At 44.9% G+C, this 287,421-nt stretch overlaps 4 protein-coding genes and 3 long non-coding RNA genes across 26 annotated transcripts in view; 4 read left to right on the forward strand and 3 right to left on the reverse strand.

Moving 5' to 3' along the window:
- Positions 1-11,397: 11,397 nt before the first annotated feature.
- On the forward strand, positions 11,398-19,747 carry Rasd2 (RASD family member 2). 3 transcript variants are annotated; one of them, XM_013072338.3, is made up of 3 exons: positions 11,398-11,455; positions 15,075-15,354; positions 17,813-19,747. In XM_013072338.3, exons 2-3 carry the CDS (start codon positions 15,084-15,086, stop codon positions 18,340-18,342), a joined length of 801 nt encoding a protein of 266 aa, XP_012927792.1. In that variant the 5' UTR covers positions 11,398-11,455; positions 15,075-15,083; the 3' UTR covers positions 18,343-19,747. The 3 variants fall into 3 exon arrangements, with proteins under 3 accessions (XP_012927792.1, XP_004844815.1, XP_004844816.1); XM_004844758.3 differs by lacking the exon at positions 11,398-11,455 and adding an exon at positions 11,685-11,839; XM_004844759.3 differs by lacking the exon at positions 11,398-11,455 and adding an exon at positions 12,022-12,341.
- Positions 19,748-39,272: 19,525 nt separating this feature from the next.
- On the reverse strand, positions 39,273-45,900 carry Mb (myoglobin). Of its 3 annotated transcripts, none has more exons than NM_001310236.1 (3): positions 45,694-45,838; positions 41,841-42,063; positions 39,273-39,698 (listed from the first exon to the last, which is right to left on the reverse strand). In NM_001310236.1, the coding sequence occupies exons 1-3, from the start codon at positions 45,786-45,788 to the stop codon at positions 39,552-39,554; spliced, it is 465 nt and encodes a 154-aa protein (NP_001297165.1). In that variant the 5' UTR covers positions 45,789-45,838; the 3' UTR covers positions 39,273-39,551. The 3 variants fall into 3 exon arrangements, with proteins under 3 accessions (NP_001297165.1, XP_087048644.1, XP_087048643.1); XM_087192518.1 differs by lacking the exon at positions 39,273-39,698 and adding an exon at positions 40,105-40,299 and having other exon boundaries at positions 45,694-45,900; XM_087192517.1 differs by lacking the exon at positions 39,273-39,698 and adding an exon at positions 40,866-41,075 and having other exon boundaries at positions 45,694-45,900.
- Positions 45,901-51,187: 5,287 nt separating this feature from the next.
- LOC101707082 (uncharacterized) lies at positions 51,188-66,366 on the forward strand. 11 transcript variants are annotated; one of them, XR_015443620.1, is made up of 8 exons: positions 51,189-51,407; positions 51,852-51,997; positions 52,320-52,873; positions 54,510-54,557; positions 54,988-55,172; positions 56,253-56,398; positions 57,671-60,851; positions 61,559-66,366. It is a non-coding gene; the product is annotated as an uncharacterized LOC101707082 (long non-coding RNA). The 11 variants fall into 11 exon arrangements; XR_015443613.1 differs by having other exon boundaries at positions 51,191-51,407; positions 54,988-56,398; positions 61,559-61,698; positions 65,783-66,366; XR_015443618.1 differs by having other exon boundaries at positions 51,195-51,407; positions 54,988-56,398; positions 57,671-57,764; positions 60,481-60,851.
- A 623-nt stretch (positions 66,367-66,989) lies between these two features.
- Positions 66,990-75,014, reverse strand: LOC147823630 (uncharacterized). The gene is made up of 3 exons (XR_015443623.1): positions 74,430-75,014; positions 68,593-72,683; positions 66,990-67,849 (listed from the first exon to the last, which is right to left on the reverse strand). It is a non-coding gene; the product is annotated as an uncharacterized LOC147823630 (long non-coding RNA).
- Positions 75,015-131,421: 56,407 nt separating this feature from the next.
- LOC110349146 (uncharacterized) lies at positions 131,422-161,017 on the reverse strand. Of its 3 annotated transcripts, none has more exons than XR_015443624.1 (3): positions 160,699-161,017; positions 143,879-160,622; positions 131,422-139,270 (listed from the first exon to the last, which is right to left on the reverse strand). It is a non-coding gene; the product is annotated as an uncharacterized LOC110349146 (long non-coding RNA). The 3 variants fall into 3 exon arrangements; XR_015443625.1 differs by lacking the exon at positions 131,422-139,270 and adding an exon at positions 139,277-142,610; XR_015443626.1 differs by lacking the exon at positions 131,422-139,270 and having other exon boundaries at positions 155,245-156,001; positions 159,450-160,622; positions 160,699-161,015.
- A 95-nt stretch (positions 161,018-161,112) lies between these two features.
- On the forward strand, positions 161,113-242,070 carry Stk38l (serine/threonine kinase 38 like). Of its 4 annotated transcripts, XM_087192788.1 has the most exons (15): positions 161,148-161,214; positions 195,535-195,612; positions 206,241-206,385; positions 210,331-210,382; positions 220,543-220,665; positions 220,996-221,079; positions 233,045-233,168; positions 234,915-235,069; positions 235,540-235,642; positions 235,830-235,891; positions 237,270-237,387; positions 237,801-237,924; positions 238,901-238,996; positions 241,490-241,581; positions 241,685-242,070. In XM_087192788.1, the coding sequence occupies exons 3-15, from the start codon at positions 206,252-206,254 to the stop codon at positions 241,810-241,812; spliced, it is 1,395 nt and encodes a 464-aa protein (XP_087048914.1). In that variant the 5' UTR covers positions 161,148-161,214; positions 195,535-195,612; positions 206,241-206,251; the 3' UTR covers positions 241,813-242,070. The 4 variants fall into 4 exon arrangements, with proteins under 4 accessions (XP_004844812.1, XP_087048914.1, XP_021113983.1 ...); XM_004844755.3 differs by lacking the exon at positions 195,535-195,612 and having other exon boundaries at positions 161,113-161,214; XM_021258324.2 differs by lacking the exons at positions 161,148-161,214; positions 195,535-195,612 and adding an exon at positions 161,389-161,726.
- Positions 242,071-245,253: 3,183 nt separating this feature from the next.
- The window catches only part of LOC110349144 (adenylate kinase 9-like), a 47,232-nt gene continuing 5,064 nt past the window's right edge, over positions 245,254-287,421 (forward strand). Inside the window, exons 1-4 of the mRNA XM_087192789.1 lie at positions 245,254-251,377; positions 260,215-260,368; positions 276,936-277,107; positions 285,861-285,982. Coding sequence (XP_087048915.1) covers positions 285,883-285,982 — 100 coding nt within the window. The 5' untranslated portion in view covers positions 245,254-251,377; positions 260,215-260,368; positions 276,936-277,107; positions 285,861-285,882. The remainder of the gene's footprint in view (positions 251,378-260,214; positions 260,369-276,935; positions 277,108-285,860; positions 285,983-287,421) is intronic.

Genomic DNA, 287,421 nt, shown 5'->3' on the forward strand with positions numbered 1-287,421 from the left:
GGCTGCACCCCGGGGCTGCGTGGGTCGAAGCTCTGCACGGGGCTGGAGCTTCTCCCTCTTCACATTTTGCAGATGAATGGAAGCAGGCTCAGGTTCGCCAGAGCCTGAAGGCCAGGGCTGAGCACAGCGGGTGGCGGCCTCTGTGTCACCAGGGTGACTGTGGATGGCTCTTTCCTGGGACAGGCACGGAGACAAGCTTGTCGGCTCAGCTCCCCATCCCCTGTTCCCTCTCCTCCCTCTGCTTGAGGCCCCAGGGGCAGGGCGGCCTGGGGTCTGCATGGGTGGGGCCCTCACCAGCCTGCGGGGCCAAGTGATCCTAGCCCCTGCCTGGGCTTCTCCGGGCTGGGACGGCACTGAGCAGGAGGAGCCGGTGCAGGCGGCAAGCCCTGCCCTCCCCCGCCCAGTGTGGCATTGCCATGGCAACTGTCATTCTGCGGGCAGTTTCTGTGTGCAAGTGGCAGCTGCCCTGGCCCTGCTGCGCGAGGCTCCCGTGCAGAGGGACGAGTGCGGGTGGGGAGCAGGCAGGGGTGCCCAGACAGTCCTTGTCCCAGCCAGCAGGGCACAGGGGACAAGCATGGACCTGAGGTCCTGGTGCAGCTCACTTTCCCCTCCTCGGTCTCTCCAGGTGACAGCACTCTCAGGGTGGGCAGCCTGGGCCCAGCACTCCTCTGTCTTGACCTGCACGGTGTCTCTGTGGTGGGCAGCACCCAGCTGAGGGGTCCTGTCCTCCTCCCACCCTGATGGCAGGTGAGGAGCCCCTTTCCCAGATGGGTGACTGAGGCCTGTGGGGCAGGCCATGTGGGGATGGAGGTGCTATGGCTACGCCACGTCACCCTAGTCCCATGGCCCCAGAGTGCACCACACTCAGCCCCACACGCCCAGGGTGTGGCAGAAAAGGCCCCCGGCCTTCAACACTGGAGCAGAACTGGGGCCTGTAGCACCTGCCACCCTTGGTTCCCATGCAGGACCCCTTTGAGGTGACCACACAGCCTCCTGGGTAGAAGAGGGAGAAGGAATCTGACCTCTCAGGCTTGTTTTCTCTCATGCTTTTCAGACCTGGGGAGGACACCGGGTCCCCCAAGGTCCCTGAGCCAGGGCGGGGAGAGGAGCAGACCATTCTGCCTTCCCCAGGGCAGGGACGCCCTGAGGGCCAGGCCACACCCTGCACTGGAAAAGCCCTGCCCCCAGACCCAAAGGAGGCTGTACCTTGTGGCCCAAGGGTGCCGGAAACTGGGCACCAGCTCCTCCAGGATTGGCCGTGTGGCCTCGTGTGTCGCATGCCCTCCCTGGGCTTGATGCCTCATACACCTCAGGGACGTTCTTGTCCACCTCAGGGACGATCGTCACTAACTTGCCCACCTCCTGGGGTGGCCGTGGAGACTAAAAGCCCCTGAGCGGACTTCTTGGCTCAGTGTTGGGGGCACAGAGGTGGAGAGCACACCACAGAGGAGACCGGGGGAGTAGGGGCTGGTGTCTCCCCCAGGAGGAGCCAGGTGACCCAGCCATGCCCACTCATGCCTGGCTCAGTGCCTCCTGTCATGGTGACCACCAGCAGGTGCCCTGGGAGTGAGCAGGCAGCCTGGAGAAGAGGGTCCAGGGCTTCCAAGCAGCAGGATGAAGGGGCCCAGTGTGGTGAATGAGGGGCCTGCGGAGGAGCCAGCATACGCAGTGGCGAGAGGGATGGGGAGCCAGGGAGGAGCCAGGGAGGAGCGAGTCTTGGCTCTGCCCAGCCATTCAGCCCAGGGCTGGCATCTCAGTCCCTATGTGTCGGTCTCCTAGTGTGGAGCCAGGACAAACACATTGCCTGTCTCTGAGTCACTGGGGACTGCGGCAGGTGGGCACATGTCCCTGCCTGGCAGGCAGGAAGCGCCGAGTAGCACTGCACAGTGCTCCTAGAGATAGACCCCCAGCCCACAGATGCCTGGCTTCACCCATCCTTGCAGCTACCCCGGGAGAGGCACCGTGCCATATCCTGACCCAGAGAGGAAACTGAGGCTTGCCCAGATTCAGTGAAGTGCCCAGGGCCGCTTGTCCTAGACGAGGCAGTCCCAGAACTCAGCTGGCCCTCACTACTCCTGTCATTGCCTGAGGGACTCACGTGCCACCACTTCCCAGGCCGGGTGCAGAGGCCCAGAGCCAGCAAGAGCCAGGCTCAACAGCAGGGAGCATGCAGAGCTGGGCCGAGGCCTGTGGCCTCCTTCTGGTCAGGCACACCTGCCCATGTGACGTCCTGGCTGGCACGCAGAGGCCTGGGAGGGTTCGCAGGTACAGGCGAGGCCAGCAGCCTGCACGGTTAGGTGACGGATGGCCAGAGTCCCGGAGAAGGAAAAATCAGAAGCCCCTGGGAGACGTGTGCTTGAGGCTGCTCGAGACTCTTGTTCCTGCTGCCCTGTGCCTCCTCTGTCCATCCTTCCGTCTCTCAGACGAACCATGCCCCTCCCCTGGGAGTAACTCAGCCCGGCTGTGTCCTTACCTGGTCCTCGCAGATTTCGTTACTTTTGGCCCAACACTACTCAGAGACGTGATAGCCAGAGTCAGCTGCCGAGTTTCACCAAGTCCATCTGATACACAACGCCCCGAGGGTAATTTTACCAGGGAATCCCTGGATCCACGAGGCACCGGGCCACGTGGGCAGCCCAGGCCACTGCAGTCAGTGCTGCCTGCCCAGGCTGCAAGGGCTCCCCTCCCCCGGAAATGAGTCAGGGCTGCACCCATGGCGGCTTAGCCATCAACCCTGAGGACAAGAAGCGTCACAGGAGACAGGGGCGAGGAGGGCCTGGGGTCCTGGCTTCCGTTCTCTCGTTTTTTCTCTTTCCTTTGGGCTTGGCATTTTCCCCTCTAGGCCTGGGGTGCAGGAGAGGTGAAGGCCCTGTGGACAGGGGCACAGCCTCCCTGGGCTCTGGGCTGGGGACCCTGGCAGGAAACGCAGTTAGGGTGGGGTGCATGGGTCTTGTGTGGACCTGGCAGAGCCAGACCAGCTCTGGAAACATGAGGCGGCCAGGTGGAAGGCTCGGCCTGCTCGCCATCTGTCGAGAAGGGCGCACAGGTGCCACCTGCTTCCCGACAGATAGCATCTGTGTGGCCGAGCCGCCTCGGAGGAGACGGCTGGCTGGCTCAGTCATGACTTATTCAGCGCCCCGAGGCCTGCACCGTGCCGGTCTTGGCCCCTGTCCAGGGCACGGGAGCAGCACAGTGCCCTTCGCCCTCACCCCTAGGACATCTCACACCCCCGCGCCCAAACTGTGCTGCCCTCTCCCGGGGATCGGGGACCAGGGATCAATGCCCCTGCCCCAGAGGCCCCTGCCCCTGCCCCTGCCCTGAGGTGGTGACAGCGGAAGGAGTCATCTCAGGAGGCTCGGAGGCGCTCCCAGCACCCATCTCCGAACCTCGGTGTCATCAGCGCTTCTGCTGCTGGAGCTGAGCGTGTCCTGCCGCCCGGGCCCTGGCTGTCCGCGATGCTGACTGAACGGTGACTTTGCCTCTGCCTGCCAAGGTTATAGGAAGCGGGGAAACTCAGCTGCCACCCACGTGAAGCCCTCGCTCTCTGGCCCTCTCAGCTCAGCTGGGCGTTTCCCCAGGGAAGGCCTTTTTGTTTTGATGCTGTGAGCAGGTCCTACCCTAAGCTAAGCACTGTGCAGGCAGAATCTCAATGAGTGGTGCCGACAAACCTGACAGGCAGGGCCCTGGGGCATGGGGTCCCAGGTCCCAGGCCGCTGGGGAAGCAGCAGAGAGGCAGAGGGCAGGCCGCCTGCTCTGTGCCAGCACTGCTGCACCACGAGCAGCTTGGTGAGAAATCGCGGACACTGGGCCGCGTGGCTGGGCAGGCTCGGCCGCATCCCTTAGCCCTGCGGGTCTGCGACTCAGCACTGATGCTCACAGACAGAAGCAGAGCAGGCTGCCTCGGTCACCTTCTGTGACAGTGACCCGCAGCTCTGTGTTGCCAGAGTGAGACATCTTAAAGGGGAAGAGCTGGGTATAGTGGGCACGCCTGTAAGCCCAACACTTAGGAGGCTGAGGCAGGACAATGGCTGAGGGCTACATAGAGGGGGTCCCAGCCCAGCCGGGACTGCACAGAGAAACCCTGCCTCAAAGTGAAGGGTACGGGGTTGGTCTGGAGCCTCGGAGCTCTTGGTCCAGGACTGGGCAGCACCTTGGCTTTGGGCCTGGCTAAGCTACCACATGTCAGGAGCCAGGAAGCGGAGCTCTGGGCGAGGTCTCCCGAGACCCTGTGACCCCCAGAGGCGCCATCAGCCCCGTCCACCACCTTGGGGACCAAGCCTTGGACGCACGGGGATGGGCCACTCAGTGTCCAAACAGTAGTACACACTGTCCCAAGCCGGGCAGCTGAGAGTAATGGGTTCCACATTTCCCACAGGGCTGTGGGCAAAGCAAGGCCCTGCTAATATGCTTGGGGCCGGACATGCCCACAGGTGCTTTCAGTGGTGGCTGGATGGTGAAAGAGAGTGAGTCAGCCCCCCTCCCCCATGCCCCCCCCGTGCCCTCTCCTGTGATCCCTGTGCCCCTCCCCTCCCCTCCCCCTCCCCTCCCCATGATCCCCCTGCCCCTCCCCTCCCCTCCCCCAGTGCCCTCCCCTCCCCCAGTGCCTTCCCCCGTGATCCCCATGCCCCTCCCCTCCCCCATGATCCCCCTGCCCCTCCCCTCCCCTCCCCCGTGATCCCCATGCCCCTCCCCCTCCCCTCCCCCCTCCCCTCCCCCCTGCCCTCCCCCTCAATTGGTCCCTCCTTGCACAGTTGTCACCCATGAGCAGCCTGGTCTTCCCTCTGTGGTGCTGTTGCCTGCTGTGCTTCCAGCCTCTTAGGCCAGGCCTGGGGTGGACACTGTCACCACTGCTGCATCCCAGGGTCAAAGGGAGTCACCCCATCCTCCAGGCTCCAGCGTGGACAGGACAAACGCTATCTCTTTTTTTTCCTGATATTTCGAGATAGGGTTTTGCTCTGTAGTTCAGGCTGGCTTTGAACTCACTACATATGTAGCCAGGCTGGTCTCAAACTCATGGGGATCCTCCTGCCTCGGCCTCCTGAGTGCTGGGATCACAGGCGTGAACCACCATGCTTGGCTCGAACCATCTCTCCTGATGGGAGAGCCTTGGGTGGCCGAGTTTGCAAATCTGCACAGGAAGGTGGCAGGCTCACGGAACCCAGGAACGTGAGCCATTACTTCCATACACTGGATTTGCACACGGTCCTGTGGATGTGGGGCATCGTGCACATGTGCAGGCTTGTGCGGCTGTGCCAGGGCGCTGCCTCTGCTTCCCTCTACCAGCTGCTTCCCTCTCTAATGGTCCCTCAGCTGGAAACCACTAAACGGGAGGAAATAACGGGCCACAGTCATCAGTGTCTGGCAAGATGGACCTCACTCCTGGGCGATCGGAGGTCCCTGCACCCCGTGCCCCTTGGTACCAAGGTAACAGGCTCGTCACATCCCGGGCATGGCCATGGGGTGGGGAAGCCTGCAAGGACACGGACGCCCCTGCCCCCTGTGGCTGCTGCACCTGGGGCTCCACCTGCAGCCCTGGGTTCAGGGAAGGCCACCTGCTTAGGTAATGCCCGCTGTGTGCCAGGTATGCCCAGCTTCTTCGCTCTTCTACAGCCTCATCCTCTGACACATTCCCTTGCCCTGCTGCTAACAAGTGGGTGTGTTGCGGTCCCCAAACAGGCACCTCTTCTCTCTCAGTCTTGGCACATCCTGGGTCCTCTGCTAGAGCATGGTTCCTGCCCCTCACCCTGGTTCTGACACCTCCAGCCTTGGGTCGCTGCCTTCTGTGCTGGATGCTGCCCGCCATGCACTGAAGGGCCCCAGCCTGGTGCTCTGCAACCACCTGTTGAATGACTGAATGAGGGATGAACATCTCCTGGCAACAGATGAGACCACTGAAGCTGAGCCCGCCCAGGCCAAGATGGGGTGAGAGGCAGAGCCAGGATTTGAACCCAGGCCTGTTTGGTGGCCAGGCTTGTGCTCTTTCAATCATAGCTGGCTCTCGAGGGCATAGGACTGCATAGCAGCAACAGGGAGCCAGGGAAGGTGCTGGAGCATGTGAGGGCCAAGATTTTGCTCTGCCCATTGCTTGCGGGCAGTGATGCCAGAGCTGGAGGTGCCCCACTGTGCCCTGCCCCTCTGTGTTGGGCTGAGCCTCTGTGAGTCTGGTTTCCCAGCTGCTTTCTTTTATATGGTTCTGGGATGGAACCAGCTCTACCACTGAGCTGCTCCCAGGAACGGAAGGTCTACAGGTGCCTGCTCTGTGAACAGTAGGCTGACAGGTTTTGAGGGCTACTGCTGCTGAAAGGGTCTCAGGGAAGACTCAGCCAGAAACATATGATGTTAGCCCCAGAAAGCTGCATGGGAGGCAGCTGCCACAGAGTGACTTGAGTCTGACAGACAAGCGAAGAATCCCAGCTCCAACAATGACAGCTTGGACGTGGCACAGCCACTCCACCTCTCTAACCTCAGCCTCCTCATCTGGAGAATGAGGAAGATAAATCACTCCTCTCAGGGTTGTTGAGAAAGCCAGGGGTTGCTGCATGCAGCATGTTTTGCACAGGGCCTATCTCCCTACCTTGGGCCTGGCATAAGAAAAGCAGATGTTTTCCTGTCCCTCCGTTGCTGCCAAAGCAAGTTTGCCCTGCATGCTTCCCAGAACTGTTGGGAGGACCAGGTGTGGAGGAGGAGGAAGCAGACACTTACACAGTCCTGTGCAAACAATGACACTTAAGGAAGTTGCGTTGCCCTTGTGTCTTCATCTGGGCCACAGCAGGCCAAGGCCATGGGCATGAGAAATACGCTGGAAGGAGCAGAAGTTCCCTGGGCTGGGAAGATGATGGCGAGGATGATGAGAGACGGTGACGATGGTGGTGAGCGGATGGCTAGGACGGACAGATGAGGTCTGTTACAGCACGTTCAGGCTGGACTGCAGATGACAACAGTGTCACAAAAAGATCAGAGGGCTGCTTGTTAAGAGACCCAGGTATTTTTCAGTCGAAGCTCTGCCTGTTACTAGTCAATGACTTTGGGAAGGTGTCTGACTGTGAGCTTTGGTTTTGTCATCTGTGTCACACGAACTGGCCCTGCCCTGCTCCTGGTAAGGTCCTCTTTCGAGACCCTGCCAGGAGTGGCTGGCCTGGCTGTGGGGTCTGGGTGAGGTCTAGGGCAGCCCCTGCCACCTGCTTGTCCAGTGTTCCAGTGTGGCTGGGCCCGCTCAGCCTCAGTTTCCTCACCTGCAAACGAGGCCAATGATGCCCCACCCCAAATTGCAGTCTCCAGGGCCAGCCAGTGCCTGCAGGGACAGTGGCTCTGTGAATGGTTCTCACTGTGATCTAAAGGCTCTGGTCCACTCAGTCTGTGCCTTTTGTGGCTGCTCCACCATCCTGTTCCTACCTAGTGTAATGCTCACACACTCCTGGTCATCATTGCTCCTTGCCCAACTCTCTGTGTGCATTTCCGGGACTAGATGAGGGCGCAATGGGCTGCCCTGTATGGTTGTGCAGGTCGCTTAGCACTCAAGGGCACTCAGCTGGGAAATACAGCTTGTGCTATTTTTGCCAAAGCTGTGAGCTCTGAGGTGGGGGCTGCCTCTGCCTGAAGCAGACACCGTTCTCTAATGTGCACAGCAACTGCCTCTGTGCTAGAAGGCACCTGAGGCACCTGAGGTGGATTCACCCAGCTCAGGAGTAAGGCTGAGATGGGGCCTCAGAAAACATCTGACCTGACACTTGGTAGACAGGGGAGGCTACTGAACACAAGTGCTGCGGCTGAGTTTTGCTGTGTACTCACCCAGTGCTAAGTACCACCTCTACCCTCAAGAAGCAAGGGCTCCATGACAGTCAGGCCAGTATCCTGCATCCCAAATCTACACAGACACTGACTCTGGACTTGAGAAGCGTAGACAGCAAATCCAGGGGGTGAGGCATGCGGCATTGTCCTTTGTATCTGGATCTTAAGTGTTAGATCTGAGTCACTAGAGTTCAGACGGCAAGAAGAGGCATCCAGGAAGGGGAGGGATGCTGGGAGCCACTGGCAGCCCAGGGACGAGGGTCCTGGGCACATGAGCCAAGGCCGGGAGGTGGCGAGAGCCATGCAGGCTCAGGCTCAGCTGAGTCAGGCTTTCTCCTGCAGTGTGAGGTATTGGGATACGAGGGTGAATGCTGCAGCCCATGCCAGGGTCACCAGTGCTCTTCTGTCTGTGTGGGATCAGGACCCAGGTTCCTAGCCGAGACGAGGAGGCTCACAGGGTGGAGTGAGGGCCAGGAGGGGCCTTGCACAAGTGGCAGGAGGTGGATGTGGACAGAGAATGGGAGGATGCAGGGTTCCACTTGTTCCTACTGACCTTTGGCCAGGGCATCCTCTGTCCTTGCTACTCAGGAGTATCTGTGTGGCCCGGTGACCCCTCAGGTCCCTGTACTACTGGAGTCTGAGCTGGGCCCCAGCCAGCCACTGGGGACCCAAGGCCCCACCGACTCCCCAGGCTGACTCTGCCTGCACCTGGTCAGGGACAGTCTTGCTAGAGCCAGTGCCTTTCACAAAAGGAGCACTGTGCTGGGGCCAGGCGTGGCCACTCGGCTGGCCTCTGGCTGGCAGTTGCTGAACCTGGTTGAGCCACAACTTCCTATCTGCAGAAGAGGAAGGTTGGGCCTTGGGACCTCTGAGCTGTTTACCTCTTGTCTCCTAGCTGACAAGTGGTTCTTAGACTCAGTGAGGGGCTGGAGATCCAGATGCGGTGTGAGGTGGGTCGAGCTTTGCATCTGTAGCCATCCAGGGACCACATCTGGGACCAGTGTAGAGCAGGCCAGGTTGCACACCATGTGGCTCCAGGCTCAGCCCAGAGCAGTGGACTTTGCATCTGGGGGGTGGTACTTCTTTCTAAAGCTGCCCAGGAGGCCAGGAGACAGGAGGCGAGTTCAGTGCACTGCCAGGGGTGGGAGCCACTGTTCAGGAAAGTGGCCATGGAGCTGCCAGGACACTACACAAAGGCCGCATCTCCTTTTGGAGAAACTTACCTTGGCTCCAGCTCCCCCCTCTCTCCTCTGCTGCTCTGGGATCTGCATTTCCTTCTGTAAGTGGCTGCTGGGAAGACTGACGGAATCTGCCCATCACCGTCCTGCCCCTGTTCCCAAGGACAGTGACTGTGTTTCCTGCCCACAGCAATTCAGCATTTATTAGAAACGGACAGCATGCAAAGTGCTGCCCTTCACAAAGGGAAAGTGAACAGGAATTGGGCTCTACCCCGCTCCCAGAGCTCAATGCTGACGGGGATGGCGAGGCAGGTTTGAGAGGCTCCACAACGATGGTCCATTTGCAAGGCGCTTTGCAGTTAATTTTACTCCTATCAATAACTTCACAAAGTAGCTACTACTGTGACGCTCACTTTACAGGCAAAGAAACTGAGGCGAAAGGGGCCAGGCTTTGGTGCCCCGGGAGCTCAGAGGACAAGACTCACACCATTAGAAAGGCTGGGAGAAAGCTTTGTGAGGAGAAATGTGATCACCATGCTTTGAAGGATGTGCCAGGGTTGGACGGGTAGATAAAGAAAAAGATGTCCTGGAGGGAGGGATGCAAACCTACAGGAGGACAGCTGCAACTTCATCAGGGACTTAGAAGCGGTTTCACTTGGGCAGAACATGGGCTGGCTGGAAGGAATTAGATTTTGTATCTTGAGCAATAGGGAGCCCTTGAAAAATCCTTGAGCAGGGATGACATCTGTACAAAAACGTTTAAGGGTTATGAGTTATGAGAAAGGGGGCAAGAGGGAACCCACCCAGAAAGGAAGGACGCAGGCAGCTACTGCACATGGGCCACGTGGAGACAGAAGGTTCAGGAAGGGGCAGAGGGGTGGTCTTGCTTACTGACCAAGCCATCCCACACCCGGTGCTTACAGGAGAGGCACAGAGGCAGGGGCCCTCCCCCGTCCTTGCGATGAGTGTGGCCAATGGGCTGGGACCCTCTGCGGTGGAGCAGGAGGACAAGGCTTCCAGCCTGCCTTGTTTCCGGTGCCATGTCTGGGGCAGCTCAAGTCGAACCGCGCAAGGCAAGCACAGCCCTATGTGGGAAGTCAGCTCCCAGACAGAGTTCAGGCTTCGGGCAGTGACTAGGGCACAGCCCTGAGCCCCTCTCACTCCTCCATCACGCAGGACAAGGCCTGGGCTTTCACACTGGACACTCCACCTTGGCCACCCCATCACCCCTGGAGAGGCCTGGGGTGTCAGAGGGCAGGCAGGGGAGGCTGCTTTCTGCACACAAAATCAAGGCCACCTGGGGCCGGGGATTTAGCTCAGTGGTTCCGCCGCCTGCCTTGCAAGCGCAAGGACCCGAGTTCGATCCCCGGTACCAAAAAAAAAAAAAAATCAAGGCCACCTGAGTGGGTTCGCCATCCCGGAGTCCCACTCTCAGGCCCCTCACAGCCGAGACCTGGAGCCTTTCCTGGCGGGGCCTGATCAAACCCTGGGGTGTGTACAGGCAGGGCCTGAGGGCCAGTCTCACCCCAGGGCGCCCACGGGCGTCTGGACGGCTCGAGGCCCTGACCTAGGGGCTCACCGGTGCTAAGGGGCTGTCAGGCTTCACCTCTCCCAGCCGGCCCACTCCCCCTGAGGGCCCAGATCCAGCCTGGGCGGCCTCGGTTTCCAGCCAGAACGCAATAACCTTGCTCTGTTTCCCTTGCCTGTGTTCCTTTTGCCTTCTATTTATGGCAAGTGATGCTGGCTTCCCATTTAAGGCAGTGATATTCACAGGGCTCTGAAAGCCTGTCGGACAGTAAGTCTCAGGTTTAAAGGAAATACTAGGCGGTCAATTGATAGAGCCCCCAAGAACTCCATGTCTGACCTGGTTCAAGCCCACACTGAACAGGAGGGAAGGCTCAGGCTGCAGCTCACAAACACACACTGCGTACACACGCACTCTCGTGCACACAAGGGAGGCCCTGGCCGGCTCCCTGAACACCACTCCGCAGCGTCGAGCGGGCCTCCGCACTGGCACGCAGGCCCACGAGACTCCAAGGCGCCGCCCGCGCGCCCGGCCACCGGGTCCTCGTGCCAGACCTCGGGAAGGCGGAGAGCTCGGGCAGGCAGGCGGGAGGAGGGCTGAGGACCCAGAGGCCCTGCGGCCGGACCGGGGGTGCGGATGAGCGCGTGGCTGAGGCGGCCTCCGCGGCTCGGGACGCCTTCCAGTCCCGGTGCGCGCGCCCGCACACGGCGGGTCCCCCGCGTCCCGGCACCGCCACGCGCCCGGGGACGCGGGGAGCGGACTGCGGATCCCGGGCGGGCGTGGGTGGGGTAGGGCGCGGGGCGGGGAGAGGGGCGGGGCCGGGCCGCAGGACGGGGGAGGGAGGGGGAGAAACTCGCCGCCTATTGGCCCGGAGCGGCGGGGGCGGGGAGCGGGCGGGGCCACGCCGGGCGGTCGGGCTCAGACCCCGGCGCCGGGCGGGACGGGCTCCGGGCGGCAGAGGCAGGTGGGCGCTGCTGGTGCGGGGAGGGCCGCGCGTCCCCGCCGCGCTCGGACAAAGTTCTGCTTCCCTGGCGGAGAGCGGGGCGGCGACAGGCCCAGCGCGGACAGTCGGCGTCGCCGGAGCAGACGGGCGCGAGCCCTCGCGGGCATCCGGGCCGGGCAGCCCGCGCCCCTGGCTCAGCACGAGGCCCCCGGGGCGGGGGCGGGGGCGGGGCCGGGCCGGGCCTGCGAGGGCCAGCCGGACCCTGCCCCGCGCCCAGGCCCCGCTGCGCGCGCCCTTGGGTGCCCCGCGCCCCGCGCCGAGGGCAGACCCCGCGCCGGGACCCCGGAGCCGCCGCGCACTCCTGGGCGCTCGGCCGGAGCTGCGGGGGGCGCGCGCCGTGCGCAGGTAGGGGCGCCGTGGCCTGAGGCTGGGCGGGAGGGAGGCCGGGGTCGCGCGGGCGGTCGCGCTCCTGCCGAGCCCCCGTCGCCGCAGGCTGCTGCCCAGAGCGCGTCCCTCTCCCGGGGCGGGGCTTCCCCGTTTGTCTCTGTAGGTGCGCAGCCAGCACTCCCGGTTTGGGCACCCGGGTCCGGCCCGCTTCATGGGGCTCGGGAGAAGGGACCGCGCCCTCCCGGCTCCCTGGATGGAGGGCAGGGGTCCGGGGTCCGGGTCGGGAGTCTGCTGTCCGTGGTCCGCTGCAGAGTGAGCGACCCCTTCCCAGGATGGCTCCGTGCTCAGCGCGGGGCTCTGCCTTGTCCCTCCCCAGGAGGTGACAGGAATGTCATCCAGGGCGGGGAGGTGGGAGCCCAGGATCCAAGCCTCCCGTGGCCTCTGAGACAGAGCTGCCTTCGCAGGACCTCATCCTGCACCTCAGGCAGCCCCATGACGGCTGAGAGGAAGGCTATCAAAGGTGTTGTTACTTGTATGTAACGTGATGTGTTAGCATGTGTGTATGTGTATGTGGGTGCGTGCGTGTGTGCGTGTGCTGGGTCAGCAGGAGCCCCTTGACTTCCCTTGGTTTGCTTCCGCCATCCCACAGCTGAGGGAAGCCGAAGCCCTGCGGGGTCTCAGGGCCCTGGCCGAAGGGGCAGAGTGGGCCCTCGGACACCCAGCACCCTGAGCCTGGAGCCAGGCTTTGTGCAGTCTCCAGCCCTGCTGCCTGACCTGTGCAGCTCCCAGGCAGCCCTGAGGACATGAGGGAGAAGAGGGGAAATGAGGGAGAGAAGGGGGAATCGGAGCTGCTGGCAAGAGAGCCCCGGGCAGGGTGCCCACCCTGCTGTCCAGAGGGGCAAAGGATGCGGATGTGATCCGCTTGGGCCATCACCCTGCCCAGTGCCAGCTGAGCCCTCTGAGTCACGTGCCAGGGGCTGGGTTTCCAGAGGCAGGAGCTGGGCTTTGGAGCCAGGTAGCCTGGTTCAGATCCTAGCTCAGCCAGTCACCTGCTGGTGCCTCGCCGTCTCTGAGCCTCGGAGTCCCCGTCAGTTGAGGCGTCCCTGTGGGCCCTCCCTGTGGGCTGTGGTGAAACCCAGGAGATGGGTCCCTGTGACGGTGGCTCCTGTTCCTGGGACAGCCTCACCCCATCTTCTGTCTTCTGGCTGCCCTTGGAAGGATCCAGGGTGGGTCAGCGGCCTGCACTTACATCAGGCACCTTGTTTGTTCTCCCTGCTCCAGCCTTCTGGGCTTTGCCTGAGGTTCTGTCACCTTAGGCCTTGCAGTTCCAGGCGGAGCCTGGGCACTTGGAGAGACAGAGCCCAGGTATCCTCAGGCAAATGTGGGCCAGGGGCTGGGGACACAGTGCTATCACCTGGTGTCCAGGTGTGGTGCAGCCCCGAGGCCACTGAGGATCAGGAGGATTTCCCCTGGTGTCTCCTCTGACTCTGGCTCTTATTTCTCCTTCCCTGCCGCCTCTCTAACCCCTCAAGTCCATCAGGTGCTGGTGTAGCTTGCTTGCTTGATCCAGTGACTCTGGCCGGAGGCTGAGGACAATGCTGCAGACAGGCACCCCGGGGGCTGTGGCTCCCTCCTCCCTGGTCTGGAGAGAGTGAGGCCAGCGATCAGGCTCCCTGTAGAGAGACAGGGTTGAGGGTGGGGCTCTTCACATCTTCTCTGAAGGCACCTAGCCGGCCGCATGGGAGGCAGGGAGGTGACCGTTCCTAGCCTTGTGAACCTCCCCCTGCCCACCTCAGTTGTGCCCAGGGCTCCTCCGCAGGCTCCCTGGGGGCCCTTCTCAGCATGGCCCGGCCAGCCTGATGGGCTGGGCTTGAGTGGAGAAGGTCCTGGAGCAGGGCTTTGCCGTTCTGTTCCCTCGTGGGTTATTTATTGAGCACCTGCTGTGTGCCTGGCGCTGCAGCCCCTGTGATGTGTGGATAGATGGTGCTTGGTGTCTCTGTTGGGGACGTAGAGGTCGCTGGCTTGGGGTTTCCCTCAGGCTCTCCCACTGACGGGTGGGCAAGTTCCGTAGCATTTTGATCTTCAAGGTCCTCATTTGGGAAACGGGAAGTGATCTGTGCCTGGGGAAGGCTGTTTCCCCAGCACGGGGCAGACTGCCTGGGCCCACCCTGCTCACTGGTCCTGGCCAGGTGAGCGGGCGATGTCACCTGTGTCACCTGGCTCCTGCTGAGGGCGGGGTGGGGTGACGTGTGGACAGCACCCAGCACGCCCAGCATGTGTTAGCTACAGAACAGGCAGCAGCTGCCATGACTGTTCTGTTCCTAGCACTGTCCTTGGCACACAGTGGCCTGGTCAGTGGTCATCCTGCTGCCCTGGCTCCAGGCTGGTGGTCAGGTGTGTGCTGAGCTGCCCATTGTCCATGTCCCTCTCAGTCCGTTCATTGGAGCCCTGTTGCTAACCAGGACTTGGCCATGATGGGAGTGTCCACCACAGGCCAGGGCTCTTACAAAAGCTGGTTTGGAGCGTGGCTTCCTGCGTGGGCTCTCAGGTGAGGTGAACAGAGGTGCCGCGTGCCAGGAGACCTGCGCCTAGCAGCCCCCACTTGAGTGGCCATGCTCACCTCTAAGGGTGTAGAGCTTGATCTGTTTCAGTCTTGTCTGGGAGGCCAGGAGGCACCCCCTGGAATCTGGGTTCTCCTGGAGTTGAAAGGGAGGCTGAGTTGCCTGCGGCTGTCCTCTGTCTGCGTCCTCTGGGCCAGGCCTCTTGGGGGCAGAGCCAGAGCCCTCCCAGGCCAGGGTGTGTGCTCCGTGGTGGCCGCAAGAGCAGCCCAGACATCTGGTTTAGAAATGCCTGCCGGATCCTTCCCTGTGTCATGTCCCAGAGCCACCAGCTTGCTGGGAAGCCAGGTGGAGAGGATGGAGGGCAGGAAGGAGGGCATTCTGGTGATGCAGCAGCCTCTCTTAGCACCTGGAGCCAATTCTGTCCTGGCCAGGAGAGACTTTGTGGGGGTGCTGGTGCCCGCCTGCGAGCCAGACTCACCAGAGCCCATTGAAGAGGGCAGACGAGCAGGGCAGATGAGTGAGCTGGTGCGGGAGGTGTGGGCAGATGCGTGGCTGGGGCCCCACACCCCCATTTCACAGGTGGAAACAGACCCGGCTGCTCGCAAGGAGGCCCAGGCCTGCGGCGGGAGGGGCGGGGCCAGCGTGGGTGGAGGTGCTCTGATGTTTGCTCCCTCCTTTGGCTTGTGCTGCAGCCGCGTGCCATGATGAAGACACTGTCCAGTGGGAACTGTGCGCTGAGTGTTCCCGCCAAGAACTCCTACCGCATGGTGGTGCTGGGTGCCTCTCGTGTGGGCAAGAGTGCCATCGTCTCCCGCTTCCTCAATGGCCGCTTCGAGGACCAGTACACGCCCACCATCGAGGACTTCCACCGGAAGGTGTACAACATCCACGGGGACATGTACCAGCTGGACATCCTAGACACCTCGGGCAACCACCCGTTCCCCGCCATGCGCCGGCTGTCCATCCTCACAGGTGGCTGGCCTGGGGCTGGGCTTGAGGCTGGGGCTGGGCTTGCCGCTTGCTGACTTGAGGGTGGCACCCCAGTTTCAGTCCTCTTGACTGGTTGCTGCCTTGAGACCAGGACCTGACCCTCAGGCACAGAGGGGTCGATGGCTGCTTCACCTACGGGCAGGAGACCCAGCAGAGCTCAGGGCCTCCAGGGCTTGGCTGCCCCTAGAGAGAACTGGGGAGGACCCCGGGGCGCAGAGGGAAGGGGCTTTGTGCTGGCAGTACTGGCAGTAGCTGAGGACCTGATCTTATTCTTAGAGCCCAGTGTGTGTTTATGCAGTTCTGACAGTTGCTCCTAACTCAGGAGAAAGGTATTTACCTCCACTGGACGAGTGGGGAAACTGAGGCAGCAGTCAAGAACTTGCTCCAGGCAGAAGCACAGTATGGAGGTGGCAGCCAGCTCCCTTGCTTTCCACTGTTTCCCACAGTTTCCCACCCTGACGGGAGACCAGGAGGGCACACCAGGGGCTCCCAGACATAGCCCTGCACCAGCCGCACTCCGGGGCCTTTGTTGCTCTGCCTGTTTCCTTGTCTGGAGCAGTAGCACTGCGTGGGTCCTGTCCTGGGCCTTGTGGGAGCTCAGGTAGTGCATGGGAGGCACTGGTGAGCAGTGTGCCCTGACCCTAAGCTGCACTGGTGTTCCTAGGGTGCCTGCTGCAGCTGGGGCCGCCTCCCTAGCTGGTCCCTCCCATGCCTGGCAGGCTGCGGCAGCACGCAGGTGACTCTCACCATTGTTGATGTGTCCCCAGACCAGACACCTCTGGCCAAGAGACTCACACTTGCCCACACTGCCCTCATGTTGGCCAGGACCTGGGGTCCTGGGGCCTGGGTTGTTCTCGGGCATCTGTGTACAGAGGGAGTGTTTGGCTGGAGGAATTCTGGTGGGTCTGGGTTCCTGTCCTGGCTCTGCTGCTGAGCGGCTTAGATGTGGGAAGGGAGGCAGGTATGTGGGAGTCCTGGCCTTTCCCACTCTTCCATACATGGTTGTTTCATGGGGTCAGCTCTCCCAACCTGGGGGGCCTGGTGCCAGGGACACAAAGGGTGCTCAGGGTAGAGGGAGAGGAGGTATGGCCCGGGACCACATGCATGCTTTCAGTCACACAAATAATACCAGGTGAGTTCTACAGAAGAGGCCAGAGCCCCTTGCATCCCTGTCTCCCCTTACAGGCTCTGCCTCCCCAAGGTGGCCGCTCCAGGGCCTGTCATGGGCTCTTCTGGCGTCTCGAGCACATTGACATTCAGATTTGTGTCCTGGTGGTAGTGGGAGCCTTTGTCTGTCTGTGTTCTGTGCATGTAGCATTCTGAGCACATCTGTCTGCTGTTGCTTTTTTCGATCAGCAGCCCGGCCTTGCTTTCTGCTCTGGTGCTAGGCGCGGGGCATTCTGAAGCCATTCATGCTGCAGCCAGCCCTCTCAGCTGCTGGCACGGGTCTGGTGTATGGCATCCAGTCCCACGTTTGGGGGCTGAGGTCAGCGTGAGCAGCCTGTGGTGCAGCTTCTGTCTGTGCCACCTTGTAGCCAGCTTCCCCGAGTACTGCTGTGTGATCCCATGGCGGGGTGTGCCCCGACTGCTGCCCGGAGCTCGCACACCGTGCGTGCGAGGGGGAGCTGGTGGATTTCCATTGGATTCTCCTGCAGACTCAGCCTGTGACCGGCGCTGCTGTGCCTGTTTTCTGGACTATGAGATGGGGACCCTGGATCTACTGACAGCTTTGTTAAGAGCTTAAGCAAAATCGAGGAAAGGGCATCGGATGAGGTCCGATGCTGCTGCAGTTGTGATGATCTAGAAGTTGGGATGAGGCTGCCTCTCCTGACCCCACACTGTCCCCTGTTCTGACTCAGCCGGGTGTGGGTGGTACAAAGAGTGACCACCTCATCCCATGGGTGTCCAGGAAGCAGGCACACTGTGCCAGCCGAGGGCAGGACAGGGTTGCAGTGCCAGTGGAGCCCCATTTGAGCTGTGTGGGTTGGGCTTGCTGCTTGTGCTTTCTGGGTCTCCCTGCTCCGGGGAGCAGGGCGGGAGTGTGAGGCCTGTCCTCGTCATGACACACAGAGCAACAGGGAGGCAATGTGCCCAGTGAGCATGCCCTGCCGCTGTGTATCCTGGCTGTTCGTTGGGCTGCCGATGGCTGGGGATGCCTGGAGCAGGCGGCAGCTCCTGTGCATACGGAAATGAAATGCGACTCTAGCAGGGTCTGTGTGAGTCCGCAGTTGCCCCCTTCTGCCCCACGAGGAAGCACGGTGCAGGCGGGCGTGTTTGAGCCAGGCCTTCTGTCAATGTGGCTGAGGCATTAGCCTCCGAGCCTCAGCTTCCTGCCCAGATGCAGGGAGGCTGACACCAGCTCCCTGAGAGCCCATGGGGTCGGAGTTCCCATCCCAGCCTGGGCAGCGGTGCTCGGAACTCAAGCCCACTCTCCCCGCAGGCGACGTCTTCATCCTGGTGTTCAGCCTGGATAGCCGTGAGTCCTTTGATGAGGCCAAGCGGCTGCAGAAGCAGATCCTGGAGGTCAAGTCCTGTCTGAAGAACAGGACCAAGGAGGCGGCGGAACTGCCGATGGTGATCTGTGGCAACAAGAGTGACCGCGGGGAGCTCTGCCGCCAGGTGCCCAGCACCGAGGCCGAGCTGCTAGTGTCTGGCGACGAGCACTGTGCCTACTTTGAGGTGTCGGCCAAGAAGAACACCAACGTGGATGAGATGTTCTACGTGCTCTTCAGCATGGCCAAGCTGCCGCACGAGATGAGCCCTGCGCTGCACCGCAAGATCTCCGTGCAGTACGGCGACGCCTTCCATGCCCGGCCCTTGTGCGCACGGCGTGGCAAGGACGTGGATGCCTACGGCATGGTCTCACCCTTCGCCCGGCGGCCCAGCGTCAACAGCGACCTCAAGTACATCAAGGCCAAGGTCCTGAGAGAGGGCCAGGCCCGAGAGAGGGACAAGTGCACCGTGCAGTGAGCAGGGCACGTGGGGGTGCGGGGGCTTAGGCAAGGGCTCAGGGAGGCGGCTGAGGGTCCCGCTGCCCACATCCCTCGCCAGGAGTCCGGTCTGGACCCTTGGCACAGGCGTGAGGTCCCTTGAGGCACTGAGCTCTGCGCATTCTCCTCCTGCCCTCCCGTCCCCCAGTCCTCTCTCCCCTGCTGCCCCTGCCTGTCTTCCCCGGGGAGGGCACGTCTCTGGACACAGGCAGTGGGGAGAGCAGGGACCAGGTTGGTGGTGCGTTCTGTCAGCAGCAAAGCCTTTGGAGCAGGTCACCGGGCAGAGGTTGCCAGCACTCTTGCGGGTCGGGGTGGCGTGGTGGGTGCATCTGGGGACCCTGCCCCGCCCTGCAGAGCTGGCCCTGGCCTTCGGTTCATCCATCCAGTGGGCTGAGGGAGCCTGTGGTCTGCCTGCTCCTTGGCCCTGCCAGTCCTGTAGCTCCTCAGCCTTCCCCAGGTTCCTCTACCCAACAGCGGCACCAGGTGTTTGCTGCTGTGCCTTGTCCCGAGGGCAGTGGCCCAACCTGGCCAGGTCCCCGTGGTGCAGACCCAGCGTCTCAGCCAGGGACTGCTCCCTTCCACCCAGGCAGCAAAGTGCCTCCTCCCCCAGCTGTCTGCTATGGATCAGGCTCTGCTCTGAGCCCACATGGTCCCTGCAGCTGGTGCAGGGCAGAGCTCCACCAGAGCCAGGCTGGCCTTCTGGTGCCCATCCTCATGCACTTACTGAGCACCTACTGGGTGCTGTGTGCACCGTGTGCTGGGGTGAGGGCACACCCTCTCCACCATGACTGCACACATCTGTTGGGAGGAAGAGCAGCAGTGGCTGGGCTGTGGCCAGGGCAGGTGGCACCATGTGCCCAGCCTGGAGGCGCTGTGCCTGTAGCCCATGTCAGACCAAAGGCCCATGTCATCAGTCTTGTCAGAGAACCTTCAAGATGCTGAGCTTTAGGGTCTTGAGAAGCCGCAGTGTCATCTTGAGAATTTCTGAGGCCCAGAGAGCTGCCCACCAGCCTGGCTTCCCTGGGGGCTGTGAGGGCACAGCAGGGTGGCTGTGGCCCGGGGACACTCACAGGGGCGCCCCTTTCCTGGCTCCCTGCGCCCCGGCCCCTGCCCAAGTGGTTGTAAGGCTCTTGTGACCCCATGTACACACAAGGACACAGCGACCACCTGGCCCAGCTGGCTCCCCATGCTCAGGCCCTGCCTGCCGCTCAACACCCCAGCTCCCAAGATCCCGCTTCAGTCCCCACCTGGTCCACTCCCTGTGTGGTCCCTTGGAGCAGGCCAGGAACTGTGTCCAGACAGGTGGTGGCCCGGCCCTCCCTGCCCTTCACCCAGCACCCTGACTTCTGTATACATCCATTAAAGTGGGTTTGTTAATGCACCAAGAGTCTGGCACTGGCTGTTCCACGAGGTAGGGCTGCTTCTCCGTGCCCCTTGGGGTCCTCTCCCTGGCAAGCGTGCTACTGAGTCATCTCCACCTGTAGGCCCTGTTCTCCGCGGTTGGGGTTTACAGCACCCAGCCTGGCCCTTCAGGGCCTCTAGGGTGTGGGAGCAGATGCCCTCCTCCATGTCTCCGGGTCTGGGTTGAGACATTGGCGGTGTCTGGAGTCATTTTGGTTAACAAAACCAGTTGGGAAGCCGGGTCCCAGCTCCTCGGGAGGCTGAGGCAAGAAGAAACCAGTTGGGAAGCCGGGTCCCAGCTCCTCGGGAGGCTGAGGCAAGAAGACTGGATGTTCAAAGCCAGCGCAGTCACCTTAGCAAGACATTGTGTGAACAGAGCCCGCCAGGCCGGCAGGAAGGGCGGGCAAGGTGCAGCTGGTGCCAGTGAGTGGGGAAGGGTGCTGTTTGCAGTCCCAGTGCACAGGACACCTCTGACAGTGTTTTCTGACTGTGTCTGTCTGGCTGCAGCTTCGCCCGGACACCACTGCTGTGCATCCAGTGAATGGGAGGCAGAGGAGGCCCCGCCCTGAGCTCACTGGCATCCCACAAGCCCAGGGCTCCTCCCGAGCAGAGGGTGTGTCCCTGGGAAATTGCTCCCCAATGCACCCCACTCCCTGGGCAGGTGCGAGGCTCGGATGGACGGGTTGGGGACCTGGACAGTGGGGTCTAGCCCGGGGGGCAGGCGCTAGAGAGCCAGGTCCCGGCCTGCCTGGGGCCCTCCTTGCCCACTGGTGGGGTCACAAGGTGGGGGAGGTGGGACAGTACCTGCCTCTGCCCACTGGGTCCTTGGCCCACCCTGGCCAGTGAAGGTTGGTGTGGGACACAAAGCCCTGTGCCTTTGGTAAACATACGGTGTGTGCTCTGGTGTCCCTCCCTGGCCACCCTCGCTCCAAGTGGACAGTGGCAGACAAGGTGGGCAGGACAGCCTGGTCGTGAGGTCTCTGCAGGGGATTAATATTCTTGGACACAGCACCCTCCCCATTGTCTGGCTCCACTCCAGGCTCCCCTTGACCCTCAGCCCGGCACGGGTAACAGCACACTGTGTCCGGGACGCAGCCTTCCCAGCCCGGGACCGAGAACGGAGGGAGCCGGGAGCCAGTGGAGGCAGTGGCCTCTAGCTGGGCGTCCTGCGAGTGTGCTCTGCGTGCCGCTTGGTCTCGGCTCCCTGAGCCTGTCACAAGAGAGGGGAGTTTCTATCCACGTCCCACCTGGGGGGTGGACGGGAGCCACCTGTGGCTGAGCCACCAAGCTGCTTGACGGCAGTGGAAGAGGCAACCTTTGCCAAGGACTGGGGCACCGAGCCTTGGGCTGGGGCCCTTTCCCACATCCCCTCGGGGATCCTCGTGGCAGAGCTATGTGCATGGAACAGGAACCCTTTGTAGACAGGAGGCTCCAAAGCTGAGAGGTTGAGTCTCTGGCTGGAGGTTGCCTAGCAGAGAGATGAGCTGGGCTGGGGTCTGGCCTGGTCTCAAAGTGTGTTTGGTCCCCAGGGTTTTTAGAGGCACAGGTTGAGGCGGTCACAGTGGGCTCACGGGGCTGCTGGTCACAGCCTTGGCCTCTCCACCTTCAGGCTCCTCTGTCTCTGGAGCCCCTCACCACGGCTGCTTACCTCCACGTGGGGCCCTAGTGTGCAGCTGCCCATAAGAGCCCTTTCTCTGTGGACACAGAGCATCAAAGTCATCTGGCCCACCATACCCTCCTGCTTCTCTGCCTGTGTGCCTGGCTGCAGGGCACGGTGCAGTCTGACCTCTAGCCTTGAGGCAGATGCAAGCACCCAGCAGTGCTTGGGCATTCATCTTCCCCCATCCTACATGAAACTTGGCTGCCCAGAGTGGTCTCAGCTGCCTTAGCAAGTGACGCCACGGGCATAGAGCAGCAGGAGGAGCCTGAACTGAAGGCCTTTGGCCTACGCCATGACCGAGTTTTCAGTCCTTATCTGAGCGGGAGTCCTTCCTCCCCTGGCTGTGGTCAGCTGCATAGAGCTGGAGGAGGGTGGTCACTGGCTTCCCACTGGCCTTCGGCCCTCTGCCACTTCTGGATTCTTCCCTCTATTCTGGGGTGGGGTGGAGGTGCAGGGGAAGAGACCAGTGGGGCATGAAGGTGGCACCGTGGGGAAACGGTGCTCACTCAGGACAGGGCAGGGCTCAGGGATGGGGGCAAAGGCTCAGGAGCCTGAGCTGTGAGCCCTATTAGCCTGGCTGCCTCCTCAGGGACCTTTCCTTCTGCAGCCCTGGGATACTGCTGTTCTCTGGATTCTCTGCCTGGGAATGCTGTCTTGGCCAGGACAAGTGCAGCCTATGGCGATGTCCTCTCGGGCTCCCCTCTTGTGCTGTCCCTGTCACTTCCAGGCTTGAGCCTCTCAAGGCCTGGCCTGGGCCCTTAAGGGGTGGATTTGCGGGGTGTTGGGTCAGGCCGGCCCAGGATGCTGTGTGGTGCACATGATGCTGGCCTGCAGGGCTTTGGGAGTGCAGGCGTCTCATGGCCCCTCAGGATTGGGCCGGGATGGTCAGAGGCTCTGTTGCCTTGGTGTCTTTCTCCTGATGGATGCTGTTGGTGGAGGCTCGAGGAGAAGGAAGACGCCAAGGGGAGGAAAGGACTCTGCAGCCAGGGGGCGGCTGATTTGCCCCAAGGAGGCAGGGAGCTTCGGGAGCCTCTGACCTGCCTTCCAGGGCTGTTGGCTTCCTGCAGTGTGGCCTGCTGAGGACAGTCTCCAGAGAGCACATTCTCAGCTTCCAGTGTTTTCATAAGAAATTACACCGGAAGCAGAAAGCTGGGATCTGTGCTATCCACAGTGAGGCAAGCAGAGCCTGCTGTGCTCGGGAAGGGGAGTGGAGCTCTGGGACAGCTGGAGGGAGGGGGGCCCATGGGACATCTAGTATTTACTCCACAAACAGAGCTCTCTCTGTGCCTAGGGCCCAGGGAAGCAGGTCCTGGCTCTGGGCAGGAGGTGAGAAATCAATGGTGACCTGGGAGGAAGCTTCGCAGACGCGGTGACAATCTGAGCTGCCTGAGAAGGCTCTACAGAGTTTTACCAGGAAGTGCTTCCTGGAGGTGGGGAATGACATTATTCTGCTTAATAGAAATGTAATTATGCTTAATATAAATGCTCAGCTTAGTCCCAGGCGTATCATCAGCTCTCAATGTAGATGAGCCATTATGAGATTATTAATAATTTTCTCATGCCTATAGCGGACTCCCCCAACTCTCCTCGAGTGTTTGGATGCGGATCATTGCTGGAGGCCCTGGCTGTCACCAGAAAGCAGGCGGGGATCTATAGGAGCCCTGTGGGGCAGTGCTGTCTCCCAGAAAGGAGTCGCACACGGCTAGGATGGCCAGCTGGGTCCTGGCCCATACAGTGTGTATCTGGGGTGTCGGGGCCCGTCACCTGGGGACCGGCCTGGAGCTCCTCTGTCCACTTTCCTTTGGCATGGCTCACGGTGGGGTCCCTGAAGCTGCAGATGAACTTGTGCCGAAATGGACTCTCCACTCTCTCTCATCCACTCCCTGATTCTTTTTCTAACTAACGCCAACACATTCTCAGCTATCTTCATCTTTCTTTCCACTGCTCACACTCACAGATGGAGTTCTTTTGAGGGCATTTTCCAGAAAGAACTGTGTGTCTGTGGGTGGTCAGTGAGCTCAGCCCCATACTGACATTTTTGCCCCAGCAAAACTAAATTATTTCAAGGGCTGGGGATTTAGCTCAGTGGCACTGCGCCTGCCTCGCAAGTGCAAGGTCCTGAGTTTGATCCCCGGTACCGAAAAAACCCCCCAAAAACCCTAAATTATTTCAGCCAAGGACCTTGGGTGGAGATGGCTCTAAACTACATGTTTAATCCTCAATTGTTAGGAATTTCCTTGGCCTCCCAATACCCCTCTCCTCTCAAATGCCGCCTTTGGGTAACCTGAGGTTCCATACACACCTACACACACGCACACATGAATGCACGGGCACCTAGCAAGTGTGGATGTGAGCACACACGTGCGTGCACATACACACATGAGTGTGCTTCTTAATGTCCCTGTGTGCATATACCATGCACATACAACACAGGCATGGTGTGCACAGAGGCCACACGTCTGCCTCACAGATGCACACTCACAGACGCCAAGACACACACGTGCAGGTTCACAGATGGACACCCAAACACTTGTACACATGCACACAGCAGGCACACACTCTGCCAAGAACAAGGGAGGAGGAGGAAGGAGCCACATCATCTCCCCCTCGTTCAGCGGCTTCTTTCCCTTGGCACAAATCTTTGTTTTGGTTCTTTTGTTATTTTTATAGACCATAAAGACCTGGCCTGGAACCAAGTCCCCAGCATTCGCAGACAGGAGATGCAATTTCTAGCAGTGAGTCTGCAGGAACAAAATTGCGTGCACGGGAGCCAGAGCCTTGAGGGCTCCCTTCAATCTGTGGCACCAACTTCCCTCCTGGGGAGACAGCCTGCACCCCTCCCGTGGGGCTCTGCCGGTTCACTCCCGAGGGAGGGCTGTCCAGCTTGAACACTTAGGGTCCAGCTGTCCCCGTGTCACAGGGGAGGAGTTGGGACTGGAAATCAGAGAGCTTTCCCGAGGGCCAGTGCTGTCATCTCGGCTTGTCGATTCCTCCCAGGGCCTCAACCTAGGGCTCTCAGGGGCCCCTGGGGGCTTCCTTGAGGTCACAGAGCTGGAGTCGCTGTGCCTGCCTTCACTGGAAAGTCCTGTGCTTCCAGCCACTTCCAGGAGGGGAGGGGCTGAGCTTTGGGCCCTGCCCTGTGCCCCCAAACTCAGGGAAGAGCGTGGTGTCACCGCTGTCTGATCAGTGTCTCCCCTTCTCTGCCTCTGGATGCCCAGAGCCACTCCCGTCTACGTTCCTGGAAGCTCCTCACGACCAGGGCCTGGGATGATTTGCCTCTTTCTGGGAGCCTCAGTTTCCCCATCTGTACAAAGAGGAGGGTAAAGGGGTTCCCAGCATGGGGTGCATGTTGGAACCCGGGCAGAGCTTTTGCAGCTGCCTGGCCTGGGCACCTCTCTCAGGGCTACTGTTAGGACAGAGGCGAGGCCCAGGCAGGACATTTCTCACACCACCTGGGTGACCACAGTGGGATGCTAGGTGAAGCACCACGGGGCTCATGGGCACCACAGCTCAGCCTGAAGCCCAAGGCCAGCATGAGGGCCACACTTCCTAGGTGTGGGTGAGGAGCGCCCCAGAGCGGCTGCATCGTGGCCCCTGCAGAGAGACTTGGGAAGCTGCTCGGTTGAAGACCTCAGCTCAGGGCTGATCTCTTGTGACTGGCACCTGGTGCACGTTTTAATTAGAGACTCAACCCCACACGTCAGTCATGGGAGGCCTCCTCCACAGTGCTGCTCCCACGGGGTTGGGCATCTTCTTCATCCGGGGTGCACCTGCCTCGTGGCCTGGGGCCCTGGGAGCTGGAGCCCCCGGAAGTCATGGGAAGATGGCCTGAAAGCCAGTGGTCTGCAGCCCAAATCCCTAGGTTTCCAATGCAAACCACCTCTCCGCATGGCTGACCAAAGGCCGTCACTGGGGCAGCTCTGGCACAGGGTCCCCGCCCTGCATGCCTGGGGGAGGCTGTCCTTTCGGAGAGGGTCTCTATCCCCTGCCACCCATGGGCAGGGAGCAGTCAGGATGGGGACAGGTGTGGTCCCTCCCTCCCCATGATCCCTGGCAGGGTTGGGTGAGGGGCCAGGCACCTCATGGTTGGGTAGCTGTGTGCAGGTCATGTGAGGGCCTTGCCTCAGTTTCCCTGCCTGTGACATGCGGATCTTGATATCATCCTCCTGTAGGACTCTCCCATGGGGAAGACCTTGCTGTGCTGTCTGGCATGCAGAGGCTGTTTCCTCCACTGTTGGCAGCCAGCAGCCCAGATGGCGAGCAGTCTCCATTGTTGGGGCAGGGGGTGCCCTGTGGTTTCAAGACCCAGCCAGGGCGGGCTTTCATCACCCCAATGTCCAGGGCACCCAGCCTGCAACAGCCTGCTGGTTCTAGGACTTGGGCAACAGCAAGCTGCCTGGTTCACTTGAGCAGATTCCTGCATCCCCATGGAGCTCCCCAAGTCGGCGTGGACTCAGGGAACAGCCAGTGGGTGGCACTGGTCCTGCTTTTGCTGCTTCATCTGACCCTTGAGTGCTGATGCCCTGTGCTGTGAGTCTAGCAGGGCTGAGGCCAGGGGGCTTTGTGGGAGGGAGACACTGTGGATTCCTTGCTGACATGAGGGTGGTCACGAAAGTGTGGTCGAGGAAGGCTAGACATAACCAGGTAGCAGGCGGCAGGGAACGCTGTCCAGGTGGAAGAGCCCGCGCTGCAGCTGGAAGCCAAAGAGCAGCTGTGCCAGGCAGGAGAGACTGCCCTAGCTGTGCCCTCATCCAGGGAGCGCAGCAGTGAAAGGATCAGATTTGCAATTTAAAAAGATCCTCCTGGTTCCGTGGGGAACAGCCTGTCAGCCTCTCGCAGTGCTGTCAGCCAAACCTCTCAGAGGAACAGCGAGCTGCGTCGCTGAGTCAGGGGCTCTGAGCCGGGCTCCTCCTTCTGGAGTCTGCCCCTCCCTGCTGTGTCGGCCTGGCTGGCTCATGGGCCCACTTTGTACCCTGGGTCTCATTCTGAGCCCCAGACTCCCAGGACACTGGACGACACGTCTCTCTGAGCCATCTCCATTCCCTGGGGACTGGGCTGATTTTTGAGACCCCCACCAAGGCCCCAGACGCGCAGTGTGTTTGAGGAGGCAGTAGTCTTAGTCATTCCTCGCTGTTGTCCTAAAACACAGCACCTTGAAACAATAGGCCTTAGCTTCCCTTCTCCGGCCTCAGTTTCTCCAGGTGTAAAGCAAGGAGCTGGAAGCAGACCCTGTTATCTGCCATACCAGGAAGCTTTGCTTCTGCACTCCACCAGCTGCCCTCCCCCCTCATACCCTGGGACAAATGCTCCAGGCTCCTCCTTTTCTTTCCCGGGGAACTTGGTCCAGCCAGAGCACAGCTGGCGGCTTCCCCTGGCCACTTCCTGAGGTCCAGATCTTCCTCTGTGATGTGCAGGAAGGACACCAGTCACCAGTTTCCTTTGTCAGTGCATCGTTTTTCCCAGGTTTTTAACAAGGCCCACAGACAAAGTGGGCTGTGGTGGGAGGCGAGGGCTGTGGAGCCTGTGTGCTTGCACCTGCTTCCCTCCAGGGCCTCCCTGGAGACCCTCATCATCTCCCCAGGACAGCTTAAAACCCACTGGCTCCTCCTTGTCTGAATCATGGTAGTGAGTTGTTCAGCAGAGGTTTAGCACCAGCTCTGCTCATGGGTGTCGGAACTGGCTGTGTGGCTTTGTTTCCTCATACATGGGCCTAAATGGCAGCACGGTCATTTAGTGGAGGTGCTAGAAGCATTGCAAGGATCCCTCGGCATGTAAGAGTGGCTCCTGGAGCCCAGGCCCTGGTGAGGGGCACCCAGTCCAACCTGGCCGTGGATGAGATCTGTGGCAGTTGGTTCCCTGCTGCTGCTGTGCAACCCGAGCCATAAAGGAATGGTTATTTCTCCAAGAAACTGGCTGGGGATGCTTGTTCTACAGCACATGCTGGTGAAGACTGACTGACACAGACCTCTTCTAGCTCTGAGGTAGCTCACGTTTGGAATTTCTTCCGGCAATGTTGTGGCTGTTTTCTCACCTTGTGATGCTCCCCGAGGAATACCTCTGCTATTCTGATACAGGCTCTCAGCCTGTGCTTCCAGGCCAGATGTGACTTTAGGACAGGACTTCTTGGCTTAAACATGTGCGTTCTCTTGACCAGCATGCTACACGCCTGTCCACTGATGTGTGAATGTAGAGGGCCCCACAATAGTAAGGAACTTCTGCAAGTGTTCACGGTGTTCCTACTCCACCAGGGCTGGTCAGAGGACAGGGCCAAAGCCCCAGCCTCCTGGCAGTTGGAGGAATTACACTGGGGTAGGAGAAGCACCTGATGTGGGTGAGCCACAAGCGACACTTACCCCTCCTCCTCTCATTTTGGAAGCTGCTCACTGTTTTTCTTTGGAGAGGCCGGATAGTTTCTGAAATGGATGGACGCTTGGAGCACACACCAGAGGAGCCTTTCTGCAGCCACAGAGCCTTTCATCTGGCTTCCAGGCAGCTGAAAGCTTCCCCGGCCCATCCTTTTTAGCTGTCTTTACTGAGACCGATTTTCAAAACATCATTTTAGAGAAGATCCTCATGCGCTGCAGTGGGGTGTGGGGCTAAGTGCTCCTCTTGAGCCTTGGTCTGCTCACCTCCCAGGTAGCAATGTGAGCAGAGGGCTGGACTGGGCACTTCTTGCTCCTCCGCATTCTGAGCTCTCATTTCAACAATGGGACCCTGTCCATCTGCTGAGCACAGGCACCCGCTGCCCTGGGGGTCCCCACGAGGCTCTCCCAGGCTCAGGTCCAGCCTCTTGGCCACCTACACCCCACACAGGCCCAGCAGCACAGCCCCAGGCTCCACTCCTGCCCGGCCCTGGGGTGCATGTGGCCTCCCTGGCTCTCCCGGAAGAGGCTTCAGAGCCTCTTGCCTGCCAGCCCTGAGTCTCCATGGCTTCCCCTGCTGGAGTTTCTCCCCTTGTGGTCACCACAACCTCCCACAGCCCGAGCATCTGGATGCCTGGGAGCAGAAGGTTCCAGGTCTGCAGAGGGGAGCCGTCTGGGGGGACCCACATCTGAACGCACAGCTCACATGTTTCGCCCACACCCCAAATCGCTGTGCACAGCAGAGCTGTGGGTGCACTGGCCCCTTGGCCTTGACCAGCCTGTGAGGTCAGGGATGGACACTCCACTTGGGGCGCCGAGCTGGTGCTCAGAAAGTTTCAGCTTTGGCCATCATGGGTCCCGAATTTGCAGATGGGGACACAGCCTGCTGGGAGCCTCTGTCCTGGCCAGAATCTTGCTTCCTAATTTTGCATTCAGTGCTGTCTCCCTGCAGCTGGTACCGGCACACAGTGGGTGCTCAGCGGGCTTTGTGATCAAGCTGACAGAGTGGGTGTGGGGAGGAGGGTCCACAGCTCCCCCATCAGCCCCTGCTCCCCACATCGGCCCCACCCTAAGGTCCCCATATACTGGTAGAGTCTTGGGGAGCCCTGTAAGGCAGGGGATGCCTGCTCTGCTTGAGAGGCCTCTCAAGGCTGTCCTGTCGCCTGGAACCTGGGTTTCTTCTAGTGCTGACCCTGATCCCAGCCCACCCAGGAGTCAGTCACGGCCCCCTTCCTGCAGCAGCCCAGAGTGCCCTGCCACCCCTGGGGGACAGGTGGGCGGGGCTGGGGTTGTGTGTGCCTGCTTTCCCCATGACCGCAGCTCAGCTCCGGATGGCACTAGGGGCCTGCAGAGCGACGCTGTCACCCCGTTCAATGTCTCTGTGCCGTGAGCTTCGGGGCACAGTGCCTTCCTGGAGCTGCCAGTCAGCCAGGCCCCCCCACCCTCCACCGCCCGCGCTGTCACTCAGCACCTGGGGAGCTGGGCGGGGTCCCTGGGACTGAGGCGTGTGGTGCACGTGTCCCCAGACACCTTCCCTGGGGGCAGCAGGTGATGAGAGGGTCCCGGGCTGGGATCCGCAGAGCTCCAGGGTCAGATGCGGCAGGGACCGCCATGGTCCCCAGGTGGGGTGAGGTAGCTTGGCAGGGGGCAGGCCAGGCCCTACAGGGCAGGAGCTCGCATCCTTCACACACCTGCCCAGCACCAGAGCTCAGAGCCCCAGGCACATCCTCTACCCCTGCACCTGCATTTCCTCTCCTGCATCAACAGAGCCATTCACAGCATCATGCATGATGGCGTGATCCTGAGCTCCAAGCCTGCTGAGCCCACCCAGTAACTGACACAGGCTGCCTGTGACTGTCTGAGGAAACTGAGGCCCAGAGTGCCAGGTCGCCTGCCCAAGGACTCACAGAGAGGAAGCCATGGAGCAGGACTCAGCCCTGGCTTCGAGGCTCAGAGCTCCCTGCTCCACCATGCAGTCAATTGTGTGGCAGGTGGGATGTGACACATTCTCAGTGCCTGTGCCACTCAGACTGGCCATGGCTTGGCACCCCTGGTCAGGGCGGCTCGGCATCCTTGGTGGGACGACACCTGTGTGCAGAAGGCTGCGGGTGAGGCCAGCTTCCCTGCTCAGCTGGGGATGCAGCCCAGCTTCCTGCTAGGCTGAGATGGTGCAGGTACTGCTGGTGTGGCAGACGGGAGCCAGGACGGCTGCTCCAGGCCCCTCCCCAGCCGTCCGTGCCGCTGGTCCCTGAGGCCATCCGGTGCGGCCCCTGCACGGCTCCTCTCAGGGGCCGTGGCTCTCCACAAGGGGCGGGCAGGAGAAGAAATGACGTGCCAGGGACTCCTGCTGGCAAAGCCACTCCCAGCTTGGCGCAGTGACGCACGCCTGAATCCCAGCCCTCCGGAAGGCTGAGGCAGGAGGAATGCAAGTTTGAGCCCTGCCCAGGTAACTTAGGACTTAGTGAGGCCCCATCTCAAAATGAAAAATAAGAATGTGCTAGGGATGGAGCTCAGTGCGAACACCCTGGGTTCAGTTCGCAGTACAGGAACCCTCAAGCCCCCAGGCAAGAAGACCAAGGACTGTAAGCCTGCCTTCCTACACAGTCACCCCGGAGAGCTGTCCCCAGGACCCAGCAGCATGGTGATGGCCGTGGACATGGCCTCACCCTAGCAAATGGGCAGAGAGGTAACTTCAGGGGCCGATGACAGATGGGTGAGCGGGCCTGAGATGGAGAGGTGAAGGCATGGATGATGGCCTGGCTGGTATGTAGGTGGGTGGGTAGATGGGTGGGTGGGTGGACAGATGAGAGGATGGACCAATAGCGATCAACAGAAAGACTGGGAGCCGTTCAGCTCAGCAGACAGATGGGTGGTGAGGTGAAGGCCTGGACAATGGGCAGATAGAGAAGGGGTGGGTGGAGGAGAGAGACTCCCTCCCCCGGGACTGACGCTGAAGGGCTGGCAAAGCAGCCGCAGAACTCCTTGGATGTCCACGAGGTCAGAAGAGGTCAGGAGCTGCCTGCTCCACTTGGGGATCCTGTGGAGGCATCTTGAGTGGTCACTTATTGGGCCAAGTGTCCATGCTCGGGGAAGAACATGGGACGAGGTCACCTGTTCCCAACCCAGCATCGGGGCAGGAGCTGCTGAGCAGGGAGATGAGACCCGCAGAGAGGAGAGGGGACCCCTGCTGGAGAGGTCTTAGCTGAGCCCAGCTGGGACACAGCCTGGGGACGCCCTGGATCTGGCTCGGAAGAACAAGATGTCCTGTCCTGAGGGCCCCAGGAGAGAGGGGACCTGCTGGAGGGATGAGCCAGCACTGGGCACCGCCACCAGTGCCTGCTGGCCTGACACGCCCTGCCTCTGCGTCTCCTCTCCGGAGGGTGGACCAGCTCCCTGCGGTCCTTCCCGTGCTGACACTGGGCAGCCTCTTGGGTTGGGGGGGGACAGTGACTGGGGTGCCCATCTCACTCCTTAGATGGCCAACGTGCCTGTGGGTGATGAAATCACCCTGCTGTGCCCACATCACCCCAGTGGAGGCCAAAGTCCAGCTGTGACCACCCCACCCCTCCAGTTTCCCCCCTGACCGGACCTGGGGTGAGGCTGCCTCACACGAGGGACAGGGCAGCAGGACCCAGGCAGCGCTGCTTCGCCTTCCACCCCTCTCCACAGTGGCTGCCTCTGGGGAGCTTCAAGCAGCTGTGGGGTCAGGGCTGGAGGCGGGGCAAGGACAGGAAGCTGGGTGTTTTCCCAGGCTGAAGGCCGCTGAGGAGCTGCTCCCCGGGCCCTCATGGCGGGCTTCGTCCTGCTGTGGTTTCCCAGACCCTACTGGCCCCGATGCAGGGTGCGCAGGGGAGGCTGCTCCGAGCAGAGGGAGAGGGCACAGGCACGAGCCTCCCCACCAGCTGGGATCACCGGGCCCCAGGTTCTGTCTCCTAGACTGAGGACAGGTTCCCACCAGATGCCCCCAGGCTGCCTGGGCTTCATGGCCAGGACAGCAAATACAGCAGGTTCCCATCTCTGTCCTCGGCACAGAGGCTGCGTGGCTCGGGCTGGAAGTGCAGGGTCCCAAGGGGAGTGAAGGAGGGCTCCTGGGAAGGGGCTGCTGGGGGCTTTCAGACACCGTCTCACCTCCCTGAGTGTTGACGGCTTTGCAGGACTCTGACCAGACCCCCGAGAAGAGCAGCTGTGAGAGCAGGGTGGCATGCTGGCTCAGGTCCAGGTTTCAGCCCGAAGCACAGTTGCTGACTCCATGGTGGGGACAGCCAGGAGACAGCAAGGTGGACACAGCGCTCACCTCCGACAGGGACACTTCCCAGGCCATCGCAGACCCCCAGTGGTGAACCCAGCAATGGCTTTATCCACCTTGGGGTCAGTGCCCCGAGACCCCATGCCCTGTCCATGCCACACTCTGAACCCTGCTGCACAGGGGTCCAGCCTCAGGACAAGGTGTGTTCAAAGACAACGGCCAGTGTTAGTAAAAAAGGACTACAGGAGGAGACGCATCGCCATTGAGCTCCCTCCGCAGCCCTCCGCCCTGCAGTGCCTCAAGCATGCTCATCCCAGGCTCTTCTCTCTTTCTGAAGCAGCTTACGGTTTATGTTTATGGCATTTTTTTTTTTGGAGACAGGGTCTTGCTATGTAGTTCAGTTCAGGCTGGCCTTGAACTTGTGGCGACCCTCCTGACTCAGCCTCTTGAGTGCTAGGATTACAGGTGTGCACCACCATGCCTGGCTGTTTACTGCAATTTCTGTCAAATAAAGACATGATGCTGTGTCCTCGTCCACCTCATTCCCTGGATCTAGAACCGTTCAATTTCAGGGTCTTTCCCAAAGTCAAAAAGACAATGAAAGGTCAGAGTTTTGAGTCGATTCAGGACACAGAGCCAGGACAGCGCAACTGAAGGACTCCAGAAGTCCTCAGGAAAGAGGACTCCAGAGCTGCTGCAGAAAGTGGCACGGATGATGGCATGAGTGAGTTTAAAGTGTGGGAGGAGGATTTTTAGGGGAGTGATGTCAGTGTCTTTTACTGTAACACATTGAAAAAAATTTAAACATTCACGGTTTTGAGGTCACTGCTCTGACTTGAGCCTTGGGAACACTTCACATCCAAACCTGGATGGTCAGTGGATGGGTTTCCTCTGCTGCTGTGGCAAATACCCACCCGCATGGCAGCTCACAGCAGTTCACGCTCCCCGCCCCAAGCCACTCTCACGGCCCTGACAGCAGGCTGGCCCCTCCCCAGAGAAGACGCTGTTCACTGTCCAGCGCCTCCACAATCCCGTCTCTTTCTCCCTCTTCAGAGGCCCTTGGGATTCAACAGGGCCCACTCAGGTAATCTGATGACAGCGCCCTTGCCTCCAGATCTTTGACTTAGCCCCATCTGTGGCATCGTTCCCTTTGGCATGTGGAGTAACCTGCAGGTCTCTGAGCAGGGCCACCAAGCAGCTCCCTGTCTGTCAACACGTCAACTGTGGCCTCGGTGTCTGCTGCTGTGATGTAGCTCTGTGACCTCAGGCGAGGACCCAGCTTCTCTGGGCCTCGGCTCCCTCGTTCGTGGATGGGGGCAACATGAGGGCCAGGGGCTACGCCTGCTGCTGTGTGGGAGTGCGTGGACGGGGTAATCGGGCCAGCTCGCCTTCATGCCGGCACCAAGCTGCGGCCTGGCCCTCACAGAACTCACAGCAGAGCCAAGAGGACAGACTCGCAACAAACGACTGCCTGGACAACTAGATTTCCAGAGGAGCCCAGGTCACACAGCTGGGAAGAGGATCCGAAGCAGGGTTCACGCCCAAGCCTGCCTGATTCCCAAGCCCTTATTTTCTACCACGCTTTCAGCCTCTCAAGGCTGGTTGGGGCTGAGCAGAGGACCAGAGACAGGAAGTGACTCGCCAGAGGTCACAGGGCAGGAGAGCAGCCAAGTGCAGACCAGGTTTCCTGCAGCAGAGGAGTCCTGGGGTCATGAGGGACAGACTGCTCACGAAGCACATGCTGTGTGGGAGGGGTGTGGACTGGGGTGTGGCCCTTCCTGGAGGTTGCAGAGGTCTCAGGACGGCTCCACGCCCACCCAGGCCTCCCCCAGCATTCATTGCCTCAGAGAGACCCAGGGCGCTCACTGAGGGGCCCGGTTGGAACCTCTGAGTTCAGATTTGCCTTAGCCTAGCCCACCCCAGCCATGCCTCCGGCCGCTTTGACTGGTTCTGCAGGGCTCAGCCTGCAGGAGGAGGGTCCTGAGGTCCCAGCAGGGAGTAGAATGACTGCTGGTGCCATCTAGTGGCCGTGAGGAGCCACGCCACTGCCCCGCCGGAGCCTGGGCCCCAGAGACGCCGGGCAGTGAAGCAGGAAGCCCTGTCCTCGCAGTCTGGGGCAAAACCGAGCTGAAAGTGGCAGTGACCCCCACGTTTGTAGTGAGGAAACCGTGGCCCAGGAGGGAACCAGCACACCCAGTAAGACCCAGGTGGCTGGAGAGTCCCGTAGGGCGGTGGAGGGAGCCAGTCCAGGCCCTCAGGGCCCTGAGAGCTCTGCAGCGGCTTTGTGGAGGCCCGTGCCTCAGGACTGGGTCTGCTGGGAACAGCTGGGGTCGAGGAGGGGTAGGCCTGGTCAGAGCCAGATGACGGCCAAGTATGAGGGCGGGAGGCTGCAGGGCACAGACGGTCTCAGCTGAAGCGACGGAGTCTCCTAGGCCCCATGTCCCTTCCCAGACCCTCTTCCTCAGGGCACAGCCTCCTCTGCAGGCCCCCGCCCGCCCCACACTGGCTTCCTGTCCTTCCCTGGCACTGTGCTGGGTTCAGCAGGTGCGAGGTCCTTGGGAGGTCGCTAACTGGTGCTGCAGTCGGCATCAGGACTCATGAGATGCAGCCAGGCCCACCAGCTTCGAGTGCTGCTGTCGGACAATGGCGATGCTGTGCCTGTCCAGCATCGATGATGTCTGGGCCCGTGCCAGACTCCCCACAGCGTCCCCTTGTCCCTTCAGCCCTCAGGAGCTGCCGTTGTCCCTAGGGGACCGGAGACTCGGGCAGGCAGGTCGCCGTTGTGCTGCACCCCTCCCTCTGCTCGAGGCCCTTCCTCCCCTGCCCAGGCAGTTGCTGCAGCCCTGGCCTCCCAGCCTCCTCCTGGGAGAGGCTGTCTGTCCGCATCACCCGCCACACCTCCAGGTTCTCTCGCAGGACGTGATCCAGAGCGCAGTCTGTGCCCCCAGTGCACACACGTGTGCACACAGTCACACTCACCGTGAGAGGAAGGACCACGAGTCTGCTTAGGACTGGGTCAGTCTGTGTCATCACATGATGCGGCACCCACGGCTGGATGCTCTGCGGAGAACAGGCCGATTCTGGCCCACGGCTCTGGGGATCAAGGCCGAGGACCCCATCTGTGGTGGCCTTCCTGCTGGTGAGTCCTGAGGTGACACAGATGTCACACAGGAGGAGGCAGGAGCCTGTGTGGGCCTGGCCACAGACCTACCACAAACCTACACTGGGGGCTTCACCTAGTGATGACACCCTACCCCAACCACCTCCCAGAGCCCTTGCCCAGTGACCTCCAGCCCTAACCCCAGCCCTGACACTAACTCTGAGCACCTCTCGAGCCCCGCACAAGGAACCACAGCCCTGACCCTAACCTGGTGAGGACACCTGGCCCCGCCGCATCCCAGAGCCCCCGCCTGGGATGTCTAAGCCCAGCCCCTAGCCCTCATCACCTGTCCCTGACCCTAACCTTCTTTGCAACCTCATGGTCTCCTACGTGCCGTGTGGTCCAAGTCAGGGACCCAGGACAGTGCCCAGCAGGGAGGCAGGACCCTGGTGCCCAGCTGAGGCAGATGAGGAGCAGGCCTGGGCTGGCTGTGGGTCAGGCAGTGCTTCTGGCTTCCTTCCTCCCCGACTCCTGCGGCAGCCGAGGCCGTGGAGAAGCAGATTGGTCCCGCTGCTTTCAGCACCCCAGGTCCTTCCTGCTGTCCTGGAGGAGGCTGCCTGGTAGCCCTTTCTCCCTGATGGTGGGCGCCGGCCAGCCCCACTGTCCAAACCAGGGCAGAGGGTGAGAAGTGTGGGTGAAGCTGCTGTGTTCAGGGAAAGGTAGGGGCAGCAGGGTTCCCCGTGGGGCAGGGAGGAGGGTTCTGGGCCTGCCTTCCTGAGACCGCCCCCGGCCCTCCTCCACGAGCCCCTCTCCCTGCCTCTCCCCGTCTCTCCCTGTCTCCCTGCCTCTCCCTGCCTCTCCCTGTCTCCCTGCCTCTCCCTGTCTCTCTGCCTCTCCCTGTCTCCCTGTCTCTCCCTGTCTCTTCCAATCTTTCCCTGTCTCTTTCCTCTCTGTCTTCCCTTCTCTCTCTCCATCTCTCCACCTTTCTTGCTTTCTCTTTTCCTTCCCTGCCTCAGGGTGTCATTGAAAGAATCTTGCAGCCCCAGCAGAGAGGCTGTGTGCCTCAGGCCTGCGGCCCTTGCACCTGCTGGGACGTGGGGACAGTCCCTGGCACACCTGTAGGGAGACACGGTGACTGACTCTGGCCACCTGGGCCTGCTGAGCTCCGGCCAGTCCTGCCCAGATGCCTAGAGGGATTTGGTCTCGGGCTTGAGCTGTCACTGTTCTGCCTTGGGCTGCGAAGGGGAGGAGGGCTGGGGATAAGAACGGGGCGGAGGGCGCCACCCTGGCAGGACGTCTCCCCTTCCACTCACTGGTGACCTCAAGCTGCTCTGGCTGTCGGCCCCAGCTCTGCTTCTTCGCAGCTGGGTGGTCTTGGACGATGTCTAACTTCTGTGCCACAGGGGAAGGATTGTGCCAACCAGGGCTCCCAGGAAGTGGAGCTGTGGGGATGCGTGTGGAGGGTTTGTTGAAGGGTCAGCTTTCATGGTTGCAGGGACAGCAAGACAAGGCCTCCAGAGACTGGGGAGCTGATGCCTCTGCCTGGGGCTCAAAGGCTGTCGGGAGGCCTCATTCCTCCTCAGGGCAGCGGAGTCCCTTCTCTCAAGCACCTCGCCTGATGGGACGAGACCCTCCCGTGCTGCCCACCATCCGCCGCACTCTTGGCTAAATGCAGTCACATCCAACAAAGGCCTCTGTGCCACCTCTGGGCTGCTCTGGCCACACGGTTGGGCACCATAGCCTGGCCAGGAGGATGCCTAAGACTAACACCGAGGAGGCGATGGTGGTGCCGCCATGGTTACCTGGTGGGGCTGCACGAACGTCAGGGCCGTGAGCGAATGCAGGATCGTCCAAGAGTCTGGGCCCTTCCGTTTCCCCGCACCGCCATCAAACCTTCCCTCAGCACCAGAGCTGGCAGCGACACTGCAAGGCCACCGAGGTCAGCAGGAAGTCCTCCAGGTGTGAGCCCGTCTGGCTTCTCGTGGGGCCCTGTCTGAATCCCAGGAGGCCTGGTGCCAAGCACTATGCCCTGCAGGACCCGGGGTCCCTCGCAGCATCCCTGACGGTGGAATCTGGGCTCGGAGCAGCGGGTCCGTACTCCTGGGCTCACACGGGTACCTCTGCCCCTTGGCTACGAGGTGACTGGTGGATGTGGAGACTCCAGGGTGTCCAGGTCTGCATGTGCCATGGTCAGGAGGCAGAGCGCCCAAGAACAGAGCCTGAGAGCATTTCCAGCTCGCCCTGTGCCCACCGTGGCAGCACAGGCCTGTGCTGCCGTCTGCTGCTCTGCCAGGCCGGTTTGCACAGGAGTCTGCATCTGTGGCTACCCTGCAGCCAGGCAGTCACTGATCAACAGCAGAGGTTGTGTGATGGTATTTTGTGTTTTAAAGATACATTTTTCACTTGTCTGGAAGCCCAAAATGAATGGTGTGTGATGTGTGGTTTGTTTGTGGTGTGTGCGTGCGTCTTTGTGTGTGGTATGTGTGGTTGTGTGCACCTGGATATGTTGTGTGGTTGTGTGTCATTTGTGTGCAGTGTACGTGGTGTGCATGTGTGTGATGAAACCTCAAGGCCTAGCCTGCTCACCAGCAGGGGCCGAAGTGAGTGTACTCAGAGCAGTTTGTCCCGGTGGCCTGTCACTTCTGAGGCCCGGTCCCCTGGCTCCATGGGGCGGTGGCTGGTCAGGCCAGCCTGGTGCGTCAGTGTGGCTGACCGTTTTGTCACCGCTGCCCTTCAGGCTGACCGCGCACCCTCTGGTGGCTCACCCTGCCTCAGCACCATGGTCCTGGGCTGCCGCGGATCAGCCCAGTGACAGAGGCATTTGGGTGGCCCTGGGATCTGCGTGGCCTCCAGAGACAGCCATGTGGGCGGACTCTGCCAAGCTGACAGCAGGAGTCAGGCTGATGTGCACACTCGCTCGGTGTCCTTTCAGGGGACACCTCCCTGAGGACGCACACACACCTGTGCACACACATACACATGTACACATGTGCAGACACACAGGGCTCCACTTGCAGAGCCGAGCTCCTTCTGGGGCCTCCTGTGTCCATCAGGCTCCAAGTCCACACCTGGGCCTTGCGACAACACTCTCCCACTGTGGGCCACAACCTGAACGACCTCACAGTGCCGCCGGCCCGGGCCCGGGGTCTGAGCGCCTCTTGTCCCAGCAGCCTGTGAGCAGCCCTGGAGACGCGCACGAGGTATACCTGCACACGCTGCCGCCGCCTGGCACACGTACGCCCTCAGTATTGGCCACAGCCCTGGCTGGGACAGAAGGAAAACCTACATAAGCACGCTGAGGACTCAGGACAGAAGCTCAGCGGCACCACAGATGAAGACAGAGCAGAGGGAGGAGTGGGTTTCTTGCGTCCTGCCGTGCTGGCCGTGTGTTGGTGGATGAGTGTGGGACATAACTGGTTCTTCCCTGTCACCTTGCTCTGGGTAGGTTCAGGGTCAGGACATGGTTGCCCCGGACAAGGCTGCTGGGCAGGGCCAGTGGCACAGCCCCCCAGGCCCATGGCCTGAGTCACCAGTAGATGGCTGTGTGGCCCTTCAGGGCAGGCACAAGGCCCCACGGCCCCACACACCTGCCTCAGCCTCCCAGAGGTGGCCCCGAGTGGAGGTGGCATCCGAGCTGGGGACCCTCCAGGCCCTTCCTGCCCTGGCTACTGGCAGCCTTCACGGCCCACTGTGGCCCTGGGTCTGCACAGGCTCATGGCTATCTCTGCCCCTGGGGACATGGTGGCTTCCAGGCCATGGTTGGGGAAAAGACTCCACGCCTGTCTTTTCCCTGGGCCCAGAGGTCTGTGCTGGTCACCAAGACTGCCTGGTTAGAGTTCCTGCCAGAGCCCCAGCAGCTTTCCAGGCTGTGGCCTGAGTCCCAGCAGTGTCACTTACTGGCCTGACCTTCTCATGTTGCTAGCTTTGTGGTGACCACATGACCCTGTCCCCTGGTTCCCATGGCCCTGTGCACCCGGCCTGGGCCATCATGTCCCCCACAGCACCCCAAGCCCCACGACGCCCGAGGGTGGAGGCCCCGGCCCTCTCCCTGCCCATGAGGCCCCTGTGCCACCCAGTATCCGCTGCCTGTGTCTTCCGGCGAGGGGTGGGGGCACCTGTTCCAGCGCGGGGAGACACTGGGAAGCTGCAGAGTCCTTTATTGAAGCCACGAGCACGCCAAATCCGCCAGGGCGCATGCGTGCTCCTCAGGCGGGTGAGGGGCGGGAGGACGCTGGCTGGGCCTGGAAATGGCCAGGATTCGGGGCACAAGTGCGGCGGGAGGAGCTTGGTGGAGCAGCAGGGCAGTGCGGGGGCACAGGGCTGGGTGACAGGGCCTGGCCGCACCCCGCCACCTCCCCAAGCGAGCGGACACTTGCGGCACACACCATGCGGCGGCCAGGCCGCTGGGCTCGGGCGCGGCTTAGCCCTGGAAGCCCAGCTCCTTGTACTTGGCGCCAATGTCGTTCCGGAACAGCTCTAGCGCCTTGCGCATGGCGCCCTGTGCGTCGGCTCCGAAGTCTCCGGGGTGCTTGCTCTGCAGCACCTGGATAATGGCCTCCGAGATGAACTGCGGACCAGAGCGGGAGGGTCACTGAGGGGGACCAGCATGGCCAAGCCCTGCCTACGCTGCCTGCCTCGTCTGCCTCACCAAGGGGGAAACTGCTGCGGCTGGTGCTGAGGCTGCAGGTGGGCGTTTGCTGCTGTGTTTGGGCTGCAGCGGCGGGCGGCGGGGAGAGAGCGGGAGAGAGTGGGAGAGAGCGGGAGAGAGCGGAGCGCCCCACTTCACTAGTGCATCCACACTGTACGTCCAGACGGGACGTCTGGAGGATGGCTTCACGCTGTGTGCATTGAAGGGCTCTGCACGGAGAGTGCTGTGCAGACTGCTCAGGGCCCTGGAGTGGTGGTCGCAGCTAATCCCAAGCCCCTGGAGGCTGTGGCAGTACTATTGCAAATTGGAGCTCAGCCTTGGCAACGTAGTAAGACCCTTCTCAAAATGAAAAATAAAAAAGGGCTGGAGTATAGCTCAGTGTGAAGGCCCTGGGTTCAATGGCCAGTACCTCAAAAAGAAAAAAAGACTGCTTTGTGGCAGCACGACACTGTCCGTGTTCAGAAGCAGGGTGGGACGCAGGGAGGGAGAGGAAGGGCTTCCGGCCAGGTCTGCGCCTGGGCTGCAGGCCAGAAATGCTGTTTACTGGCCGTGGACAGGACTGGATCCAGCCGCCACCCACTGTGCACAAGTGGTGACATTTGACAGCGGTGACAAGCGAGTGCCAGCCTGAGGTCACACTGCAGGGGTGCCAGGGCTGGACCTGTGCTCGGAGACAGTGGGCAGTCCCAGCAGTGGTCTAGCGAGGATTACTACTAGTCTCCGGCTCCAGCAGCCAGGAAAGGCGGACAGGGCTGGGACAGCGGGGAGGAGGCAACACGGGCACCCACCCTGGGGCGCGGACCCCCAGGTGCCAGCACTGTGAATGTCGCAAATGCAGCGGAACAGAGTGGGGGCTGGGCAGGGCCCTGCTGTCCCCGAGTGGTGCCACCACCCACAGGGAGTGAGGACCTGCTGGTGCCCCACCCGCTGGCCTGGGTCTGCCTGCAGCAGAGCCCCAACTCGGCCACCCTCCCCAGCCTCAGGCCCAGTCCAGACACAGACAGGTAGCCATGGGGATTCGGGGTCGAGTGACACCTCTGGCTGCTCACCTCCTTTCTTGCCAGGCGCCAGGCCGCCCCAAGGCGCAGAGCCCACCCTGTGTCACGTCAGAACCCAGCCCACCTGAGGAGCTGAGGTCCACCTGGCCCTTGGCAGGGAAGAGGTAAAGGACCATCCAGGCGGAGGCATCACGATGGGCCTGGGACAGAGGCACTGGGTGCAGAGCAGCTGGGGACTGCAGCGGGTGGGGAGGCTGGGTTTTCGGGGGTGGTGAGTGGGACGGGGAGGACCCCAGGCCTGTGGGTTAAGGGAACGGGATCTGACGCTGCTGTCTTACCAGCTGCTCCAGCCGTGGGAGCCTCATTTCCACTCAGTAAAATGGGACAGGGACCACACGCACCAGCCCTGTCTCTGTTCCCTCTCCTCCTCCACCTGAAACACTAGCGTCCTTGGAGTGGGAACAACCGCCTTTTCCTGCTTCTGTGCACACATGGCCTCATAGACTTCGGCCAATGAGATGCATACAAAATCGTTAGATGGAGCCCCTCAAAGGGATCCTCAGAAGGGAGATTTCCCCCCTGTCTCCCACTTTCTGTTTGGAGCATTGCTGAGGTGGCTAGAGCTCCTGCAGCTACCTGGGGCCACGAGGCAGCTCTGAAGCTGGACATGGAGAGTTGGCATGCCTGGTGACTTGGCCCTGGGTCTGGACCGTACCACTGCTCTTCCGTGTGAGGGGAGATGGGGACACAGTCTCCACTTCAGGGTGGCTGCGGGCAATGCCTGGCACCACCCCACCTGTCCCTGGATGCCCGTGTGTGCCTCGTCTCCACCCCAGACCCGAGGTGGCCTGCACAGCCGTCCCACCCCGCCGGCTTCTCCACGAGTCTGACCTGGGCCGGGGACGTAGCCCAGGGGCGCCGCGCCTGCCTCGGTTTCCCCTGCACCTACGTGCAGACTGTGTCAGGGTGGTACCCGCCCCACCTCGGCTCCCCACGGGCTGCTGAGCCCCGGACAGCGCAGGCGGGGAAACTGAGGCCGGGAGGCGCGCTGTGCCCCTCCTACCTCCAGGTACTTGACCGGGATCTTGTGCTTGGTGGCGTGCGTCTGCGCCAGGGGCGCAAGCTCTGCTGCGTGCTGCCCCTTCTTCTTGAGGATGCCGCCCAGCGCCGTGAGCACCGTGCTGCCGTGCTTCTTCAGGTCCTCGCTGCCCCGCATCTCGTCCTCACTCTTCAGGCTCTTGAACTTGTCGAACTTCTCCAGAGTCTCGGGGTGGCCCTTGAAGAGCCTGAGTGCAGGGGGTCGGGGTCAGAGGGGCCGGGGGCGGGCCGAGGAGCCGGGGGCGGGGCCGGGGGCGGGCCGAGGAGCCGGGGGCGGGGCCGGGGGGCGGGGCCGGGGCGGGCCGAGGAGCCGAGGCCTGCTCCCTCCCCCGCTGCCCCACTGGCGGCTCTGCAACCTTGGCGGCCCGCTGTCCCTCTCCGCCTCCTAGTCCTCCAAGGGACAGATGCAGGGTTAGGGAGGCGTCCAGGGTGAGGGCAGCGGGCGGGCCCAGGACGCGTGTGCCGCAGACACCGCTGTCATCCCCGCGCTCAGCAGCGTCCCTGAGCCCTCTCCTCGCTGCTGCAGGAGTAGGACGGGAAGGGCCCTCGCGTGGCACCTGCGTCGCCTGTGCCGGGGGCTGTGGGGAGGGGACAGGGAGCTGACCAGCTGCACCTGTGCCCCTGCGTAGCCCTCGCGCCGTCCCCACTGTGCAGGGCAGCCAGGCGCAGGGCCAGGCTGGGATGGGGTCCTGTCCTGCAGGGCTCGCACAGCTTCCTGCCTGGGTCCCAAGCCCGCTGCAGGGATCCCCAGCCTGTCGGCGACTGGGCTCCACTCCCGCCAGGCACCTCGCGTGGCCAGAGGGCTGTGCCCAAGACCTGGGTGGCCACCTTCAGGCACGGTCACGAGGCTGCTTCTGGGGAGCCCTGGCCGGGTGGCCGTTAATGCCAGAAGAGCCCTCCGGGGCTCTGCCCAGACCCATGGCCCTCGGAGGCCCAGGAGAGGGGACTGGTGGGCACAATGGATGGCACCCTTGGTGCCTGGTTGCATGGGCATCCAAGGAGCCGGCCAGTGGGCCGTGAAGGGCCCCAGGGACAGGAGGGACATGGGGCAGGCAGAGCTGCCCTCCACACACAGCTGTCTTGCCCTGCAGAGACACTCTCGACCCCGCAAGGCTTTTACCGGGGTCCGACCCTGGCCCAAGCACCCAGGGCTCCCTGCCCAACATCCTGGTCACACACACCCTGTGTTAATAGCGGGCTTTGTAACGCAGCCCCACACGGGCACTCAGCCCATGTGCGATATGCACTGACATGTGCCCCACAAGGGCGGGAAGGCCCGGGCAGGGGGCCCAGAGACAGGCAGGAGCCCCAGGGCCCGGCCGGGTAGACCCAGCTTCTGTCTCATTGGTGACCTCTCAGGTCCGTTATGCACTCAGGTGACACAGACAGAAGTACTGGAGTGGCCACAGATGTGTTTGCTCCTGCAGGGGCTCGACGGGCGGGGCTCTGAGTCTCCCAGCCGCCTGTCCCCTGCCACGACCCCGGGACCCCAGCCAAGCCGCCTGTGTCAGTGCCAGCATCTCTGCCACCTCCCCTCCCTGGGTTCTGGCGCCTGACTATTATTATCTGGTGACAATGATCCCTGAGTCCCTGCGGACAGGTGCAGGCCCACAGGCGAGCCCAAGGTCAGGCTGGAGAAGGGCGGGAGGGGCTAGGACAGGCCAAGGCAGCGAGAGCTCAGCTGTTGGGCCACCACACAAACCCAGTGCTCAGTCTGGAAGACATCCACGGCCCTGCGCTCGAAGCCCCGACACAGCCCGGGAACCTGAGGCCGGTCCGCGGGGTGAGGTCTGCCTGCCTTGCCCTGGTGCAGTCCTGGGAGGGGTCAGTGGGTGGGGAGCCCCGGCCTGCCTGCGGTGCAGAGGCCCTGACCCTCTCCTCAGTTTGTCCCAGCTCTGCCTCTGCCTGCCTGGTGCACCAGACCGGTCTCAGGGACATCAGTGAGCAAGGCCACCCATCATGCCCCGCACCGAGGCCCAGCTGGACCCCACAGGGCCCTGAGGACTGGCTCTGCAGGAGCCAGAGACCCCAAGGAGGGTGGGCTGCGTGGCTTCGGGCTTGGCCCCCAACCTCTCTGTTCACGGCGTCAATGGTGGTTTTGAGAGGCTGTGGCGAGAACTTACACCCAGCTGAGGCCTGCGCACAGTGTGCTCCGTGCGTCTGTCGCCAGCTTCCCTTACCACGAACACCTGCGCCACGAGCCCACTGTGGCTGGCAGGGGCTCTCAGGATTTCCTCCCGGGAGCACGAGAGGCCAAGGCCCGCAGCAGTGGCTTCCAAACATCACGGTCCTGGGAGCCTTGGCTCCCACAGAAAATGCCAGTGTCCCGGGCGTGTCCTGCCTCAGCCTTGTTCCGAGCTCTGTGACCACGCCCTTGGGGTGAGGCCTTGTGTGAGTGAGCCCCTCTCAGTCCAGTCAGGGCTGGGGGGTGGCCTTGCCAGGCTCACCGGAGCAGAGGCTGCCCCACCCGGAGGCCAGCACCCTGCACCCCACGCCCCGTGCACTGCCGCGGGACACGGGCGCACTGCCGGCCGCCGGCGTGTGACAGGGCGGGGCTCTCTGGCCTTGTGTCCCTGCCTGGGAAGGCAGGAGATGCCCGTGACGCCTACTCGCCTGCCTGAGGCTCCCTCAGGACCCAGGGCACTGGCTGGGGCTGGCAGCGCCTGTGTCCCTCCTGTCCCCACCATCCTGCCGTCTCCAGGGTGAGGAGGACGGGAGGCTCAGGGTCCTCTTACTCCACCCAGAGGCCCAGGCCTGGGCAGAGGATGAGAAGCCCAGGGCTGCTCAGTAACCAGGGCTTGGGGCTGATGTCAACCCGGGGTTTGGGCTCGCTCAGTGAGATGAGGCCTGGCGCAGCCCTGCAGCCAGAGACAGGCAGAGGACAGGGGCAGCCAAGGAGCTGGGGGTCAGCGGAACACACAGGCGGCCTGCCTGGGTCCCCACCGTCCCCCGTGGCTGGGCCTCAGGGAGGTGATGAGTTCTCTGTGTGGGGCAGCTCGCCCTGGCTCCTAAAGGGGCTGCAAGTCCACCCCCTCCTGGGGCCACTCGGACCTGCTCCCTCCCCAAGGTAGACAGGACCCAGCCAGGGTGGTAGGAAGGGCTAGGGGAGGGCTGGTCACCACTGACCCCACCGTCACCGGGGTGAAGGGGATGGGGATACAGGGGTGGGGGTGTCTTGCACCAGCTGCAGGCACATCACCAAGACTGCAGGCAGGGGGGCAGGAGGGGCGGGAGGCCTCATCCAGAGCGCTCAGTTCAGGGCCCAGCGGGCCCTGGTTCTCTCTGATTAAGGGTGCATGCAGGTGGTGGCACTGCGACCGTCCCCAGCTTCACAGGAGCCTGGGTGTTCATCTGTACCTCACTCCTGTGATGCAGGTGCAGGGGAGGACACGGGCTCAGCGAGGTGACCTTCTCCCCAGAGGGCTTGCACCACTGGCGGCAGAGCCACCTCCAGAGCTCCATCAGTCCCACCTTGAAGGCCACACCTCAGCCTTGACGTTTTATGGACCTTGGTGGGTTTACGGCTCTGGGGACATCCTTCCCCTCTGGTCCCTTTTGTCCTTGTCCAGTAAGTAAGGTGGCTGGACAATGCCTGCACAGTGCTGACTGCTGTTCCAGGACCCCTGGTGGGTTCTGGGCACCCTCCTCGGGCCCCTGAGCTCCCTCCAGTGCTGGTTGCCCGGATGGACCCTTCCCCGTTCCTGGACAGAGAGGCGAGAGGGAACAAGTGGAGGCAGCAGTCTCCCCACCGCAGCCAGCTTCCGCCTGGGAGCCCAACCCAGGGGTCTGAGGGCGGGTGAGGGGCGCAGCTCCTTTACCTGATGAGGACCTCCTGCCCGTGGCCGCTGAGGTCTCCCTCCACCTTACCCCAGACATTCAGCACCAGCTGCCACTCCCCATCACTGAGCCCCATGGTGTCCGAGAGCAGAGGAGAGAGTGCAGGCTGTGGTGTCAGGAACAACTGGGGTGGAGGCCGCCTGCACCAGGTTTTATACCTGCTGGGCCCTGACGTGGTCACCTGATGCCTTGCCCCTCCTGTTTGTCTTCCTCGGGGTCTAATCTGTGCCCTCACATGGGAGCTATTTTGGGGCAGGCACCATTGTGGGGAAGCAGGACAGCTCAGGCCACGGGGGTGGGGGAGTGGGACGTGGGCAGAAAGGGCACCACCCAGGCCCCTGCCAGCGCCTGAAACCCAACGCTCCCTGCGCGCCACCCGGGAGGGCCTGGTCTGACTCTCCTGGGCACGGACTCTCCTGCTAGCCCCAGGACAGGTGGCCAGATGCCTGCTACACTCCCTGGGTCCCTATGCCCCACCAGACTGGGCCGGCGCTGGGCTAAGTGGGCATGTCCCCAGGCCCCAGAGAGCCCTGGTTCTGCGACCTTGCTCCCAGAGTCCCCCGGGAGAGTCATGCCTGGCTTGCTCCTCAGGCACAGCTTCTCCTGCCGTCCTTTTATTTATAAATGCTCCTGTTGTGTTACTTGCTGCTGCCTTGTGCCATGTTTCCTCGTTTCCGTTCCGGCTCCTCCGTGAACTGTGGCCAATGCTCCCAGCCTTTGCCTGTCCTGGGCCTCGGGCAGAGCTTTACCTGAGGTGACTCACTTAACCCCGGCAACCCTAGGAGATGGGTCTCGACACTGTCCCCTGTAACTGGGGAAGTGAGGAAGTATGCCATGCTCGCACAGCCGCTGACTGGGAAGCCAGGCCCCAAGTCCTGCTCTTGAAACCTTCATTTGGTTCCCAGGAGCCTGGGCTCTGTTTGGTTCATTTGTGTGTCTTTGGGGCTCACAGTGCCTTCTACCAACTTTGAGCTCAATAAGCACTTGTTGAGTAAATATGTATGGCTTGGCCAGGAAGGCAGGTGTAGGCTGATTGGACTTGTTTCTCTCCATGCAGCCACCCATCCACCCATCACTCATCCATACCACAAACACAGTATGTCAGACGCTACGTGACATGCTGAGGATAACAAAGTAAAACCAAGTCTTTGGGGAGATAAGTAGGAGGAATACACGTGCAGTGCAGTTTAGTTAGTGCTGGGGTGAAGACGCTCACAAACTCCTCCTTCCACCTGCTCAGGGCTTACAGCTCATCAATGACTTGCAGCCGGATCACGCCTGACCTTGCCAGCTCCCCTGTGAGCGTCACTGGGACCCAGTGCAGGGCCCAGAGCGGGGCCTTTGGCGCCCAGGAGGAAGAGCAGGAGGGCACTGGCATCCCCACCGCTGTTTTACATCTGTGTCTTAATCGCCTCACACTCTGGGTCAGCTCCCCGCTCGGCTCTGGATACAGGTTGTTAGTCATTCGAAGACTGTCTGCTGGAAACTGATAAGCGTGGTGTCTTGGTCCCAGATGTGCCCATCCCACCTCGTCTCCCTTCAAGGCTGAGGCAGGGCTCCAAGGAACATTCAGGTGCCAGTGTCTAAGGTGTCCTGTTCCAAATGCCTGGAGCGGCGCCCTGGAGTCTGCAGTCGTCCTCCACCCGCAGCCCCTCCGACCCCAGGACAGCAGGGCCTCGAAGACCACCCCCACCAGGTCACCTGACCTACCCAGGGCAGTCACCTCCAGGGAACCAATGCCCTCGACCCATCAGGACCCATCCTGAGGTGGCAGCAACCGGACCCCGGCTTGACCAGGATCCCCTACGCTGCCAGCTGTGCAAACCCCACCCTTCCCCGGCCAGCCCCTTTTCAGCACAACCCCAAAGCTCCTGCACCCCGAAGCCAGGCCCGGAGCTGCTCCATCGGTCCCCGACCCAGCTCAGCCTCTGAGGCAAGTGCTCTTCCCGCCCGTCCCACTGCTGGTTCCTTGCTCGGCGACAGGGCCCTCAGAGCTAGGGCCTCTGCCCCACAGCCCAGTGGCAGGAAGCGCAGTGCCAGCCTCTTGGGGGTGGAACCGGGCTTGTCCTAAGGCTCTGCTCTGTAACACAAGCTGTCCTGCTGACAGCTGAGGTTCAGGAAGGCTGAGTAGATGTCTGGCTGCCCAGGACTGCATGGCCCCAGCCCCTGCTGAGGCGTCACTTCCAGGGGCCACAATCCCCTCAAAGCCATTTCCAAGGCCGGTGTGGGACCGATTGCCACAGCGTTAGGTGGTGGGGCTTGCAGCAGGCGCTTCGAGGGGCAGGGAGAGTCACATTTGCGGCCGGTCCTGGGTCCCCAGGCTTAGGTCTCCTTGTAGGGTGACCATGAGCAGCTCTTCCCCTGTGACTTGCAGGTGACCTCTGTGAGTACTACATGAGCAGATTCCCAGGAAGCCAAGAGGCCTGTGGGCTCAGGTCGCCCCTCCTGACATCCAGAAGCAGACCCAGCATGGCCAGTCACCACCTGTCCTTCAGTCCGCAGCAAGGGCCTAGTCCGGGCCAGGGGGAGGCGGGCCTGGCAGCCAGTCCTGCTGTTGGGGCCACAGCCATGGCCCAGGCTGGCTCGACCACCTGCCCTGAGTGCTGGGTCACAACCTTGACACCTGCTCCAGGACCTGTGTCGCAGGGCTCTGGTTTCTGTCTCCACACTGGCTAGTGCTGGGACACAGCATGTGTCTTCCCCAGGGGCAGTGGCTAAACTCTCCAGGGGCAGCCTGGGTGTTTAGAATCTCATCAGGCATTAACAGCAGTGCTGAGATGTTTGATGCAGAGCTCAGCAGGGGCCATGTTATGCCTTGTTTGAAGTTGGTGAGCCTTTTGGAGTTTCCAGTTAAGCTAATGGGAGGCATTGCTGTCCTAAGCCAGAGAGGTGCCTGTAGGTGCTGTGACCACCTGGAGCCGCTGTCTCTGTAATGGCTTCCTTACCGCTGGCCAGGGAGGCGGCAGACGGATGGGGAAGCCAGGCTCTCCCCAGCCCTGCTCACAGGCTCGCATCCTGCTAGTGTGTGGTTTGTGCGACCCCCTCCGACACACTGGACCCGCCCCATTTCCCAGGTACTTCGTGTCCCCAAACCTGAGGGTGCACAGTCAGCCTCACACCTTCAAATTCTGGACCCTCAGATCCAGGATGAAAATTCTGCAGAGCCAAAGCCAGCTGTCACCGGCAGTGTGGCTCTGGCTTCCCCAGTCACAGGAAGCTGGAGAAGGCGCCTTTTGCCACTGTGGGCCCTGGGGCCCTGAAGGAAGAGGCCTTCTGTGGAGCCCCATCCAGTCCCCAGGAGTCTTGTCCTCCTAACAGCACCCGTCAAAGAGCAGGCAGTAAGCGCTATGTCCTTCACTTCCCTGTGCTGTGTCCCAAGTTCAAAGCCCAAGGTGACCTATCCCAGGCTGCCGGTGAGCCCTTCTGCCATCTAGTGGTGGAAGGAAGAACTCCCTTTTCGCTGGCCCGGCGGGGCCTCTGCGGTTGGTTACCTCAGCCATCTCTGTCCTCAGGGTCTTGGAAGGTGGTGACCCTGGTCCTCACTCTCGGGCCTCGAGGAACAGTGCCGGGTAAGCCCTGTGCCTGAGGCTGGGGAGCCTCTGGTCAGTGGTGCCTGTCGCACTGGTGCTGGGCTTCCTGGGCCCTGGGAAGGATGCGGCTTTGTGGGGACCCTGGAAGTGGTGCCTGACTCTGCCAGACTCTCTGTCTGTGCCCCAGGGAAGCGACATGCAGCTCCCAGGACTTTGTTTCCTTCATCGGTAAAATAGGAATTTAAAAACCGGCACTAAACGTCTGCTCTCAAGGATCACTGTGAGGATGAAACGGCAGCTCCAGTATGGCCCAGCCAGGTGTGGACAGGAGGCTTCTGGACATGAAGATGTGAACACACTGTGTGGTCTGCAAGCCTGGTGTGCACACGGCTGCTGGCTGACACGCCTGTCCCAGCCACAGCCCCATGGCATGCTTGTCTCCAGGCATGAGTCCAAGCTGGCTCCATCTTTCAGCACTGGACCCTAGAGAGCATCCAGTCTTCTTCAAACCTCTGTTTCCCCATCTGCAAAATGGCAGTCTCAGGGCCTCCACCCTGCACCTCAAATTCTGAGGGCCTGATGCATTTCTGAGTTCCCAACTTTTGGATTTTTAGAAAAGTAATAGAGAGAGTGTGGGTGTTACTTCATATGTAACACTATGTTATGGATTAGCTCCAAAATGTACCCCAAAAGTCATATGGGTGGAAGGTGACTGCATCATGGATTCACTCACTGGTGACCTCAGGGCTGAGTGTGCTGTTAGGCGTGGGCCTGGCTGACGCTGGTCCCTGGGGTCTCTCTGCTTCCTGGGTGCAGCTGTCCTCTGCTGGGCCTTCCACCAAACCTTTCTGCTGTGGAGCTGGTAGACCATGGACAGAACCCACTGAGACTGTGAGCTAAGTAAACCTGTCCTCCCCTAGGCTGTGGGTGCTGGTATTGTATTCCAGCAATGGAACGTGACCGAGACACACCACTAGTCCTGCGTCAAACTTACCAACATTTCTCCAGCAAATCTATGAATGTCCAAATTAAGCAGATTACGTAAAACCACGAGTAAATTCATGCTAGCTGAGGTCAGGTTTTGCCACCAAATGAAGTAATTGTTTTAAGTTGCTGTGTTCAGAACATTGTGCGTGAAGAACTAGAGATGTGAGTAGCCGTCCAGTGCCACCTCCCTCATGGGAAGACAGGAGTCCTGTGCCTGTGGAGGGTGCTGCAGGGACATGGCTTTACAACACTGGCTGCCATGCACAGCTTTTCATGGTGGCTCTGAGCCAGGAGCCATTTTCCTTATGATTGGTGTATGTTTGTGGTACATAAAAGTTCCGTATATGTGCCCCTCTCTCTTCCCTGGGTCCCTGTCCCCTTCTCCACAAAGTCTGCCTCCCCGTTTCCTACCATCTCTTTTATTTTGCTCTTTAGATTATTTATATTTTGGGTTTCTCAGAGATGAGAAACTGATATTTAACCCCTGTCTGATTTCTTTCACTTAGCATGATGGTCTCAAGATGCACCCATTCTGTTAATGACTCACATCTGTCCTGCTTCTCAGCTGAGTTGTACTCCATCGTGTGTGCAGCATACACCACTTTTTTTTGGTACTGGGAATTGAACTCAGTTCCTTGCACTTGCACAGCAGGCAGCAGAACCACTGAGCTAAATCCCCGGCCCTACGCCACATTTTAATGCCCATAGTGAAGAGGGGAACAGAGGCCCAGGGCAGTTGAGTAGCTGCTCATTGTACATAGCTCTAAATGACCAGCTGGCCCTCAATGTCCTAGCCTGGCAGCATCCACCCATTATGTGCTTGTCACTAAGCTGGGAAGGAGAAGTGGCAACTCAGGCCTCTGACTCCTTTCTTTGTTTGCATGCGGTCACACTCTGGGCAGGTGCTCACCACTGAAATGGACTCCAGCCAGGCCTGGACTTTGACTCTGCCCTCTCAGCTCACCAGGCCTCTACTGGAGGGAGATGTGAAAGAGAAAGTTAAAAGCGAGCACGTCTTTCTGGAAGTCTGGCTGGGCCTGCACTCAATCTCCCAGCCCCGCTGTCCGCACTGCAGTGCTTGCTCTCCTCGGGCAGCGGCCTGACTGCCTGGCTGCTCCTGCTCTGTCCAGGCAGCCCAGCTGGTCAGAGATCCCTGCAGGGCCCCGGCCCTCAGAGAGGTGAGGACAGAGGCACAGGAGAGTGCAGAGAGACATGCAGGCGAGGGGGGTGCAGGGCCTGGAGGGACGCAGTGTCCAGGGCTGGCTCCAGAAGCCTGGCTCAGGAAGGGGGCTGTGGTCAGGGAAGCGGGTTCCAGCCCTAGACAGCTCCACTCTTTGAGCTTGGGGAGGGGCGCAGGCTCATCTGGCAGGAAGGATGTGGGTGGGGTTTGCTTTAGGGTCCAGTTAGAGACCCTCCCCCCAACTAGAGCATTTTAAAATCTTGTTAATAGTTACGTAAACTGTAACAGCGACTGAGTTAGACATTTTGCTGGGGTATTTCACAGACAAAGAAAGGGAGACGTTAGTGGTGGGTTGAATATCTTGGTATTGCAGAGCTGGGACTTGGTAAAGCGGGGTTCCCTGCTGTGCTGTGCTAACAGGCAGGTCTGTCCCCCACCGAAGGTCACCCAGTCCCCCTTCCCAGCGGCCAGGTTGCCTGGCCAGTGTGGATGTGGGGAGGAGCAGAGGTCTCCTGGATGCTGTGGCTGCACAGACATCTCCAGACTGCCAAGTTCTGCCTGCCTCCCGTGCAGCCAGCACCCGGCCAGGTAACTCAGAACACAGCAAGGTCTCTTCGGGAGAAAGATGTGGAGCAAAATGTCCCGGAAGCTGGAAAACAGGAGGTGTGGGCTCGTGGGCACCTCAAATGCTTAGTGCAAGGCCCTGGGTTTCATCCAAAAAATAGAACTCCGGAGACTCAAGATCTGCTGTTCATATTTCAGCTTCTTGGGATTCTCAGGAGTGTTCCCCTTGGTCCCTGGGCCTCACCCCTCATCCAGTCAGTGCTGCTTCCTCCTCCTGCTGAGCTCTGACCCTGGGAGCCCTGCTCAGGCCCTGCACTAGTTTGCTGCTGTTGCTCCTCCTGCCCAGGCTTGAATCATTCTTCAGCTTGAGCTGCGTCCCACGCTGCCGGCTCCAGTTCGATCCCTGCAGAGCAGCACTCATCCACCCACACTTGCTGCTGGCACCCGGTTGCCTGTCAAACTCACCCCGCTGCATGCTGGGTCCTCACACCCATGGCACACATCCCAGTTCCAGGGTCGCTGCAGTGACGGATTGAGTCCCAGAGCTTGAAATTGTCCTCAACTCTGCCCTTGCATCCCTGTCTGATGGTGAGGTCTCTGGGTTCCTGCAGCCTGGTCACTCTGGTCAGCGGGTCCAGCTCCGATGACTGCAGTGTTTCCTGACATGTCCCCTGCTGCCTTGTGTGTGGTTTGTGAAATCATGAGAAATAGACACATTGATCTCTGCCCTGGTCCCTGGCCTACAGCTGCTGAAGCCCTTGCAGACAGGGGCACTGGGAGGTTGTTTGTTCTAGTATCGGGTCTTTGACCCCAGTTCCAGAGCTCCTAGGATGTCTGTCATTTCCTGAGTGATAGGAGGGTCCAGCACACAGGTCCTCGTCCTCTGGAATTTCCTGGGAGGTGAGAGTATCCATTGTTCCTGTGAGGGACCTCTCTGGTGGGCTCCTGGGAAGCGGGAGGACCAAGCCAGCTCCACCTGCCCCTCATCGTCTGGGAAGAGGATTAATAATTGGTTATGCAGATGGGATGCAGCCTCCATAAAAATCCCTGAATTCCTGGGTTTGAGAGCTTCCGGACAGCTGAACACACAGAAGTCTCTGGAGGGGAACCCCGAGGATGGACCCTGTCCAGGGCCCTCTCCACTGTGTCCCTTGTTGTATCCTTTATGACAAATGACTGTACTATGTAGAGTGTGCTCCTGCATTCTGCTTTAACAGATTAACAATGTCGATGAGGGACAGTAGGAACCCCTAGTCTGTAGCCTGTCAGTCAGAAGTTCCAGAGGCCTGCACTCGCAGGTGGCATCGCAAGAGGGGACAATATGGCTGAGCCCTGTGACGCTGTCTCCAAGTGGACAGGGTCAGAATCGAGTTGAGCACACACTTGGTGCTGAAGGCTGGAGGGCTGGCTGTGAATGGGAGAAAACCTCACCCACGCTTGGATCTGGGAAGTGTGTTGTGTGGTCTTCACAGTAAGACTATTTTCTAGCTGGAGTTAGCTCAGCTGACCCCATCTGCCTGGGTGACTTTCACAAACTTATTGAGTGAAAGGTGCTAAATACATGACTAAATGTATGTGAAGTTCAAGAATAAGCAGACTGGCAGAGGTAGGTGCTATCATTGCCTCTAGGGCGGGTGTGCCGCAGACCAGCTGCAGTCGATGTAGGGTAGGAAGGGGAGATGTCCTGGGCCAGAGATGAGAAAAGAACCTTCACAAGCAATGTTCAGGTTCCCTCTGAGAAGTCTTTGGGTCTGATTTATTTTTATATCTTTAAGCAACAGCTAAGAGGCATTGGGCGGAACATGTTCACATTTTATGTTGCCTTAGCAATATCTGATGAGGTACAGGTTATTTTTGCTAAACAGTATATTTTTTCTAAGCTGATTCATTTCATTGAACATCATGAATACATTTCTTAAAAATTGCAATTGTTCCCTCATTGTCCCATACCTAAGCAGAACAAAAAGTAACTTAATCAAATTAAATGTCAAACTTGTGGTCACCAGCTAGCCCTTGAGAAACTGCACAATGGTTAATATAGTTTGCTATTAGCTCTATTTATCTTAACTAAATGTCATTTGGGTTCATAGTCCATGAGCAGGAGATATTTACAGCACTTTGAGAGATATTGAGTAACTTGCCTCCTTAATGCATTTACCTGTCTTAACGTTCTTTTTATTTCCCATTTCCCACTATTTCTTACATCTAAAGCCTGACCTTTCAATCTCTTCATAAGACCCCTTTAGTAAAAAGAATGTCAGCAATAAGAGAGGGAGTTATAGTAGTGGGCAACAGAGGGGGTTTTAGGAGAGGTTTCTTTAGGAGTGGATGTGGCAATAGAACTAAGAGAAACTGGAATTTGGGGCTTATGAGCCAGATCAGATTTCAATATATCATTGCCAATTTGCCTCATGGAGAGTTTGTTGTTAGTCATAAACACAATGGCTCCTGCGATCAGAGGAATAATTATAAACATTATGGCAAGAAAAAAATAAAACATGAGGGTACGATGTGTTCCACCCTTTCTTTCCCCCAGCTGGAACTTTGTCAAGCAGCAATGGAGGTCCGTTGGGCTTCGCCACAGGTGAGTACTGTTGAGGGAGGAGGTTAGCCTGGTCTGGGTGGTGGCTGCTGGGGGTACAGTAACCCTTACCTCAGCTGTGCTCTCTGCAGCTCCAGCTACCTGTGGTCACCTGTGCGCTGCCTGCTAGTCGCTTATGCAGTGTCATGTAGTTTGCTCCGCATGGGGCTTGGAGCTAGCCTCGGTCTCGGTGTCCTCAGGGTCCTTAAGGGAGGTCCACTCTATCTGCTTCTTCTTATTCTCTTCCAGCTCAGAATTATCCTTATGTCAAAGTGACATGTTTGGGGGTAGTGTATTCTGTTACCCTCTGAAACAGATGTCAGAATGTACTGAGCTGAGTACTTCATTGTGTGCACTTACTATACCTTGATATAAAATTGAAAACCCACGGTCTGTAAATGTTTAGTCATTGTGTGTTTCTTTATGATTTCAGTTCTGCATGACCTAAAATCCCTCCACACTTGGATTTCATGATGTTTTATGGAATGTGCAGTGACCTTGTTTTCCACGTTTCGAACCAGAAAATCTTTGGACTCATGGGAACATGGGTTTGGAGCCAGACAGACAGCCTGACAACAGGGCTGTGGAAGAACTCAAGGCCGGTGCTGGTCCAGGGAGGTAACCCCACTGCTTGGTCCTTGGCAGAAGGGCTGCAGGCATCCCTAGGGTTAGGAAGAGCCATGCTCCAGTCCCCATCTGCCCAGTATACGATGCAGGCCTGAGAAAAAAGACGCTAAGAGACAGAACTAGAAGGGAAAGTGGGGGCCAGGATGGCCAATGCCGGTACAGCTGACAAAGATGCTGGCCAGTCCCAGGCACTGAGTTTTACTGGCAATCAGTTGAGTTAAAGGCGAGCTACAAATAGTCTCTATGGAAATTAATGTAAAAAAGGCTCATAAAGGACAAGACAAACCATTCTCGAATTTAGGAACATAATAGACAAAATATATGGTTGCAATTAGAACATTGTCCTTCTAGTCAGAAGGGTTTAGTTGTGGGAACGGAATTTGGGTGTGAGTTACTCTGACCTCAGCACGTAGGCTTCAGCCAGACTCACTTCTATAAACAAGCCAGCTGTGGGGTTAACTCTTCACAGCCTGCTTTGGGAATAATCAATTTTATGGTCCTCTGCACTCCAGGAGTGTTAGTTGTGCACAGGCTTATCTTCTCACTGCTCTGATATGCACATGAAGATAGGTTTCAAGGCAAAAAGCTTTCCATGAGGCTTAGCTGAATATTTTGAAGAGCAAATCAAGACTCAGTCAGGTGTGTGATGATACATGGATAGGGCTACCAGCAGGGAAACTGACAGCCAGGAAGGCAGGAGCTCCCATCAACGAAGCTCTCTAGAATCCACAAGCTAATGAAGTCAAGGCCAATTGTCAGTTAGTCAGCAGGCATATCACCGCCAGCATCCAGGGCAGTGGGTGCAACCACAGGTGACTGCTAATGGGCAAATTAGGGAACTTCACGGGCAGCAGTTCACAGAACTAGATGGCAGGGAGACAGGGCTGCTGGATCAAGGAGGTCCTGGGCACAGGGGTCCACATGTGGGATTTCTGGTGCAACTGAGAAACCCAAGGAGCCGGCTTCCTCTAGCTGCCAACTGCAGCAGCACGGTGCGTTCATGAGCACACGGGCATTCTTGTTTGCAGTGGCATCACTGGTTGCTCTTGCCCTGTTTTCCTCACGCACCAGAGGAAGCACAGGGCCGAGGCTGGGCCAGATGGTGCCACTTGTACAGGCTGGAGTTCCTCGTAGGACCACCTGCTTACCTTCATGCTGCCCGACCCCACTGCAGCCCTGGGAACCCTCTGCTCCATGAACTGACTTGACTCCACTCGGTAACTGATCACTGGGCCCAAGTTCATTGATTTGTTAAACTAAAGGGTTTTTGTGGTGGTATATTTGATTTCTAACCTTTTCCTTTGAAGATTAGTGTGTATATGTGCAGGGGGAGATTAAGAGACAAGTGCATTTGCATATCTACACATACAGCCAGTGTTCTGTGTCCCAGATCCACATCTGTGACTGAACCTGCTGTCTCCCTGCACTGTGCAGTTAGGGCCATGATGGCTGCACCTGTACAGGACATGTCCATACTTTCCTTCCTGCCATTCCCCAAACAATGCAGCATATCAGCTATTTAGGTGGCGCTTACACTGCTGTAGGCATCACAAGTCATCTAGGGATGATTTATACTGGGGTTGTACAATATTTTATGGAAGGTACTAGAGCATCCTCAGATTTGGGCACCCATAGGGGGCCCAGGGGCCCATATCTGTGGATACTGAGGCAGGACCATGCTTCAGTGAGGAGCCCATGTTAGTGCACAGAGGAGAGGAGCAGCAGAAAGCACCGGGCATCGAGGGGCCCTGCACCCACAGTGACTTTCTGTGTCCCTTCACCAGGGTCCCCTTTCCTCTTTGAGTTTTGAATCCCTCCACTGGAGGGTAGAGAAGATGATTTCACCCTGCTCTGGGCTCCGCTCAGCTCTGATCTCCTGCTCTGGGCTGGGACACCTGTGTTGTCACCTGCCTCCTCTGCTCACCCTGCAGGAAATACACTCGAGAAGGACACTTGGCATGAGAATGTGCCTGAGGGAGGCAGTCTTGCTCTTCCTGACACTGCTTTCCTGGGAGGCCAAAGTCCACTGGATTGGCAAAGACCCCTAAACACTGTCCTGAGAAAGGCCAGGGCAACCCTGTGCCCTACACTTCTTCCATGAAGGACCAGTCCCAGCTGCAGAAGGGCCAGGGCAAGGTGGTCAAGAAGACTGTCCAGGGCATTCATCAGAGGTCACCTTGACCACTCAATGTGCAGCTCCTCAGGGCAGAGAGGGCACAGCTGTGGCAGCTAAAGCAGAGGGCACATTATACTCGGGCCCCTTCCGCCTCTGCTTCCCATACCCTGCCCATACCTGGCTTTGTTTCCTAGTCTCCCTCCATGCGCCCACCCTCCTCTTGAGCAGAATTCCAGCATTTTCCAGTGCTCTTGTTCCTTCAGTGAGACTGGCAGCATCACTCAGACAAATCTGCCTGCTCAGTCTCTTTGGCCAGGGTTGAGTTGCTCCCGCTGGCCACTCCATGTGCCTTATACATTTCCTCTCGTCACAGAACCAGGAGCTTCTGGAAAGCCTGAACTCAGGGATGCTGTGAGACTTCTCAGGGCACATTCTTTTCCTTAAATTCCTTTATTGGTACATTTTAGGTAAACAATACAGTTACATTCATCATTGGGATCTTGCACCTATACATGATGCATCTCGGTTCTTATTTTTCCCCTCTCCCCTGCCCTCCCTTCACCCCCTCCACCCTTCTCTATTTACAGAGACTTTGTTTCCATTTTTTCCTTTTCTCATATTTTTTCCTTTCCCTTTTTTCCTTTCCCCTACCCCTCCCACTTCCCCTACTCCTTTAGACCTTTTCTTCCTATTGCACATTATCAATTATTCATTTTAATCCTTATTTACACTTTCAGTTTCTCACACCAGAGAAACTATTTGGTATTTACACATGTGTGTCCTATTTATTTCACTTAATAGTATCACCTCAATGTGGATCCATTTAGCTATAAATGTCTCTAGTTTGTCATTCTTTATGGCTGAGTAGTACTCCATTTTATTTTTTAAAAACCCCACATCTTCTTTATCCAGTCTCTAGTTGATGGGCACATGGGCTATTTCGAAGCTTTAGCTATTACAAACTGCTGCTATAAACATGGGTATGCATATATTGCTGTGGTATGATTCTTTTAATTCTTTTGGGAAAATACCCAGCAGAGGAATAGCTGGGTCAAATGGGACCTCTAGCCCTAGTTCTTTGAGGTATCTCCATACTGATTTCCATAGTGGCTGCACCAGTCTGCACTCCCACCAACAATGGAGAAGGGTTCCTTTCTCTCCACACCCCGCCAGCATTTGTTATTGGTTGATTTCTTGATAGCAGCCATTCTTTGTGGGGTGAGGTGGAATCTCAGCATTGTTTTCATCTGCATCTCTCGAATGACCAGTGATGTTGAACATTTTTTCATATGTTTCTTTGCTGCTTTTACTTCTTTGAGAAATGTCTGTTTATTTCAGACATTATTTCTGTTTTATTTCATTTTTTGGATTGGGTCTTTATATCTGGGGGGTCTGATTTTTTTTTAGTTCTTTATGTATTCTAGATAGTAGTCCTTTGTTTGAGGTACAGCTGCTAAAATTTTTTCCCCACATTGTAGGTTGTCTCTTAGCTCTGTTGGTGGTTTCTTTTGCAGTGCAGAAGATTTTAATAAGATGAGATCCCAGTTGTCGATTCTTTGTGCTAGCTCCCATGCTACTGAGGTTTTGTTCATAAAGTCTTTTCCTATGCCAATGTCTTTGAGAGTTCTACCTAACTTATCTTCCAGCAAGTTTAGTGTTTCTGTTTTAATATTTAGATCTTTAATCCACTTCGATCTTAGTTTAGTGCATGGTGATAGGTATGGGTCTAGTATGTATGATAGGTATGTCACTCTTTTTGTTTTATATAATAGAAAATGAATGTCTATTTGGCAAAAAATTTTCCCAATGATTATTAAGCTTTTTTGTTCTTTTTTGTTGTTGTTGCTTTTTAGGCAGGGTCTCTCTTTGTAGTTCAGGCTGGCCTTGAACTCACTGTGCAGCCCAGGCTGTCTCAAACTTGTGGCAATCCTCCTGCCTCAGCCTCCCGAGTGCTGGGACTACAGGAGTGCACCACCACACCCAGCTTTAAGCTTTTTTTTATTCTTAAAATCAGCCTGGGGCCAGGGATTTAGCTCAGTGGTTCCCTGCCTGCCTTGCAAGCGGAAGGACCCGAGTTCGATTCCCGGCACCAAAAAAAAAAAAAAAAAAAAAAAAAAAGCAGCCTGAACCTGTGTTACCTAAGATAAAGAACAACTTTCTACCTCCATGTGATGAGATCAGGGATGAGGTTAAAGGTGCAGATGGCCTGGTGTCTCTGTAACTCATGTGACCCTGTGAAGGGGGTGGGAGGCTGTGTCTTGCACCAAGCAGTTCCCTTCCTGGATTTGTCGTTTGCTTCCTTGTTAAATTCTGCACAGTGTGAACGTGTTGCTTTCTCTATTTGACCCTTTAGCCTGGGAGGGTCCCAGCCTGTGGGTAACAGTGCTGAGGTGGGATGGGAGAAACGAAGACAGGTGGAGAACGGGCAAAGAGAGGTGAAACTTTAAAATTGTGTTGCTAGAAAAACTCAGCTTCAGGACACAAGTCACTCGGCACACTCAAAAATACTTCTTCTTTCCCCTAAGGGTTGTAGGGAAGGTTGAGGGACAGGCAGGGAAAGTTAAAGGGCTTCAGCGAGGTTTCTGGCAAATAAAGAGTTAAAGCCCTGCTAGAGACAGTAGCTAAGAAAAACAAACAGAGCTGATGAGGCTCCTGGCTCACTTAAGGGCAAGGCTCAATTCCTGCACCTCTGTATAAGTACATACATATTTTGTTATTTTCTCACCATATTAATACACTAAAATGCACAGGTATCCTTTTTACTAACTCAGCCTTAAATGTAATTGTGCTGCAAGTCTCACAAGATAAACACCCGGACAACACAAAGGGACCGCAGAAGTGCTTGTTCCAGAATGTATACATGGGCAACAGCGAGGGCCATGGCCGAGTCAGAGGTCTCAGAGCCCAGAACAGCCAGTGAAGTTACGACAGCTCTCAAGGGACACGGTCCGTTTCTTGCCATGTAATCAGAGGCTACGAACAAAGACCCCTTGAGTTCTGGCTCTGGGCTCCCTAACTTACTCCAACAAAGTAGCTATCTATCGCTTTATTTCTCTCCCTCTCTCCAATCAAGTAATTTTGTTTCCCCTTTTCCCTTCCTTTCCTAATAAAGTGATTTTGTCTCTCCTTCAGAACATATATCTCTAATTCTTTTTTGTGTGTATGTTGTTTTACAAACCCTAGGTAAAAATCTACCCTCAGGAGCTGTAACAGGGTGAGGGCCTAAGGCACCTGGGCTCAACTTTTCTCCCATGAATTATACTTCCTGCCACAGAAATCTGGAAGCTGCGATACACACAGACGTCAGCCTTCTAACTTAGCCTGGCCGGCACGGAAATGAAGTCCTAGGTCCCCCACCTTGAGGACACCCGACTCCATGGGAACTCCACCCCAGACCAAGATGCATCTCTGTCCCAAGGCTTGTCCTCCATTCTCTGAGAGGGGACTGTTTTAATTTTGCCTAATAAACCTCTTCACTCCTCTTGCTGATGAATCTTGAAAATACTTTTTCTGCGATGGAAGTCAGCGAACTTTCAACCTGTTGCATGGGTGTGGTGAGTCCCAATTCCCATCTTCAGTTTGGGGACTTGGACCCTGTCCAGTGACACCTGGTGCTAGCTGTTTACTGAGCTTGGGTTTTATTTTGTGGAATGGCTGGAGGATGCAGGCATGTGTCCCCTCCAATACTTACTGGCTGTCTTCCTAGTGGGTTTTGGTTCCTCAGCCATGAAAAAGTGTAGCCTGAATAAAATCCAGCACTGCTGTGGTCCAGGACCACAGGGCCATGCACAAGGACAGCAGCCTGGGGGAAATTCCATGCATCAGCCTGTAGCCTGTTGGTTGGACACACCTGTGTCAAAGTAAAAATGCCTTAAAAAAGGAAGCTTGTTGCTTATACACATTAACTATATTATGTATTTTATACGAAGCACAAGGCAATTCCTTGTCCCCTCCTGTGGCCCAGGCAGGCCAGGCCTATCCCACCACAAGCTGCTCCATTCTGACAAGACTGGACGACAGTTGCATGTAGATACCTGAGGTTCCCGACTGAAAATCCACTGATTCGTACAGGGAACACTCTTAAGTTATCTTGTTACTGAAAAATATCACAATAGTTGCAGCATCATCCAGATTGAAAGAGAAATACCTCTTGCACAGTTTCTCTCCTTCTCAACCCTAAAGATTCTGAGATTTGAGTCTTATAAAGGCTGCTAATTCATATAAGCGAGAAGAAAAGCACAAAGCTGCTTCTTGCTTGCAGAATGCTGCTGATCGAGGGGACCTGTCTCTGGGCCGACGAACCTGCCCTCACCAGCATGGCGCAGTCGCAGCTGAAGAGAAGAAGTGGCGCCACGGGCATCCACACACTCGCAGAGTGCACACCGTGGGCCAAGCCGAGAGGTGCCTCAGTGCTAACAGAATTCTGCACAGGGTTAGATGCGAGCCTTACCAACAGCTAGAAACCATACACTATGACACGGATTACCTTTTTAGCTATTTTATTTTATTATTATTATTTTTTTGAGATGGGGTCTTGCTACATAGCCCAGGCTGGCTTTGAACTCACGGAGATCCTCCTACCTCCCTAGTCTTGGGATTCTAAGTGTGCATTACACACCTGGCTCTTTTTAGTCTATTTTAACTCTTGATCAGTAAGCTTATAAAACTGTGTTTCAACCAGCTTTGAACCATCATATACCATAATTTTTTATCTGAATGAAATTATTAAGGCAGATATTCATAATATAATTAAACAGAAACACTATGAAGTTCTGGTTTTTTTTGGTTTTTTTCAGTACTGAGAATTGAACCCAGGGCCTTCACACTGAGCTACATCCCAGCCCTTTTTACTTTTTTTTTTTTTTGGTACTGGGAGTCTAACTCGGGACCTTGTGCTTGTGGGGCAGGCCGCAGAACCACTGAGCTAAATCCGGCCCCTTTTTTAATTTTTATTTTGAGACAGGCTCTTGCTAAGTCACCAAGTCGCCCAGGTTGGGTTCAAATTTGTGGTCCTTCTGCCTCAGCCTCCCAGAGTGCTGGGATCACACGTGTGCCCCACCCCACCCAGCTTAGTGTTCTTCTAGCCTTAATATTCTTTCCCCTCATCCTTCTCCTTAATTTGCTTGTCATCACAATGAAATGTGTTTGCTGAATTATCAATTCCTTCCTTTTCTGTTTATTCATCTTTTTTTTTTTCTGGTACCGGCGATCGAACTCAGGACCTTGTGCTTGCAAGGCAGGTGGTGGCACCACTGAGCTAACCCCCCAGCCCTGTGTATTCATTTTTTGATCTTTCTAATTGCTCGATTGCTCTATTCTAACCAGATCAGAACATACTCCTACTACCTCAGTTACTTCTTCATCAGTATCCCTACTCCCAGCTTCACTGCTGATCTTTGTGTTGGCATCATCAGTCATAGTTACTCCTCCCAACTCTGATCATCTCTATTGGAAAGGTGGACCTGAAACGTTTCCTGCACTATAGCTGGTTCTGCCTCCAAAGGCTGCCCCCCCATAATACCCTGAGCTACACTTGCCACAATCTGCCACAATTAGGTTTCGAGAGAACCAAAAAGAACAAAAGAGCTCTTGGAGGCTGAGGCAGGAGGACTGCAAATTTGTGTCTAGTCTCGGCAACTTAGTGACTTAGTGACTATCCCTAAGCAAACAATAAAACAACTTGGAATGTAGCTCAGTATGAAGGCACTGGGTTCAGTCCCCTCCTTACAGCCTGTTGCTTGGCCTGGGTGTAGCTGCAGCAGACAGCAGCGTCCAGCACACAGGCAACAGAAGCCCTAGCTGGTCAGCTGGAGGGTGTAGGAGTCAGCCCCAGGGACAAGAGAGTCCTGGGAGGCTGAGAAGGGCAGGAGCTTGGGCACCTGACCCTGTGGTGTTCATGACCCTTGCTTGCCCCAGGCTGCATGTATGGGGCTGTACTCTAAACAGCTCGCCCCAACCAACCTTGAAAAATGAGCTCTGAGAGACACCACAACAGCCCACGCTGGCCTCTGCATAGTGCACACAGGGGACGGCAAACAGCCCACAAAGGTTTTGAAAACTGAACTCACACTGGAAACACAGCTCCAGTGTAGTGGTTGGAGCTTGTGGCCTGAATCCAAAGGAGCTGATTGTCTGCTAAAACAAACAAAATTTAAATTGTACCTAGGATAAAACAGGGCCTAGAAATTCACATATTCAAAATAGATGAGTCTTGAGACATCATTCTCTGTAGACCAAGGATATTCAGAAATCTCACTTTCATTTTAATGAACCTCATGTCTAGGTCTAGTTAATAAACTAAGTAAACTTCCTGTAATAACTGAAGTGATGTTTATCATCATAGACGGTTGTTTACTACAGCAATGGGGACAATAATGTATGTTAATCCAGTGCGTCAGAGAACAAATCCTGATCTCCATCCTCAGGGCTCTGTGCTCCCGCTGCCACTTTTGGTACCAAAAGAGCAGGGCAGTGGGCTCGGCAGAGCGAAGCTATGAGAAAACTGTGCTATCTCAGCTTCTCTGGGACTGAGGCCTCTGGCCAGGGAGTGTGGGAGGCCAGGACAGTTACTGGCCACTACTCTGAAGGCCGGGTGAGCAAGTGTGGAGGAGCCCAGAGAAGGCTTGAGAAGCTGCTACGTGTGAGGGGAGACAGGACGGGAACGGGGAAGAGAAGTCGCCCCCCTACCCTGGAGGAAACCACTGCTTCTTCAGCAGCCACGAAGCCCGGTCCCCAGCGGTCACTGTGGCCAGAAACCAGAGAGACAGAGGAGGAGAGAAAAGATGGAGAGAAGGAGCAGGACCTCCCCTCCCTTGGTGCTCTGCGCCCAGTGTCCTGGCTGCTGCCTTGTTTTCCCTCTCAGCAGCTGGCTATAACCGTCTCGGGAAGGGCCGGAGTAACATCAGACATGCACAATGCCCCAGACACATGCCAGGCAGGGTGGGTATTTACTTACAAAGCTATCTTTGTGGTTTTTTGGTGGGCGTTGCTGGGGATTGAACCCAGAGCCTCGCACATAGTATGTAAGTGCCTAACCACTGAGCTACATCCTGGCCCGTTATTTTCTTTTTTGAGACAGGGCTTGTCTGGCTAAGTTGCCCAGCATGGGCTTGAACTTGTGATCCTCCTGCTTCAGCTTCTAGAAAATGGGATTAGGGACATGCACCACCATGCCTACCAGACTTGTAGTTAAGTGGTCCCCTGCTTAAGATTCAGATGCCTGTTCATCTCCTGGAGAGTGAACTGAGTGGTATCCCCTCTGCTGTCATCTGTCCCCGACATGGTGATGGCTATGCACAGCGGGCTGCCCAGCCTCACTGCACCAGGCCCTGCCCTCTGCCTTCTCTGCACCCTGCATCTGCCTCCCAGCCGAGGTGGGATCTGCTTCCTCAGCGATGTGAGCTTTCGTGCCGGTGTGACCCCTGAGAGACTGTCCGTCACCCAAGCCTCCTGGCTCCTCCTCCACTGCCCACACCCTCCCTGTGCTCCTGCTCTGTCCTTCGTCACCACAGGGCAGACCATGCACCATCGCCTGTCCCCCCACGCTGCTCCTCGGTACCTGTAACAGAACCTGCACAAGGCCAGAGGCAGACGCTTGTCGCATACAAGAAGCTCAAAGAGCAGTAACAAGGCCCAGCGAGTAACAGAATTATACTGGCGAGCGCTAGCAAGTCACAAAGGCATGGATAATTCCTCTTTTAAATATTTCCTCTGAAAACAGAAAAATGTAGCACTCAAATTCAAGATTTTAAGTATCATACACAAAAGCTATAAACAATCTCATCTATAAATATAAAATTATATAGAAAATATTAACAAATCAGACTATGAGTTTATTAAAAGAAGTGCATGAGGACTAAGTAGTGTTTGAACCAAGAAAATAAAAATGGTAGTTAGCCAAGAATGGCTGACGCATTAATAAAGCAGAATATGTCCTGTCGATAAATCGCCATAAAGCATTTAAAAAATTGGCATTCATTTATGATAATCCTCGGAATACGTAATGACAAAAGAGAGAAACGACTAACCCAGATCCCTGGAACTCCCTTGGTCCCTGCTGTTGGGATGGGTGGGTGAGAGGCTGAGAGGCCAGGTCTTAGTCACTCTGCTCCCGTGGTGGAGACAAAATACCCGACACCCAAAGTAAAAGGGGTAAAGGTTTATTTAGCTCACAGTTTGTAGAGGTTTCCATCCCTACTCAGACTTCCCTGACTAGCTCTTGTGCCACCTGCTCATTACCCACTCCAGGTGTTTTTCTAGCATTGTTTTCTACTCCTTATAAGAAAAAGCCCTTTTCTGCTCAATATTCAAGTTGCTTGTTCTGTGGGCCAGGGCATTTTCCTACTGAAATGCTGCCCTCTGTTGCAGTAATTCCTCTCCCTACTGCAATAGTCTTTTGAAATAAAGACTTTGTGTACTTAAGTCTGGATTTACTTTAACTGATCCCACTCACTGTGTAAGAAAAAACTCCTCTTGTTGTGCCCAGATCGCGAAGTCCCCAAAGACCACCAGGAAGCCGTTTCCGATGCAAGCACACGAGGGTCGTTTATTCAAGATCGAGCAGGGGCTCCCAACCATCACCGACGCAGCGGATCAGAATTGAGAGCCCCGAATTTCAAATTAGCGGGGGTTTTTACTAAAGTTACAGCAAGGTTAGGGGATTTTCCATTTAGCAATCACGTGATTGGTTGGCATTTAGCAAGCATGAAGTGTATACTTCTGATTGGCTAGGCCCATTGGGGGTTGAGGGGTGATTACGTATAGGTTTTAGGAGGGAAAAGAGGGACAAAGGTTAGTGGCTGACTGTCAAGTACTGGCAGTCAGTAGACACAGTGGCTAATGGCCACGACCATTATGTACTGATGGTCGGCACATTGACAGACTGTTTTACAAATAGGGGGCCCAGACCGTTTATTTCCTGGGCAAACAGATGGTTGAGCAATTAACTTAAGAACTTTGTTTTGTTACAGAGTGTGTCTTTTGTCCCAGAGCAGGCACATTTCAACCATTAATAATAGAGGCTAGGGGAATAGTGGCTTTTAGCAAACTGGAGTCGCTTTGATCTCACACTCTCTACTCACCGCAGAGCCTAGCTAAGGGTCGCTGACATGGAGGAGGCGGAGCCCTTGGTGCTGTGAGGGAAGAGAAACCGGTCCCTGCCACCGGTCTCCGAATCTGTGAAGAAATTAGAAACCAGTACTGGGAGATAATTCAGGTGTCAGGGAGGAAATAGGAAAGGAGATTAGAACATAATTCAGAGCCTAATGAAAGCAAGCTATTTATAGAAACTCGTGGTGTTCAGTTGAGGCGGGGGTTAGGAGAAAATGCCAGCTCTACCTTCTTGCTTATGTGAGAGAAAAGCCAAAAATAACGAGTGTCTAATACGATCTTGTTATTGTACTGATTAGTACTTTTCTGATTCTAGTGTCGCACGCCTTTCCTTGTGCTGTACTGGCTATTTATCATCTTCTTGTGTCTACTTTTTAATTGGGGTGTCTGTTAATGAGCTGTAAGAGTTCTTTATATATTCTGGTCATAGGTTATATACATTGTAAATATGGTCTGTTTAAGGACTACTTTTCATTTTAATGATGTCATTTAAAGTTCTAAATTTTGATGAAATCTCATTTATCAATTTTTTTCTTTTATACATCATGTTTTTTATATACTAGGAAATTCTTGCCTACCCTAAATTCATAAACATTTTCCCTTATAATTTCTTCTTAAAGTTTTATAGTTTTAGTCTTTCATATTTAGGTTCATAGATCCTTTCAAGTTATTTTTATGTATGGAAATAAAGGGTTGAGGCTAATTTTTTTATATGGATACCAGGTGTTCTAGTGCCATTTGCTGAAAACACTGTCTTTCCCTCTGCTCTTGAATTGAGTTTATGTTCTATAAAATGTTAATGTTCAATAATTTTTCAAAACTCAGTGGACCATATTGTCAGGTAAAAGTGCCGAAGACCAAGACCAGACCAGGCCACAACAAGCCTTTATTAGGGGAATAGATCTGCCGGGCTGTCTCTGAACAAAGGAGAGACAAAAGCAATATGGCTGGGGCAGGGAGAGTCTTTTATAGAGACTGGGGTGGGGCTTGTAGGGGCTGAGGTGGGGTTGAGTGAGGTAGTGATCAGGGAGTGGAGGAGCCGGTGACGTCACTAGGTGGTAGGGGGTGAGCGAGTATTAGGTTACTCTCTAGGTGGGACCAGGGGCATGCTGGGAGGAAGGGTTTGTTCTTTGGTGGGAGCAACCATCTTGGCATGACATCACCCAGGGGAGGGGCAAGGCACCATAGGAAGAGGGCAGCTACTATACATAATAGCTGCTGAGGTAGTGGAAGACCTATCATTCCAGGCTTTTGTTTTATGACAGTTGGGCGAAGGTCTCTTCTTCTGGAGCTGCTTCCTGCTGACCAGGGGCGAAGATTGGGGCTAGACCTGGATCTGATGAGGCCTATGGCAAGTGGGGACCTCTTCTATTTGTCGTACTGGCTGGTACCCTGCCATGATGAATTCCGTGACTGTCTGGTTGGTGAATGCCCTCATTCGTTCCTGCAAGAAATTTTGAAAACAGCGAACCAGACAGGGTCCGAAGAGTAAGATAAGGCAGATGGTGACCAATGGTCCTATCAGAGGAAGGAGCCAGGGCAGCCAACTACTTAGGGAAAAGAGATTTTCATTTACCCAATTGTTCATGCGTTGATCAATGTTTGAGGCCCTTTCAGTGAGCCTTTTTGCTGCATCTCGTACTAAACCCGATTGATTTGTATAAAAACAACATTCCTCTCCTAGGAAAAGACATATACCACCCTTCTCTGCTGTAAGGAGATCTAGTCCCCTCCTATTTTGGAGAGTGACAGCCGCTAAGGAATCTAGTTGGTTCTGTAAAGTTGTGATTGATCTAGCTATTTCTTTAAGGCTGTCACTTAGCTCTTTAGAGAGAGTTTGGAATTGAGTTAGTGAGGTAGCTAGGCCCCCTACTCCTGTCCCTAAAGCAGCAGTGATGCCTAGTCCTACAAGTAAGGGTATTAATTGGACAGCTCGTTTGTGTCTGACCTGTGTTTTTGTTGGCACTGATAAAGTTTGATTATTGGGTGCTATATCAATGTTCGGGCTGAGGTAAACTAGAGTGCAAGTCCCTGTCCAGTTAGTTGGCAGGCACAGGTGGGCCGAAGTTCCACAAAGGAAGAAGATCCCTTGACTGGGTAAACAGAATTGGTTGTGTATGTCGAAAAGATGTGTGAGTTTGTTATTCTCCATTTCCCATATTCCTAGTGTTCCTGCCAGCACAGCACTGGAAGATTGTCTCAGGGATGTCGTCCTGTGGGGAGCACCAAGCGACGTTTTCCAGAGCACACTCAAGGAAGGCCCGAAACTGCTGCTGTAAGAGGATGTGCATCCGTATTACCTAGGAAAGTCAATTGGATTTTGAGCCGATAAAGTTAGAGATGTCAATGAGAGAGAGAGGTTAACTTTCCTCTGGAATCTGTGTGAGAGTACGGAATAATCTGAGTTTAGTAGGTCCTGTGAAAATAGAGGAGTATCTGGCAGTGTTAGATTGTTGTTCAGGCTGTTTTATCTGGGAATCTGGAGGAGCCTTTTTTATCCTGGAAAGATGGAACCAGGGGACTCTTTCCTGGAGTTTTACCGCAGTAGGAGTTATTAATGAAACAGTGAAAGGTCCCTCCCAATGTGGCTGGAGGGGTCTTGGGGACAGGGTCTTGAGATATACCTGGTCACCTGGAGAAAGAGGAGGAGGATGTAGAATACCTGACGAGTCCGGAAAGGGGAGAGTTTGGTTAGCCAGAGTTTGAAGGAGACGACGGGCATAGTTAAGTGTTGGGATATAATCAGCAAGTGCTGGTGATGGGTCTGGTAAGTTAGAAAACAAGAGAGGTCGTCCATACATCAACTCAAAGGGGGTTAAATTTAATGGTTTTCGTGGTGTCGAGCGAAGCCTCATGAGAGCTAAAGGGAGGAGGGTAATCCAATTTTGTTTGAGCTCTATTGAGAGTTTAGTTAGCTGAATTTTAATTAACCCATTGGCTCGTTCTACCTTGCCTGATGATTGAGGTCGATATGGGATGTGTAGTTTCCACTGTATATTGAGTGTCTCTGTTACCTGTCGGGTGATCTGAGAGATGAAGGCAGGTCCATTGTCTGATTGAATGGAACGTGGAAGGCCAAATCGAGGAATGATTTCTGTTAGGAGCACATGAACTACAGCAGCTGCTCCTTCTGACCTGCAGGGAAAGGCCTCTATCCACCCCGTGAAAGTATCTACCAAGGTTAGGAGATATTTAACCTTTTTTACAGGTGGCATATGTGTGAAATCAATTTGCCAATCTTCTCCTGGTAGTTGTCCCCTGGACTGGTGAGTCTTTGTGCGTGTTTGAAAGCCACCTTGGGGACTGGTGGTTGAGCAAATGGGACAGGCCTGTGTTATTGTCTGTGTGTGTGACGCTAAGGATGGGTGGTATAGAAAAGGCCTGAGAAGGTGCAGGAGGGGTTGGGTTCCTATATGGAGTGAGTTATGTATGTCAGTGAGGAGAGGAATTATTTGATCATCAGGTATGACATGGTGTCCCCGATATAGAAGCCAATCATTTCTTAGTGTAGCACCCTTTTTCATGTATTTGGACTTTTCCTGAGGAGAGTAGTTAGGTTTTAAGGGTGGAATGATTAACAACTGATTTTGGCTTTGGGGAACACATTGTTGTGCCATATTGCGGGCAGTTTGATCTGCTCTGTTGTTTCCCTGAGCTATAGGAGAGGAAGATGATTGATGTCCTTTACAATGAATGACCCCCACTTGTGTTGGGAGGGTGGCCGCTTGGAGAAGGGCATGTATTAGACGTCCATTAATAATGGGTGTCCCTTTTGTGGTCATAAAGCCTCTTTCTCTCCAAGTGGAGTTATGAGAGTGTAGGATGTGGTATGCATATTTGGAGTCAGTATAAATATTGCCTCGCCTGTTGTGAGCTAGAGTAAGAGCTCGGATGAGTGCAATTAATTCTGCTTGTTGAGAGGTAGTGTTGTGTGGGAGTGTGTTAGCCTCAATGGTCTGTGTGAAAGAAACTATTGCATATCCTGCCCCCTTCTGGCCAGGCACATGGCTGGAAATTGAGCTGCCATCAATAAACCATGTGAATTCTGGGTCTGAGATAGCCTCTGAGGAGACATTAGGGAGAGAGGGAAGGAGGTTTTCAATTGTTTCTGTGCACGAGTGGGAGAGTGTCTGAACAGGCTCAGGAAGGAGAGTGGCTGGGTTAAGGGAGGGGCAGGACTGAAGAGAGAAAGATGGGTTTTCTATAAAAGTGGTATGGAAGAGCTGTAGCCTAGAGGGGGACAGGTGTGAGAGGCTATAATGAGTGAGTAAGTCCTGTAGGCGGTGGGGTGACTTCACTGTCGTTGGTTGGCCAAAGGTAAGTTTGGAACTTTCTTGGGCTAAGAGGGAAGCGGCCGCCAGAGCACGTAAACATGTAGGCCAGCCTCGGACTGTGTAATCAAGCTGTTTAGACAGGTAGGCAACTGGGGCAAAGTGTGATCCTATGTTTTGTCCCAGAACTCCCAAAGCCAATCCTGTTCGTTCAGTGACATACAGAATGAATGGCTTTTGAAGATCTGGGAGAGCCAGTGCTGGGGCAGAGAGGATAGCAGCCTGAAGCCTGAGAAATGGTCCCTTGATAGAAGTATTATTTATAGGTTCATTTGGGTCTCCCTTGGAAGCATCATACAGGGGTTTAGCAAGTAGACTGAAGTTTGCTATCCATAAGCGGAGAAAGCCTGCGAGCCCCAGGAAAGACAGGATCTCAGCCTTGGAGGAGGGGATGGGGAGGTCCCGAATAAGTTGTTTACGGTCCAAGGTGATCTCTCGTTGCTGATATGAGATCTTAACCCCAAGGTATTGTACTGTGAGTTGGGAGAGTTGGGCCTTGTCCCTAGAGACTCGGTACCCCTTTTTATATAAGAAATTAAGTAATGAGGCCGTGTGTTGTTGAGAGAGTGTGAAGGTGGGGCTGCACAAAAGTAAGTCATCTACATATTGGAGCAGCTTAGAGGGAGACAGGTTTAACTTTAAGAGGTCAGTAGCCAAGGCCTGTCCAAAGAGGTGTGGACTATCCCGGAAACCCTGTGGAAGAACTGTCCAAGTAAGTTGTTGAGAGTGTCCTGTATCAGGGTCAGTCCATGTGAAAGCAAAAAGATTTTGTGAGTTGGGGTGTAGGGGGATGGTGAAAAAGGCATCTTTGAGGTCTAGAACCGTGAAATAACGTGAAGAAGAGGGGATATGGGACAGTAATGTGTAGGGGTTGGGAACAACAGGGTGTAAAGGAAGTACAGCAGAATTGATGGCTCTTAAGTCTTGTACTAATCTGTAGGAACCATTTGTTTTTAAAACTGGAAGGATAGGAGTGTTGTAGGGGGAGTGAGTTGGTCTGAGAAGTCCCTTGTTGAGTAGACTGGTAATTACAGACTTTAATCCTTTTAAATGTTTTAATGCTAAAGGGTATTGGGGAACATTTGGAAATTGAGTGATATCTTTGAGAGAGATCTGAATGGGAGGGTGATGTTTAGCCACAGAAGGGGTAGAGGTGTCCCAGACTGAGGGGTCAATATAAAGCTCCCTAGGAGAAGGTGAAGTTAGATTGGGAGTTGAATCTGTCAGGGGGGCAGCCAGGAGCAGCAGAATACTGGTAGGGTCTAAATTGGCTGAGTGAAGGGTGAGTGAAGCCCTAAATTTAGTTAAAATATCTCTCCCCAAGATGGGGGTAGGGCAGCTAGGAATAACCAAGAAACTATGTGAAAATGTACTGCCCAGCAGAGAACAAGCTAGGGGTGGTGTACTTAGTGGGCTTGAGTGTATTCCCTGAACTCCCACAATAGTTACCGTGGAGGGATGTGTAGGACCTGAGTACTGTGGTAAGGCCGAATAGGTAGCCCCCGTATCAAGTAAAAATGAAATAGGCCTACCTGAGACGCTGACAGTTACCCTGGGCTCATTGAGAGTGATGGCCGTGGGGGCTGTAGATGACCCTGGGCACCGTCAATCCTCCGTCGCCAGGCCGATGAGCTCTGACAGAGACGTCTCCACACCTGCTGACTGGGTTTGAGGAGGGGATGGCCTCTTACCTCTTTGGCGAAGGGGACAGTCAACCCTCCAGTGACCCGTCTGCTTGCAGTCGGGACAAGGGCCAGGCGGTGGCTTGGGATTGGGACATTCTCTAGCCCAGTGTCCAGTCTGATTACACTTAAAACAGGCCCCAGGAGGCCCATCACGAGTAAATGTCCTTTTGCAGGATGGTGGTTTACCCTGTAGGGCTGCTGCCAGCATCTGGTAATTGGCCACTTTTTGTTGTTTTGCTTGTTCCTCACGGTGATTGAACACCTTAAAAGCAACATTGAGGAGCTCAGTTTGTGTGGCCTGGGGGCCCTCCTCAACCCTTTTTAGTTTTCTCCTGATGTCAGGGGCAGACTGTGAAATAAAATGGGTGTTAATAACAATCGTGCCTGCCTGAGAGGTGGGATCAATTTTGGTATATTTTTGAAGAGCATCAGCCAACCTAGAAAGAAACTGTGCTGGATTTTCTTGGGGTCCCTGAGTTATTTCCCTAATTTTATCAAAATTAACTGTCTTTTGTGAAATTCTCTTTAAGCCTTCTCCGAGACAAACAATCATGTAGTCTCGGAGATCTCTGCCTGGGTCTCCATCCTGGTAAGTCCAATCAGGTTGAGTATCTGGCACTGCCTGGGTACCCACTAGTTTAGTTGGATCTGTGGCATGAAAATCATCTGCTGCTGCCTGGGCTGCCCTCCAGACCCTCTGGCGTTCCTCTGGGGAGAGAGTAGTTGAAAGAATTGTATAAATATCTCGCCAGGTCATATCATAAGACTGAGTAAGGTAGCGAAATTCTTTGATATAAACATCGGGATCAGAGAAAAAGGAGCCTAGGCGTTTTTCAATTTGAGAAAGGTCAGAGAAAGAGAAGGGAACATGTACTCTAACAATGCCCTCAGTCCCGGCTACCTCTCGGAGGGGCATCTGTGTGGCCAGGGCTAAAGGTGGAAGGGTGGGATAGCGAGAACGGGTGTGGGGTGGGGAGATGTGAGGTGCAGGGGATGGGGTAGGAGGAGGTAAAGGAGGGTCACAAGATGGCGGAGGAGGGTCACAAGATGGCGGAGGAGAAGGGCCATGTGGTGAGGTGAAAGGAGACAAAGAAGAGGTACAAGATGGCGGAGGAGGAGGGTCACAAGATGGCGGAGGAGAAGGGCCATGTGGTGAGGTGGAAGGAGACAAAGAAGAGGTACAAGATGGCGGAGGAGGAGGGTCACAAGATGGCGGAGGAGAAGGGCCATGTGGTGAGGTGGAAGGAGACAAAGAAGAGGTACAAGATGGCGGAGGAGAAGAAGCACGGGATGAGACATAAGAAGAATTTGGGGGTTTATAAGGTGGGGGAAGTGTTAGTGGTGAGTGATCAGCTGGATCAAATGAGTCAGAATCAGAAAGAGTGGAATCAGGAAGGATGGACTGTGAGGCTTGGGCTAGGAGTACTTGAGAAGGAGAACAGGATTGACAGAGGGAGGGCCGAGAGCATAGGTAGAAAAAGGCTTGTATGTAGGGGATTTCTGACCATTTGCCATTGCGCTGACAGAAGTTGTGTAAATTCTGTAGTATATTAAAATCAAAAGTGCCATTTTCAGGCCATTGAAACCCATTATCTAATTTATACTGAGGCCAAACCTGATTACAATAGAAAACAAGTCTTTTTGGCTTAAAGTCTGGTCCCAACAATCCAAGGGGTTTAAGTTGTGCCAGGAGGCAGCCCAGAGGCGTTGAGGGAAGGGGTTTGGATTGTTGGGCTCCCATGTTAGGGTGGGTGAGGAGGAGATAGCCCCCTGGGAGAGGGACAAAGGGGAGAAGCGTCCTTGTCTCCTTTGACAATCTCCGAGTTAGTCTCCCAGAGGGAGAGAACGAGAGGAGCCGGGCCGATGGGACGTCTCTCAGGGGCACGGTCCTGGGCCCAGGGCCCGTGGGGGTTTCTCTGACCAAGCGCTTGGATTTCTGAGAAGTCCCCAAAGGGAGAGAAAATGAGACAGAGAACCCAACGAGAGGGAGGCTGAACTGCCTACTCACCCAGAGATTGGTGACCGGTGTGGATGTGTAGTGTCAGCAATGGCAAAGGTAGAAAGCCCCGGCAGGTCCTGGCAACGGCAGATAGGGTTGGTCCGATGGAGATGGCCAAAAAGGCCAATCAACCCCGTCCTGTGGGGGATCGTCCGTTAATGGACCATCTACCATCCGAGTCACGGCACCAGAAATGTCAGGTAAAAGTGCCGAAGACCAAGACCAGACCAGGCCACAACAAGCCTTTATTAGGGGAATAGATCTGCCGGGCTGTCTCTGAACAAAGGAGAGACAAAAGCAATATGGCTGGGGCAGGGAGAGTCTTTTATAGAGACTGGGGTGGGGCTTGTAGGGGCTGAGGTGGGGTTGAGTGAGGTAGTGATCAGGGAGTGGAGGAGCCGGTGACGTCACTAGGTGGTAGGGGGTGAGCGAGTATTAGGTTACTCTCTAGGTGGGACCAGGGGCATGCTGGGAGGAAGGGTTTATTCTTTGGTGGGAGCAACCATCTTGGCATGACATCACCCAGGGGAGGGGCAAGGCACCATAGGAAGAGGGCAGCTACTATACATAATAGCTGCTGAGGTAGTGGAAGACCTATCACATATATGTGTGGTTCTATTTCTAAATTCTCTGTTTTATTCCAATGATCTATATGTCCTTCCTTACACCAACACTGCCTTGATTACTATAGCTTTAGAGAAGTCTTAAAATTAGGTACTAAATGGGCCGGGGATTTAGCTCAGTGGTTCCGCCACCTGCTGTGCAAGCTCAAGGACCTGAGTTTGATCCCCGGTACCAAAAAAAAAAACCACCAAAGGAAAAAAAAATAGGTACTAAATGTCTTCCAATGCTGATTTTTTTTTTCTTTTTACTTTTCTAGGTCCTTTGTACTCCTACATAACTTTTAAATTTCAATATCCAATTCTTCATCTATAGCAAGTATACACAGACCTGAATTTTTTTATATATACCTTGTGTTTTCTAATCCTGCTAAATTCAGATACAAGTTCTAGGGGCTCCTAGAGATTTCTTAGTATTTTCTCTGTAGATGATCATTTCATCTACATATAAAGATTTTACTTCTACCTTGCCAATCCTATGCTAATTGTGTCATTTTATTGCCAGACTATTTTGGTTTGTGCCTATGTTTCAAAGTTTAATGGACAGATGAAGAGTAGGCATATCTGCCCTGTTCCCCACCTTAGGGAGGAAGCATTGTATCTTCTCCATTCATATAAGGCATTTTTGCTGGAAGTATGGAGTACATGGCTTATCTGTTGAGAAGGTTCTGTTCTACTTCTAGTCTCCTGGTAGCTTTGACCATGAACAGCTGTAGAATTTAGTCCAATACTTTTTCTGCAACTACTGAACAGGATCACATAGCTTTCTCCTTTCCTCTGTTAAAATGATGACTTTTGGGGGTGGATCTTCCAATGCTGAACCAACACTGCCATCCCTATAACAAAACCACTTTCTACATACTGCCAGATCTGACTTCTAATAGTTTGTTTTATTAAATAAATTTCTAACTATGTTCATACTTTTTTCTTCTATTATTTTTATCCAGTTTTAGGATTAGCACAATGTTGAGTTCCTAAAATGAGGGGAGAAGTGTTCCTTCTTTTTTCTGCTTTAAATGCTTGATATAATTTATCAGTTAAAATGTATATGAGCCTGTTGTTGTCATATAGGTAGGTTTTCAAGCTAGGAATATACTTTCTTTAATAGGTGCTATTCAAATTTTATATTTCCTCCAGAGTCAGTTTCATTAATTTGTCTTCCAAGGTACTTCTTAGAAGTTGTCAAATTTATTTCAAAAAAGATTTTTGTAATATGTTTTCTACATCCTTTTAAATTCTGTAAAATCTGTGGTAATGTCTCCTAGATCTTGATATTGTAATTAAAAAAAATGTATAATTGATATTATGCAATAGGAAGAAAAGGTCTAAGGGAGCAGGGAAAGTGGGAGGGGTAGGGGAAAGGAAAGAAGGGAAAAGAAAAAATATGAGAAAAGGGAAAAACATGGAAACAAAGTCTTTGCAAATAGGGAAGGGTGGAGGGGGTGAAGGGAGGGCAGGGGAAGGGGAAAAAATAAGAATCAAGATACATCATGTAATAGTACAAGATCCCAATGATGCATGTAAGTGCATTTTATTTTTATTTTATTTTTTAATTCTTAAAATATTTTTTGGTATCAGGGATCAAACTTGTGCTTGCACAGCAGGTGGTGAAACCACTGAGCTAAATCCCTGGCCCTGTAACTGCGTATTATATCTAAAATGTACCAATAAACTTAATGGGGAAAAAAAATTTAGTTGTCTTGTATCTTTATCAGTTCTGAGATGCTTATTTTCTTTTCTTAAACATAATTTACATTGGAACATTCAAGGGGTAGTGGCTTTTACCTTCCTTAACAAAACATAAAATAATGGTGCTTTATAACTGATGGAATCTTTGCTTTGACTATGCTGCATAACTTGCCATACTAACAGACAGAAGTTGGAATCATACAATAACCTACACTGATACAGAAAAAGCATTTTTTCATCCAGTTAAGAAAAATCTCTTGGCAAAGGAGGAACAATTTTTTTGTTTTTACCGGACCTTGTGCTTGTGAGGCAGGTGGCGGAACCACTGAGCTGAACCCCCAGCCCCAGTTTTTAAAAATTGTAAAGCAAAGGTCATTTGCAAAACTATGGCAAACATCATAGTGAAAGGTCAGATGCACTCCCTGTAAACCTGAGGACAAGTCAGGCTTTTGATCACATCTGTCTTTGTGCTGGTGATTGTCACCAAGACATTTGAGCATCAGCAAAAGAAACCAAAAAAAGAAAAAAAAAAAGAGAAAAAGTTAAAATGATGATAGTTTTAAAAAGAAAGAAGAATCATTCTTTAAAGATGATATAGTTACAGAGAGAGAAAATAAAGAAGGCCCATAGATGAGTTTGGGGCATTTGCAGGACACAAAGACAACACGCAACACACCAGCAGCCAGGAAAGAAAAGGACCTGACATTTCCAGTGGCTCTGAATAATAAATGCAAAAAACAAAAATTAAGACATTTAGGGATAAGCATAACAAAAACTTAAGGACAATTATAAAATGTTTTTAAAAGCAGTGTTTACATCTAAATAAAAGGAGAATTATGCCATCTTTTTGAAACAGAAGAACCAATATTATAAATATTGCATATTAATTTTCTTCAACCATTCCACAGATTCAACACAATTTTGGTTAAATTTCCAACAGATTTCTGTCAAACTTGATGCATAATTTTTAAAAATATATGGCTTTCAAAGGCCAATAATAATCAAGATATGAGGAAGGATAACAGAATGAAAGGGCTTGCTTTAATAATTTGTGCAGGGATAGACAAATAGATCAGTGGGAGAAATACAGAGATAAAAATAAATCTGCACAGATATTTAAACTTGGTTGGGGATAAATAATGTTGCAGGTCACTAGGGAAAAAATAGAAATGTTCCTGGGTGATGTTTACAGGGCTTGACAGGGGATGAAGATGTCCTGAAATTAGATACGGTGATCTCAGTCCTGTACATATACCAAGAGCCACTGAGCTATACATTTTAAAAGGGTGAATTTTATGTTAGATGAATAATATATAAAAAAGCTTATAAAACTATAAAAACAGGCTGGGGGTATAGCTCATCATTACAGTGATTGCTTAACATGTGCAAAGCCTTGAGTTCAATCCTCAATATATATCTATAAATATTTGCCAGATGGATTAAAAACAATGGGTGAAAAAAACCCCAACAACAACAACAAAACACAAGGGGTGAAGGGCGAATAAATACCTGAGACCAAGCAGAAAAGTTTCACCACAAGAGGGCAGTGTGGCCCTACTAATCTTTGGCTCTTAGGGAATAGGATGTTTTGAAACCCAGGAGTCCCTGGGATTTGCTCTGTTGGTAGCAGTTGCTGAAAAATGAAGATTCCCCTGAAGTCCACTCAAAGTCAGTATGATGATCCTAATTTGAACTAGGAGCTTCCTGAAGCCAGTAACTTATTGGCGACACTCTATTATTTTCATCTGAGAACAAAATAAAAGGATGTAGATACAACTTTATGGAAAGACTTTAGGGCCACCATAAAAGGGTTGTGGAGCCCAAGGACCCGCCATAGGGAAGTTGTGTGAGCATTTGTCATTTAAATTATCTCCCACGTGCACAAGCAAACAGAAATGACAATCACCAAACAGGTTCAGTCCATCTGTGTTTATCTCCAGGGAAAGGGACCCTTGATGGGCACAGAGGACAATCCAGTCTGTTCTGACAACAGACGCTTGGAAATGTTGGCTTCATCAGGGGATTCTGGTGCTAAAATACACAAGCTATTTGTAAAACTCTCCTATTTGAACACTTCAAATAGCTCTAAAACAAGTTCATCTGATCTATTTTAAAATCTTCCAGAAAACTAGTTCTGAACTCTTTCATTTTAAATATGAAAATGCAAACAAACTTGTTTATAAGAACAATTTATTGATATCCAGGAAGATGGAAATTTGCTACTTATATTTCAATAAAACCTTTCTTTTTGGTACTGGGGATCGAACTCGGGACCTTGTGCTTGCAAGGCAGGCAGCAGAACCACTGAGCTAAATCCTCAGCTCCTCAATAAAAATCTTTTTATATTTCGCTGCACAAGGACCCGAGTTCGATCCCCGGTACCAAAAAAAACCCCACAAAAAACCCAAAAATCTTTTTATAATTACTATCTACCAAATAATACTTTTATTTAGTAAGTGAAGCTAACTTTTCAATTTGAATCCATAATTCTTGCAGGATTATTTTAGCTATGAGAGCCATTAATACCAAATTCTAAAATAAAATATGCATGATGTTACATAATTTTTCATGGGTAAAATATCCATACAAAGTGCAGTGAATTTTAATATAAGTAAGAAAGTTCACTGACAATGGTTTGGGATTCTACATTGCAACTACTCTTTAATAAATTTCCACTTTTAGCTGGGTGTGGTGGTGCACACCTGTAATCACAGCACTCCATAGGCTCAAGCAGGAGGATATTGATTTCAAGAATATCCTGGGCTACATGGCGAGACCCTGTTTCAAAAACCAAAACCAAAACCAAACAAAATAACATGACTAAATAAATCATTAGATTTATTTAAATAAATAAAATTTTAAATAAATCATTACATTGATTCTTAATGTCCTATCAAAGAAACATATCTATACCTATGTAAAAAGGCTACTGAAATATCCTTTCTTATTCAATCTGCAAATTTTCTTCATACACTGCGACCAGAACAATGTATAACAGATTGAAAACACAAATAGCTATAGCAACCCAGCATTTGTAAAATCTTTATTTCTGCATGAGTTATTTTTTGCTTTAGAAAATATAATTTACTTGAAACATACCTTATTCATATTTACATTTAATGGATTACTGTTTTAAAGTCAGTTAAAACTTTGACAATTCTTAGCTTTTCTCTTTTTCATGCTGGTAATCAAGTCCAGAACCCTAAGTAGGCCAGGCTTGCCCTCTACCACAGAGCTTCACTCCAGCCCAGTTTCCCAGGTCCAGTAGCTGTGGCCCATGTGACCAAAGGTTACTTGATCATTTTGAAGAGTATTGCAGAAATGACTATTGTGAAGACAGGGTTTCTGAAATTGAAGACAAAATGGTAAATTATGATGAACTACTCAAAGAAGCTTCAAAAAGATGAGAGAACAAAAAAAATTCATTTAACGTCTACCACACAATGTTAAGAACAACATAAAGCTAATTGGAGTTACAGAGAAATTAGAAGACAGCGCACATGGAATAGTACATTTGTTTACAGAAATCATAATAGAAAATATCTCAAATATGAGAAAAGAGTTCAAGGCTTACAGAACACCAACCAATTACAATGAAGATAGAAGCTCCCCATGACACATTGTAATGAAGACTCAAGTATGCAAGAAAAAACCCAGAATTTTAACAGCTGCTAGAGAAAAGCCAAAAAATCACATAGCAAAGTAAACCCATTAGAATTACAGCAGACTTCTCAGCACAAACTTTAAAGGCCAGAAGAGTTTGAAGTGAAGAATTTCATCCCGTAAAAGCAATCAACTTCCGATCCAGATTAACCTATCTCTTAAGATTTTCTTCAAAATAGTTGAAGAGATAAGGACAGTCCATGAAAAAGAACAATTCAAGAGATTCATGAATACCAAGGCAGCACTCCAGAAAATACTCAAGACCATCCTAGACTGATATAATAAACCCAACAAAGCCAAAAATCCAGATGGAATGAATACACCAAGGAGGAAAACAGATAAACAGAAAAAATAGGAAAAGAAAAACGAGAGTCATCAACAGAGCAAGAGCTTGATGTTAGGAATTAACTCCTCTCGGTAGTAACTCTAAACATTAACGGTCTCAACTCCTCGATTAAAAGACACAGCTTGGTAGACTGGATCAAATAACGATCCAACAGTCTGTTGAATTCAAGAAATTCATGTAATCCAAAAAGATATTCATAGACTATAAAAAATCAAAGGATGGAAAACAATATTTTGTGCACCAGGACCCTGAAAACAAGCAGAGGTGGTAATTTTATGCTCAGACAAAGTAAACTTCAAGCTACAAGGGACCAGAAGAGATAGAGGAGGTCACGACACACTAGTTAAGTGAATAATCCAACAAAAAGAGTTAACGCATGGGAAGGAGGTGCCCGTGTCCTTTCTGGCCTGCATTTAAACTTCTCAGGCGGTGTCTTCCTAGCCTGCTCTCTCTCCGCAGCTGGCTCCCGTGGCTCTCTCTCACCCAGTCAGTGTGGGAGGGAAACACTAAGAGCTGTGACGTGAGGTTGTTTTTCAGTTATTCTGAGTCTCAGATTTAAATTATCAACCTCTTTCAGAAATGGCCCCTGGTCAAGTACACTCTGGCAACACGGTGGATCCCTGCGCTTGAATCCCTCTCTGGCTATTACGTGTCATGTGGAAGAGTATCGGCTGAGCAAAGCCCCACCCTGCCTTTGCAGTTCACAGAAGTTGTGGATTCCATTGCTGTGTGTCCCTGGATCTCCCAGGCCTGGGCACCTAACTTGGCTCTCAGGAGCCTGGTTCCCCTGCCTTCAAGCCGTAAGAGTTGGGAGAGAGTTCAAATTGTTTCTTTCTTTTCTCTGCATTGTAGACCCTCTTCTCAACTTCTCTATATCTGCTAATTTTTCCTGTCAGTTCCCTCCTCATTCCCAGTGATCTACTTCTCCTTTTAATTTGATAAGTTATTATTTTCCAGTTTCTGGATTCTGGATCTTAGGCTGAATTTTGCTACCAGTCACCACTCTGCCATTTTCTTTTTCTGAAAGAGAGGCATTGGTTTGACAGAATTATCCAGACTGTTCATATCACTTATATTCATTTTCCAAACTCAAGATTGGCTAAAGTTGGAAGATTCTTCTTAATTTGCAATGTTCTTCTGCCAGAGCTAAAATTTTAAGAAAATTCCTTGTTACCTTGAACATATGATGATCTTGAAATTATGGTTCTCAAGAATGAAGGAATGTTTATTGAGAACAGGCTCTGTTTAAGAAAAATCCAGAGATTAAATATGCACTGTAAATGTAGGAGTTGGTTGTGTTCTGTTGTCCTTACATAGAACTCTCTGTGATACTGGTTTATCCTGAATATGTCTGGAAATAACACCATAGTACAGTAAATCCCTCTTTTTCCTAAGAGCACTGTGCAACAGATTTCGCCTTGGCCCTAACAAGGTTCTCTTTATTTATCAAGGGTTAAACTTAATTCCCTTGATTTGTGCTTATTCTAACAATGGTTGATACATAGGAATTCAGAAAGGCTTTTCCAGATCTGAGAGGCAAGCTCGGGGTCACCGATTTATTTTATTTTATTTTTTTTAGTTTAGCTAAATTAAAACAAAGGAATAGTTGGGCACCAATGTGCATTCTGCAGAATCCAGGATTCTGTGGTGACTGGCATTGGATTTAATGCTCTTGATTTGGTGAGGATTAGATGCAGCTATTGAGAATATAGTGGCTTTGGCTTTAGGTTCCATAGCCATAAGCTGAGTTGAGAAAAGGCAGAATCTTACTATGCAGCCTCCGAATCTCTGCCCCAAGAACTTCTTACTTGAGATATTGTTGATACATCATCCTTAAAAGCTGCGAACTGGTAGAAAACAGAGCGTAGTGGTTTAGCACACGTGCTCAGGGCTACACCAGCTGTAGGCTGTGTGATGGCCTCAGCCCCATCATCACACTGTCAGCGTCTGCAGCCGTAGAAGAGGGAGGAATGAGCTACCTCATAGGGTTCTGTGGTTTGTAGGGAGGATGAATGTAAACTGTTTAGTCTGACACTAAATGACCAATAAAGGCTGTTTATAATAGGCTTACTTCTAATTTTTGTGCAACTCCGTGGTCCTTTGGATTTGCATCCCTATGGGTAAATGGAAGGTCAGGAGTTAGTTGTCACTTCACCCACAGCTTCTCTGTTGCAGGCTCTGAATCCAAACAGGCCACTCCTCAATATGGCCTATCCTGAATCTACAATTTTCATTCATTTTTCATAAGCATAGAAATCCTAAAACCTTAACCTCTGATATAGTCTTAGACCCCAGTAATAAATTCAGGGAATTTATAGAACTCATAAATATATAAATTTTGAAACTTTCTGAACAAAGAACACATTGCTTAATTATTTGCTTTATTTAAATTTCTATTAACCATATGTTTTCATTGCCTTCACATGATACAAAATGTGTCTTTCCATCCCTTGTTCCTGGGTAGGAAGAACCGATATAGTGAAAATGGCCATACTTCCAAAACTACTATATAGATTTAATGCAATGCCGATTGAAATTCCAACAATATACTTCACAGAACTAAAGAAAACAATCCAAAAATTCATTTGGATCCAGAAGAGACCTAGAATAGCAAAAGCAATTCTAGGCAACAGAGACATGGCAGGGGGTTATCACAATCCCCAACTTGAAACTATACTACAAAGCTACTGTGATAAAAACAGCATGGTATTGGCAAAGAAACAGACCAGAGGATCAGTGGAATAAATTAGAAGATGCAGAAACAACTCCAGACACACTCAGCCACCTCACCTTTCACAAAGGAGCCAACCACCCTCATTGGAGGAAAAATACCCTATTTAATAAATTGTGTTGGAAAAACTGGATTTCAACATGCCAAAGATTAAAACTTGACCCATATCTATCACCATGTACTAAACTAAAATCAAAGTTGATTAAAGATCTAAATATTAAGACAGAAACACTAAACTTGCAGATAAGTTAGGTAGAACTCTTGAAGACATTGGCATAGGAAAAGACTTTATGAACAAAACCTCAGTAGCATGGGAACTAGCAGAAAGAATCAACAACTGGGATCTCATCTTATTAAAAAGCTTCTGCACTGCAAAAGAAACCACCAACAGAGCTAAGAGACAGCCTACAATCTGGGAAAAAAATTTAGCAGCTGTACGTCAGACAAAGGACTACTATCTAGACTATAAAAAGAACTGAAAAAAATCAGACTCCCCCCAAATACAAAGACTCAATTCAAAAGTGGGCATGTGAAATGAATAGACATTTCTCAGAAAAAGAAGTAAAAGCAGCAAATAAACATGAAAAAAATGTTCAACATCACTGGTCATTCGAGAGATGCAGATGAAAACAATGCTGAGATTCCACCTCACCCCAGAAAGAATGGCTGCTATCAAGAAATCAACCAATAACAAATACTGGCGGGGGTGTGGGGAGAAAGGAACCTTTCTCCATTGTTGGTGGGAGTACAGACTGGTGCAACCACTGTGGAAATCAGTGTGGAGATACCTCAAAGAACTAGGACTAGAGGTCCCATCTGACCCAGCTATTCCCCTGCTGGGTATCTTCCCAAAAGAATTAAAAGAATCATACCACAGAGATATATGTGCACCTATGTTTATAGCGGCACAGTTTGTAATAGCTAAAGCTTGGAAACAGCCCAAGTGCCCATCAACTGGATAAAGAAGATGTGGTTTTTTTTATAAAATGGAGTACTACTCAGCCATAAAGAAAGAGGAACTAGAGACATTTATAGCTAAATGGATGCATGTTGAGGCCATACTCTTAAGTGAAATAAATAGGACACACATGTGTAAATACTGAATAGTATCTCTAGTGTGAGAAAATGAAAGTGTAAAGGATTAAAATGATTAAAATGAATAATCGATAATTTGAAATAGGAAAAGGTCCAAAGGTGTAGGGGTGGTCAGAGGGGAAGGGGAAAGGAAAGAAGGGAAAGGAAAAATTATGAGAAAAGAAAAAAAATGGAAATGAAGTCTATGCAAATAGGGAGGGTAGAGGGGTGAAGGGCGCACAGGTAATGGGGAAAAAATAAGAACCAAGATGCATCATGTACAGGTACAAACACCCAATGATTAATGTAAATGTATTGTGTACCTAAAATGTACCAATAAAAGAATTTAGGGGAAAACTGTGTCTTTCCTTGGTAGATACCTTGGCAGATATCCAGAAACACACTTTTGACGTGGCAGTTTCTGAGTTCTAGAGGGCAGAGATGACCTACCCACTGTACAGAGCTCCACACAATGGCCTTGAAAGGGAATTTCTAGGCAGATGATATATTTTTAACAAAAAAATAACTGGATTGGACAACTATGAGTTAAGCAACTATGGGTTAACTAGGTAACTATGCTCGGTAGAATGTACCTGAGTAGCCATGACAACTTCTGTCATCTGTCACCAGAGGAGTGTAAAGGACTCAGAAAGTCCTGCCAGAACTCTTTGCTGTGGCCCCCTCTACTGCTCTGCTTTGTGTAAACTGTGCTTTCTGTATTCCCAGGGAAACTCCAATAGACCCTATAAATCATTACTAACTAGTCAGAGACCACCAAGTACTCTGCTTCTATACCTTCTGCTTGCAACCCTATAAAACTTCTGGCCCACTGATATTCTGGGCCTGACTTCTTTGGGGAAAGGTCTTGGTCAGGTTCACTGGTGTACGTAAAGCTGTTTACTGCCTCCAAACCTCTGGGTGCCATCTGTTTGCTGGTGCTGGTATTCTGCAGAACAGCCTGAGAGACTGAGAATACTCAGGGAGTTCGCAGAGGTCTTAATTAATCCAGCTAGCGTTTATTCTGCCCCTGGAGTGCACAGTACTGGGATGCAGCAATGGGTTAGTCAGATACAGTTGTTGGTCTCACAGAAATTACCTTATGGCAGGAGAAGGTGAGCACTCAACTACTAAATGCAGTGAAAAGATACTTCAGGTTGTCTAAACAACACCTAAGAAGACAGTGAAACAATGTGCTGGACTGCAGGTGGATGCGGAGAGACACGAGGGGAGATGAACAGGTCTTGGACATGGTTGTTGGGAAGACCTAGTTCTAAAAGGGGCCTTTGAACGCAGTGCTCTGCTCCTTAAAGAGAACTGACTGTGCACGAGCCTGGCTCATGCAGTGGGAACTGGAAGGACTCCCAGGTGGGAACATTCTTGGCACATTATAGGAATTAGAAGAAGGAATAATTATGAATATTGAAACTAAAAATACTTATGAAGTTTTTTTTATCCTTTTAAGAAAAATACAGGCTTTGGATCATCAGTTTCATCAGTCATCTTTATTTATTTTCTATAAAAAAGGATAAGAGTGGATGAGGTACACATTTCTTTTGAAGCAGTTTGAAGGGAAAAACTGGTTTCAACTTGTTGACTCTTATTACAGTGCTAAAATATGTACCAGTCTTCCTTCAGAAATTGGAGAAACAAAACGCTTAGGTGTAGGAGCATTCACAAGTGTGTGGAATGTCAGTTTCTTTTAATAAACTTCATCAAGGCCCTGGAATTCAGTATCCTTACTTATAAATCCGATCTTTAAGCACACGTGATTGTCCACACACAAGAAAATGTAAATCTTACTCTAGCTCCACATTTTCTCTCTCCCATTTTCTCTTCACTCGATGTGTTATTCAAAAGTTTCTCTCTTTCCTTCTTACTCTTTTACACACACACACACACAATATCACATTCATATCCACTGAGCATGTTCTTCCAAATGATTGTGCAAAATGTTCAGAACAGGTTGAATCCACTGCAACAGGAAGTAGACTAGGGGTTGCCTGGGGCTAGGAGATGTGGGAGCTTGGAGCCTGACAGCTGAGGGCATGAGAGTCCTCTTTGCTATAATGAAAATGTCGTAAATGAATTCTGGTGATGACTACTGAACTCTGAATTTGCTAAAAGCTATAGCGTTGTGCACTTTAAATGGGTAAGTTGCATTGTATGTAAATTCTCAGTAAAGATGTTTAAAAAGCCAATAGAGAAGAAAATAGAATAATAGTGTGTTGCAAAATAAGGCAAGAAAGGAGAAGTAAGGAATAAAGAACAGATGGGGCAAACATTTTGATAACTACGTTGAATTGGACTAAACTCTCTTTGAAAAAGTACACGTGGAAGCACGAAAGATAAAGAAGGCCTTGCAATAAGTAAAGGTGCATATATGGAAATGCAAGAATAAAGAAGCCTACCATGGCAGGGACAAGGTGGAGGCTTTCAAACATCAAGCTGAGTTTCAGAGCTACAATTAAGAGAGGGTGCCAGTGACGCAAGGACAGACACGAGATCAGTGAGCCATGTTGAGCCTGGCACAGATCCACCCACCTAGAGTCACTAGCTCACCTGACAAAGGCCTTGATCACAGGGCAAGAACGGGCTTTCCAATGCCTGGTGCCGTGTGCTGCACACCGTAGGAAAGGTCTGTGAGGGGATCAGGAACCAAATGTTCCCCAGTAAAGCTAGATGAAAATATCTTTATGATCTTGGCGTAAACAACAACAAAATATATGCACATATGTGCAGAGAGATACAGACAGGATCTTGCTCTGTAATTCAGACTGGCCTTGAACTCACTATGTAGCCCAGGCTACAAACTCACAGCAATCTTCCTGTCTCAACCTCCTGAGTGTTGGGATTACAGGCATTCACCAGCACACCCAGCAACAAAAATATTTTAAGCAAAACAGAAAATATAGTGCACATAGTAGACTAGGTCGATAAATTATACTTCATTGAATTAGGAAATTCTCTTTATTAAAAGATAATCAGGGCTGGGAATGTAGCTCCATGTAGATGTGTGCTTAGCATGTGTGAGGCCCCAGGTATGATCCCAGCACGACATGCACACACACATCCACACACATCCACATGTGCATGCATGCACTGAACCAACTGACCGGCAACAGTCATGCACGGCATGAGAAGGTTGTGGTCAAGGAGAGACTGCATACATGACAAAGGTGCTTAGGTCCTGCTGCTTAGGGACTGGAGCACATTCTGTGGTGTTGGCCCAGTGATGGATGGCTGAGCCACACACCTCTCAGAAGGTGTCCCCATCAGTAAGCCATGTGTGATGATGAGAGTCAAGGGTTGGAATGGGAGAAGATACTTGCAACACATACACCAGACGAAGGACAAGTTAATGCTAAAGACACACAATGCACTGTTTAGAATGAGCAGAAATAGGTGTATCTTATGCAAAGACAATCTCTTCTTGGCCACCAAGTGTAAAGGAGCTCATCATTAAGAAAGCGAATATAAACGGGAATGAAGTGCCCTGCACCTTGGCCAGAACACTGGCCAACTCCAGGCCTTAGTGAGAGTGGGGGACAAACTGCACACCCACTTTGGAAATCTGTTCGGCATGTCTAGGAAAGCCTTGGGACCCTTCATTTCTACTTTCGAGTGTGTACTTCACAAGGGTGAGTATTATAGTTATCAAAGGACACAATAACAAGGTTTGTGGAAGCATTAAAATTCCTGATCTGGTAGAAATTCAAATGTCCATCCCAAGTTGAATGAATAAATAAGTTGTGAGTGAATGATAGGGAGATAAAATAGTAATATAAAGAATAAAAACATTCTACTATTATATTCAACAACCCAGATGAATCTTGCATTCAAAATATTGAAAGAAGCCAGAAATAAAAGAACATATACTCTATGATTCCATTTATATGTAGTGCAAAACCAAATAGAACTAATCTGCAGCAGAAGGAAAAGCTGTCATCTTTACTGGCGTCTCGACAGCGTGGCACGAAGAAGCCTGTGGACATCGGGGAATGTTCCACACCTTTAGTTGGTGCTTGTGTAAGAGTCACTAAGCTGCACACATAAGATGTGTGCACTTTACTGCAGATAAGTCATCTCGCAAGTAAATAAAGGGACGGATTGAGAGTTACGTCTATGTCACTACAAAGAGTTATAGTGAACAAAGTAAATTTGATACTTGATTTTAGAGGTGGCAATAATTCTTGGGTCTGTAAATGGAATATGGCCAAAACATGCAGTATAGTGTAAGGAACAACAGTCCTATAACAGGCAAAGTACTTATGTACAGAACAACTAGAAAATGGTGAGGAAGATTTGGGCTGTCTGCATTTCCTAAATAAATTATGTGATGCAGAATGCTAGAGTCATACAAACTGCTAATATGTTTTCTGGGGAGAAATGCGATGTTTGCATATTCTAGCATCTATCCAGAGCAACAGAAACAACTTGAGGCATTTCTAACATTGAGTCTCCTCCAGCACTGGGGATTGAACCCAGGGGAACTCTCCATTTAGCTAAAATCTCCAGCCCTTTTTGTTTTCTATTTTGTGACAGGGTCTTGCTAAGTTGCCCAGGCTGGCCCTGAACTTGTGACCCTCCTGCCTCAGCCTCCTGAGTAGGCGGGTATCACACCGACAGAGAACTGTTGGCAGACAGGTTCGAGGGGCCGGGGGTGTAAAGGTGGCAGATGCTGCTCAGATATCAGTGACCAGAGGAAGCTCCAGTTTGTATGGCTAGAGGAGCAACAGGGAAACCAGTGCTGCCCAGATCTAAGAGTGCCACCAGCACCACTCCTGTTGTTCCACTGCAGCTGCCACTTCGAAGGAAGCCAGGAGCCCCAGTGCGGCTCAGGATTCTGTGCGGTGTCCATCCCACATTTGTCACTGAGCTCACTGTCCCTGAGGCTCTGCCACAGCCGTGCCCTGTTGATACAACCTCCGTTGCTCTAGGGACCCACCACGGCCTCTGCCCAGAGCAGAGCAGGAGGAAATGGGTGCCTCTCCTCTTTCTGCTGGAACTTCTGGCCAGGGGCTCCAGGGCCAGAACCGTCAAAACCCACTGATGAGAGATTCCAGGAAAACATTGTTTTCAGACTTCCAGCCCCTGAAACTAAGAAAGCAAGAGAGGATGGAGTTGAGAACCAACAGCCAAACAACTAAAACTCTACTCTAGAGTGACCAACTTTGAGCTAAAGTTAAATCCTTTTCTTTTCCTTACTGCAGTATTTCCCACAATCTTTAATACACTGCTGGGCTTTGAAATATCTCAAAAGGGAGTTGCAGTGCTTCTCGTGTGTGTTCGTGGGTGGTCCTGGAGGATGAATCCAGGGCTTCCTCACTGAACTACACCTCCTTTGCATTGTTTTAAATTTTGAGAGAGGGTCTCACTAGGTAATCAAGTTCCCCAGACTGGCTTGGACTTGCACTCTTTCTGGCTCAGGTTCCTGGAGCGCTGAGGTCACAGGCGTGTGTCACCACACTCGCTTGCGTCTGGATTTTATGTGACCAAACACCTATTTTTCCACCACAGAATACTTTGTTTGTTTGTTTGGTACCAGGGATTAAACTCGGGACCTTGTGCTTGCAAGGCAGGCGGCGGAACCACTGAGCTAATCCCTGGCCCACACAGAATACATTCTTAATACACCATAAGACCTCAGACTAGTATAAAAAGAGGGGCAAACAAAAATGTTGTTGTTGTTGTCTTTATGTAATAGAAACATAGGAAGGCAGACTATATAAAAGATCTTTCTTAATATAAATGATAAAAATTGCAAAGGAACGAGTTAGAGAGGTAATATAAATGTGAGATGTGATAAAAATACAATGAAGTGAATGTTTAAATTAAAAAACTATTGCAGAGAAAGACACATTGCCATCAGTCCCCTCAAAATCCTTCCCCTTGCTTCAAACACACTTATCCCATCATCCTTGGCACTTTCTGGAGCAGCTCTAGAAGTCCTCTTTCCTCAGTGTCTTTAGTTGCTCTGTTGTGGCTGCCTTGATGTCCCGAATCAATTCAAAGTGTTTACCTTTCATGGTCATTTTGACTTTGGAGAAGAGCCTGCCGTTGCATGGTGCCTGAATTGGTGAATGAGGTGGGTGAGGACACAGCATCATATTTTTACAACCTTGTCTTTCTGTTGGATGACACTTGGCAGTAATATTCACTGTATTTTTTATCATTCCTTATAGGGATGGGAAAGAGGACTCCAGAGCTGCTTCAGAAAGGATGAGTGTGTTTGAAGTGATGGGGGAAGTTTTAGGGGGATCCACACCAAGGTGTCTTTTACTGTAATAATTTGTTTTATTTAAATACTCATTGTATATTTCAGTCACACCTACTATACTAACATTCTGAGTGACATTTCCAAGCACCTATATTCTTGAATCTTTCTCCAACAGTTACTTATGCTTTGGCAGCTTACTGGGTGAACACTTTCCTGTTTGGGAGACCCACAGGGGTGAAAATGGAAAGGGAGGTTTCTGTTCACAACACAGGCTGAAGGGGAATGATTTTCTCCTCACTGCTGGTAACCAGAGTGTGGGACAGTGACCTAAGTGCAGTCTCTGTGCTGACAGAGACACAGCGAGTTCCAGGGCAGCAGACCCTAGATATTTGGCAACTCAGGCACAACCGCTGCAGCAGAACCCCTAGGGCAGGAGTCTGGCTGCACTTCTATCTGGGTTCCTGCCCTAAACTGTGCTTTTAGCTTTCTTGCCCATTGTGCAACATTTAACCTTCCGAAAATTATTTTTCTACCTAACGAGGCTTATATTCTGCCATTTGCAGCCAAGAGCTATAAAAAGAAATAGTTTTACAAAGAAGAAAAAAACCAAAAGGGGAACTAATACTCTGAATTTTTTTCTAGCTAACATGAAAGAAAAGATTAGTTATGTGGGGAAAAAGCTACTATGAAATAATGGTGTTCTAACACAATTTTAGGTTTAGAAAAGATTTGGAGATGCACAATATGTAATGACAGGGCAGAAATTATATATCTGTATAATTGAAGAAGAAGCCATATATGGAAATTGGGGTAGCTGCAATGAGGTGCTAAGTGGCCCCAACACAGACAAGAGAGAACTGTGTCCTGACATGAGTGTCTGCAAAAATGTGAATACTGTGGTTTTCACCATGACCCCAGCTTCAGGGCCACAGCGAGGATGGGCTGCAGGTGCCTCCTGGTCGGGAATTGCCTGCACTGCAGGGGGCACCCCACCAGAGATTCCAGCTGCTCCGAGGTCTGGGTGATGGGGAAAGAACCTGCTCTCTCCCCACCTTGAGATAGGTGACCGCTGAGCTTAACTGCCAAGCTGACTGGGTTAAGAGTTGCTGGACAGCTGGCTGAACCACGGGGTATTATATTCACTGGTAGATTAACGCTGTTGTTCACAGTTGGATGTGCAGGAGAGAGGACCTGGTGCAGGTGGTCACCGGGTTGTGCTTTTGGAGGCTGTGTCTCTTACTAGTGCTCTTAGCCTGTGGTCTGCTTCCCAGCTACTGTGAATGAAGCAGCTTTGCTCCACCACAGCCTTCCACCATGATGCCACGGAGCCAGCCGACCATGGACTGAACCCTCTGAAGACATGATCCAAAAGAAACTGCTTCTCCTTTAATTTCAGGTGTCAGGTAGGCGTCTCAATGATGGGAAAGCTGACCAATATGTGACTCTGGAGAGCCCAGGGGACCAACTGGAGTCTCAGTCACCACTCCTCCTCTGCCCAGCTCTGTGTCACCCAAGGTCATCCTCCAAGGACACTTCTGTGAGAAACTCCTCAACTCAGAAACTGACTCTAGAGAGCTCACTCTGAGACAAAGCCAGAATAAAATAAAAATAAATATAAAAATAAATAATAAATAAAGCCAGAATAAGCTCGTGAATATTCTCAGTAAAAATTGGAAAATTTTTTATGCATAATCTGAACAAGAACAACTGGAGAATGGGCCAGCATTCCAGGAAGATGATTGCCATAGTGCTTGTGTTCAGCAGGTCACTCACTGCCCTCTTCCCCGCTCCTCTAGCGAGGGTCGTGTTCCATCTGTAAATGGCAGTAACAATTTGCCTGAATGAGGAACTGGAGTCTGGTGAAGACAGGTGAGATAGTAAAGGAACACTCTGTCACGTTTGTAAGCCATTAATAAAACAGAATCATCCATGGTCATTGTAAGAATGTGAGCCAAAGTTGCCAGCAGCTCTATCATGAGGGGAAATCCTGGTGGGCAGAGGAAGGACCAAAGCCTAGAAGCTGAAAAAGCTGGAAATACAAACAGAATGAAGGTCCAGGAGACTTGAGACCATTAGGTGGCATCCCTGTCCTTTCTTATTCTGTGAATAAATAAATCCACTTGTTTTGCTTAACTTTGTTCCAGCTGAGTTTTTTGTTTTATTAAAATCCCTAGACACCAGGCATGGTGGCACATGCCTGTAATCCCTATGCTCTGGGAGGCTGAAGCAGGAGAATTACAAGCTCAAGCCCAGGCTGGAAAACTTGGTGACTTAGTGAGACCCTGTTTCAAAATAAAATAAAAATGAGAAAAAAAATGAGGATCAAAGAAAATATCTCAGCGCAAAGATCCTGGGCTCAATCCCCAGTACTGTCCTCTCTCCCATGTCCTGGAAAGTAGTAAATTTATAGATGAGATTTCTGATATTCAGAGGAGTAAAGCAATTCACTTACAAGCAGTAAGTGTTGCAGCCAGGCTTTAACTGAGGTCTCTTCGAGTTAGCCATATTTCCCATTTCCATTTTTCCTCTATTGATCATTATTTTGTGATCCATCTGGCGTCTGCACCATGGGAGAACCCCCTGAAGAGTTCCTCATTGCTCCTGATCCTTGGCCCTTCTCATAACCTGGCAGTGCTGTCCCAAGGAAGAAGGTGCATTTCTGCCCTCAGTGCCCACTGTGGCATTAAACTTAGGGGTTTCAGATTCACAAAACTACCATTCACTGGTTTGGCTTTGGGTTCATTGTGGGGTCCCCAGTTCTCCTTGCACCCCACTGATCTATGATCAGCCATGTGCAGGCCCCCAGGCTCAAGCCTGTGCAGAGTTCCAGACCTTTCAGGAGCTAGAAGAGCTGCTTAGGTTGTGGCCCAAACTCTGAAAGAAGCTGGCCTTGGCCCTGAGCCCAAATCCCATGCCTCATCTGCTCTGTGTCCCTGACCCTCCCTGTAGATGCCCTTGCAGAGCATCTCTCCTCCGGCTGGCTGTCCTAAGATGCGTCCCGCACTCTGGAAGTCCCCCCAGGAAAGGCTCCGGGCAGTGCTGCTTTCTTTGAATCACAAGTGGCTTCACCTTTGGAGGGTTTGGGGCACTCCCTTGTGAAATCTCCTGCTGCAGTTTTTGGGGTGACCCTAGCAGGTTTGGTGGGACAGAACATCCCATCACAGCACAGGACAGAGCTACAGCTTGCCAGCAGGGCCACATCGACGTCCCATTTCTGTGGGACTCCAGGCTCTGTGGCAGTTGAACGGGGGACGAGACAGACAGGGCCTGTGTGAGGCCATCCTGACTCGGTCCCTTCCTGCAGCGTGTGACACTCCGCTCCTGGTGACGCTGCAGCGGTGCAGCCTCTGCCATCCCCACGAGGGACACAGCCTGTTGTAGCCATTCGGCCTTCAGGGGAGCTAAAGCCTCACAGTCCCCATCAGGTATTCATTCACAGCATCTCACCACTCCGATTTCCATCAGAGCTCATCTGTGTAACAGGCCACGGGCTGTGTCTGAAGCCTGGCCCATGGAGACACAGCTACAGAGTTCTCCAAAGGTCAGAGAACGAGCGAGGAGCGGAATGTGCAGGCTGGGTTACTGTCTCCCACAGGGACTCCCTAAGTGAACCTGCCCATGAAGCCAGCCAGCTCTCTGGAGCATCCCGGACTTCTGAAAAGATCCCCAGCTAGGGAGTCCAGTGGAAAGTCGCCTCTCCTTTCCGAGCATTTGATGTTAGGACTGTTTCCATAATGCCTGGAAAAAAATGAACTTGGAGATTGGGATGCTCAGTTGCTCTCATTTCTCATCTTCTTTCAAGAGACAGAAACTACATCCAAGCTGCCCAAATAAAGACATTTTTATATTACAGAACTGCCAACTCTACATAAAACTGCCAACTTCGGTGACCAAATGAGTGAAAGAAAACCCTGAGCTACCACAGGGGCAGCAACTTCCGGGAACTAATTCCCCTAGGGTTGTGGGGCAGAGGGGAGAAGGCGGAATTGCAACTAGAAGGTAGAGCCCAAGGGTACAGAGCTGTGAGCTGCTCCGCTTGTGTGGGGGCTGGGACCCCTGAGGGTGCCACATGGCTAGAGCAGCTCTGCAAGTGTCGGGAAGCTGCGGAAGGAAGCTCAAGGGAAGGGCAAGTAAGTCCCGTGTGTTCCCCTGCAGCGCCTCCCGGTCAGAGCCAGCTGGCACAGCTGACAGTGGGGGAGCCCAGATCCACCCTGTGGCCAGCACACAGGGACCCTGGCCAGCGGGGTTGCAACTCACTCCTGCCTTTCTTGCCAAGAGGCATCACGCAGGCTTCTATGCACAGCATGCTAGTGTCCAAAGGTGAACCTGCCATCCATCTGGCTGTGGAAAGCGTGAGATTTTTATTGTAATGCTCCAGGAAACCTTGCAAGACATCAACATGCAACGGTTGCAGTTTGCACATAGTTCCTCCCTTGTGTAGCATCAAAGAAATGCCCTGAGTACTGCTGTGTATGTGCAGGTGTGTATGTGCATGTGTGCGCGTGTGTGTGCATGCATGAGTGCGTGCACATGCATGCATGCGTGTGTGTGCATGTGTGCGTGTGTATGTGCGTGCATGTGTGTGCGTGTATGTGCAGCACTGGGAACTGAGTCCAGCTCCTCACACATGCAAGATAGGCACTCTGTCCCTCAGCTACTTCCTCAGCCCTTTTGAAAACTTTTATTTCTTTATTTTTTTTGGTACCGGGAATCAAACTAGGTCCTTGCGCTTGTCAGGCAGGCGCTGTGCCGCTGAGCTAAACCCCTAGCCCTTAAAATTTTTATTTTGAGAGAGAATCGTGGAATTGCCCAGGCTAGTCTGGAACTCATGATCCTCCTGCCTCAGCGTTCTGAGTTGCTAGGATTGCGGGCACGTGCCACCACCCCTGGTCAGTGCTGCTTTTGGTGTGCAGTGTGGGTTCAGTTCCCAGCCTGCTCATGTGCCAGGCTTCCAGCTGCAAGGCCACACACATCTCTCGGGCTCCTGCCGGTCTCCTCATTCTCTTCTGTGTCTCCCTGGAGCTGTCTTAGTGAGCCACTTGCTCTTTGCCAGGGTTCCCTATCCTAAGTGAGTTCAACATCTCAGTGAATGACTTAAATACAGACTCAGAAGAGCTTATTCCCAAATTTGTTGATGATAAAAATAGGAGGGGGGAGATGAATTGGCAGATTATGAAATCAGGATTTCTAATGGTTACTACAGACTGAAATCCTCTATTGGTAGCAATAAAGACAGAAAAAAATTCATGAGGTGAAGGAAAACTTCGGATTTTAAGTGATATCGAAGGCAAAGCTTGGTGCTGAGTGCTTATAACCCTAGCTTCTTGGGAGGCTGAGGCAAGAGGACCATGAGTTTGAATCCAGCCTGTGCAGCACAGGGAGAGCCCACCTCAAAAACACAAAGTCAAATAAGCATGAGAAAAACAACCAAAATTAATACAAAACTCTATTTTGTAAGCCTCGTGGCAATATCAGCTTCAGGAAAGAATCAGACCATTTTTGTGCAACACCCTAAATAGCTACTCCCTAAATGTGTATGTATTTAATACTTGACAAATAGTCATTAATTATAGTCAGAAAACATTGTCATTTCTGCCTATTCAACCATCTCATGAAAACCCTGAGGAAACACAGTGACTTATATACAAATAAATAAACCTATGTGTTTATACATATACAACAAAACATTAGTGGTGGCTGTCTCTGGCTCAGGATCGGTAAATTTTTATTTTATTTTATTGCTGAAAGTCTTATTTTTTACATTTTATGTGTTTACTTTGTAAAAAAAATAAATTATAAAAACAACCAAATGAAAAGGGTTCAAACATATTTTGAGTCTTAGGAAAATTCTGATGTAAAAATACCTTTTTAGGCGAGGGATTTAGCTCAGTGGTTCCGCGGCCTGCTGCGCAAGCGCAAGGACTCGAGTTCCATCCCCGGTACCAAAAAAAAAAAATTTACATTTTTTAAAAAAAGGTATTGCTCGCTGGAGACTTGGGCAAGGAGGGGCAGGTACCTTTCTCTCTCAGCGTCTCAGTGCTGAGCTTAGGGCTGCTCGTCTGGTTAGAAGGTGGCCCAAGAGATGGAAAATCAAGGGGTACCCGTTTTATTGATGGGCACAATCACACCTGGGTCTAATTTACACTGGGGACACGAGTCAGGATTTTCCTGAAGGCAAAGAAAGTGTTTACAGAAGGCACCTCTGACTGCTTTCCTGCCTTGTTTGCAAAAGAGATCTAAGTGGATATAGTGCTATAGGTTCCTTTTCTTCCTTGTCTGGGATCACACCGATCCCTATTGCGTGAGATGCATCCGAGAGGCAAGTCAAAGGGACCAGACTGGTAACTAACCATCTGTTCAGAAAAAGAACATGTAGGTTCAGAAAAGGCACCCTTCCGGAAAAGGAAATGGACTGGCACTAGGAGAAAAAGGCTCCCCTTCTTCATCTATGGCCTAGGGTCCGATATTAGGTGATCATTCTCTGACTCACTCACCTTCCAGCTCCTGTGGTCTCCTGCCTGGCACACAGAGCCCAGGGAGCCAGCACCCTCCCACCTGAGGCCCCTGCAGCCCTGGGAGGGACACGCCTGTCCTGTCTTCGTGCCCACCTCTGTCCTACAGGGCTCCTGCTGTAAACCACAAGGCAGCAAGGACTGCCCATCAAGCGCTTCGCAAGCACTTGTGATCTCTTTGAAATCCTCACAGCAGCCAGACCTGAGCCGACCCCAGGTGGCAGGGACTTCTACAATTAGAAACAGGTACCAAGCCCAAGCAGATGTCAGCCCTCTATCCTACTCCTCTAGGTAGCTTTGTGCAGTTCAAAGGCTGCACAAGTGTACCTGGCAGGCCTGTCAAAAACCTACTTAAGGTCTCATCAACCTTGTTTTACGGAGGAAACTGAAATTTAGAGATGTTAAGTGACTTCTCCAAAGTTGTTCACCTAGTAAGTGGGAGAGCCTTGACTTGGCTGCATTTTTCAGTTTCTGAAACATCGTGGTTCTTCTGCTGTTTCAACTTGCCTTTGTTTGTGAGGCTTTCCAAGAATCCCTTCCCGGGGTTGTGATGAGAGACCTCAAAGAGCCCGTTACTACTTCTCATGCCTGCTTCCCAGATGGTCTTGGACGTCTCCCCTCCAGGCTCTCTGTTAGCTCTGTTAATAACAACGGCTAAAGGCTTCCTTTTCCCCGTTGGTGTAATTTAAATCGAGATCATTTAAACAAGTCCTCAATACAAATGTTATTTTTAAGCTCTATAAATCCAGCGGGTGAAGATGGAACACATTTACAACTCATCTGTAGGGCCGGAGATGCTGTTCAGTGGTAGGCTGTCGCCCAGCCCTTGAGGCTCTGAGTTAGATCTCCAGCCCTGAAAGACAGGAAAGCAGTTAGCATGGAAGTGGACACACAGGCTGTCCAATGATTGCTTTTACAGTGGCTGTCGTGGCTTGTCCCAGAAAGTCAGGTTCTGGAACTTGGTGGAGCTGTTTAAAGGTGCAGCCTGGTGAAGGGGATCTGGTCAGTTGAGGGACGCAGCCTTGGAAGGGACAAACACAGGACAAAGGTCAGAGACAACTCAGTGAGCACAGAGGGCTGAGCCAGCTATGACAGCGCTGTGTGTGTACAGTTAACTCCTAACACCGACTGCTCCCCTGTGCTGAGGCAGTGCTGTGGCTGATTCTCTTGCAGTTGTCCACAGAGCAGCTGTGAATCAAGGCTCAAAGCCTATGCTCCAGAGCCAAGATGATGAAGACACTATCCAGCTGCAAGTTACATAATTTTATGGAAAAATAAAATGTCATAGTTTCAAAAAGATATATATATACTTTGTTTCATGTATAGTACTAGTTTATCTTAGCTCTTTGAAAAGAAAGTTTTGTGCTGTTATTTGTTTCTTTGTAAGAATCCTTTTGGTCTATATCTTGTACTCTCAGTGACTACTTTGAAGTTTTATAATTTTAAACACGCTGCTTAACTTCTGGTACTGGGGATCAAACTCAGGACCTTGCACTTGCAAGGCAGCCACAGCGCCACTGAGTTAAATCCCCAGCCCCAAGTTGCTTAACTTCTCTAAGCCTCGGGCTTCTTGTGTAAAAATGCAATAGGAATAGATAATAATAGGTCTTACACCATAACTGGGCCCATGCATGAGATCCTGAGTTCAATCCCCAGCACCACCAAAAAAGGGGGTACGATTGCAGTCGCCCTGAGTCTCTTTATAAACACAGCTCTTTTGCTGGGCAGCTCCCTGGTCTTCGTCTCTCATGGGCTCCAGGCTCTGGTGATACTGCTGCTGCTCTTCCTGCCCCATAGACAGAGGGATGATAATGGCATCCTTCACTGATGGTTCCTGAGGCCAGCCTGTCTGTCTGCTGTCTGTCTGTCTCTGTCTCTCTCTTTTTCAGTTTCTCTCTCTCTTGTTGCAACAGACTGATTGAGATATAATCCATATACCATTGTATGGCCACTTAAGGTGTACAGCAGCTTTTCACATATTCAGATTTGCCAGCATCTCCCTGCATTTCCTTAACCTCAATCACTTCTTTGTAAGCAGCTCCTTTGATGAATTTTCTTCAGATTTTTCCAGTGTATTTTCTCTTTCCTGCTGGCACCACTCATCCTAACTCATGAGAGCCAGCTGTTAAATTTATAGGAATTTTGTGAGCTTGTTATTGAGCACAGCCACTGTTTAAAAATAAACTTACAATTAAGTTGTAAAGAAGACAGTAAATACTAAGAATTGCGGCTGGGTTGTAGCTCAGTGAAGGAGTGTTCACTTAGCATGCACAAGGCCCTGGGTTCAATACTCAGCACTACCAAAAAGCAAAAAGAGAAACAAACAGAAACACGTAAAGTCCATCACTTCCTAGCTGTGGTAATGTGTCTGTGCTCCGAGCTGGTCTGGCAGAAACACCCTGTGATGGTGTGCACGGAGGTGGGGCATGCCCTCCCTGCCTTGCAGTCGGTGACAGTATGTTGGTCCCTGGGACCTGGACGCCAGCGAGAGCTGCGACCAAAGAGGCTGTCAGACGAAGGCAAGCAGGGTATGATTCTTGTTTTGTGAAAATGATATAAAAGTTAATAATATAAATAAATCTGAAAATTTATCATTGTGAAGAGAAAAAAAAAACCCGTGGAGCTATAATTCTAGTATCTGAAATGATCTCCAGTTCAGCAAAATCACATGAGTGCCTGGAGTGCAGTGAAGTCAGGAGTGTGACTCAGCACGGCACCCTCACCCAGCTCACCTGGGGAGCTGGCTGTTGGACGCTGTTGTGGACAGGTGCACGCACAGGCTCATGGAGGTTAAATGCCGCTCTGCATCACCAGCACAGCTCTTTTGGCCTTTTCAGGTTTGTGTTGCGTGCACCTGGTTGATAGACACCTAGATTGCTACTGTTGTGCCCAGATTGCGAAGTCCCCAAAGAGCACCAAGGAGCCGATTCCGATGTAAACACATGAGGGTCGTTTATTCAAGCTCGAGCAGGGGCACTCAACCGTCACCGACGCAGCGGATCAGGATTGAGAGCCCCGAATTCCAAATCAGCAGGGTTTTTATTGTGGCTACCGCAAGGTTTGGGGATGTTCCATTTAGCAGTTACATGATTGGTGAATATTTAGCAAGCATGGGGGGTTGAGGGGTGGCTACATGTAGAGTTTATGGGAAAAAGGAACAATCAGCACATTGACAGAATGTTCTGCAGATAATGGGCCCGGGAGCATCTGTTTTCTGGGCAGACAGAAGATTGAGTTAGGAGCTGTGTCCTTTTTTATCTGTTGTCCCACAGCAAGGACATTTTATCATTATTTTATGGGCACAAAGGAGACTAGGGGAATAGTTGACTTCAGTAAAGTGGAATTTATGTCAAGGCCACTTTACTGTCTTATATTTAAGATAGAGTCAAACTTTAAAATGGAGTTAGTTAGGTCTCACACTACCTTTCACTGCTATAAACTAATGCTTCTGCGAATCACCTCGGGATCGTCATGGATGCAGTGCAACTTCAATAGCTGGTGGCGATCTGCCCTCCACGAACACTTCAGTAGTTGGTACTTCTGCCAGCAACATGGCAGGAGGTCTGTTTTCCCACACCCCGAGTGATTTCCATACTGTTTGCCCAGTGCGCTGTGTTTTGCCACAATATTATGTTAATGATTGTTAATAATCCACTTAAGATTTATTAAAGTGGGCCGGGATTTAGCTCAGTGGTGCTGCTGCCTGCGCCCCCCCCCCCCCCCCAGCACAAGGACCCGAGTTCGATCCCTGGTACAAAAAAAAAAAAGATTTTTTAAAGTGTAATTTTAGTTGATAGAATGAATTGCTGTTTGTATTTTTGTTTTTGCAGTAATGGAGATTGAACCCAGGGCCTCGTTCATGCTAACCAAGTCCTCTCCAACCGTGTGTTTGCGTTTACTTATTATTGGAATTTTCTTTTCTTTTTCCTTCCTCCCTCTTTTCTTTCTCAGTGCTGGGGTGGAACCCAAGGCCTCACACATGCCAGGCAAATGTTCTGCCACTGAGCTGCACCTTTAGGCCTTCACCGCCATTGTCAGTGGTCGCTAGGTGGTTTGTCTGAGTGGTGGTAACGTATACTCTGAGGCACCAGGCAGGAAGCAGCCTTTCTCAGGAGGAGATGGATCACTCCAGAAGAAGAAGAGCTGGAGCCTGGAAACCTTTGCAGGCACCCTATCTCGGAGTAGAAGGGGTGGCACTGCTTTGAAGATTTCTGCCAGGAATAGGGTAGGTTAGATAGGTAAGTAATGTTTTGGCTCATTCTCTTCTCTCACAAGAGCAGTGTAGGAGCATTTTCCAGCAAAGGAAAAAAAGAAAGAGGAATGCCAGCTTATTTTCAGAGTCCACCTAAAATGAAGTGATTGTATGACAGTGTTGGAAATGGGTCTCTGGGCTCCATGCTGCGGGGTGGGGTGGGGGAATCCAGGCAAAAGGAGCCGGGTTTCCTGGTTTCCAGTGTGATGTCCCAGGCTCTGGGGAGGCCCTTCTACCTCCAATACAGCTTTTACTCCTCTGCAAGCAGCTGCCTGCTGGGGTTTGTGAAACTTGACTGCCTCAGCATCTCTCTTTCCCTTTGCCTTTTCCACATCAAAAAGAAATAATGCCTGGGCTGGGGATTTAGCTCATTGGCACTGCATCTGCCTCCAACTGCAAGGTCCTGAGTTTGATCTCCGGTACCCCCCAAAAAAGTCTTCTGCAAATGCAGCTGATAAAGACTCAGTCTTGCAGACTCAAGAATCTCAAGGCTGGCCCAAAACAAAGAGCATAAGGAGGAGCAGGACCTGATTCGACCCAACTGCTGTCTCCTGGGCGACGAGGCTTGTGGCTCTTAGTGTGCAGTGTAGGGCTCTGGCTCAGCATCTCTGACTTCAGGGAGTGGCTTGGCCTTGTGACCTTCAGTGTCCTCGACTGTAAATGAGTGATGACGGTTCCGATCGCACAGGGTTAGTCAACTGCACAGGGCCTTTGCGGTGCTGGAGGGAATGAGATGAACCCTTGGGCAGAGCAACACTGATGTGCATGCCACTGAGCAGTGTGTGTGTACATTAGCTTCACAGACCACACTGTCACTGTGTGCAGACTGCTGATTCTGTGGAAGAAGCCCACTCCACAGCCCAGTGAGAGATCACTGGGTACATTAGCTTTCTCTGACAGAGAGGTGATGGAGAAACCTGCTCTTCACAGCACAGTAAAGAGGCCCCTTGCTCTCTGACTTGGCTATAAGATACATTGAGTTGATCCAGGCCCATTTTTAAGTAACCATCTATTTTATGGAAAACGATTGGCATTTTTGTGGATCCATTATAGCACATCCAGGCTCTGTTTAATCTCCCAGGAGACTGAATTCACTGAATGATATCCTCAGGTCTGTGGTAGAGCTTACTGAGCATAACTGAGCAAGCCTTTTCCTCCCCTCCGGCAGGTTGGATGTCCTGCTTCTTTTTGACCACCAGCAGGCCTGGGAAGGGGCTGTGCATAAGAATGCATGTCCCCTCTCCTTTGGCTCAAAGTTGAGTGAAGTACGGAGTGGAGAAGGGAAGAGCTGTGCCCAAAACTCCTAAATATGCCCTAGGACACAGCGATCTGATGACAGAGATTCATATTCTCCCTCTCCTCTCTCTCACATTAAGCAGCGAAGCAATGGGACCTATTTAAGAAAAGTAGGTTTGGTTTAGAGGGACCCCCTTCCCTGCCAGGCACTGGGCTGGGCTGTGTGAATGACAGCAGATGAAGGTCAAGAGGTCACCCCAGAGGGAACAGACAAATAAGTGCAGAGCAGGCAGCAATAAGGCGTGAGGAGCACTGCACCACACACCTTGTGGGGACCACAGGGAGCTGGCGATTCCCCAGGCAGCAGAGCCCTGAGGAGGCGCAGCTGAGAGACACTTGTGTGGATCTTGGAGGACTTGCAGGAGGTTTGTAAGAGGTGGAGAGCAGACAGACAGGGCAGGGATGCCAACAGGGCACAGCTGCCCCGGGGTTGAAGATGCATTTGGAAGATTTGCTAAGATGGGTCACAGAGGGTGCAGTCATCTTTAAACGTGGGTCAGTATTGTCCGAAAGCAACAGAAGTGGGAGGCCCTGGGTTGAGGCAGGACCCCAGACAGGTTCAGCTGGAGACCAGGCAGGCAAGGGCTTGAAATGGAGCCCAGAAGAACTCTTAGGGGGAGATGTGGAGGCAAATGAGGGAAGAGGCTCCCAAGAGTGGTTGTCAGAGAGCCGCAGGACAAGCACAGGAGCTGAGGGAAGGGACTCACAGTGTGAGCAGCCGTGCATAGGTCCAGGTAGCAACCAGAGAGAAACCCCGTAGTTCCCAGCGGCTCTTTGAGACCAATTTCAATAGAATGAGCAGGGTGGGGACAGAGGCCGTCGCAGACATGGTGAAATTGTTACAGCTACAGGAAACCTAGACTGGCAGGAGCCGAGCTGCCTCTTTCCAGATGGTTGTATTTAAGAGCCTCCGATGGAAATCTTGAGAAACAGGAACTAAAAGGCCTAATGCCCCATCCCAGACGGACAAGAAGTGTTTTCAGAGTGATGTCATCCTGCCCACTGGATGATATCATTTCAGCCCTCAGATATCTCTTCCAGACTGCGTGAGTCAACTCTATATTTGGGCCTAAGGAGAACTACCTTTGTGCTATGCTCCAGCTTAGAAGCCCGTGTCAGTCTGGTTTAGCTCTGCCAGACTATTTTCAGCTATGAGTTCATCAACAGCCCATAGTTAATCTTCTTAAGCTCATACCACTGGATTCCAGTACACCTCACTTCCATGTGATGTAATCTTAATGGGTTTTCTCCCTTTGTATCTGCAAGACACAGGAATTATATTTACAAGTACACTCATAGCAGAATTCTGAGGGGGAAAAGTGGAAATGTCAGGAGCAACCATAAATAGATCCAAGAGCTTATGTGGATTATTGGGCATGACTGGGATAATAGTAATAGCTTCCGTGAATTAAGTGCTCAGTGTCTGCCAGACAGTTTTCACAGAACATTGCCAGTTCTCTATTGCCCTAAAAGGTAGCTGTAGTTTCCAGCTAAAATGATGAAATAGTAGCCTATATTCCCTCAGACACCAAATGAAGAGTAGGGACTCAGGCCAGGCCTGAGCCCCTAGCTCATGGGCTTTTCTACACTGTGCTCTCCTCTTCAAAATACCGTGGTGAATCCCAGCTGCCCAGGAGGCTGAGGCAGGAGGATCACAAGTTTGAGGCCAGTCTGGGCAACTGAGTAAGATCCTGCCTCGAAATACAAAACAAAAAGGCCTGGAGATGTAGCTCAGTGGTGGAGCACCCCAGTACAAAAACTAAAACGAAAACCAGGTGACCATTACTGCAAAGCAGAAGTGAGCCACGCTGGATCAGGTCTGTTCACAAGTGATGCTTAGGCTGTGGTGGCAAACCTATGGCTGCTGTCAGCTGTTTGCATCATTGAAAGCTCTAAAAGGTTTGCCATCACTGGCCTAGATACTTGTTCCTAGATGCTCTTATTAGACATAAACTCTCCTTAACTTTTGTTGCTGGTGTTTTTTTGGTACCGGGCATTGAACTCGGGTCCTTTTGCTTTCAAGGCAGGTGGTGGAACTACTGAGCTAAATCCCCAGCCCTCTCCTCTAACTTTTATTCAGAGATAAATATTATCACATGCACCTGGTTGACTAGTCGGCTCCCTTTGAGAGATCAGAAGAGAAGGCAAGAAGGAAAAGAGGAGGAGAATTCTACAGCTGGACCAGTGCCTGAAAGAAATGTCAGGTTTCAAAAGAGCTAGAGATGAATTCTCACAAAATCATGAGTTTTCTGAAATTTTGACTATAGTGGTTCTTTCTTAATTTAAATTATAATAAGAGCATTTGTCAGAATTGTATTTCTTTTAGTACTATGGCCAGTAAGAAATGTACAGTGCTTACTTAGGAAAAAAAAGGAAACCAGTGTTTGCCAGTGCTTACCCTGTGCCTAGGATGTAGTAGCTGCACAGTAAATATCAATGAATGGTGGTCGACTTCGTCCCAGGTGCTGTACTGGCTTTTTCTTTCTGTACAGGGCAAAGGGTTTTACATTTTTAAATAGAAGTGAGGGAGAGGGCCAATGAAGCATTTCAGGCTAGAAAACTGAGTTATCAAGTTGATGATATTTAATACTATCAGGGTTATTTCCCTGTGATGCATACTATTCAAAGAAGCTATTCCAAGGCACCCATCAGGACACCAGAGTCTCCTTCCCTCTTCGTTGTCTTAGTACATGTTTGCAGTACATAACGATTACACTGATCTGTTACATCTAAATAGTCCATGGAGCAACAACGGGAAAACTAAAAGAAGGGAGCAAGGGGATGCTGAGCTCTAGTACCTTGCACAGTACCTGGTGTGAAGGGGGTAATGGGTATACTTTTCTGATGCTACTAATCACTATATCCTCAACTCAGTATTCTTGGGTTACTTTTTCCTTTATGACTAAACAATAACAGTGCCCTTCATCTTCTCATCCTGCCTGTGTGACAGTGAACTTCTCAAGAACAGGGTCAGCCTCCTTTGCTCAGTGCTTTACCCCCAGTGTCAACATGGTAGTTGTCATGTGGAAGATGCTGGATGAATGTTTGTTGAGTGAGTGAATGAACTCTGTGTCATTATAGATTCTGTCCCTGAGCCTGCCTTTCTTTCTCTTCTCTTCTCTTCTCTTCTCTTCTCTTCTCTTCTCTTCTCTTCTCTCTCTTCTCTTCTTCCCTCCCCTCCCCTCCCCTCCCCTCCCCTCCCCTCCTCTCTTCTCTCTCTCTCTTTCTGGTACTGGGGATTGAACTTGGGATCTTGTGCTTGCGAGGTAGGTGGCGGAACCACTGAGCTAAATCCCCAGCCCCCTGAGCATTTCTAAGAACTCTCAAGTGGTCCCAGATAGAGGCTACAGATCAGCCCTCTGGGTAGTGGTTGTTTCTCTGCCTTCTTTATGCAGTTTTGTTTAATCTCAAACCTAATTACTCTCCTCATTTCCTGAAGCACTCTGAAGGTATATTTAATGGCTTCAAAAATTCCACTCACCTCTTGGAGATAGCATAAGGTATTAAAATGTTGGAAACAAATTTAAAATTGTTTAAGCAAATAACATAGCTCCTGGAATCCATAGCCTAGGACTCGCACGGGACCTTGCACTTTGCCTCCCTCTCTGGTCCTCAGAGGGCTATGGGTGGCCAGCCTATGTTTCCCCCACCACTAAGAGTTCTAGTTGACCTGAGTAGTGCCTATCCCCAGTTCATGTCTATGCAGACATGTGAACATGACCTTCATTGGAATAAGGTCTTTGCAGGTGTGGACAAGTTAAGATGAGGTCATGTTGGGAAAGGGTATGCTCTTAATGCAGTGACCAGCATCCTTAGAAGAGAGAAGGGGCTGTAGCAGCTTTAGTCCTGGGCAGAGTCAGGCAACTCCACAGAATCAAGAAAAAGCAGCTTTGATCATGCAGGTTCTCCAACTAACTGCAGATCAGATTGCCAGGCTGCCTCCAGAGCAAGGGCAGAGTATCTTGATTTTAAAAGAACAAATCCAGAAATTCATTGGAGCTTTTTGAAAGGTTTTGGAAAGTATTTGGCTGTAGTCACATAAAGTTAATTCAGTAGTGTAGAGAATGAGTACGAAAAGTTGACTTCTGCATCCCCATGCTTTATTGATTAGTTTTCCTCCCTTAGAACCTAATCTCATTTCTGGTTGTCTTTTCATTTTTTTGTTTTCATTTTTAATTGAGGGTAGGGGTAAGAGGGAGTTGGTCTGTTCATTTTAAGTCACTGTAAATATACAAAAAGAACTCTGAAAATGATTATATTATGCCAAATAACATTACAAAGAATATGCAGCAATATTGAAATGCCAGAAATATGTTAATTAGACATAAAAAAAACTGTTCACAGAAGTAATAGTAGAAAACTTCCCAGATAGAGGTGCAGAATTGGACATACAGATAAGTGAGGCATATAGAACTCCAACTAGCCATGATAAAAAAAAAATCCACACCTAGACATATAATAGTCAAGATCCCAGAAACCCAACAGAAGAACAAAATCCTACAGGCAGTTAGAGAAAAGAAACAAATTACCTATAAAGGAAAACCCATCAGAATCATGGCAGACTTCTCAACACAAACCCTCAAATCAAGGAGAGCCTGGAGTGAAGTATTTAAAGCCCTAAAAGAAAATAACTTCCAACCTAGACTGTTGTATCCGGCAGAATTATCTTTCAAAATCAATGGGGAAATTAGATACTTCCATGACAAAGAACACCTGAGAAATTTCATGAACACCAAACCACCACTCCAAACAATTCTAAGCAATATCCTAGAAAAAGACAATGAAGGTCACAACTCCATGAGGCCCAACAGAAGGAAGCCACCAGGCAAGGTAAGAAACTAAAGGGAAAGGGGGAAAAAATAAGAAATAAAAGAGCCAACAACAGCAAAACATCAAGACAAGGATGAGTCAATATCTATCAGTCAATTCACCAATCAAAAGAAATTGACAGTATGGATTAAGAAGCAAAATCCAGCAATATGCTGTATACAAGAAACACACCTAACTCAAAAGGAAATTCATAGACTGAAAGTAAAAGGATGGAAAACAGTTCTCCACGCGACAGGAACCCAGAAAAAAGCAGGGGTAGCAATCTTATTTGCGGACAAAGTAGATTTCAAACAAAAACTAATTAAGAGAGACAAAGATGGTTACTACATCCTTGTGAAGGGAATAATCCAAGAGGAAGAGATGACAATCCTAAATATATATGCACCAAATATGAATGCCCCCAACTATACAAAACAAATATTAATGGACATGAAAAACCAAATAAGCACTAATACAATTGTAGTAGGGGACCTCAATACCCCACTATCACAAATAGACAGATCATCTAGACAAAAAATTAACAATGAAATTCTAGAACTGAACCAAGCTATTGAACAAATGGACTTAATAGATGTTTACAGAGTGTTCCACCCCTCAAAATCAAAATACATATTCTTTTTGGCTGCACATGGGTCATTCTCTGAAATAGACCACATGCTAGCTCATAGGGCATGTCTAAGTAAATGTAAAAGAATTGAAATTACCCCCTGTATATTATCAGACCATAGTGCAATAAAATTGGAGATCAATAACATAAGAAATTGCAAAACTCTCACAAACACATGGAAATTGAATAACACCCTCCTGAACAACCAATGGGTCACAGAGGAAATTAAAGAAGAAATTAGACAATTTCTACTAGTAAATGATAATGCCAGTACAACATACAGGAATCTATGGGACACAATGAAAGCAATTCTACATGGGAAATTCATAGCAGTGAATGCCCATATTAGGAAAACAGAGAGAACTCAGATAAATAATCTAATGCAGAACCTCAAGCTCCTAGAAAAAGAAGAGCATAACAAATCCAAAGCTCGTACAAGACAGGAAATTATAAAGGTCAGAGCAAAAATCAATGCAATGGAGACTAAGAGAACGATACAAAAATTAATGAAGCAAAGAGTTGCTTTTTTGAAAGAATAAATAAAACTGATAAACCTTTAGCCAACTTTATCAAAAAAAAAAAAAAAAAAGGAAAGAAAAGGCTAAAATCCATGCAATTAAGAATGGAAAAGTTGAAGTCACAACAGACCCAGAAGAAATCCAGAGGATCATCAATACCTACTTTGAGAACCTGTACTCTAATAAAATGGAAAACACACAAGAAATGGACAGATTCCTAGATACATATGAATTGCCAAAGTTAAATGAAGAAGATACAGAAATTTTAAATACCCCAATTACAACGAGTGAAATTGAAGATGTAATAAAAAATTTACCAGCAAAAAAAGCCGAGGTCCTGATGGCTTCACTGCTGAATTCTACAAGACATTTAAAGAAGAACTATCACCATTACTCTTTAAACTCATCAAAGATATTGAAAAGGAAGCCAGGGATTTAGCTCAGTGATTTTGCTGCCTGCTGTGCAAGCGCAAGGACCCAAGTTCAATCCCTGGTACCAAAAAAAAAAAAAAAGAAAAAGAAAAAGAAAGAAATTGAAAGGGAAGCAAGGCTTCCAAACTTATTCTTGGAAGCAAGTGTTACTTTGATTCCCAAACCAGGGAAAGACCCAACCCAAAAAGAGAACTACAGGTCAATCTCCCTAATGAACATAGGTGCAAAAATCCTCAACAAGATATTGGCAAACAGAATACAGAGGGTCATCAAAAAGATCATACACCCTGACCAAGTTGGATTTATCCCAGGGATGCAAGGATGGTTCAACATCCATAAATCAATAAATGTAATACACCATATTAACAGAGTCAAGGGCAAAAACCATATGATCATCTCAATAGATGCAGAAAAAGCATTCGACAAAATCCAACACCCATTCATGATAAAACCCTACAGAAAATTGGCATAGAAGGCCTTTACCTCAACCCGATTAAGGCTATCTATGAAAAACCAACAGCCAACATCATACTAAATGGTCAAAAACTGAAAACTTTCAGGCTAAAATCAGGAACAAGACAAGGATGCCCACTATCACCACTCCTGTTCAATGTAGTTTTGGAAACATTAGCCACAGCAATTAGACAAAAGAAAGAAATAAAAGGAATAAAGATAGGAAAGGAAGAAGTTAAACTGTCATTATTTGCTGATGATATGATACTTTACATAGAAGACCCAAAAAATTCTGCCAAAAGACTTCTAGACTTAATTGACTAATTCAGTAGAGTAGTTGGATATAAGGTCAACACTCAAAAAACAATAGCCTTCTTCTACACAAATAGCAGACTCACTGAGAGAGAAATTAGGGAAACAATTCCTTTTACAATAGCATCCAAAGAAATGAAATATGGGGCTGGAGATTTAGCTCAGTGGTTCTGCCACCTGCCTCGAAAGCACAAGGACCCAAGTTCGATCCCCAGTACTGGAAAAAAAAAAAAAGAAATATCTAGGAATCAGTCTAACAAAGGAAGCAAAAGACCTCTATACTGAAAACTACAGCACTCTGAAAAAGGAGATCAAGGAGGATATAAGAAAATGGAAAGACATCCCCTGTTCCTGGGTAGGAAGAATCAATACAGTGAAAATGGCCATACTTCCAAAACTACTATATAGCTTCAATGCAATGCCGATTGAAATTCCAACAATGTACTTCACAGAACTAGAGAAAACAATCCAAAAATTCATTTGGAACCAGAAGAGACCTAGAATAGCAAAAGCAATTCTAGGCAACAGAGACATGGCAGGGGGTATCACAATCCCCAACTTGAAACTATACTACAAAACTACTGTGATAAAAACAGCATGGTACTGGCAAAGGAACAGACCTGAGGACCAGTGGAACAGATTAGAAGATGCAGAAACAACATCAGACATACTCAGCCACCTCATCTTTGACAAAGGAGCCAACCACCCTCATTGGAGGAAAGATAGCCTATTTAATAAATGGTGCTGGAAAAACTGGATTTCAACCTGCCAAAGATTAAAACTAGACCCATACCTCTCACCATGCACTAAGATCGAAGTTGATTAGAGATCTAAATATCAAGATTGAAACACTAAAGTTGCTGGAAGATAAGTTAGGTAGAACTCTTGAAGACATTGGCATAGGAAAAGACTTTATGAACAAAACCTCAGTAGGATGGGAACTAACAGAAAGAATCAACAACTGGGATCTCATCTTATTAAAATGCTTCTGCACTGCAAAAGAAACCACCAACAGAGCTAAGAGACAACCTACAATGTGGGAAAAAAATTTTAGCAGCTGTACCTCAGACAAAGGACTACTATCTAGAATATATAAAGAACTGAAAAAAATTAGACTCCCCAAATTCAGAGACCCAATTCAAAAATGGGCATCTGAAATGAACAGACACTTCTCAGACAAAGAAGTAAAAGCAGCAAAGAAACATATGAGAAATTGTTCAACATCACCAGTCATTCGAGGGATGCAGATGAAAACAACACTGAGATTCCACCTCACTCCAGAAAGCATGGCTGCTATCAAGAAATCAACCAATTGCAAATGCTGGCGGGGTGTGGGGAGAAAGGAACCCTTCTCCATTGTTGGTGGGAGTGCAGACTGGTGCAACCACTGTGGAAATCAGTGTGGAGATACCTCAAAGAACTAGGACTAGAAGTCCCATTTGACCCAGCTATTCCCCTGCTGGGGATCTTCCCCAAAGAATTAAAAGAATCATACCACAGAGACATATGTGCACCCATGTTTATAGCAGCACAGTTTGTAATAGCTAAAGCTTGGAAACAGCCCAAGTGCCCATCAACTGGAAACTGGATAAAGAAGATGTGGGTTTTTAAATAAAACGGAGTACTACTCAGCCATAAAGAATGAGAAACTAGAGACATTTATAGCTAAATGGATGCATATTGAGGCCATACTCTTAAGGGAAATGAACAGGACACACGTGTAAATATCGAATAGTTTCTCTAGTGTGAGAAACTGAAAGTGTAAATAAGGACTAAAAGGATTAATAATGAATAATTGATACTTTGAAATAGGAAAAGGTCCAAAGGTGTAGGGGTGGTGGGAGGGGAAGGGGAAAGGGAAGAAGAGAAAGAAAAAACTGTGAGAAAAGAAAAAAAATGGAAACGAAGTCTTTGTAAGTAGGAAGGGTGGAGGGGGTGAAGGGTGCACAGGGAATGGGGGAAAAATAAGAACCAAGGTCCATCATGTGCAGGTACAAGCACCCAGTGATAAATGTAAATGTACTGTATACCTAAAATGTACCAATACAAGAATTTAAGGGAAAAAAAAAGAAATGTTAATTACGTTGAGTAAAACTGTGAAAACTGCACTTAAAGACTAAAAGGTGACATGTTAAAGTGTTAATGTACTAAGTTTTAAGACTATTTGGGTATATAATGAAGAAATTTACCTCAAAGTTATATATTTTTGGTAAACCCTTCAAAATACAAAATCCTATTTTAGAGGCAATAGACTGCTGTATTATATTAAACATTGTTTTAGCTCTTTTGGAAGCATTTTGAAATGTTAGAGCTAACAGGATGAGTAAATTGGTGGTACTGGAGTTATTTTTTAAAAGCTATGGTACCCTAAAAAATCAGAGACTCTATCTAGTTTGATGTTGGTTCATTTATTTCATTTTTTATAGACAGGCAATACTGGCCTGGTCCTGACCATAATTATTTTGTTGGAATACTTGTATTATAATTCAAGTTTACTTAAGTTTCCCCTGAAGAGATCTAATAATCTGTCAATACTTTCCTATTTCTTAGAAGTCTTTAAGCCCTAAGTTTGACTCTGAGAATTCTCTCATATCCTTGCCAAAAATCAATGACTCATCTGAATGAGTTACACACAGGATTGGGCTTTTCATAAATAGTAGAAAGTTTCATTCAGTAAAGTTTTCAACTTCCTGGTAACTAGACTCTCTCTATATGGTGTCCATTTGGTCAACTAGAATCAGGAGTTAAATTTTAATCTTAATATTCACCATGCCTTTTTATTTATGATCTGCTTCTCTAGCATCAGAATACTTGAGGCCTAGGTAGCTAGAGATACCTGTGTAAATTCAATACTCTTCACTTGCCTTGTTAGTCATTTCACTTTTTACAAACAATAAAGCCATTTAGCCATACATACCCATGAGATATATTTATAATCATTAGGGAATATGGCATTAGGGATTATGACATCATGAACACTTTTTTTTCTTTTTTTTGGTACCGGGGATCGAACTCAGGTCCTTGCACTTGCGCAGCAGGCGGCGAAACCACTGAGCTAAATCCCCGGCCCTCATGAACACTTTTTTTAAATGAGGTACTAAAGCCTTGAGGATATGGACACAAACATTTGTATTATAGTCCAAGTAGCAATTAACAAGTATAAATTCCCAAATACTCAAGGTGATGATCTCCTAGAGAAGAAAATCTAGTAGCAAGTTACAGAAGAAATAGTATTTAATACAAGGAGAGAGCTGAGTCTTAGGAGTTATTTTCCCTTTGCAGTTTTTATAATTTAAATTGGTAATTCATTTTGTTCAGTTTCTGTCCCTGGGCCGTTTCCTACTAGTTTTACTCTTTTTTGTTGTTGTTTGTATTGTTGAGTTTCCCATGTTTTCTGTGTTTTATCTATACTAGAGAGGACAATTCTGCACATGTGTGATGGTTCTGGCAAATAATGTAGTAATTCACCGAGTTGGCTAGCTTACTTTGTAATTGTTTCTTTATCCCAAAGCTTTCACTGAAGAGCTCTGTGAAAACTATTAAATGTTATAGTCTTTGTTCTAGTGAAAAAATCTCTGCATTGTTTAATGAGGACTAACTAAAAAGGTTGTACATTTTTTTAAAAAGAAGCAGCGATAAGGGGCTAGGGTGCAGCTCAGCAGCAGAGGGTTTGCTTAGCACACATGAAGCCCTGGGTTCAAGCTCCAGTACTGCTTAAAGAAAAAGAGGAAATCTGGACACAGAGAAATGGGAGAATGCTGTGGAGATGTGCATGAAGACTGAGGCAGAGGCTAAATTATGTGGCTGCAAACCAAGGAGCTAGGGATTGTTGGCAGCCCCAAGCTATGAGGAGGCAAAGGAGGATCATTCCCCAGAGCCACTGGGGGAGCAGAGCACTGCCAATACTTGATCTTGGCTGTCTGCAGAATGATGAAAGAGCACACCACTGTGTCCTAAGCTGATGAGTGTTTGGTGACCATTAAGTATGGCAGCCTTGGGTACAAACACACTCGTCTTCTTCCCGAACATCTCCTCTCCTGGAACTGCCAAGAGAGATGAGCAAGAGAAATCCCTCACATCAAAAGCATTTTCCAAGATTGTTGTGCAGGCCTCCTGCACTGAAGGAGGCCTTTGGCGTATTCCACAGTGACGCTCTGCTGGTCACTCTGGCATGGCCCCTGCTCCAGAGCCTTCCCTGATCACAGATCTGAAGCAGCCCTGGTCTCACTGGTTATTGATTCAGCAAGTATGCACACATTTTACTGCCAGACTGAATGAATGGATGGCACAAGAATGCGAATCACCCCACAGTGAATCTTATATCTTCCCAAATGGGGACCAGTCATGGAAGTGAAGGAATGTTTCTATCCATAGGCTACAGAAGGAAGACTTAGAAAGTGATGTGTTAAGAAGACGTATTTGAGTATGGGTGCAGTGGTGGACGCCTATAACCCAGCTATTTGGGAAGGTATTTGGGAAGAGGGAAGAGGATTGTATATTCAAGGCCAGCCTGGGCAACATAGCAAAACACTATCTTAAATGAATGAATGAATGAATGAATGGAGGTGTAGCTTAGTGGTAGAAGACCCCAGTACCACACACACAAAAAGACACCAACAGAAATATATACTTGGTTTTTGTTCCTAGTTCCTTGCACTGAGCTTCTAAAACTCCTGGAACTCTCTGAGTGGTGGGGTATGGGGTGTCTTTGTTATTCACAACAAGCCCCTTTCAATGATATAAGAGTTTAGGCCAATAAAGCTACTCTGGGGGAGGAGTAGCTGGTTTCAGACTGGGGCTGGTCACCAGAGGAACCAACCCCAAGGGGATGGGCAGTAGAACTTTCAGCACATCCCTTCCCATCTCCAGGGAGGGGCAAGGGCTGGAGATTGAAGTCAATCTCCAACAGCCAATGGTTTTACGCATCATTCCTATGTAAGGCAGCCTCCATCAAATCCTACACAGTGAGACTACAAAGCCACTGTGATAAAAACAGCATGGTACTGACAAAGAAACAGACCTGAGGATCAGTGGAATAGATTAGAAGATGCAGAAACGACTCCAGACACACTTAGCCACCTCATCTTTCACAAAGGAGCCAACCATCCTCACTGGAGGAAAGATAGCCTCTTTAATAAATGGTGCTGGAAAAACTGGATTTCAACCTGCCAAAGATTAAAACTAGACCCCTATCTTTCACCATGCACTAAACTAAAATTGAAGTGGATTAAAGATCTAAATATTAAAACAGAAACCCTAAACTTGCTGGAAGATAAGTTAGATAGAACTCTCAAAGACATTGGCATAGGAAAGGACTTTATGGACACATCCTCAATAGCACAGGAACTAGCACAAAGAATCAACAACTGGGATCTCATCCTATTAAAAAGCTTCTGCACTGCAAGAGAAACCATCAACAGAGCTAAGAGACAACCTACAATGTGGGAAAAAATTTTTACCAGCTGTACCTCAGACAAAGGTCTATTATCTAGAATATATAAAGAACTAAAAAAAATCAGATCCCCCAAATATAAAGACCTAATTCAAAAATGGGCATCTGAAATGAACAGACATTTCTCAAGGAAGTAAAAGCAGCAAATAAACATATGAAAAAATGTTCAACATCACTGGTCATTTGAGAGATGCAGATGAAAACAATGCTGAGATTCCACCTCACCCCAGAAAGAATGGCTGCTATCATGAAATCAACCAATAACAAATGCTTGGGGGGTTGTGGGGAGAAAGGAACCCTTCTTCACTGCTGGTGGGAGTGTAGACTGGTGCAACCACTGTGGAAGTCAGTGTGGAGATACCTCAAAGAACTAGGGCTGAAGGTCCCATTTGACCTAGCTCTTTCCCTGCTGGGTATCTTCCCCAAAGAATTAAAAGAATCATACCACAGTGATATATGGTCACCCATGTTTATAGTGGCACAGTTTGTAATAGATAAAACTTGGAAACAGCCCAATTGCCCATCAACTGGAGACTGGCTAAAGAAAATGTGATTTTTTAAATAAAATGGAGTACTACTCAGCAATAAAGAATGAAAAACTAGAGTCATTTGTAGCTAAGTGGACGCACATTGAGGCGATACCCTTAAGTGAAATAAATAGGACACACAAGTGTAAATACTGAATAGTTTCTCTGGTGTGAAAAACTAAAAGAGTAAATAAGAATCAAAATGTATAATTGATATTGTGAAATAGGAAGAAAAGGTCTAAAGGAGCAGGGGAAGGGGAAAGGAAAGAAGGGAAATGAAAAAAGGAAAAAATGGAAACAAAGTCTGTGTAGATAGGGAAGGGGGGAGGGGGTGAAGGGAGGGAAGGGGAGGGGGGAAAAATAAGAACTGAGATGCATCAAGTACAGGTGCAAGATCCCAATGATGAATGTAACTGTATTGTATACCTAAAATGAGAGCCAAGGATTTAGCTCAGTGGTGCTGCCACCTGCCTCGCAAGCGCAAGGACCTGAGTTCAATCCCTGGTAAAAAAAAAGACAGAGTAAGATGCCAGCCTTCCGGGCTTTGATATGGCTAGGTGTGTTAGCCAGATGGGCTTTCATGAAACTGTCCCTTTGCTGAGTTAGAAAACATGGCCAGTCTCCGTTTGACCTGACAGGGTGGTCAGAAGCACCGGAACTTCATGTTCTTCTAGCAAATTCCTGTGTATTGCTCCACAGAGCAGGCTTCAATATCTGTGGACAAATCTTTGAAAAAAATCTGTCTTCCTAATGAAAATTGGTCATTGTATTGCTGAAAATTGAAACCACATACATAAAATACATGTATTTCTTTCTTTAGTATTTTCCGATGTTGAGAAATCGTTCTAATAACACCCAGGTGTTATTATTAAAAATTAAACAAGGAACTATCAAAACTATAAAGAAGTTAAATGAAATAAAAGTAACATAATTAGCAAAGGAGGAAAAGTTGAAATCAAACAGCCAATAGGGTGCCGCTGCCATTTGTTTTATTTAATAATAGAAAATTAATCCTTTAAGAATTTTGTGACCTAAAATGGTAACAACCATTTTTGTTTATGATTTTGTAACTTAGTCAGGACTCAGTAGACCTAGTTCCTCTCTGTTCCATTTGGTGTCATATGGGTGGTTCCGCTGCTCCTGGAGGATGGCGAGTCCCTTTCCAGGGTGGTCCACTCAGGTGTTGAACACTTGCCCGAGCAAGATGGCTAGAGCAGTAGGCCAAGGTGATGATTATGCTCCATGTAGTTCTCTGCACTGCTTGGGCTGGCTTACATTCCTCTTGCCAGCTGGGTTGTAAGAGTTGCCAGTCTTTTGAAAGAATAGGCCCAGGGTCTAAACAGAATCAATTATCTAATATTCCATTGATCAACTCAGTCTCAAGTTTGTCCAGATTCAAGAAGGTTGGGGGAAGAGAGCCCACTTTGGGTGTGGAGTAGGGTGGAGAATGACAAAGGATTTGCAGCCACCTTTCTTTTTTTTAATATTATTTTATTGGTACATTTTAGGCATACAATATAATGAGATTCATCATTGGAAATTTGCACCTTTACATAATCTCTCTTGGTTCTTATTTTTCCCCCTTCCCTGCTCTCCCTTCAACCCCTCCATTCCTATTTACAAAGATTTTGTTTCCATTTTTCCTTTTCTCATATTAATTCCATTCCCTACTTTCCTTTCCCCTAGCCCTCCCACTTCCCCTTCCCTTTTGCCCCTTTTCTTCCTTTTTCACATTATCTATTATACCTTTTAGTCCTTATCTACACTTTCAGTTTTTCACACCAGAGAAACTATTCAGTATTTATACATGTGTGCCCTATTTATTTCACTTAAGAGTATCGCCTCAATGTGCATCCATTTAGAGATAAATGTCTCTAATTTCTCATTCTTTATGGCTGAGTTCTACTCCATTTTATATATAAAAAAACACATTTTCTTTATCCAGTCTCCAGTTGATGGGCACTTGGGCTGTTTCCAAGTTTTAGCTATTACAAACTGTGCTGCTATAAACATGGTGCACATATATCACTGTGGTATGATTCTTTTAATTCTTTGGGGAAGATACCCAGCAGGGAAAGAGCTGGGTCAAATGGGGCTTCCAGTCCTCCTTCTTTGAGGTATCTCCATACTGATTTCCACAGTGGTTGCACCAGTCTGCACTCCCACCAGCAATGGAGAAGGGTTCCTTTCTCCCCACAACTCCCCCAGCATTTGTTATTGGTTGATTTCATGATAGCAGCCATTCTTTCTGGGGTGAGGTGGAATCTCAGCATTGTTTTCATCTGCATCTCTCAAATGACCAGTGATGTTGAACATTTTTTCATATATTTATTTGCCATTTCAACTTCTTTGTCTGAGAAATGTCTGTTCATTTCAGATGCCCAATTTTGGATTGGGTCTTTAAATTTGGGAGGTCTGGTTTTCTAAAGTTCTTTCTAGATTCTACATAGTACACCTTCATCTGAGGAATAGCAGGTGAAAATTTTTCCCCACATTGTGGGTTGTCTCTTCACAATGCTAGTGGCTTCTCTTGCTATGCAGAAGCTTTTTAACAAGAAGAGATCCCACTTGATTGTTTATGCTAGTTCACAGGCAATTGAGCTTTTGTTCATAAAATCTTTTCCTACACCGATGTCTTCAAGAGTTCTACCTAACCTCTGTTCCAGCCAGTCCAGCATTTCTATTTTAATATTTAGATCTTTAATCCATTTCGATTTTAATTTAGTGCATGGTGAGAAACATAAGTTTAGTTTTAATCTTTGGCAAATTGAAACCCAATTTCTCCAGCACCATTTATTAAAGAGGCTATCTTTCCTCCAGTGAGGGTGTTTGGCTCCTTTGTCAAAGATGAGGTGGCTGAGTGTGTCTGGAGTTGTTTCTGTATCTTCTAATCTGTTCCACTGGTCCTCAGGTCTGTTTCTTTGCCAGTACCATGCTGGTTTTATCACAGTAGCTTCGTAATATAGTTTCAATTTGGGGGTTTTGATAACCCCTGCCATGGCTCTGTTACCTAGAATTGCTTTTGATATTCTGGGCCTCTTCTTGTTCCAAATGAATTTTTGGGTTGTTTTCTCAGGTTCGTGAAGTATGCTGCTGGGATTTCAATTGGGATTGCCTTGAATCTATATAACAGTTTTGGAAGTATGGCCATTTTCACTGTGTTGATCCTTCCTACCCAGGAGCAGGGGATGTCTTTTCATTTTCTGATATCATCCTCAATCTCTTTTTTCAGAGTGCTATAGGTTTCAGAAAAGAGGTATTTGATTCCTTTTGTTAGGTTGATTCCTAGGTATTTCAGTTTTTTGGATGCTATTGTGAAAGGAATTGTTTGCCCTATTTCTGTCTTAGTGGGTCTCTTGTTCATGTAGAGGAAAGCTATTGATTTTTGTGTGTTGACCTTGTGTCCAGCTACTCTACTGAATTTGGTTATTAAGTCTAGAAGACTTTTTGTGGCATTCTTGGGGTTTTCCATATAGAGTATTGTGTCATCTGCAAATAATGACAATTTGACTTCTTCATTTCCTATCTTTATTCCTTTTATTTCTTTCTCTTGTCTAATTGGCATGGCTAATGTTTCCAAAACTATATTGAACAGGAGTGGTGCTAGTGGACATCCTTGTCTTGTTCCTGATTTTAGTGTGAAGGATTTCAGTTTTTGACCATTTAGTATGATAGTGGCTGTTGGTTTCTCATAGACGGCTTTTATCAGATTGAGGTAGAGACTGTCTATTCCAATTTTTTGTAGGGTTTTTATCATAAATGCGTGTTGGATTTTGTCGAATGTTTATTCTGCACCAATTGAGATGATCATATGTTTTTTGTCCTTGGCTCTATTGATATAGTGTATTACCTTGATTGATTTGCGTATGTTGATCCATCCCTGCATCCCTGGGATGAATCCCACTTGGTCAGGGTGTATGATCTTCTTGAAGATCTTCTGAGCATTCTATTTGCCAGTATCTTATTAAGGATTTTTGCATCTATGTTCATTAATGAGATTGGCCTATAGTTCTCTTTTTTGGTTGGCTCGTTCTCTGCTTTGGGGATCAAGGTGATGCTTGCTTACAGGAATGAATTCGGGAGTATTGGTTCCCTTTCAATTTCACTGAAGAGTTTAAAGAGCAGTGGCAGTAGTTCCTCTCTAAATGTCTTGCAGAATTCAGCAGTGAAGCCATCAGGACCCGGGCTTTTCTGGTTGGTAAGTTTTTACTTATGTTTTCAATTTCATCGACTGATATTGGGTTGTTTAGAATTTTTAGGTCTTCTTTGTTCAACTTTGGTAATTCATACATACGTATCTAGGAATCTGTCCATTTCTTGCATGTTTTCCATCTTCTTGGCGAATAGGTTTTTGAAGTAGGCATTGGTGATCCTCTGGTTTTCTGCTGGGTCTGTTGTAATTTCACCCCTTTCATTCCTAATTGCATGGATTTGGGCCTTTTCTTTTCTTTTTCTGATAAGACTGGCTAAGGGTTTGTTAATTTTGTTTATTCTTTCAAAGAACCAACTCTTGGCTTCACTGATTTTTTTGTATCATTCTTAGTCTCCATTGCATTAATTTCTGCTCTGATCTTTATAATTTCCTCCCTTGAATGAGCTTTGCGTTTGTCTTGCTCTTCTTTTTCTAGAAGCTTAAGGTTCAGCATCAGGTTTAATTGGGCTTGCTCTGTTTTCCTAATATGAGTGTTCACTGCTATGAATTTCCCTCGTAAGACTGCTTTCATTGTGCCCCATAGATTCCGATATGTTGTACTGTCATTGTCATTTAATTGAAGGAACTGTCTTATTTCTTCTTTCATTTCCTCTGTGACCCATTGGTTACTCAGAAGTGTGTGGTTCAATTTCCACATGTTTATGAAGTTTTTCCAGTTTCATTTGCTATTGATCTCCAATTTCATTGTGCTATGGTCTGATAACATACAGGGGATAACGTCCATTCCTTTGCACTTACTTAACCATGTTCTATGAGCGAATATGTGGTCTATTTTGGAAAACGACCCATGTGCAGCTGAGAAGAATGTGTATTCTGATTTGGTGGGGTGGAACACTCTATAAACATCTGTTAAATTCATTTGTTCAAGAGTTCAATTGAGTTCTCGTATTTCATTACTTATTTTTTGTCTAGTTGATCTATCTATTTGTGACAGTGGGGTATTGAGGGCCCCCACTACTATTGTATTAGTGTATATATGACTTTTCATGTCTGTTAGTATTTGTTTTATGTAGTTGGGTGCACCAGCGTTTGGTGCATATATATTTATGATTGTCATCTCTCCCTGTTGGATTGTTCCCTTTACAAGGATGTAGTGTCCTTCTTTGTCTCTCTTAATCAGTTTTGATTTGAAATCCACTTGATCTGCAAAGAGGATAGCTACTCCTGCTTTTTTTCAGGTTCCCATCGCATGGAGTATTGTTTTCCACCCTTTTAACTTTCAGTCTATGAGTTTCTTTTCAAATCAAGTGTGTTTCTTGTATGCAGAATATTGTTGGATCTTGCTTCTTGACCCATTCTGCCAGTCTATTTCTTTTGATTGTTGAATTGAGACCATTAACATTGATGGTTATAACTGATACATATTGACTTATTGTCATGACTTTTTCTTTTTGTTGGATTCTCCCCCTTTGCATTTAATTTCTTGTTGCACCCAATGGATTCATTCTGCTGGGCTTCCTGGGGTTGTGATCCTCATTGTCTTTTCCTAGGATGTTGTCTAAAAGTTTTTGGAGGGCTGGTTTGGTATTCATGAAGTTCCTAAGGTGCTCTTTGTCATGAAAGTATCTTATTTCTCCATCAATTTTGAAAGATAGTTTTGCAGGGTACATCAATCTGGGCTGGAGGCTGTTTTCCTTTAGGACTTGGAATACATCACTCCAAGCTCTTTTGCCTTGAGGGTTTGTGTTGAGAAGTCTGCTGTGATTCTGATGGGCTTTCCTTTGTATGTGATTTGTTTCTTTTCCCTAACTGCTTGTAGAACTTTGTTCTTCTGTTGGGTTTCTGGAATCTTAACAATTATATGCCTATGTGTAGATTTTTTTTTGATCAAGGCTAGTTGGAGTTCTATATGCCTCACTTATCTGTATGTCAAGTTCTTTTCCCCTCCTTGGAAAGTTTTCTGCCATCACTTCTGTGAACAGTATTTTTATGTCATCTGCACTCTCTCCTGTTTCTTCATTGACTCCAATCAGTCCTATGTTATTCTTCTTTGCATCGTCTAGCAGCTGCTGGATTGATTTCTTGTGGTTCCTTACAATTTTAAAGCAATTTTTCTTTTCCTGGTCACTAATTGCAATCTTATCGTCTATATCTGAAATTCTGTCCTCACATTGGCTCATTCTGCTGTGTAGACTTTCAATGGAGTTTTAATCTCTTGGAAATCTGTTTGCATCTGTTTGATGGATTCCATTTGTTTCCTATGTTGGGATTCCATTGTGTTCCTGAGCTCCTCTCTACATTTATTAATCATGTGTTGCATTATGAGCACAATCTCTGCTGTTATCTGAGAAATTTCTCATTTCATTTTTCCCAGATCCTCTTTCATTGCCAGTTCAGGGAGTCCAGGTGGTTGAGTATCAGAGCGTTCCATCTCCTTTCCCTTTGGGGTTGCTGTAGGTGATCTGGAAGTCTGGTTTTAAGACTTGTTTATGTGTCTTCTCATTTCGGGGTGGGGCTGCGGGGAGTAGGGTGTGTGTGTGCTGCTGGTTCCCACATGGCTCACCTCCTCTGAGCTGGGACTGGTACTGCAGTGGCCTGGAAGCCTCCTCTGTGCTGGGAGCAGTGGGACAGTGGTTGCAGCCATCTTTCACATGACATTCATTTGTTTATTAATCAGTCCTTTGAAAGGACCTATTTCTCTGTGCCAAGCACTATACTAGGATATCTGTGGAAACCCATTCAAATTGAATTAGCAATGATTTCTACTTTCCAGTAATTGCCAGTCTAATGGGTGAGGCAGATGCATAGAGACAATGTGATAGGTGCACAACGCAGCAGGGTGGGGTTTGGAGGGAATACAGAGAAAAATGCATCATCTAACCCTAGCCAGGATGGGGCTCAGTAAAGATTTCCTAGGGTGTGTGCATGCTGGTGGAGGGGCTCCAACAATGAGATAATTAGTCAGGGAGTGCTGAGAGAAAGGGTGGAACATAAGGGCATTTCATGTAGCGCTAGCTCCTTAGCTAAGGAGATTCCAGAAATAGCATGATTCAGGAGGAGACAAAGCTGTTCCATTAAAGGCAGAGGCAGAGAGCACCAGGAGATAAGGACAGGAATGAGGGGAAATGCAGCTGAGCTGGAGTTTGGTTTTTATTCTGTGGATCAGAAAAAGCAAATACACAGAATAAAGGCTGCCAGTCTTTCTTCCCTTACCAATGACAGATACTAATCATCCTTCCCAACACGGGACTCTAGAAGCTACCTCCAAATGGCTGCAGTTAGCTGGGAGATGAAAATGCTTCACTACATAAGCTGCGGGATGTACATAGGAATGTACAGGGAACCACAGGATGTGTGTGGCTGTGCTAGCTGGAGCCCTGGACGACCCATGGGGGATGGACATAAGAACAGCTCTGGAGGCAAGGAGGAGACCTGGGGCAGGCAGATCGGTCCAGATAAGAGAGAGGGAGGAATGGAAGCTGGATGTGGGGCAGTGTCTGGAGAGGAAGGCAGATTCCAGAACTGCTTAGGACACAGTAGGTTAGGAGTGAGGAAATGTGGAGTGTTGATCATGTGAACAGCAGAAAGGGAAAAGGAAAGCTACTAAATTACAAATTATATTATCTTTCCTTCACTTTGCTTTCCAAGTCAGACCTGAGACGTTTGCGTGTATGTAGATGTCAGGTTAAGTGGCAAAATGCAGAAAGAAGACCAACACCACCATGGCAATGAGGTTCCCCTTCATGAGAGAGCAAATCAGAAAGAGGCAGAGAAGGAGGAGAGTCTCCAAGTAGAAATTGTATTGGGGAAATTTGAGGGATCTTAGGCAGAGCACACAAGCTTGGGGTGGACAGGAGGTGTCAGTCAGCAGCCATGTGAGGCCAGAAAGACAGACCTGGAAAGTGGGTATCAAAGGATGTGGCTGTGTGTGGCGCCTCCTCAACTGGTGTCCTTTGAGAGAACCCTGAAAGGACTTGAGCTGATTTCCAACTACTTTATGTGGTCTTCCCATTGTTTACTGGGATATGATAATATGTTTGGATGGAGCCAGGAGTGATTTGACATTTTTCAGCCTGTAATTTTCTGAGGGATATGAAGAGGAAGTAAGGCAGTGGCTTGGGTCTCCAGCTTTAGTGCATGAGTAGTGCCACCACCAGAGAACAGAGGAGAGGAGTGTCAGGAGAGAGCTTGGGACACAATAGCTTGCAGTGTCCTGGGGGCATGCTAAAGAGGCAGTTACTTGAGTTACTTGAGTGAGGCAGTTCCTTGTGGGGAGGAGATGTTGGGATTCTCTGCATTCAGGTGGCTGCTACAGTTATGAACGTGCATGACTCTGCCAGGGCATATAGAGCAAAAAGAGAAGGGAGATAGGGATGAAACAGGGGGGACAGTAATGGTCATGCAGTGGGCCGTGGAAAAGGAACTTGTGAAGGTTTAAGGGGAATCAGGAAAGTACGGGGTCACCAAAGCCAAGAATTTCAAGAAGGAAGAAGTGGCCCCAAGCATTGCATTCAGCTAATAAGAGCAAAGTGCTATCGTGGGATTTCTCAGTGGAAGTCAATTGTCACTCTTGTAACCATGATTTAGTGGGGTGGTTGGGACAGAGCCAGTCTGCATCTGTGGACTAAATGGAATGTGAAGCAGCAACAACCACCAGCAGGTATAGATTGCTTTCAAAATTTAGGTGGATGAAGGGAGAAATGACAGCAGCACTGGAAGAGGGTATAGGTTTAAGGGACAGGTTGGCATTTTCAACGCCCTTTAAACAGAAAAATATAATTCCCTCCTGATTTTGAGCAGATAAAAATCAAATAGCAACTGCTAAGGCAGTGCCTTTGTAACTGTGCGCTGATGTGTTAAAATTTTTTAAAAAATAAACTAAAACAAAAAACAAGCACACACACAAAAATCTGTTTTTTATTGTATCCTGATTTGGTCAGCTTTGCAGTTGTTGGGACAAAATACCTGACACCTGCAATTTAAAGGAGGAGGCACTGGCTCACAATTTCAGTCCATAGTCAGCTGGCTCCAAGGCTGAAACATCCTGGCAGAGGAAAGCTGCACAGTTCATGGATCACAGAAGTAGAGAGCAGGGGACCAGCCAGAGAGGAGGAGCCTGGGACTAGATATAGTCCCCAAGGACTATGTGACCACTGACACATAGATGACAGACACTTCAGTTGTTTCCCTATCTTGGTGATTATGAACATGGGAGTGTAGACCTCCTTATGAGTTGATGATTTCATTTTCTTCATGCTTGTGCCCAGCTAAAGGATTGCTAAGTCATGGTAGTTCCATTTTAATTTCTTTCTTTGGAAACTGCCATACATTTTTTTTCCCCATAGTGACTGTACTAATCCACATTCTCACTGACAAGGGTTCCTCTCCCTCCACATTAGTTTTTAATTTAAGCAATACTCAGTATGGGTATAAGTGGTGAGAATGGTCTAGACCTGGCTCTGTCCTTGCCTAGTACCTCACCCCTGTGAGATGCTGGGGGTCTCTGGGCCACCCTGAGAAGCCTCTTCCATCTGTCCCAGTGCTGCTGCGCCCCTCCACTGTGCCCCAGCTCCTCCTTGAAGGCCTTCCCAGTCCTCAGTCCCTGAGAGGCAAGGCCTCAGCATCCACAGTGCTTGCAGTCCTGCTACACACACCAAACAGCCCCAGGAGCGCAGTGCCGTGGTGGATCCTGTCTACTCTGTATTTCAGAATTAATGTGCCCAAGGCCAGACTTTTAAATACCTCTACCTCAAGCCAGGCATGGTGGCTCACAGCTGCAATCCCAGCACTCTGAGAGGCTGACGCAGGAGGGCCACAAGTTTGAGCCCAGTCTGGCCAACTTAGTGACTTAAATGACAGCCTTAAAATAAAATACAAAAGGCTGGGGTGCAGCTCACTGTGAAGCCTTGGGCTCACTCCTTAGTACTGAAAAACCAAATCAAAACAAACAAGCAGAAGCTCCACCTTGGAGCCTCTGGAATGAGGCTCACCTGGTGAAGCTTGGCATGTGCCCGGGCTCAGAGCCGGCACTCCAGCGAGAGTCCCGTCCGGTCCCGTCCGGTCCCGTGTCCTCCCTGACTAGATCCAAACTCTTTTCACCAGTGACCAGTCCCACCAACACCGTCTTGGAGCTGGACTCTCCTTACTCCCTCCTTCCCTCCTGATGCGTCTACAGTTTAATGTCATTGCCCTTCAAATCCTTTTCCTACAGCCCAACTCTGCTCTTTAGCAGAATCAAAGCTCTCATCACAGCCTGTAGGGCCCCACACTATATGGCCCTGCTGCTCCTCTGGTCTCATTCCTGCTGCATTTCTCCTGCACACCTCTTGAGCCACACTGGCCTCCTGCTGCCTCAGTGACAGCCCTCCTGCTGTTGGCGCAGGACCTTGGCAGATGCTCTGGTCCGTCCTGTTCCTGGAACGCTTGCCCCCAGATAGCCACATAATTCTCACCCTTACTCCAAATGCCATCTCCTCCTCACTGTTCCATGTGAGAGCGTTTTCTCACCACTATCGTTTCCTTAGGGTGCATGGTATCTGTTCCTGCAGAACATTGCCTCATGCAGGGTGTGCCCATTGGTTAATGTCTGTCACTCCCACTAGATGCAAGTCCATGTGTACCACTGTACTTTCAGCATTGGAAACAGCATTTGATTCAGGGTTGGCATTTGATACTTCTTTTTTTGGTGCTGAGAATTAAAACGGAAGACTGACCTACATCTCCAGCCTTTTTTATTTATTTACTTACTTATTTTGTATTTTGAGACAGAGTCTCACTAAGTGGCTTAGCTGCCCGGATTGGGTTCAGACTTGTGATCCTCCTGCTTCAGCCTCCCAGGGTGCTAGGATTACAGGTGCCCTGATAGATATTATTAATAAAAAAATTTTAAAATAAAAATACCTTTTTATGTACTAGGCAATATTCTATATGTTCTTAAGCATTAATTATTTTACTCTTTCTAATAGCTTTACGTGATAAGTACTGTTGTTATCTTTCTCATTTTGTTCTATTTCATTTTACTGTTGTGGTGCTGGGGATGGAACCCAGGGCCTGGAGCATGTCAGGCAAGTGCTTTACCCCTGAGCTGTGCCTGGCATTGGCTTTGCCTTAGTGAAGGATGACTCCCCTCTGGACAGCTTGCTCCAAAAGCTCCCATGGCTGCAGCATCGCCGTTCTCTACTAGGGCAGCCTTATGAGGGGTCCTTTGTGATTGTTGTGTCCCAGCCTCAGTGCTGCTCTTGGGGAAGAGCAATCGGGCATTGTGCAGACTCCGCTCCCTCTGCACACCGCACTTTGTGGGTGTCCCTAGCTCCTTCACAGCACAGCTCAGGGTTTTGTGCTGATCCCTTTGTCATTCAAGAAGCAACTGGCCTGAGAACAGCATAGCCCTCGGGTGGTGGTGGTGTTGAATATCGAGTTTGTGGAAGTTCTGTAGAGGGTGTCACACCGGGCTTCCTGCTCGCTGCTGCTCCCAGCCCCAGCCTTTGAGCGCATCCACTTCCCGGAAGAGGCACCTGGTGAAGGCATCTGTTGCTGGCCTCAGAGGACACCTGCATGTGGGGTGGACCTCATGGGGCCCTGGGAGCACCGACCCCCAAAGGTGTGTGGGGGAGGTCAGAACCCTCTCCTTCCTGAGAGACAAAGACAGCAGGAGGGGATACCACACTCTTGCCCTCTGGACAATGCCTGAGCCTCTCTTCCTGGAAGTTACTTCGGTAGGTTCTGAGCCTTAGGTTGGCCTGTTTGTTTTTCCCTCCCACCCTCTTAAGATTACACTCAAAATCCCTTATGTGCACTTGCTATAAATGTGTGGGGCAAAGAATTTCACGCCCCTAATACGTCCCCATCGTCTCTCCCAGCTACTTGCTGCATGGGCTGGCTTTGGTCCTCCCCAAGTCTTTTAGAGACAATGATGTCATTCATGGGTTTTCTGCAGTTCATGTTCTTTGGTATTTCTTAGGATTGTTGGATAGGGTTTTGTGCTGCTGAAATTCTATTGTGGAGTTTTCCTATTAGTTTAAAGTACAGAGTCTGTCTCACCACCACCCTCCTCAAAGCTGCATATGAGCTCTGGCCTCTGAGGCTTTCCGGATTGCAGACTTTCCAGCCATGGTGTTCTCTTGCTGCAAGGAAGATCCGCAGTGCTCAGCAGCTGCAGCTCAGGAGGGCAGAGCACAGGTGGCTCTGCAGGAAGCATGGGACACACAGGCGCTTTGTCCTGGGCAGATTCTCCCAGGGATCCTGGTTAAGCTGGGAGTGGGTGGGGTGTGACGAAACAGAAGCCGGGCCATTAACCTAGTTCCAGCAGCGCAAACAATAACGGGAACTTTTGCTTTTCTTCTGTCTCTCTACGCTTCATCTTTCTGCCACCTGAACCTCTTGTTAGCTCTCTTCTTTAATGTAGAAAAAAATGTTGACATGAAGTGTTTCCATTCAAAGGGGTATTTAAAAATATAGTCTCTCCACAGGGTATCAGTAGACCAAAGCTCAACAGGGCAGGTCACAGCTGCCTGCCTTTCTCCTTTTAATCCCAGCAGCTGCCTTTCAAGAAAAAGGTGCAGGAGGTGAGAAAGGGTGCTGGGTGTGAGCCACGCTGTCACATGGACTGTGCCTGCCTTCCCAAGCCTCGTGCATAGGGAGGCCTGGGTTCTTTCTCTACGCATCCTACACTATAGTCATGTGCCAAGGATTGGTGCTGGGGACGAACATGGTGGCGGTCAGTGTAGTCAATATAAAAATAGTTCCTGCCCTCAGGAGCCATCAAGGAACAAAAGCTTTTGGTCATCCTGAGAGTGATGAGGGTCCCCTAACACACAAGAAGGCTGCATGGAGCCCACAGGGGGCAGAGGTCTAAGGCCCTGACCTGCAGGTACCCCATTGGTACCCCTAGAATTGGCATCTGGGCAGATCCACCACACACAGCCTTCCTGGGGATCGCCACCATCCCTTCACCCTGCATTCTGGCACTTTCCTGGCATTCAAGTCCCTTCTCTCTGTTCTTGCTAGTCCCTCCCCTCTGAGACCAAACTTTCTGTGTTCTCCAGACACTGACTAGGTTCTGCCAGATCTGTGATGCTTTCCACCCATCTGCAACTGGGCTTCCTGCTGCTGTGAGTGGACCCACTGCCCAGCAAAGCCCTCTTGGCCCTGGGCCACAGAGAGTCACCACCGCATCTGGGGTTGGCTCTCAGGCTTGTTCTCCCTACTTGCTTCCATTTCTTCTTGCTGTGCCCCAACAGGCCTTGTAGCTAAGTATGAGTTAGGATATTGTTGCCCAGTGTTACGGCTTGGATCTAGATGTCCCCCCAAAGCCTCAAGTGGTCATAGGTGGGGAGTTTGGAAGGGGTCTGGATTGGGGTGTGTGAATGTGGATTGAGGGTGTGATTCTGGGATTAAGGGTGGATGTGGAAGCCCGACCCTGAGTGTGGATGGCACCAATCAAGAGGCTTCCAGCCTGGATGGGATATAAAGGGACAGAAAGAAGGCAGGCTCCCTGCTGCTGCTGCTTGCTGTTTTGTTATCTCCTGCCTGTTTGCCATGGACTGTTTCTCCTCTGCAATGTCCCTCTGCCATGCTGCCTTGCTTTGGAGCCAGCTGGCTATGAACTGAAACCTTTACAAACTGTGAATCAAAATGAACCTCTTTCCTTTAACTTGTGTGTGTCAGGTATTTTATCTCAGCAGCAATAAAAGTAACTAAAACACCCAACTGGCTTGCTGGCAGTTGAATTCCTATTGATGGTTCTTTTCTCCTTTGCACATATTGCCTATTTGGGCAATAAAACTCTGATTAAAACCTATTATTATTACATGGCTCATGGTTGCATAAATACTCCTAAATTATTTCCTTCAACAGTGATTATAATCTTGTGGCAAATCACACACACACACACACACACACACACACACACACACACACACAATCATTGTGGTATTTTTACCCTGAACATGTATGTGATTCTCTGTGCTGTTCCTTTAGTTGTTTTCTTTCTTCCAGTTTCAAAGTTCTCCTGTTGATTATGATAATCACTGACCAGACAAATCTGACCCATCAAGAGTGATTACCACTTAGCAGGATGTTTGAATCCCGCCCTAAGACCTTGAGACAAACGTTGCCCCCTACTCTAGCTGGGTAGCCATGGATCCAGGCAGGATGGGTTCCTGGTACTGTAGCAAATGCAGGAATGTGCCAGTCATGTGAGGTGGAGCTGGCCAATGTCACACAGGTGGTGAGGATAATAGGGCAGATTCCCAAGAAAGGAGGCAAATTGCAGGAGTCCTCCTTCTTGCCTGCAGATGGGGGTTGTGGTCCCTCGAATGAATGAGAAGTGAGCCTCACCTCCCATTCTGCCTGCAGCTACCTCAGTGTCTGTGCCCCAGGATGCAGATCCAGGGAGCAGCCCCTGGTTTGGGATTCTTTGGTGACAGTGTGAAGCTCAGTGTTGATCGTGGTGCATCCCAGGCCCCAGGCGGGGGACTCTGACCTCCACGGGGGGAATCCTCCTTTTTTTCTATCATTTAACAGTGCCTTCAAGAGCAAAGTACCACGTAAGACACAAAAAACACAAGGCCAAGTAATATATATGAGATGTCATTTAAAAATACAGTAATGAGGGCCAGGGATTTAGCTCAGTGGTTCCGCTGCCTGCCTCAAAAGCCCAAGGTCCCGAGTTTGATCCCTGGTACCAAAAAAATAAAATAAAATAAAGTAAAATAAAAATACAGTGATGTTTAAATTTTAAAAATGATCACAGTAAAAGGCACATTCCATGAATTCCCCTCAAAATACTCGCTCTCACTTCAAACATGCACATATCCCATCATTTTTGCCACTTTCTGAAGCAGGTCTAGAAGTCTTCTTTCAGACCTTGCATGGCTGCTTCAATGTCTGACATTGAAAATATTTATGGCAATTTCTGTCAAATAAAAACACGATGGTGCCGGGGATTTAGCTCAGTGACACCACATCTGCCTCGCGAATGCAAGGTCCTGAGTTTGACCCCTGGTACCAAAAAACCCCATCAAAACACCTCATGACAATGTGTTCTCATCCACCTTATTCACCAGGTCAAGCACTGTGTGACTTCTGCTTCCTCCCAAAGTTAAAATGACCACGACAGGTACATGTCTTGAATCTGTTTAGAACCTCAAGGCAGTCAGGACAGTCCAGCTAAAGACATTCAGGAAAGAGAACTCCAGAGCTGCTCCAGACAGTGGCAAGAACTATGGGACAGCATTTTGAGGGGATTAAGGGCAATGTGTCTTTTACTTTAGTACTTTTTTAAACACTCATTATATGCTTTGATCACACCTTGTATGTCCCTTCTCTCAAGGATCCAATGAGAATAATCAAAAGGAAACACTTAAAAAGATATAAATGAGGGAGATCTTTGTCCTGAAGAATAGTTCTGCATCTTGATTGCAGTTGTGGTTCTATGAACCTACACAAGTGATAAAAGGGCCTAGAACTACGCACAATGTTCCCATGCCAGTGTCCTAAGTTTGACCTTGTGCTATAGTTATATATAAAATGTGACCTTTGGAGGAAACCAGGGGAAAGGTACAGAGGACTTCTCCATACTATCTTTGCTACTTTCTGTGACTCCATAATTCAAAATAGAATGATTTTTTTGGCGGGGGGTACCAGGGATCAATCTCAGGACCTTGCACTTTTGAGGCAGGTGCACTGCCACTGAGCTAAAACTCCAGCCCAAAATAGAATGATTTTTAAAGAATGGAAGAGCTGAGGTGCTCCTGTTTCCATTTTATACCCAAGAACAGAGGTTATGAGAAGTTTAAAGACTTGGCCAAAGTGTCAGAATTGAGCATGTATGTTAGGCAAATGCAGATGAAGTCTGGCATTCAGGGTAAAATTTGGGCTGGTTCTGTAGATACAGAGTCATCAACTTGGCATAGAAACAGGAGGGATGGAAGTAGATGAGCCCGGTGGTGGAGAATGTTGGGGAGCTAAGAGCAGTGTCGTGGAAGAGATAAATTGAGAGGCGCTGCCACAGAGAAGGGTGCAAAACCCAACCAAAGCTGTCATGGAAGGCCAGGGAGAAACTAATTTGCATAGTCATTTAAAAAAAAAATTATAAACAAATCATGAATATATCTTCTCAAATCTGTGTTTTATCTGCAAAGCAGAGTTGTTCCCCTGCAGAGTACGTTCGCCTGTGCTTTGGCACTTCTTCAGACAGTGCAGCGGGAGTCTGCTGCTTTACACACCACAGAAAGTGCCATGCACACATTGCTCCTGTGTCAATGCATGAGTTTGTAATTTTTTACAAATATTTGCCTGTATGATGGGTGAAACTTATTTTTTGCTTGTTTAATTATTAATGAGCTGGACATTTTTTCTATGTCCATTGACCATTTGTGTTTTTAATTTATGTATTTGTGACTTTTGTCCATTTTTTCAACTGAGTTTTAATTTTTCTTTATTTATATACATTTTTATTATTGTGGATGTTGACCTTGTGCTTTGGATAGTTTCATTAGTACTTCTCCTGTTTGTCATTTGTATTTTAATTTTGCATATAATTTTTCTTTTCTTTTTGCCACACACAAGTTCTTTTCCCTCCCTTTTCCTTCTTTCTTTCCTTCCTTCTCCTCTAAAGCTCCCCCACCTCCCACCCCGTTTTGTCCTGGGGATCAAATCCAGGGCCTTCTGCAAACTAGGCAAGCACTCTTATCTCTGGGCCACATCCTCAGTCACAGAAAATTTCAGTTGTACACAACATCATTTATCTATCATTATTTTTCCTATATTCTTTTATTTTTGTATTTTAAAGTATTTACATTTAAATCTTTGACCTGGCTATAATTTCTTTAGATGCAATGCAGTAAAGATCTAATATTTTCCCCCAATTACTAATGAATATTTCTAGATGATCCATCCTTTTCTTCAGTGATTTGAATGTGGACTGCAATCATTTGTCACACACGGACAGGACTATGCTTGTGTCTTCCCCTCCCTCGCCATCTGTCTGCTATCCTAGGCTCTGGTTAGGTGACTTCGTGGGGCTACTGGACCCTAATCCAGGCAGCTGCAGGGAGCCAGTCAGTCCCAGAGGAAGCAGGGAAGAGGGTGGGCTGGACATGCGGCTGCAAGCGCTGGGCACAGACTCTGACTCACACACTGGCTGCAACACTCATGGGTGGCTCCTTCAAGCACAGGAATAAACAGTGAACTGGCAGGCTGCCTGGCATGTGTTCCCTTGGCAGAAGCCCAGGCTTCTTTTCCAGCCACTGCCTTAGGTGGTGCATGATGGCCTCTCGTAGCAGGCCTGTCCTCTGATCCTGGCCAGGACCTTCCTGGGTGAGTGGTGAGCTCCACCTGGGGCCAGAGGGTGCCCAGATTCCAGTCTGCCAGAGCCTTCTTTGCTCCTTCCCAGCCTCAGGGTATACCCACTCCAAGTAGACTGATTCCTCCCATTTGGGGGCAGTGGGCTATGGCTTCTCTTCTGAGAGTGGCTGGTCTGCAAGTTGAATGCAGCCTGATACAAATGGCACCCATGAGTCCTCATGTTGCTTTTTCTAAGGATAGCTCCTTGAAGTCCTTGTGCAACCATTCCCTTTTTTAAAAAAGTTAGTTTTGGTGTTTCAAAGGTTAAAAGAAACTAAAAAAGTTTTCTCTATCAAGGCCTTCTGTTAGCTAAATTCTTGAGCAAAAATAATTTTTTTCATGTTGGAAGAATGCACCCATGAGCACTGCTACTACTGCTCTTTGCATCCCTCGGGCCCTGTGCTGGTGCTGCTGCCGCTGCCAGGCTGTGGAGGCCGGGCTGTGCCTCTTCACTCCTGAGACAGCCCCGTTACACACCGTGACTGCTGTGCTGGCCATCCTTCCTCGGGGTCCACCCAAGCCTACAGATTGCAGGGATTGGAGTCCCCGCTCTTGTGGGTGGGCGGCCTCCCTCCTTCCCTCTGGGCGTGGGAATCCTGGGGTGTAGTAGAGAGGCCGGGATGCTGGCCTGCGTGAGGGCTCTGCACAGGCTGGCACCATCCTGGGCAACACCTGGAGGAGCCATGCAGTAGTCACATCTTGGCCATTTGCGTCAGAAAGCAGACCACAACCTGCTGGGTTTGCTGGCAGCATCCTGGGCTGCATGTAGCAGGTTCTTCCCTGGGCTTTTCTCAGTGCCACGGCTGGAAGCCTGAGGCCACTGCTGCACTTCTTTGAGTGGACACCTGGCTTCTCTTGCCTCTGGCTGGGGCTCCTGCTGCTGTGATCCCAGCATCTCCTCCAAGGTGTGCTGCATCTGTCACCATCCACTCAAGTCTCTAGCAGCTTCAGAGTTTGTTGCTAAGTGGGAATTTGTAAGGAGGATGGCCCACGCCCTCAAAAGGAGGGCAGAAAACATCTAGGGGACATCCTCCCAACCCCTTCTAGGAATTCCGCCCCCACCAGTTTGTTCCTATATGACACCTCTGTCATATACGACAACCTAGACCAAGTTTTTCCCTGGGATTTTTCTAATTAAAATTAAGAAAGATTTCCCCTCTCTAGAGGTAAAGCTGTAGGATTTAAAAAGAAAAAGATGAGTAGTGTACAGCTGATTTCCTTCCAGGTGCAGAAGGCTGATCTACAATGAACAAGAGCCAGGGTAACAGATTCTGAAAGGGGAAGGAACACCCTGGCTGCTTTCCAGGCTCTGGGTCCATTGTTCCTGGCCAGCTGCATCCTGCTTACCCAGGGTTGGTTATTCACCTATGTCTTGGATTTTGTGAACCAGCAACCTCACCACATCCTCCCTTTCTAGGCTAATTCAAGCTGTTTCTATCATTTCGCAGCTGAGAGTCTTTTACACAGAGGCAAGTGCAGTGCCCTGGGATGCTTGGTTCTTCTGCTAGACCCCACTGAGCCTGACTATAAATACTGCATCTCACAGATCAGCTGTCACCAGGCTTGCCACATAGGATTCCTTACCTGTGGATGGTTTACAGTAGAGTGAACAGTTAAGGAAGAAATTCCAGACCGGTCTGGTTCACAATAATGCTGATTTCCAGAGGAACTTGCTTGGCCCCAGACAAGGCATTTTCTTTTCCTAGAGAACTGTTCTGTCTTTGAACAACAGAGTGCTATTGTATAGCAGGCATTCTTGAGACAACTTCCTTTCTGTAGATGTGGATGAGCAAATTAAAAAGCAATAAAACCAACAAACAGCATGGAAATGTATGTGAAGCAGAGAATGAAGACTCTCTGCTGAGGCTGTGCCCAGGGTTGCACAAGGCCAATGTCATGAAAATCTGTGTATGTTTGCAGTGAGACCTTCCTCTATTTGATAGCCCCTGCTTTGAGACAACTCTGTGGAGGCTGCCAGGTTGGACCCCAGGTTCCTTATCAAGGGTGCTTGCAGGCTGACTGGAAATGCATGTGGAGTGTGTGCTACAGTTAAAGGAGTGAGTATTCTGGAAGTCTGGGGGAGGAGAGGCTTGTTCCAGCTGACAGAGCACGAAGGGTCTCTACATGGTAGAGTCCTAGCAACTCTGCTCAGAGAAATTATCTGCAAAGCAAAAATGTTGCCCTCTCCTCCCTCTCCCTCTCTGCTTCCCTCCTTCTCTTTGGTGTTTTGAGATAGGACCTCAACATGTTAGTCCAGGCTGGCCTTGAACTTACTACGTAGCCATAGCTGGCCTCAAACTCGTGATCCTCCTGCCTCTATCTCCTGAGTGAAGTTATTATCATTAGTAACTTGCTGACAAGGGCTGAGACGCTTCTGTGGTAGTACCCAAGCTTACCACAGGACCCTTAAGCCAATACCTGACACTGAATTGAGATTCTATTTTATGATGAATATTTCTCAAAGCATGTCACAATTATATGCTAATAGATTTTATAAGACAGGAAGAAGGGTAGTGTGTCTTAATGGACTGAGTCACAGGACAACTTTTCTTCTCAGTAAAAATGAACAAGAGCTGATGATCCTTTTCTGGAAAGGGTCAGACAATATGTGTCTGTGGCTTTGCAGACTGTAGATCTCTGTCAGCACTGTAGATCCCTACTCAGCACTGCCATGATAGAGCAAAAGCAGCTGCAAGTAGTGGTAAATGATGAACATGACTGTGTTCCAGTAAGACTTTATTGATAAAACCAAGTAGATTGGTGTAGGAAAAGATTTTATGAACAAAACCTCAGTTGCCCATGAACTAGCACAAATAATCAACAAGTGGGGGGCCAGGGATTTAGCTCAGTGGTTTTGCCGCCTGCTGCGCAAGCGCAAGGACCCGAGTTCAATCCCCGGTACCAAAAAAACCCAACCAAACAAAAAAAACAAGTGGGATCTCTTTTTATTAAAAAGCTTCTGCACAGCAAGAGAAACCATCAACAGTGGGAAGAGACAACCCAGAATGTGGGAAAAAAATCTTCACCTGCTCTTCCTCAGACAAAGGTCTACTATCTAGAATCTATAAAGAACTTAAAAAAAAATCAGACCTCCCAAATTTAAAGACCCAATCCAAAAATGGGCATCTGAAATGAACAGACATTTCTCAGACAAAGAAGTAGAAATAGCAAATAAACATATGAAAAAAATGTTTAACATGGGCCAGGGATTTAGCTCAGTGGTTCCACCGCATGCCTCGCAAGTGCAAGGTCCTGAGTTTGATCCCCAGTACCAAAAAAAAGAAAGAAAAAATGTTTAACATCATTGGTCATTTAAGAGATGCAAATGAAAACAATGCTGAGATTCCACCTCACCCCAGAAAGAATGGCTGCTATCATGAAATCAACCAATAACAAATGCTTGGGGGGTTGTGGGGAGAAAGGAACCCTTCTTCACTGCTGGTGGGAGTGTAGACTGGTGCAACCACTGTGGAAGTCAGTGTGGAGATACCTCAAAGAACTAGGGTTGAAGGTCCCATTTGACCTAGCTCTTTCCCTGCTGGGTATCTTCCCCAAAGAATTAAAAGAATCATACCACAGTGATATATGGTCACCCATGTTTATAGTGGCACAGTTTGTAATAGATAAAACTTGGAAACAGCCCAATTGCCCATCAACTGGAGACTGGCTAAAGAAAATGTGGTTTTTTAAATAAAATGGAGTACTACTCAGCAATAAAGAATGAAAAACTAGAGTCATTTGTAGCTAAGTGGACGCACATTGAGGCGATACTCTTTAAGTGAAATAAATAGGACACACATGTGTAAATACTGAATAGTTTCTCTAATGTGAGAAATTGAAAGTGTAAATAAGGACTAAAAGGTATAATAGATAATATGAAAAAGGAAGAAAAGGGGCAAAGGGGAAGGGGAAGTGGGAGGGGTAGGAGAAAGGAAAGAAGGGAATGGAATTAATATGGGAAAGTGAAAAATGGAAACAAAGTCTTTATAAATAGGGAGGGATGGAGGGGTTGAAGGGAGGGCAGGGAAGGGGGAAAAATAAGAACCAAGAGAGATTATGTAAAGGTGCAAATTTCCAATGATGAATGTCATTATATTGTATACCTAAAATGTACCAACAAAATAAAATTTAAAAAATTAAAATAAAATAAAACCAAGCAGAGGGTTAGATTTGGCCCCAGACTGATCTTTGAAGATCTCTGAACAAAATAAAGAAGGGTTATGAACATTTAATAAAAAGAAGCTACTAGCACTTTGCGGCACACTGCGGAGAGACAGATATGCAAAGGACACACTCCAAAGGCCGTACAGTGAGGAAATCTGTGAGCAAACACCAGAGCAGGAAGTGGAGCAGGTAATGTCTGAAAAGGGCTGGCACCTCTGACTTAGCTCCTGTGCAGCAGGCGTAGGAGCTGCTCACCGGAGAAAGGTGGGGTAGTGGAATGGAGTGCTGTGTAAGCAAAGGTCCAGGGGCCCCAGGCACAGGGACAGCTAGAAGGCAGCTCTGATGTGTGGCTGTGGGCACAAAGCTGAATCCTGAGGTCCTTGGCCAGTACTAGAAGAGCCAAGAGGATGTCCCTTGCAGTGCCTCTGGAAATTGTCATTCGAGAGCATCTTAATGACTCCAATAGCAAGACAGCTCACCCATCTCACACCTGTTGTTCCAAGCAGACCCAGATGCCTTTGGAAGCCTGGGGTGAAAAGACCTTGTACTGAGACCAGTGTCACTGACATCACTTGAGAGCCTTTGTTCCAGATAAGTACGTTTACCTTAGTAGAGCTAAGCAGTACAATGTGAGAAACCTGGTCAATGCTGGCCCAGGCCATGGCTCCCAGGGTGGCCGGGTGTTATGGTTTGGGCCTAGATGTCCCCCCCAAGCCTCATGTGGTCCTAGGCTTGATCTAGAGTGTGTGAAGCTGGAATTGATTCACGATGCAATTCTAGGCGCAAGGGCACTAGAATTAAGGGTGTGAGTGCTAGCCTCCCTACGTAGTCTGAATAAGATAAAGTGGGCAGGAAGATGCTGTTAACTCTTGTTACGTCTGCTGCCTTGTGTGTGCCATGTTGTTTCTGCTCTGCCATGCCTGTTTTCAAGCAAGCTTCTACTGCAAACATCATCTTCATTAGAGAGCCCCTGCCAATCCATCTTCTCCTGGCATCAAGTTGCCTCCTGTTGAGTAATTAAAAAAGAAGTGTGTCTTATTCAGGTGTGGTGGTGCACACCTGTTACCCCAGAACTCCAGGAGGCTGAGGCAGGAGGATAACATGTTTGAGTGCAGCCTGGGTAACTTAGTGAGGTAGCGAGATCCGGCTTCAAAAAAATATATGTATATATTTAAAAAGGCCTGAGGATATAGTGCAATGTGAAGGCCCTGGTGTCAAGTCTCAGCACTGTAGAGAAAAAAGGAGGAGGAGAAGGGGAAGGGGAGAAAAAGGCAAGCAAAGATGTGGGGCTTGCTTCCCAGTGAAATGGTGGACACGGTCATGGTAGAAATAAGTGAGCACGATGAGCAGAGAGTTGCTTTTGTATTTTTCTTCTAAGTTTTTACATTTTTAGAAAGCACTGGCATAATTGAGACTCTCCCTCTGGGGTTATGAACATTTGGCTCATAGATATTCAGTCGGCAAATGGAGAGAGATCAGTGTCCCAGTCTCCCCCAAAGGCAGACGTGCAGAGGCTCCTCAGAGATACACTCATCCCAGAGGGGACCCAGGGGAAGCAGAAGCAGGTGGAGTGGGGCTGGAGGAGCGGTGGGTTTGTCCACTCAGGGTGCTGCTGTTCCCAATTTGCTGAAGTAGTCTCCTCAGTCTGAATATGCCTGGAGCGGGGGAGAAAAAGACCCTGTGTGGAGCAGGAGACGCATTCAGCTTTCTGCAGCACAGTCAGGTCCCAGGCGGGGTTACGAAGCAGACCCCCGGCCTCTCTTCTGGCTGCTGGCTCTGTGCACCCCCTGACTGCTCAGTCACTTGGATGAGGCCTGGAGTGTGGAAATGCGACATGATGGAGCACACATGTGCAGCTCAGCTAGTCATTGAAAATGATGAATGATTTGTATCCTTAATAAGATTCCTTAAAATCTAGCCAGTTTCTTATCTACCAGTAATTAGGACTTCATTTTAGCTTCTTTTCTCACCAAGAGAAGAAGCATCAGTTTTAAATTGGCAGTGAGGTGTTAGAGGCTTTTCAATGTTTTTGTTTGTTTGTTTTGGTTCGAGACAGGGTCTCACTATGTAGTTCAAACTGGCCTTGAACTCACCATGTAGCCCAAGCTGGTCTCAAACTTGTAGCGATCCTCCTGCCTCAGCCTCCCTAGTGCTGGGATTACATGCATGTCTTATTTAAAATTTAAAACAATAAAGTTTTAAATTTTAAATGACACATTTATTGTAGAAAATAGAGGAAAAGACCAGAATGATACCCTAATTTTACCATCTAGAAGTAATTAACATACAAAGTATATTCTTTCAATCTTTCATAACATGTACACATTATGTTTGAGACAGGTAAAACTGCAAATAGTGAATGTAAACTATGTATAAAAGGTATGTGCATGTGTGTATATTGCACACACAGAAGCAAACAACTAGTTGGGACCATACTCTGCATGCTGCTATGTCTTACAAGATAGCCTGACCTTTTCATGTCGTTAAATTTCTTCTACATCACACTTTTCAAAGCTTGTACAGTGTTCAGTTGAATCCATGGTCTGACTTATTCAATTAATCCATTATTGGACATTTTAATTCCTTCTCGATTGTCACTGTTCTAGACAATAAATCATAGCCTGATTATCTCCCGAGAGTAAATGTGTCATGTGTAGAGCACTGTGTGTGGATGTCCTGGTTGCTGCCTGCCCAGACTCTCCTCCCTTCCTCCCTGGACAGAACTGACCTCCCACCCCTCACTCGTTTTCTTTGGGAACTGCCACACCTGGGAGATGATCCTCATGGGTCTGGACTCATCAAGAGAGCCCTGCCACTTGCCCACTGCTCCAGAAACAGTGCCTAGCCCAGGTGTGGGTGAGGGACCCAGGCAGGGCCAAGAAGGGGGAGTCTTCTGAGTCTGGTAATAATGCCAGGATGAAAGCAGCTCTTTCCCTCTGAAATTCCTAAATGGCACCAAAGACCACGTAAGATCGGGACTGGCAAGAAAACCCAGCCGAGCACTTGGTTAAAGAGGCTCCTGGCTCCCATCATGCCAGCAGCGATATGCTCCCCTAGACATATCCAATTACTCGACTCTTTCACTTAAACTAATTTGGGCTGGCTTTCTGTCTTCGACAATGAAGGTGCTTGACCAATATAAATATTCTGAGGACTCTGATACATATTTCTACCTTATCTCCAGATCTATATTGCCAAATATATTGTAGAGTGTGGAGTTTTAGACTGAATTAATGTTGATATTGTTGCAATGGGTTGGTGTAGGATGACAGTGTGAATAGCTCTTCTGATTGTTCCTTCCTGACCAAAGCCAAGCATTCCAAGCAAATACTTCCAGGGATTGTGATGAATAACATGGCACCGGGCTGAGGAAAAGCCTTGTCACCAGGGAGGGAATGCAAAGGGCCAGGTCCTATTGGCCAGTTATGCCGTGGGTCTCAACCCTTTACTTCTTCCCATTCTAGGAAGTGAACACGAAGAGAAGTCTGAAGAGAAGTCAGACCTAAGAGAGAGAAAGTTATGCAGGAGAAAGTTGCCAACTTCCAGTCGGGAGCACAGGAAGGAAGAGCATGGCTCCTGAATGGGGCAGGGGTTCTGAGCCCCACAAGAGAGGTGCACTGGGCAGCCGTGGGAGAATGCCGGGAAGCTGAAGGAATGCTGGAGAAGCAACTCCAGCTCACACCAGCAGGGTGGCCTCGAAGGCAGGACCTGGGATTCCAGGCGTTCTCCCAACTCCTTGTGTGGTTGTGGAAATGAGAACTGGCTTCAGCTCACTGAAGTAGATGCTGTCCTGTTAAATGCAATGTGTAGGATGGCAATGAACTGTGCAGGGCTGCTGCCTCTGTGGACAGAAAGACTAGGTAGGGTTGGCTCCAGGTCACCAAACGGAAACACAGTTATTTTCCAACCTTCCAAGAAATCAAAATGGATCCAAACAGGCCAGGTTTAGCTAGTGCAACAGGGAAGTCCTTCCCACTTTAAGTCTATAATGAAAGTAACCTTGAAATGACCAGTCCATTGTTTTGTTCCTTATGACTGCCTCCTTCAGCCTTTCATACTGTGAAGGTCAACTACTCTGCTGCACCCATCTGAGAACCTTTTCTAAGGACTGACAGGGGCTGCCCTCGCCCATGAATTATAGATAAGAGCCAGTGAGTCACCTGACAAGACTTGGTGCAGTTTTCTCTCAGACAGTCCAGGAAAGGAGATGGAAACTGTGCTCTCCATGGGCACCAGCTGTTCAGGGTGGACATTTTTTTGAGGTGCAAGTGTAGCTCCTCAGAGTGAGGGGTTTGTTTTGCTCACCCTGTCATATAGCTATCAGAATGTTTTCTGGCTCACAAACTTACAAATGAACAAAATTAGAAGGTGAGTTTCAGAAAAATTGGAACCAATCTTTAATTTTTAAAAAAAGTACATTTCTTGTTCTTCAGCTAATTATTAAGAAAGTCAATTTTTACTTAATACTTTTTATAGATTAAAAATCTTTCTTGGTGTCTTGACCAAATCAATATTGAAGCCACATTTGTTTGCTTATTGAGGCAGCTTGATACAGCCCAGGCCTGCTGGAGATTGGAAGTGAGGAGCAGGATAAGCAGCAGAGGGATTTATCTTCGCGCTATGTCGCATCATTGAAAAGATGCCTTTCCAGGGACTGTCTGGGGACCCAGGGTTCACAAAAAAGCAGACTTAAGGGCTGTCAGCTTTGCATTTTGGAAGCATCGCCTGAGCACAGAGAGTAAACACACATCTGCAGCCATCCACAGCAATTTCGGGCGGCCCATGGGCACAGATGGGGGAAACAGCAGCTAAGAGTCAGTCACAGGGTTTGGAAAACTGGCAGAGTAACTGCCTTGCTCACCATCCTCTTCTTCCTGCTGGCCGCCCTTTCAGGTGCCTTGGCCTGAACACAAACTGCATCTGAATTCCAGGTTTGCTCAGTTCAGTCTGGGAGTTCAGAGAAAAAACTATCTCTGTCCGCAACTCCTTCCACAACTTTGCCATTCCAGTGGCAATAAGTGAAACAAAACACAAATGTAATAAAGCTTAAAAAGTTTATTTGGAAATTCTGAACAAATTAACAACAACAAAACCTCCTAGAATTGGTGCAGGATCTAAGGTTAATATACAAAAGCCAATCACTTTTTATATATCAGCAATGAGTGAGTAAAATTCAAAATAAAGATACTTTCCTATTTCAAATAGGAAAAAAGGTCCAAAGACGAAGGGGTGAAGGGAGGGGAAGGGGATAGGAAAGGAGGGAAAGGAAAAACTATGAGAAAAGAAAAAAAATGGAAATGAAGTCTGTGTAAATAGGGAAGGGTGGAGGGCTGAAGGGCGCATAGGTAATGGGGAAAAAATAAGAATCAAGATTCATCACGTACAGGTACAAACACCCAATGATGAATGTAAACGTACTGTATACCTAAAATGTACCAATAAAAGAACTTAGAAAAAAAATACTAGCCAGGTGCAGTGCAATACATCTGTACTTCTAGCTGCTTAGGAGGCTGAGGCAGGAGGATTGCTTGGCCCCAGGAGATAAAAGACAATGTAGGTGACCTAGCAAGACCCTATCTCTCTCTTTGGGGGGGTACCGGAGATTAAACTCAGGACCTTGCGCTTTCGAGGCAGGTGCGGAAGACCCTATCTCTTTAAAAAATATCATTTACATTTGCACTTCCCAAAATGAAATACTTTGATGTAAATCTAAAAATATATCCACAGATATCTATATGGAAAATGACAAAACTGATGAAAGACATAAAAAAGAACTAAATGAATGAAGAGATAATCCATGTTCATGGATAGCTATAGGACCACTGAATATGGTCAAGATATCAGTTCTTCCCAAATTGATCTATACATTCAATGTAGTTCCAATTAAAATCATAGTAATATATTTTGTAGATATCAATGAACTTATTCTGAAATTGATTGGGAAAGGAAAAAGATCCGGAATAGCCAATACAATACCATAGGAAAAGAACCAATCTGGAGGACTGACATTGTCTGATGTCAAGGCTTCCTGTAAAACTGCAGTAACTGAGACAACAAGATGCTAGTTAAAGAATAGACTGATAGATCAATGAAACAGAGTGGACACGGAAAGCATAATTCACATGATGAGCAGAGGCAATAAAATGGAGGGAAGTTAACTTTTTAAGAAATAGTGCTGGAACAAGTAGACATTCACAGACAAAAAAAATTAATCTAAAACAATCCTTACATCCTTCACAAAATTAATTCAAATGAATACTTACATGTAACATATAAAAGCATAACACTTGTAGAAGATAACATCAGGATCCCAGCACTCTGGAGGCTGAGGCAGGAGGATGACCATGAGTTTGAGGTCAGCCTGGGATCAGTAAGTTCAAGCCTGGCCTGAACTACATAGTGAGATCCTGTCTCAAAAAAAAAAAAAAAAAAAAAAAATCAGGAGAAAATCCAGATAATCTTGGTGTGGCAGTGACTTCTCAAATACAACACTGTGAGTCATGATCTGTAAGGAATCACTGGTAACCAAGACTCTGTTAAGGTTAAACCTTATGCTCTCAAGAGAACAAAAGACAAGCCACAGATGAGGAGAATTTTTGTGAAAACCATATTTGATGAAGGGCTGTCATCCAAATAGATAAAAAGCTCTCAGAACTCAACAGTCAGAAAATGAGCAAGGGGCTGGAATGTAGCTCAGTGGTAGATCACAGGGCTGGTGTGCTGAGGCCCCAGGTTTGATTGCCAGCACTGAGAAAAGGCTATTTATTTATATATATAAGTCTTAGCATTTTAAGCCAGAAGAGACTTGTCTTATGATCTAATGCCCCATTTTTCTTTGAGAAAGGTAAGGTTTGATGAAGTAACACGAGTAACCTCACATTGTATACTGAGTAACTGAGATTAAACTCGTTGTGCTGACTTCCAGACCAATAATTCAATTCACCTTATGGCATCTGGTAACTGGGCACATGCTAGGCAAGCACTCCACTGAGCCACTTTCCTACCTATAACATATTGTGGTTCCTATATGTTAAATGCAAATTGTAGGTGGTAACTTTTAAAATCCAGCCTCGTTTCCACCTGTGCTATGAATGTCCTTCTCAAAGTGAACTTAAAAGCCTGAAAAAGTTTCTAATAAAGGCCACGCTTCAGCTTTCAATTCCCAAAGCAGAGTTGGATCAAAACGTCTCATCTTGAAGCAGGGCAAATCCTAATTTGTACCCATGTTCTTTCCACTCAAACTCAGACACTATTCGTGTGGAAACAAGAGAAGCATAGTGGGCGAGGTGTTGTCCTGAGAGGCTGAAAGGTCTCTGGAGGTAACTGCTCTCCAAAGTGGGTTGGGTTGCTATGAGCTGTTTCCTGCTAGAACAAACAGCCCCTCCTAAGCCCTTGGGGTTAGATGGCCTGGGGACCCTGCTCTGGGATTCAAGTCTACTACAGTGGCCAGTGGGGTTGGAGAAAAATTAATGTGAACAAAGGGGTCCCTGGGGTTTGACTCCAGGGCAGCCCAGAAACAACAGTTTTTAGTCTGGAAATGAACAACTCAAGCCTGTGGCCAACCTGGCACATGATCCCTGGCCTATCTTAGTTAAATGTGTGAGACAGAAATGGCACTGGCCCAGGGAATGGGAGCCAAACTCTGTCTGTTCAAGTCTGGTTCTTGGCCAAACCGTGAGCTTGTTTGTCTGTTTTCAAGTCCTCCTTTTTTTTTTTTTCCTTTGGTACTGGGAATTGAACTCAGAACCTTACACTTTCGAGCTAAATCCCTGGCCCTCAAGTCCTCCTTTCCCTCATCTCCTTTTAGATGCTTCTGCTCTCCCTGCAGATCAGCCCCCTCCCTTCTATCAGCTACCCTTCTGTTCAGACATGGATGAGTTCGGAAAGGACTTGATTACTTCCTACAAGTTTGGTCATTCCTGTCAAGAGAATGCCTGCTTTGCACAGATCATAAAGCCTTCAACAAAATCTCTAGTGAGGGAATTCTATACCAGCAGAGAAAAGCATTTGAGCGGAACACTTTTTTGTTCCGCTCAAATTGTATCATACTTTACGGTTTTAAGGATTTAAGGTCAATCCTGTGGACACATTGTTCTATCTTATTACAAGTATTAACTTAATTATTCCTTATTGCTATAAGACAGGTACATTTATTATCCCCATTTCACGGGTAAGGAAACTAAAGAAGAGAGAGTTTAGTAGCTTCCTGATGTCACACAGCTAATGAACGGTAATGCTAGGATTCAGACAGTTCTCAAATTTAGGAGTCATTTGCAAGGTACTGTGCAGTTCTGCTAGCCCAGTCCTCCAATTCCACCCTATGGAATCATGTCAGATACCTCCCGATGGGTCTTTTTTTAAGACAGGGTCTCACTTTATAGTCCAGGCTGGCCTTGAACTCACTATGTAGCCCAGGCTGACCTCAAACTCACAGTGATCCTCCTGCCACAGCCTCTCTCTCAAGTGCTGGGATTGCAGGCATGCACCACTACGCCTTGCTCCGATGGATCCTTAGGAGTAGATGAATTTATTTCACATGATGGATCATAAAAGAAAATTTTGATAATTTAGACAAATAGAAGCAGATTTGGGAGTTCTAGATTTATTTAATTATTTATGTTAAACTAAATGTTTTAAAAGTAAAACTGATAAATGTGTTATTTTTAAGAAATTAGAGCTAGGGCTTAGAGCAATTAAAAATCCTTTGTCTCTGTCTTTACATCTCTTTTCTCTTTGTTGAGTTCAGAACTTCTAACTCCAGTTATCTACATGCCTCTAAAATATATATGCTGTGTGCTCAGGGTAGCCCAGGATTTTCCTCAAGGCCTTCTGTTTGCTAGTGAATCAGCATATGTTATGCAGCCTGCACATGCTCAGTAAATATGTGAACAAGTAGTGTATGTTATATTACTTTTTGGCAATTTTCCGGCTTTGTGTGATATTTTCCACAAGGAGTGGCACGTTGTAGTGTTGCCCCCTGTGTTGCTGAGGTGGTAAAGACATGTCAGACATTCCCACAGCTCTACTGAATCTGAACTCTCAGGGCTGCCTGAATCTCAAGTGAACCTTCTCAGCCTGGACTGGTGGCAGAACAAATGTGTATACCAATCTTTCTGATGGACAGAGCAACATTAGGCCTTATCTATTGCCTTCCTATGATTGTTGTGAATTTAATTTTCCTTCTATCACTATACTCTCCTTTCCTCTTGCCAATATATTTAACTAAAAAAATTTTTTTTTGATACCAGAGATTGAACTCAGGATCTTGCACCTGCGAGGCAGGTGGCAGAACCACTGAGCTAAATTCCTGGCCCCTAAATATTTTTATTCTTCTGTTGCTTACACCTGAAATTTTAAGTAAACTCCTTTGTGGTCTATTATAGAAACCTCCAAAATTCCTATTCTGCTAGTGCTTATTCCTCTCCTTGAGCAATCATGATGAAATCTGTCTTTTATTATAGTTTGATCATAAAGATTGAAAATCAATAAAATTATTTCTATTATTGTATTTAAATGTTTTCTAATGGACAGGCAAGTAGTATACATTTATCCTCTTGTACAACTTTTTTTCCCTATGGTTTCAAACAGCCTTCCATTTTTTCTTTTGTCCTTTGGTTTGGTTCTTATTGTGTGACACCATTTTGTCTTGCTACAAAGTTCCCCCTTTTCCATATTCCGCTGTTGTCCTGCTCACTCCATCCTGTCTCATTATGGCTCACACGGAGAGGGGGCCTGCCTATCTCTGCCATCACTGGCTTCCACTGTTTCACTCCCACTGCTCCTGCCATTGCTGCTTTTTTCCCCACTCTTTGAACACAATACCACTGGCTGTGGGGTTGCTGTCGGTTCTCCCCAAGATGAATTGCTCCAGAGGTGTTAGTTCCTCCTTCTATTCAGGCCTCAGCTCAAGTGGCAGCCCTCAGAGGTTTCCTGTCTACTGCCTAAACTAGCACATCTTTCCTTTCCCTGCCTTATTTTCCATATGGTATTTATCGCTATACACAACTAGCTGATTCACATCTTGCTTGTATCTCAGCTCCTAGAAGAGCACTTAACATGTAGTAGCACTTAACATGCACAATAAAAATACTTGGTGAATAAATGAAGAAATTTCTTTTGTTTTCTTTCAGTGCTGGTGATGGAACCCAGAGCCTCAAGCATGGTAGCCAAGTGCTCACCATTGAGCTACGGCCCAGCCCATGAGTTTCTCTCTTAAGCCTTTCAAATAAATGACATTCTGCCTTTCCTTTACCTTCATTGCTCTTCTTGATTGGACCATGGATTTTTACTTCTCCATTTTTCTGAAGAATGTATTCAAATAACTTTCTAAGAAAGGGTGCAATTAGAGTAAATGTCCAAATTTTTGCATATTTGAAATGTTTGTGGTCAGCCTTCAACCTAGTTGATAGCTAGGTTGAAACATTTTCTCTGAATTTTGACAGGTTTGCTGCTGATAAAAATGAAGCTTGTCTGGCTCGCATTCCTTTGATGGAGAGAGAACTTTATGTCTTTAAGTTTTTAGTTTCTCATTATACCTCCCCAGTAATGTATGTAGGTTTTTACTTTTCCGTTTTCTTCATTCATACTGCTCTGCAATCAACAAACTTTTTCAATTTGAAGACAGCTTGTTTCTCCACTTAGCTTTTTCTATTATTTTGCTGTTATTTCTTTCTGAAATATTCTTTACTTGGTTTGGACTTGGAGAAATTATGCCTTCACTTTCCTATTTTTTAATTTAATGTCTTTTTGTCCAGTATTTCACAAGATTTTCTCTTTCTGTCCAAGACTGTGTGTGAGGTACTGGGGATGGAATCTGGACCTTGTGCATGCTGGGTAAACTGGTCTATCACTGAGCTATTCCCCCAGCCTGATTTTGCATATTTTTTAGGCAGTTGGATTTTTAAGTTCCAAGAATGAGGTTTGTTCTCTGGCTTGTCCTTTCCCATAGCATCCTGACCATGTTTTAGGAACATAATGTGCAACAGTCATCTATGGCTTCCATAGCCATGTTCCACAGGTGGATGGCTCACACCAGAGAAACATTATCTCCCACAATTCTCAGGGAATTCAAAGTCATTGGCAGGGTTAGCTCTCCTTGCTTCGCAGAGAGCCACTGTGTTCCTGTGTATTCACATCATCCATCTTCTCTCCATACAATCTCTTCTTATAAAGACACCAGAAAAATTGGATAAGTGCTCATCCTGATGACCTTTTTGAATTTAATTATCCTTTAAAGACATTTTCTCCAAGTACTATTGCATTCTGGGGTAGGGCTTAGGAATTCAACATATGAGTGGGGAGGGGTGTCACAATTCAGCCCATGTCATTTCAATTTCTCTGTGTTTTGTATTGTACCTGTCTATCTACATACCTACCTACCTATCATCTATTGTAGTGCTGAGGAACACTGGTCTCATTTAAGCTGAGTATATCCCCAGTTTCTTTATCTGTATTATTTTATTTTATTTTTAAAATTTTCTTATTACTTTTTTCTAGCACTGGGGACTGACCCCAGGAGCTTCATACTCAAGCTATGCCCCCAGTCTTTTTCTTTATTTTTTGTTTTGAGACAAGGTCTCTCTAGTCGGTAAGTTTCCCAGGCTGGGCTTGAACTGCCTGGCCTTTCATGTTCATTCTTAGCTCTCTTCCGGGGCTGGCCATGCACCTTGGTGTCACAGCGCTTGCCTAGCATGTACAAGGCCCTGGGTTCAATCCCCAGGACTACAAATTAAAAGGAAGAAAAATTATATTCTCTTCCCTGCATTAGCTACTTTATACTTTCTCCAGTATCACTTTTTCTATTTCTCTTTAACGTAAACTTTCATCAAATGTGTGTTTCTCCACTCCTATTTAAGAATGAGGCAATGGAAGGTTTGCTGTGTGGGTGGGATGTGCTGACTTGTACACCTCCCTTCAGGAGCCAGTTGTGATGTGGGAGGGTCCCCCCAATCCTAGAAATAAAGGGGGTACTGTGGAAGTCAGACTCCCACACTGGCGGCCTTGTTCTTTCTGCTAAAGAATCCTCTGCTTTGTGACCAGGAGGTTGTGAGACTTACAGAGAAAAAGAGGACACCCAGTTAAATGTGAATTTCACACAAACACATCACTTTCCAGTGCAGCTGTGCCCCTGGTGAGGTGCAGCTGAGCGGGGGCTCACCAGTACTAAAGGATGATTCATCCTGTGTCTGACTTGAAATTCATCTGGGCATCCTGTACTTTCTCTAGCAATCCTACTCTAAGGGTGACATGATGGAGACACAGGCCTGGGTCCCTGACATTCCGCCTAGTGGGTAGAAGAGAGTGAGAAGAGAGGACAGTTCTTTTTATAGAGCTTCTAGAAACTGGGGATTCCATCCACTTCACAGGCCATGACCACAGAGCTTTGAAGCAACTGTCTAGCTCGTATGCCCCCTCCAAGCCAGAGGCCTCTGCAGTGTGCTATTATATACATCTTCTTTGCCCCAGCGTCTTCTTTCTTTTCTTTTCTTGGGGCAGTACTGGGAATTGAACCCAAGGCTTTTGTACTGAGCTCTATTCCCAGTCCTTTTAAAATTTTGAGACAAGGTCTCTTTAAGTTTCTTAGTTGCCAGGCTGGACTTGATCTTGTGACACTTCTGCCTCAGCCTTGCATAGTACTGGGACTGCAGTCGTGCATCACCCTGCCTGGCTCCTAGGGTCCATTATTCTTCACAACATCTCTGAGTGCACTATTGATTTTTCTCTGACATATTACATTTTTTCTATCAAACCTCCCTACTATAAAGCTTTAAGTTCCTTAGAACTTTAATAACTCTATTTCTCAGTGTTATGACTTTTTTTTAAGTGTTATGAATTTGAAGAGTGGCTCATAAGAGGCTAGGTAACATGTAATTCTCTTTTGTACCAATATTTACATACTCATTGTACACTATTTACACGACTATGTACACCATTGTGCACTATTTACATACTTATTTTTAAAAAATCAAATTAAAATACTGGGTGGAGAATGCAAAGGCCCATGTATGTTGACCCATGTCTCTCTCTTAGAGAACAAAGTGATAATTTAAGTTCACAGGACCAGTGGGCCAGTCTACAACTTACTGTTTAACCAACGGGATCTCTGAGTTTTACAGTCAATTTCTATTACCTGAAATACAAACAGAAACTATACTTAGGTTAGCCAATTATTCAAGTTTTCCTGTGATTGAGGAAATTCCCAAGCCATAGGATTTTCAGTGGTAAAACCAAACTAGTCCTGGAGAAACTGGGATGAATTGCTCACCTATGTGTATTACAGGCACAAATAAATTAAGGGGATTAGGCCTAATTCTAATGCTCCAATTGTTTTCTAATTTATTTTATATCCCATGCAGTAACTTATGTATACATTATATATGAATATATATGTTTACCTATCTTTTTAATTTTTCTTTAGTTGAATCATCTTTAAAATGAAGAGAAAAACATGCAGTGTGCTCACAGGAGTGTTGAATAACTTAATTAATGCTTACAAATTGCTTTGGGATCCTCTGATGAAAGTAGTGAGTGCAAAGGTTTTTAAACAATATCTGTATTTTATTACTGGGACACACCAGGATGCAAAGCACCTTCTTGACTGAGCATAGAGATTACTTTGTCATTGCTTAGATGTCACAATCCCCACAGAGATTCACCAACATTATTTATATAATATAGAAGTAGCTGACAACAAATTGTTCTTTTAAAAAATATATCAAAGGGGATTGTAAGTAGTACAGAGCATTTGGACTTAATGAACAAAATGCATGGGCAAAAAGGAGGTAGTTATATGAATTTGAAATAAACAGAGCCCCATGACATTTGTAAAAGGTTTGAGAGCACTTTTAGAAAATAGTACCTAGTCTCCTTGTAGGCATCTATGTAAACAAACAGTGGACTCTTGACTTACTAACTCAATCAGTTCCTGAGGGCTGGTTGTAACTCAAGTTGGTTGTGAGTCAATACAGCTGAGATCTGGATGTTTACCTGGGTTCACGCTATAGATAACAAGAGGAAAACGAATCTTCCATTAACCTAATTAACCCAAGTTGTTCATATGTCAGGCCGGTTATAACTTGAGGGTCCACTGTACTTTTCTGTGAGGTGTAATTAGTTCTGGTTACTAAAAATGTCATGTTCTCCACTTATAGATACTAAAGCTTTTCCTAGGGCAAAATTGGGACTATTTGAAATAGAATTAAATAGTACTATTTAAATGGAACATTTCACTGTTTTATTTTTAATACTGTTGTGTGTATTTCTTAAGAGTAAAGATATTCTCTTAAGCATAGAACAGTCACTGAAACAAGAAAACTTATTTTAATAGTATCTAATTTACAGATCTTAATCATGTTTTGCCAATTGTCATAATAATGTCCTTTATAGAAAATAACAACAATACATTTTGGCCAAAGATCTAGTTGGGGATTAAATGTGTTAGGTTGTTTTATTCCTGCAGTCTTTGAAATCAGCCTATTTCTGTTTTCATGACATTTACATTCTCAACAGTGTAGGTCAGGGGATCTGTGTAACAACCTTCACAAAGGAGCTGAGTGAGTCACCTCCTTCCCTCCATTTAACTCTAAACAGCACCCAATGGTTATGGTTATTCCTGAGAGAGGTAAAAAATAAAATAACAGAAGCCTAGGAGATCTGATGTGAGCAGGACAGAAGCCATCCTATGCTTGCCTGGCTCTAAACTTCCTGAGTCTAAACTAGCCTGTGATAACCATACGAGCGGTGTGCCAAAAACTTACCTTGTGAACTCTTTTTGAGAAATGTCTAAAAAAGGAAAAGCATATTTCTGCCTCTCTAAGATTAGCACATGTTGTTTGTACCAAACTCCCCACGGCATAAAACATAGACCTTTGGGCGGCTCTTTGGCCCAGTCTTGTGGCTCAATGCTTGTGGACTTTGCCCCAGGTATTGCTCTTCACAGAGCTGCTGTGTCCAGAATGACCTGTTTGGCTCCACTGCTGTAATGGTCTCTGGATCACCATGAATTCCAGTGCTCAGTCTCAAGATCCCTGTGAATTCCAGTGCTGCCTCCAGGGCTGTCAGCTCCAGTGCCCACACCTCCCCCTACTCCCTATGTTATCAGGGTGCATTGGCTAGGTGGAAGAAAGATCCTGCACCATTGGCAGCACCTCCAGCTTCCAGCTTTTTCTGTTTTGCTGTTTACATGTTAAATGCTCAATAAATGGTTGCATTTGGGAGATTGCTTGACTCTTGAGTTGGCAGATGCACCAACTCCCTTTGGCTCCTCTGAGCCCCAGGGCGCCTTAACTCAGAGGCCCTTTGGGCCTGTAGAGTGGCCGCCATGTCCGCTTGTGACAGAGACTGCCAATGCCCTAAGTGAGAACACAGGCGCCAAAGCACTGGGGCCATGGGAGATTCAGTGGGAGGTACCTAAAGCAGAGGTGTCTGGCCTTGGAATTCTGAAAGCCCGAGTTATCAGCCTTTCTTTTTCCTGTTGCTGCTGCTACATGTGACTGGTGTGCAGTGCTTTTCTGTTGCCCTGGCACTTTTTTTGGTTGTGTTATACCTTTGTTGACACAGACTGACTCTGAGCACAACTTCCCATTATCTTTCATAAGCATGGTTGCTTACTACTTACTACTGGATAAATGTTCAACAATTCTTTCTTTAGGGGCAAAGGGGAAGGAAGTGGGAGGGCTAGGGGAAAGGAAAGAAGGGAATGGGATTAATATGAGAAAATGGAAAAATAGGAACAAAATCTTTGTAAATAGGGAGGAATGGAGGGGTTGAAGGGAAGGCTGGGCAAGGGTGAAAAATAAGAACCAAGAGAGATTATGTAAAGTTCCAAATTTCCAATGATGAATATCATTATATTGTATACCTAAAATGTACCAATGATTAGAATGAATAATCGATAATGCAAAATAGGAAGAAAAGGTCCAAAGGGGTAGGGGTAGTGGGAGGGGCAGGGGAAAGGAAAGAAGGGAAAGGAAAAATAATGAGAAACAATTCTTTCTTCATCATTCACAAGAACCTGGATTATAACAGTATTGGCCCATTCAACTGTAACATAACCAGGGTTCAGCAGAGATGTGAACTCACCATGTTGCATCCACAGGAAAAATGGAACATTTCTACTAGAGTGCAGAGCTGGCTGTTGTATGGTACCAGCAACATGATGGCCTGGGACCCAGGACAGCTCTGCCACATCACCTAAAACCACCTCCCAGGGCCTGGGCATCACAACCCCAGCTGCCGAGGCCCACCTGTAGTAGCAGATGAGTTGGGTGCACTGCTCCACCTGGGCAGCTCAGTGGGCCATCCTGAGAAGGTGCCTGTGGGAGAGGCTGAGGCCTCTGTGCAGCATAATACGCCCTTCCTTGTTCCCATCCTCTGCCTTCCTGCACAATAAATCTCCTGCACATTAAGCTGAGAGTGTAAAGATCTTTTTCCCAGGAAAACTGACCTAGGACTGGGTCTTTGAGTAGGTATGTGAGTAGGTCTTTTTGTTTGTTTGTTTGTTTTTGTGGTTTTGGTTTTTTTTTTTGGTACCAAGGATAAAACTCAGGACCTTGCACTTGTGAGGCAGGTAGTGACACCATGGAGCTAAATCCCCGGCCCAAGTAAGTCTTTTAATAAGCATTTCAAACATTAAAACCAGTCTATTTATAAACATTTTAAAATCAAGGTAGTATGCACATAAATTCCGTCATAAGAATTTTGCTCCATTGTGATTCTACCTCAGAGACTTACATTTAGAGACCAACAACCATAGATATCAACCAGAGAGAGCCTGGACTGCTTGAGGTGGACAGCACTGCACATGTAGCTTTGTGCAACCAGAAGCTTAACTTTGTCAGACATGACCTTCTAGAATTCTTTATATTTAAACAAATCACAGGTTTTGTGACTTACTTCCTTTCACAGCCTGTTCTTAACCTTAGCCCCAGAGCTGAAAAGAAAGAGGAACTTAGGTTCTGTCCCTATGGGTGGCTGTCATTTAACACGCCTTATCCCATTTAGTTCTCAAGGTATCTCTACCAGACAGAAAGAGAGGGGACTTCCTATTTAGGAATTTACTGTTGAGTTCCCAGCTGTTATAAGATTGTGCAAGGAAATAGGTAGAAATATTATAGACATTCAGATAGGGCTAGGTCCTGGAGGGTGTCAGTGCAGAAGATGTGAACACATCAGAGCTATGGCTGGAGGTGCATCTGAAGATTCAAGTCACAATGACCAGATTTGCATGCTTCCCTAGGAGATAAAGAAAGCTTAATATTATAGTTACCTTTCTAGTTTTAGTCTCCAAATTTCAGCTGTTGAACACCCAGAAGAGAAGATTATATCAGTAATGCAGAGGGAGCAATGAGCTAAATTATTATAATCTCATCTGAATATCAAGCACTTTGAAATGTAAAATATAGCCAGAGGACTGTTACGTCTTTCTTTCTTTTTTTTTTTTTTGGCACTGGGGATCAAACTCAGGACCTTGCACTTGAGGGGGAGGCGCTGGAACCACTGAGCTTAATCCTCAGCCCTAGGACTGTTACTTCTTACCAATGATGGTTGTTTTAGTAGTTGTGTCCCTACAGAATGTTCACAGACAACAATTATACAGTTTCACAGAGAAAACTTAGATCAAGACCACACATAGTATTTCAGCATATTATTTTTGAAACACATTTTAATGTCTATCTTTGTATAGAATAGCCTTTTTAGTCAATCATCTCTCTCTAGTACACAAAAGAAGCTCTCATCTAATTTGTTATCCTTCCTTCAGTAGGATTGAAGAAACATGTGTCATTGTCTGGACTGCTCAGTGTCTGAGCATCTCTAAGTGTAGTGAGACATATATAACATACAGATCACATAAGCTTTCTGTTTTTAAAACTATCATTTGATTGGTGGTCTCATGTTGATTTGAAATGTACCTCTTATGATAAGTAGCTACAGCACAAGAAAAAAGCAGATATGAGTCTAAAGAAAAAAAGCTTACACCATAAGCAACCTAAGTTTTACATCTTTGAAAACCTGTACACCCAGAAGGCATGAATACATTTAGTACACCATGAAATCAGCAATAATGGGTGTCACAGCTATATGGAAACCTTTACGTCTTAAATTAGTTTTGTACCAAGTACATCTATTAGAAAACCTTAGTTTTACTCACAGAGAACTTAACCCTTTGATGATAACCAATGTAAACATATTACATATTTAGCAATGTTCATTGGAGTGTGTTTCCCATAAGGCTATGGAAATTATTGGGGATCCCATTAGTGAATAAAGACAGGAAGAAAATGTTTCCAGGCAGCTGCTCCTCTATTTACCAAGGGGAGTCTTGTTCAGCAGTTTCCTTAAGCCAAAGGGGTCCCCATTTAGTTATTTTAACAAAGTTTTCAGATGACCTATGAGAACCAGATCATAATGATTAATACATTGTTCTTGACCAGTACAAGACTCCCAAGTTATTGTACACAGACAACACTATGAAACTGCAATTGTAAAACCAGACTTGACATCATTTTGATCGGCTGGCAACTTGGGTGGAAGCATGCCCTTAACTTTAATGACACTTAAGCCAACTTAAATTGCAGACATAATTTAAAATCCAATAAGGCAATAAGAATAAAAAAATTGTTGAGCTCAAACAAAACAGATGTGGATGTTGCAACCAGTCACAAATTGAACAGACAGACAGATGTAAGACGATTTTTTTCCTGTACCAGGGATCAAACTCAGGACCTTATGCTTGCCAGGCAGGCATGGTGCCATTGAACTACATCCCTGGCCCAACAATTGTTTATAGTCTAGAGTGCACTCAGATGTATTTGGGCAAGTTGAATTACAATAACCCTTTTACAGTTTTTAAGTTTGTGACTATAAATAGATTAGTCAGAAATTTTTATAGATCAATTATTAGAGATCTCTTATAATAAGAACCAAAAGGAATAAAAACCTTGTACACTGATGAAAGCAAAGACAGTTTTTAAGATGGGCCCTAGGCTGACAGTTTTATCTGATTGGAATACCTAGCTATACAGGCTTCTCAATGCTGCTTTGATAGCCACAGTTGTTTGATAGCCACAGCAGATAGAGAAAATTGCTGTTTTGATAGGCACATGTAACTGTTCCCTCTAAAGGAACAGATTGTTAAAGGTAATTTTAACAATTTCTAGGAGGGGTGTGCAGACCAGGTTTGGGTGTAGAAAAATATTAAATGGCTCTTTTTTGCACTTTTTTTTTTTTTTTTTTTTAGTACTGAGGATCAAACTCAGGACCTTTCGCTTGCAAAGCAGGTGCAGTGCCACTGAGCTAAATCCCCGGCTCCCAAATGGCTCTTTTTTAATATGTGAAGGTCGAACATTCTCTAGTGCTTAACAATACATTTTAAAGGAGTGAGAGATTTTGACACTGAGTCTCCCATCTGAAATACAAGAGAAAGAATTGGTGTCCTTTTAATTTATACTTGATTTCTATATCCTGAAGGCATCCCCCAAGCTGACTTGCTCCAGAGCAAGTGGCTGCTATCTGGAGAGTGACCAGAAGTCAGGTTGGGTCAGACTGTCCAGCCTTACCAACTCACACCCCTACCTTCCCTGGAAACTTACACTCCTAACTCCAGCATGTGTTTCCAAAAGCACAAGGTACAACTGATGCTAGATGTAACAGTGATGTTTAAGGAAGGAAGCATTACTAGCAAAATTAAATCAATAATCAAGAGAGTGGAACCACTGTTTTCCAATTCTTTGAAAGAGAGGAAAAGAAAGATCAAAGGACAAACTGGGAATGGTTGGAGCACCTCCCAGCCTTCTAAAAGAGATCAACTCTAGAGATAGAATTAAGTAATGGAAAAATCCTGCCCTGGTCCCTAAGGTGAAGAAGTCTCCAAGACATTTGTGCTATCTACCTAATTACCCAGGCAATCTTCACTTGCAGCAAGACAAGGCTAAGTTTTACTCAAAATCCATCCTGAAATTTCTGTCTCTACAACACACTTATGAAGCTCATGGGTTAAAACTTACACTCATCACCCAGCAACCACAACTTACATGTTAGTAAAGGCACATTTATCAGTTTTTTACATGTACATGAAAGAAGAGAAAGGCTAACCAAACCCCCTTTTTTCTATTCCTAGTTAGCATACATAAGGCACAAGTGAAAATCACTCCTCTGATAGCTGTTCTCTTGTGTTAAAGACAGTTTTTGAAAGCTGTCTCAGCCTGACCTCTTGGAGGAAGGTCCACTCTTGTTTAGAGAAGGTGGTCTATTGAGCTAAGGAGTTTCAACGACAACTCCCAGTAAGTTGAAATGAAAAGAAAAAGCCTGAGGGGTTCTCTCTAAACTTAGACCTTTGTCCTACCAAAACTTTCTCAGGGGATGGAGAGAGTTATTGTTTTCACCTGTTTCTAGCCCTTGTAGTTTGTTTGTTTTTGGTACTGGGGATTGAACTCGGGTCCTTGTGCTTGCAGGGCAGGTGGCAGAACCTCTGAGCTAAATCCCCGGCCCTAGCCCTACAAATGTATGAAGACCTTTCTGAAGAGAGGGTCTCTCTTACTAGCAGAGAGAGAAGTCAGACCTTGTGGCTCAACTCTTAATGGAGGCTTAAGAAAGGCTCCAATAATGTTGTCTTAGGTCACTCGGGACAGAGGATACCAGAGGATCACTGAAGAGTTATCTCTCACGTCACTGAGGAGTACAGAAGGGATGATACATAGATGGAGATTTTCCTACTGGTTACCCGCTCACGCTGTTGGGACCCAGCTTCCAGGGAGGAGACTTTGAGTATCTACCAGAGAGTCGCCCTGGCCATGACCTCTCAGTTGTTCTCTCAGCTTTCACTGGTTCCATACAACCAGAGATTCGTCTCCAGAAAGGAATCCAGCTGCCTGTCTGGCCAGCATTCCCACTGGCTTTGGTGGGGGATTAACCAGAAGGTGGTGGGGAAGCCTGTCCTCTGCTTTAAGAGTGGCAGCTGCTCTAAGCATTTAACTAGCTGGCAGAGTAACCACTGTTTGTTAGGCTTTCATAAAGTCTGAGCTGTCTAAAAACAAAACAAAACAAAATCATTACAAAGCATTTTACAAGTTTACAGCAAATGTTTCAAAGTCCACAACTTACTAGTGAAAATACTTCCCTCCCCTAAACACATCAATGATAAGCAGCAGACCCAGGAGGGGAGAGAGAGCCAGCGGGTAGGGGATTCTCCCTTACACCAAATGTGAAAAGTTCTTAGTTGCTGGATAGGAGGGAAAGGTTGAGAAAGTTTAGGATTCTTCCCTCTTTAATCTAACATGCCTCCCAAAAGGAAAATAAAGATCAGAAATAAGATCAGAAAAAGGAAGTCTTTTCTTCTCACACTCACGGTGAGTTATTGAGACACCTTGGCCATGAGTAGTCACTCTCAGCCTGGAAAGGCAAGAGTGAGGAATCTCAAGAGCTAAGATTGCCTCCTCAGCAACAGAAGATCAGATCAGAAAGGAAACTGAGGCAGAGCAAGTTCAACATTCCCTCTAGAGTGTAAAGGGGTGATCAAGCCAGACTGTCCCAGTAAAACCTGTCCCCCAACTCTTAAGAATGGCTGCTGACCTATTGTCCTTTACTGGGAATTGGTGTCTCATGATTTATTAATACGCAAATGTATAAACTAGGTTTCAAAAAATACCCATTTTACAGCATTTCATAAATTCACATTTTAGTTAGTTTCAACGTCCACTAAGGGACAGTCTTACATAACAGCTAAAATAGTCAAACAAGTCAAACAGGTCAAGCAAGAAACACTAGTATACTCAGGTTACTAGTTGCTGAACTTAAGTCCAAATGCAGCATATACAAAACAGGAATACAAGACCTTGCCTGTAAAAGTAAAACGTCCATCAAAGCGGGCCGGGGATTTAGCTCAGTGGTTTCGGCGCCTGCTGCGCAAGCGCAAGGACCCGAGTTTGATTCCTGGTACCAAAAAAAAAATGTCCATCAAAGAAATCATAATCTTTCCATGTTCTCAACATAAATTTACCATCATTTAAACTAAAATAAATGCATAAAAAGACAAGAATGAAAATTTCTGATTACCTAAACAACTTACAATCCAGAATCCATGAAACAAAAGCAAACTCTTACCTCCTTCCAATTATCTTGATGGGATCTCTAAGAAAGATATAGGGGAAATAAATGTAATTCCCAACCTGCTAGATGTACGATACACCAAGTTCATGCTCCATGAAGTCCAAGAATGAATTCTAAGGAAGAACAGATATTAAGAGTAGGAAAACTTATTAGTCTTCTTCACTGACTCCCTCAAGGGCCTAGCCCTGTCTGACTGCCTATAATAGTCCTACCTAATTTAGGTGTCTATAATAACACCATCTCTAAAGAGCTATGTTTTTTTCTTTTTTCCCTTTTTTTGTGCTACTGGGAATTGAACTCAGAGAGTGCTGAGCCATATCCCTAGCTATATTTTGTGTTAAGTTTGTCATATACACATTATGTAGTGGTCATTTATAGTATCGACAAATACTTCTAGCTTTCTCCTTTGGTGGTACTTCAGAAGGTTGTACCTCTTGGCTCCCTTGTTTAAACATCAGACTCTCTTCAACCATGCTTTTATAGGGCCTATGACCAATTCTATCCTATGGTTTTGAGTGGAATGTTAACTTGAGACCTGTGTGGTTTTTTTGGTTGCTGTTCTTTTTAAAGACAGGATCTTGCTGTGCAGTTTAGGCTAGCCTTGAACTCACCATGTAGCCCCGGCTGGTTTCGAATTTATGGTGATCCTCTTCCCTCAGCCTCCCGAGTGCTGGGATTACAGGTGTGTATCACCATAGTAGGCATGTGTTTTGATAATTGTATATTTAGTCAATTTCCACTGTCATCTTAAGTTTATATTTTTAATTTAAAGATATTATTTTGAAAAGGGGCCCATAGATTTCACTGAACTTCCAAAAGGGTACTTAACTCCAATTTGTTTTGGTTCAGGTATCTTCAACAACTTCCTGAGGAAATTTCTTCAGAATCGTCTCAATTTAGAATCTGGAAATCAAACTGGAAGTTAGCTTCTGCCTAAATCTAGTAACCTAGTCCGATTCTCTAGACTAGTTTATATTACCTGAAAAAGGCACGGCACATTTGAAAACATACTTTACTCTGCGGTGCACTGGGACAACAGCATGTGTGGTGCTTGGATCGCCCTTAGTTTCAAGCACAGCCCTTCCAGCGCCGATACGCCCTGTACGACTGTGAAGGTGGCATTCTGATGGCACGTGGGACACGTGAGAAACTCTCAGCTCCTCTCCAGAGCAGACTGAATTGTCAAGCGCGAAGCGGACCCAGCGACGCGAAGGTTGAGAGCAGAAATCACCTTCTTCACTCCGGAAACAGTCCGAGGACACTGCGGCGATGGGCAGGGCGGTCGCTGACGGCAGAAGGCCACTTCCGGTCGCAATGAGTGTGACGTTAGTCCGCATGAGACAGCCCGGCCGCCTGGAAGCCTAGGAGGGAGGGCTCGCGAGAGTTCAGGGCTGGCCGAGATTCTGCGCGGGCCCCGCCTCCTGGGGGCGGGGCGAGGCCGGCGGGAGGGCGGCCGTGGGGCGAGTGAGGCCGGGCCGCCGGGGGCTGCGAGCAGGTGAGTGCAGGGTCGTAGCCAGGCCGCCCGAGGCACGCGGGAGCGCGGGCGCGTCCGCGGCGGCCGTGGCGCCAGCCTTGGGCCCGGCCCCGGGTGAGGCCGGCCGTGCGTCCACGGGCGTCCTCGAGCCGGGTCTGTGTCCCCCGCTGCGTCCTAGGGTCCCCGGCGCGGGGCGGTCGGTGCGCGGTCCGCCGCTCCCTCGCCTCAGGTTCCCCAACGGTGCTGCGGCGTCCCCGCCCGGACCCTACCCCTGGCCCCGTGCCGTCCAGTCCCCCCAAGGTCGGGTCGGCGGCCGTGTATGGGTGGGGAGTGGGGGCGGCGCACCTCTGAAAAGTTGCCAGGCTGACAGCAAAGAGCAAACTTCATTTCCATCCACCCCCGCGCCCGGTGCCCCGATGCCCCCAATGCTCCGATGCTGCTGGACCTCCTGGGGCCGCTTGCGGTCCTGAGTTTGGAGAAATGATACAGGCCGGGCGAGGATGCTGCCAGCGCCGGAGCTGGGGCGAGTGGACGTAAGCCTCCTCCTTGGGGCTGATCTGGGCAGTAGCTTTACGACTGCAGAAATCTGAGGACACATCTTCAGTTGATTTTAAATTGTGCTTCTTGTTTCTCAGGTGGGGATTGAGGAGCGAGACTTTGTCTCTTTGGCGTGGGGCTTGAAGTTGACAGGTCTTCCTGCTTGAAAGCAGAGTCTGTTGTTCATAAGCCTAGTTTGTTTATCTAGTACAGATTTTTGAAAGTTCTTTGTTTCAGTCTTATATGTGTGAGTACTAGAAGCCTTTTCGAATTTTTCTGGCATTCTCTATGCCTCAGGATATATAAAACAATTAAGTTTATTATATTCTCTCTCTTGTGACTATGTATTGTCTGTAAACTAACCGTTCTTGTGACTGGGAAGAAATAAATTAGTCCAAAAGATGAAGTTAAATTATGATATCCCTTTATTGTACAGGTTCATCAAAGCACTTTTAACTGAAAAATCCCAATCTCAAAAGAGATACATTGGCTAAAAAGATTTATTTGGTTTGACCTCACTTAGCGTGATAAGATGGCTGATAATGTTTCCCATTTGGTTGGGATGTGTGTAGAATGAGAAGGGAAAGTTGGGTGTATGATTTGTTTTCTCTTGAAAGGGCTTGCCACTGGGGAATGACTGGGAAAAGCCACATTAAATGAGTTCTCTAGCCTTTTGTTTTTGAGTTTAAGTCAAAGAAGAGAGAAAGATTATTTGTGCAAATAAGTAAGTGTTCTCAGGAGATTTTTATGCTGAAAATTTAATTTCAAAAGGTAGAACTCTGTAAGAACAAAGAAGAAATTATGCTTCCTAGAAAATAACAAAGCATTAGTCTCAATTCAGCCATTTGTTTCCAGAAAAGTTTTGTTCCTGCAAGGGAAACATCAATGTGTTTGTGAAGTTGGATGAAATACCTTAGAAAGTGATTTCCCTGTGATCTGAAAGAATTTGAAGACTTTTAGGGGGGCATTTTTTAAAAGAGGGATAAGAGGGCAAAAATCAAAGCCAGAAAGATTTGCATCTTAATGCAATGTTGAAGTGTTTTTATTCTACATAAATAAGTGTAGGGTGAATTAAGCAAGCATATTGTCATTTAGCATCTTAAGGAGTACATTAAAATCAGCAGATGGGAGAGTTATGATTTTGTTAGACTTGACATATGTAGAAAGTATGCTGCTGTACTTTTATGTTAAAAGCCCCATGAGTGTTTAGAATGAGGTAATGAGGGCCGGGGATTTAGCTCAGTGGTTCTGCCCCAACTGCCTCACAAGCGCAAGGTCCTGAGTTCGATCCCCTATACCAAAACCAAAACAAAACAAAACAAAAAAACTGACAACAGAATGAGATAATGAAAGCAAGCTTTAGACCAGAAAAAAGTTTTAAATTAAAAACAATCTTTGGTCAGTAGTTAAAAAAATGTTAAGTGAATCCTCTTTTCTTCCTTCCTCCTCCAACATTTTAATTCACATCTTAAGGGAATATTTAGTAAGGGCTGACCAGTATGTGGTGTCCTGGTTACATCAGCCTTTTCCAGGTGAAGTTTTGCTGATTGGCAGGTTACTATGGTGCAGGAACTTAGAGGGACATGAACGGCCACAAGAGGCATGTTTGCTGTCTTGTACTCAGATGAGGTGTACTCTCATGAGATGGGAGAGAACTGTGTCCATTCAGCTAACTAAAATATAAAGTATGTTTTATGAGGAAGCCAAGGAGGGATGGATTGAATCCTACCAGACCAATTAAGGAGGGCTTTGAGTAGGAAAAGGCATTTGTGTAGATGATCTGGGGAATCTAGTCATACGATAATGATGGTGAGGGAACACTTTATACTGTATAATGCTGCTTGCTGCTAAGACCTTTTCTTACACTACTTACATACCTGAGTTTAATCCTCACGACTGTATGGATTAGGTGTTTTTACTGATGGAGTAACTGAGGTACGGAGGACTGTTAGCAAGTGGTAGAATCGGAATCCAATCCAGCCAGGCATTTTGGCTTGTAGCTGTACTCACTGTCCTTAGTGAGTACATTCATAATGTACTCTCCCATTCATGATGATCTTCCTTAGATCTGTAGATTTAAAGAATTGATTTGGGAAAATGCATTTCTCTGTCATCTAAATTGTGGGATTAGTTTTCTAGAAAGAACTCCAAAATAATGAAAGCTTAGGTAAATGAATCATTTTTATCATGGTGGATATTTCAATCCATTTTTGATATTTGTTTTTTGATGCCAATTAAAATGTAACCATTCAGTGGGACTTATGGTAATTTTGACTTTACTACCTGTTGGTATTTATAAAGATTCAGTAATGAGAAATTGTAACTGTATTAACTCCTTCACTTAATGGAATGTTTGAATCATTGTGTATTTTGTCATAACTTTAAAAAGCCACTTGGCCTTGGTATCTTTTGGATTAAATTATGAAGTTGGAATTTAGTTAATGATTGAATATTAATCTAACCCTTTCAGTTTTTGTTTCTACAATAGCTATGCTTATCATGTGCTTATAATATTTGAAACAAGGTTTTTAATAGAGTATTTACATGTATAAAATGAGAATTTAGTCACTGCCACTTTATGTTGGGACGGCTTTGAAAGTTCTTTGGGATTGTGAAGTAAAAGGTGTTTAGAAGTGCACTGTGCCTCCCGTAGAACCACTCAGTGAATGATTGTTGAAAGAATGAGCCCGATGATTTTATTTACGAAGTTTCGGGAATAGTTCATATTTGTTTTATTGGTTATCTAAAGACTGAAATCACAGTCAGTTCATTTGTAATCACAGGGAGCATGGGGTGAACTGCGGTAGGGTCATTGCTGACTTTCCCTGTCTTGTGAGATCCAAGCTCTCTAGCTTCTTTGCTGATGCCTTGGTTGCCAGTACTTGTAGCTTAGGAGAGCTCCATCCAGATGCCAGTCTCTCTCAGCGGATCTGAGTGTTCTTTAGCCTGAATACGGTATGTTCCCTAAAATATCTGTAGTAGGATAATTTATGGTTGATGGGCCTGAACCTGTTTCCTAATGGGAAAAGTAGCAGAACCAAGGCAAAATTTAAGGCTTTATCTGTAATAATATTACACCAAGACAAAGATGGCAAATCAAATAAAAAACAAAAATATTTTTAATATAAATTAGTAGTGATGGTACACTGTTTCCATTTACCATCCTGACTGACAAAATTTTCCAGATCTTCAGCCCATAATTTCATGGGGATGTTTATAAGTCCACTTTGTTATAAAAATTTTACAGGTTTAAGCATAGGTTTGGGTTTGAAAAATTGTACTTAGTAAAAAGGACCATGAATTAGTCATCGCAGGGAAATCAGACATATTTACTTCTTTGTGAATAGAAATTTTGGGGGCATCTTTTTCCCACAATGTAATAGTTCTGTCTACATTGAAAATCCGCTGAGGCAAGTAGTGTCCCTCTTAGAAGGTCTCTGTATAGGTTACAGGGAAGATGCTAATAGTTACAGGTCCTGTGGTGACCTGACCATTCACATTGAAGCCTTGTCAGTTGTCTGTGGTTTGTGGTAGTAGTACATGTACTATACTTAGGTTTTAAATTCTTGAACAAGATCCTTGCCTTCGGACCTTTGGCCAACAAAATTGATGGCTATATATACTGGAGGTTCCTTCTTTCCTTCCTTCCTTCCTTCCTTCCTTCCTTCCTTCCTTCCTTCCTTCCTTCCTTCCTTCCTTCCCTGATTTGTACTGATTCCATAGGTACAGTTTTCACATATAAAAATAAAATTCTCTGATCCCGTATGCACAGGCAGCATTCATTGTGAGAAATTAAATTTATTTGCCATCTCTACATCTGATGCAGTAGGGAAATTTATTCCCCTTTCCTAATTTTGGAATACTTTTACTTCTTTTGCATTTCCTGAACGGGATGGAGTTAATGATGTTTAGCACCTCAGATTGGCCATAGATGACAAATGCTTCCAATAAAGAACAAGATGGCAGCAGGTGAAATGACTGTGCATGATTGCTGGTACCATCTATTTTTAGCATACAGAGTTGCTGTGCCTTTGCAATAGAGCCTAGCTTTTATTCTGTCTACAAAAGTTTAGAAGATTGAAAATTGGACAGAGAAACTTCTGTACACATCGATAAGCACTTCGTTTTGTAGTACATTTCTCCCATTGCTATTCTACTGTTATGAATGTAGCCATCGCTGTTGTTTTATAACTTGGAGATTTTGACTGTGTTCTGTAGAACCCTCAGCAGTCTTGGAGACACATAATTTTTACATTTAATATGAAAAATGCTTTTTGTAATATATATTTCTTCAGTTGTCTCGCAGTAGTAATACATAGATTTAGCTCTCTGTCATCTTACTGGCTTACACATGCCTGGCCCTCCTTTTTCTTCTTGAATGTCACCCATCATGTTAGAAGTCTAATGATTTTTATCAACAACAGTAACTGTTACTTACAGTGTACTAGATGTAATGCTAAGTACTGAGTATATGTACATGTATAAATTTAGTTTTGTTTGTTTGTGTGTGTGTTTCTGGTACCAGGGATCAAACTCGGATCCTTGCGCCTGCAAGGCAGGTGGCGGAACCACTGAGCTAAATCCCCGGCCCTACATGTATAAATTTAAATGTTTGTATATTGAATATACATATGTGGAATCTAATTGATTGCCCACAGGAACGCTTTTGAGTTATTATCTCTACTTAACACACAGTGAAACTGGAGCTTAGAGAGAAGAGGTGACTTGGCCAGGGTCACAGGGGTGGATATTAAGAGGTAGAGTTAGAAACTGATCCCTAAGGGCCAGGTTTCCTCTTTCTTATATTGCTTTATTTTATTACAAAAAGTTGCCTTCCTGTTCTAATCCCACTTGTTTTTTTTTTCTTTACTCTCCCTTTCTCTCTCTCTCTCTTTCTCTCTCTCTCTCTCTCTCTGTCTCTTTCTCTCTCTCTCGTAATTTTCCCTTTAGGAGTTATTTACAGTTTTGCATGTGAAACTTTTTTTTCTTGGGAAAAGTATACAGAAATAATTCAGCTATATTCAAATTTCCCATAAAGGACTCATCCTTAAAGCTTATTTTAAGAGTAATATGCAACATACTATATTTCTGTTGTACTTTATAGTTTTATAAAGTACTTTCACACATTTTCTTAATTTCTATAACAATCATGCAGTGCAGAATGTGAGGGTATGACTGTTGCAGCTATTCACAAGTAAAGGGAAGAAGTACTCAAGTGGCTTGTCTAAGATCTCAAAATATGACTGTCTGAATTTAAACTTGGGTATTTTGACTAATATGGATACTGTGACACACTAGCCTTCCTATCAGACTAAACCACTGTATGTGCAGTGTGTAATAAAGATGCTATAGGGCTGGGATTTAGCTCAGTGGTTCTGCTGCCTGCCTTGTAAGCGTAAGGTCCCAAGTTTGTTCCCTGGTACCAAAAAAAAAAGATGCTACAAAATGAATCCATGAGACATGGGTCTTGTCCTCAGCAATTTGAATACTAAAATAAATGACATAATCAAACGTTCTGATTTCATTTAAACAATTAGGAGTGTCTAAATGTCATTATAGCACAGCATTTCCATAAAAGGTGTTGTAGTTTTGAGCCTCAACTTTTGTTTTTTGCTTTTGTCAAAATTGTGAAGCTGGAATTTTAATTGTGCATTTTAAATCATGAGATATAAAGTCCTCAGTTCTAAGTTAAGTTGCTGTGTACCTCATTTTATACTCATCTGCTTGCTTCTTGACTAAAACAATTATGATGAAGGAATGAGATAGAGGAAGGATGGCCATAAAAATGCAATTAAAGAATTGATAGTCCCTAGGGCCAGGGATTTACCTCAGTGGTTTCACCGCCTGCTATGCAAGCACAAAGACCAGAGTTCAATCCCCGGTACCAAAAAAAAAAAAAAGAATTGATAATCCCAATAAGGGCTTGATGAGGTAGCTGATAGTGGTCTGGTTGTAGGAAATTGGATATGGACTTTAAAGTGTGGATAAACTGCAAGTGTTCACTCTGGAAAGTTGTATTCATTGAGCAGTTCAGGAGTTTAATGCTTGTGTGTGTGTGTGTGTGTGTGTGTGTGTGTGTGTGTGTAATGAGCCCAGGGAGCACTGAGGTATATACACATCCCAATTCATGCTAATCCTTCTGCCTGGCATGCCCTTCACTTTAAAGTGGCCAATTCATGTAGGAAGCTTTCCTCTATATATTTATTTGAGACAGTGGCCCACTGAGTTCCCCAGGCTGGCCTCAAACTTGTATAGTCCTCCTGCCTCAGTCTCCTGAGTAGCTGGGATTACAAGTATGTGCCACCATGTCTGATTTTAGCAATCCATCTTTGGAATATTATCTTGTACCAGTGCCTTGTTTCATTAAATTTAATTTTTATTAGCAGTAGATGTTTTAGTTTAGTTAAGTGTTTGTGCACTGACTGGCACCCATTTTGTAAGTACTACCCATGGTTTACTTTTGATGACTTCTCTGTATTTGTTAGTGGGGGCTGTTCGCTTGGTTTATAGCATGAGGGAGTTGCCCTTTGTTGTGTTTTTATAGTGGAGCTCTATTTCGCTTGGACACGTCTTCAAATCTGGTTGATGATATTCTCCATTTGCCAACTGTTACCTAGCCAAACAGAATAGACTTTTTCTATTTTTGTGGCTAGAGGAAAAATTTTAGTGCTGAATTGCATGTATTTGCCCTGCTGATATTCTTAATACTGGCAAATCCTAAAGGAATCACAGACTCATAATGTTTTACTGAGGTTAATTATCATAATTCCACGTTTATCACCTATTCGTGATAAACAAATAAGATATCTTGCCTTTCCATTTAGAAAAATTTAATCCTGTAAGAGGTATGATGTGTGGATACAAATAACTAATTCAAACAAAAAGTGATAAAGGAGTAATAGGGCACACACTGGGAGCATAGGAAGGAGCGATTGCTCCTGGCTGGACAGTTAGGAAAACTTCTGTGTGAATTGACCTGCAAGAGTGAAGGGCACAGCAGGCCAGGCCGAGGGATTAGCGTGCATTACGTGGGTCTCTATAGAGCCCAGTAAGTTCTCTGTTAATTGTTTACTTTTCTCTGCCCCATTAGATTTGAGCCCATTGAGTTAGAGAATAGATGTTTTTCAGCATTGCATTCTCTGCATCATTAATTGCTGAACCTAATAGTTTAATTAGAGTTGTACTTAGTGGGATTACAGTGATAGTAGTGTAAATAGGATGTATTCAAGGGAAGAGAGACCAGTGAAGGGAGACCAGTGAAGGGAGACCAGGGAAGGGAAGGACTCCTTGAGATAACCTAGGAAGTGATGAGTTCTCAAGTAGGTGAGGTTGGAGCGGAGCAGCTGGAAATGGATGAGCATTCCCCATCTAGTGAGACCTGGGAGTTCTCCGTTCATTCTGAGTCACCTGTGAGCACACCAGGTAGTGCGAGGCTGGAAAGACATGGTGCTGCCCCAGAAGCAGGGTGACTGCAGATCTCCACTCATGGTGAGGGAATAATTGAACAGGGCCCAGAGCAGAAGGAGCAGAGAAGAGCACCAGTTTGGGCGGGTGAGAGCAGCTTTCCCGAGGTGATGGTGTTTGAATTTACACTGGAAGGATGAGTAGGAATTTCCAGGCCAACAAGCTGCAGAAGACATTATTACATGCTGAAGTTAGAGACAGAAACAGATTTAGAGAGCCATGAGAACCTGAATTGTTTCAGTGTTGGGGCTTGAGGCTGGATAGGATAAATAACCTTTTATTTGCTGTGCTTTTTGATGTTTCTTTTATCCAGCTTGAGCACACTGGCCTTTGAAAGGAAAGGTTTCTGTTGCTTCTTAGCCTAGTGGAAGGCTTTCTGCTGTTCTTTCAGCTCCCAGCCTGTGAGTGGAATGGCAGCAAAAAGTTGTGTCTTGCTTCCACTTTGTGAAATTAGACAGAAATGTGTGGCCCCATCAGCTAGAGTGGTACAGAAAAAGATAAACCCACTAGACACCTTCCCTTAGTGAATGCCTAGAGCCCCTTGGTGTGTTGTATAGAAAGAAAGCTGCAGCTTCAAGAGCACTGGACTTGAGCGAGGCGACCATGATAGAGACATAATTATTTGCCTTTTCCAGGAGCTTTTATGTAACCCTTAAAATTTTCCCAGGACTATAATACTGTAATATGGTACCTGAAGTTCTTTTATTCTATTCCTAGCCTTGATTTTCAAAAACAAAAGGATCACTGAGTTTGAGGCCAGCCTGGTCTACATAGTGAGTTCAAGACCAGCCTAAACTACATAGTGATACTCTGTCTCAAACAAAACAAAAAATAAAATAACTTCTCTAAACCTTATTACGTTTTAAAATAACACAATTTAATAACTTTGCATGAGTTTAAACTTCAAATGGTGTCCAACATTGTCTCTAGCCACTCTCCACCCACTTTTTTGTTGTGCAGATACCTGCTTCTGCAAATCATGATTCTGAACTTTCCACTTCTAGAGCTAAAAAGCATTATAGGGTTCTTTTACATGTAAGTTAACTTTCTAGGGTGGTTACATTGCTTTTTCTGATCTTTGGGTTGGACCACTGAACCAGGATATAGTGAAGTTGTTTTCTATAGAGAACTAAACAGTTAATGATTAACTTCAATTAGAATTGTATCCATTGTATTTCTGGGCCATGGGTTGGCAACTGTGTTAGCTTTTGTGCTATTACCGTAATGGTAAAAGTTTATGGGCTACAGGCATAGCTTTCACTGGAAAGTGAAAGACAGGAACAGAAGAAAAAGGCCTCTTGTAGAGTGCTGGGAGAGGCACAATGGGGCAAGGACAGAAAAAAGTGCATGTGGTAAAAAGAGGTCAGTACCTCTGACACCTGTTCCAGGTGCACGGTGGTGGGACTGTAGCCAAATTTTAGTATTAAGCTGAGCTGCCAGCAGTCCTGTCTTAGAGTACACTGAGTGTGTTGCTATGGCAAAAATGATACTTTGTTTTAATCATAGATTTAATAAAAGATTTGTAAATATTGTAGTCTATTTTTGGAATTAAGCAGAAAGGGAAACAGAAACCAACACAATTTAAATATTAGTAAAAATATAGTCATTTCTGAATTATAATAAGTGATTTTAAGTAAATGTAGTAAAAGATATAAGATCTAAATCTATAAATTATGTATAGCCTCAGGCAGAGAGTGGCAAAAAGTGAAGAGAAGAATAAATAAGAATGTGTGTTTGAATTTTTGCAAATGATAAAACTGCATTTTCAAGTTGACTAAAAATATAACTAGACCCACAGAAGGAAAAACAGCGTAAGAAGTTAGATCTGGAGCTGGTGTACTCCTGTGCAAGTAAACCAAGTGTTCCTTTCCTTTCAGAAAAACAATTACCAAACAGCAAAACAGCTTTTCTTCAGAATGTTTTTATGATTGGACCAGTAAAGCCAAAGAATAAAAATACCCTTTTTTGTTTTTCTGTAGTGGTGGTAAAAAGTTATTTCTCAGAAATATTGTATTGCGAGTTTTGATTCGTTTTCAGAGTTGAAAGATGCTGTAGAGGTCATCAAGTCCAGTTCTTTGCTGCGAGTCCCTCTCCATTATCCGCAACAAATGGGTGTCTTGTGTCTGCCTAAGTATCTAAGTTCCTTCAGATCCCAGGCTAGCTAACTTTCATTCCCTTACATGGTTGGCATTTCCCAGCCTTGTGCTCCCAGGCCTCCTCTTAATCCTTATTCGTATGTCCTGATATCTTCAGGAGCCCTTCTGTGATGATGATTTCCAGACCTGCGTATCTTGCTCTAGCCTCTCTCCTGAACTTGAGACTCCATTGTCTCCTGGATGCCACCACCTTAGCGTGTTCCACAGATAACTTGGCTTCACCTTTTCCACAGCTTTCTTTTCTTCTCTCTTCATGTGCTCTTTCCCCTGTTCCTTACCTCTCCCAGTGCATCATATTATCCTTCACGAAATCATAATCTTGGAAATCGACCTTGACTTCCTTCTTGTTTATCATCATACCCAGTCATTTATTAAGTCTTCTTTATTACTCTTGGAGCTCTATCTTTGCTTCCAGGGCCAGTATCTTCATTCAGGCACCAAATTATGGAAACAGTCATCTGTTCCTGGTCCCAGTTTTGTCTCCTTTCAGTCCATCTTCTGTTGGCTATCACAGGGTTCTCCCAAAACATAAATCTAATTATATTACTCTCTCACTTAGAATTTCTGGTGAGCCCCAGCCACCTGCAGACGCCTTCACATGGCATCTGAGTCCTTTTGTGGGGTGGGGCCTTTTAATTTTCTTGCCTTACCTTCCATCACTCCTACTTCTCTCTCCAACCACACTGAACCACTAGCTATTTCTTATGTTGGGTTGCACACACTGCTTTCTGGGTAATTCCTGTGTGTTTTTAGGACTCTGTTTGGGCATCCCTTCTTTAAAGAGGGCCTTCCTGACTTCTTACCTCCTGTCACATACGTACTTCTCTTTGACTTTCCCACAGTGTTGTGTGCATGTCCTTTTTTTATATCCTAAAACACAGTACTAGATAATATCTTGAGCACTTGTAACTTAGTGATTTTTGAAGATGGCTATCTTATTTCCTCTCTGTTGCAGGTTAAGTGTCTTCACTGAATTTGTTCAAATGATACGAGTGCCAGTGTTTTCACCATCCTGGCCATGTCTCAGTGTATATGTTTTTATTTCATTTTCTCTTTTAAAATTTGTACTTCAGTTTTAGACAAAATAGAATTGACATAAAAGGTATGGCTTCTCAGATGTTTACAATTTGGAGATGGATTGTCATATTTTTATTTATTTATTTGGTACTGGGGATCGAACTCTGGTCCTTGCGCCTGCATAGCAGGCAGCAAAACCACTGAGCTTAAATCCCCCGCCCTGGATTGTCATATTTAAGGTATAAACCTCACTTTTCCAGGTCCATGCCCGTGAATTTTTTTCTTTGGGTTCAGAAGTCATCAAGATTATGGAATTCATTTATACTTAACAAGTAATCAAAAGACAAGAATCCTAATTAATGAACTTGTTTATGTCCCTGTGAGTAGAATGAATGGAGGCTGGTGTCATTTGGTTGGCACACTGTCACCTCTGCAGGAGAATCTATATGGGAAGTCAAATTATTCTGGTCACAAGGTCAGCTTAATAGAGAATGTCACTAAGCCAAGGTAACTGGGTGGAGCAGCTTCATGAGGATGCATGCACCTGCCCTATCTATGCTGCTCTCTGTGGTTAGAATGCTTTGACCTCAGTCAGCATTGTGGGCATTCAGGTCGAGTCTTGCTTTTGCTTCCCTGTCTCTGGACTAATAATCCTTTTCTGGCAACACAGTCTTATCCAGATGAAAGCACAGTCAAAAAGGTTTCATCTTTCTTAGTGTATATTCTAATCCTGCCTGCCAGAAATTATACCCTACTTTTGATTAGACTTGGGACCTTAGTTCTACTCAGCCATGCATTTTCTTAGAATCACTTATGTTGGGGGCTAATTTCTCCCACTCCATTTGATTCATGATAACATTACTTACAAAGGGTGAACTAATTTTAAGTTATGAGAGTACTTACTTTGCCCCTTCATGCGGCTTAGGGCCTTGCCAAGTGTTGGAACACTTTCTCAGATCTAAGCCAATTAGTACAGCATAGAATTTGGGGTTCACCTTCCTTTTTCCTGATCTTAAGGATCTGTGAACTCAGCTTAAGATTAATGCATAAATTTAGGGGGCAGTCACCTCACACTTATGTCTTTGTTTTTTTTGGTACTGGACATCAAACTCAGGACCTTGTGCTTGTGAGGCAGGTCGCGGCACCACTGAGCTAAATTGCTGACCCCTAATTTGTGTCATTTTATTCAACAAAATGTTTTGCTTTTTTTTTTTTTGGGACTGGGGATTGAACTCGGACCTTGCACTTGCAAGGCAGGCGCCGGAACCACTGAGCTAAATCCTGGCCCATTTTTTGCTTTTTTATATGTTTGTCTCTTAGTATTTGATTTTTTAAAAATTGTTACATTTTCTATATTAAATTGTTGAAGATGATCATTTGTTAAAATTGTTTTTTTAATTCTTTTTTTTTTTTTTTTGGTACTGGGGATCGAACTTGGGACCTTGCGCTTGCGAGGCAGGAGGCAGAATCACTGAGCTAAATTCCCGGCCCATTTGTTTTTTAATTCTGATTGTGCTGCCCCACTGTCCAGGTTCTACTCATCCCTACATTTTGATAAGGATGTCAGAAGTTTTTTCTCTGATCATTAGTAACATAGCTTAGGTCCTATGAGTCTCACAGAACTTATTTATGAGTATTCTGAGTTTTGTTTTAATCAGTTTATAAATATATCTGTCACTCAGCCAAGAACTGTTGAGTAAGCCCTGTTAAATACCTTTCAGGGAGTCACGTAGATTTGTCCCATAGGGTTGCTGACAGAAAAATTATCTGGCAGGAATTGTCCTCCCTCTCGGAGCTCAGTGATCACTTATCTTTGTCTATTCAAAAGCTGCTTTAAATCTATACCAAAATTTTCCCCAGGCTAGATGATAAACAGTTTTTTTGGAATGTCCATGTTCTTTCTCACTTTGAAAAATCAACAGTTTGTCTCCTATGTTTTATTTAGCAAAGCTCTCTGGCCTTACAATTTGTCAGTATACTTGTAACATGCAACAGAATTACACGCAGGCTCACGATACTTAAGTGTTCATGATACCTGGCCAAGTTAGAATGTTCACAGTACTTTGGGCATTGCTGTTAGGGCCTCTTCACCATTGTGGGCTGCAGATTGTATCATCCCAACACTCCAATTCTGACCGTTCTAGCCTGAGAAGAAAAGGCAAGGCGTGGGAGATGCACATGAACTGGGAATTCTTTCTAAAGGAGGGGCTGAGATGACCTCTCAAGGGTGTTGGAAAATAGAAATATGTAAAAAGGTCTTTGTGAATTCTGTTCAAGTGTTAGGTTTTTAAAAAGCAAAACAAAAGTGAAGGTTTTCCTTTTTTCTTTCTCATGTGTTAATTGTACCACTTACTTTACCAAACAGGGCCTGGGCTTTGTATTTTCCTCTCCAGACATAAATTCAAAAGCCTCTTTTGTAGCCCTTGATGGATTTCTTAAGTTCCAGTCATGGTGGGCATTTTACTTCCTGATGTCATCCCGTGTTTCCTTTATAGACACCATGGTATGTGTCTATCCTGTGCTTTTCTGTGACTTTAAAAACCTGTTTTTCGAAGAGCTCTTAGTGCTACTAGTCTTTTCAAAATGAATTCTCCTTTTCTGTCATTAATATCTTTTGCACTTTACAGCCAGAATTCTATTTCATAGAGACCAAACCATTTCAGGTTTTTATGTGACTGAAATGAGTAGGAGCAATATTGTTTTGTTATATGTATTTTTCTGACTCGAACTCTTTAATTCTGTCTCGTCTCTGTCTCTCTGTATCTCTCTCTCTCTCATCCTTTCTTGCATTCTTCTGGTGATGTAATTTTAAGAATTATTAACTCTAAGACCCAGAGTTTAAATATGGTATTTTTCAAGTCATACATAGATATAAAACATTTTCCTTGCTATTCTTTTAAATTCATTTTTGGTTTATAATTTACTTTTAGCAGAATTTAAAATTTACACTCTCTTCTGGGCAGTAATCATGTTTTCTACTTCTTTGTACTTTCCCCATAACACCGAATAAAATGTAGAAATTGTACCTGCACATTTAGTGTAATAGAGGCAAATAAGTGTGAATTCTTGGGACAAGTAAAACTCATAGTAATCTGAGTCTTCACGTTCTCTTCAAGGCCTTACACATTCTGGCACCTGTCACTTTCTGGTTACTTATTCTGCTCTTGTATTAAACTGCTGTTTCTTACAGGCCTACTTCTGCCTCAGGACCTTTGCAGTTATCCTGTATGTACCTTATTCCCTCAGGTTTCTAAGTCACTCTTTTTGTTTTTAATCCTGTGGTGCTGGGGATCAAACTTCAGGCCTCATACATGCTAGGCAAACATTCTGCTACTGAGCTGCTCTCTCATCCCTCTGAGTCACTCTTTTTCACCTCATTTAAACTTCTTCTTTGGGGCTGAGCATGTAGCTCAGTGGTAGAACATGTGCCTAGCTCAGGCGAGACTGTGAGTTAGATCCTTGGCACTGCAAAAGAAACAAAAAGCACCAGACCCTTCTTTAAAATTTAATAATGCTGTCCTCATGACCTTCTTTAAAATGTTAATGCCTCTTCCAGACTTTAAACTTTGTACCCACCTCCCTCCTGCATTAGAATTTCAGCTCCATAAGGTGTAAGGTGTTTTGTAAACCCTGGCCAAAAACAGTACTGGGGACATAGTCATGAACAGTAAATATTTGTTGAATTAGTCAAAGCTAATTTAGATAGAATTCTGTTCTTGAGAGCTTCCTAAAACATATGACTCATCTTTTCTTTTAGGGTCTCAGACAGATTTGCTTTTCTTTTCTCTGAATGTGTTGTCATTTGTATTCCCTAATTGTGTCCTGGATTCCCTCTCCCGCCTATCCTAATGAACTTCAAAATTCCATGGTTAATTGTGCTCAAGTTTTCCACCACTTTCATTGAATCAGCTGATTTCTTCTCAGTGGTTACATTTATGTCAAGAATATTTTTCTTGGGCAAGGATTTAGCTCAGTGGGGCCACTGCCTGCCTCACAAGCACAAGGTCCCGAGTTCGATCTCTGGTACAAAAAAAACCCAATATTTTTCTTATTTGAAACATGATGGAAGGATTAGCATTATTAAGGATTATTAGAGGGATTGATTTTAGCTGTGGGAGAATTCTAGCAAATATCTCAACATTTGAAATTCCTGTAACCATTCAGCTCATTTCCATCTCTGGAATATCAATAGTGGTTTATGCATCTGCTTTCCTGCATCACACCATTTCAATTCAGAGGCCCATCCCATTAGATCGTAATGGTATCATATTAACTTATTTGTACTCTTAAAATTCCAGTCATAACCCAAGTTGTTCATATGTCAGGCTGGTCGTAATTCGAAGGTCCACTGTATGTGAGAAACATTTTACTATGACTTCTGTAATCGTATTAATAATTCTATCTGTATTATTTTCTAGCTTTCTCTAACTCCAGTTAGCCTTGGGTTGGTCTTTTTAATGTCATCTAGTAGCCGCTGGATGGTCTGTTGTGTTCTCTTTTATTTTTTTTTGGTGGCTTCTTTGAATATTTCTTTTCTTTCTTTTTTTTTTTTTTTTGGTACTGGGGATCGAACTTGGGTCCTTGCTTCTTTGAATATTTCTTAGTAATATACCATTTTGTCTTCATTTCAGACACTGTCTTTACATTGACACTGGTACATCAGTTCATGATGTCAACACTTTCCGTGATTCTGGTCAAAAACTCCATTTGAGAAGAACTGAATCAAATTCAATGGGTAGCTTCAATGGATAGCTTCAGATGATATGGGGAAATTTGATTCAATTCTCATCCAATTCAGTTTGTGATCAGAATTATGGCAAGAATTAAGTTTGTGAACTGAGGTGCAACTGTAATTTCTGTAGTTTCTGAATTGTATATTTTCATGATTTCTTTTTTTTTTTTTTTTGGTACCAGGCATCAAATTCAGGTCCTTGCGATTGCGAGGCAGGCAGCGGAAGCACTGAGCTAAATCCCTGGCCCTGTGATATCTTTTCAAGGACTCTATATCTTTGGTGAATTTGTCATTCATGTTGTGAGACATTTTGGTCGGGACCACCCCTTCTGAGGATGTCCCCCTCCAGACTTGGACTCTCACAACAGAAGTCAGGTCCTGGGGTCTTCCTGGTCGGCTCTGGCCTCCCTGGGGATCCTAGAGACCCCTATCAAACTTTCCCCTCTCAAAGCCCATCTCCCAAGGCTGTCTAGGTTCTACAGTAGGGCGACAATTCAGTCCTGGAGCGACACTCTTCCCCTGGGTGTTGGTCTCTTCTTCCATCAGTTCACAGGCGCAGGGTATGTCACCTGGTTGTGGGACACCTAGGGGTGGGGCGCACGGTCTCAGGGTCCTGCCTGGTTCCGCATGCGGACCTGGGCAGGCTGCATGGGTGACAGCACCATCTGGGAGCTGCTAATCAATTTTAAGGCACTTTTTATTGAAGAGAGTTCCATTTTTTTTCTATTATCTAATGTCCTAATACGGTTTGTCAGTTTTAAAATAAAAGACCACCTCGGTAGTTAAAAACTAAAAATCATATATTTTTTCCATACTGGGGATTGAATTCAATGCCTTCTCCCTGAGATACATGCCAAACTCATTTTATTTTAATTTTAATTTTATTTTATTATTTTATTTATCTTGGGTTTTTTTTTTTTTTGGTACCAGGGATCGAACTCGGGTCCTTGCGCTTGCGCAGCAGGCAGTGAAACCACTGAGTTAAATGCCCAGCTATCTTGTATTTTATGTTGAGACAGGGTCTTACAAAGTTGCTAGGTTGACTAGGCTGGGCTCTAACTCGTAATCCTCCTGCCTCAGGCTCTAGAGCACTGGGATTACAGGCTCAGCCACTATGCCGAGCTGTGATTGTTTATTCTATCCTCAATTCTGCTTGTTGTGGAGCGGGGCAGAATGGGTCCTCCATGTGGCACAGGACATTTACTGGCCCCGCCTTGCAGGGCTGTATTTCCCCACCCTGCCAGGGAAGACAGTGCTGGCTGTGAGCTGCGACCAGCAGGGGCTGTCGCTGCGGCTCTGAGACTCCTCCAGATGGTCCTCCGCTGGGAGGCTTTCATGTTTAGACATTCTACCCAACATCACTTCAGCTCCCTTGTCCATGGACATTAGCACTTGAACTTTATTTCACTTGTTGGTCTTACTCAATGATTAGTATTTCAATATTCCTTCTAATTTCTTGACTTTTCAGTTACTTTGTTTTATTTCTCATTTTTCTTTACTTTCAAAATTACTTTCTCACATTTAAAGGGAGTTTTCCACGTAGCTGTCATATTCTCGATGGTTTTTTTTCTTTCTTAGCTTTTCATGATGCTTATAAGATCATATTTTATATTTTTTGGTTGTCTTTCCATTTCTTCACTGAATCTCTTTAAATCACTTTTCCTATAGCTTTTTCTGTCTCAAAAGGTTTTACTTTGCCAATTTCAGAATTTATTTCAACTGTTTTTTGTATTAAATATAATCATGCTTTAACATAGCAGCATGTGTCAATCATTTCTACAAGTCTGTCTATCCTAATTGCTGTCTTTTGGAAGTTTAAAGGACCTCATTTGGAAATTTGTTTGAAGAAAAAGTCTAGACCAAATTTACAACATATGTATCAGATACTTATCTGGTGGTTTGTTAGATGTTTTCTTTCTTTGTTTAATATCCACATTCTGGGCATGGGTTTGCAAGGACCTAAGACTGTATTGTTGCCAGCTCAGTCAACCATTCCCAGTATTGTCACTTTCTTTTCAGAGCACGCCCAGGTTCTTTTGTAGTTACAGTAATATCTGAACTTTTTCTTTCTTTCTTCAGCTTTTCAGCTAAAAGTTCACTTGATCAATGAACCAAAAATTATAATGCTTCAGAAAAAGGTTTAGGATCCACACTCTAAACTTCTTTTTGTATTGGTATGCTTTACTCTTCTGGGCATGGATTTGCAGGATCTGTGACCACGTTTTTGCTAACGCCTTTCCCATTTGTTTTTGTGCAGCACATAATTTCCAAAGTGAAGTAATGCCTTCTTTGCGTAACATTAATCTTCTTTCAGCATTAAGTGATAGGAAGATAACGGTGGTTGACTTTTACTTAGGGTTTACCATTTGCTAGACATTGTTTTAAAAGCTTTACATATATCTACACACAGTGTATGATGTATGTGCTTGTTAGCATGTGCTTGCCACCCAGAAGCAGTCAGCAAATCTTAGATTTTATTACCACCAGCAGAAGCAAATCTCTTGCTAAACATTGCTTTCTTGATTTTTACAAGGTGTACTTCCCTATCAGAAAAGAGATTATTACAGAACCTGTTTGTTAAGGTATGAACCAGACGTTAATATACCTTTTACACTGTTCTTTAATGCTATTAACGTGATAGACGAAGCTTCACAATGATCCCTGCTCTCAAAACATATGTCAGGGTTGAGGCCTAGGCAGCAATAGTGCCTTTATTGAGAATTCAACCGTTACATCTGGAAATTAAATTCATGCCTTTACAGTAAATTTCAGCTTTTAAAAACAGAAATATTGAAAATTAGTTTTTATAATTTACATTTTATAAATTCCATGCATTTTAATTAATTCAATACAAGATGGACAGATTGAAATACCTTTTTACAAAGTGACCACATTCGAAATTTTGTTAGGTAAACATTTTCAAACATTGTATTTTCCATGGAAGAAAACTCATAAAATCATTGTGTAAGTTGGTTTTGAGGTGGTCCTGAGTTTGTGTATTTAAAATATATTCAGAATAAAAATACCTATTATATCTCTGTGTTGTTTAATAAGACATTTTGTGTCTGTCTCATTCTATATTTAAGAAAGTTCAGAGAGCGAGCCAGTGCATATAGAATGTCTTTTGAAGACTGAATAGCTTCATAAATTTGGGACACTTCTTCCACTTTTATGAAAAAACTGCTTGTTAGTTGGCTATTACCATCTCTTACGTAATAGCAGTACGATGCCTCTTGGCCTCTGTTGAGGCTCAGTGAGATTTGGTGATTTATGTATTAGTATCTTATGAATAATAAGCAGAACTGTAGGCAGGTCTTTTGTTTTATTATGTGCTTGTCTTTGACATTCACCCCAGTGAAAGCACTCCTGGCAAAAAACCAGATGCTTACTCTCAGAGATGGAAGGTATTTGAGATATCCCATTACTGTCCCCTTGAAAGGAAGTACTTGGCCCCCATTGTCCTTGCTAAGTACTCTGTCTCTGTTATTGCTGGTATAGGACTTAGAACCACCTGTCACCCATCCAGTAGTATACCCCCAGGACCTCCGTGATCCTGTGCTGTATCCCTCAGGATGGTGCTTGACCTGCCTAAATTGCTGTGTGCATGTTAAAGAGAGGCTGGGGCTGGGGTTGATAAATCTAGCTTTGGATCCATCACAAGCCTGAGCACTTTGTGTGTGTTCTGAATCATCCTATACATTGTGGGAGATAGAACAAGGTAAGGTTCCTGCCCTCAGCTAGTCTGGAATTTAATAGAAGATTACAGCATGTGTGACTAAATCCAGCTACATGAGAGTTCTGAAAAGTGAAACATAAATGAAGTTGGAGAAATCATGAAAAACTTTGCAATGGAAAAAAATTAGTTTCTTTAAGTAGAAGTAGAGAGAAAAGGAAGGGCCGTTTTGTTCTTTTTTGTCTGTGTATCTGTCTGTCCGTCCATCCATCTATCCATTTATCTGGTGCTGGGGATTGAATCCAGGTTTTTTCATGTGCTAAGCCTGTCCAAGGCTTGTTGGTGAGGTTAATTATGGCGTGTCTTTTGGCTTATGTGAATAGTAGAAAGTAAGGTTAAGTAGGGTGGAGCCAAATTACGGGGTTTAAAATAATTTGGGTTAATAACAGCTGAGTATAGAAGTTTTGGTTGAGGTGGCTTTAAAAATTTTTGAGGGCTAAGGATTAGCTCAGTGGTAGAGCATTTGCCTAGTATGTGTGAGGCACTGGGTTCATCCCTAGCACTTGGAGAGAGAAGTTTTTGAGTCAGAGAATGGTATCATCCTGGTTCTATGTAAGGAACAATGATTTCAAGATAGAGAGAATGACATCAGTCCCCCTACTCAGATGCTGGTACAAGAAATGTTAACTGGCAGGGTTGCAGGGGTCTGCATTGATCCAGAAATGGAGTGAAAATGAAGACATGAAGGCAAGATTAGAGGATTTTGATAGAGTTTATTAATAAACTTGAACTAGGTAAAGGAGAGAGATGAATCAGGGCTGCTTTCCAAGCTTTGCGACTGAATATAATAAGGGAAATGCTGTGGACAGAAGTGGGATTGCAGGAAGATTGACTGTGGGGAAAAGTTATGCTTACTTTGGACGTGATTAAATATGAATTCTCAGTAAGGTTAAATTGAAGTGTTAACAAGTAGGAGAAACCTGGGACTACTGGTTGGATGAAAAGATAGGGCTAGAAAATTCAGGTGTGTTTCTCACCCCTGTTTAGTGTTGTCTAAAGCCACGGAAGAGGATGAGCTTACTTAAGAGTTCAGAGACAGGTGTTCAAGAACTGGCCTCATGTGTGACTTGGGTGTATCGGAAGAGTTCTTCATATGCATGCAGACTGAAATTACTTTAAAAGTAAATTTTCCCCAGGTAATAAAAGGCATGTAATACTTTAGGAAATTGGAAAATGTAATTCTTAGTACTTTAGTGACTTTCCTTCCAGGCTTTTTTCTTATGCATGGAAAGGTACAGAAAAAATATATATGTGTGTATGTGTATAGGGTCATGGACTGTATACTCTTATAGCTTCTTAAAATTTAATATGTTAATTTTCTTTTGTAATGAATTATTATTTTAAAATACTCTTAAGAGGCTCTATTTTTCTCATCATTTGAATTTATCATTTAATTACAATTGTATCTGTTGAACATACAGGTTGCGTTTGATTGTTTTGCTCTTAATAATAATACAGTAAGCTTTTGTGAAAGATATAATCTTCATCTATTACTTAGATGTGGAGCTTTCTGAAAACAGAGACCTCTGTATCCTCATACCTAGAGGACTACCCACACATAGTATTTGCTTAATTTAAAAAATAAAATTGAATGCTAGGCATGGTGGTGCATACCTGTAATCTGAGCACAGAGGAGACGGAGAAAGTTTGAGCCCAGCCTGGATAAATTAGTGAGGCCCCTGTCTCAAAATAAGAAAAAGGGATGGGGATACAGCTCAGTGGTAGAGCACCCTTGGAGCGATCCCCAATACTACTCACAAAAATAGATGGAAAGAACATTAAATGTTTGATTTTTCATTCTTTCTGATTCTCTGTGTACCTTGGAACTTCTGATTATGATTTAGCTGTCCATATAAATCTGGCAGTAATGAAAGTGTTGGCTATGTATGGCCATAAACAGGCATTCCTATTTCTATCACAGTTGTATTTGTATAGTATCTGTATTAATAAATTTGTATTCTGATTTCTGCCTTAGTGATGCTGGTAGCAACAACTGAACCTGTGAGGCTGAGGATTGGGCCAGAGTTACAGGCCGTGGTCAGGGTTGTGAATGCCTCCTTTCCTGTTAGGAGCCCGCTGGGAAGACAGCCAGCCTTCAGCAGGTGGAGACTCCCAGCAGCGCCACAATTCCCAGTTTAAATCCTTGTGGTACCATGAAAAGACAGGTGTTTGACTCTTTTCAAATAATATTTTAACACAGTTTGAGATGGCAAAGGCATTGTGTTTGGCAATTTTTTTCTGAAAGTATATTTTATTGCCATTCAGAAGTCACAGACCTAAGTTCTTTGGAATATGTAACTTGCTGCTGACCAAACTATCAATGTATTATTTCCTTTTGGTTAATAGTTTAGGGATCCTGATTGCTTTTAGATTGACTTTTCCAGTTTTTGGAAGGATAGTAAAAAGGACATGTTAACAATGTAATTTTAAGAGTGACCGTGCTAATAGCGATAATGGTAATAGTGTTTTCAAGTTGAGCACTTACCATGTGTACTGTCCTAGGTTCATGACATGTAGTAACTCACAACAATCCTTTCAGTTGATGAGAAAACCAAGGCTCAGACAGACGAAAGTGTCTAAGATACACAGCAAGCAAGAATGGAATCAGAGTTTCCTTCTCAGGCAGTTTAATTTTTTTTTTTTTTGGTACTGGGGATGGAACTTGGGTCCTTGCACTTGCAAGGCAGGCGGCGGAACCACAGAGCTAAATCCCCAGCCCCTCAGGCAGTCTAATTGCAGACTTAGAAGTGGATCCATGAGATATTTATCAATTTGGTATCTCAAGAAGCATTAATTCATTTGTAGTTCAAAACTCTGTTTTTAAGATGTGATGGTGAAGCTGGGCATATGCAGGCCTAGCATTTGAGAAGCTGAAGCAAGAGGATTGGGAGTTTGAGACCAGCCTGGGCTATTTAAGGAGACCCCGCCTCAAAAAATCCAAACAAAGCCAGAAAAACAAACACACACCCCCAAACGCAAGGGTGAGAGAATGGGAAGACACATTTTCAGGATGGTAGGTGGGCTCACATCTTTTTAAGATGAGAGCAAAGCTTGGAGTTAGAGTTGCTTGATGGAAGAATATGGCGATCAGGCTTCCATCTGAAGAGCTTTGAATCTTTGTGAGTGGACCATAGCCTGTGAAAGACTTCAGGAAATCCATATCCTTTAAATCAGTCCCTCATATGTTCATGCAGATATTTGGAGAGTAGTGTGTGGACAGTGGTTTTAATACTACACAAGGCTCCACCTAGGTTTTGAGCTTTAATACCCAGTATCCAGTTCAGATAGTGCCATCCCAAAAGACTGCAATATAGGAATTTGTATGCAGTATTTGGAAGGTAGCTAAATGTGTCTGAAAAATGTCTACTCACTAGCTTTCTGTTAAAAAAGTTCCTCTTCTGAGTCTTTATTTTGGATTCAAAGCATTCTCATTGGTTCATGAGGCAATTTTCTTTAGGTTACTGTTACTGCCTTGGGTATTGGCTATTTTCAGATATAATTTCCTCTCAGCTGTGGCTTACTTATTCATTTAGCTATAGATTAAGACTCACATGAATAAAGGACAATGTATGTACTCTAAAATTAGAGGATTAAGTGAGTAAACAAAAAGAATGAAACATGTTATAGCTTCTTACCCCTTCAGTTTTGAGTAGACTTAGCACAGGGTTGAAATGACCATGGATAGGAAGGATGGTGCTGAGGTGATGCACTGTAAGCTATTAGAGTGATGACTTAGGGTGTGTATGTTAATGGAAAAGTTTTAAAACTTTGCTATGGGCCTTAAATATTATGCTTTTTTCTTTATTGCCTCTCCCTTAAAGAAGGACTGGGAGAGTAGTTCTTTTGCCTTCTTTGTATGGTCATTTAATCAAGGATTAAAATTAATTAGCTGTTTTGAGAGCTTCATACCAATTGAATTCCCTGTTTGTCCCAGAAGGAAATCCAGACTGCTGTGTTGCCTGACTGAATCTGTGCTTTTTGAGACTGGGTCCAACTTCTGAGTATTCAGGGGTGGGATCATCTTGTCAACAGCCAAATGCCCTAAGAGATGGAAATCACTTAGGAGAAATTAGTCTCCTGAATGGGGTTTCTTTTTAAAGTTTCATAGTCTGCCCTCCTCCTGTGCACACACAGTACATTAGAGAAAGGTTGCACTTGCTTGTTATTGGCAGGAGATTCTGTGAGGATTCATTGTGGACACTGTTTTCTATGTGGCTGGGGACAGAAGATTGCTCTTTAACTTGTTCCTAAGTCTCTTCTATGTGCTGAAAACTTAGGCAGCTTAGTATGGACTGTAAAAGAAACAAATACAGAAACAGTTGGAAAATATAAAAGAGTTTACAGATTAGAAAGATGAAATGAATGATTTTCTAAACTATATCCTTTTGTGATTTGACTGAAATTAGCCTCCATGTGTGAGAAACTTCTTTAAAAAGATCCTCATGACCTTTATGCTGTATCGACAAAACCCTCTGTGTGTGTGTGTTTGTGTGTGTGTGTGTGTGTGTGTGTGTGTGTGTGTATGTGTTTTATTTTATATGCTTGTCCTTTTTCCTTCAAACAAGGGTGGGATTTTCTACTCTTATGATTCCTGTGGGAGGATTTGTTCATGAAGCAAGTCCAGTCTTGAGAGGGATCCTGGACCAGGAGCCTCATGTGGCTTCATTTCTAAATGTGTTGCCTAGGTGAGTCTTGTCAGGTTTTTGAGCCTCATGTTTTTATTTTTAAAATAGAGATAAGAATACCTGCTCACCTATCTCAGTAGTCTTCGTGCTGGGGAAGAGTCTTGGGCTGTTGAATCTAATAGGCCTGGTTCCTGGTTTGGTTTATAACTTTGAATAAGTTATGTATCTTCCCTGAGCCCAAATTTTTTGTACTGCAAAATGACAGTTACATTATGTACCACTTCTTAGAACTAATGTGAACATTAGAATCGAATGAGATAATGTACATTATTAAGCATGTTGCCAGGCACCCAAATAATGTTCAGTCAGTTATTATGAATTATACATATTTGGGTTTTTGTGGTACTAAGGATTGAACTCAGTGCCTTGCACATGCTAGGCAAATGTTCTACCACTGAGCTATATCCTCAGCCTATAGATTATATAATAGTTATTATTGTTAATAACATTTAGCATATGGAATAGAATGACCAGATTTTCAGGTTTTGATGGTAAGGTGTACTATTGCAACTTTATTGCTGAGAAAACCAGGAAACATAAGAAGAAAATAATTAAAAATAGAATTTTCTGTTTTTAGAATAATAGACATTAACAGCAAGACATTATCTAGATTATCTACACTTGTATTTCAGCTTTTTTTTCTCCATTTGAATAATGTGTTTTGAGGAAAAATATTGTTGCTGTTTTATAAAATTGAAACAGAAGTCCATGTGGTCTGTAGGACCTAGGGCTAACTAAGCATTCTTTCTGATACTTCTCTTAGAAATGCCCTTTTTTTCAGGGGCATAGATAAAAGACACTATGTAATTTGTAAGGAAAAAAGTATGGTCTACAGGTGAGGAGTAATCTAAATCTCAACAAGAGTTTAATTATCCCACATTTTAAGATAAAATAGTGGAGAGCCATTACTGAGATCGTGAAGGTTATAGAAGGGCGTAAAAATGACCCAAAAATGAATTCTACTCTTTCCTTGCTAGTGCTTTTCATCAGGTCACTATGAATGTGGCAGTGATCAGAGAGAACGTGTCCTGACTGTTTCGTGTGTCTTACTAATTTGTCACAGTCAACATACAGCCTGAATTCACTAAGTATCTACTGTGTGCTACTGTTGTGCTGGAAGCTTGTGACCCATGGATGAATAATCAGTAACTTTGGATTCATGCTGCAGTTTCTGAGTTACCTTGAAAGATGGGGGAGGAATGTTAGGGTACCTAAAATCTGCATTTCTAAAATAATGGTGACTTACATAACTTGCTATATTTTCTTTTCCCTGTTGCCAAGAAAGCATGATATAACCTCTGAGAAATCTCCACTAATATTCCCTCGATTCAAGCCCTTATGGCCTCCTTCTGGGCCATTTTAGTTATCTCCTGACTACTAGGTCAGCCCCCTTCCCTTCCTACTCTCTCCCTACTCCCTCCCTCTGTTCTTGGAGTGTCACTAGCAGCAACTGAATCTATTTTCATGCCCCAGTAATTTATCTAAAATGTAAACTGGACCCCATCATTTCTAGGCTTAGAACCTTTCAGATGGCTTTCTTGTCACTTTTCAAGATACTATCCAAATTCCTTGGCATCAGATTCATGGTCTTTCTCAGTTTTATCCCTGGATACTTTTCTGCTCCATCTCTTCTACCATTTTGTCTCTCCTGCAAATACAATTGTTTACAATTCTAGACTCTCTTACATTGTGAAAGTCTTCGGTATTTTCAGCTTCATCATCCCTATCATCGTACCTAGTTGTATTGTTATTTGTTTATACATTTGTCTTCTTTGAAGGCAGGTATTGTGCATCATTTCACTTGTGTTCTACCCACACTGCCAGAACATAGTATGCATTCTCTGAATGTTTGTCAGATAAATGAATAAGGGATTAAAGATACTCCCATGTGTTCACAGTGCATGATTAGTAACACTCCCATTTCTTAACTGTATTATACAGTATCTGAAGCCAGTTTTATAAACCCAGTAATCTTTTTATAGTTAAAGGGAACTTAAATATTTCATCCAACCCTTTAATTTTTCTCAGTAGATGAACTCAAAACCAAAGACACTGAATTACTTAGACACGGAAAAGCAGCTGACTCGTGTTCACTTCAGGACTAACCCTGGCCTGCCTGCTTGAACCCCTGGCTGTGATCAGAATTCTAATATGACAAGAATTCTAATGTGATGAAAGGGATTATTTTAGCTTTGGGTTGTTAAAAATACTTTATTATGGAAAAGCTTAAATATATACAAAAATAGAACAGTTGTCAAGCCATGACTGTCCTGTTCCATCTATATCCATACCCACTCCCCTCTGTATTATTTTGCAGCAACTCCTTGATGTTATATTAGTGGGTTTTTTTCCCCCCGAGACAGGGTATTGCCGTGTAGCTCAAGCTGGCCTTGAACTCACTGTGTAGCCCAGGGTAGCATCAAACTCCCAGCAGTCCTCCTGCCTCAGCCTCCCAAGTGCTAGGGTTACAGATGTGCACCACAGCATGCACCCCCACACCCAGCTAATGTTATTTTCTGGAAATATTTTATTATGTATAGGATATATTATTAAATCTTCTAGATATGGGTTCCTCTGGTATTCTGGGTCATCGTGCTAACAAAATAATCCCCCTTGAGGACAGGCTGCAGCAGTCTGGCAACCTCTCCCCCAGGCTGCTGGTTGCTTGCCTTTCTCACTCAGCTCTTCCAGGTACATCACTCCCTCTGGGCCCATCTCTCAGAGCCTCCTTCCTTTATGCTTCTTGGCCGAGCTGTGCTTTTTATTTACATTCTGTAAGAGATAGGATATGGGTAAGGGGAGTGAACACTTGTTAGTAAAGAGCAGAATACCCTGTATAAAGCCAAGTACCTTAAAAAAATACTCATCCATAAAAACCTTTAAAATTTCTTGGAGTCTTTGTCATTTTAAAATTTCTCAAAATGACAGTAACAAACAATTGAAATTATTATAAACTATTATAAACATATATGAATTATAGAGAAAAATGCAAGGAACATTCATGGGGGTGTGCTGCGCAACTTTATCAAGTCAGTGTCTTGCCCTACATGCCTCAGCTTTTAAGTAACAAAACATTACAAATAGAACTGAGATGTCCTGGTAATCTTCCCTTTCCCTCCCTAGAAACAACTATTACTCTGGATGTACAGTTTTCACTGTTCTTAATGCATGTACATCCTTAGGTTGAGTAATGTCTTGCCTTTTATAAGGCAGTTTTACCTTTTTCTTTTATCTTTACAGTATCTTTTATCCTTGAAGTATGTAAAAAACTATATGGAATATTTTGACTTCTGAAAAATAGGTAATTCACCAAATTGTCTCAGTTTCACTTCGTGCAAAGCTGTAGGGTGTGAAATGTAGTATTTTATGATTTACAATTTATCTCATAAAAGAGCCAAGTATAAACAAAGTAATAGAAAAGAACCTCAGAGGGGTAAATGGTCCTAATGTACTGATTTTAGTGAAACTATCTTAAAACCAACTCACATGTAAGTTTTCTGTCCATTTGCAAAGAAAATGCTTATAGAGGAAGTGCTGTCTACCTTCTGTGAGAAAGGCTTTCTAGAATGATAAATTGGGAAAGAAGTCATAGAGATGTTTTGCTTTGCATATTCTTACAGTGCTTCAAAAATTGACTACCCTCACTTGAGTATTACACAATGTATACATATGTTGAGACATCACATGGTACCCCATAAATATGTATAATTTTGATGTCAATTTAAAGAATACATTTTTTAAAAATGAAAGAGTTTGCATATAATTTAAATTTTTAAAAGCAAGTTTCTGCCCTAATTCACCCTGAATAAATTTCCCTGCTATGTTTAGCATTAGTTTTTACTCCTTGGAAGGAGATTCAGTGCTCATCCTGTTTATTCAACTAAAAAAAAAACCAAAAAACTTTTCCCATTTAAAAAAAAATCTAGTTCTAGTAAAAACTTCTGACTCAGTAATTTTGGAAAGAACTACCCCTTTCCACAAATAGATGAGCCCACATACTAGGTTTTTTGAGTGGACCAGTAAATTTCCATGACGTCAGAAAACTGGGTGGAGTTTCTGTGGATGCAAGAGGTAGGGGCTTTTAGGGCATGTACAAGAACAGGATCATAGCCTGTGAGCTACAAAGTAGTAGGGGATTTCCCATTAGGTTACTCTAGTGGAGGCCAGTTTATGGGTATGGTCTGAACAGTGAGAGGTGCTTACACCATGAGTGCCATTAGTGTGACCCAGCCTTGATTTATAAACCAAGGGGAGATCATCACTGTTTTCTCTTCCCATAGGTTTCTAAGTAGCTGTCACTCAATTTCAATTATTACCAGGTATGTAGTTAAGCTACAGCTAAGCTACCTGATATATTAGTTTTCATCAGGCAGTGTAGCTTACTGTTTTTCCCTGTTTGGAAGTCCTGTTTATATCAGAAAGGCTCACCTTTATATCAGAAAGGCTCACCTCAGTTGTTTTTACCCTATTTGTGTGGGTTAGATGTATTTTATTTCAACAATACGGCAGGTTCTTGGAGTGCTCCTGTCATATCTTACTGTTTGGCTTTCTTCCTGCTAACATGGTATGTGTATGTGACAGGTGTAGATGTGTAATTATTTGATCAGCCTTGCCTAAAGCCAGTGAAACTATTAGCTTAACTGGTTTCTTCTGGATTTTTCCATTTGTGGTCATCCTGAAAGCAAAATTTTGCAAACATTGCTTACTAGGTTTATTGAACACCTTATTTTGTTTTCTGTAATCAATAAGAGATTGTCAGTTTAGATGCAGCTTTTTAAAGGTGCACCCCTGGTGGCAGAAAGATCTTGGCTAAAGAACTGAAATGAAACTAAGGCTAAATCTTGGGTTTAAACTATGCCTTTCTTGTTTCTTTCTTTTTTTGTTGTTTTTTTGTTTTTGGAGACAAGGTCTTACTATGTAGTTCAGGCTGGCCTTGAACTCACAGCAATCCTCTTGCCTGAGCCTCCCGAGTGCTGGCACTACAGGCTTGTGCCACCATGCCTAGCTTGCTTTTCTTCTTTTTAAGAAGATGATACCACATAAAAATCCCCATAGTATTTTAAATTTAACTTACAAGTAGACTCCCACATTCACATGAAAAAGTACAATAATCTTGGAGTAAGGCTTTCCAATCAGATGTCAAAAATATATTACAGAGCTATAAAAATAAAATGGCTTGGTTTGGCTGGGATAATAAGTGAATAAATAGGTTAATGGAAGATAGTGGTCTCAAAATGGACTGTTTTCAAATATAAAAGTTCCATAATAGCTCATACTTGTTCCTGTAAGTCTTAGGGTACAATTTTTTTCCTCAATTTTTAAAAATGTTTGCTGCATTTTTAAGTATAACTTTTTAGTTTTGTGAAACAGTGGGGTTGTTATTTTCTACAAGTCTTATAATGGAAAGAGGTGAGAAAAATAAAATTTATTATAAAGAACTTGATGGTGTCAGGAACGACATTTCTATATTCAAAGAGAAGGGTTGACATGTAGGAGTCTCTAGGTTTGATCCCAGGCACCACCAAAAAACAAAAAACAAAAACGAAGAGGCTTGCTGAGCCTCTTTGGGTACTTCAGTTATAGAGTATGTGCTTAGCATGCATAGGGCCTGTGCTTCCAACCCCAGGATAAAAAAGGGAGAGAGAGAGGCTTAGCTCTAACCTAGTTAGAGCTGATAAGAGACCAGATTGTTAACAGATTGCAGACTTAGGCTCTGGTATGAGGGAGGTTCTGTTTACTGGTTATATATTTTTGAGCTGGTGACTTAACCTGTTTCTTTGTTTATAAATGTGGATAACGCCTACTTCATGGTTTGCAGAGATCAAAGAATGTCATTCATGTTAAACATTTTGTAGCACTGTACCTGACACAAGTGTTACCTGTGGTTATAATTTGTATCAGAAAGATCTTCACAAGCATTGTGAAGGGTTTCTGTTTTAAATTCTCAGATAAGAACTAGTTAAGATTTTAGAAAAGTGACTTTTTCAAATCAGTTTTATGGTTTTCTTGAGGCAAGCAATTCTTCCCTTAGAAAATGGACTTACAGTTTACGAACTTTTGATTATTTAGTGAAAGAAACAAAGAAAATCAGTACAGATCCAGCTGCCTTTCTCTTATTTACTAGGAGACTTTGACCAAGGTACTTGCTGCAATAAAGTCCATTTTTGTGGAGAGTATGAGAAAAATAAATGAATTTGAATTTCAGTGGAAGAGAATTAGGTTAGATGTAAGAAGAGCTTTCTGACTACAAGGCTGCCAAGCAGGTAAGAGAAACTCCTTTGCCACCGCGAGGAGAGGTGCCTGAGGAGGAACTCTCTCGTTCACCTGAATCTATTTCAGGGCCCCTCGGAACCCGTGTAAGTGCTGCACAGACCAGGACTTCACCCTGGCTCCCTGCTAATGGCATCTTTGCCAGGATTTGGGCTGCCCTTGGATGTTCATTAATCTTGCTCATGCAGGAAAGCATTCTGATACTGTTCTCCTGTGTAGGTGAGGACAGGATAATGTAGACAGTACATATTCAAAATCTGAAATGATTGCAGAAATTCCAGATAGAGATTATAAAAGTCTTTTAAAAGTTTTTGGAGTTGTTGGTTCAAGAAGAGAGGTTGGGTGGGAGGAGGATTAACCTAGCTTTCTTTGTGTCTGTTAGAAGGATAAATAAGTTGAAATTTCTTTCTTTTTTTTTTGGTACCAGAGATCGAACTGGGGACGTGCGCTTGCGAGGCAGGCGCTGGAACCACTGAGTTAAATCCCCAGCCCTAAAGTTTCTTTAAAACCAAAAATTCCACAGACATTTAAGATGTATCAAGAGTAGATAAGATGATCATGCTAGAAAAGACCAGTAACTCTCTGTAGTTGCTCTTAGGAATCCACTGGTTTATTTTTTACCTTAGCTTTGTTAAGTGAGTAATTCTGCTCATAAAAAGTGGGCATGGAGATCAGAACAGTAGCTCTGGAGTTGACAGAGCTATGGTTCAAATCCCAGCTTTGCTCCTTTCTGGTTAAAAGGCATCTGGCAAATAACTTTTCCTTTGCAAAATGGAGAAATAATTCCTACCTTGTGGTTATTATGAAGAGCGAGATAATGCACACAGTACTGTCTAGCACGGAGAAGGTGCTTAATAGATGATAAGAACAATGATAATATTTTCTTTGCTTCTCTCTTTCCTTCTTTTCCTCCCCTGCCTTTTTTTCTTTTACAGTACTAGAAGTCGAACCCAGAACCTTGCAGAAGGTAGCCATGTGCTCTCCCACTGGGCTATCCCCAAGCCTCAAGGATGATAATGACAGTGATAAGGATGATACCTAATTGATTTCCAGAGAATGATCATCTGAACTGGATTTTTTCCTGTTGAAGAGAAAATTGGCATTATTTAAAAGATTTTCTTATATCTTGGCCCAAATAGCAAAGTTTTAATGTCACATCTAAAGAACAGAGACTCTTGCTTTGGAAACCAAGCTTTCTTGGAAACTAAGCTTCTTCCTACTTACGTTTTCAACCTTTGAGTTGTGTGGCAGTAGTTTTGTTTTGATTTGATTGGCATACAGGAAAGTGGCTGTTCTAATTAATAACTATAGTTCCTGCATGAGCTAAAACAGTGTTTTTTTAAGATTGTATAAATTGTAGTTACTTAAATATTGGCATTATGGTATGATTTCAGATATTTAAGATGGGCTATCATAGTTTCATTGTCCAAATATGGTCTCTATCTGAAGAGTGAATGAATTTTTTTAATAGAAAAGTGGACAAAAGACTTAAGTCAGGCAGGATTATAAAAAAAGATATTTACAATCAGAAAAATGTGCTTAACTAATTTTAGTCTAAGAAATAGATAAACAAAACTAAGATTTTTATTTTGTAGTGGTGCTGGGGATCAGACCAGGTCACGTGTGCTAGGCAAAGATATTCTTTCTAACTCATCAGACTGGCAAAATTTAAGACAGTGTGCAATGTGGCTTTCTTTTATAGCTATGAATGGTCAGTTGGTACCAGGCGAGCAATCTTGACACTGTGAATCAAAATTTTACTGTCCTTTGACTTAGCGGTTGCACATATGGAAGAATATAATAAGAAAATAAGAGAAAGAATGTACACTCTGTGATCCAGTATGTTCACTATGGCATTGCTAAAAAATCCCCAAAATGGAAACCATCTGGACATCTGTTCATAGACATTGGTTTAAAACAGTGGCACTATGGAATGTATAGTATGATACAATGGTTTAGTTTTATTTTATTTATTTTTAAATTATTTTGGTACCAGGGGTCAAATTTGGAACCTTGCACTTGCGAGGCAGGCATCGGCACCACTGAGCTAAATCCCTGGCCCACAGTGGCTTAGTTTTAAAGGAACCTGAGTTCAGATCCTGGTGCTACCACATCTAGTTGCATCATCTTGGACAAGTAACTTAGTCCATTAGCTGCACTTTGCTTTTCCCTGAATGGTAATAATAATGGTGTATGCCTCCTGGGATAGTGAGATGATACACGTAAAGCATAGTGTCTGGCACAAAACAACTTATGGATTAGAAAATATTACTACTTATGTGCTCTTTAAAAAAGATGAAATGGGTCTATTCGTATTAATATCAGGATATCTGCAAATTGGAATGGAAAAGGCAAGTTATGAAACAGTTTGTGTGAACTCATCAATATTAAACTGTGTATGCATTAAAGTTTTGGAAGGACATAGCAACAGTCAACATTTAATGAGCACTTGACTGAATCTCAGGCACTATTCTGAGTGCTTTAACACAAATCAGTCACTTCTTAAAACTAAGTTAATATATTTTTAAGTGCTCGGAACAATACCTATACTTTGTAAAGGACTCAATAAACAGTAGTTGTTAATTTTCACATGCTGTTGTTATCTCTGTTTTGTAGATGAAGGACATGCCAGTCCTGAGAGTTCTCATGGTTCATAAGTGGCAGAGCCAGAATTTAAGTCCAGGCAGTCTAGCTCAGACTCTCTTACACAGCAGTTAAAACTGGATATCATGGGAGGTAGGATTCTGAGGTCACTCACTCTGCGGTGTATTACTTCTGAATATTTTCACATTTTTACATGAAGTGTTGTATATTAATATGTAGAAAAAAATCTACTTCCAATTTGGAAAGAACAAAGTGGATATTTAGATTTTAGAAAACTTTTCCCTCTGTTAACAATATCTGTGGCATTCCAGAGATCTGAATATATGTACACTTAGATTTTCCCTAACACCCAGGTAACCTGGTGCATAAGATTCTGAGAACCTCACTTTGGGGGACATTTTTATAAGGAAGTGATTAAAGAGAGAGGTAGAGTCCCAAGCTAAATTGAAATCTACATCACTTAGTGGTGACCAGCATTTGTATTGAAATCTTCATAGCCTTCAAGAAGCCTGTAGCTATAATGTTTTGGTTTTCAGAAAGCTTAAGGGTAAAAGTATTCTTTGGTCATCTAAACAAAGCAAGCAGATGCCAGTTATTCGATCCATAGTTACATAAATATAATATAGGAAGTAGTGACTTAGTGTCCAGCAAGGATATCTGCATTAGAGCTAATAGATAGCACGGAGCCCGGGCCTCGATCCTGGGCATCTGTGTCTGCAGGGATTGTTTCCTGGGCTTGCCCTCGCACTGTGGACTCTCCATATAGAGTGGGAGGTCTCCTTGAAGGTCAAGTTGCCTGTTCCTGTCCAGCTTTTATCAGATACCCTGGTATCTGGGAGCTTCACTTGTATAAAATGAAGAAGATGGACTATGTAGTATGATCTGTGTCCCTTAATGACAAGTAAGAGATTTTCTGTCACTCAACGGCGTCCAACTTCTGTAATCAAAATTGCTTTCCAGTTCTGTGATTGTAACAGACTTGCCCTGTAGTGAACTAAATTTACCATCTTAGATTGTAGTAGTCTAGAAACATCCCACACAGAATTGCATTCGTAAATTGACTTATGGGAGGCTTGTTAAGAGTGTGTAGTTGAATTACAGGATGACATCCAGCTGTGCAATTGACTTTTTATTCCATTTTAGGTATTTTTTTCTTCCTGTATTTGTTTTCCAAATAATCCAGAAAGAATTGTGTTCTAAAGATAACAAATCAACAAAATGGTAAGGTCCTGTTCATAAATTGTTCTTTAACACTTAATTTTTTTAATCTTAAAGTTTGTTTTAGCATTCTGATGTCTTAATTAGGTGGACTTTCTAGATTTTTCTCAGGATTGTGGAAGTCAAATAGTCTGTGTGCTTGACACAGATCTGAGACTGGTGAGTCACATGGTCTGTCTGCTTTTAGTTGGGAATAGTTTTCTTTGGTCACTTGTGATGGTCAAAGGTGAGCTTAAATGACTCCACATAACTAAAAGTAACTCGTAGCTATTTAGGTCTTAAATCAGTAAGCTTGATGATAATCATGTTCTAATTTTAGTCTTAGCTCATTTTTGCCCCTCAAAAAGTCTGCTGCTGGGCTGGGGATTTAGCTCAGTGGTTCCACCTTGAGCCTCGCAAGCGAGTGGTCCCAAGTTCGATCCCGGTACCAAAAAAAAAAAGACTGCTGCTTTTGCCCTTTAAGTTCTTAAATTGGTCTGATATCTTAGAGATAGTCTTCACTGGAAAAGGAACAACAAGCAAAATAACAGTCATTTTAATATGAAAATTAAGAAATAGTAAGGAATTGGTACAACTGAGAAATTGACATAAGTTTCTTGTGAAAATATTAAGTGATGTAGAAACTTTGAATGTTTTATATGAATGGAAAATTAAAATGTGACTACTGTATTTGAAATTAGTGTTGTGTGTTTACTTGAGGAATATTTTACACTCTCTTATGTGCTCTATTTTCAGTTTTCATCTTATTCGCAGTTGTCTGTCTCTGTCATTTCTAGTAGAAGTTTGCTTTTAAGAAAATGAAAAACAAGTATTCAAAATCACCCAAGCCTTTTAATGTATGATTCATCCCTCTAGGCTGCTTCCCAGAAGACTAGGCTGCTTCATTCCTCCTCCCTCCCCTTTACCAGGTTTCCTGCCTTTACCATTCATTGGTTGGTGTCCGATCACACCAGATCTTCACCTTCTAGCACAAAACCTGCAATTTGGGCTGTGCTGGTGTTTTGAACCATGGACTGTTTTCCTTAAAACAAGCAGGAGGGGTAAAGGGGATTGGGCCTCTTTAAATCTGTTGCGTTCCTTTTCTTTCTCCTCTTGCCGTGTTTTGGAGGATTTCTCTTGTTTTAAACAAGACTTGAAGGTGATTGAACCTAGATTTATGCTGCCATACTTTCTGATTTAACATGGGCCTTTTAAGTCACTTGTAGAAAAGCTACTTGAAGTGAGTACGGTGTAACCTCTTATAAATGTCACCAGTATAGGCCATTACAAAATTGTTTCCCTAAGAAGTCTAAGATATGATTGAAAAATCTTTCTTTAAAATTCTTTTCCTTAGTCTTCTTATTTGCCTATAGTTTTGTTCCATGACATGTAGGTGTTTTTTTTTGCCATTCCTCAGAATCTTCCACTCATCCAGAGCTAAGATTTGGTTCAGAGGGAAGAGTAAGTATAGTGATATGTATAATCAAGTATAGAAAACCACTCTGTGAGCTGCAAAGTACAAGTCGATTCCCTTTTACTATCCCCACCTGACACTCTCACACACCACTCTTAAATACTTTGTTTTGATTCTAAAAATGATTGTTTTCTCATTATGGAAAAATTGGAAAATTTAAAAAATGATCAAGGACAACATTTAAATCATCCATAATTTTGAAGTATTTTTACTCAATAATCTTTCTCTGTCCTTTTTTAATATAATTGAGTTCATATTGTACCTGAAGATAGAATTTTGTATCCTGCTTATTTACTTAATATTATTTCTTATGTTGTTAAAATATTTTTGGGAATTTTTCTTAAGCAATCTTTCTATGGTATTTTATGCTGTCAGCATTCTGTGAGTCATTTCACCTAATTTTAAACTTTTTAAGTGGTTTGAAATTTTTAAAAACCCTTTAAATTAAAAAAAAACTATTCAAATCTTTGCTGCAGTTTTGATTATTTCCTTGGGATAATCTCCCAAAGGTCTAGTTATTATTTCAAAACTTAAAACATTTACAGTTTTTTATATAGAATGGCATATTTCCAGCCAGAAGGGTTTCATTCCTCCCAGTTAACACACAGACCAAAAGGTGTGCGTCTCTGGCAGTCTGGACTTCACCAAGAGTGCTTTTCCCCTAAGCTGTGGCTATGTTGATACAGGGAACATACTACAGTTTTTTAAATTTCTCTATCTTTGATTTACTAGTAAATTTGAACATTTTTCATATTTTTAAACTTTTCATTGTTGGTTATTCATTTATTACAGTCTTTTGTTTGTTTACAACTTTAATATTTCAAAGCTGTGTATGAGCTTTATATATATAAGATTTGTTTTTTGAATATAGATTTTTTTCTACATGCACTTAATGGACAGTTTGTGTGTGTGTGTGTGTGTGTGTGTGTGTGTGGTACCAGGGATAGAACTCAGGACCTTGCACTTGCAGGGCAGGTACGTTGCCACTGAGCTAAATCCCTGGTCCACGTAATAGACACTTTTTAGTGTTTTCCCCAAAATTACTGTCTTTGAATCATATATATATATAGTATGTTCCTAATTTTTGTGTGATACTTTACTATTCATTGTGATGATTTCATGAAAGTCTAACTTTCTGATGTTTAATTTCTCTCCCTCCCTCCCTTCCTCTGTCTTTATGTTCACCCTTTTTAATTATTTGGAATTTATTTTGCCTTTTGGAGTGAAATGAACATCTGACTTGATTGTTTTTCCCCAAGTAGATCCTCTGTTGTTGCAGCTCTATTAATTGAATAATTCTTCCCTTCCTTTCATGATCTATGATTAAATTTTCTGATAAAAATTCACCACTTTTTAAAATCAAGGTTATTCTTACGTAGTTTTGGAGTGTTGTTCTCCATCTCCTCCTCCTTACTGCTTTTGTGAACAGGATTATTTTTCTATTTTCTGTCTTTAAATTTACTATTTTAAACTGTAAATTTAAAATTTTACTTAAAAATAGTTTTTCTTCATTCCCACTGAACATATTCTTTAGGACAGGAATGAAAAATATAGAAGAAAACTGCTCATGTTGGGATGTTGAGATTGCAGAAAGCATGACTTAGCTAACAAGCTAAAGGGAAGGATAATTTTTCTCTGTGCATTAGATGTCCTTGTTCATCTCATGCATCTCAACCTCAGTTCAAAGCCAGAGGTTAAACCTGATAGCTGAGAAGTCTCTGAATCAGTGTAATGTGCCACCCCCATGCTGTCTTACTCTCCAAAAGTTTCCCTAGGCTATTAAAATCATGTCTATAAATCTCTAGATATATAACCTTAGGAATAAATGAAATTTGATACCAATTTGTATTTATAGTCTCTTAATACATACTTTTTTCCTGGTTGTTTTGTTTTTACCTATGAACAGTTCTTCCTTACAGAAAGCATTAGAATTCTCACTGTGGACCCTGCTCCCCATCCATCACCTCACCACCCCCATGCCCTCTACTCACATTCTTGCAAATTGTAATTTTTCTTCTTTTAGCCTAATCAAAGCATGTTCTCTGTGTACTCACATGTACAACAATAAACAGAAAGTGATTTAAAATATTTTAGGGATGTCTCTGCTGTCTAAAAGTTAATACTGATTTTTTTTCTCATTGCAGTACCAAATTACAAATATTTGAAGTTATTTGGCATTTCACCTGAAGTAGTTTATTTTTTTCATTGAACTATGCTTTTATAAATTCAGCTGAGAATCTTTTGCATACAGATTCTATACATTACTAGGCAGGGATGCAGCAATGGAACAATTCAGTTCTACACATAAGAATAGGCAGCTGCTTTCTGAGTGTCTTTGAGAAACAAGAGGTGATACCTTAGCTAAACATGAAGATCTGTATGAGCTGAGGATATAGCCAAGTGTGGGACACTTACCTAGCTTGCTCATGCCCTGGGTTCAGTCTCTAGCGCCAAAAAAACAAAATACAGCAATGAAACAAAAAAAACTGTACAGAGGCCAGATTTTAGATAAAATATCTCCTAGTTTAATTGTATATATTTAGTTCATGCATACTTTTCCCATTGCAAGTTTAATAAAACTAAAGTTTAGAATCAACATAATCAGATAATCTTCCACTAATAGTTATTTCTAAAGCCAGATAAACCTTTGAGAACTCAGCCATTGAATCATAAGATCTATTTCTAGCTGAGTGTGGTGACCCATGCACCCTGGAGGCTGAGGGAGGAGAATTGCTGGGAGTTCAAGGCCAACATGGACTACATAGTGAGTTCAAGGCCAACCCGAACTATACAGTGAGACCCTGTTTTAAAAAAACAAAAACAAGCCAAAGCAACCCTAAGCAAAAAGAGCAAGGCTGAAAGCATCACAATACCTGATTTCAAATTATACTACAAAGCCATAATAACAAAAACAGCATAGTACTGGCACAAATATAGGCACATATGGCAATGGAATAGAAGACACAGAAACATACCCACTCAACTACAGCCACCTGATTCTCAACAAAGGAGCCAGAAACATGTATTGGAGAAAAGACCATTACTAACAAATGGTTTGGGGGAAACTGGGTATCCATATGTGAAAGATTGAAATTCGATCCCTCTCATCTTGTACAAAAATAAAAATGTATGAAAAGCCCAGATATAAGACCAGAAATTTTGAAACTGCTAGAAAAAACACATAGGGAAAACACTTGAAGCCATAGACCTGGCAAACACTTCCTGAGTAGGACTTAGAAAATAATAGCAAGAATCAACAACTGGGACTATATCAGATTTTTTAAAAGTTTCTGGGCAGCAAGGGAAATAAGCAACAGAGTGAAGACACAGCGTACAGAAGGGAGAAAAATCTTTCCCAGCTACTGTTTTGACAGAGAATTAATATATAGATTATATAAAGAACTAGGGTCGGGGATTTAGCTCAGTGGTGCCACCTGCCTCGCAAGCACAAGGTCCTGAGTTCGATCCTCAGTACCAAAAAAAAAGAATATATAAAGAACTAAAAAACATCAAAAATCAAGTAGCTCAATCAATGGGCAAATGAATTGAACAGATAATTCTCAAAACAAGGAGTGTAAATGGCCAATATGTATTCGAAAAAATGTTCAACATCTTCAGCCATTAGAGAAGTCAAATCAAAACTACATTGAGATTCCATTTCATCCCAGTCAGAGTGGCTATCGAGAATACAAAAAATAATAAATGCTGCTAAGGATAGGGGGGAACTTCTACATTCCTGGTGAGCTGTGGAGCTTCCTCAAAAAACTAATAGTACTACCATATGACCCATCTGTAATACTCATTGGTGTATATACCCAAAGGAATTCAAGGGATACCTGTATATCCGTGTTTATTGTAGTACAATTTATACTACCCAACATATGGAACCAGCCTAGGTTCCCATCAGCAGAAGAATGAATAAAGAGAATGTGGTGTATCTGTACACAGTGGAGGAGCGACTGTTGGTCGTGTCTTTATCAGGGAATGGAGGAGTCTAGATGGAATGCATGAATAGGGTCAAGGGCCTCTGCCATTGTTTTTATCAATCCAGGAGTTCTAGACTTGCAAATTATATCCTGTTCTTTTTCTGGCTAATGAAAGAGCTTTAATAAAAGACAAAAGAACAGTATTCAACCCATGAGTGCTAATAATCAGATCAGTCTTTGTAATAATTTGAGAGCTTCTTAGTTTTATATAATTTAAAATTTTAAAGACTCTCTGATTAGAAGAACATAATTTTATTCTTATTTTTTAAGTCATTCTCTAAAAAAAAATACTATTTTTTTGGCTTTTTCTGCAAAGCTATCTCTTAAGATTTTTACCAAGTGGTACTGTATTTTTTATATAAATCTGTAGTTTTTTAAGATAAAAACTGACAATGTAGTATGAAGTTTACATGTAAAGAAATATTTTACAGAAATCTATCATATTCTTGAAAAGATTTTACAGTGTAGCGCTAGATGATGTCAAGAACTGATGGATCTCAAGACCCAAGGTGGAACATTTTAGGTGTTAAGTTCATTCTTAAGATTTTTTTCCCCAAAATTTATTTTGTGATACAAAGTGAACCACTGCCCCAAAATGAAAGTTAGTCTTCTTCCCGAGACCAGAGCTTTTGAAATCATTCAACCCTGTAACCGACTTGGTAAAACTTGTGTTGTCAGTAACTGATCTTCAAAGCTCACACTACTCAGGCTCCAGCATCTCCACCCGGAGGTGGACCTGCCCCTTTTCCTGCACTTCCATCACCCGTGCCTCGCCTGGCCCCTCTTCCAGTACTTCAGCCGGTGGCTTGCTTGGACAGGCTGATATTCATAACTTCATAAATGGGAAAAGAAAGGGTCTTTTTGTCTAATTTCAAGAATTAGCACCTTAAAGATAAAATGATGTGCCTGTGTGTTCTCCTCACTTTAAGACTGTCCCTCCTCAGTTTCCACTTCCAAAATGGCAGCAGTAGTAACTTAAGAACTGGCTTAGTCCTTTGTGGTGAATAACATGAATCACAGGCAAGGAACTCCTACAGGTTTCAGACATTCACAGCTTTTAAATAGTCTCCTACAATCCTCATTTATGATACCAATGACAGTTTTTTGAAACAGTAAAATATTCTGGACATAGGACCAAATTATTTATTCTTTCCATTGTTTCACCATTTCCCTGCTCAGGCCCCAAATTGTAATCGAAATGGCCATATCCATCTCCTTCCTTGCCGATCCCTCTCACCCCAGATATACCCTAGTAAAAGCCAAAAACTGCACCTGTCTTGTGCTGTAGAAAAGGCAGTTAACACTGTTGAGAAAAAGGCCACGGGTTGTAGAGATGTTCTTTGAAGAGTGACAGTAACACACACGGTTCTGCAAGTTTGTTTTTCTTTGCAAAGTGCAAAAATGGGTTTCCTGGAAATGAGTCTTTCTCCTCCATTGGGATAGGTGTCCAAACTCTTTAACGGCTAGGAACGGCTCTAAGCACCTAGGCTGCTGCATCTTCAAGGCACGCCTTCTCAGGACACCTTTGGACTAGTAGAACTTCCCTCCCTACTCATAACCAGTCAGAGGTGGCAAGGGCTTGTCCTTTTAGCAGGATGTGACAGCCTGTGAACCCTTGACCTTGGCTTCCTTGGCAGCAACTAGCCCAGTATCACCAGACTCAAGCTTTCCAGTGGAGTCCCTGGATCCAAACCCCAGACAAAGGCTCTTGGCTTTTCTGAGGCTCCTTTGGTTTGTGCTCCTTTCCTGTATCTTCAGAGTCAGAATCAGCCTTGGGCTTGCCTTCCTCTCATTTCTTTGTCTCCTATGGGACTGTAGAAACTTGGAAATGAGATCAGGGCCTCCGGGTCCTCTTCTGGTTCTTGCTTGTCCTCCTCTGAGAAACCCATCCACTTGAGGAGGTTCCCACTTTGACCTTTACAACTCAGCACTCAAGAACTTTCCCACCACAGCCTCTTTAGTGCTTGCCAACTTGCTGGTAATAAAGCGTGATGCTGCTCAGAGCAGCACCAAGAGTCTAAGAGCAATTGGTGTTGTGCTCCTGGTGCATCACGTAGGGCTGGCTGGAGAGTGGCACCCAGGATGTTCACATGCCAGGTAGCCACACCTGAGCCCCTTACTGAACTGGCTACCATAGGCCCTGGCCAGCGGCCCTCCCCTGATTCTGTAATTTTTAACCCAATTAAAATTATTCCATATGAAACATGTATATAGTTTAAAGCATAGAAGTTGAGTAATATCACGTATAGAATGTCTACTGTGTGCATAGCATGTTTTCATCACAAGGATGAGTAGACATAGATTTTGCGCTGATTGGCTTTTAAAAAGGCATACATACTTTCATATATGTATAACAAGATGGAAGGATCATATTAATCATGATTAAATTATACAGTAACTAAATGTGATTTTTCAGTGCTGACCTCCATTTCTGGATTTTGGAGTAAAACTCACTATATCATTTTATGCTGGAAGAAGCCTCATCTGTTTACTTTTCTTGTGAGTCATCAAGTTCATAAATATTTATCTAAAATGACCTCATATTTATTTCTGTATTGCTAATACAGACACTTTCTCTTGTTGGTAATTGTTTTGAATCCCCTAACACTTCCTGTGTTCCACAAAAGTGTCCTATTCTGCCCACCTCCAGCCTGGTCCTACTCCTGTTGGGAAAGCCTGGTCACAGCAGAGGTTTCCAGTACCCATCACTTTATTCCGCCACTTCCCAGGGCTGTGGGTCCTGTGTCAGCTGGCAGGATGTGTTATGTTTCCTTAGAATTCCACCTTATCCTGATGGCATTAAACATTTAACTTGAGTAAGTTCTCTTCAGGTGTGGTGCTCACCAAGCAATCTTTTTTTTTTTTTTTTTGGAACCGGGTATTGAACTCGGGACCTTGCGCAGAAGGTAGGCAGGCGGCAGAACCTCTGAGCTAAATCCCCGGCCCTCCAAGCAATCTTCTAAAGGCAATCTTCGAATCCTAATTAAGGCTCCCTACAAAGGTAGAATGCATTTGCTACAAGATGTAAATATCTGTTCCTTGTTTCTTGATTTCTTATTGAGTAGATCAGTAACTTCCTATTCCATCTTGTCAGTCATTTGTGAATTGGATTAGGGTAAAGTAGCTCCTAGAATTTGATTGCACTAAGACAGCAGCAACTGAAGACCAAGCCTTGGCCCTTGACAGATTGGGCAGGGCAGCAGTCCTACAGGCCTGCAGCCAGGCAGCTCTCTGTCCTTCTTCCTCAATGCTGTAAGCGTTGCTTATGAGTTGCACAGCTCTGTAATTGCTGTGATTTCTTTGCACTTTTTTCAAGAGAAATTATGAAAGGTTTTGTCTGTTTTTTCACTAACTTTTTTCTCTGCATTATTGGGGATTGAACTCAGGCCCTTCCAGCAGCTCTACCATAACTACTCCCACCCCACAGTTTTTGTTTTAAAGACAGGGTCTTGCTATCTTGCTAAATTGCTTGGACTTGGAATCCCCTTGTCTCCACTTCCCAGAGTGTTGAGTGCCACCACATTCAGCTACATTAACTTTTAAAAAGGAATATGTAGGCCATAAACAATTACAGTTGAATCTTGATCATTTTTTCCTCCCAGCTTCTGGAAAACCATTTAAAAAATTCTTTTATCACTTATAAACTTCTGGACATTTCCTAGTTCAAGAGTACCTTAGGTATTGCTCTTGATTGGAACTCTTAAGGTCTCTCCAGCCATGAATGAGGTTGGGGAAAGTAGAAGGCACTTGTTTACCAAAGTGTCTGAAGAGAAATATCTGTGAACTTAAATTTTATATGCCTAAAGGAAGTTCTTGAGTCTACTGCAAATTATATGCTTATCCCCCTTTTCAGGATTTACGATGTATGTTAGTATATAAAAGATTCTTGGAAGTCTTAAAATAGCAACTTGTTGAACTTTATGTAACCTAGCTTTCTTTAATTTACTTGAATTCCTTAATTTTAAGTGCAGAAATGTTTGTTACGTTATAACTGTTTTCTTCTTTGCCTTCTTTTGACTTTTCTGCATCTGATCCTAAAACAGAACATAAGTGCAGTGATTCTGAGATTACCAAAAATGGTTTTGTAGCACTGCCTTAGATAGCACTCCAGTAAGAGAAGCTTGATCCTTAAAAGTCACTTGGCCACTGTAATTAATGTTTCTTTTTATTTTTTTATTGTTTTAAAAAAATAATGCTCATTAAAGCATTCTGCAAATTCAAAAACTAAATTAGGTGCCTAAAGTTATGTTTTAAATTTGTATAAGCCAAAGTATAGTTTTCCTCTGTTTTTCCTGTGTTCTTTTGAATGCCCTAGGCTGGGCCTATTACTGAGGCAAGGCAAATATTATAATCCTTGTCTAGGGGAAAATGACTTCAGTTCATGTTGAATATGACCTATGAATATGAGTCCTCTCTAGAGTGGTCTGTTAATACCCTCATCCAGATTTCTAAAAGCCTCTTTTTTACTCCATCTCATTGTTATTACACTGACTCTAAGGAGTCAGTGTCTATTTACAGTTTTAACCTTTTTGTAGTGCTGTCTAGAATAACATAATTCAGAGTAAAAAGGGAAGTTATGACCCTGTGAAAAAGGGCTGGTTTCTAACACTGGTCTCCTATAGCATCTACCAATACAGAATTCATGTTTCATAGAATGTAAATGGCAGAAGCTACTTTTTACTATTTAAACTGCTTTAACTCTTAGGACCCATATTTATTATGGAAATAACTAAGTATTAGCAAAATCTTATAATTTTCATTGAGTAACCAATAAATGAACAAATGGATTAAACATTTCTTGCTTTGAATGTTGTTGACTATCACTTTTTGTGTTTAATTGTGTCTGTATTACACATGCACTGTCCCTGGTACTGCTTCACTATAATTTACCCCTGGTTTTGCCAATTCAAGATTAATTTATCCTGCTTTGAGAATAGTGCAACTTTTCTGCTTATTAGCTTTGTATTATAATGTATTGGATGTGTTAACTATTGGATAGAATTTTTCTTAGTAGAAAGTAAACATTTCCAGATTTTGTTATGTGATCACATTTTTTTTCTGTTGAATAATATTTTTGGGGGTTTTTTTTGGTACCGGGGATTGAACTCCGGTCCTTGAGCTTGCACAGCAGGCGATGAAACCGCTGAGCTAAATCCCTGGCCCGAATAATTTGTTTTTATATGTCATTTCAGTTTCTGTTACTATGGCAATGACGGCAGGGACTACAACAGCCTTTCCTATGAGCAACCATACCCGAGAAAGAGTGACTGTAGCCAAGCTCACACTGGAGAATTTTTACAGCAACCTAATTTTACAGCATGAAGAGAGAGAAACCAGGTATAGGAAAGGCTGGTCAAGCTTTTGTTAAAGTGGTATGCAATGAGCGGATTGTAAATGTGTTTTTCATTAATAATGTGTATATAAGTGATCCCTGCATGCTGTTCCTGCACTTACCATGCTCCTAGTTATTTTATTTCATGGAATAATTTCTTGGGGTACCCAAAGTCATGTGCGCACATATACTTTTATGTCGGTTGCTGTTTTAAAGAAACATTTTCTATGGTATATATCATTACACATTTTTTAGAGGGATGCTTTATGTATGACTGCCTTTACTCCAAAACATGTATAGGATAGTATGTATATCAGTGGAAGTGGAAGAGTTAAAAAAAATGGCATTTTTTTTGCCTTCATGAAACTTACAATATGATAAAGGAGATAATGCACCTAAATATTATATAAGAGAGTGAAGAGTATCACTAAAGCAAAGATAAAGATGGGGGAGATTGCTTTTGACGAAGGCAACTGGGAACACTTCTTAAATAGTAGTAGCATTTCACAGTCTCTAAAGGAAGAGTACTATTTACACAGCATAAAGGGAAGGAGAAAGGTAAAAAAAAGAATGAGAAGAATATTAGAAGAAATTACCTTCAGGTCAGGCAGTATCCAATTTAGCTCTGGCACAGGATGTGCTAAATTTCAGTATCATGGGAGCCCTGGGTGCTATGTTAATGTCGCTGTTCTCATAATATTGGAAAACCTTGAAGGTTTTTAAGCAGAAGAATTAGATGATCACAAATGTTTCTCTGGAAGAGAACTTTCATTGTGATACGTAGAATGGATGTGGGAAATTAGAAACAGGAAAGGCTAGTGATATCCAGGCAGATGGAAAGGGGCTTAAATTAGGATTGATGACAACCTTAGAGAAGAACTGACAAGTGAGAAAGATTGGCAAAACATGGGAACTAGCCAGATACAGAGTATGAGAGAAATAAGTCTATACTGGCTCCAAAATGTCATTCCCTGACAAACTGAGATTATGCAATTTAGTGAAACAGGACTAGAAAAGAAATAGTTTTGGATAGATTTAACTATAGCTGAGGAGAGAATTAGTGAACTAGAAAATTAAAACCTAAGTAATTATTCAGGAATCAGTTTAGAGAGACTATGGAAATAATGAGAGTTAAGGAACATGGAGAACAGTGAGAAGAGCAGACATGTCTCTGTAATTAAAAGTTCCTAAAGTGGGAGAGTACTTGTACCATGTACTCCTATAGACTCTGGGTTCAATCTCCAGCACCACAGAAAACAAGCACAATTCCTAAGGGAGGAGAATGAGGCATAGGCAACCAAAACCTAGGAGTGTACCCCCAAGAGAAGTTTCAGAAGATTCAATTTAGGCAGAAGGAAAGTGATCACAAATAGGAAATCTAAATGGTAAATTACATGGAAATAGCTCAAAAATTGTACAAATGCTCCCTGACTTACGATGGCTCGGCTTAACAGTTTTTCAATTTTATGATCTTGCAAAAGGGATGGGTACCTAGTAGAACCTAGAGCATGGATTTTGAATTTTGATCCTTTTCCATCCTGGGGATATGCAGTATGATATTCTGGTGATCCTGGGTAGTGGCAGTGACTGGGGCTCCCAGTCAGCCAGGCCAACATAAGGGAAAACTGCTCACGCTCTGCAGCCTACTGTGTTGCTAAGCTGGGAGGTATCAGTAGGTTAGGCATATTAGATGCATTTTCAACTAATGCTGTTTTCAGTTTATGATGGGTTTATTGTGATGTAGCCCTATTTAAAGTGGAGGGGCACCCATACAACCACAACGTAAGTAATAGTGTTAATAATGTCCTGTGCATCTTTAAAAAATAAAATTAAAATACTTCCCAGCAGTAAATTTTAAGTCAGGAGAGAAGTATTTCGAATTAAAATGTTGTTAAGGATCCTTGTAGAAAAGGGAATAAACAGGCCTGGGAATATATTGCTCAGTGCTAGAGTGTGCGCGTAGCCTATGGGGAGTCTCGGGTTTAATCTCTGTACCGCCTTTACAAAAGAAAAAGGGAAAGAAGGAAAAGAAAGGGAATAAAGATTAACTTCAAACTGACAAATAAGGATATAATTTTGATTTCTAGGGTACCAGTAAAAGAATAAAAATACATAGCTTGTAACTTCCAAATAAGGAGAAGGGGGAAAAAATGGCATGAGAGGAAGAAGTTAGTTCAGAAGAACAGAAGAGAAAAGAAAGGCTAAATTACCAAAAACTGCAAAATTGAAGTACCAAAATAGGACAAATAAGTTAGAAATAAAACCATATATATCCATAAATGTAATTAAAGTCTTTGGGAGCAATTGGATCATCATAAGAGCATAAAGTAGGAGAGAACCAAGGAAAGAAAGTACTGTGTTTTTTCAAAGCAGGCATGTAGGTTATTTCTCATAATTTTAGAGTGGTTTTTTTTCCCTGAAACTTTAAAATGATTCAGTTTTGCCCTTTATTCCCAAAGGAAAGTAAAAATAAAAATATCCGCTCTTACTAAAAAAAAAAATCAATCTCAGCCTGGTGCTATGGAGGGTCAGATTAACCAGCCAGCTCCTGTTTTCTAACAGTGAATATTTTAAGAAAGCATGTGAAGTAATTTTGAAGTTTAACTAATTGGATAAATGCATAAGCCTAATAAAGTACTACCCGGAGCAAAATGTAAGACCATTTAGAGAGAAAACTTTTTAAAAGAGGTACAAGAAAATTCATGAATCTGCCTGTTCAGATATGGTAGCAATGGATAAAAATTTCTTTATTTCTCCCCAGAATGAGGGATGATGTCATGAAGTTAGTTTGGGAGGCATCGAGGGAGGTGGGCAGTGGAGATTTGACAGAGAATAAAGTTGCTTGCAGATTGAGAGACCCTCACCTAATAACGATCCTCTCACTCTTTGGACTGTTTGTGCAGAGGATGCTGGAAATCATTCCAGTGAGGATGTTAGGGACCTGTTCCATTCTGAGTGTTCGGGGTTGAGAAAGTAGTGCTTATCAAAAGGTGCACGCCACCAGTGTGCTCAGCACGGTCACCTACGACTAGTGTTGTGAAGGAGTGGGTGGTCCATTGGGCTGCTGTTTCACAGTGGGCTTTAGCTATTTTGGTTATGAATTTTCTAGAGGAAAGAAAAGTAACAGCTGAAGAATGGTTTAGGAAAGATCTTACCTTTGAATATATTGCCACAACTAGCAATACCAAAATATATGTATCATAGTTTTGGTCCTCAAACCTTACATTCATTTGGGTAAATTGGGCAATGTTAGTCTTACCCTAGCACACTCTAAGATGAAATAGGGAGAATTGTCCTGGACTTACATTTGGGAAAAAACAGTGCAATAGAAATGAAATACTGTTTACTTGGAAATAAGTTGAAGAAAGTATTTCACAGCCATCTCTCTAGTTACTAGTTATTTTATCCACGCACACACACCCTTCCAAATATTTAGCATGACTAACTTCAAGGGTACCACTTAAAAAAATGAATAACTGAACTTGACTGTATCTAGAAAGGCAAATATTCTGACAGGTAGTGTGTGTTTTTAAAATATGTAACTTTCCAGTTCCCAAAGAATTATGACAGAATAAAATATACTCAAGTATATATTATTGAACATTGTTCCTTGATCAGGAAAATTGAGCTCAAGGTGACAGACTAACAAAAGCTCTTTTGGCTACTGAGTGTTATGACCAGGTTTTAAACAGGGATAGCTACTTTACAAACTTAGCTACTTTTTCATACTTCTATTACAGACATTGAGAAATAGAATAACAGAGCATTTAGGCAGGCAAGTGAAGTAATCTAGAAGTAGAGCTTTGGGCTGGGGATATAGCTCAGTGATAGTTGCACTTGCCTAGCATTAATGAGGCTCTGGTTAACTTGAATGAAAAATGTATATTCTGAAATGGAAATAGTTAGAAACATACGTACTTAAAATTCTAATTATTTTTTCCATTGAAAAGGCAGAAGAAATTAGAAGTGGCCATGGAAGAAGAAGGATTAGCAGATGAAGAGGTAATGTAATTACCTGTAATTATTATATGAAAGTAAGTGGGCTGGGGATGTAGCTCTGTGGTAGAGTGCTTCATATGTAAGGCTCTGGGTTCCATCCCCAGTACCCAAAACAAAACAAAACAAAAAAGGATTTTTAGCTGGGCATGGTGGAGCATGCCTGTAGTCCCAGCACACTGGGAGGCAGAGGCAGTTCAAGCCTGGCCTGGCCAAGCCAGCAACTCAACAAGACCCTATTTTAAAATTTTAAAAGAGCTGGGAATATAGATCAGTGCAAAGGACCTTTGGTTCAACTCCCAGTACTACAGAAACAAAACAGGTATATTCAAGAGCCATGCCTGGTGATACATGCCTGCAATCCCAGCTACCTAGGAAGCTGAGCTGGAAAGATCACAAGTTCAAGGCCAGCCAAGGCAATTCAGTGAGATTCTATGTCAAAATAAAATTTTTTAAAGGGCTGAGTTTATAGTTCAGTTGTAGAGTGCTTCAGTTGTATGTAGCATGTGCAAGGCCCTGTGTTCAATCCCCAGATACCAGAAGAAAAAGGATATATATGAAGTAATGAATATATATGCAGAATAATGACTAATTGCATTTGAGCTATAAAGGGGACAGTAAAGAAAATACAGAGTAATTTGACAGTACTAGTGAAAATCTAGGTTTAGAAAGCTTACTAAGAAAGATGTTTATTTTCTAGGTGTTAGGAATCACAACCTAGATTAATTAACAGTTTTCAGTGGTCAGCAAAGAGTTTCTCTAAAGAGTAGACCACCAAGTGATTTGAAATCAAGATTGTTTTCTAATCTTTCCTTTCCTTTTCCTAGGTCTGTAGCTCTATCTTTATAGTTGGGAGGTTTAAATCAGATATAAAAACATTTATGGTTTACCCAGAGTGGTTACTTTGTTAATCACCTGACTCAATCTAGAAAACTCAAATTTTAACATTTAGATTTTTACAATTAACATATGAAATCAATATACTGTTTTAAAAGCTCATTTCATTTATACCTTTTAAATTTTAGTGAGAAAAGTAATGCTTTTGACCAATAACTGTATTATTACAGTTGTATTGATTTAGAAACTTTAAACATAACACTTTAATTTGATTTCTGGAGGAGGGGTTGCAAAGCAGATGGAAGTGCAGCCTTAGTTTGGGGGAGACGTGGCCAGGATTTTTTTGTGATGACATTTCAGGTTCTGTTTTTTTGATCCAGACATATTTTGTTTGTATATACAATTCTTAATTATTTTTACTTCCACAACAAAATAGATTCTTCTTTTACCTTTTTTTTTTCTAAAATATTTGATCCTCACAGTTTATGTCTTAATGAAGACCTCCCAGTTTTCACTTTACTGTAAGAAAACAAGAGCCTGGCCCAGTTAGACCTGTCACCTGGTGACTGGCACCCTTGGTGGAAGCTAAAGGCCATGGCCACCATGGCCCAGTGTGGCTAAGTTCTTGTTTTTCAAGAAGACATGGCTGGGCATGGGTGGTGCACACCTGCAGTCCCAGAACTTTGGGAGGCTGAAGCAGGAGTACCACAAGTTCATGCTCAGCCTGAGCAGTTTAGCGACTTAGCGAGACTCTCTTTATAAAGGTGAGAGCACAGGGAATGTAGCTCAGTGTGAATGCCTTGGGTTCTATCTCTAGTACCACAAGAAGAGGGAAAAAAATGGAGCTGAAAATTTGGGCTTTTATGTGACTCACCTGCTTTTTATTAAAATACTGGAAAGTAGGGGCTGGGGAATTAGCTCAGTGGTTCTGCAACCTGCCTCACAAGTGCAAGGTCCCGAGTTCAATCCCCATTACCCCCCCCCCCAAATGTGGGAAAGTAATTCGAGTGTTTTAAAAAACCAGTGCAATCCAAATCAGTTGCAGCTATAGGATGAATACAGTTTGTAGCTTCCTATTTCTACTCCCTGGTTTATAATTAGCAAGTTCTAAGTGCAAGTAGAGCTATTTTAATTCCTCTAAATAACCTTTAGACAATGTGAAAAGATTTTGCCCCTTGCCATACCACCACTCCAAGTGCAGAGGAGGTGAGCCATGCAGATGCCAACAGCACCCCACCCTCCTCATCAAAATGAGAAGACACATAAACAAGTCTCAAAACCAGATTTCCAGGAGATCACCTACAGCAACTCTGAAGGGAAATGAGATGGAACACTCTGATACTCAACCACCTGGACTCCCTGAACTGGCAACAAAAGAGGATCTGGAAAAAATGAAATCAGAAATAATTTCTCAGATAACAGCAGAGATTGTGCTCATAGTGCAACACATGATTGATAAATCTAGAGAGGAGCTGAAGAACATGATAGAAGCCCAACATAGGAAACAAATAGAATCCATAAAACAGATGCAAACAGATTTCCAAGAGATTAAAAACTCCATTGAAAGTCTACACAGCAGAATGAACCAGTGCGAGGACAGAATTTCAGATACAGAAGATAAGATTGCAGTTAGTGACCAGGAAAAGAAAAACTGCTTCAAAATTGTAAGGGACCACAAGAAATCAGTCCAGCAGCTGCTAGATGATGCAAAGAAGAATAACATAAGACTGATTGGAGTCAACGAAGAAACAGGAGAGAGTGCAGATGACATAAAAAAACTGTTCACAGACGTGATGGCAGAAAACTTCCCAAGGAGGGGAAAAGAACTTGACATACAGATAAGTGAGGCATATAGGACTCCAACTAGCCTTGATCAAAAAAAAATCTACACATAGGCATATAATTGTTAAGATTCCAGAAACCCAACAGAAGAACAAAGTTCTATAAGCAGTTAGGGAAAAGAAACAAATCACATACAAAGAAAAGCCCATCAGAATCACAGCAGACTTCTCAACACAAACCCTCAAGGCAAGAAGAGCTTGGAGTGATGTATTTCATGCCCTAAAAGAAAACAGCCTCCAACCCAGATTGATGTAGCCTACAAAACTATCTTTCAAAATTGATGGAGAAATAAGATACTTTCATGACAAAGAGCACCTTAGGATCTTCATGAATACCAAACCAGCACTCCAGAAAATTTTAGACAACATCCTAGGAAAAGACAATGAGGATCACAACCCCAGGGAGCAAAGCAGAAAGAATCCATTGGGCACAACAAGAAATTACATGCAAAGGGGGAGAATCCAACAAAAAGAAAAAGTCATGACAATGACAAGTCAATATGTATCAGTTATAACCCTCAATGTTAATGGTCTCAATTTACCAATCAAAAGAAATAGACTTGCAGAATGGGTCAAGAAGCAAGATCCAACAATATGCTGCATACAAGAAACACACTTGATTCAAAAACTCATAGACTAAAAGTTAAAAGGGTGGAAAACAATACTCCATGCGATGGGAACCTGAAAAAAAGCAGGAGTAGCTATCCTCTTTGCAGATCAAGTAGATTTCAAACCAAAACTGATTAAGAGAGACAAAGAAGGACACTACATCCTTGTAAAGGGAACAATCCAACAGGGAGAGATGACAGTCATAAATATACATGCACCAAACGCTGGTGCACCCAACTACATAAAACAAGTACTAACAGACATGAAAAGTCATATATGCACTAATACAATAGTAGTGGGGGCCCTCAATACCCCACTGTCACAAATAGATAGATCAACTAGACAAAAAATAAGTAATGAAATACGAGAACTCAATTGAACTCTTGAACAAATGAATTTAACAGATGTTTATAGAGTGTTCCACCCCACCAAATCAGAATACACATTCTTCTCAGCTGCACATGGGTCGTTTTCCAAAATAGACCACATATTCGCTCATAGAACATGGTTAAGTAAGTGCAAAGGAATGGACGTTATCCCCTGTATGTTATCAGACCATAGCACAATGAAATTGGAGATCAATAGCAAATGAAACTGGAAAAACTTCATAAACATGTGGAAATTGAACCACACACTTCTGAGTAACCAATGGGTCACAGAGGAAATGAAAGAAGAAATAAGACAGTTCCTTCAATTAAATGACAATGACAGTACAACATATCGGAATCTATGGGGCACAATGAAAGCAGTCTTACGAGGGAAATTCATAGCAGTGAACACTCATATTAGGAAAACAGAGCAAGCCCAATTAAACCTGATGCTGAACCTTAAGCTTCTAGAAAAAGAAGAGCAAGACAAACGCAAAGCTCATTCAAGGGAGGAAATTATAAAGATCAGAGCAGAAATTAATGCAATGGAGACTAAGAATGATACAAAAAAATCAGTGAAGCCAAGAGTTGGTTCTTTGAAAGAATAAACAAAATTAACAAACCCTTAGCCAGTCTTATCAGAAAAAGAAAAGAAAAGGCCCAAATCCATGCAATTAGGAATGAAAGGGGTGAAATTACAACAGACCCAGCAGAAAACCAGAGGATCACCAATGCCTACTTCAAAAACCTATTCGCCAAGAAGATGGAAAACATGCAAGAAATGGACAGATTCCTAGATACGTATGTATGAATTACCAAAGTTGAACAAAGAAGACCTAAAAATTCTAAACAACCCAATATCAGTCGATGAAATTGAAAACATAAGTAAAAACTTACCAACCAGAAAAGCCCGGGTCCTGATGGCTTCACTGCTGAATTCTGCAAGACATTTAGAGAGGAACTACTGCCACTGCTCTTTAAACTCTTCAATGAAATTGAAAGGGAAGCAATACTCCCGAATTCATTCCTGTAAGCAAGCATCACCTTGATCCCCAAAGCAGAGAAAGAGCCAACCAAAAAAGAGAACTATAGGCCAATCTCACTAATGAACATAGATGTAAAAATCCTTAATAAGATACTGGCAAATAGAATGCAGAAGATCATCAAGAAGATCATACACCCTGATCAAGTGGGATTCATCCCAGGGATGCAGGGATGATTCAATATACGCAAATCAATCAAGGTAATACACTATATCAATAGAGCCAAGGACAAAAACCATATGATTATATCCATAGATGCAGAAAAGGCATTTGACAAAATCCAACATGCATTTATGATAAAAACCCTACAAAAAATTGGAATAGATGGCCTCTACCTCAAACTGATAGAAGCCATCTATGAAAAACCAACAGCCAATATCATACTAAATGGTCAAAAACTGAAATCCTTCACACTAAAATCAGGAAAAAGACAAGGATGTCCACTAGCACCACTCCTGTTCAATATAGTTTTGGAAACATTAGCCATGCCAATTAGACAAGAGAAAGAAATAAAAGGAATAAAGATAGGAAATGAAGAAGTCAAATTGTCATTATTTGCAGATGATGTGATACTGTATATAGAAGACCCCAAGAATGCCACCAAAAGTCTTCTAGACTTAATAACCAAATTCAGTAGAGTAGCTGGACACAAGGTCAACACACAAAAATCAATAGCTTTCCTCTACACGAACAACAGACCCACTGAGACAGAAATAGGACAAACAATTCCTTTCACAATAGCATCCAAAAAACTGAAATACCTAGGAATCAACCTAACGAAAGAAATCAAAGACCTCTTTTCTGAAAACTATAGCACTCTGAAAAGAGAGATTGAAGATGGTATCAGAAAATGGAAAGACATCCCCTGCTCCTGGGTAGGAAGGATCAACATAGTGAAAATGGCCATACTTCCAAAACTGTTATATAGATTCAGTGCAATCCCAATTGAAATCCCAGCAGTGTACTTCACAAACCTTGAGAAAACAATCCAAAAATTCATTTGGAACAAGAAGAGACCCAGAATATCAAAAGCAATTCTAGGTAACAGAGCCATGGCAGGGGGTATCAAAACCCCCTACTTGAAACTATATTACGAAGCTACTGTGATAAAACCAGCATGGTACTGGCAAAGAAACAGACCTGAGGACCAGTGGAACAGATTAGAAGATACAGAAACAACTCCAGACACACTCAGCCACCTCATCTTTGACAAAGGAGCCAAACACCCTCACTGGTGGAAAGATAGCCTCTTTAATAAATGGTGCTGGAGAAATTGGGTTTCAGTTTGCCAAAGATTAAAACTAAACCTATGTTTCTCACCATGCACTAAATTAAAATCGAAATGGATTAAAGATCTAAATATTAAAATAGAAATGCTGGACTGGCTGGAACAGAGGTTAGGTAGAACTCTTGAAGACATCGGTGTAGGAAAAGATTTTATGAACAAAACCTCAGTTGCCCGTGAACTAACACAAACAATCCACAAGTGGGATCTCTTCTTATTAAAAGGCTTCTGCACAGCAAGAGAAACCACCAGCAGTGTGAAGAGACAACCCACAATGTGGGAAAAAATCTTCACCTGCTCTTCCTCAGACAAAGGTCTACTATCTTGAATCTATAAAGAACTTCAAAAGATCAGACCAGACCCCCCAAATTTAAAGACCCAATCCAAAAATGGCCATCTGAAATGAACAGACATTTCTCAGACAAAGAAGTAGAGATAGAAAATAAATACATGAAAAAATGTTCAACATCACTTGACATTCGAGAGATGCAAATGTAAACAATGCTGAGATTCCACCTCACCCCAGAAAGAATGGCTGCTATCATGAAATCAACCAATAACAAATGCTGGGGGTTGTGGGGAGAAAGGAACCCTGCTCCACTGCTGGTGGGAGTGTAAACTGGTGCAACCACTGTGGAAATCAGTATGGAGATACCTCAAAGAAGGAGGACTGGAAGCCCCATTTGACCCAGCTCTTTCCCTGCTGGGGATCTTCCCCAAAGAATTAAAAGAATCATACCACAGTGATATATGTGCACCATGTTTATAGCAGCACAGTTTGTAATAGCTAAAACTTGGAAACAGCCCAGTTGCCCATCAACTAGAGACTGGATAAAGAAAATGCGTTTTTTAAAAAATATAAAATGGAGTAGAACTCAGCCATAAAGAATGAGAAATTAGAGACATTTATAGCTAAATGGATGCACATTGAGGTGATACTCTTAAATGAAGTAAATAGGGCACACGTGTAAATACCAAATAGTTTCTCTAGTGTGAGAAACTGAAAGCGTAGATAAGGACTAAAAAGTATAATAGATAATGTGAAATAGGAAGAAAAGGGGCAAAAGGGAAGGGGAAGTGGGAGGGCTAGGGGAAAGGAAAGAAGGGAATGGAATTAATATCGCAAAGTGAAAAATGGAAACAAAGTCTTTGTAAATAGGGAGGGATGGAGGGGTTGAGGGAGGGCGGGGGAATGGGGAAAAAAATAAGAACCAAGAGTATGTAAAGGTGCATATCTCCAATGATGAATGTCATTATATTGTATACCTAAAATGTACCAATAAAATAATATTTTAAAAAGAAGAAAAGATTTTGCCCCTCAAAATAGTCTCTGGGTAATAATACCTTTTTATAAAACTTCCAGTTTGTTCCTGTAAAGGCATTTTTAATTCTGCAAATGGTTTTTATTAGGCCCCATGATGGGTCCTGGATTATGTTATTCTATAGAATAGACAAACTCTCTCAACCTTAGTATAAAAATGTTGGAACGATTCATACGTGGGTGGTTTTTAATAAAGGTATTTAATAAAATTCCAGTTATTTAATGAAACTAGCACTCATTGTGAAATAGAAAATGATTTGAAAATAATTTAAGAAAATGAATGAAAAGTTTAAACCATATCCTATGTCCATGTAAAGCATATATCCTTAGATGAAGTTACTAGCTGAACTCTTTTGTATCTCAACTTTCATATGCACTATCTTACATAAAATTGGGCACCCTGCATACTGAGAGTTTGAGGAATGCCCATTTAAAAAGAGTGGAAAAAGAGAGAATATCTATTTTCATCTCATCTCAACAAAATCTTGTCAAACATGAACTTTTAATGGAAAATCAAAATAGGCAAATTTAAGCTACAAAAGAGAGCCATGAAGGAATGGAGATGGAGCTCAGTGGTAGAATCTTGCCTAATTCACACAACTCCCTTGGTGGGTTTTATTTATTTATTTATTTTGTAACTCTTGTCTGTAAATTTTAAGCCCAGTTATATAATTCTGTGTAACAAGATCATCTTTGACATTCAGAGTGGAAAGTTTCTGTAGCTGCACCCAGCTGTACTGTTTGATATGAAAACATGAAAGAGATTCAGAACAGTTTTTCAAAATTCTCACATTTATTCATTTGTTAAAAATTTAAACACCTAAAAACCCCACAAATTTAAACGCCTTTTACTTTAAAGGACATGATACTATAGTGTCACCCAGTGGCTTGTAAAATAAGTCTTAAAATTTAAAACTGTTTTGGCAGACTGTCTTGTTTTACTGTTATTTCAGACCTTTTAAATTATTCAAAAGATATTGTTGAACACTTATGTGTAAAAAGGGTGCTACCATTCCAAAAATAAGTCCAAAAATAGTCCTCACAATTAGAATCTATTTTTGTTTTTGTAATATAATTTTAACTGTTAAACTAATATTAAAAGATTGAAACTATCCTAATCCCCTAATTAGAGCAATCTGTTTTTAAACTAGTTACACAGCTACTAGATTGGTATACCTTTTTTTTTTTTTTTTTAGTGTAGCCTTTTGGTAAACAATGCAGTAGTTATTATATCTTTATCTATTTAGTTTCCTTATTGCCTGACTTCTTACCCAAAAAGCCTCTTCATTGTTGAATACAATTTCCATAATATTGCTGTATTTTGAAATCAATATCAGGTGTGAAAAACAACTTTGGGCAAAGCTTTTTAATTTGTACAACTCACCTTTATTTTTACACTGTCATAATTTCTTCTATTGATATGCCTGGGCGTGTAACTTCCATTATATTTCAAGACATAATTTCTTGATTTCATCCTCTTAGATTCATTTGGCTAGAGGTATCAGAATTCCATTGTATTGATGATACACATGCATGCGTTTCTCACTAATAATCTAACTTTTAAAAATAGACACAGTACAACAGGACAGTTCAGTGGTTATAACTGGAGCTACTTTTAGGAGCAGTATTTCTGAGCTGTTAGGGTCCTTTTGACTTGCCTTGCCTTCTGAGCTTTATAAAGTTTAGCTGAAGAAGAGCAGGAGTTTAATTTATTTCCCACTCTGTTTCCTCTAGTAATCTCTATTATGTCTAGGAATTAAGTATATAAAAACTAGAAACCTGATGCGGTAGTGTATGCCTGTGATCCCAGTTACTTAGGAGGCAAAGGCAGAAGGATCACAAATTCAAGGCCAGCCTGGGTGACTTAGTGAGACTCAATCTCAAAATAAAAAGAGCCAGGACTGTAGCTCAGTGGTAGAGAGCTTGCCTAGCATGTGCAGGCTCCTAGGTTTGCTCCCTAGCACTGGGAGAAAAAAACAAAAAACAAATAGTTGATGAGAAGGAAAAATGAGGTTTAGAACATTGAAATAAATGCCTGTGGAAAATGAAACCTTCAGCTATTTCAGATATGGCTCATTAGTACAAGTTTTTTTTGTGTGATCTTTGTAGGATCAAATGTGCAATTACTGACTTGGGTGTTTTAATGATTTCTTTTTATGCTGCTTTGTATTTTCACGAAGTTGTATGCCAAGTGTCTAGCAGTTTATTAAAATTTATCTAAGAGTAAAGTCTGTCATAAGATTTACTTATAAGTGCTACCATAAACAAATCTATGAAAACACTGCCATTGTGTGGTTTTGGGTGTCACAGGTCTCAGGTTGTAACAGAGCAATCTTGGAAATTAGGGTTGAAGCAAAGTAGATTTCCTGACAGAGTTGAAGATCAATATCAGGATACTACTAGCATTTTCTAAAGTTTAATTTTTATGTATGAATTAAGTCAGCACAAAGATGAAGGAATTAATTTTATAAATATGATGAGCTAGTTAATTCGTTTATTGTGAATTAAGTCAGTATACAAATGAAAGAATGAATTTTATGTGTAGATAGATGAATTAGTTAAGTTGAAAGACTGTCCATTTCAAGAGTAAAGATTTATTAACTGTTAAAAATGTTTTCTTAGGATTGTTCTTTTTGTACTTAATACTTACTTTGTTAAATTAGAGCGCTAGTAAGATACCTCGATTTTTTTTTTTTTTTGGTACTGGGGATTGAACTGGGGTCCTTGCACTTGCACAGCAGGCGGCGAAACCACTGAGCTAAATCCCCGGCCCTCAATTTTTATATATATCATCTTTAATACTGTAAGTGCCCTTGAAACATCCTGACTAGATGATCATCCTTTTAAATTGTCTTTAAATAGAAAAAGTTACGCCGATCACAACATGCTCGCAAGGAAACGGAGTTCTTAAGGCTCAAGAGGACTAGGCTTGGCTTGGATGACTTTGAGTCTCTGAAAGTTATAGGAAGAGGAGCTTTTGGAGAGGTGAGGTTCTTTTCAGTTTACCATGGTTGAACACATTTATCTTAAGATAGTTTAAAATATCTATTAAAATACACTTCCTAAGATAATCCCAATGGTAAATTCTGTCTTTAAAACAACCTACTTTTCATTCTTGAATGTATAGTATAGTAGCCTAGACTGTTTAACATTTACTGTGTGTGTGTGTGTGTGTGTGTGTGTGTGTGTGTGTGTACATTCTTTTTTTTTCCTGTACCGGGGATCAAACTCAGGACCTTACACTTGTGAGGCAGGCAGCAGCACCACTGAGCGAAATCCCTGGTCTGACAATATATATTTATGTTTTTATCCTAGGTGAGGCTAGTGCAGAAGAAAGACACAGGCCATGTCTATGCAATGAAGATACTGAGAAAGGCTGATATGCTTGAAAAGGAGCAGGTATGGGGCCTTCTACACATGCAGTGCAAAGGGACATCCATGGCCAAGTTTTAGAATAAGTGCTTACATTGGACTTTTAAATAAGGAATCTTACTATTAATGTTAGTAGCCCATTTTAGTGTTTTCCAGTTCTCATATTTGAAATGTCTCCAAATTCATAATCCATGTGTTAGTCTACTCAGTCTGGTATGACAGAATTCCATGTCTGGGTGGCTCAAAGGACAGAAACTCTGTTTTCTCATGGTTCTGAGGGCTGGAAATCCTACAGTGATGCTATGCTGGGGCTTGGCTTCTGGTGAGGCCTCTCCCTGACTTGCAGATGACCTTTCCTTGGTGAGTACAGGGAGAGAGAGAACACCCATGTTCACATGAGAACTGTTTTTCTTTTTGTTTTTTCCATTGAATTTATTGGTACATTTTAGGAATAAAATACAGTCACATTCATCATTGGGATCTTGTACCATTATATGAGTATCTTGGTTCTTATTTTTTCCCCTTCCCCTGCCCTCCCTTCACCCCCTCCACCATTCCCTATTTGCAAAGACTTTGTTTCCATGTTTTTCCCTTTTCTCATATTTTTTCTTTTCCCTTCTTTCCTTTCCTTTCCCCTACCCCTCCCACTTCCCCTGCTCCTTTAGACCTTTTCTTTCTATTGTACAATATCAATTATACATTGTTTTAATTACACTATCAAAATTTAGAGGACATTACCACAGATTTTACAAAATTTAAAAGGATATAGAAAACATATTACAAAAATCTTTTTTGAAATAAATTTGACAACTTCTAAGAAGTTCCTTAGAAGACAAATTAATGAAACTGACTCTGGAGGAAATATAAAATTTGAATAGCACCTATTAAAGAAAGTATATTCCTAGCTTGAAAACCTACCTATATGACAACAACAGGCTCATATGCATTTTAACTGATGAATTATATCAAACATATAAAGCAGAAAAAAGAAGGAACACTTCTCCCCTCATTTTAGGAACTCAACATTGTGCTAATCCTAAAACTGGATAAAGATAATAGAAGAAAAAAGTATGAACATAGATAGAAATTTGTTTAACAAAACAAACTATTAGAAGTCAGATCTGGCAGGATGTAGAAAGTGGTTTTGTTATAGGGATGGCAGTGTTGGTTCAGCATTGGAAGATCCACCCCCAAAAGTCATCATTTTAACAGAGGAAGGGAAAAAGCCATATGATCCTGTCATTAGTTGCAGAAAAAGTATTGGACTAAATTCTATAGCTGTTCATGGTAAAAGCTATCAGGAGACTAGAAGTAGAACAGAAACTTCTCAACAGATCAAAGACATGTACTCCATACTTCAGCAAAAAAGCCTTATATGAATGGAAAAGATACAATGCTTCCTCCCTAAGGTGGGGAACAAGGGCTGATACGCCTACTCTTCATCTCTCCATTAAACTTTGAAACATAGGCACAAACCAAAATAGTCTGGCAATAAAATGACACAATTAGCATAGGATTGGCAAGGTGGAAGTAAAATCTTTATATGTAGATGAAGTGATCATCAACAGAGAAAATACTAAGAAATCTCTAGGAGCCCCTAGAACTTGTAGCTGAATTTAGCAGGATTAGAAAACACAAGGTATAAATTCAGGTCTATGTATACTTGCTATAAATGGAGAATTGGATTTTGAAATTTGAAATTTATGTAGGAGTACAAACGACCTAGAAAAGTAAAAAGAAAAAAAAAACAGTGTTGGAAGACATTTATTACCTAATTTTAAGACTTCCTCTACAGCTATAGTAATCAAGGCAGTGTTGGTGTAAGGAAAGACAGATAGATCAATGGAATAAAACAGAGAATCTAGAAATAGAACCACACACATATGGTCCACTGAGTTTTGAAAGATTATTTAACATCAACATTTTATAGAACATAAACTCAACTCAGGAGCAGAGGAAAAGACAGTGTTTTCAGCAAATGGTACTAGAACACCTGTTATCTGTATATAAAAAATTAACCTCAGCCCTTTATTTCCATACATAAAAATAACTTGAAAGGATCTATGAACCTAAGTATGAAAGACTAAAACTATAAAACTTTTAAGAAGAAATTATAAGGGAAAATGTTTATGAATTTAGGGTGGGCAAGAATTTCCTAGGATACAAAAAACATGATGTATAAAAGACAGAAATTAATAAATGAGATTCCATCAGGATTTAGAACTTTAAATGACATCATTAAGAAAATGAAAAGTAGTCCTTAACCAGAACATTTTTATAATACATATAACCTATGACCAGAATATATAAAGAACTCTTACAGCTCATTAATAGACAACCCAATTAAAAAGTAGACACAAGAAGATGATAAATAGCCAGTACAGCACAAGGAAAGGTGTGCAACACTAGAATCAGAAAAATACTAATCAATACAATAACAAGACTGAATTATACATTCATTAGGGAGATGAAATTAAAAGTTTTAAAAGAACAAATGTCAGCTTAGGTGTGAACCAGTTAGAACTTTTTTTTTTTGGTACTGGGGATTGAACTCGGGACCTTGAGCACTTGAGAGTCAGGCACCTGAACCACTGAGCTAAATCCCCGGCCCCCTAGTTAGTACTTTCTAATACTGCTAATGTGAATGTAAAATGATAAAACCATTTTGGAAAACAATATAGCAATTTCTTGTATTACTGTTAAGAACCAACAGTTCTGTTCTTAAGTTTTTACTTAAAAGGAATGAAAACATATTCACAATACATTTGTACATACAAGTTGACTATCCCTTTTGTGAAATTCTTGAGACCAGAAGTGTTTCAGATTTTGGTTTGAAATCCACTTGATCTACAAAGAGGGTAGCTACTCCTGCTTTTTTTTGTCATGACCTTTTCTTTTTGTTGGATTCTCCCCCTTTGCATTTAATTTCTTGTTGCGCCCAGTGGATTCATTCTGCTGGGCTTTCTGGGGTTGTGATCCTCGTTGTCTTTTCGTAGGACGTTGTCTAAAAGTTTTTGGAGTGCCAGTTTGGTATTCATGAAGTTCCTGAGGTGCTCTTTGTCATGAAAGTATCTTATTTCTCCATCAATTTTGAAAGATAGTTTTGTAGGCTACATCAATCTGGGTTGGAGGCTGTTTTCTTTTAGGGCTTGAAATACATCACTCCAAGCTCTTCTTGCCTTGAGGGTTTTTGTTGGTAAGTCTGCTGTGATTCTGATGGGCTTTCCTTTGTATGTGATTTGTTTCTTTTCCCTAACTGCTTGTAGAACTTTATTCTTCTGTTGGATTTCTGGAATCTTAACAATTATATGCCTATGTGTAGATTTTTTTTTGATCAAGGCTAGCTGGAGTCCTATATGCCTCACTTATCTGTTTGTCAAGTTCTTTTCCCCTCCTTGGGAAGTTTTCTGCCATCACGTCTGTGAACAGTTTTTTTATGTCGTCTGCACTCTCTCCTGTTTCTTCATTGACCCCAGTCAGTCTTATGTTATTCTTCTTTGCATCATCTAGCAACTGCTGGATTGATTTCTCGTGGTCCCTTATAATTTTAAAGCAATTTTTCTTTTCCTGGTCACTAATTGCAATCTTATCTTCTATATCTGAAATTCTATCCTCACATTGGTTCATTCTGCTATGTAAGCTTTCAGTGGAGTTTTTCATATCCTGGAAATCTGTTTGCATCTGTTTGATGGATTCCATTTGTTTCCTCTGTTGGGATTCCATCATATTCCTCAGCTCCTCTATTTTAAATATTTATCTGTATCCTCTCTAGATTTATTAATCATGTCTTGCATTATGCGCACAACCTCTGTTGTTATCTGAGAAATTATTTCTGATTTCATTTTTTCCAGATCCTCTTTTGTTGCTGCTTCAGGGAGTCCAGGTGGTTGAGTATCAGAGTATTCCATCTCGTTTCCCTTTGGGGTTGCTTTAGGTGATCTGGAAGTCTGGTTTTGTGACTTGTTTATGTGTCTTCACATTTTGACGGGGGTGGGGGGATGCTGCTGGTGCCCACGTGGCTCACCTCCTCTTTGCTGGGAGCCGGGGTTGGTTGGCACAGAAGTCTCCTACTCTGTACTGGCAGCTGTGGCACGTTGACCCAGAAGCCTCCTCTGCACTGGGAGCTGTAGCATGTCGACCGAGAACTGTCTTTTGAGGACACTAATCTCACCCTTAGGACCTTTTAACCTGAGTTATCAGAAGCCCCGTCTCCAGATACAGTCACACTGGCACTGTACCATATGCATTTAGGGGAGACTCAGGCCATAACAAAATACTTTCTGAAGTACTTTCTTTTCTGAGTTAAGTGAAAATAAAGAGCAATTCTGAGCACCCTCAGTCTTATTACTCATCAAATAAGCAAAACTAGTTACTGAGAATTTACTAATTTTGTGTATTTCCAAGTCTGTTTACTACTTTTTTAATATTCCTAGGCTCTCAGTTTCCTATGACTTAATGTAGTTCTATGGGTGGCTGTAGTGTCTGAAAATGTCCGTGGTAATATGTCATGTCTTTACCTGTATTTCAGTCTGGGGGGACACTCTGTAGGACTCTAAATGGAAACTTCTAGTGAAGGACTCAGTGATGAGTGAGTAAAAAGAAATAGCAATTCTCTGATGCTTATGCTTTATCTTTATCATCGCAGCATACGATATTGGTTTTTATTTACTATGACCCACTTGGGTTTTCACTGCATTATTTTACTTTTTGTTTTATTTGACATTAATATTTTTAGTGCCTACAGTGTACCAAATATTGTTGTAGGTCCTGGGAACACAGTAGTTAAGACAAATCTGATCCTAGTTCTTTTGTAATAGTGGAGGAAATAGACAGCTATTGAAATTGTTGTGAGTGCTGAATAGTTTGCAGAAAATTTTTTATAATGGTAAGGTGATGCATGTGATCTTGGTTTTGGAGGAACAGTTGGATCAGGGCAAGTGCTTCTGAGGAGAGAATGTTTGATGAGAGACTGAATGATGAGAAAGAATGACAGACAGAGATCTTTTTTTTTTTTTATTAAATTCTTTTATTGGTACATTGTAGGTATGCAACACAATTACATTTCTCATTGGGAATTGTACTTTTACATAATGCATCTTGGTTCTTATTTTTTTCCCCATTCCTAGCCCTCCCTTCGTGCCCTCCACCCTTCCATATTTACAAAGACTTTATTTCCATTTTTTCCATTTCTCATCATTTTTCCTTTCCCTTCTTTCCTTTCCCCTGCCCCTCCCACTACCCCTACCCCTACCCCTTTGGACCTTTTCTTCCTATTTTACGTTATCGATTATTCGTTCTAATCATTGGTACATTTTAGGTATACAATATAATGACATTCATCATTGGAAATTTGCATCTTTACATAGTCTCTCTTGGTTCTTATTTTTCACCCTTGCCCAGCCCTCCCTTCAACCCCTCCAGTCCTCCCTATTTACAAAGATTTTGTTCCTGTTTTTCCATTTTCTCATATTAATCCCATTCCCTTCTATCCTTTCCCCAATCCCTCCCACTTCCTTCCCCTTTGCCGCTTTTCTTCCTATTTCACATTACCTATTACACATTTAGTCCTTATTTACACTTTCAGTTTCTCACACCAGAGAAACTATTCGGTATTTATTCATGTGTGTCCTATTTATTTCACTTAAGAGTATCGCCTCAATGTGCATCCACTTAGCTATAAATGTCTCTAATTTCTCATTTTTTATGGCTGAGTAGTACTCCATTTTATTAAAAAACCACATTTTCCTTATCCAGTCTCCAGTTGATGGGCATTTGGGCTGTTTCCAAGTTTTATCTATTACAAACTGTGCTGCTATGAACATGGGTGCACATATATCACTGTGGTATGATTCTTTTAATTCTTTGGGGAAGATCCCCAGCAATGGAATAGCGGGGTCAAATGGGACTTCCAGTCCTAGTTCTTTGAGATATCTCCATACTGATTTCCACAGTGGTTGTACCAGTTTACACTCCCACCAGCAGTGGAGCAGGGTTCCTCTTTCCCCACAGCCCCGTCAGCATTTGTTATTGGTTGATTTCATGATAGCAGCCATTCTTTCTGGAGTGAAGTGGAATCTCAGCATTGTTTTCATTTGCATCTCTCGAATGACAAGTGATGTTGAACATTTTTTCATGTATTTATTTTCTATCTCTACTTCTTTGTCTGAGAAATGTCTGTTCATTTCAGATGGCCATTTTTGGATTGGGTCTTTAAATTTGGGGGGTCTGGTCTGATCTTTTGAAGTTCTTTATAGATTCAAGATAGTAGACCTTTGTCTGAGGAAGAGCAGGTGAAGATTTTTTCCCACATTGTGGGTTGTCTCTTCACACTGCTGGTGGTTTCTCTTGCTGTGCAGAAGCCTTTTAATAAGAAGAGATCCCACTTGTGGATTGTTTGTGTTAGTTCACGGGCAACTGAGGTTTTGTTCATAAAATCTTTTCCTACACCGATGTCTTCAAGAGTTCTACCTAACCTCTGTTCCAGCCAGTCCAGCATTTCTATTTTAATATTTAGATCTTTAATCCATTTCGATTTTAATTTAGTGCATGGTGAGAAACATAGGTTTAGTTTTAATCTTTGGCAAACTGAAACCCAATTTCTCCAGCACCATTTATTAAAGAGGCTATCTTTCCACCAGTGAGGGTGTTTGGCTCCTTTGTCAAAGATGAGGTGGCTGAGTGTGTCTGGAGTTGTTTCTGTATCTTCTAATCTGTTCCACTGGTCCTCAGGTCTGTTTCTTTGCCAGTACCATGCTGGTTTTATCACAGTAGCTTCGTAATATAGTTTCAAGTAGGGGGTTTTGATACCCCCTGCCATGGCTCTGTTACCTAGAATTGCTTTTGATATTCTGGGTCTCTTCTTGTTCCAAATGAATTTTTGGATTGTTTTCTCAAGGTTTGTGAAGTACACTGCTGGGATTTCAATTGGGATTGCACTGAATCTATATAACAGTTTTGGAAGTATGGCCATTTTCACTATGTTGATCCTTCCTACCCAGGAGCAGGGGATGTCTTTCCATTTTCTGATACCATCTTCAATCTCTCTTTTCAGAGTGCTATAGTTTTCAGAAAAGAGGTCTTTGATTTCTTTCGTTAGGTTGATTCCTAGGTATTTCAGTTTTTTGGATGCTATTGTGAAAGGAATTGTTTGTCCTATTTCTGTCTCAGTGGGTCTGTTGTTCGTGTAGAGGAAAGCTATTGATTTTTGTGTGTTGACCTTGTGTCCAGCTACTCTACTGAATTTGGTTATTAAGTCTAGAAGACTTTTGGTGGCATTCTTGGGGTCTTCTATATACAGTATCACATCATCTGCAAGTAATGACAATTTGACTTCTTCATTTCCTATCTTTATTCCTTTTATTTCTTTCTCTTGTCTAATTGGCATGGCTAATGTTTCCAAAACTATATTGAACAGGAGTGGTGCTAGTGGACATCCTTGTCTTTTTCCTGATTTTAGTGTGAAGGATTTCAGTTTTTGACCATTTAGTATGATATTGGCTGTTGGTTTTTCATAGATGGCTTCTATCAGTTTGAGGTAGAGGCCATCTATTCCAATTTTTTGTAGGGTTTTTATCATAAATGCATGTTGGATTTTGTCAAATGCCTTTTCTGCATCTATGGATATAATCATATGGTTTTTGTCCTTGGCTCTATTGATATAGTGTATTACATTGATTGATTTGCGTATATTGAATCATCCCTGCATCCCTGGGATGAATCCCACTTGATCAGGGTGTATGATCTTCTTGATGATCTTCTGCATTCTATTTGCCAGTATCTTATTAAGGATTTTTGCATCTATGTTCATTAGTGAGATTGGCCCATAGTTCTTCTCTTCGGTTGGGTCTTTCTCTGCTTTGGGGATCAAGGTGATGTTTGCTTCCAGGAATGAATTTAGGAGTATTGCTTCCCTTTCAATTTCATTGAAGAGTTTAAACAGTAGTCGCAGTAGTTCCTCTCTAAATGTCTTGTAGAATTCAGCAGTGAAGCCATCAGGGCCTGGGCTTTTCTTAGTTGATAAGTTTTTAATTACATTTTCAATTTCATTGGTTGATATTTGGTTGTTCAGAATTTTTAGGTCTTCTTCGTTCAACTTTGGTAATTCATATGTATCTAGGAATCTGTCCATTTCTTCTATGTTGTCCATCTTATTGGTGTATAGGTTCTGGAAGTAGGTATTGATGATCCTCTGGATTTCTGCTGGGTCTGTTGTAATTTCACCCTTTTCATTCCTAATTGCATGGATTTGGGCCTTTTCTTTCCTTTTTCTGACAAGGTTGGCTAAAGGTTTGTCAATTTTGTTGATTCTTTCGAAGAACCAACTCTTGGCTTCATTGATTTTTTTGTATCATTCTCTTAGTCTCCATTGCATTGATTTCTCCTCTGATCTTTCTAATTTCCTCCCTTGTATGAGCTTTGGGGTTGTCCTGCTCTTCTTTTTCTAGAAGCTTGAGGTTCAGCATCAGGTTGTTTAACTGGGCTCATTCTGTTTTCCTAATATATGTATCCACTGCTATGAATTTCCCTCTTAAGACTGCTTTCATTGTGTCCCATAGATTCCGATATGTAGTATTGTCATTGTCATTTAATTGAAGGAACTGAACAGACAGAGATCTTGTGGAACAAAGGTCTGAAGAGCCAATATGGAGGCCTTAACCAATAATAATCTTAGTCTGCTCGAAAAGGAGAAACAAGCCATTGAGCCTGGAGTTAAAAGAGGGAAGAGCCGTGAGAAATGCTGTGGACCAGTGAGCAGCAGCCAGTCCCTGCTGGGCTTCAAAGGCCATGATCTCGTGCCATGGGATGCCATTGGCGGGATTTTGTTCAGTTTAAACAGGGTAGTGATATGTCTGATTATGTTTTATAAAGTGGAATCAATCTTTTGTAACCTGTAGATAAAGCAAGATTTGAAGCAGGGAGACCAGTGGAGACAGTGAGTGCTGTTTACAGCTAGGATGCAATTGTGGCTTATGCTTTGTTACAACAGTAAAGTTGAGAAGAGCTTAAAAGCAATTATGATTTGAAGGCACACTTAGCAAGATTTGCTCTGATAGACTGTTAAGGGCCAAGAGCATTGGCAAGAAGAGTAGAGAGGAGAAGGGGAAAATCAGGAGAGCGAAATGGGACAAGATAAAATTACCTAGGGAATACCAGGCAGAGGTGACCAAGAAACATCATCTTACCAGATGGGGAAATGAGAAGAACATGGTGTTGTGGAAGTATTTATAAAGGAGAAGGTGCATGGTCAGCTGTGTTCAATGCTGCTGAGACAGAGTAGGACAGGCCATTGGATTTCACAGCGCAGAGACTGTGAATATCTTGGCAAGGCAGTTATAATAAACTGGAAGGGAAGAGGTTAATTGGAATGGTGGAAAAGAGAACAGAAAGGAAAAAGTAGGGAAAGTAGCTATAGATCAGTTTTTCATGTGAAGCAGAAGAAAGAATAGGTTGATAAAGTGAAAATTAGGGTCAGAAGAAGGTTCCTTAAAGACAAAAACTGTTTCAGTGCTGACAGGAAGAATCTGCTAGAAACTGGGAAGGAAAAGATAAGAGAAGAGAGGAGATACTTACGGCGATATACTAGAAGACAGGAGCAGGAGCCCACTTACTAAAACAAAGGAGAAGAAGAGAAAATGGTAACAAATGTAGGGGCATTGACCTGGCATTGGAAGGTTCCATGTTCCTGCTTGGAGCAGGGAAGGGTGGCTGGTTGGCGGCTGAAGGAGACAGTTGTGAAGTGGGCATCTTGCAGTGTGGGAAAGCAGACTTTGTAGGGAAGTGGCCATGAGGTGTACAGCTGTGAATTCAAAGTGAGACTGAGTGGTGTTTGGGTGGTTTTCACCCTGGCTTCAGTTTGGGGAGAAGGGGGCAGGAACCATTCAGAGATGAGATTACAAAGACCTTTGTTGATAACAGTCTGATTCCAGAAGAAAGGTTCTGCAGACAAGGAAGGCTGAGCTATTGAGTTGGATTAGAGAATTACAGACAATGATCACAGTAAGGGTCTGGGTGAAGATAGTCGCTTCAGAGACAAGGAGGTAAGTAGAGCCTTCCTTAGCTGCCATCGGGTACCTAGAGCCTGCATGAGGTATTGGAAGGAGGACAGAAGGCAGTAATTAGTGCAGGACTTGGTCTGGCTGCTAGCACATGTGGCTCTTGGGCTCTCGAAATGTAGTCAGTCTCAACGAGGGTGTGCTGTAAATGTAATGCAAGCAGCAAATGAGAACTTGGGCCCCCAAATATCGGTATTTTTATATTGATTACATGTTGAAATAATATTTGGATATATTTGGTTACATAGACTGTATTATTAAAATTAATCTCACATGTTTCTTTTTGCATTTTATGTGGCTACTTGAGAATTTGCATTATGCTTGTGTTGGACATTGCATTATGAGAATTTGCATTATGCTTGTCCCTGGTCTCAAGTAGAATACCTGGCTAGAGGCTGAGCAGCCTCTGGACCCTGCTCTTTCCTGTACAGGAACGGTCTCCCTGGGGCACGCGGCCAGCTGTCGATTTTGCATGTTGGAGTTTTCCCCCAACATAAATTAATCTACATTTGTCACCACTGAATTTCATCTTAGGAAACCTTTTCCACTCAGTTCTAATACACTTGTATTTAATCACAGTCTAATGCTAAACGCTCTACAGAATTAACTAGCACCTGTTTGGTACCACATTACTATAACATCGTTTTTTTTGGTACCAGGGATTGAACTCGAGTCCTTGCGCTTGCGCAGCAGGTGGCGAACCCACTGAGCTAAATCCCTGGCCTGGTACCACATTACTGTATGTCATCCTTGCCAGCCTTTGTATCCCATTTCGGAAACATGCCCTCAGTTTATCTTTAAGATATTTAGAAAGATATTTAGAAACAATCAGGCCAAAGTTCTGATGTAAACCCAAAAAGTTCAGAGCTTGTTGTTTAGTACCTTAAAATATATTGCAAAAAGCAATAGAAAAGAAATTTAGTTAGCATTTTTCACTTAATGAAACAGATCCAGAGAGATTATAAAGTGTTTTGATGCCAGAAAGCAAGTTCTTACTCCTTCATGTTGTGCTCTCACCTCAGAACATTTACTGCATCAGACGATAATATAATAGTCCCCAAAATGTAGGGTGATTACTAAGCAGATCAGATCTTGTTGTCCTGAAATGGTTTCCAAGTATACGTGCTCTTGTGCTTTCGGCAAGTTCATAATGTTGCATGATGAATGTAACAAAGCATAACATCAAATCTTGTTAACTAATCTTTGAAGAAAGAACATGTAACTATATGCAAAAGCTTCTAAAAACTAAGCATTTATGCCAGCCCCATAAATTATTCAGCTTATAAAATTTTCCAGACTATACAATGTTCACATGATAGTAGCCCCAGCAATTATGTGTCTGACAAAGCAGTACTAAAACTTCAAAAACTTACATTAATTTGCTATAGCTAATGTTTGTATATATTATAGAGGTTTACATTATAACAGTGAATTAAAATACTGCAGTTATTATAAAGGTTCCTGCTTCTTTTTAAAAAACTACCAAAAGCTGAACCCTTTGTTTAATTATCTAAAAGTAGTTTGCTGTTTTTAGCAAAGTTGGCTTTGTCATGCTAATCTACAGGGCATTATGTACTACTCTTAACTTTAAAGTCATACTGGGGTCCCAAATTTATATAGTGAAACCAGTGATCTTCACTAGGAAGAGGCTTGGGTTAGGAACCTTATAGACTGACTAGTCATTATCCTACCTCAAAGGCCTCATCTACCTGCAGTATGCCTATTGACCCCAACTTTTCAAGCCTAAATATATAAGCTAAAGTAAACTATTTCCCAAGCTTCTCCATATTTAATGAGAATATGAACATGTCTGTGTATCACATCTTTTATGAAACTCCAACTTTCCTATTATGAATAAAGAGGTGAGCTTGTGAGTAAGAGGTGAGCTTGAAAAATGTGTAATGTGTTACAATAATTTTTTTCAAAATATATTCATCTAGGTGGCACATATTCGAGCAGAAAGAGATATTTTGGTAGAAGCAGATGGTGCCTGGGTGGTGAAGATGTTTTACAGTTTTCAGGATAAGAGGAACCTTTATCTAATCATGGAATTTCTCCCTGGAGGTAAAAGAAAACATTACAGCAGTGACAGACTGACCTAGCATAACTGTTGATTTGGTTTACTTTTATATTCCTAGGTCTGAGATTTTACACAATTTTTTTGAGTTTTTGTGTTTATTTCCATAATAATGCCCAGATTATCTTGAAGGAGTGATTAGTATGAGATACTTTTAGATGGTACCATTTTGAGTTTACTGTAACCAGTTAGACTGTGTATAAGTGTGGAGTGAAAAGAAATAGCCAAGTAGCCAGGCATGGTAGGATATACCTATAATCCCAGGTACTCAGGAGGATGAGGCAGGAGGATTGAAAGTTCTAGGCCAGCAGGAGCAACTTACTGAGACCTTCTCAAAATAAAAGAATAAAAAGGGCTAGAGATGTAGCTCAGTGGTGGAGCACCCCTGTATTCCATCTTCAGTACTACCAAAAACAAAACAAAACGAAACATATGATGGACAATGTTCAGTTTCATTGATATTCAGGGAAATGCAAATCAAAAGAAGATTGAGATACCATTTCACACTCCTCAGAATCTCAGATCCCTTGAAGTCTGATGATGCTGAGTATTGATTAGGTGGTATTGATTTGGGAGACACTGGCCTCTTGTAGACAGATCTTAGCTTTCCTGGAGTCCATTATAGAGATGTCCCATGAGGCTGAACAGTATGTGTCCTATGGTCCAGCAACTGCCTGGCCAACTATTTCCTGGAGACACTCCTCACGGGCACAAGAGGCTATGAGGAGAATGCTCATTGCAGTATTGACAGGTGGTGGAAAACGATATAGACCAATACCCATCAGTATGAAATGCTTTACAGTAGTTAAAAGTCACAGGATAGGGCTGGGGATTTAGCTCAGTGGTTCCGCTGTTTGTCTTGCAAGTGCAAGGACTCTGAGTTCAATCCCTGGTACCAAAAAAAAAAGTCACAGAATACACATCTGGCTCAGAGACACAGTGGAGTGAAATGAAGCACACTGTAGAATCACAAAGTTTGATACTATTTATGTGACTTTTGAAAATACACAAAAATCTGTAAGTTTACAGATATATATATATATATGTATATGAATGAAAACATTTTAAAAATAAGCTAGAAAGGCATGTACCAAGCCAAATCTAGCCATCATTGCTCAGCTAAGAGGCAAAGGGAAATAGAATGAGAATAGAGGACTAAGGGAAAAGGAAATAGAATGGGAATTTTTTTTAAATGACTCAAAGGAAATATGAGAAATTGTTATCAGTTGTTAATTCTGTGTTTTAAGCACACCAATGTAGTTAAAATACTCTTTGTCCCTTTTAAAAAAAGAAATTTCCTGAAAATGGAGAAATGTCTGGAAATGCCTTTTAGTGGGCTGATGTGTCCTATTTTTGTTGGACTAATGTGCTCGGACTGTTTGTGAAACTTAGAAAAATAGATCTTGTTTCCAGGTGGGTTTGTTATTATTTTGCACAGTTTGACCTGTTTTCTCCAGCAGGCTGATTTCTGGGTGTTGAGTGGGGGGTTATTACTTCAGTGTCAGCTCAGCTCTGATTCAGTTTCACTTACTCTGTGCCTTAAAGCTATCATGTCACAAAACTTTTGCTTATGCATTGACAGTTTAATTTTATCTAGCCCCAGAAATGGCTAAATATATTGGGTAGATCATAACATGCCAAATCAATCATTTGTTTCACAAATAGGAAGGAGATTTGTGCAAAGTACTCTGCCTTGGGAGCACTTTCAGTAACACGATGCTTCCTTTACATAGGTGACATGATGACCTTGTTAATGAAGAAGGATACCTTGACAGAAGAGGAAACGCAGTTCTACATTTCAGAGACTGTTCTGGCCATAGATGCAATCCACCAGTTGGGTTTCATCCACCGGGATATTAAGCCAGACAACCTTTTATTGGATGCCAAGGCATGTGAATAAACTAGTGAAATGTTAGGTGGTTGTTGTTGTTTTTTTAAATAGACTAATAGAGCTGATTTTATGATTGGAAATGGGCAACTACAATTCACATTATTTATTGCTAAACTACAGTATTTCATAGAATAGTACAGTGGGAGAGGACGCTGGAATAGAATGACACAGGATGTGGCTGTCTTTTTAATCTCCCTGCATTTTCTACTTTTCAAAATGATTACCCTAAAATACTTATAATTTTACATTTTTACAAATATAAATTCCAAACTAAGAATTTTTATAAAAGTTGGATTTTTTTTTTTTTGGTACTGGGGATTGAACTCAGGTCCTTGTGCTTGAGCAGCAGGCAGCGAAACCCCTGAGCTAAATCCCTGGCCCTTAAAAGTTGGATTTGAAAGAGGAGTTTGCAATAAGGTTTTGTTTTTCAAAATTAAAATAATCTGATTTTACTATAATTTTTTTAGGGACATGTAAAATTATCTGATTTTGGTTTGTGCACGGGATTGAAGAAGGCTCACAGAACTGAATTTTACAGAAATCTCACTCACAACCCACCGAGTGACTTCTGTAAGTTTGCTATTGTTTTCCTAACTAAAATATAGTTTGTTTAGTTCAGTGCTGTTAAGAACTGAAGATTCTCTCCTATCCTCTCCCCATTCTCTAAATTTACTCATGTGCTTCAGATCAATATGTGCGATTTTGTCTCCTGGTGAGCTCTTCCCTCATGCTTACCATTTTGTCTTGTTGAAATCAGCATTTCAGAACATGAACTCAAAGAGGAAAGCAGAAACCTGGAAGAAGAACAGAAGGCAGCTGGTGAGCCCGCCACTTTTTAAGAAAGGATTCTGTGTCTTGGTCCTGAAGCCTTGTCTTTGTTTACACAGATGTGACAGTGCATGTTCCGAGATCACACCATATTCTTACTTGCTCTTTATGGTTCCCTTACCTATAAAGCAAACTGTCAATTTTTACTTTATGATTTAACTTTAGGGTACTTTAATGAGCATATCTGTGAGTAAGTGATCTACTGTGTAAGTAATGTGCTGTAAGTTATCTGTTTCATTAGTGATTAACACTTTAAATATAATTCACTGAGATGAATGTAACTGTAAAGAATGACTTGTGATTTCTAGTTTTCCATTTTCTGTGCCTGTAGTATAAATCCTGCTGCAACAAACACCAGCCAGAAAGTAAAGCAGTGAATTTCCAGGAACTTCTTTGCAGACCGAGTAAAGAGGAAGTTGGAATGTCAGCAATATTACAATAAAATCGATATAAAACTTTAGACAGATAAACTTAATTACTCCTTTAATGCAGAATTACACTGCCTGTTTTTAATCCCATGCAATTTCCCTTTTATTAGCAAGTATAGAAATTGTTTTCCCTTTTTCTTCTTTCCCTTTAACTTGCTAATTGGGACCATGGGCATTCCTAAGATTAGGACTGTACCTTTTGACTTTGTTTTTCTAGTCTTGCATACAATGCTCGGAGTGGATAGACATTTTATAAATATTTATACACTTTAGCCAAGTGATGACAAGGGACACTAATTTACCATTCTCAGGGGATTAAGTAGACTGAACAATAATAGCCTGACACCCTCTAAAGCCAAACAAACAACCTGTGCACTACTGAGCTCATTCTTTCCTTAATCTATGGAACAGCAGACTTTATGCTTGTCAAACACTTCAGTGTTCACAAAATTTATTTACTGTGTATATTAAAATTTATTATGCATTAGGGAGAAAAACTTCATTCTGCTTCTAAATGTGTCACTTTAGATCAGATTTTACAATTGGGAAGAGAATTGCAGTATTCCCTACTTGCAACAGGAAAATCAGTGAACACTGCTGAAAACTATTGCAGTGGAATTGTGTGCCTCTCTGTACAGGTGTTCCTAATGAAGACTTGTGCACGGGTTCTTGTGCTCCTGGAAGTCAGGCACCCTGTCTAACATTGTTTCCCAAGGGAGCAGAGAGGACTTCATATACAAATGACTTCAGAGTTTCTTCTGGGCAGAAATCATGTATTCTTTAACATGTTATCTGACTCAGTATCTGTCACATAATAAACATGTAAAATAAGGATTACATGAAAAACTAACCTCTTTATATATTCCTTTTATCAGTAGTAAATGATGTTCACATTTTTAAAAAACGTTAAAGATACTGGCTTGACATACTGTCCCTTGTAGGCATATTCCACAGTTGGGACACCAGATTACATCGCTCCAGAAGTCTTCATGCAGACTGGATACAACAAACTATGTGACTGGTGGTCCCTGGGAGTGATTATGTACGAAATGCTAATAGGTATGTCGTTAACTTATGTACATAATAAATACACCTCAAGAGTGCCATTGTTTAACATATTACAGACGTCATGACCTAAAATAGCTGAGCTGCTTTAAACCTTATTGTTAACACTTCTCAGTGTTAAATATGATAAATACCAACAAGCTCCCCAGGGTCCTATGGCAGGAAGGGGGCTGTTGAACCTGAGCTGCCATGCATGCATATTGGACCTACGTGTCTGCAGGGGAAACAGGGAGCAGTCCTTTGTCTTACTGGCTTTATTAGGGTTTTATTGTACAGTGATGAATGGTGGGTTATTCTACTGTTAAACAGAGCATGCAGGGTTGCTTAGCTTCTGTGGCACATATTTAGTAGGTATAATTTGATCAATCACAAAGGACAATAAAGCTTTTATTTTCCCTGATATGTAGGCTATCCTCCTTTCTGCTCTGAAACTCCTCAGGAAACATACAGAAAAGTGATGAACTGGAAAGAAACTCTAGTATTTCCTCCAGAAGTACCTATTTCTGAGAAAGCCAAGGACTTAATTCTCAGGTCAGTCGTTAAATATCAGAGAAATGTAGGGTATCTCAGAACTTAAAAAGTACCTAAATGAACCATTTCATTTTTGTGAGGAGAGAAAAAATAGCAGTGATATGTATGGTCAAAGAGTTCAATAAAGAAAGGTGTTTTAAAAATGTAAACTCCTGGGCTGGGGATTTAGCTCAGTGGTGTCGCCGCCTGCTGTGCAAGCTCAAGGACCCGAGTTTGATCCCCGGTACCAAAAAAAAAAAAAAAAGTAAGCTCCTGAAAAGGAAGTTTGCAGGAAAAAACAGATAAAAACACAGAAAGGCCTGGTATTGTTTTGGGTATTGATGTAAAGTAAATGCAAAATGTCACTTTTGTTAGAATATAGTAACTCAGTCCCATTAAAGGAAAAAGGGAAAATAAATCTGTTACAGCAGGAACTCCTGTCATGGAAGTCTGTGTATGAAATCTTCTGGGCAGGAGACTGCATTGTGCTCCCCAACTGAGTGTAGTGTGCATGTGACCTGCGACCCAGCAATTCTGCTTGTAGGAATTTTGCTTGGCAGATAATCAGATATGTATAATGATTTAGTATGTTTATCATAGTATTATTTGAGTTGTGAAAAACTGGAAACCTAAATGTTAAGCAATGTTGGAGTGGGTAAATAAATTATAATATCACCAGATACAAATTTTAGAAAATTTATAGAAAAATATTTAATAACTGGGAAATTTTTTCAGTGTGTTAAGTGAAAAAGGTAGCCCTGAAATAGTCAAGAAATTAGGAGTAAGTTCAAAATATGTACAGTAACTGGCCCTAAATAATGCAACTCGTGATGACTGATTTTCTCCTACATTTTTCCACAACGAACACAGTTAAGATCAGTAAACAGGAAAAAATTGTAATGCTTTGGAAAAATTAAACGTTTGAAATGATGTGACTAGAGTCTGGATGGGTGTGATTTATGTATGTTAATTTCTGTTTCCTTCTTTCCTTGTTTAGATTTTGTATTGATTCTGATAACAGAATTGGGAATAGTGGAGTAGAAGAAATAAAAGGCCATCCCTTTTTTGAAGGTGTAGACTGGGGGCACATAAGGTATGTTCCTAGGCTTGGAAGGGAGAAGCTGAGGAAGAGGAGCCTCCAGTGCTAACAGGGACTTTACCTGTGATTCCGCTAGATCGCACAGGAGAGGTAGCACTGTTGGCTGCGCTGTGGAGGCAGTGTTTTCCAGATGCTGTGAGTGAGACTGCTGGCTATGAAATGACTCATCTTGGCCAATAGTAAAGCAGCATTTAAGAATTGCTTACCATTGTTAATTGTGAGCTTTGGCCTTTCTTCAGTTGTGGCCACACTGCCTTCTGTAGTCCAGTGTTGTGCACCGAGCACATGGGAAATACCAGTCTGATGGCGCCTTGTTCCCTCCTTCCCTTTGCACCAAGAATGAGCTACGAGCCCTTGATGGGCCTGCAGGGAATCTTGCCACACCTGGATGGGTCACTTCTCAGAGTTCTTTCATCTGTTGCTCATTCCAGCCAGAATGCTCCTCTGCCAGGGCTTGTTCTTACCTCTGCCCCTGCCCTGCCCTGCCCTGGCCTGCCCTGCCTCTTCCTTCTGAAGAGCTCGTGTCACTTCCTCGGTGTAGACCTCCTTGGAGATCCCACTCCGATCCCGCCTATTATAATAACCGTGATAGGTTGATCATTGCTTGTATGTGCAGCCCTTCTATGAGTACTTAGCTTGCATTTCTCCTCTTATCCTCATGATAAACCCTATGAGCGAGGAACTGATTTACAGATGAGGAAACTTAAGGCATGGAGAAGTACAGTGGTACCTCGGTTCTTGAACTGAGTTCTCCACGATTTGGTCATAGATTGATCTAAATGAAAACCGATCCAAATTTCTCTGTTAGGTCAACGTTGAACCTAACCATTGAATTTGACTTTAGTTCTTGTCCATCTCGGTTTGCTACCAGAATTGTGGAAAGAATCAAGTTCGCGAACTGAGCTACTACTGGAATTTGCCTACAGGGCCACAGCTAAGTGAATGAGAGAGCTGGTGTGGCCCAGGCAGTATAAGTCTGGAATCTTAATCCTTTTTTGTGTGTGGTTTGTGGTGGAAATTGAACCTGGGGCCTCACACGTGCCCTAACACTGAGCTACATCCACAGGCCCTGGAGCCCTGACTCTTGACTGCTGCTTTTTCTTGCATCATCTCATTGAAGACAAATATGAGCCCCTTCTCTCTTTTCTTTCTTTTTGTGGTACTAGAGGTTGAACCCAGTGCCTTTGCACTGAGCTACATCCCTTGACCTTTTTACTTTTTGAGACAGAGCAGTCTCAGTAATTTGCCCAAACTGGGCACCAACTCGAGATCCCCCTGCACAGCCTCCCAGAATGCTGGAATTACAGGTTTGTACCGCCACACCTGGCTGATAGCCCTTCTTTGTAGAGTTGGAAGGGTGCTTAAGAGACTACCGGTCCTGTCCCTTGGCTTCATGATGTGGCGACAGTCATAGCAGGGGTTTTGCCTGCCTAACCTCATAGTGCTAGTTAATGAGAAGAAAGGTTAGGTCTCAGAGATCCAAGGTCTGTGGTTCTTTCCACTAAACTTAATTTATTAAGTTAGCATATTAAGTAGATAAGTTGGAATAGTTCTGGTAAAAGTACATACAGTACATGCTTTTACATAATTTGGTAAACTTAGTAAATCCAGTCAATAATGATTGAAAAAGAAATAAAAACTGCAGCTTCTTTTAAGTGTTTCTATAGCTTAGTTTTGTTAACATAAGCAAGCATTTTCGTGACTGGTTTGTTTTACCCTAATGTCCCTAATTCTCTTACAGTGCACGACTGAGAAGCTTCTGTGTTTAGATTTCATCCTTTGTGCCCTCACTTTCCCAAATGACTCTGGATTTTAAAAATATAAATTTTATTTTATCCTATTCCCCCTATAACCTTCCTCCCCTCCCTATGTACAGAAACTTAGTTTCCATTTTTTCTTCTATTTCCACTTTTTTTCTTGTCCCTTCCTTCCTTTCTCTCTCCCCCCTCCCTGTTCCCCTTCCCATTTGAACACTTTCTTCCCATTGCCCAACATCCAGATGCATTTCAGTTCTCATTTCCACTTTCAATTTCTCACACCAGAGAAACGATGTGGTATTTAAACATGTGTGTCCAATTTATTTCACTTAAGAGTATGGATTTATAGATTTTCTGCTAGAACAGTTCTAGTCCTAAATCACTTAGCCCCGATGACATAGGATCCAGTCTGTGCAATATCCCTCATGTTTTATATAGTCTTTTAAATAAAATCTCTTCTGTTTTATTTACTTTTCCTTTCATTAGTTCTTGTTTTTCCACTTAACAAGTAGTGTGAGAAAGTGTTGGCACAAAAGTATGAAAAATCCAGGTAAATGAAAAGATTTCAGTAAAAAAATCACACTTAACTATTTTGAAATCCACTTAACTATTCTCAAATCTACAATAAATGCCCTTGGCCTTTCTGATATCCATAAAATAACATGAAGAACTTGCAGGAAGATTCGTTGAAAAATCAAGTTTACCATGGTTGCTCAATACCTTTTTATAGGGAAAGGCCGGCGGCAATCCCTATAGAAATCAAGAGCATTGATGATACTTCAAATTTTGATGACTTCCCTGAGTCTGATATCTTACAGCCAGGTAAGACAGTTCTGTAATGTGACCCAAGCTATTAAAAGTCTGTGAAGATGTCATTACATTAATGAGAGTACTTTGCTCTTGGTGAATTTTTCTGTCTTTTTAGTGCCAAATACTGCAGAACCAGACTACAAGTCCAAAGACTGGGTTTTTCTCAATTACACCTACAAGAGGTTTGAAGGGTTGACTCAGCGTGGCTCCATCCCCACTTACATGAAGGCTGGGAAATTGTGAGGGAGTTCCACCATGCCCACAACCATGAGCACTCAGGTAGCTGCACCCCGGGCCTGCTCAGTGCAGATCTCCAGACCCTGAAGTCTCCTAAGGATGGCAGTGCTCACTGGCGACAGAGGAAATTCTGCAGGACTAGGGTTTCTAAGACTGGTACAGGAATGGGTTGGCAGTGCCAGCTGGCTTTTTAAAAAAATATTTTATTATTTTTGTTAACTTTATTATACGAAGGTACTGGAATAAAAGGAATGTACATCCCCATCTGACTACCCTGCCTGCCTGCGTAGTGAGGTCCATCCCGCCTGTGTGTGCTCTCACTTTGAACTGGGACTCAGGAGAGATCTAATGCAGCGTTGGCCAGCTGTAGGCAGCACTGCAGCACTGCTGTTTCTCTGCAGATCTTATGGGTCTGGATGCATCAGTAAAAGCCATCTTCCACAGCTGGTGTTAGAACATTTGCTCTATTGGTTTGGACACCTGTAGAACATATCTGAAGACAATTTCTGTAATGCTTTTAAGAAATACACTGGTTCCTTAAAAATAGAATTTATCATCAACTTACTACACAAACTGCACAATAGGGAGTGAAAAGTTTCCATTAAGGTTTTTACTTTGCATTCAGAAATACCGATGATATACATAGTCTATGTACTCATAGGGAGATGTACTGTATTACATAAAACGTAAAGTTGCTTTGTGACATGAGGACTTTTTTTTTTTAACAAGAAGACATGGCATTACTTTAATTTGATTATGTTGAGTTGAATTTCAGAAATGACCATGAAGGCTGCTTTTAGAACCTAGTATATTTTTATTAAGCTATTTTTTTAAATGTCGAACTTCTGATCATGTAAATGGATTTGTAAGAACAAGAACTATTTACTTTGGTTTTATAGAAAGTTGTTATATATCATGCCTGGTTAGCTTTTCTTTCTTTTGCTGAGAAAGTTTCCTTTGATAGTACTTGTATTACTGTGCCATTGTTTTCTTCTGCTCCAGATGTACCAAAGATCCTGGACAAAGTAGATGCTCATGGTGGGGTGGGGTTGTACTTCCCTGCGGGAATGCTGTGTCCAGGCGGGACAGGTCTCTGGTGGAGACCCACCTGTCCGGCAGTGCTGTCATGTGGCTGCATCACTGGTCGGTGCCAATGGAATTAAGACAGCCCGTGCAGGCCAGGGGGGTGCCTAGGAGATGGGGAATCATGTCAGCATCGAAGTCTTTGGGTATTTCCCCAAGAAATTATCTTTTCTTGCTCAACATTTTAATTCTAAAACAACTTTCCAGGATGTGAACTTCGTATGTTCCAGTTGAGGAATTATAAGTTTATTGAAGAATGGCCTCATTTCTATCTTAACTGTTTCTTAATTGATAGAATTACAATTGGTCTGTGATCGAAACCTACAATGATGGTTAATTTGTAACAGCGTCTCTCTAGGGGGAGGATTACCTAGGAACATGGTGCAGAGCTTCAGAGCTGTTATAAACGCTGCACTGGGTAATGCCACAGTGTATCAGTGAGGCCACAGGGCGACCTTTCCTTTTGATTGCTTCAAGTATTTGTTGAGTCCTTATTTTGTTCATCTACTGGCTCATCTCTATTTTCCTAGTCTGGATCATGTGGCTGTGTATTTAGAAGGAGCTAGGAAAACTCTGGGGTTATCTCAGTTTGACTAACCTTAACTACCTTTTATTAAAAAAAGAAAAAAATCTTTAATGCCTGCTGGGGTTTATGAGATTTTCTTGCTCCAGCTCATCCCGTTTAAAGGGATTTTAATTAGTAGAGGTTCCTGGCTATTGGACACATTCAAAATGAGTGTTTTATGTAAATTTACTTTCTCTTTTAAAAGAGGACTGCTTTGCTAGTGTGACAATGAACAGGTAAGATATGAAGAAATTGCAACACCCTCTGGTTCAAGTGCAATAGCTATCCTGGTACAGAAAGTATCGCTAATTCAGGTGGACTGAGAGTATTTGAGATTAGTGCACAGGAGCTGAATTACCCAAGTTTACCTTTTAATTGCATAGAAATGGGGCATTTTAGTTTCATTTCCCTCATTATTATCAGAAATGGGAAATGGATATGATTTCTTGGCAGTGAGAGGGACATTGTGGAAAGTTTGTTTAGTCTGTTTCTTCTTTGGAGTTAGAGTGATCCACATCTTCAGGATTTTTCCTCATCAAAAGCATTTCTTAAGTGCCTATCTAAAAGCAGTGAAAGACTGTGTCTGCCCTTTGGAAGCTAAGATTTGATTCTTGATGCACATTAACTAGATGATTTGCAGAGGAACCTTGAGGTTTACTTTTCTCTATTATACATTTCCCATATTTCAGGTGAATAATTTAAATGATAAAACCCTGTCTAATCAACTGGGCATATTGACATTTTCTTTAAATTAGACTCTATTTTGAATTTTAAAAGTTTTAATATAAACAATGTGGGGTTTTTTTCTAAGTATGTAGAAAGCTTGTAAAATTCAGATTCATTGGTTTCCTGATTTAATGTAGACTGACTTTTTTATTAAAATCTTTTATATTAAAGCAAATTATATTTTCTTTTATGCATTTATTACCATAGCTTTAAATCTTTAAATGTATTAAAGCATTGTGCTCTCTGGAAATATAGAATTGCTTTTTTTTGGTACCAGGGATCGAACTCAGGACCTTGCGCTTGCGAGGCAGGTGGTGGAACCACTGAGTTAAACCCCCAGCCCATACAGAATTGCTTTTTAGCCAGCCACTTCTAAATGAAATATATAGCTGATCTAATAAGCTAGTTAGTTTAATGGAAAAATACCAAATAGGGAATATCAAAAGTGTTCTTTCCTGAAGCTTAAGATAGGGTTTCATTTATTTCCTTAACAGCGTACTTTTTTGTTTTTCAAACCCTTTCATATCTTTGTATAAAACTGTAAATTTTAAAATCTTTAAGTACATTTACTTTTGGTGTTTTAGTGTACAAAACCTCTTTAGACAATCAGTCTGTACTGGTAAAAGAAACACCCTCTATCTTTTGATGGTCTACAAGCACATTAATAATTGAGATTTTAATCCATAGAGATCCCTCACTACTAGAAACATTGTTATTAAAAATTCAGAACATTCAAAATGACTGATACAACCATCATTATTTGCTGTTTTATTTAAAATTTATTTTCTCTTAGAAGTGCACTTATTTCTGGAAAATCTTAATGAAACAAACATTTAGAATAAATATAAGACAGTTGGGACTATTAAGAGATATTTCAGATTTTTTATGATAATGTGGGGATATTGCTGCTTTAAAGAATAAAGTAATAAAAATACCTTAATTATTTTTTAAAAAGCAATATAATCCAGCAGTTGTCTAGAAAAATAATCATCATGCTGTTGAATCCAGCATTTCCAAAATTATTTTGGTGGTATGAGGGCTTTTTCATTGTAGGTAAGACAAGAATAAAAACTGTATTTACAAAATTTCTATTGGTGAAGTTTTTTTGGTTTTGAGTTTTGAGATAGGTGTTATCCGGAACTCAAGAAAGACTATTTTGCGAGTGCAAATTACTAAATAACCATCTCACTTGAAAATCGTACCAAGAACAAAATAAATGTTTGAAGTATCAGTTGTGTTGCATTTAAACAAGACAGTGGAACAAGCTTATATTTGAAATTGTTCAAATCTACAGCACAGTTTCAGGTACTTGCTGGGCACAGAGCTTATATTAGAACTAGCCCACCAGGCAAAAAGTTAGCAAGCAGTGAGTTGAAAATGCCTCAAAATAGCACAGAGACGTGACTCACTTAGCACTACCTCCTGTTCCATGGCAGTTGCTGACAACTGGTCACATCTTTTCCCTGAGCTCAGAAGGAGCCAGTCAGGACTCCATCAGCTGAGCTATTGCTCAGCAGTTCCCTGACTTAGGTCATTCAGCAATGCTATTGTAAGACAAGGCAATAAAAATAGTGAATGTCAGGATGTGGGCATTTGAGCAAACTTGGAAACAATTCAATTTTGAAAAGTATCTAATGATATAAAGAACTTGCATACAAAGTGCTTTCACTGATATGTTTCATTTTGTTTCTTACAACTGTTCTGTAAGTAAACATAACATTATTTTATAGATGATGAACATGAAGCTGGGTGATTATGACTTAACCCAAAACAGGAGTAATAAGTTACCCAGGAACCCTCTGCCCAGGGCTCCTCCTTCCCCAGATCATAGAGCATGCTTCTCAAAATACAGAAGAACATGTGGGTGATGTGGCAGCGTTACTCTGGGTTCTGTCACTTCATGCCACAGAGGGCACAGGTGAGGTGGCTTTAGCGGTAAGGAAAACAAGTTACTCTTAGAACATGAAGACACAAGCTACCTTCCAGAGAAGTCATTTAGCATCTCAGAAACATCAAGTTCGCTGGTCACTTCCACTTCTCTTCTCAGTCATCCTCAAGAGTGTCGCCTTTGGCCCTGTTCCTGTTTTCTCAGAGATGCTAGATGGCTGCAGAGACACCGAGCACCAAGTCTTCACCGCTCAAAGGCCATGAAAGGAGAAATCACAGGGCCAGGGTTGCAGCTCAGCACAGCACTTGCCTAGCACATGTGAGGTCTTGGCTGCGATCCACAGTATGGCAGAACAAAACAAACTCCCATCTTGTGCGCCCTTCTCTTGAAGAGCCAGGAAGATCTTGCAGGAGCATCCTAATAAGCAAGGCACCTTAACATCTCATTGTCCATGGCTGTTATCTCTCCCCTGCTAAGCCATTATCTGCCTGGCAACTGACTTAAATCCTTGGGAGGGGGTCACCTAAAGCACATGGCCACCTAATACCAAATGAAGATTTTGGGTCAAGATGCAAGGTACCAAAAGATTGATTGCCAGGGCATCTATCGTAATAGTTTTTACCTGAAGCCATTTGTCTTAATCACTTTATTGTCGCTGGAACAAAATACCCAACACCCACAACTGAAAGGAAGAGAGGTTTATTTTGCCTCCCAGTTTTAGTCCATCGGTGGCTGGCTCTAAGGCAGGAACAGAATGGCAGAAGGTCCCAGCAGAGGAAAACATGCTCAAGCCATGACAGCCAGGAAGCAGAGAAGGGAGAGGCTGTGTCGCACCCTCAGTGACCCAGCCCCAACCAGGCCCCACCTTCCAGCAGATATGCACCCATGAACACGAAAGAGATGAGTCCCCCGTGGTCCAGCCGCCCTCCACACACGTGAGACGTTTAGATCTTCTGGATCTAAACCATAACCTGGTTGCACCTAGATTCTGTTGCTGGGGCTGCCATTGCCTGTAAATGAACTGAATGTTCATTAACATCAGACCATCAGAGCAATAGGGTTGGGTTTCTGGACCTCATAAAACAAGGATGGATTTATAGTTCAGTGACCAAGGCTTGCTTGGCCATTTTTGGTACTTTTTTATTGGCATATGTTTACGATACATAATAATTACAGATATCTTGGGATACACACACACACACACACACACACTAGCTCATCTTCACTGTTTTTACTTTCACCATCTTTCTCAGCTCCTTTTCATCAGAGCAGATCATAGAGACCCTCATCAATGTAGTCTCTCCCAGACTCAGGGATGCATTAGTCTAACAATTGATTCAATTGCTTTGTGCAAACAACAAGATAGGTTTTGACTACCCTTTTTCTAAAACATCAAATCCATAAACATAGAATGACTTTTAACACATTCAGGGCTGAAATTTGTATGTCTCACTGCCAGGCAGCTTGAACCACCAGTGGTACACGCATGACCTTTTACTAGTAAAAAGGAGACTTTTAAGGAAACTTTTTACTAGTAAAAAGACCAAAAAATTGGATTAGATTCAGTTGTACCACCAATGGTACAAGCTGCCTCATGGGACAGTCATACATGTACCACCAGTGGTTCAAGCCACCGGGAATGTCTCCTTCCACAGAAGAAACTTCCAGGAAAGGGAAATTGTCTGTGGTGGGCCTAATGCTTTACATTTTCTTGTCCTGTTAGGTAAAATAATCTTGAACTGAACTTGAAGAATCCTGCATAATTTAGGAAGACCCATGCCTGTTGTAAGTGTTCCAAACCCACAAAAGCACAAAAGTGGGTTTAGACACAGTGCACACATACCAGCTCTAAAGGAAAAAACAAGCAACACGCAATAATCCACATGGAAAGAGATTTTTTATTTCCTGTACAGGGATCAAACCCAGGGGTGCTGGATCCCAGCCCCTTTCACTTTTTTGAGACAGGGTTTTGCTAAGTTAAACTTCAGTCAAACTTGCTTGCCTCCTGCCTCAGCTTTACAAGTCACTAGATTACATGTGTGCATTCCCACATCCCACTCCCTCATTCTTGTCCTGAGTTTTGTCAAAAACCTAGGCTTAAGATCTATTTTTAACAAGTTGAGATAATATTTCCTAAGGTTGAGTTCTCAGAGCCCAGAGTTGTTTCAAAATCAACCAGAGTTGAAATAAAGATTTAATGTCTCACCTGACACCTAAAATCAGAATCTTTGGGGGTGGGTTTGAAATTTACACATTCTCATGCATACTGGCTTTTGTGAACCACCGAATTAGTAGGAAAAGGCTACTGGTGGACTTTTCCAAAAGGAAACAGTACATGCCACTTTAGCTGTTGTGGGAATGTCCATATAAAGTAGGTGGCATATGATACACGCTCAAATGTTTGTGGACAAATAAATTGCTATGTTTTGTGGGTGGCCCTATTTTCCAGCTAAGGCCAATCTAAAGATATTTTTACTTTTAATAAAAACAAATATAACTCCAAAAGCACTGAAAAAGAATATCACTTTTGCTGAAGATATTTTCAAAGAAAATAAAGAGGGTTTGCATTACACAATGAAGCTGCTTGAACACCTTTCTAAAAGATGTCTCTCACATGTCCATTCCCTGTGGCAACTACCACCACCTCCTTTGCCTTCCTGCCTCTTCTTTTCTCTGAGTACATGCTCCTCCCTGTATATTCTCTGCTTTGTTTCTCTGTTTTAGGCCAGAAGGAGGCTGATCTTTCCCATACCCTAAGACCCCGAAGCCCACTGTCAACCTGTCTGTCCCTCTGAAACTCCCCTTTCTCCTAACTACACTCATTAACTCAGCAAATCTGAGCCCCTTCCCCAGGATCCACTCTCTGTAGACTGCTGGCCACAGGGTAGGGAGAATGGGTCATTCTGAATATTACTTAGTCTAAATATTATTTATTCATTTCCCCCAGTCATGTGGGAGCTCAGAAATGGGTAGTGGCTGTTTTTATGCATCATTGGAAACAATGTCTTCAATCTATCTACACCTGAAACAAATGGCTATTTGTCTTCTGGACCTAGTAAAATATCTAGGCGGCCTTAAAGGAACCCTAAACCACATTGCAGTTTTATAACCCCAGCAGGGGATCTGCAGGGATAGGAGTCTATTGCTTGTGAAGCGGAGGACTGTATGATCTACCCTGAAATCAGTTCTGCTCTTGCCTGAACACTTAGCTTCAGTGAAGCAAAGTTAAGTCCACTCGAGGATAAGGAAAGTCTTCTGGAAAACAAGGCTCTTTCTGGGCATTTGCCAAGAGGAACGGCACTAGGCATTCTGCGGATCAGGTTACCAATCACTCTTCTCCCAGTTTCTCCGTGGAAAAATGTGCGAAGCCTTAATTGGAAATGTGAGATCACCTTCCCAGCCATCGGGAAAGATGTTCCGTGACTATCTCTTCCCTTATCCTGCGAGGTTTGATGAGCTATTCTTAAAAGGGAAACAATCACGTAGTGAACCTTCAGAGGAAAAAGAAAGCCGTAAGGTAGGGAACAATGATTGGAGCTCTAAGACCGAGGGCCTTACCAAACGCTCCGAGGAGCTGACTGTAGCAAAGAACACCCGGGAAGGAACACACCGGACAAGATGGAAAGTAAAACAGACCTTTATTAGTCTGGCCAGACCGCACTCCCAAAGCCAAGTAGCTTAGAGAGGCAACTGGCTCAGAGTCCGAAGCTGTTTTTATAGGGGGTCTCAGGGGAAGTTGGCAAGCAGAAATACAAAAGTGGAGGAGAGAGATAAAACAGACCTTTTACAGATTGTCCTTAAGATAACATATTCAGATATGGAGTTGGGCAAGCATGACAGAACACTACACACACAACAGACCTTCCTGCCACCACAACAAGCACTGGAACTTGATGTCTACCTGGTGATCCATAACAGAAGCAGAAAGTTGGGGCCCTGTTACAAAGATGGAGTAACTGTTGTTCAGTCTTACAGAGCCAGTGATGACGGTCTGCTCTGCCGGCACCTTAGACTTTCAGTTTCACAGTTTCGGGTCTGAATCCTCCCCACTTCCTTCAGGCTTTGGGCGGAAGTAAATCATCGTTTCTTAGGCAAAACAGCCGCAATGCTTCCCAGGCCAGCTTCTGGGCGGCTCTCTCTGGGCGGACAGGAGCCGTGACACTTAGGTCTTGCTTCCAGTGGGTGAGCCTGACCAAAATACCCACGGTTCCAGAAACTACTTTCCCGCTCATGGGAATTGGGCGTTCCGCCACCTCAGAGGTTGTGAAGGACACCAGCCAGGACCTTGGCCCCCGCCTCGCGTAAAGGCACAGCACGCTCAGGTCTGAGTCCCCGCCTGCACACCTGTGGTGAACGCCCCTGAATCTCGCAGCTGTCTGGCGAGCCCGGGCTCAGCAGGTCCCGGGAGAACCGCCAGATCCAGGGACCGTCCCTAGGGCTCTTTTGCAGTCGTTTTTTGAGCTGCCGTTGTGGCCTTGGCCGTGGAGCTGCGGGCCAGAGTTGGGAACGAGACCTTTCTGGACCGGTCTAGCTCGGATTGCCTGCTTGCGACGGGGCTGCCGCTCCTGAGCGCCTCCTTCTACCCCTGGGTGTGAGCGCCCAGGCCCGGTCCGAGAGCCGCAGCTAACCCTAACCCCAGCTCTAGCGGCGGCCGGGTCCCGACGCCGCAGGGAGTCAGTCCTTGCCGGGAAGTCGGCAGTTCTGGGGAGCCGATCCTCAGCCTCGGTGCTTCCTCCGCCGGCCTTTGCTGCCCGGCCGACCGCGGACAGGGAATCTGTCTGGGGACGAGAGCAGGGCCAACCCGCGCCTCCCGTCTTTCTAGGACGAGAGCCTTCAGAGACCTCCCCAGAGTCCCACCGACCCTCGCGGGAGCCTGCGGCTTCCTCTGCCGTCCGCAGAGGCGTCTGCATCCCAGCCTCAGTGCCTCCCTTCCAGCGCCCTCCTGCGGCGATCTTCCTTCCTGCTCCTTCTCTCCCGACCTCTCCCTCGATCGCGGTACCCGTTCCTCAGAGGTCGGTTTCCGAGAGGCTCGGTCTGCGTCGGTCCCGCCCCTGCCCTAGCCGCGCAGTCTGCGACCCCACAGCGTCAACCCCAGCTTCGGTGCTGCCTGCTCCCAGCTCCCCCGGCGCTGGAAGCCGGGGCTGGAGGCGAACCGAGACAGGGGCGTGGGGACCCTCGCAGGCAGGCAGGGCCTCAGTTCGACCCCTTGGTCCCCGGCGCCCACGGGGTGGAGCGCGGATTTCCTCGGTGCAAATCCTGCGGCCAGCCAGGCAGGGACCTGGGGTCTCTGAGCCCGAAGCCGCTCACAGGTGAGGTGGGGGACAGGTGGGGGCAGGACGGGGGGAGGAAGGGGGGAGGACAGGTGAGGGGGAGGACGGGTGGGGGGAGGACAGGGGGGAGGACAGGTGAGGGGGAGGACAGGTGGGGGAGGACAGGTGGGGGAGGACAGGTGGTGACGTGGATGCGTCCCCGATTGTGGTGCCGCTGTTCCACACAACCCCTGACTTTGTCATTATGGCTCGGGGAAGTCACCAGTGTGTGCATGTTTCTGTGTGTATGTGTCTTTGTGTGTTTGCATTTGTGTGTACCTGTGTGTGCATGCGTGCTCATGTTTGTGTTTGTGCATGTATGTCTGTGTATGTGTGCGTGTGTCTGTGTGCATGTGTGTGATTTTCGGGGCTAAGTATCTAACTCAAGACCTCACTTAGGCTTCTACCAGTGAGCAGCACCCTAGCTAGGCTCCTTTCCTTTCATATTTTGTGGAGCTTTTTTGAATCGAGTTGGGATTTTGTGGTCTTTCCCTTCTCTGGGACCCACTGGTAAGATTCTGTGGTTTGTTCCATTCCGCCACCATAACTACCACTGACGAAGATAGATGATTATTAAAAAAACCCAAACAAACAAAACTATTAAAGCAGATTGGAGGCAGAGAGAAGTTCAGAAAAGCAGTTGTTTAAATCTCCGCTTTGGTTTTGAAATAAGGCGATGCATTTTCTATTCTTCTGTGACATTAGACAATGAGAGGAAGTAGCTTTCGTGTTGGGAATTTAGATCTCAGGGATGTCAAAATTTCTATAATTTCAATATTTACAGTTTTCCCAGGTGATTCAAAAGAAGGGGAACCTTTTGTTGAAAAGGGAACACTCTTTTCTGCTCTGTCACCTGGGTTATTTAATGTCAACTCATCTGTAAAACGGGAACAGCTGTGATATGGGCTTTGTAGGGTCACTAGGGTCAGTGAGTTACCAGTGTATGTGAAATGCTCAGTTTGGCCCTGAAAGATAGTGAGAGACCCATAAACAGTAACGCCAGGGTCATTTGCTGCTTCGGTGCGCTTTGTGAAATTAATGAGTCCTGTATAGGCCTTTAAGAAAGTGTCGTCATGTGGGTTAAAATTGGCCAAATTCAAAGAATGTTTGGGCTTTTTGGGAGAAAAAGAAAAGTGAAGATGCTTATGTAGCTCTAAGGGCCACTTTCCTCAGGTAAGTCTTATACAAAGTTTTTAGACAGTGTGCTGCTGTGCGCTGAATACCACCGCAAGGCTGATAATGTGCCAAATTCATCTTTCTTCGTGAAAGTTAGAAACAGTTCCATAGGAAACAAAAGGTCGGCACTTACTGAGAAGCTACTGTGTCCCGGGTGTTTCCCAAGAGGCGCCTTTGTTGGGCTCCTGCTGCCCTTGGTGCTGTCAATGCGAGGGTCTTCCTGTCACCCAGACCAGCCTGGTGACAGCCAGAAAGTGTGAGAACTGGAGTTAAAGCCCACGCTGTGCCTCTGCACTGAGCAGCCATACTCAGTTCCAGATGCCTCTCCGAGGGCGGGAAGATACGTCTTACTGCTTCTCTCCATTCCAGAGGGAAAATAAAGCCAGTTCTGTACATCAGACACCGGGTTGTGCTTTCTTTACAAAAAAATTCCTTGGAGATTCCTTTTTCCTAGGCAGTTTGACATTGGAGTTCTTGTGGTTAAATAAAAATCTACAACTGGTATTGGTGCAGAGGGACCCGAAGTTCTGCTTAACAGTGTGCTTAATGAAGAAGCTTCAAGACTGGCTTTGAAGATGGCCATTGAAACATTGGTAGTGCTGAACATAATTCCCCACTCACTTACTAAGATTGCCCACCTCCCATGGCTGGCATCCTCCTGGGGAATGACTGGCATTCTGGAACCTGTGGAGCAAGGGAGAGGACACATCCTCAATCTGGCTGCAGAAGTGGTCTTGGCTTCAGGCCACTGTTAGTGGCTTCCTCACCTGGCCTTTGCATGCTTTTTGCTGTCTCCAGATCAGAACCAACTCTTTTGAGATGTGGTCCTGCAATGATTGTGGCTTAAATTCATTTTTGTGACTCAGAAACCAAATCATATTCTAATCAACTGTACAGAAGCTGTTCCTGGCCTGGATCCATAGGCAGAATTTTATCCAATGTTTGGTTGCTCAAACCAGGGTGGGCTAATTCCCAGGTCAAAGGCTGAGTTACTCAGGTGCTTGGGGCCTGGACATTAGTCAGCACCAGCACCTTGTCAGTGTTGTCTGGGCTCGGCATCCAGGGCTCTGTAGGAGGCAGAGTTCCTGGGACATCTGCTCAGCCTGTGTGGCAGTGGTCTCCTGTCCTGGTTTTCATCTGCTCTCTGGAGGGGCCTTCCTGGCTCCCAACATCCCACCCCGCTGGAGACCCCTGTCTGACCTAGAGCCCTCTCCTTCCCAGGAGCAGTGGGCTGTGTTGCTCATAGCAGCGGGAGTGTCTCCAGGTACTCAGTGATAAGTGAGGAAGCATGTAGTCCTGCCCATGTCCCAAGCTGTGCTTTTCTCCTCTTTGTGGCTATCTGTGTACTGGGCCCTGACTCATTCTATTTATATGATATCATGTTGGGCTATAATATCTTATTTGCATGCCCAACTTTTAAACTTAAAATACCTTTCAACTTCAGAATCAGTTGTCACAACTTATTTCCTCTCTATCAGATGAGAAACTGTGTGAACAAATGCACTGTGCTGCTTTATGGAACTTGGTGATTGTGGCCCTATTCTTGGCCAAAGCCGACATCTACTTAGCTCCTTGCCATATTCCTGATCTCTCTGCCCATAAACTTTGATTTACCTTCCCGTTTATTTCTACTTTATCTTATTTCCTGAATGTGACGATTAACCCTTTCTTTTCCAAGTTTTGCTTCGGAACTTTACTGCAAATCTGGCTTTTCCTCTAGTTCTGAGGCACCTGCACTGATGCTAGAGAAGGTGTTCAGTTCCCATAGGCAATGGCTCTCATGGGTGTCATAGTGTTTGAAAACGTATTCCAGAATACTTCAAGGTCAACACCACAAGGGTGTGCCCAAGCACGCGATAAATCCAGCCTTCAAGTGAGTCAGTGGCCACATGCCTCCAGACTTGATTCTGTGCAGTAGGAGAGTCCCTTGCTGATCTGTGTAAACGGACCCTCACGATACAGTCCAAACAGCATCACTCAGAAAACTAAAAACACAACAATAGTTAATATTTAAATACTTTAAAAGATACATTATTAAAAAGATAGCATATTTAGAAAAAATTTTCTTTGTCATTTAATATTTTATAAATAGATAAAGATGACTGATTAAATGGTTATTTTATACTAAAAGAAATATTTAAATATATATTTTAAAAATGTTAAAAGTCAATGGTTCTAAGATAATAAAGTCATCATAATTGTTAAGGTAAGATGCTGTTTGCTCTGATTAGGTTTGAAATTTTAAAATTACCCAATATGTCTTTATAGAGATTTTTATTATGAAGAAATATACATGATGTGCAGAGTTTTACATATATTCTCCATGTAACATGGAACAGCTGTATGTTAACCATTTAATCAGAAAAGAGCTGGTAATTGATAATGAAAATGTTGACAATTTGCATATGTAGAATCTATCATCTAAAATGAGAAACGTGCCTATAATCAATAAAATTCCACTTTCTAAAAATCAGAGCTTGAATGACAATAACATGAGGAGCTCCAATTTGTCTTTCTCCACATTGATAAGATTCCTCTGGGTCTAGGCCTCCACTGTACTCAGCGTACCGGAAGGCACAATTCACCAGCCCCTCCTTGCAGCCCTGATTGCCTTGAGGCCAAGAACAGCTTGCAAAGTCTCATTCACTCAGGGAGACCAGGTTGACAGTTTTCCAGAACACATATTCATCACACTAAGAGCCCACAAAGCATCACGTGAATCTTGAAAATGTAACAGAAATCTGTTATCCATAAAACAAATATCAAGACATTTTGTATAATAGCTCATACATATGAATATTTTTAAAAGAACAGTGAACTGCATGTAACACCACAGTTTACCACAGCAATGACAGGGAACAATTCTTGACTTTCTAGTGGGAGATTGAAGGTCTGAATCTGATTCCATGCCTGACCCTTCATAGGAACCACACATCCTCTCTCCAGTCCACAGATGAAGGGTGCATAGCAAGGAGCTGTTACTGAAACACGATTTCCCTCTTGTGCTTATGGTTTTGAAAGCCAACATCCTGAATTCTTCACTAGTCTTCAAGTAAAGGCAAGTATAATATTGAAAGGGCAAGACATTACTTTGTGAATTTGTGAGAAGGACCGAATTAAGCACACCACACTACCATTTCTCCAAAGGTATTCATGGTCATGGTGAAGCTGTGTTTCCACTGATTGGATTCCCTATTGTGCAGTTCAGTCATTTCCACATTCCTCTCCTACACTGCTCACCTCCATCCTCCCTGCCTTCAGAGGCATATATATCTAATGGTCTTTATTTCTACTTAAAACCCAATCCATGGTTACTAAGTGGATTTTCCATGGCCAATGTGAAGCCAGGGCTGGCTTTTTCCCTCATGAGAGCTGTTCTCCATGCCAAGACATGACGGGGAATTTGTCTACACTGTACTTACAATGCAGGGAATTAAATTTACTGCCTGGTAAGACCTGGCTTCTTGAAACTACTCTTTGATTATGAACACTCAACAGCAACCACCATTTTCTCTGATATCTCTGTGAACATTTCAAATATTATCAGCCATGCCATATCCTGTATGTTGCCTTCCGTTGGGGCCATTGTTCATCTAAATTGTGATCAGCTTTTGAAGCTACTGGTGTTGTTCCCAATTGGTCCAGGAAGAGTGAAGAATTCATCTTTCAAAAAAAAAATCAGTAAAAGAAGTGTTGGATTAGACCAATCAATCCTTCTAACAAGTTTTCTTACTCTTTCCAAACAAATAATTTTCACTATGGTACAAGAGAAAAAAAAAACTATTTCCCTAAGTATTTTCTTAAGGGCTGTGGAACCTCATAAGGACATAATTGCAGAAAAAGAGACCAAGTAGAGTTATTTGATTGAGCTACAAAATGAAAAAAACAGTCTTCCCAGAGCTCTATGAATTGAAACAGTATATGCAATAATTTAGGTTTTAAGATCTGTAAGAGGTACCTTCTGCCGTTTTTGTATTCTGTTTTTTGGTACCAGGGATTGAACTCGGGACCTTGCACTTGTGAGGCAGGAGGTGGCACCAATGAGCTAAATCCCCAGCCCAGGTACCTTTTGGCAAATCAGAATTTTATAGCAACAAATAGCAAACAGGTAAACTTGATGGGCCAAAGTTTTCTACCGATGGTCCTGAGGACACCCAGGTGAAAACCTCACTAGTGAGTGAGTGAGTGGCTTTGATTCCCCTCAGTTCCCAGCCTGTGGCAAGCTATATTCTCAAATTGTAAGATCTTCAGGCACACACCACCATGAAGGTACTACTTTGATTTTATAACAGCACAGATACAATTATCACAGGTAAATTGTATTCTACATGCTCTGACAGGTTATCCAGTGAATGAATATGAAAAAAAAAAAGCCCAAATCATGAAGTATATCAGTGAGGCTATTTCAAATTTTAAAAGCCATCTTCTAATAAATTCATAAGAGATACTATATTTATTGTTGTCTCTTAAAGGTTTAGGGTTAAAATCAGAGTAGCAGCCAGTTGGTGGCCATGTAGAGATGTGGAATTAGGTTTCTTTATGAAGCAAATTAGTGCACAGAGGCATATTCATTATCAATTGAGATATAGTTCTTTGCTTGAATACCAATTTTTTTGGACTTGGGATTGAACCACAAATCAGAGGGTAAAGACTGCTTTAACAGGAAATTGACTTGGGAAATTGATAGAAACTAGAAAAAAGTTAAAAGTGGACTTGTACTGCCATTATATATAACCATACAAACATCAAAGCACTGAGAGATGTAGAAATGAAAGATAAAGTCACAAAATCTGTAGAAAAAAGCATTGAGGGAAATATCTTTCTAACTGTGACTTAAAATACAGAATTATAAAATACATGAAACTGATTTCTTTTTTTTGAGACAGCATCTTGCTATGTAGATCAGGCTGACTTTGAACTCACTTACGTAGCCGAGGCAGGATTCTAACTCATGGCGAATCTCCTGCCTTAGCCTCCCAAGTGTTGAGATTACAGCCATGCACCACCACACCAGGCTGAAAATTAGGTTTTGCATAGCAAAATAGTAAGACATCCAAAGAAATTTTGGGAAATTTTTTATCTGCAGCACAGAAATGGCAAATGTTCACAATGTATCTATAATGCTCCTAAAAATACAGAAACTAGGGCCTAAAAAAGGACCACCCTACTGGCCAAGGGATCTTAGACTCCCTAGCCTATCTCATGGAGGACTAGGAGTATTAAAAACACAAGTGGATGGCCATCCTTAGACCCTGGTTAATGAATCTACAGGGACTGGCTGAGGATCCTGCTTACTGTAGTCATAGGCCACACCAAGGATTCTGGGTACTGTAGTGTGTGTGGGGGTTTCACAGCAAAAGTTCTGAGTACTGTAATCCCATGGGGGCACGCTGAGGATTCAAGATATCGTATTCCATGGGTGGGAGACTGAAAACACACCAAGGATTTTGCGTACCATAGTCCTGGGCATGTCTCAGGAATCTGTGTACATTAGTTCGTGAGGGAACCTGCCAAGGATTCAGGGTACCTTCCTCTTTAAGGGGGTACACTGAGGATTCTGTGTACTGAAATTTTGTGGGCTATAGAAGGTTCTGGGTATCATATTTCTCAGGACAGTCATGCTGAGGCTTCTGGGTATTGCAGTATTTGTAAGGATTACACTGAGGATTCTGGGTAGCAAAGTCCTTGGGAATCATTCTGGGTACCTAGTCCTTGCAGAGCACCCAGAGGATTCTGGGTCCTGTTGTTGGGGGAGGGGTGGTTCTGGGTACTGCAGTCCCAGATGTGGAATTGTCTGGTATCCTGGAAGGGGTGTGTATGGGGGGGGGGGTTTCACAGTGATACTTAAGGCTACTGTAGTACAGGTGTGTGCATGCAGAGGATTTTGGGTACTGTGGTGGATTGATTAATGGTTAATTTAAGTGGAATGCCCAGCTGAACTGAGTCAGTGTGGTTCTGGGTGTGGAAGACCCACCTGAGGATTGTTGTCAATGGCACAAAAGGAGAATAGGAGGGGAAGATGCATGCTGTTGATTTTCCTAGAGAAGCTTGCTGCGGCTGGTTTTCCTGAGAGGAAATTTGCCGTTCCCTTTGGAGAAGGAGCTATGGTCCTCACTGTCACTGGGGATGGCTGCCGTTCTCTTTGGGGAAGCTCTGGTCTTCGCCTTGAGTGTCGCTTTCTGGTTTCAGTGTGTATCTTTTAGCCTTCTGGCACAGATCCTTTACCTCGGTAGCACAGACTTTCTAGAAATCCACCACTGGCCTTTGGGGCTTCCCAGTGCAGATCCTTGATGTGGACCCATGGAGGACATTTCTGTGGGCTCTAGGCCTTTGGCTGGACTTGTGCAGGACATTGCCATGGGCTCCGAGACTTGGCTGGATTCTTTAGGTCTCTAGCACACCGACAGAACTCTTGCACTCTTCTGCATTAGACTTTTTGGGTGAATATTATAAAATAATCCTATAAATTATGTGTGCCCTGTATTACATCTATTTCTTTGCAAACCACTGACTACAACAAGTATGTCGATCCTTGCGGTGGTGGAAGGCAACAGGGAGCCTTCCGGGTACCATAGTCATGGGGGAAGTGGTGTCCTGGGGAAGACACCGTGAACCATGATGGGGGTGGCACGCTGAAGTTTGGGTACTGTAGTTTGTGGTTGAGGTACAGTTTCTGGGTACTGCAATCCTGGGAGGGAGCGTCACACGGAGGATTATGGGTACACGGGTAGGAAGTATAAGGCTTCTGCCTATGGTGGGGCATGTATAATGTTCTGAGTAATGTAGTCTTCGCGGGGGGGGGGTCACACCAAGGATTCTGGGTAGTGTAGTTCTATGATTGGGGCAGGCAGAGCCTTCTGGGTTCTGTAGTCCTGGGTGTGGGCTGTAAGGCCAAGAATTCTGGGTACTGTAGTTTGGGGTGCACACCAGATTCTGTGACCTGTGGCGGGCAATGCTGTGGTTAGCAGCTGTTGTCACCAACCTCCTCGTGTCAGTTGCCCTGGTGAGCTGGACTCCTGCGTACCCTCTATCCAGTGGGACAGAAGGGCTGAGAAGACCAGGCCTGTAGGGCCTTGCCGCTGGCTCAGAGCTGGCCGCTACCCTGACTGCCCCAGGGTGCCTACACCTGAGAGGTACCCAGACCAGGCTCCTTCTCCCGTGACCTGCCCTGCTGGGCCCAATCCTGCCGCACCCCGGCCACACCCCTCCAGAACCCAGGCCCCGCCCCTCTCATCACAGCCCAAGGACACCCAGAGCTGAGGTGCCCCGGCCCCGCCCCCTGCCGTGACCCGCCAAGTTGTGCCCAATTCAGGTGCTTCGGGGCCATGCACCTCCTCCTCCTGAACCCAGGCCCGCCTCCTGGCGTGACAGACCCCGCCCCTCCCATGACCCCGCCCCAGGACACCAAAGCTGAGGTGCCCTGTCCACGCTTCTCCCCAAACGGGCTCCGCCCCCTCTGGGGACTTGCCCTGTTATGCCCAATCCTGGTGCTCCTGGGCTATGCCCCCTCCTCTTCCTGAACCCAGGCCCGTCCCCTGCTGTGGCCCCGCCCCACCCCTCCCACGACCTTACCAGTTGCACAGCCTCCTCTCTAGACGCTTCCCGCCTCCTGACCAGAGAGCCTTCCAGAGGGGTCACAGAGCCTGCTTCTCTCTCCTCAGCAGGTGAGGAGACTCCTACCATGACCTGGGCCTCCACCCCTGGGCAGATTGACGCCTGAGCACGTGCCGGCCTCACCAGTCCCAGGCCTCACCTTCCTGCAAGCCCGCCCTAGGCGTCCCCCGTGCTGAGCAGAGGGAGTGTGCGGTGCAGCAGGTAAGGAGGGCTCTGCATGTGCGGTTGGGGCCAGCACGGACAGGGAGGCTGGAGGGAAAGGGCAGCCCGCCATCGGAAGCCAGGATTAGATTAGGGTAAGCTGCAGGCTTGGCGCAGGTGTTAGGCTCTGGTTAGGTGCAGGCTAGTTTTACACTAACCTTGAGTTGCAAGAAAGTACTCATGTTGGAGTTTGTGTTATCGCTTGGCATATTGCTAGGTTTATCACTTACAATTAGGTTAGCTCTGTGAGGAAATCAGTGGCATTTTTATAGGATAGTGCATGCTTAGGCCCACTTCACTTTCACCACCCACTCTGTCTGGGAGAAAACTTTTAATTCATGAATTGCAGATTCAGGCTATTTCTTTACGTTCCTCTGTTTTGACAAAGAACTTCAATTAGCTGTTTTGGGAATTTGTCAACTCGTTTGTCTGAATTTTCACAACTGGCCTTATGTCACAATCAGCCAGACATAGTTATTTCCCCTGAAAGTCAGTAATAGTTTAACATGAAATATAACGCTATTGAGTTGCTAATTTTTAGGGAAATATTGTTAACAAAATGCAGGTGGTATGTTGTCATGAAAATTATATTTCTAGGAATTTCTTTAGCATATCATTTGAAAATTCTTTTATTTATAATCTCTGTTTACATAGAATACCTCAGAACCATATTTCCCTCTTGTAAATTGCTGTTAAAATATATTTTCAGTTTTTAAATTTAGTGACAACACTTCAGTTTTTTTCCCCTCAGTGGTTTCTTTTCTTTTCTTTTCTTTTTTTTTTTGAGACAGAATCTCACTGTGTAATTCAGGTTGGCCTCGAACTCACTATGTACCCCAGGCTGGCCTCGAACTCATGTTGATCCTCCTGCCTCAGCCTCCTGGGTGATGGGATTACAGGAGTGTGCCACCACTCTTGGTTTAAACTTCTCGTTTACCAGTAACCACAGGATTGATGTCTAACCTTCGGTTCCAGTCAGTAATGACTGTCACAGTGCAGTAAAATGGCCTTCTTGCTGTTCAGCTGTTACAGACCTAAGATTGTTGGAGCATCTTTGAATATCTCATCCTTTTTAGATTGTCAGTAAGTACAGTTTGCCAAATACATTTTGAGGCCCTGGAACATACCTGCATTAAGAATGATCTCATCTTTTACTTGTCTTTATACACACTTAAAGTCAGGTATCCAATGTAAAGTGTGTACATGCCCTGTCCAGAATTCCCACACTTCCCCAAATAGGTCAGAGATGAGAGAGGAGGAAGCATTTTGGACTAAGATATGGGGTTAGGAGAGAAAGAATTTTTACATACACATTACCCTTTTGCAAATATTACAAATGGGGAGTACAAAGTAGAAAAAGTATACAGTGTGGGAAAATGTAGGATTTAGTTACTAATTGTAAGAAGCTTGTGAAATGAGAAAATTAAGCAATTCTCTGTGAATGTCCTCAACTCTAGGATTTAGTTACTAATTGTAAGAAACTTGTTAATTGAAAGAACTAAGTAAATTTCTCAGAGAACTTCCTCGGGCCTGTTTGCTGAAAGGATTGCAGAAAGCCTTAAAAGATGTTGTAAAAGTTCATAGGAAGTAAACATGTTTTCCTAAGCTCTCTTAGTAACCATTGTCCGGGGTCAGAGAACCGTGGCCCCGTGACTCTACAGATGGAGGGTAAGATTGTGGGCTTGGTTTCTGCTGAAATTGCCCTGCTTTCTTGGAACATCTGATAGAGGAGGGCTGCGATGTACTCTTAGATGTATGGCTCTGGTGAATAGAGACACGAGACGTATAAACTTGCCTGTGGCTTTATGAGTTACTTGTTAACCTTTAAGACTAAGATAAATGTGACGATGCTGTAATGATAAACAAAGGCCAGAGACGTGCAGGAATGTCACAGATGTTCTTCTGAGAAAACAAAGAATAATGATGTCAGAATTGCCTGTCGAAAATGTATAAAACCTGACTTCTAGACCCAATCTGGGTTGAAACAAAGAACAGTGACCTGAGGAATAAAGTGCTGTTTCGTCCCCCAGATGTCTCCTTTTCTTTCTTTAAAGGTCGGTGCTCTCTGGGGTCTCCAGGTCCCCCTCAAGAGAGACCAACAACAATACAGTAGTTAAGACATTCACTCTATAAATTGTTAAACTTTAGAGATAGAATGGCTGCTAAAAATAGAGTCCTTACACCAACTTCCTATTTCAAATTATCAATTATTCATTTTAATCATTTTCATCCTTATTTACACTTTCAGTTTCTCACACTAGAGACACGATTCAATATTTCTACAGGTGTGTCCTATTTATTTCACTTAAGAGTATGGCCTCAATATGCATCCATTTAGCTATAAATGACTCTAGTTTCTCATTCTTTATGGCTGAGTAGTACTCCATTTTATAAAAATACCACATCTTCTTTAACCAGTTTCCAGTTGATGGGCACTTGGGCTGTTTCCAAACCTTAGCTATTACAAACTGTGCCAGTATAAACATGGGTGCACATATATTGCTGTGATATGATTCTTTTAATTCTTTGGGGAAGATACCCAGTAGGGGAATAGCTGGGTCAAATGGGACTTCTAGTCCTAGTTCTTTGAGGTATCTCCATACTGATCTCCACAGTGGCTGCACCTGTCTGCACTCCCACCAGCAATGGAGAAGCGTTCCTTTCTGTCCACACCCCCGCCAGCATTTGTTATTGGTTGATTTCTTGATAGCAGCCATTCTTTGTGGGGTGAGGTGGAATCTCAGTGTTGTTTTCATCTGCATCTCTCGAATGACCAGTGATGTTGAACATTTTTTTCATATATTTATTTGCTGATTTTACTTCTTTGTCTGAGAAATGTCTGTTCATTTCAGATGCCCATTTTTTAATTGGGTCTTTGAATTTGGGGGGTCTGATTTTTTTTTTCAATTCTTTATATGTTCTAGATAGTAGACCTTTGTCTGAGGTACAGCTGCTAAAAATTTCTTCCCGTATTATAGGTTGTCTCTTAGCTCTGTTGGTAGTTTCTCTTGCAGTGCAGAAGCTTTTTAATAAGATGAGATCCCAGTTGTTGATTCTTTGTGTTAGCTCCCCTGCTACTGAAGTTTTGTTTGTGAAGTCTTTTTCTATGCCAGTGTCATTGAGAGTTCTACCTAACTTATCTTCCAGCAAGTTTATTGTTTCTGTCTTGATATTTAGCTCTTTAATCCACTTCGATCTTAGTTTAGTGCACAGTGCTAGGTATGGGTCTAGTTTTAATCTTTGGCAGGTTGAAATCCAGTTTTTCCAACACCATTTATTGAACAGACTATCTTTTCTCCAATGAGGGCAATTGGCTCCTTTGTCAAAGATGAGGTGGCTGAGTATGTCTGGAGTTGTTTTTGCATCTTCTAATCTATTCCACTGATCCTCAGGTCTGTTTCTTTGCCAGTACCATGCTGTTTTTATCACAGTAGCTTTGTAGTATAGTTTCAAGTTGGGGATTGTGATATCCCCAGCCATGTCTCTGTTGCCCAGAATTGCTTTTGCTATTCTAGGTCTCTTATGGTTCTAAATGAATTTTTGGATTGTTTTCTCCGGTTCTGTGAAGTATATTGTTGGAATTTCAATTGGTAGCCTTTTAAAATAGTTTTGCTTTAAATGTCATTAAGAACAGATCTCTGTCTTAAGCTTTATTTTAAACAGATTTTGACATTGTTTTTATGTATTACAATTTTTAAAAATATTTTTGCAACAAACTACCTAGAAACATTTTATTCAAAGGTTATACTGTTAACATATATGATCAATTTATAACAAACTTAAATTTTATAAAATTATGCCACTTGATCATTAGTTTTTTAAAATTGTTATTAAATCATATTTGTGTCTCAAACTGTCATATATTGATTGTAAGCACTGTATATCTAAAACAGAACACATGTGTAACAAATTTCATGTTGGAAATAACCCAAATCATTGCTTTTGAACCTTTGTTTTAGTGAAAACAGAGAGATTTAAAAATAAAAACTCATTTTAAGTACTTAATTTAGACAAAGACTGGATAGACACTAAAATAATAGCACTTATTATAGAGAACCAAGCAAGCCTTTTACTATCTCTTAACATTATTAGCATTAGGCAGAATAAACAAACCCATTAACAGACTAGGTAACTTATAGCTGTTAACTCTTTATATCAAAAGATATTTTAAAACTTTAAAAACTGTTATTAGAATATAAAATAAATTGTGCTTGCATAAATAACTTAAAATGATGAACAGATATAATCCTTAATCACTTTGAGACTTATTTTTAAGCTCATTTTCACTAGTTGACCTGTAGATTGATAAAACTCTATTTTTAGATATTTGACCTTTTATTAGTGATGTATATCAGACATATATTAACAACCTATGAAATATATTTAATATTCCAATATATTATCATTTACAAATTTTACACAGAATATATGAATTTATATTTAACAAATGTCTTTAGTATTTTAACTTAATTGAAATAACTTAGAGCTTTTATTTATTTAATTTTTAACAATTACATTTATATTGTGTGTATAATGTAAAATATTTTACAAGTGCAGTATCTCAAAGCAAACTTGTTGAGAAAAAATTTAACAGTTGTCAATATCTCAAAATTCCCTTTGCATACAACAGAATAGTTTTTAAATTTTTTGAAGCTTTTGAACTTGAATCTTCATACTGACCCCAATGAATTATTTATAATCAAATTTTCATGTCACCAAAAGTAAACTGTTTTGCGTAATAAGGATGCTTATAAGTGAATCTACTTGGAAGACTATGAAAGAAACTTTATTAATTGTGGGCATTGAAAATGGAATAGCTCAGAAAATCTGGAAAGATCTAAGAACTGTAGGGAGAAATATTTATTTTGTACAATCATTTTAGAGTCGAGTGAGTTAATATCTATGTAAATGTGGACTCAGCTTTTTCAGGAAATTAGGAAAAAGTACAGCATGGCTGGACAGTGCTTATTTAGACACATGTTAGTGTATAAGACAAAATTGCCTGTTTTTTATATAGACTTACAAAGCTCTCAAATAGACTTTTATTAGATGTTTAATAAATAGAAACTTTTAAAAGTGTTTCCATTTTTAAATTTTAGTAAACCATAGGGGAGGTCTGTTATCTTAACTCAGTCTCTGCCCAGCAGAATAACCAAGTAGAAGCTGTCAGGCTCTGTAAACCATTCTTGGTTAAGAAAGCAGTCTTGAGAACATTTTGGAAGATGCTAATCCTGAAACTACTGTAGTCGAGGCATGCAGACCACTATACAGGTGAGAAATAGCTAGACCTGGAACTTTACTTGCTGTTCTTTAAGAAGCATGATTTCCATTTTGTTATCAGGGATTGAAAGGCCATTTTTGTTATAAACTCTAACATTTTAAACTAATGTCTATCAAAAGATAGGACCCCCCCCCAGTACAAATTTAGAAGCAGTCTTTATATTGACTATTGCTATATATCGTTGTTTCAGAAGCTAAATAATTTAAACTTTAAAATAAAAGAAAGTCCAGACATTGGTACATTTATATTGTCTCAATGTTTAGCTGACTCTGATTTTTAAGAGTTTTAAAGATCGGAACAAACTCAAAAATTTTAATTATATATTTTATGCTCTTTAATATTTTTTTTGAGACAGGATTTCACAATGTAATTCAGGGTGGCCTTGAACTGACTATGTATCTCAAGGTAGCCACAGACTCCCAGCTCCTGCCTCAGCTTCCTGAGTGCTGGTATTATAGGCATGTGCAACCACACCCAGCAATTAATATATTTTAACTTTTGTGAAACTGAAACTTTTTCTAAAGTTAAAACATCTCAAATATAAATTTGATTAGCTAATGCAGGGAAAATTTATGTTAACAGTTGACACCTTTGTTATATATTTAAAAAGATTTTTTTTTTTGGTACCGGGAATTGAACTCAGGACATTGTTGGGCAGGCTGCGGAACCACTGAGCTACATCTCCAGCCATTTTTTTTTTTTTGGAGATAGCATCTCACTATATAGTCCAGGCTAGCCTCGAATTTACAGTGATTCTCCTGACTCAGCTTCTTTTTTTTTTTTCCGCTGTAATTTTTGAGACAAGGTCTCACTGTGTAGCCCAGGGTGGCCTCAAACTCATAGCAATTCTCCTGCTTCATCTTCCTGTGTGTTGGGATAACAGGTATGCACCACCATGCCTGACCTTTTTAAAACATTTTTTAAAAGTCATGTGAAGAAAGAGATATTTGGGTTTATATTTTTTAAGTTATTGAGTACTTTTTAAAAAAAGTTATCTGGTACCATCTAAACAATATATAAATACAAGTATACAGATAAGCATAACATAAGATGTATATTTATGCCAACACACATGAAACAACTTAAAGCTATAATTTATCAGCTTTTAAAAAGTTATATTAATAGGGCTGGGGATGTAGCTTGGTGGTTCTGCTGCCTGCCTCGCAGGTACAAGGTCCCGAGTTCATCTCCAGTACCAAAAAAAAGGTATATTATTGTCATGTTTTTAAATAGTCTTATGCAATATTTAATCTTAAATTTGCATATCTGGAGGTAGGATTGAGGATGTAACTAGGTTGGAAATATACATCTCAAAGGAAATTGCTTGCCTAATTAAACTGAATTTGAATTTTTTGAAGCTTTTATTCTTTGGTTTAATTTATTATAGATCTTACTCAATTTAAAATAGTTTTTTGTTTTGTTTTTTTGGTACCAGGGATCAAACTCAGGACTTGTGCTTGTGAGGCAGGCTTGGCACCACTGAGCTAAATCCCTGGCCCCAGTTTAAGACATTTTTATTGTGCAAAAATTTAGTTATAGATGGTCAGAAATTTATGTCTTATCTAATATGAAAAATAATCCAGTTTAGAAACACTGTTCCCCACAAAGAAAAACACAGAGGCAAAACATCTGTATCTTAGCCAATCTTACTTTAATGAATCTTTTTTTAAAGATAGCTCTATGAAATCAGAGTGTGCTTTCATATATATGCTGTATCACAATAAAATCACCTCTTTTAAGTTACAGGTAACTAAAACTTTATTAGGAGGCTGCAAAGGAACACAAGCATTTTCATTTGTTTATTTGTTTTTTGTTTTATGAGACAGAGTCTCATTATGTAGTTCAGGCTGGCCTCAAACTCATGGTGATCCTCCTGCCTCAGCCTCCCAAGTGCTAGGATTACAGGCATGCAACATCATGCCTGGAAGCATTTTCATTTTTGAGCAGTTTATATCAGAGCTTTAAAAACACATCAGCAGGTTTTAAAAAAATTTTAATCTAAAGATTTTGTATGTGTGAAGAAATTGTTCAAGAACCTTGAATTCTGTATTGGCTCACAAAGAAACCTCAGAATTACTTGAAGCCTAAATGGCTTATATAATTTTAGATGGAACTGAATGAAACCCTGCTGCTCATCCTAGAATAAAGGTGGTTATAAGAAGAGAAAAATAGGGCTGGGGATTTAGCTCAGTGGTTCCGCCGCCTGCCTTGCAAGCACAAGGACCCGAGTTTGATCCCCAGTACCAAAAAAAAAAAAAAAAAAGAGAAAGATAAAAGAAACAAAAGCATATCAAAGCAGACCAAAACAAAGGAGTATTCTAAACCAAATGAAACAAAAATTCTGGAATTTTTTTCTTTACCTCTGAATCTCTTGTCACACCAATCTCTTCTCACACCAAAATGACCTGCAATAGGTCTGAATGGCCCCAAATAGTGAAAGCCCTTGCCTCACCCAAATGCCACTGCTGGATGGCCTAAGAGAGGTCCAAACTGTGGAGAGAGTAGATCCTTGGAGTACACTTCGTGGGGAAACAAGGCAGAGCCCATCAGCTCTGAATAAGATGGAACCTGGAACTTGTAAATTTACTAGATCAGAGCTCCCAAAACCTTTTTTTTTTTTTTTTTTTTTTAAAAAAACAACAAGGTACTGCCATTCCCAGCCCAGAGGAAAGGGCTTTTGGGCCGCCTTCTGTCCTGTTGTTCCCGGCCCAGAGGAAGGGGCTTCCCCGCCACCATCTGTTCTGCCACTCCCAGCCCAGAGGAAAGGGCTTTTAGGCTACCATCTGTCCCACTGCTCCTGGCCCAGAGGAATGTGCTTCTGAGCCATCATCCCACTGCTCCTGGACCAGAGGAAGGGGCTTCCCAGCCATCATCACTCCTGCCACTCCCAGCCCAGAGAAAGGGGCTTCTGGGCCACCATCCCTACCACTGCTCCCAGCCCCTGTCCCACCTCTCCCAGCTCAGAGGAGGTGAGCCACATGGGTGTCACCAGTACCCCCCCCCCCAGTTGAAATGAGAAAAAATGTGTAAATAAGTTTCAAAACCAGATTTCCAGATCATCTACAGCAACCCCAAAGGGATAGGAGATGGAATACACTCAACCACCTGGACCAACTGAACTGGCAACAAAAGGGGATCTGGAAAAAATGAAATCAGAAATAATTTCTCAGATAACAGGAGAAATTGTGCTCCTAGTGCAAGACATGATTAATAAGTCTAGAGAGGAGCTGAAGAACATGATAAAAGCCCAACATAGGAAACAAATGGAATCCATAAAACAGATGCAAATAGATTTCCAGGACATGAAAAACTCCATTGAAAGTCTACACAGCAGAATGAGCCAATGTGAGGATAGAATTTCAGATATAGACGATAAGATTGCAGTTAATGACCAGGAAAAGAAAAATTGCTTCAAAATTATAAGGGAACATGAGAAATCAATCCAGCAGCTGGTAGACGATGAAAAGAAGAATAACATAAGACTGATTGGAGTCAATGAAGAGGAGAGAGTGCAGATGACATAAAAATCTCTTCACATAAATAATAGCAGAAAACTTCCTAAGGGAAAAGAACTTGACATACAGATAAGTGAGGCATATAGGACTCCAAATAGCCTTGATCAAAAAAAATCTACACATAGGGATATAATTGTTAAGATTCCAGAAACTCAACAGAAGAACAAAGTTCTACAAGCAGTTAGGGAAAAGAAACAAATCACATACAAAGGAAAGCCCATCAGAATCACAGCAGACTTCTCAACACAAACCATCAAGGCAAGAAGAGCTTGGAGTGACACATTCCAAGCCCTAAAAGAAAACAGCCTCCAACCCAGATTGATGTAGCCTGCAAAACTATCTTTCAAAATTGATGGAGAAATAAGATACTTTCATGACAAAGAGCACCTTAGGAACTTTGTGAATACCAAACCAGCACTCCAAAGAATTTTACACAATATCCTAGGAGCAGACATTGAGGATCACAATTCCAGGAAGCAAAGCAGAATGAACCCATCTGGCACCACAAGAAATTAAATGTAAAGAGGGAGAACCCAACAAAAGAAAAAGTCATGGCAATGACAAGTCAATACGTTTCAGTTATAACCATCAACGTTAATGGTCTCAATTCACCAATCAAAAGAAATAGACTGTCAGAATGGGTCAAGAAGCAAAATCCAACAATATGCTGCATACAAGAAATACACTTAATTCAAAATGAAACTCATAGACTGAAAGTTAAAGGGTGGAAAACAATACTCCATGTGACAGGAACCCGAAAAAAAGCAGGAGTAGCTATCCTCTTTGCAGATCAAGTGGATTTCAAACCAAAACTGATTAAGAGAGACAAAGAAGGACACTACATCCTTGTAAAGGGAACAATCCAACAGGGAGAGATGACAATCATAAATATCTATGCACCAAACACTAGTGTGCCCAACTACATAAAACAAATACTAACAGACATGAAAAGTTGTATATGCACTAATACAATTGTAGTGGGGGACCTCAACACTCCGTCACAAATAGATAGATCAACTAGACTAAAAATAAGCAATGAAATACTAGAACACAAATGAACTCTTGAACAAATGAACTTAACAGATGTTTACAGTGTCTTCGACCCCACAAAATCAGAATACACATTCTTCTCAGCTGCACATGGGTCATTCTCCAAAATAGACCACATACTCACACATAGAACATGTTTAAGTAAGTGCAAAGGAATTGAAGTTATCCTCTGTATATTATCAGACCATAGTGTGATGAAATTGGAGGTCCATAGCAAAAGAAACTCGAAAAATTTCATAAACATGTGGAATTGAACAACACACTTCTGAATAACCAATGGGTCACAGAGGAAATTAAAGAAATCAGACAGTTCCTTCAATTAAATGACAATGACAACACAACACACCGGAATCTATGGGACACAATGAAAGCAGCCTTACTAGGGAAATTCATAGCAGTGAATATGCATATTAGGAAAACAGAAGGAGCCCAATTAAACAACCTGATGCTGAACCTCAAGTTTCTAGAAAAAGAAGAGCAGGACAACCCCAAAGCTCATACAAGAGAGGAAATTATAAAGGTCAAAGGAGAAATCAATCCAATGGAGACTAAGAGAATGATACAAAAAAATCAATGAAGCCAAGAGTTGGTTCTTCAAAAGAATCAACAAAATTGACAAACCCTTGGCCAACCTTGTCAGAAAAAGGAAAGAAAAGGCCCAAATCCATGCAATTAGGAATGAAAAGGGTGAAATTACAACAGACCCAGCAGAAATCCAGAGGATCATCAGTACCTACTTCCAGAACCTATACACCAATAAGATGGACAACACAGAAGAAATGGACAGATTCCTAGATACATATGAATTACCAAAGTTGAATGAAGAAGACCTAAAAATTTTAAACAACCCAATATCAACCAATGAAATTGAAAATGTAATTAAAAACTTATCAACTAAGAAAAGCCCGGGCCCTGATGGCTTCACTGCTGAATTCTACAAGACATTTAGAGAGGAACTACTGCCACTGCTGTTTAAACTCTTCAATGAAATTGAAAGGGAAGCAATACTCCCTAATTCATTCCTGCAAGCAAGCATCACCTTGGTCCCCAAAGAAGAGAACGAGCCAACCAAAGAGAAGAACCATAGGCCGATCTCACTAATGAACATAGATGCAAAAATCCTTAATAAGATACTGGCAAATAGAATACAGAAGATCATCAAGAAGTTCATACACCCTGACCAAGTGGGATTCATCCCAGGGATGCAGGGATGGTTCAACATATGCAAATCAATCAATGTAGTACACTATATCAATAGAGCCAAGGACAAAATCCATATGATTATCTCCATAGATGCAGAAAAAGCATTTGACAAAATCCAACATGCATTTATGATAAAAACCCTACAAAAAATTGGAATAGATGGTCTCTACCTCAAACTGATAAAAGCCATCTATGAAAAACCAACAGCCAATAGCATACTAAATGGTCAAAAACTGAAATCCTTCACACTAAAATCAGGAACAAGACAAGGATGTCCACTATCACCACTCTTGTTCAATGTAGTTTTGGAAACATTAGCCACAGCAGTTAGACAAGAGAAAGAAATAAAAGGAATAAAGAAAGGAAATGAAGAAGTCAAGTTGTCATTATTTGCAGATGACATGATACTGTATATAGAAGACCCCAAGAACTCCACCAAAAGTCTTCTAGACTTAATAACCAAATTCAGTAGAGTAGCTGGACACAAGGTCAACACACAAAAATCAATAGCTTTCCTCTACACCAATGACAGACTCACTGAGAGAGAACTAGGGCAAAGAATTCCTTTCACAATAGCATCCAAAAAACTGAAATACCTAGGAATCAACCTAACAAAAGAAATCAAAAATCCCTTTTCTGAAAACTATGGCACTCTGAAAACAGAGATTGAAGATGATATCAGAAAATGGATAGACATCCCCTGCTCCTGGGTAGGAAGGATTAATGTAGTGAAAATGGGCATACTTCCAAAACTGCTATATAGATTCAATGCAGTTCCAATTGAGATCCCAGCAGCATACTTCACGGACCTTGAGAAAACAATCCAAAAATTCATTTGGAACAAGAAGAGGCCCAGAATATCAAAAGCAATTCTAGGTAACAGAGCCATGGCAGGGAGTAGCACAATCCCCAACCTGCAACTATACTACAAAGCTACTGTGATAAAAACAGCATGGTACTGGCAAAGAAACAAACCTGAGGACCAGTGGAACATATTAGAAGATGCAGAAACAACTCCAGACACACTCAGCCATCTCATCTTCGACAAAGGAGCCAAACACCCTCACTGGTGGAAAGATAGCCTCTTTAATAAATGGTGCTGGAAAAATTGGGTTTCAACTTGCCAAAGATTAATACTAGACCTATATCTCTTACCATGCACTAAACTAAAATAAAGATGGATTAAAGATCTAAATATTAAAATAAAAACTCTGAACCAGTTGGAACAGATGTTAGGTAGAACTCTTGAAGACATCAGTGTAGGAAAAGATTTTATGAACAAAACCTCAGTTGCCCATGAACTAGCACAAACAATCCACAAGTGGGATCTCTTCTTATTAAAAAGCTTCTGCACAGCAAGAGAAACCACCAGCAGTGTGAAGAGACAACCCACAATGTGGGAAAAAATCTTCACCTGCTTTTCCTCAGACAAAAGTCTACTATCTCGAATCTATAAAGAACTTAAAAAGATCAGACCTCCCAAATTTGAAGACCCAATCCAAAAATGGGCATCTGAAATGAACAGACATTTCTCAGACAAGGAAGTAGAAATAGCAAATAAATACATGAAAAAATGTTCAACATCACTGGTCATTCGAGAGATGCAAATGAAAATAATGCTGAGATTCCACCTCACTCCAGAAAGAATGGCTGCTATCATGAAATCAACCAATAACAAATGCTGGGGGAGATTATGGGGAAAGAGGAACCCTGCTCCACTGCTGGTGGGAGTGTAGACTGGTGCAACCACTGTGGAAATCAGTATGCAGATACTTCAAAAAACTAGGACTGGAAGTCCCATTTGATCCTGCTATTCCACTGCTGGGGATCTTCTCCAAAGAATTAAAAGAATCATACCACAGTGACATATGTGCATCCATGTTCATAGCAGCACAGTTTGTAATAGCTACAACTTGGAAACAGCCCAAATGCCCATCAACTGGAAACTAGATAAAGAAAATGTGGTTTTTTAATAAAATGGAGTACTACTCAGCCATAAAAATGAGAAATTAGAGACATTTATAGCTAAGTGGATGCACATTGAGGTGATACTCTTAAGTGAAATAAATAGGACACACATGTATAAATACCAAATAGTTTCTCTGGTGTGAGAAACTGAAAGTGTAGATAAGGACTAAATGTGTAATAGGTAATGTGAAATAGGAAGAAAAGGGGCAAAGGGGAATGAAGTAGGAGGGCTAGGGGAAAGGAAAGAAGGGAATGGGATTAATATGAGAAAATGGAAAAATAGGAACAAAATCTTTGTAAATAGGAGTGGAGAGGTTGAAGGGAGAGCAGGGAAGGGGGAAAAATAAGAACCAAAAGAGATTATGTAAAGGTGCAAATTTCCAATGATGAATGTCATTATATTGTATGCCTAAAATGTACCAATGATTCGAATGAATAATCAATAATGCAAAATAGGAAGAAAAGGTCCAAAGGGGTAGGGGTAGTGGGAGGGGCAGGGGAAAGGAAAGAAGGGAAAGGAAAAATGATGAGAAATGGAAAAAATGGAAACAAATTCTTTGTAGATAGGGAAGGGTGGAGGGCACAAAGGGAGGGCTAGGAATGGGGAAAAATAAGAACCAAGATGCATTATGTAAAGGTACAATTCCCAATGAGAAATGTAATTGTGTTGTATACCTACAATGTACCAATAAAAGAATTTAAGGAAAAAAAAACCCCAACAAAAGCATTTATAAGCAGCTGATATAGTAGATGGGAAAGAAGGGAGAATTTTCAGGGTTCAAAGGTGTCCCTGGAAGGTACTAAAATGTCCCTGAAGTCCCAACAGCAGGTTGAGCTAGCCATGAGCAAGCAGTCTCTTTCCCAAGTGATTGATAGGATGCACAGCTCTCAGAAGCAGGGACTAATGTTGCTTTGTGGTCACCCACAGCATTACCAGCCACTTAGGCTCATAGGGTGCTTGTCATTGACCACACTGTGGGACTGCATAACCTTTGCTCCTTTTTCTCCAGCCCCATTGTGATTAAAATGTGAGTTAATGGATGGAGATGCTTGTTAGTGTAGGGATGCTAGGTAGGGATCTGTAACAGACCTAGAGTCCCAGATAGTCTAGGGACGCTAGATAGGGATCTGTAACAGACCTAGAGTCCCAGAGTAAACTACTCAACTCTTTGTTTACCTGGAACTGATATTCTAGGCACCACAATTGTTAAAACAAGCTGCAGATGTCTGCTGACCATCAATATGTGACAGTCGACCACTAACCTTTGTCCCCTTTTCTTTAATTCTATATGTTAACTGCCCCCTCAACCCCCTATAAAAACAGCCTCGGATTCTGAGCCAGTTGCCTCTCTAAGCTATTTTGCTTTGGGAGTGCCATCTGGCCCGACTAATAAAGGTCTGTTTTCCATCTTGTCCGGTGTGTTCCTTCCCGGGTGTTCTTCGCTGTAGTCAGCTCCTCGGAGCGTTTGGTAAGGCTCTTGGTCTTACATTCTGAAGGCACCGCTGGGATTCCTGGGTGTGCTTCACTAGTCAGCTCCTCGGAGCATTTGGTAAGGCTCTTGGTCTTACATTCTGAAGGCACCGCTGGGATTCCTGGGTGTGCTTCGCTAGTCAGCTCCTCGGAGCATTTGGTAAGGCCCTCGGTCTTACAACACCAAAGGAGGGCATATATTTGGATAAAAAGGATTTATTTAAAGCTAGCTTCAAGGTGTTAGAGTGACCCATTTTCCTCACATCACCATCTTTCTGTTTACAGAAGGGCAAGGGTGTTTTATAGTAAGGAAGGGTGGCACAGAGAGGATGCAGATCTTCATACTTGAGTTATCACTTTCAGCCATATTTTTAAGCTTCTCTTATGGAAAAGAATCCAGACCTCTGGCCTTATTGGGCTATCAGTATATTTTGTCACTTTCTAAGGATGAGTGGTGGTGGTGGTGGGGAAGCTGTTCATACCCTAGGCCTCAAAGCCACTTGTCTTCAAAGGAGAAAAATTTTTTTCAGGGCTTGTTACAAATCTGTATTCATTTTTTCCTCCATTTTACAGAGAGCCTGTACCATTTATATAGGTTCCAGTTTCTCTGCAGCCTTCCCAACACTTGTTTCCTTAAATTGTACTGATGATAGGTGCTGTACTAGGAGGGAAGGAAAATTTCACTGCGTTTGTACTTTATATTTCCTTAATGGCAGAGACATTAAGCATCTCATTCTCAGTTCACATGAAGGGTGGATGGAGGGAGTAATTTTGGTACAGGGATGAAATCAGGACCTCCAAATAGGATATAAGGGAAATATTACAATTCCCAACCTGGTAGATGTCTGATACACTGAATTCGTGTTCTCTAAAACTGAAGAATGAATTCTAGGAACAACAGAGGTTAAGAGTAGGAAAGGTTTATTGAGAGGATGGCTCCTGAGAGGTAGGAGGGGTCCTGAATGGGTAGTCAAGGATCCCACTTTACAGCCAAGTTTTATAGAGCCCAAACCATGTGGGTACAACATGGCTTAAAGCTGTAATTAGCCAATACAGTTACAAGTATAGTTGCTTAGGTAATAGTGATCCAATAGGGGAACAAGTTACACAACAAGTGTGCATGGAAAGAATAAAGAACTCGGGTAGGTGATGCATCTGGGGTCTTGGTTGCCCACTGAGGTGACTGATGCCTAGCTAGAGTTTATTAGACCAGGTGTTATCACTTATCCCTTGGGGAAGTATGTAGGCCTGGTCCTTTTGTTATTTTCTTGAAGTCTGGCCTCCAAATGATGCATCTCCAGTCACAGTTGTAGTATGTGTTCAGCTTGTGTCTTGACTCTCTCCTGAGGGCCCACCCGTGTCTGACTGCCTATAATATTTCTGCCTAACATAGCTGTCTATAATAATTTCACACTCCAGCACTCTATCTCAGTTGCCAGTTCTCAGTGTCAACATTCAGTGAGATCGTAACTGGCACTGCAAAAGGCAACTTAAATTAGATTTTTTTCCCCAAACTTTCTCTAGCCTAGAGCATAAACATCTACCCCCACCTCTTCTCAGCCCTGATGAATGGATGGAATATGCAGATCTTGGCATCTGGATGTCAAGCCCAGTTTCATTCCCCTAGGCATGGGAGATCCTGGGAAGGACAGAAGTCTGAACTTGTCTATTGTTCCATTGTATTCCCTCCCTGACTGTTCCTGGAGAGTAAAGACCCCAGAACATGGTAAGAGCAGTGAGATGGTGATTTGAGGAAAATGCCCCCTCTCATCTCTGGAGTTGACTTTCAGTAAATCTTTTTTATTTTTACCAAAATAAATGGCCTCCTTTGATTTGTTCAGTGTTGAGCAAATGAACCTGAGCTTGTGAACCTAAGTAGCCAGTAACAAGCTGATGGGCCACAGGATCACAGTCACAGGTAAGAGATGAGATGTCACATTCAGCAGGTGGGTTCTCTCATGTCTGTCTGCAGCAGCTGGGTCTGCTTACAGCACTCCTCATCATTACCCATGCCATGCAAACAAATAGTTTCTTGTCCTGAATGGCTACTATAGGGCAACAATTCCCATTTTTTTTCAGCTGTCTGCTCAGAGCTCTGTCATTGCAAGTCAAACTTCAGGAGATTCTGTTGCATGGAAGGAGGGTGGAGCAGCAGAGGGTGTGGGAAGCCCATGGACACTTTGAGCTCTACTCCAACTGTCTCATCTTCACCTTGACCTGGTCACAGAGCCTCTGAGCCAAGGCCACTCAGGTGAGTGTACACGGTTTGTGTGGCACAATGCCATGTCTACCTGCACCCGCATGCCTGTGGGATCTGTGGCCACTGCACAGCTCTCTGCTTGATTCCTGGATTTGTTTACTGCAGTTAAAATCATCTGAGGTCTCCTCACCCAGGGTCTCTTGCTCTGGGTCTCCTCAGGCCATCCTTCAATCTCCACTGACCATGTCGATTCTCTCCCTTCCTCACTCACCCTCTCACTGCTTATGGCAGCTATGGGTTCTGTAGAACACAGTCCTCCCCTGAGCCCTCTCCACCTGCTTGTTCCTTCCTTCCCATGCCCACCTTAGCAGGCCCCTCATTCCCTTGGAGAATTTGCATGGGACATGTGTTCATGCATTCTAAATCCTATCTTACTGACTATAACTGCTGGTGTGTTTGCTCCTGATGATCCACTGGGAAGTGAGCTCTTCTAACAGGGGTATCTTGATTCCATCCCTTTGTACCTGGAGGGAGAAAGGAGGAGTTGAGGAGAAACCAAGAGAGAAAGCAGGAAAGTAAAGTGGAGGATAATATAAGATATGTAACTAGACAGGATCTTCTGACTGAGAAAGAATAGAAATGAGACCCAGCAGTCAGAGGATATGCTGCCAGAGGTGGAATAGGGTGTGACTTGACATCTGTTATGTCACCTGGCTCCTCCTTTTCCCTGCAAAGAGGGTGTGCTACCACAGAGGGAGGTAGATTTAACCTGCTGGACAGAAAATCTGGTAGGTGGAGATCAACTTCATTGGAAGATGTGCTTCTGGAGGTGGAATGGGGTCAGGCTCAGCCTTTTTTGTATTGGCTTTCTCTGTTCTTCCTTGGATGAAATGCATGCTGCTACTCTGGCAGGTGGTTCTGTCTCAGCCAGAAGATACAGAGGTGGAATGGCATCAGGCTGTACCACTTCTGAGTCAGGTGGCTCCTGGTGATCTTGGAAACAGGGTCGGCTACCACACTGGGAGGTGATTGTATCTCAATGAAAGGATAATCAGTGACTAGAGATCTGCAGCTGCAGGAAGATGTGCTGATAGGATTGGAATGGAGTGAGATTCTGCCTCTGCTGAATTTGACCACTGTTGCACCTTGGATAGAAATCTGCTGCCAGTTGAGAAGGTTGTTCTCTCTCAGTGGATGAGATCCAGTGGTCAGAGCTCCTTCTCAGTGGGGCTCAGCCATGACCACTCCACCCATGCCCTCAGACACATCCTAGGCCTCCTCATCTTTGGCTTGGCCTCACTGCTCACTAGGGCCTCCAGCTGGAATTTGTACATTTGTGGAGAAGTCTGAGCCCAGCATGTTGATCAGGATGTAGGACGTAGCTGGTTAGTCTCGCCATCTGGGGATGGGCAAAATTCTTCAGGGTAGTGACCACTCTACATGCAGCTGGGCACTGAGCAAATGCATGAGGCTCATGTGAGCAGTGTGCTCACTGCTTCTGTACAGCCTTCATACAGGATGATGTGGGCATGTCTGACTGGGATGGCGTGTTGTGAGAGTGGTCTGCCTTCACAGGGACCTGCTCTTCACAGACCCCAGCAGCCCCTGTGCTGCCTGGTTGCCTGTCTTCCTCCTCCTGAAGGCAAAACCCTAGCCCCCATCCCTCTACTAGCAAACATGTTGGGACCTGGGATTTCTCAGTCCCCTTCAAACTCAGTTTGTCAAATGTCCCCTACTCTGGAGACAAGAGCCTTCTCTCTTTGCCCTAAGCCCACTTACTTCTTGATTTTCTCATCCTCCTCACAGTTGGGGTGAAGAAATCCAGACATAGAGGAGATCAGGAGAGGGTGGCCTCTTAGCACCCTCTTCTAGTGCCCCACCTGCAGGCAGTCTAGGGACTGTCTCCTTCCCTGATGAGAATGGAAGCAGGGGAAGGCTGAGGTTTGTCTGTTTCTCCCAGAGTTCAAGGCTAAGTGACTGGGAACGCGCCTGCACATGATAGGTGCTTCACATACCTGTGTTCAGTGAATGAACCCTGCCATCTCCTACCCAGATATCTCAGTGGGACCAGGGCCCCTCACTCTACTCTGAGGGGGAGTCTCCACTCTAACTCTATCTAGGCAGGGAACTCCAGAGTTGGGATTCAGAACTTCATTCAAAAATGGGGAAACTGGGGCAGGAGATTTGGCTCAGTGGCACCTGTGTCTACCTTGCAAGCACAAGGTCCTGAGTTCGATCCCTGGTACCTGCCCCCCCCCGCCCCCAGTGGGGAAACTGAATTGCCTGAGGACTCAGTTAAATGAGGCCACAGGTAGAGAGATTCTTCATGGTGGAGGGGAGGTTCCACAGCCGTGGGTCACTGACCCTGACAGACCCTGGCCTGGGGCAGATGCTTCTGAGCCTCAGCCCTCTTGGACCCAAATACATGCTCTGATGGTGATCCTCAGATCACCCCAGATTTCACAGAGCAAATTGGGACATGAGGAGCAGAGCATTCCAAGGGTCTTCCATGAGTTGGCAAGTCCCCCTGGGCTTGGACATAGAGCACACCTTAGGAACAACAGTTTTAGCACCTATTGGGTAGTGGTGAGCTTGTAGGTGTAGGTGTATAGGAATGTGGGCATGAAGAAGAGGGTTGCCACTTCCATGGGCAGGCATAAGATGATTCACTAGCTTCTGCACTGTGCCTGCTTTGATGGTCTCCAACCTGTTGGGCTCATATGGGCTTGAGGCTGACTCATTTTCACACTGGGGTGGGACCAAGGAGGCAGGGTTCAAGCATGGGAACAGTAGTGCCTGTGTCTCTCACACAATCATCAGTGCAAAGATTCTTGTCTGTGGCCTGAGTGCAGGGTGGAGGGGTGGGTCTCCAGAGAACTCAGCAGAGGAAGGGCTTCATGCAGAAGTTGTCATTCACAGTGATGACTGTTTCTACTGGACACCCCTAAGATAATGTCCACTCTGTGGCCTGGAGCAAGTGACGAGTTTTGCCCGCTGTGGTCTGCAGTGCTAAAGTACTATCCACAGAGTGGCCTCTGGTACTAGTATCAAAGCAGCAAAGGGGCCTATGCTACTAACAGTGGACCCCTAATAGTAATATGTACACAGTGGTGCCTAATACTAATTTTATATCCACAGGACAGCCTGTAATATAATTTAATGTCCACAGAGCAGAATCTAATACTGTTAATGTCCACATGGTAGTGTCAAATACTAATTTTGGATCCACAGAGCAACCTCTAACACTAATAGCCACAGAATGGCCTCTAATAATAATTCAGTATTCACAGTTTGGACTTTAATACTAGTTTAGTATATACAGAATGGCCTGTAATACTTATTTAAAATCCAATGACATCTATTACTAATTTTATATCCACAGAACAGCCTCTAGGACCAAGATTTACAGAGTGGTCTTTCACACTAATCTCCACAGAGTGGATTCAAATAGTTAATATGCACATAGCAGCCTCTAATACTTATTTCATATCCACAGAGTAGCATGCAATCTTACCTAATGTTCACTCTGTGTTGTCTATTACTAATTTCATATCCTTGGAGAGGCCTGTAATCTTAACAGCCAGAACAATATTATTATTGTTTATTATTATTATTGCCTCTAATATTAATTTAACATCCACACAATGGTGTGTGACGCTAATTTACTATCCTCAGGGTGGTGTCTAATACTCAATATCCACAGAACAACCTCTACTACAAATTTATATCCACAGGTGCCTGTAGTATGAATGTAATGATCACAGCCCATCCTCTAATACTTAATATCTAGACAGCATCTTCTAATGGTAATTTAATATCCATGGGGGCAGCCTTTAATATTAGCTTTATTTCCAGAGTGTCCTCTAATACAGATTGAATATCCACAGACCAGAATCTAATACTAATTTAGTATCTACAAGCTGCTTATAATAGTAATTTAACACTTTCTTACTGGCTTGAACCATTGGTGGTACAGGCATGATTGTCCCATCAGGTAGCTTGAACCACCAGTGGTCCATCTATGACTGTCTCATTGGGTGTCATGGGACAGTCATGCATGTATAGCTCCACTGTGCATGTGTTAATACAGTGGCCTCTAATAGTAATTTAATATCCACAGTGCTTCCTCTAATGCTAATTTAATATCCACAGATCAGCCTCTATTATTGATGTCCACACTTCAGCATCTAATACTAATATACACAGAATGGCATCAAAGCTAGTACAACATTAACTCTGTGGCTCCTAATACTAATTTAATATCCACATTGTAACTCTGCATTAGCAACATGATATCACACTGTGGAGTCCTAATACTAATAAAACATGTACACAGTGGCTTCTTCATGTGAATATATTTTCCACATACTGGCCCCTAATACTGTGATAGTATCCTCACCATGGCCCTATATTAATTATATACTATTTATTCTGTGACATATAATATCTACACTGTGGACTTTTCAGACTAATATAAAATCTACATAGCAGCATTTTTTTGAGACAGCATCTTAATATATAGTCTAGGTGCCCTAGAACTCAAGTCCTCTTCCCTTAGCCTCTCAAGTGTTTGGATTACCGATGTGTTCCACCATGTTGGCTCCCAGTGGTATCTTAATATAATATTCACAGTGTGGGCTTTAATGGTCATTTAATGTCCACAGTGTGACCTGTAATACTAATTTTATATCCACACACCAACTGGTACTACTAATATATCTCCTGTGACCTCTGATACTAACAATATCCATGCAGTGCCCTCCAGTACTCATGTACAGTAATACTCAGACATTGCCTTCAGCTACTGGTATACTATCCACACAGTGGTCTCTAATTGTAATATCCACAGTGTGACCACTTCATAATGCTATGACAGTATTCAGAGAGTGGCATTTCTAATGTAATGTCCACACAAATGGACTCTGAATATTATAATTTCCTGATAGTGGCTGTTACAGCTTGTATCTCAATGTCTCTCCAAAGCCTCCTCATGTACTCATAGGTGGTGCTTTTAAGAGCTGGCCAGACCTAGGGCATGTGGTACTGGGGTTAAGAGTGTGTGGTACTAATTAGTTCACTGATTGGTGCTGGGTGTGACTGAATGGATTTACTGAAAACAGAAGCCACACCCTGGGCATGGGTGGCACCACCCCAAAGGTGGGTAGTCTGGAAAGGATAAAAAGAAAGGTAGGCTTGCTGCCAGAAATTAAAGGGTTTTGACATGAATGTCCAATTCATTGTCCAATTTCAATTTCACCACTTGTCTTACCTAGGAGAATTCTTTTTTCCATTTGGATCTAGTTTTCTGAAACTTGTTGTGGGACTATTTTCCATTGCCATGACCTTGACAGAGATAAAGAACATATTCATTTTGTTTCAATGCATATTTTCTGTTATTTTGTGTATCTACTTAGGGATGGAAGGATTGAGTAGTATAGTAAGTCTATATTCTACTTTTTGAGGAAATGCCTAAGTATTTCACCCAGAGGCTGCACCATGTGTGAGGTTTCCAGTTTCTCTGCATCCTTACCAACACTTGTTACCTTAAATTATACTGATGATAGGTGCTGTAATAGGAGTGAAGGAGAACCTCACTGTGGTTGTAGTTTGCATTTGGTTAATGGCTGAGATGTTAAGCATGTTTGTGATTTCATGTGGAAGGAGTGGGGGTATTTGTTTCACCTTCTGACTCTGGCATTTGTTTCAGTCATCAGTTCTCGATGTCAACGTTCACTGAGATGATGGCCCATAGGACCATTCAGTTAAGAGAGGCAAAGTCACATCCAGCTGTTGGGTTCTCGCATTCCTAAGTTTGTAACAGCTGGACCTGCTCACAGCACTTCTTGCCATTCCCCATGCTAAAAATCATCAACAGTCCTGTCTTAGTTACTTTTTGCTTTGCTGAGACAGAATACCCAATGACTGAAGTTAAAGGAGGGAGGGTTTTTGCTCTGGGATTTTTCAGGACAATCACCAGTTTTCACTGGCTGTGTGGATTCCCACCTTTTCTTTCTTGCCCTTTTGCAACTCAGGGCAGCCCTAGGTTCTGCAGACAACAATCTCCTGAGCCCTCTCCACTTGCATGTTCCTTCCTGTCCCCATTTTATGAGACCCCTTTGCCCCTGGGGAAGTGACTTGAGACCTTGTGTCCATGACTTCCAAATCCCATCCTACTGCCTTTGTTTTCTAGCATGCTTTTCCCTGTCACCCTACTGGGAAGTGAGCTCTTCTGGGCAAAAGATGGGAGAATAAAAGCACATCCCATTTTCAGTGAGAGATAGGCAGAGTTAATCCTACACTGTAGTCTGGCCAAAATCCTCTTTGTTGTTGTGACAGAAACCACCTGTGTCTAACCACTAAACAGGAATTGGAACTTTATTTACTTAACAAAGACCACTAGGGATGAGATAATGACTGACAAAGGTATAAAAGGTGATGGACAAAGAATGCAGGGTGCGGAATCTGACCAGACCAGTTTCTGGCAGTCCTGCCTGCTTGCGAGTAAACTTATTTTACCCGAATTCTGTGTCTCCATGCATTTCTTTCCACAATTCTGGAACAGCATTAGGGTTCGATTCTGGGTTTGTGTTCAGGTTTGTGTTAGGATTTGGGTTTGTTTTTGTTCAGGTACAGGGTTAATGTCCTGGGATATATTCAGATATATGTTTGGTTTAGGATTAGGGTTAATGTTTGGGTCTGTGTTTTGCAGTATGGTTGGGGTTTACAGTTTAGTGTTCAGTTTCTGTTTGAGTTAAGGGTTCTACTTTGAAGTTGTGCTTCATGTATCAGTTTGGATTTATATTTTGTGTGGGTTGGTGTTTAGCTCTGTGCTCTAGTGAGGGTTTGGGTTAGCTTTAGGGGTTGGGTGTGGATTACTGTAGGGTTAGGGTTAGGATTTAGGGGGTAGGGTTAGGGGTTAGGGTTAGTGTTGGGTTTAGGGTAGGGTTGGTGTTAGGGTTAGGGTTAGAGGTTAAGGGTTAGGGGTTAGGGTTAGGTTGGGTTTGGGGTTAAGGGTTAGGGTTAGGGTTTAGGGGTTAGGGTTGGGTTTAGGGTTACTGGAGAATGTTGCTGCATGTGGTGGAAGCCTTGGATTCAATCCACAACTGCCCCAGATACATACAGAAAGACAGACAGACAGAGAGACAGACAAATAAAAAATAAAATGAAAAAGGCAGTGCCAGAGAAGGCCCTCCCTCCTTTCTGTTCATGGAGCCCAGAAAATCCACATGGTACAATATACATTGAATATGAAACTGGTGGAAAATTGCACGAGTTTGTTTGAGACATGGGATGCAGTATCAGCACACCTTGCCCAGAAAATGCTTGCCCTTATCTACATGTGTATAAGTTCATTTGGCTACTGGGACTCTGTAAAGGTAATTTCATCAAATGTATCTGAAAACCATACTCTCTGAATATTGCTTTAATAAAATACAGGTACTTCTAGGAAGTAGACTAAATAATTCAAAAAATTTTAAGAATTGTGTAGTATTCTTAACTAGCTAAAAACTACTGGAGATTTCAAGTGGAACTTAGCTTTTCTTTTCTTACCAAGAATATAAGATGAAGCAGACATCCCACCCCACCCTTGAGTTTCTTCTTATCCCTAGCATGCATGCCTGACCATGAACTTCCCTCCAGCTTAAGAACAGTGATATTGACAAATGACTCCCCAGTGGCAACTGTCAAGGAGACAGATGTCAAGGAGAACCGATATTAACCACACTACTCTGCCTACTCTGTCGAGTCTAGGGATGGCTGATGCTTGGCCATCTGATGCTGTAAAAAGATATTCAAATTGAACATGGATATTCAGACTGAACATATTGAAACTGAACTGGTGGTCCCTCATCACCACCAAGGTGAAACCTAGGTCCACTCTTTCCTCTCCATACTCTTTCCTCTCTTCTATCCCCACACCTTAACTGCCCTCTGTGGGCATTTTCCCCACTCCTGACCACTGCTAATGTTTATGAGAGTGGGGAATCACCAGTAAAACTTTTGGCCTTCCAGGATACTCCAAAAGATATCACAAGAACCCACTTGAAGCAGACTGCTCTGGTTACCTTAACAAAGTGCCTGAGGCAGGAATGATTAAACAACAGAAATTTATTTTCTCTCAGTTCTGGAGGCTGGAAGTCCATGATCCGGCATTGGCAGGAGGGGTTTCCATGAGACTTCTGTCTTTGGCTTGAAATGACCACCTTCTCACAGTGCCCTCACATGGGGAGTTTTCTAGGCCTGTCCCTGGGGTCTCTTCTTCTTCAAGGGACACAGCCTTGTTGGATTAGAGCTCTATCCATATGACCTCATGTAGCCTTAATTACCTCCTTAAAGGCCCTATCTCCAAATATAGTCACTTTGGGGATTAGGGCTTCAACGTCTGAATTGCAGGGCAGAGGAGACAGTTTGGAATGGGTCTGTTTGTGAGGATAAATTGGTCTGTGGAAAAAAATGCCACAACCTACCACTCCTCAACATAAATATCAAGTATATAGAAAAGACATTAACTGTCATAAACTGAAAGCCCTTTAGAAAATGTTATTTTGATTGTGTTGTTATGAAATCATCTTCAATTATCTAATATTATTTGTTTATACTTATGTTTCTTTGTAATTGAGATTTGTTTTTATTATTTTACAGATTTTCAATGTACTTGAGGAATTGTTCTATGTATACATTAAAATAACTTAAAAATTCTATTATGTTGGACCTAAGTGAGGGAGAATCATTTCAGCCACTTGGAAATGCAGAGTCCAATTTATCTTGTGATCTACCATCAGTATATTTATTTTTTTATCTAGTAAGAAAACTAAGGAAAAATTCATGAAGAATCTCATAAAATATATCCACCAACCCCATGCTAAATCTACTATGCCTGTGAGGATTACAATTGTGGGGCCTGCAAGATTTGGGAAAACTACAGGTGAGCACATTTCTGATTTCCTCCAGCATACAAGGGTTCTCTGAATCCCAGTGGTACATCCTCCAGAAACCAGCTATCAAAATTGACTCAGAAAGAGACAGAAAACCTAAGTAGACCAATAGCCATCAAAGAGAAGTGTATCCGTCTTCTTTTCATTGCCATAACAAACACCTGAGATATGAACTTATGAGAGGAAAGGTCTATTTGGGCTCACAGTTTGGAGGTGTCAGTCTGTGGTTGATGAGGCAGCACATCGTGATGAGCAGTGCACGGCAGAGCAAAGATGCTCCCCTCATGGCTAGTGAGTGAGAGAGAGAGACAGACAGACAGAGAGACACTCACAACCTCCTTTTGCCCCAACTTCCTTGAAGTAGAACCTCCCCCTGGGCTGCCTCTTAATAGTGCAGCTTGTACAGGACCACCACGGGCTGGGGCCAAGCCTGTAACATGAGGCCCAAGGACATTCTTGACCCAGGCCACATCAGGAAGGCAGTCAGAAATATGACCTCTTTCTGAACAGCCCAGGATCAAATGGGCTTAGAGAAAAAACACATCAAACCTTCAGTCAGAGAATTAAAAGTCAAGGAACACATTTATGTGTTTTTAAAAGCTTTTTCATGAGGAAGAGAAAAGATAGTAATCTTCCCAATTTATTTTATTTCATGCAATTAAAAATATAGGATATATGATCCATTTTAAATTTACTACTTTGATATCAAAACCTTACTAATATAATAGAGGAAAAAATGACAAACTATTATCATTTATAATTATAGTAAAATATCCTAAAAAGATACTATAAAATTTACTTTGAACAATATCTTAAATGAGTACATCAGTTTAAAATGTATTAAATATTTTATAAACGTACACTCCTACATTAATAGAGTCATACACTGAGTGACACTTCTGTCAGTGCCAGACCATGCACACAGTGGTGGTTCTTGATGATGTTATCTAGTTGTATCATGGACATCCTAGCAGCAGTACTGATGATGGCTGTCTAAGAACATATCCCATTGTTAAATGGTGCATGACCATAGTTGAAAAAGTACAAACCAGCCGGGGGTGGTGGCAGACACTCGTAATCCCAGTGGCTCAAGAGGCTGATGCAGGATTGCAAGTTTGGGGCCATCCTGGGCAACTTAGTGAGACCTTGTCTTAAAAATAAATTTAAAAGAGCCTGGGATTCTGCTCACTGGTGCTGCCAACTGTCTTGAAAGTGCAGGGCCCCAAATTCAATCCCTGGTACCAAAATTAAATAAATAAAATTTAAGAACAGATGGAGTGGTGCTCAATGGTCGAGCACTTGACAAGCATGCACAAGGTCCTGGGTCCAATCCTCAGTAACTGAAGAAGAATTTTAAAGTGCAAATCAGTAATCTTAATCATTGTTGAAAAGGCAATTAGTATACTTTACTCCTGTAATGTTTGCATTT

Source organism: Heterocephalus glaber, unplaced genomic scaffold (genome assembly GCF_053883595.1).
Source record: "Heterocephalus glaber isolate CG9 unplaced genomic scaffold, H.glaber_assembly_v1.0 deba00001572, whole genome shotgun sequence".
In the NCBI taxonomy this organism is placed as follows: Eukaryota; Metazoa; Chordata; class Mammalia; order Rodentia; family Bathyergidae; genus Heterocephalus; species Heterocephalus glaber.

Bases quoted from the DNA above. Each gene is read 5' to 3' on its own strand.
- Rasd2 (XM_013072338.3), top strand. From the start codon at position 15,084: ATGATGAAGACACTGTCCAGTGGGAACTGTGCGCTGAGTGTTCCCGCC. The intron at 15,355-17,812 runs GTGGCTGGCCTG...CTCTCCCCGCAG, and splicing joins CCGGCTGTCCATCCTCACAG to GCGACGTCTTCATCCTGGTG.
- Mb (XM_087192517.1), bottom strand. From the start codon at position 45,788: ATGGGGCTCAGTGATGGGGAGTGGCAGCTGGTGCTGAATGTCTGGGGT. The intron at 42,064-45,693 runs GTAAAGGAGCTG...CCCTGCACTCAG, and splicing joins GGGCAGGAGGTCCTCATCAG to GCTCTTCAAGGGCCACCCCG. The intron at 41,076-41,840 runs GTAGGAGGGGCA...CTTAACCCACAG, and splicing joins TCCCGGTCAAGTACCTGGAG to GCCTGGGGTCCTCCCCGTCC.
- Stk38l (XM_004844755.3), top strand. From the start codon at position 206,252: ATGGCAATGACGGCAGGGACTACAACAGCCTTTCCTATGAGCAACCAT. The intron at 221,080-233,044 runs GTATGGGGCCTT...ATATTCATCTAG, and splicing joins ATATGCTTGAAAAGGAGCAG to GTGGCACATATTCGAGCAGA. The intron at 233,169-234,914 runs GTAAAAGAAAAC...TCCTTTACATAG, and splicing joins CATGGAATTTCTCCCTGGAG to GTGACATGATGACCTTGTTA.